The following is a 245,807-nucleotide window of genomic DNA, read 5'->3' on the forward strand; positions in this document are numbered from 1 at the left end:
TCCTTTTGTGCATTATAGTAACCATCAGAATAAAATCACCAGTGATGAATTAACTCTTACAGAGCCACACTCACCCTAGGTTCCATCCATTCTGGAAGTAGTTGTTACATTAGGCTTTCATGAATATTGTAAGTGCAATTGCATTTATTTTAATATAATCGCTGATCCCACCCCGATTCCATTTATGCCACCTGACAGGATCAATTTGGCTTGTAAATTTAGCCAAAGTTCATTGATGTTTGATGAATAACAAAGCTACCTGTACTAAAATAATGCTGCATTTAACCAGGATTTGTGACTTCAAACTTGCCCAGCAAGTCCTATTAGGCAAGTTAAAAATTTGTCATAAGTATGAGTTTGGCATATGATGTCATATTAACATGCATGCTCACACTTAAAATTAAAGTAAGATTTCTTTACTAATAAATAAAATAACTGTGGTATTTGTTTTAGCTCAATCAACATACAGACAAAATCATAAAATTTTAGTTACCAGACAGACCAAACAGAACGGACGATTAATCAAAGGCGTCAAAGTTCCTTCCCAGTTTGTAGCACTTAAATGGCATAGCAATAGGTTTCAATTTTTAAACTCAAACGTTAGTCAGATTCAACATAACTACCATGTTAGAATTGAAAATCCTATTTGACATATAAAATGAGGAACCTCAGATTGGAACACAGTATAAGATTCACTTCAACACAGGTGACTTTACAAGGTTTTATGTAATAGAAAAGGCACATGTTTCGTCTGCACGATACAACCTATTCACTCTAAAACTAAGCTTTAACCTCTTTGAGGTTTACATACAGACACTTTTGCAGTAACATCCATCCCATTTTTTGATATAAAAATAAAAACATTTTACATGGAAACACTCGGATTACATCCCTGAGCTATCACAGAAATGCTGCCACAGTATAAAAAATATTTCATAACTATTCAGGGAAAAATATATAGAAAAATATTCAAATTTTAAGTACTAATATAATCTTATATAAGGGCTGAGATGCATTTCAAGCATTTTATACATTTTCTATGAAGTAGAAGGCAGTACCGTATCACAAAGGTCGTGTTAAACTAGTATTCTGTTATAAAATTTGTAAAATTAGTTTTTGAATTTGTGCTGTTGTCTCATTCACCTCATTTGACCGTCTGTCTCTATGTTATTAAGAATAAATATAAAACACCCTTTTCTTTTTAAATTAATAAGGTTTTCTTGTATTCAGACCAAAAAAATCTTGGTCCAAAGACTACTGCATCTCCACTGTAAGAGAACAGAAGGCATGTTTAGAATGAACACATCAGCAAGGAAACTGCTTGGCCAGATTGTCACTCAGAAAAACGTCCTCAGATCATGTGGCTGCCTTGAGTTGTAATCTGTCAGGCAGAGGAAAGAAACAATCTGAGCATGAGAGCTGCTTAGAGCTTATGTGTTATTTAAGAGCTGCCTCAAAATCATGAAAAGGCCCTTTAGCTAGAGCTGTTGGCCTCCATGCAGACTACAACTCCAATTAGCTTTGCCATCCTATGCGTTAAAAAAGAAAGTTGAAGGTCATATTTATAAAGACCCTTAGTTGTTAGCTTTCACACAGATTCTGTCAGCGGATCATCCTGTAAATCATAGGTAGACAACAGCATTAGGAGGAGAAGCTTATTTTCAACATGAATCACCTGAAGTCAAACATAAACTCAGCAGGTTTTAGTTTTATAGTCCGTTGTAGTAAAAACCTCCCACTAAAGCCAGTCGTAAAACCAGGCGATGCCAGTGGTGTCCTGGTCCTAACCGGGCAATGCCACAGTGTGTGTACTCGTGTGTACAAACATTTGTATGCTCAATAGTAGCGGTTGAGGCTCCGCGTGCCTGGCACGTCTGGTTGTCCGTTCATCCAAATCTCCCGGATGATTCGCTCCCTTTCCTCCAATCGCTGAGCTCGTTCTAGCTCCTCGGCTGAGGTGAACACGTTTGTGTTGAGTGTGCGCTCAAAGCGCCGCCGCCGCCGTGACGACAAGTCCGAGCCCGTGTCCCAGTCAGAATCGGAAACGGAATCTGAGTCCGAGTCTGCTGGACGAGGCCGCTTCTTTTCAACCGTTTGCTGCCGCTTACACTCAGTCCTGCAGGAGATCTGAACGACCAAGGCGAAGAGTGTAAGGAAGAGACCAGCACAAACACCGCACATGAAGTACAGTGCACAGCGCTCCGGGTGCTCTGTGTACACACACACACACACACACAAACAAACCTTCTATTAGTATATATGATGAGTATTGACTTGTTTAATAAAGTAGTTAAATGCTAATAAGCTTTTACATAATATTCCCATAAACTTGCCTAACTACTTACTTTAGTGTAACTGTTTACTATCAATCAGTCGTACAATGTAACAATATACACCCACCGGTCTAAAAAGCTACTTTGTTTAAAAATGTCACTATATAACTATAATTTCACTCAACAATTGACAATCTAAATGTCAATTATAATGTAATTATGTACCTACAATCACATCTATTAAAAATGCAACTAATATCAACCTTAATCACTAGCTAGATAGTTCTACAACAATAACTAATTACATTTGTTTTATAAATTGATTTAACAAACAAAATAAATGTAATAGTGTAACTAACAATTCCATCTATTTTAAAATTAATGATCCAACAAACTAAACATCTAATGTCCACTGTCGAAAAAACGAACAATCTAAAATCATTTTAACAATGTGGCCGTCTTACTACATGCGATCTACCTACTGATCTAACCAACAATATTTACATTTTAGGCATTTAGCAGACACATTTTTATCCAAAGGGACTTACAGTATAAGCAATTGAGGGTTAAGGGCCTTGCTCAAGGGCCCAACAGTGGCAACCTGGAAGTGGTGGTGTTTGAACCACTGACCTTCTGCTTACGAGTCTGTCTGACAATCCAACATTTTACTAGCTATTGGTTAATTGTTTAACTACCATTCTAATATACTAACAGCCTGTCAAATAATGTAACGTTTCCTACTAATGTTCATCTAAATAATAACTATAATCAAACTATATATTAATATAACTACCTGTCTGATTTAACCTGATAAATTATCTAATAGTGAAATAACAGACTTACAAACTGCCAGTCTAACATGGTAACTATATTATCTCTCTCAATACCCAACTAGTAGACTAACAACCTACAACCTAACCAATGATCTAACAATCAAAATATCAGTATCAGTAAATGTGTAAATATCTGAAAATATAACTACTGTAACTACTAATATAATCTACTATTCTGAACAAACTATATCTGATATTCATTAATTTAACAAGAAAATAATTAACAATCCACATCTAGCATTACGTATACACAACCAAAAAGTTGTTATATGTATTACCGCCAATGTAGGTGTAGGCAGCGAGGGCGTTGCTAATCAGTGACATCTCTGTGCTGATAGTTTTGATTACAGGATTCGGATCACTAGGTGATGTCTCAGTATATTCGTCTTGTTTAATCTCTTTCTCAGGTTGTTCGTCTATTTTTCTGTCATTGGGTTGATTCTTCTCTTCCAGTTTTGGCTCAGACTTTCCTCTCTTCGACTTTCCTGAAATCACAGACACACACACACGTTTTCAGTGAAATCTGCTCCAGTGATTCGCCATGACTGCTCTGTGCTGCTGTCAGAGAGGCAGACACTGCTGATGCTTTCCAAACACACACACATGATGTTATCCAATAATAATAACTAGAAGTTACACATCCAGGGTGTGTTTGCTTGTTAAACAGAACTATGAAATGCAAGAACTACATGCATGTATGTGTGTGTGCTGGGACGGGGTTTAACTAAAGTCTGAGTGGAACTGGTGGCTTCTATGAAAATCAAGATTTACGTTTCATGCACAGTCCTTACCTGGCGCAGGGTGAGAGGTCACGGTCACGGGCAGGTTACCATCAGGGGGCGCGCTGTCTCCTACCACATTGGGGTCATGGGGTCGCGAGGGGGGCGAAGCAAAGGGGGGTCCCTGAACTGATTCCTGTAATAACTTCTTTGGAACTATAAAAGGCAAGAGAGAGAGAAATATATATAGTGAGAGAGGTATGATTCAGTCCTGGGTTATGTCGACTTTCCGAGCATCACAGATCACTTCCCAAAACTCATCATTCCAAACACACACACACACACACACGCAATGATATACACACTGTCCGCGAGCGTTCCAGACACTTCCACCCACAATGGTTTCAAACTCACAATGACTGATGTGGTTGAAAAGCTGACTGCAATTCGGTCTGCCAAACGTGCACACACACACACACACTTATTTTTACAAGCTTTGAAGCAGTGCTGTAAAAGAACTGGCAATGATAGTGCAGCAATCAGCAATGACATTCAGTCAGACATTCACACACACACACACACACACACACACACACACACACACACAGAATGATACACACCATTTACCTAAATCCCTCAATGAATAAACACAGCACCAAATGTTGCATGGTTCATTTCTATTCTTTAGAGCAGTATTTGAACATCCCTTCTAGTTATTGAATTCATGTATTCCAGCCACGGCAACTGCTAACATGTAATAAATCACTTATAAAAAGGATATTATATACTTTCAACTTTGCAGCAACAGTTTAGGGAAGGCTCTTTCCTGTTCTGCCATGGCTGTGCCCCTGTGCACAAAGCAAGATCTATAAAGACATGAAGAAAAGTTTGGCCTAAAGAAACTCCAGTAACCTGCACAGAGCCCTGACCTCAGCCCCACTGAACACATCAGTCGAGGCTTTCCTGACCAACATCAGTGCCCAGTCATACAAATGCTCCTTTGATCAAATGGTACAAATTCCCACAGACATAGTTCAAAGTCTTGTGAAAAGCCTTCTCAACAAAGTGGCTGTATTTATAGCTGAAAAGCTCACATAGAGGTCACTCTATTTTAAAACCACGTCATTCCTACAGGCAATTACAGAGAAAACCCAAACACAAAGCAGCCAGGATAAACTTGAGCTGATGACTGACCTCGGTATTATATCCAAATCTTTCATGCTGAAACACACTAACCATAAACGTCAAAATCTAAAACAATAAGCATTTCTATAGAGCTACCCTTCTCTGTGGCTATAAAAGCCTGTGTTCCTCTAGTAAGGCTTTCCACAGGACTGGAGAGTGTTTGTAAAAATTTCAGGAACTGCTGCAGAATCAAAAAGTCTGACTTACAATCAAAGCTCTATTTTATTCTGAAGATGTTTAATAGAGCCAAGAGCCCAGTTTTTATAGACTTTACTCGTGTACAGAGGACCCGTCATGCTGGAATAAGAAAGGGCCTTTCCTAAACTGTTTTACATAAGTATGAAGCATGTAATTTATTTTATTAATTTTATTTATCTGTTAGCAATGGGTGTGGCTAAAACACCTAGCCTTATTAATTAGGAGAGGTGTCTACATACGTGTATATTACAGGCACCCTGCAGTTCCCTTCTCATACTACTCATTCATGACTGATCAATGACTGGATCATTTGGGTTGCTGAGCGCTACACACTACACAGATGCTTACCCCATCTACCCGCCCATCACAGGGAGGCCCAATCACCTCCCCAAAAAAAGGTCAGTGACTGGAAAACGTCGCTGAAAAATTGAAATGTGAGAGCAAGCAGAAGCTGGAGACCCAAACCAAAGAAAATAAACTAAAGGATGGATGATTACTGACCATGTCAACTCGTATCATCCTGACAAACTAATCACTGTGTGTGTGTGTGTGTGTGTGTGTGGTGTTGGCGGGCAATTCTAATTACAGGTCCTGAATGTAACCTACCCATTACAGGACACTGATTGGGGCTAATTGCAATCACGTGTGTGTGTGTGGAGCTACAAGGCTAATGTAGCAACCAGTCCTGAATATAAACTCTATAAAGCCAACAGTTTGTGGACTCCTGACACCCAAACATCAAATCCAAAAAAAATTATCATGAACTTTGCTGCTATAACAGCCTCCACCTGTCAGCAAAGGCATTTAAATATGTGATTTTGGAACATGACTGGAGGGATTGAATTATATTCAGCTACAAGAGAACACTAGTGAGGTCAGGTATTATTGGGTAATAAAACTAGGCTCACAGTTTGTGTTCCAGTTCATCAAGAAGTTGTTGAATAGTCCTATGTAAAGGCTTTGTACAGGCCAGTAAAATTATTTACCAGTCTGTGGTCCCTGACTTGTTGTAAATGCACCCCAATCCCAATCATTACAACCTATTATACTGACAACTATAGAGATTACAAGACTGTTTTGATTTCATCATTTAATAGTAACGGCTAAAATAAAACAAACAGCTCCATTTATTCATAGTGGGTGGGTGTTCACATCCTTTTGGCCATGTGGTGTTTAAGCCTCCTTACTTTTTATGTGCATAAGCTATGTAGCTCAAGTGCAAGACAAAAGAAGCAAACTACAAATACCAAATATGTCTTTACTGATCAACTCTGTGTGTGTGTGCGCGTGCATGTGTGTTCTGTGTTTATATGTGTGTGAGTATGTGTGTGTGTGTACTACAGTCCACACACAATCTAGTGCCAGAAAAAGCCCACCTAATTATATCTACAGTGTGCAGACAGCATATAGTGTGTGTGTGTGTGTGTGTGTATGTGTGTGCTTTTATTAAAAGCTTGAGTGTGTCTGGTTCCAATCATGCCCCAGTTTGAACGCTGCACATAAAAGAGTAGCAGTCGTCCCCCAGCTAAAACACACGATTTCAATGGACACACACACACACACACACACACTTGTATGCAGAAAGACTTGTTGCTCATAGCTTCCATGTAAAATGTACATGTGTGAATATTTAAATAACTGCAAACTGTCCAGTGATTGGTCAAAAGGATGTGGCTTAATGTATGATGGCACAGCACTCACACATTTACCACAATGGACAGAGCGCCAGTCAATGGCAGGGCAAAACACACACACAATCACTTACTCACCCACACGTAATGGTAATTTAGTAGAAAACTTACAGGGACATGGGAAAAACATACCAGATTTTGACATACTTTTAGAAAACCCTACAATACCCTTATAAAATAATATAAATGATATTAATGTCTCTTAAAAGTGTATGTAAACTTTTGATTTTAAGTGGTTTTGCAAAGCCATGTAAGCTGCCAGAATTCAGCTGTTTTTGGTTCCCAGTTTATGACCAGTTTATTTAATACGCAGAAAATCTGAAACTAATTTAAGTTCTGATTATAAAGCTTCAGATTCCTGAACAAGCCTTCTATTCATGGGCTGTGAATCAGTAAAAAAAAGTCTATAAAAAGACCAGGGATTTCTATAGACCTCAGCTGTTCAGAGAGAATTGCATTTACATCAAAAGAATAGAATGGAAAAAAACACACTGTACATGCACCAGCTGTTCTGAAAACTGTGGTTGCTCCAGTACGACTGTGTTCGGTGTGTGTCCTGCAGCAGGTACTGGTCCATCTAGCCAATAATCCAAGTTATTGGTTTGTACAGTAGCTGTGGTAATCCAGCAATGGAAAAGAATATGGACTAGAACTTTTATTTTACTTGCGAACAAAATTTAGTGTGACATTTTCTCCAAGAACACTTTGTGTGTTTTTGCATCCCTACTTGGTTAGGAGTGGAGGTCTGCAGCAGTAGAGGTAGCGGTGTTGTGTGACCAGTGGCTGAGGAATACTGTAGTGTCTTACAGTCTACCTTGGAGTCTACCTTTATTTGGTAAAAAGATGGGCTGAATGGCTTTGCATGTCAGAGGGGAGAAGTAGTACTCTGTGGAGCTACTAAAATTGTGAATGTTTGTGGTGTGTGTGTGTGTGTTTCTGCCCTGTGATGAACTGGCGACCTCTCAGGGGGGTTTCCTACCTTTCACCCCAATGAAAAAGATCCACAGCAGTAAAACAGACAGTGAATAAATGAATAATAATGGGAACTAATAATGTGATGGTGAGCAGTGCACAACTACACAGGTGCTTACCCCATCTACCCACCCACCATACATTTTTGACATTTAGCAGACACCTTTTTCCACAGCGACTTACTATGGTCACTGAATACAATCCAGACAGAGTCTAACTTATAGGCCCAACTGTGGCAATCAGGCATTAAACAGAAAACCTTTGATTACTAGTCCAGTAACTATTAGTCCAGGGGACTGAAAGTGTTTAACTAAAACTACCTTTAACCTGACAAGTAACTACAATCAAACTAGTCAGTCTACAAGAGGTCAAAATTACTAGACTTGTATGTAAGATTAGGTTCCAAAATTAGCCGTGCATGACCAGGACTCCTCATGCAAACGCAACCCTGTAAACGCACCCAGGCCTTTTTAACAAGATGCTGAATATACATACAGAGAATGTCATGAGCCCGACAGTGATGTGAAAAGACAAAAAGAGTGAAACCGCCAAACACACACTCTGTAACTCTCACGCTAGCTTTGTGGGAATTCACTGAGAGCCTGTCAGCTCAGAAGAGGCACGGTCTACTGAACATGCCTTTCGTTTTTAGACGCTCTTCAGCTTGAAAGCAATCAGCATGCTCAAGTGAAGAGTTACAGTGAAGGACAGGTGATGATCTTTTCGGACAGCTTATACAGGACTAGTACAAGATCCCACCCAGACGCTATCATTAAACACGGCTAATATTAGATCCAGTTCTTTAAATTGAATCCAAGCTTTCTGTCCCAGACAAACTCCTTTCCGTCATCAGTGCCTCCCACTGTAATTCATTCTGTCTCTCTAAACTGTACATCTGTGTCAGGGACTGGGAGGCAACTGAGTTCCAGATTCCTGTGGCACAGGGGTTCCCAACCTTTTGCAGCTTATAAAGAATTCCATGTTGACCAGAAAAATTCAACAGACCTGATCATTTTCAAACCAATTACACAGATATGTATGTAGCTGAAATGACAATAAAACCTCTCTGACTCTGACTCTGACTCTGAGATAACAATACTGTTCTCTAATAAACACAAATTATTTTGACTCAAGTAATGAAACTGTTGAGCAGCTGGTAAATTATCGATGTCAGGTTTTAAAAATATATAGCAAAGAAAGATCTGGATTTTAGATCTTGAGTGGTGGAAACATTAATAGGAATTTTTACCTCAGATACTCAAATGAAGCACCAACCGTGTGAGGAAAATGCACTGATTCTACTTATACAAGTACTATAGTCCTTATCACAGTCACTGGTGTTCCAATAATGTTCATACTGCATTTTTTTAATCCTAATAATTATATGTTATCGTACAATTTTATGTATGTAATATTAAAATAAAGTATCAGCAGAAGGAAAATTTTACTAATTACAGTAACGACTGCAGCATTTCATTTACAAAATTAAAGCACCTACTCATTGTGATAAACGGCATTAAAATTATTTCCATGTACAATTAGAAAAGTGGTTCTGTAAGTAAAAAAAAACACTGTAGCAAAATAAGTTGCATTTCTGTATGAACCTTATAGTCCTACTTCATTCATCTACAAAGATTTCTAATCCAGCTACATTAAACATCTGAAGCTGAAAAGCTGGCACACACATTTTATTTCTAGTTCTGCAAAAGCTCTGCAGTTGTGCAGCACAAGTTGAGAAGAAGTGAACAAGATTAAATACAATAATAATATTAAATAATAATGTCAGTACTATGTTACATACATGTTGTTATTATAAAATTCATCATTGTCTACAAGGTATGTTCACGTATCTTTAATGATTAATCAATAAAACCTCTCTGCAGTACTTCAGGCCCTCAGGTTGAAAAACTGAGCAATAGTAAAGATTCTAACTCCATCTCCAGTTACTCCGTTCTTGGGTGGTCATGCCCATTTCACAAGCCAGCGCAAACTGCAAGTTGCAGATGTAAGCAAATCTGTAGCTCTGTATGGTCCTGATTTATGGCAGTGCATTCTCTGAGTAAATAAATATGCTATTTCTTCTTATTAGAACTCTGTATGGAAAATCTGATTGGCCCTGGTGGACCAACACAAACTGTTATGGTGGGGAAAAAAGCTGATGTGTACTTTAGACCTTTTGATGCTGCCAGACAGCTACTCGTGAGGCAGTCTGGCCTGACACACCACCTCCACACAGATATTAAACTCATCTATTATTCAAGTTATCGTTTAATTATTAGACCACAGTAAAAGCAGATAAAAAACTTTTTCACTGAGAAAATGTGTAACTTGATGCTGAAATAACTGGCATCCTGCCCGGTGTGTGTTAATGCACCGTGACCAGTGATCGAGCATAAGCCAGACCCTCCACAACCATGACCAGGATAAAGCAGAGGTGAAAAAAAATAAAAATAAAATTTAATTTAATTTAAAATAAGAAATCCACACCAATTGGCTTGTCCTCAAGTTTGTTAGGCTGGTTTAGGAGTAAAACACTACATATAATCAGATTGTATATGATGCTATGCAGTAATATCACATTTAAGCTTAATGCTGCAACCAATCACTCACTGAATATAAAAAACCTGGAAGATTTATGGATATAATTATTTCTGTACACTTGGCAACTCAGGTACATTGAAAGTCTCCTGTTAGTACTTCTGATATTGGAGGATCACTGATGTCCATACCTTGGTTTTACTGTAATTTCCGTAGACATGAAGACAGCATAACTTATGGAGTTGCTCTTCAGAGCCTAAAATTTTCCCAGAGCACTGGGACAGATCCCGTTTCAGTTAATGAGAACAACAGATGCACTAAAACGCCTCCATACTGATCTAAAAACAGTCAGAGTTATAATCTTAGTATCAGGTCAACACAAACTTCCCCAAATGAATCTAGAATCAGTCAAGAGTCGTGATCTGAGTAACAGGTCCACATGAACTTCTCCATACTGATCTGACTGAAACACACAATACCACTGGAGCAAGAATCCTTCAGGAACACACCTCACAGATTCCCTGGATTCCTTTCTGATCCCTACCTCATCCTTCAGCACCTCAGCATGCTGGGTAATTTGACAGTCTCCAAAGATTTGAACTTTTGACCAGGTTTCCTGGTGGAATCTGGGTTTAGCAGCTGCAGATGCTAACTGTGAAGTATAATGGAGGGGGAATAATCAAGTGAGGCTGTTTTGATGATTTGGGGTCTGTAATTTCAGTAAAATTAGTATTCAGCTTAGTTTTCAGATTTGTGGCAACAGTTTAGGGATGTTCTATCTATCTATCTATCTATCTATCTATCTATCTATCTATCTATCTATCTATCTATCTATCTACAGTGTATCACAAAAGTGAGTACACCCCTCACATTTCTGCAAATATTTCATTATATCTTTTCATGGGACGACACTATAGACATGAAACTTGGATATAACTTAGAGTAGTCAGTGTACAGCTTGTATAGCAGTGTAGATTTACTGTCTTCTGAAAATAACTCAACACACAGCCATTAATGTCTAAATGGCTGGCAACATAAGTGAGTACACCCCACAGTGAACATGTCCAAATTGTGCCCAAAGTGTCAATATTTTGTGTGACCACCATTATTATCCAGCACTGCCTTAACCCTCCTGGGCATGGAATTCACCAGAGCTGCACAGGTTGCTACTGGAATCCTCTTCCACTCCTCCATGATGACATCACGGAGCTGGTGGATGTTAGACACCTTGAACTCCTCCACCTTCCACTTGAGGATGCGCCACAGGTGCTCAATTGGGTTTAGTCCATCACCTTTACCTTCAGCTTCCTCAGCAAGGCAGTTGTCATCTTGGAGGTTGTGTTTGGGGTCGTTATCCTGTTGGAAAACTGCCATGAGGCCCAGTTTTCGAAGGGAGGGGATCATGCTCTGTTTCAGAATGTCACAGTACATGTTGGAATTCATGTTTCCCTCAATGAACCGCAGCTCCCCAGTGCCAGCAACACTCATGCAGCCCAAGACCATGATGCTACCACCACCATGCTTGACTGTAGGCAAGATACAGTTGTCTTGGTACTTCTCACCAGGGCGCCGCCACACATGCTGGACACCATCTGAGCCAAACAAGTTTATCTTGGTCTCGTCAGACCACAGGGCATTCCAGTAATCCATGTTCTTGGACTGCTTGTCTTCAGCAAACTGTTTGCTGGCTTTCTTGTGCGTCAGCTTCCTTCTGGGATGACGACCATGCAGACCGAGTTGATGCAGTGTGCGGCGTATGGTCTGAGCACTGACAGGCTGACCTCCCACGTCTTCAACCTCTGCAGCAATGCTGGCAGCACTCATGTGTCTATTTTTTAAAGCCAACCTCTGGACATGACGCCGAACACGTGGACTCAACTTCTTCGGTCGACCCTGGCGAAGCCTGTTCCGAGTGGAACCTGTCCTGGAAAACCGCTGTATGACCTTGGCCACCATGCTGTAGCTCAGTTTCAGGGTGTTAGCAATCTTCTTATAGCCCAGGCCATCTTTGTGGAGATCAACAATTCTATTTCTCACATCCTCAGAGAGTTCTTTGCCATGAGGTGCCATGTTGAATATCCAGTGGCCAGTATGAGAGAATTGAACCCAAAACACCAAATTTAACAGCCCTGCTCCCCATTTACACCTGGGACCTTGACACATGACACCAGGGAGGGACAACGACACATTTGGGCACAATTTGGACATGTTCACTGTGGGGTGTACTCACTTATGTTGCCAGCTATTTAGACATTAATGGCTGTGTGTTGAGTTATTTTCAGAAGACAGTAAATCTACACTGCTATACAAGCTGTACACTGACTACTCTAAGTTATATCCAAGTTTCATGTCTATAGTGTTGTCCCATGAAAAGATATAATGAAATATTTGCAGAAATGTGAGGGGTGTACTCACTTTTGTGATACACTGTATCTATCTATCTACTTTTAATGTTTCAGCATGAAAATGCATGGAGTTTGAGTGAATGAGTTTGGTTTATAAAAAACTGACTGGGATCTGGCACCAAATGGGACTGGGATCCGGTACCAAAAAAGGAGCGAGAAAGGCAAAGGGAAGAACGCCTACTCTTTCTCCAGACTCTAGACTTCGGCTCCACCCAGACCAGAATGAAGCAAATATTAAAGATGAATAATAATAATAATACCTCATAATTTTGTGGTAACAACAATAAACGTAAACAACAAAATATATCAAGTTTACTGGTGGTTTAGCACAGGGGTCCACAATGTTTGTGTTTGAAGAATGCAGGGTCTTTTGTAGCTCGTCTATACTGAAACACTGTGTGAAAACCAGAATTCGTAACAGGATCTATGCCATGACTAGGAGTAGAAGTACCTCAGTACCGTACCTCAGTATGAGAAGTGCCACTTATGTCGGGAGTTATAAAGGAAGATATTGAAGAAGTTGCTCTCACTTCCACCAACGCTTCCTCATCCCCTCAAAAAACAACCTCTGGTTCTATATATCCCGTCATCAACCAGCTACTGTTACAACGCTTCCCTTATCACACTCTTTAATAAAAGAGACACTATAACAGGTACGACCATATAGTCGAAACACCACATTTGTATATAAGATTATACATAAGGTCAGTACAAAAATGAAGACATCCAGCTCTGTGTTTTTTATTAGGCACTTTGCTTAGATATATTTTATAACAGTTTTATTTCATCATGATCCCTGGACTTTAACGTTTATATAACAGTAAAAACTATTTAAAAGGACGAGTGCACCTTTTTGACAAGTGGGAAATTCCCATGTATCTGAGATCTATTTTTCTCTTCCTAACATCACTGCAGTCTTTAAAATAATAGGAAAGGAATGATGAATGCAACTGTACCAAAGAAGGAGCGAGAGAGGCAAAGTAGGAGAACGCCTACTCTTTTATCATTCACTCGTGGGATCTGGCACCAAATCAGGACGTTTCTGAAAACAAAACAAAACCAACTCAGATGGGACTCTGGTTTTGGTAAAAGGTTGGTCAAGTTGAGTATGTGCGCTTTGGGCTGTAGACGGTTCAGAAATGAAGCAGCAAACAATGTATTCATAAATATTGTGGCTTTCTAATCTCTAATGTAGAACTGAACAAACTCTGTGAGCATCCAAATCTTAGTTCGTTTTTGGTTCGATGTCAATCGATTAGGTAGTTACATAACAAGTGTTCAATAAGTCCTCAAACTACTAGCAAATTTGGCATTTGTTTGGACACTTTGCACCTAATCTTAGACATATAAGAAATCAAAAATCAGTTCAGGTTCTTGTACTTCAGTAACTAGGTTTACCGAGCGCCACACTGGACAGGCCCATAAAACATGCAGTGGCGTTCATTTTGATTTATTATCAGTTTACTTTCAGATTTTACACATTACAGCCACCGGTTCCTTCCATCCCTTATAAGTCTCGCTACCTCGTCCGTAAACGTCTTGTCACTGCTGTTACGAGGACCACGTTAAAGTCCTGCATTTATATGTTTGTGTGCAGACTGAATCCTCTTTGTTTACCTAAACAGGGAAATATTTTTAAGTGTGATATCCTGATGTGTGTGTAAATATTAAACCAAACCCTAAAACCTTGGTGGCAATTAAACGGCTTATTGGAAACAAACTTGAGACTGTAAACACGTGCACATAATTACGACGTGACTGCTAATTTCAATCCTAGTGCCAAAATTCAAAACACATGTTTATAGTAAAGCTGAAGAAGCCTGAACTCTTAGCGTCTGCCTTTCTTATTCCGTCTCCTGCTGTATTTGGTTCTTTATTAAAACTTTATCTTTAATGATGTTGCACTTTAATATTCTTGAAGACAAACCACTTGTGTGTGTGATGCACTGATCAATGGATCTGTTTACGAGTCTGTTGCTGTTTTATAGTAAAGAATGGGTGTTTACAAATTACCTTGAACAGCCAATAAAAACCTCCATATGTTACAAACCAAAGACTCCGCCAGAGACTATTAAAGAAACCAGCCAGCCAAAAGTTACATTGACACAATTTTCTTTGTACCCTAAATAAACACCGTTAACCAGCAGCAGAGTCGCCTGTTCAACATATACATCTAAATGTAAACAGTGATATAATGAAAGTAACATTTCTTACTGACCAACAACAAAGGAATGTTCTCATAGATGAAATGATGCAAAAATGTGTGTCAGCATGTGATCATAAGCTTTTTAAACATCCAAATCCAAACCATCTGCATTAATATGGAACTGCCCTCTTTTTTGCAGCTCTAACAGCTTTTACTTTTCTGGTAAGGTGTCTTTTAAAGTGTTTTAAAGTGAGTGTGTGTGTGTGTGTGTCCATTTAAGTCACGCACTGTTGTTAGTATTCGACGTTCCTATTCATCCCAAAAAATGTTCTAAACCAGATACATTTTTAACCAGTCAAAACAGTGTTTGAATACTTTCCCCTCATTATTCATTTGGGATATTTCTATAAACTTATTATAACGTTATGCTCATAAATAGATAATTTAATCAAATGCACTGTGTGTAAATTTGAAGTGGACATACAGAATGCAATATACAACCAAAGTAATCCATTTTTCAAAAAAAAGGATCGCATCACATCCTTTACAGCAGTAAAAAAAAAACTGTATGTTACAGGTAGTCACACACACACACACACACACACACACACACACACAGAGCACAGGCAGTGAATGTAACAGACTGATTTAGCATGGTCTCTTGTGTGGGGTTTAAATTCCTGTGGTGGTTTCAGTTTGACATTATGAAGTACCATAGCTTGCAGCACATGTTCTTTCTTTCTTAGTCACCCCCCCCCCCCCCCCCCCCCATTTCATTCTCGCTCTGTCCATTTGTCTTCCTCTTTCTTTTTTACTCTGACTTCCCTCGGAGTGCAAAAATATGGTTCCTTTTCCTGAGCTATTTCTGGATAAACATTGATAACATTCATCCGAATTCGACCATTTAACTGCAAATGCTTAATCTTACTAGTTTAAATGTAGAGCTAGATAACTAAGCTGGGTTCAGCACTGCACCACCTTATTTAAGTTCCCACATCAATAAGTGACAGTTGAGATATGGACCATTTCACGAGGGTACATGGTGGCACATGTGCCAGAAAGGAGTTTTGGATATTTTTGATTTGTGTTCATGAGCTTTCCTCAACCTTTCAAAATCAGGCAGAAAGTAGATTAACTGCTCTAAATTCCCCCTGCCTGTGAGTTGTGATTATATAATGTGAACAGTGTAAGCCAACAGTTAGAAGTTAGACTAGGACCTAGGAAATGACCCCATTAAACATCTGTGAAGAGACCTGAAGATAGCAGTTCGGACACTTGCCATCCAATCTGAGGGAGCTCGAGAGGATCAGCCATGAGGAATGGAAAAAGCTGCCCAAATCCAGTTGGCAAAGCTTGTAGAGATGTATACTTAAATGTGTGTAGTTAAAAGTGCAACCAAAGGGGCTTTTACAACATATATAATAAGGAGTATAAATCATATTTAATAAATGTGCATCCAAATAATTTCAGTCCTACATGGTGAGGATTAGACTGTTATTCTCTGTCTCCTGTTATAAGAAATTAATGCACACAAGCACTGACTGTAAAAAGTCTAATATTAAGCTGTTCTGCTGCAGTTACTTTCTGTACCAAGTCAACCACACACATCTGCTTCAGTGATATCTGTCAGCATGTACAGAGTTAAAAACCCCCACTGAGAAAGAGAAAACATAGCTTTGAAGCAAAAAGAGAATGGACCGTGTGCATTAAATAGAAAGGGAAAAAAACTCAAGAAGAAACAAAACAGAGTGAAAAGGGAGGAAGTGAGAAGTAAAAGCAAGAGCCAGGCTCATTTAGAGTAAAAAGAAACAAAAACAGAGAGAGAGAGAGAGAGAGAGAGAGAGAGAGAGAGAGAGAGAGAGAGAGAGAGAGAGAGAGAGAGAGAGAAGACAAAGAGAGAAAGAAAGACTCCTTTCTATTATCAAGTCTTTTCCTTCCTAGTCTGGACTTGAATGGGCTGTTCATGTCCTTCCAACAGGCAGAGGAGACCACCTCAGATATATTAAAAAGCCCCCAAAGCCTGATCACTTTCTACTACAAACATTTAAAATGTAGGAACTTACATAATGAATCTGATAAACATAAACAATGACATCTAGGCAGAACATGAATAGAGCAAAGTTTATTTCCTGTAAATCTATCATAAAATCAAAGCACAGATGTTTGCCCCAGAAAAACAAATCTCCGAATAATGCAGAATTTTTATTGCTTAACCCCTGGATGGGGGCAGAATTCATGATCTTAGGAAACACCTGGAGTAAGGTGGGAACACATCCTGGACAGCAATGTGCCGGTCAGGTGTCTACATAAAGGCATGATTGGCTATGTCTGGGGAAGTCTGGATGGGGAGGGGTGGCCAAGGTCACGCAATGGATTGGCATCCTGTCTGGGGTGTTACTGCATCGTGCCCAGTGATTATGGAAAAGCTGGTCCCACTGAGACCCTAACCAAGATAAAACAGTGATAAAAGCAGGAAATTGAAATAAAGGACAGTGAAAACAAGTGAACTTAAAAAGAAAAAAGTACTAATAATTTACCAGAAGCACAATCATCCCTACTTTTATTACTTCACAGATATTAATAGATATTGTTAAACATGAACAGAACCTGAGATGCAGCAAGAACTTAAACCATCAAGGATTCCAGATTTTTCCTGACCAGAGCTCTCAGGCTTAATTGAAGGCCACCCCTAAAAATTGGTCTATGTGATCTGCAGCACAGGTCAGTTCAGCTTACTTAGGGTACCATGTACTGTTTACTAAATGGAGTCACACTAGACCTGTTTATATTGGCACAGGGCACTTGTAGCTTAGCGGTTAAGGTACTGGACTAGTAAGCAGAGGGTTGCTGGTTTAAACCCCACCACTGCCAGGTTGTCACTGTTGGGCCCTTGAGCAAGGCCCTTAACTCTCAATTGCTTAGATTGTACACTGTAAGTCGCTTTGGATAAAAGCGTCTGCTAAATGCCAAAAATTTAAAAGTACACACAGTAATGTAAACGCACAGAGAAGTCACCAGCTACAGCCAATCAAAATCACTGCTGAGCAAAATTAATGACATTAATGATCTTTCTACGGCTACACCACACAATTAATCAACTTAGTTGTTGTCTGTATATTTTTGACCTAACAGATTAAAAAGTAAATAAAATAAACTTATCAAAGAACTCATTTTGGTAAAGAAAAACATGACGACTTTAAAACACACACACACACACACACACACACACACACACACACACACACACACACAGATTTGAGAGGAAGCTGAAGCAGCACTTACACACAGGTTGGAGTGTTGTACTCTCACCATCTCACTCTCCCTTTTTCTCTTGTTCTTTCCTTCTTTTCTTTTTCCATCGCCTTATTGTCACTCATTACACCTTCAACTTTACCTTTCTGATTGTGTGTGTGTGTGTGTGTGTAGCCTCGTACCCTTCACACACACCCAGTCTGTCTGTTCTGTACAGAGTGGTAGAACGAGTGATAGCTAAGTAGCTGTGAGATGATGTCTCTTTAAGAAGGTAAACTCCACTACGCTGTAGTCCTCCAACACCACACACATACACATACACACTGTCGTCTGTGTTTTGTCGCCTGCCGTTAACACACACAACTTTTTCTTTACTCTTTTTCTTTTCTTTCCCTTAAATCCTTTCACCTCCCCCTTCTTCCCAGCTCAACTAGATCTTTTCTCTGTTCTTTCGTCACCAGATCTCTTTTTTTCCGTCTCAACTTTTTAAGCGCTGGAAGGAACAAGAGAGAGAGCTGGACTGACCATTTTAGCTCTCTCACACTCTCACACACAGAGAGAGCGAGAGAGAGGGGGGGGAGAGAGAGGGAGTCAGAGGAAGTCAGAGAGGTATACAGGGCGGGTAAAGAGAATGTAGGTATAAAGTGTGTGTGTGTGTGTGTGTGTTTGTGTGTGTGAGAGCAGAAAACGGAAGTGACATAAGTATTTCATTCAGCTGATGTTGCAGTCTCTCTCTCACACTGTCTCTCGTCCTCATTCTTTGTGGTCACTGATACGGCAAACATTCACTGACCAGGTTTAATCTGTTATTTCAGGGCTCTAATAAGCTCATTATTTGTCACACTATATGAGTTTATTCAAAAATATCTAGTCCAATTTATATTTGACACACTGTGAGAACACAGTAGAAAGGTCTGTTCGAAAACCTAGTGAGCTGCCTACTGCCTACCAAGGCAGCTGCCTAAGAAGAGAAGATTCTAACAGGACATCAAACTCATAAGGCAGATTATTCAGATACACTACTTAGACAGCAATTACAACGATTACGTCAACACAGTTTTCACTTACTAAGCTAACAGAGTTAGCCTCAGGCCAATGCTAGCTTCAAACCAATGGGCTGAGGCAGCACAACCTGCTACCATGCCAGCTAACGTCTTCCTTTGTGTACCAAAAACGATTGAACTGTCACTGACAAGCCTGAATTTGCAAATAAACGACACATGTACACCTTTATACTAATTAAAAATCAATAAGAATTTATTCCATCCGCCATATTTGTAATTTTTTTGTGCCACATTGAATGCTGGGATTGCATCAGATAATCAGATTATCGCTTCAAAATAAGGCACCTCATTAGGCAGCATTTTAAAGTATTTAAGAATTCGAACAGCCTTCTTCTCGGGAGCACGCATAGGATGATGTAAAATGCAACTGTGTAGAGAACTTACTAGGTTTTCAGACAGACCCATCATGTGTACCAAATCTTGAAAGATAACAGATCCTCAAACACAAACATTGTTATACATCTGCATAATGGTGGCATGATTAACGCTGAATAAAACACCATATAAAAGGTGAATAGGGAATGTTTGGAGTGTTGGTGGCTAAACATGAGGTAAAAACAATATTTCTCCATTATTTAGCATCTGTGCTAGCTGGTATACCATTATAAGAAGGTTCAGATTGACCTGTGTAGACCTGTTTTCTGTAAGTAATAAATCTGGAACTGTAATTGATCTCTTATTTATATAAAACTATTTGTTATTCTGAAATCACAGTGTTCCATCGTTTTTAGAAGAATGCCTTTATTTGTCATATATACATATACATGTGTTCTTTTCTGCATATCCAAGCTCATATGGAAGCTGGGGTCAGAGCGCAGGGTCAGCCATTGTATGGCGCTCCTGGAGCAGACAGGGTTAAGGGCCTTGCTCAAGAGCCCAACAGTGGCTGCATAGCAGAGCCTGGATTATCTCTCTCTGAACTTCTCACACATCGCTCTGCATCTCTTTGTACATATTTCTATACCACTCTCTTTATATATCCTTTTCAATTCCTCTTTCTTCCTCACACACACACACGCACACAGGAAGGAACTGGGAAGTGAGATAAGATCCTGAGCGGAAGTCTTGGTCAGGCTTGGCTTAGGTTCCATCACCTTGGAAACCAACTGAGCATTCAAAGGATCTAAAGCATGACCTTACACACACACACACACACACACACACATTCACACATACATGAGCTAAGTTAAGACAACCACACACACCTTACAAATCTATAATATTAAATAATCCTGTCGTTCTATTTTAATAGTGATTACGCTGACCGAGCACTTAATTAGGTACACCGGTCAGGCACATACATTTACTGATTAATTCTTAGCACTGCAGTGACACTAACATGGTAATGGCATGGTAATGTGTGTTGGTTCTGGTATGAGTGTAGCAGGTGCAGCTGAGTTATTGGGACTTTTAATCACCTCAGTGTCAGTGCTGAAAGGAGAACAGATTTCCAGCCTGTAAGGACAACATCTCCCTACAACAGCCATATAAAGCCAGCAGTGTCACATTGTGTCCCTTACTGTCCACCTACAACCAACAACACTGCTGCACCTGCTACTCAATTACCAGAACAACACACACTGCCCTGTGCTGAAAATAGTCCATCACCCAAACATCATAGGGTCAGTGGTGGGTCAATGGGGTCCGTTTTAACTGATAAATGGGATTTAAAGGGGGTGAAACATGCACAAAACAACAAATGGGCTACAGTCAGTAACTGTATACCAACAAAGTTCATATGTATGGTAGGCGTAGCTCATAAAATAATCTGTATGTGTGTATGTGTTTGTATGTGTGTGGTGGTAAGTGTGTCTGTGTCTGTATGTGTGTGGTGGTAAGTGTGTCTGTGTCTGTATGAGTGTGGTGGTATATGTGTCTGTATGTGTGTGGTGGTGAGTGTGTGTGTGTCTGTATGTGTGTGGTGGTATATGTGTCTGTATGTGTGTGGTGGTGAGTGTGTGTGTCTGTATGTGTGTGGTGTATGTGTCTGTATGTGTGTGGTGGTGAGTGTGTGTGTGTCTGTATGTGTGTGGTGGTATATGTGTCTGTATGTGTGTGGTGGTGAATGTGTGTGTGTCTGTATGTGTGTGGTGTATGTGTCTGTATGTGTGTGGTGGTAAGTGTGTCTGTGTCTGTATGAGTGTGGTGGTAAGTGTGTCTGTGTCTGTATGTGTGTGGTGGTAAGTGTGTGTGTCTGTATGTGTGTGGTAGTATGTGTGTGTGTGTGTCTGTATGTGTGTGGTGGTAAGTGTGTCTGTGTCTGTATGTGTGTGGTGGTGTGTGTGTGTCTGTATGTGTGTGGTGGTAAGTGTGTCAGTGTCTGTATGTGTGTGGTGGTGTGTGTGTGTCTGTATGTGTGTGGTAGTATGTGTGTGTGTGTCTGTATGTATGTGTGTGGTGGTAAGTGTGTTTGTATGTATGTGTTTGTATGTATGTGTGTGGTGGTAAGTGTTTCTGTGTCTGTATGTGTGTGGTGGTAAGTGTGTGTGTCTGTATGTGTGTGGTAGTATGTGTGTGTGTGTCTGTATGTGTGTGGTGGTAAGTGTGTCAGTGTCTGTATGTGTGTGGTGGTAAGTGTGTCTGTGTCTGTATGTGTGTGGTGGTGTGTGTGTGTCTGTATGTGTGTGGTGGTAAGTGTGTTTGTATGTATGTGTTTGTATGTACGTATGTGTGTGGTGGTAAGTGTTTCTGTGTCTGTATGTGTGTGGTGGTAAGTGTGTGTGTCTGTATGTGTGTGGTAGTATGTGTGTGTGTGTCTGTATGTGTGTGGTGGTAAGTGTGTTTGTATGTATGTGTTTGTATGTACGTATGTGTGTGGTGGTAAGTGTTTCTGTGTCTGTATGTGTGTGGTGGTAAGTGTGTGTGTCTGTATGTGTGTGGTAGTATGTGTGTGTGTGTCTGTATGTGTGTGGTGGTAAGTGTGTTTGTATGTATGTGTTTGTATGTATGTGTGTGGTGGTAAGTGTTTCTGTGTCTGTATGTGTGTGGTGGTATGTGTGTCTGTGTCTGTATGTGTGTGGTGGTAAGTGTGTGTGTCTGTATGTGTGTGGTAGTATGTGTGTGTGTGTGTCTGTATGTGTGTGGTGGTAAGTGTGTCAGTGTCTGTATGTGTGTGGTGGTAAGTGTGTCAGTGTCTGTATGTGTGTGGTGGTAAGTGTGTCAGTGTCTGTATGTGTGTGGTGGTATGTGTGTGTGTCTGTATGTGTGTGGTGGTATGTGTGTGTGTCTGTATGTGTGTGGTGGTATGTGTGTGTGTCTGTATGTGTGTGGTGGTATGTGTGTGTGTCTGTATGTGTGTGGTGGTAAGTGTGTCAGTGTCTGTATGTGTGTGGTGGTAAGTGTGTCAGTGTCTGTATGTGTGTGGTGGTAAGTGTGTCAGTGTCTGTATGTGTGTGGTGGTATGTGTGTGTGTCTGTATGTGTGTGGTGGTATGTGTGTGTGTCTGTATGTGTGTGGTGGTAAGTGTGTTTGTATGTACAGTGTATCACAAAAGTGAGTACACCCCTCACATTTCTGCAAATATTTTATTATATCTTTTCATGGGACAACACTATAGAAATAAAACTTGGATATAACTTAGAGTAGTCAGTGTACAACTTGTATAGCAGTGTAGATTTACAGTCTTCTGAAAATAACTCAACACACAGCCATTAATGTGTAAATAGCTGGCAACATAAGTGAGTACACCCCACAGTGAACATGTCCAAATTGTGCCCAAAGTGTCAATATTTTGTGTGACCACCATTATTATCCAGCACTGCCTTAACCCTCCTGGGCATGGAATTCACCAGAGCTGCACAGGTTGCTACTGGAATCCTCTTCCACTCCTCCATGATGACATCACGGAGCTGGTGGATGTTAGACACCTTGAACCTCCACCTTCCACTTGAGGATGCGCCACAGGTGCTTTGAGGTCGTTATCCTGTTGGAAAACTGCCATGAGGCCCAGTTTTCGAAGGGAGGGGATCATGCTCTGTTTCAGAATGTCACAGTACATGTTGGAATTCATGTTTCCCTCAATGAACTGCAGCTCTCCAGTGCCAGCAACACTCATGCAGCCCAAGACCATGATGCTACCACCACCATACTTGACTGTAGGCAAGATACAGTTGTCTTGGTACTTCTCACCAGGGCGCCGCCACACATGCTGGACACCATCTGAGCCAAACAAGTTTATCTTGGTCTCGTCAGACCACAGGGCATTCCCGTAATCCATGTTCTTGGACTGCTTGTCTTCAGCAAACTGTTTGCGGGCTTTCTTGTGCGTCAGCTTCGATGACGACAGATGACGACCATGCAGACCGAGTTGATGCAGTGTGCGGCGTATGGTCTGAGCACTGACAGGCTGACCTCCCACGTCTTCAACCTCTGCAGCAATGCTGGCAGCACTCATGTGTCTATTTTTTAAAGCCATCCTCTGGATATGACGCCGAACACGTGGACTCAACTTCTTTGGTCGACCCTGGCGAAGCCTGTTCCGAGTGGAACCTGTCCTGGAAAACCGCTGTATGACCTTGGCCACCATGCCGTAGCTCAGTTTCAGGGTGTTAGCAATCTTCTTATAGCCCAGGCCATCTTTGTGGAGAGCAACAATTCTATTTCTCACATCCTCAGAGAGTTCTTTGCCATGAGGTGCCATGTTGAATATCCAGTGGCCAGTATGAGAGAATTGTACCCAAAACACCAAATTTAACAGCCCTGCTCCCCATTTACACCTGGGACCTTGACACATGACACCAGGGAGGGACAACGACACATTTGGGCACAATTTGGACATGTTCACTGTAGGGTGTACTCACTTATGTTGCCAGCTATTTAGACATTAATGGCTGTGTGTTGAGTTATTTTCAGAAGACAGTAAATCTACACTGCTATACAAGCTGTACACTGACTACTCTAAGTTATATCCAAGTTTCATGTCTATAGTGTTGTCCCATGAAAAGATATAATGAAATATTTGCAGAAATGTGAGGGGTGTACTCACTTTTGTGATACACTGTATGTGTTTGTATGTATGTGTGTGGTGGTAAGTGTTTCTGTGTCTGTATGTGTGTGGTGGTATGTGTGTGTGTCTGTATGTGTGTGGTGGTATGTGTGTGTGTCTGTATGTGTGTGGTGGTAAGTGTGTCAGTGTCTGTATGTGTGTGGTGGTAAGTGTGTTTGTATGTGTGTGGTGGTATGTGTGTGTGTCTGTATGTGTGTGGCGGTAAGTGTGTGTGTGTGTCTGTATGTGTGTGTGTCTGTATGTGTGTTGTAAGTGTGTGTGTGTCTGTATGTGTGTGGCGGTAAGTGTGTCTGTGTCTGTATGTGTGTTGTTGTAAGTGTGTCTGTATGTGTGTGTGTCTGTATGTGTGTGTTGTTGTAAGTGTTTGTGTGTGTGTGTGTGAGTCTGTAACAGAGATCTGGTTTGGGAGGCTTATGGAGTTGGATCAAGAAAATTAGCTTGACTGGTTGACTTAGCCACACACACACACACACACACACACTGCTGTATCAGCAGTGTTTTATGTCTTTTTCATTTAGTTTTAGGTAGGAGGATGTGCAGGAACACTTCTCATTAGGGCAAAGAACGTAAACATAAAAAAACAAGTCAGCAAAACAGCACAGTGGAACATCGTTCATTATCTCCACTTATTTACTACTATGCAATATTCACAAAACATCCAGATATGTAATAAATCCTAATGCTGATAAGATGATCCTAATGTTAAACTCTGGTAAAAGTCCTTGATGTTTATTTCCACACGAGACGCTAAAAGCAGTAGAATTTGGTCTGCAGTGCCTCCTAGTGGCTAAATTTTGGACTGACTGGTGTGTGCAGACCTGAGTGTGTGTGGGACGGTTATTATAGATCCCTAATGTATATATATATATACAGGGGTTGGACAATGAAACTGAAACACCTGTCATTTTAGTGTGGGAGGTTTCATGGCTAAATTGGACCAGTCTGGTGGCCAATCTTCATTAATTGCACATTGCACCAGTAAGAGCAGAGTGTGAAGGTTCAATTAGCAGGGTAAGAGCACAGTTTTGCTCAAAATATTGCAATGCACACAACATTATGGGTGACATACCAGAGTTCAAAAGAGGACAAATTGTTGGTGCACGTCTTGCTGGCGCATCTGTGACCAAGACAGCAAGTCTTTGTGATGTATCAAGAGCCACGGTATCCAGGGTAATGTCAGCATACCACCAAGAAGGACAAACCACATCCAACAGGATTAACTGTGGACGCAAGAGGAAGCTGTCTGAAAGGGATGTTCGGGTGCTAACCCGGATTGTATCCAAAAAACATAAAACCACGGCTGCCCAAATCACGGCAGAATTAAATGTGCACCTCAACTCTCCTGTTTCCACCAGAACTGTCCGTCGGGAGCTCCACAGGGTCGATATACACGGCCGGGCTGCTATAGCCAAACCTTTGGTCACTCGTGCCGATGCCAAACGTCGGTTTCAATGGTGCAAGGAGCGCAAATCTTGGGCTGTGGACAATGTGAAACATGTATTGTTCTCTGATGAGTCCACCTTTACTGTTTTCCCCACATCCAGGAGAGTTACGGTGTGGAGAAGCCCCAAAGAAGCGTACCACCCAGACTGTTGCATGCCCAGAGTGAAGCATGGGGGTGGATCAGTGATGGTTTGGGCTGCCATATCATGGCATTCCCTTGGCCCAATACTTGTGCTAGATGGGCGCGTCACTGCCAAGGACTACCGAACCATTCTGGAGGACCATGTGCATCCAATGGTTCAAACATTGTATCCTGAAGGCGGTGCCGTGTATCAGGATGACAATGCACCAATACACACAGCAAGACTGGTGAAAGATTGGTTTGATGAACATGAAAGTGAAGTTGAACATCTCCCATGGCCTGCACAGTCACCAGATCTAAATATTATTGAGCCACTTTGGGGTGTTTTGGAGAAGCGAGTCAGGAAACGTTTTCCTCCACCAGCATCACGTAGTGACCTGGCCACTATCCTGCAAGAAGAATGGCTTAAAATCCCTCTGACCACTGTGCAGGACTTGTATATGTCATTTCCAAGACGAATTGACGCTGTATTGGCCGCAAAAGCAGGCCCTACACCATACTGATAAATTATTGTGGTCTAAAACCAGGTGTTTCAGTTTCATTGTCCAACCCCTGTATATATATACAGTATATATATATATATATATATATATATATATATATATATATATATATATATATAAATAATGTGTTTGTGAATACACTGATCAGCCATAACATTAAAACCACCTCCTTGTTTCTACACTCACTGTCCATTTTATCAGCTCCACTTACCATATACAAGCACTTTGTAGTTCTACAATTACTGACTGTAGTCCATCTCTTTCTCTGCATGCTTCGTTAGCCCCCTTTCATGCTGTTCCTCAATTGTCAGGACCCCCACAGGACCACTATAGAGCAGGTGTTATTTGGGTGGTGGATCATTCTCAGCACTGCAGTAACACTGACATGATGGTGGTGTGTTAGTGTGTGTTGTGCTGCTATGAGTGGATAAGACACAGCAGCGCTGATGGAGTTTTTAAACACCTCACTGTCACTGCTGGACTGCCAACAGCGCCCCGTGGGCAGCGTCCTGTGACCACTGATGAAGGTCTAGAAGATGACCAACTTAAACAGAACTACAAAGTGGTTCTATATGGTAAGCGGAGCTGATATAATGGACAGTAAGTGTACAATGTATGTGTGTGTGTGTGAGCTCACCACAGGTGTATATCACACTGAGGTATTTGCGCGTCCCAGCGTAACACGGGTCTCCAAACTCCAGTATCGAGGCTCGAATCACGCATGTGCGTTTTCCCTGGCAGCGTGACGTCAGCACCTGCAGCGCGCCCTCCGCATGGCAGTCTGTACATACAGAAAACTAAAAGTTACTTACAGCAACTAACAGGAACAACACACAGACAGTAGATGAGATGAGGATTCAAATTAAAAACCCTAGGACCCATGGTGCTGTGCAACAATTCTACCATTTTTTCAGCAAGGAAACTTTCAATCATTTATTCTTCCACTGGTCTTTAGTAGCCTATGTATTCAGGTACAGGTCATAGTGGGTTAACTTTGGAACCTAACCTGGATGGAGTCCCAATCCATTGCAGGGTATCACAAACTAAACAGTGAAATTATTTATTCCTACCTAGGGATAATTTATAACAGGAACCCATACTGCAATGTTTTGGGAGAAAGATGCACAGCAAAATCACAGTAATTGGAGGTGACCTGTTGTACCACTCTGCTGCCTCATTTGAGAACGTTAAACTGTGTCCAGGCTTTAAAATCATTTCCATGTATTCACTCTCATATATTTATTTATTCACTGCTATTAGAAAAAAAATTCTATCTTGGTGAGTGTTAAACCAGGCATGCAAACTATTGCAGGACATTACAAACAGTCATTTATTCATCCACACTCCTTTACACCAAACAATTTAGAGTAACCAATCTAGTTATCAGAATGTTTAGAATGTGAAAGGAAACTAGAGAACCCAGTGAAACCACAGGGTAATTAAAGTAGCCAATCCATCTTCTGCATGTCTAGATTACCATATGGTGTTACCACTCAAGTGTACCACCATACCATTAATTTATTATTTTGGAGCCTAGCAGACATGCAAAATTTCTTCTGATACATATCAGACAAATAAGAAATCACTGAAGCAGAAAACATCTTTCATAAACTGGCTGAAAATATGCAGACTGTGTGTGTTTCCTACATACGTGTTCAGACGTCCCCCATCAGAAATGTGCTTTGTCTTCGACTTGTTTGATCTCACACGGAAGAGGGAAGCACTGACTGCCAACATGACTGATGAGCTGTTCATCCATCATCACTAAGTGCTCATGTGTTCACAGATGGACTTACACACACCTCAAACAAAAGCCGGACACAGTGTTTGACCTCCAAACTGCATTTTCTATTCATACAGGATTGGCAAGTCTTTTCACCCCTTTAACTTTGTTTATTCTGACTTTAGTTTTTTAAATAAGATAAACTAGTCAGCGGAGGCCAAAAAGTCAAAGACCACATGTTGTCTCCATAAATTCTGGATAAAGGTTTAGGTCAAGAGACTGTGCAGGAAAATCCATGACAGTCAGAATGGACTGATATTTAGTCTTTGAGATGTTGTTGCAAAGCTTTGAGGTTTAAAATTTATGAAGAAAAATATATTATTGTTATTAATTTAATGAAAAATGCAAATATAATAGAGATAAAATAAAAAACAATAAGTTAGAAAATATAATTATTTTACAGAGTTTGGGTCCCTACTGTAATAATAAAAACAAGTTTTTTGATTTATAAGAAATTTTACATATGCAGGATTTATTTACACTCATGTACAAATCAAAACTACTGATGTGTGGTCTCAGTGTGCTACCTACTAAACCCAAGTGTAATTTGAGGCAGTAAATTAACAACAAAGAATGGAGCTTAGTGCTTTTAAAACCCTTTCCATTATCACAATTCAAAACTGAATGACTAAATTTTCAGATTTCTTTTTAAATAAAAGACATAATGTATGTCTACTACTGCTTTGTGATCCCCAGTAAATCCAAATATGAACAGCATGTCCATGCTTTGTAAATATTTATTTGGTAGTTTTATATAGATTCAACTAGCACTTGATGGATTCTGTTTAGTGCTTCCTTTATGTTCTATATGCTCATATACACTGACCTATAAAAACAAGAGATCAGATTACCAGTGTAGTGTACTAACCTTATTATGATGATATCGGGATGTCTTTGTTTGACTGACTAAAATAATACAATATAGTACAACCAAATATTTTCCTGCCACACAAATCAAAATGTAGCTTCAACAAACTTAATATTGCTTAAAAGAAGACCAACTGAATCAAATTAAACAGCTGCTGGTACAAACACGCTAAAATAAAAGGCTGTGTAAATGTAGATGCAAATGCCAGACAAATATGTGTGTACTTGTTTGAAAAAGACAGTTACTGATTTTATAATCAGCCTCAGCACTGTGACATCACTAAAGCATCATTATGACATTATATTACAATGCTGAAACACCATTGTCATGAAACATTTATAAAATCATAATTCCATCCATAATACACCATTAATCCATCATTGATGCATTTCTAAAACTTCGTTTTATAATAATTACAGTACAGAAACTGGTTAATCATAATTAAATGGCTTAATCATAACTAGATGATGAGTATATTACTAAAACACCATTACAAAATCACAACCAATATGGCATCAAAATTACATCCATCAAACACTATTATGTAATATCAACACCATCCCTAAAACAACATTACATCATCAAAATAACCTTCTTGGCACAGCATTCTAACAGATTCATACATCACTGACACGCTATCATTGCAGATTTATTACATCACTGAAACACCATTAGGACGTCATCATTTGAATGTGGAAACCACAAAGACACCATTATGAAAACAACCACCTCACTCAAACACAACCATTATATCATCATAATTAAGTTTATATAATAGGATTATAACATCAATTACATTTCTGCATTATGACAATTATGATAAGCATTATCAGTTCAAATCTATTATGCAGTCATATTTCCATCCCTGACACACTAATATGCAATTATCAATCCTAACATCATTAAACATCATCATGATAATTACATTCTGAAAACACTATTATGAGGTAATATCTTCATTTAGGACATAACAGTTCCATCACTACAACAGCGACTAAACATAATTCTGCCATCACTGAATCAGCACATTACAAATCTCCCTCTTTCTCTTTTACACACACACACACACACACACACACACGCACGCACACACACACACACACACAATAAAAAAGAGAGAGAGAGTGCGAAAGGTGAGATCTATGGACACTAAACTCATGTCATCAGCTCAGGACTAATAGCAGTTAGGGTCAGAGGTGAAAGGTCCCAGCAGCTGTGTTAGTAAACAGCAGTAAACTGAGGAACTGTGGGAGGTTTTAAGGCATGAACTGTGTGTGTATGATGAAACTTCATTAAAAAGAGTGACAGAAAAGAAGGTAGAGTCTACTTCTAATGTTAAAAATGATTGTGTGTGTGTGTGTGTGTGTGTGTGCTAATGAACTTTCCACTCCACTACACTCTACTACATGCTATAGTTCTAGATCAGAAAGTGAGACACCTTTGACAGGGGTGCTGCCAGACATGAAAAACAGCAGATCTGTCAGGAAACAGCCGTCTGTCTCAATCAGCAGAGACTAGTCATAATTTATCAACTATTTTCACCAAGACTGCTCCGGTGAACTCGCTCAGAAAATGTTATCAACAAAACACTACAATGTAAAAGCCATGAAGATAAATTCTGACATAAAAATTATTGTCAATATTGTCCTGAAGCAACATATTTAGCTTTGGTTTCAATAGCTTTTTAAAAAATAACATATATTAGAAGAAGTTACATTGATAAACAGATTTTAATTTCATGGCATATTGTGTAACTAATCCTCTCAAGCAACACACATAATTCTAACATTGTTTATTATTTTAAATGGTGTGTATTTGTGCTCCAGACTGCAGGCTGGGAGTTAATTTCATACTTGTTCATTTATTTTAAATGATTCCATGATGATTTAGCAGCATGGTTTACAGTCAATGAGGAGGCTGGGTCAGATGCTGTTAATATTAAGCTCACAAAAGGCACCAGACAGGGGAGCTCAGAAAACTGGCAAAGTCTAAAAAAAGCCAGAAAGATGCCAAGCCACCAGCAGAAAAACTCGAGAACACAAGTGCACCCAAGGCAGCTAAAGAAAAAAGCGTTGGCCCCAGGTGTAGTGAGTAATGTTTAATGAGGCGCAGGGAACGCTCCGAAGTTCGGTTTGGAGGAATCAACACTTTATCTTCACCCCACCTGCTGGTCAGTGTGGGTTTGGCAGGTCTGGATGCAGTTTACTGGGGTGTCAAACAGTAATTTTTGTGGCTGTTGAACACTGTAGCAGGAAACAAGGTTTCATTCCTCAAACGTACATAGAAAATGAAGCATGTGTGTGTTTAATGGGTATCACCACTGGGTAATGTCTGAATATGTACTGGCAGATGTACGCATGACGGGCTAGCTAAGACAGAGGGGGTGTCTAAACACTTTCTCAGGGATGAGGAACAGTCGCTCTGTCTCCAGTTGCCCTGAGGGAGAGGTGTCACGCTCAAATCGGCTGCCCTGGAAGGAAGTGCGATGCCAGACGGACAGAGACCCCATTAACCTAGACTTTGAGTGCGGTCAACATGTCGATTAGTGAAGCAACACACACACACACACACACAACCCTATTGTGGGATTAGTACATGTGATGGAAACACACCCTTTCCTTAATGCCTGATATCACTGTGTAGGATGCAGCCATCTTGTGTGTGTGTGTGTGTTCTATCCCAGTATGTGGTGACTCTGGGAAATCTACTGGGTGTGTAGAACTGAGCATTTCCCAAGGAAAAACATCTTTCCTTGTGTTTTCATACCAAATACATCTTCCTTTTTTGGTGTTGGTGTGGATTAAAGTTCTTTAGTGTGTGCTGATGAAATTAATTGTGGTATTTTTGGACATCAATGAATCACTGATATATTGAACCACAAGCTTAAGTACAACAGATTCAACATTAAACACACACATGAAGAAAAGCTTGTAACTCCAGTGACCTGCATAGAGCCCTGACCTCAGCCCCACTGAACAGCTTTGGAATGAACTAGAACATCAGTTGAGGCTTTCTTGACCAACATCAGTGTCCAGCTATGCAAATGCTGTTTTGACTGATGGGTACAAATTCCTGATATTCTCAGATTCCTGATTTCTGATATTATAGCTGAGAAGATCACACAGAGGTCACTTTACTTTTAATGCCATATGCTTTTAAAATGGGTGTCCAACAAGCTCATGACAAGGTGTCTGAATACGTTTGTATGAATACAGTGTATGGTGGAGAAATAATGATCTAAAGCTACTGATAAATCTGGGCTCCCCAGTACTGATAAAGAAAATCTAAATGTTTTAGCATTCAGTGCCACTCCAGAGAATTGTGTGCTTGGATTCATTAGTTTAGGGATTGTTCTTTCCTGTTTTAGAATCACAATAAGCCAGTGTAAAAGGAAATTGTCTGCACAGTTTGATGTGGAAGCAACTGACTGGTTAGAACAAAGTCCTGACCTCAGCCTCATCCAACACCTTGGCGATAAATGAAATGCTGAATGCAAGCCAGGTAATACTGCCCAACATCCTCATTAATGTCCTTGTAGAAAATGGAAACTTATCCCAGGATTTATGTTCCAAAAATTCATGGAAATCCTCCCTTGAAGATTGGGGACTGTTAAAGCGGAAAATGGATTAACTCCATGCTAATGCGCATGTGTTTTGGAAGTGATCTGAACATACAGTTAATATAACAGGTAACTGTGATACTGGGAAACAGATCATGTTAACATAAGCTTACCAACAGACGGAACCCGCCGGTGGTGTGGCGGACACTCCAGCGTCCCCTCCTGGGTGCGTCCAAACATGGCGGAGTAGATGGCGATCTGCATCCCTGTTTTACAGTTTAGTCTCAGCTTCTCCGCTTCACACACCACCTTACTCTTGTACTCATCTAAAAACCACAGAACAAATACGATTCTGTCCATGTGACCAGTAACACACTTCAGTCAAGGTGCTGATTTTGGATCAGGAGCTTTTTTGTGACATAAAGCTCGTTTAACTGCAGACATACTAATTACTAATGATGCCAAAACTGTGAGATAAAATCTACTGTTACATTATTTTGACACTCACTAGGTCTGCATTTGTACTGCAAGGTGAGGGATTTGCTAACGGACGGGCACGGATCAGTCCCGAAAAGACGACTATTCACCAAGACCTCACAGCTCCTCCTGTCTTCACACTCATCTGTCATCTTCTACAGAGAGAGAGAGAATGTATGAGCAAAAAATGAGACAGAAAATGTATTGTTAATACGTAGAGGAAAAGGACAGCACAGAAATATAAAACCACTTCAAACAGCTCTGTGTGTGTGTGTGTGTGCCTGGAGGGTTGGGAATTCGGTGCAGGAGAACTGGACACTCTGGAATGTGCTTACCTGGATCAAAACAAACCGTGTCACCGCAACCACAGCAGTGTGTGTGTGTGTGTGTGTGTGTGTGTGTGTGTGTGTGGTTAGAATGTGATAATCATCTTTATTAAATGCTATATTGCCGTACATACAGAGCGTGGCTAAAGGCATTAATCACAGGCAAGTTCAGGCGTACACAGGGCTGATCCCTGGCATAGGCAGTTGAAGCACTCGCCTAGAGCTTCAGTTAGAGTGGGTATGCAGTTGCCAAGAGTTGCTCATAATTAGTTTTACAGATAAAATCAAAGATTTACAGACACTTATAAAGTTCAGCTGATTAATGCTTTCGAATGTGTGGCAACAGTTTGAGGAAGGCCCTTTCCTGTTCCAGTGAGGTTCTTAAAGGATTTGACGTTCTGACCTCGGGACCTTTGGAGTGAATTGGATTTGTCTGCTGTGCACCAGGCCTTCCGATCCAACATCAGTGGCTGAGCCCATACATGATATTTTAACTATCGGCACAAATTCTCACAGACACACTTAAAAATTTTGTGATACGTCTTCTGAAAGAAGTGGAAGTAGTTATTGCTGCACTGAAGGCAAACTGATGTTTCAGTTCACTCCAAAGCTGTTCAGTAGGGCTGAGGTCAGGGGGTCAGGTCTTCAGGGGGTCAGCTCTTTTAAAGAGCTTGCTTTGTCCACAGGGGCATAATAATGCTGGAACAGAAAAGGACCATCCCTAAACAGTTTTTGCAAAATGAGAAGCATATAATTTCCTTTATAAAATTATTTTATTACACCTGTTAGAATTTGTTGTGGCTAAAAACGTCTAAATTATAAAACTAGAAAGGATGTCCTAATACTTTTGGTCATATAGCGTATATGTAAAGGATGTGTTGCCTTATACAGAAATGCAGCTATTGCTTCACATTGCTCTGCAGCGTGCGTGTTACCTGCAGCGCCGTCGCAGCATGACAGGAAACGTGAGATCTCGCTGAGTGCGGACCACTGATGCTGTAAGGTGCTGGGCAGTGATGTGAATGGACGGAGGCTTTCCTGCCGTAGAAAGCTGACTGGATGGTGATGGTGGTTCTGGGCGGGCAGCGTACGGTTAAAAAGCCGCCGTCGCACACTTCCTCTGTGTAGTTCCGAAGCACACTCGAGAGGTAACCTGAGGAATAGTAGGAGGGCAAATATTAGTATGGAATAGCTGTTGTGTGGAGGACAAAGCACACAAACAGCTGGATCCAGGGCAATTTTGTCAATAATCTCCAGTTAAAATGATTTCAGGTCTTTGGTTTGTAGGAGGAAACCAGAGCACCTGAAGAAAACCCACACAGACACAGGGAGAACATGCAAACTCCACACAGAAGGGACCCAGATCGCTCCACCTAGAATTCAAACCCAAGACCTTCTTGCTGTGAGGCAACAGTGCTACCCACCGAGCCACCCACCAAGCCCAGGTAACTTGTTTTATTCATGATTTCAGCCGACTGTACTCACTTGTTGAGTGTTTCTGCTTATTAGGGTCTTATTTTAAATCCAGTATTTTTAGATATACAGAGCTGTAGTGATCCAACGGTCAGTTGCTCAAGCACATATAAACAGTGCAAGAAGCAAAAATAAACAACTATTTGTGGCTAATTATTTGTGGCTCACTACCTGTAGTCCAGACACGTCTAAAGTCCAACCTTAAAGCCAAATGATTCATGTAGCGTCATGCTTCTTAAATAAAAAAACCCACATATTTAGAGGTCTTGTAATATTTATAAATTTTTACATTTCTCTCCGAACATGGAGCAAATGGGCTACAGTCAGTAATTGTATACCCACAAAGTTGACCTGTACTCTAATAATTAATAACATTGTACAAGATAGGTGTACATAACAAAGTGCTTGTAGGTGTATAAATAGAATTATAATGATATACACAGACGCATTACTTCTATTTTTCATTGTAATTTTAATGGCTCAGCCTAATGGATGCAGTTAAATAAGCTTTATTTATATGGGCGCAGAGAAATCACAAGCTACAATTAATCATAATTACTAACAAGGAATTAAATTTTTTTTTTTTTTATTAGGATTTTAATGTCATGTTTTACACACTTTGGTTACATTCATGACAGAACTGGTTACACTTGATTCAGCCATGTAAAAGAAGCCTTGTTTGGATAACGATGTTCCCTGTAGATCAGAAGCACATGAGTTTTAGATGCTGAGCGCTTGCTTGATCATCTGTTGCTGTGTGTACAGCTGCTGGCAGGAAGTGGTGAAGGACAAAATGATGGGCGTGTTCATCTAAATTATTCCGTATGACTATATTTGTAACATCGTCCCTCCTTAGCCAAGCGTTCCACATGCTGTGCACAGAGCCTGTCCTGGCTTGTTGTGTGTGTGTGTGTGTGTGTGGCTCACCTGAAAAAAAGACAAACACACTGATTACCATCCTCCTCCTCCTCACTTTTTAAAACCTAATTTACCCTTAAATGGAGCACACACACACACACACACACACACACACACACACTTCAGACACTGCCTACACACACAGACACACACATATAGGAAACAGGTCAGTTTATAAAGAAAAGTGTGTTTTTTTTTTAGGAGAACCAGCTTCCATGGTAGATGGTGACGAGTCCAAACATGAGATGAAAGACTGTGATGAAAGAAGAGAGAAAAAAGAAAAAGACCAAAAAAAAGAGCTCAAGAGAGCGAGAGTGAAACAGAAAGTTTCTGAATTGTTTTTCCATCAAGCGTGGACTGATGAGGGGAGCAAGAACTGTGGGCTCATGTTTAACACAATAGAAATGCTGGCTGAGGTTTACCAAGTCAAACAGAAAATGAATTGTTACTAAAAATAAAAATGTAAGAACATTGAAGCATTTCATTTTCACAGCATATTTAACTCCACCTTGCTGTGCCACACTAACACTACCAGCTGGTCACTGTGCCATCTTATAAACAGCTGAAGATGAAGATCACATACACTTGTAAAGGAATCGCCATGGCTAAATCTAATACATACAGTTATATATGCTCTATTACACAATTGTTGTTTTGGACAAGGAACTAGAAGGCTATGCCGCCGGGTTGTATGCCAACACAGAACTGAACTGTATGCATCACCATATCACAATCAAATAATGTACAAATAATGTACCTCCTGTCCCGAGGTCAGAACATCTTTATTGTAATATATATATATATAGCCCACAGTTTTACCTAATAGACTACCACTGTCCCTAATCTTTAGAACAGAACTGAATTTAATAGAATGCCTTTATGTGTCATTTATACATATACTCATTTACAGTACAATGAAATTCTTTCTTTGCATATTCCACCTTGTTTGGAAGTTGGGTGCAGGGTCAACCATTGTACAGCACCCCTGGTGCAGAAAGGGTTAAGGGCCTTGCTCAAGGCCCCAACAGTGGCTACATGACAGAGCTTGGACTTAAACTCTTAACACACTAAGCTACCACTGTATCTTTAATAGCCTATTTCTGAATTTATATTTTGAACCAGTTTTTATTTTTGAAAATTTTCCCCAAAAATCTTAATGTTTTCCAATCATTCAGAATGAAATAAGGAACAGTTGCAGAATTTCTTGGACTGCCATGGAGTTCATTTTTTACTTCACGTGTGAGTAAATGTCTGACTTGAGCCATGTGAGTTCTGTACACTGGAGGTACTTCAGGTTAACGTCATTAGGGAATGCAGTGGTGCTTATAAAGATGACTGAAATCTGTGGCTGCGCCTCAACACACCATAATTGATATAATCTTGTTAAGGCGTGAATAACAGTAGTGAATGTGCCCGGACTTGCTCACTGCAGGCAGGCCAGATTAAAATGAGGTAGACAAAAATCGTCTGCATCTGTTATATTGTCCACTTCCTCTAAGTCACAGCTCATGTTTTATCTAACAGTTTAAAAAAATAGATCCAGAACAGCAGTTCTTTATACACTATGTGGACAAAAGTATTGAGACACCCCTTGTAGTTTTTAAATTCATGTGTTTCAGCCACAGCAGTTGCTAAAAGGTGTAATAAATCAGTTATATAAAGGAAATTACATGCTTCCAACAGTTTAGACATGGCCTTTTCCTGTTCCATCCATAAAAAAGCAAAGCAAGCTCTATAAAGACTTCAGAGGTCCTGACGTCAGCCCCACTGAACAGTCTTAGAATGAACTGGAACATCAACTGAGGCTTTCTTGACCAACATCAGTGCCCAGCCATACAAGTGCTCTTTCGACTGAACAGGAACAAATTCCCATACCCAGACACACTTTAAAGAATTGTCAGAAACCTTCTCAGAAAAGTGGCTGCTGTTGTAGCCAAAATAATACTATTTGTTTTTGATATGGGATGTCCAGCAAGCTCATGGTCAGCTATCCTAATATTTTTGGCCATAGAGTGTATGTTGTTGTCTCTACAGTTACCAAATCTCACCACAAATAAAACACCCATGGGAGACTGCAAACACCCAATCAACTGCAATCTTCTCTATCATCATCATCATCAGTCGTGTTCTTGGTTGACAAGCTTGAAAACCAACATGGTCCTCTACTAACTGCTTTCTGTTAGAGTTATCAGTCTGGTCTTTCTCCTCTTACTGTTATGCATACAAATCAACACACCAACAATGATGCCACGATCAGAGTCACTCAGATCAGTTTTTTTCCAGTCTGATGTTTTAGGTAACATGAACTGAAGCTCTTGAACCATGTTTGTAATATGTTATGCTTCTGAACTGCTGCATAATGCTCACACACTAAGTAAAGACATTTTGGAAGAATGGCAGAAAGAATTCAGAGATGATAGCGAGACGTGATGAACTTCTGGTGGCTCATGTTATTTTATTATAAATTTTTAGAAATCTGACCGTAAGCTTGACAGACATCTTTACTTTTAAGTGTCAGTCGGTGATGTCTTGCCCTCATGTTTCATGTGACTGAGGGTCAGATCATGTTTGCACTCTCTGTATGTGAATGTGTGTCGACCTGCGTGTGAGTGATGGGTAGAAGTTCTTGGTGTGAAGAGTTCCTGCCCTCGGCCCTTTTGAGCCTAATATCACATGGCATGTCATCTGATGAGAACAGGGGGCCCCTATGTCCCCTTTGAGGATTTTCCAAAGACATCACCAAGGATTTAACACCAGATTTGTATGCATATACAGTATCATGCAGACATGTGGACAGCCCTATTTACTTTTCAGATTTTGTTGATTTTCTAAGTTATTACACTAGACATTAGAAGATAGTAGATTTTTTAAGTTAACACGTCTTCTACAGGAACAAACTGAAAACTTTTAGTTAGTAAATTATTTTTAATTGCTTTATATATTTTGATATTTAATTAACTTAATAGACTGGAAAAAGAAACATAAACTATGATTACAGTAGTTGTGCATTAAAATAATTTTTACAAATCACCAAAACATGAAATTTGACCAGGGGTGCACAAACTTTTGCACCCGACAGGTACGCAGGTTTTCTTTCACCTCCCAGAACATGCCAGAAGGTAAACTGGCTACACCACATTACAATACCCTTGACTTACAAATTTAATTGGTTCCGAAGGGCTGTTCTTAAGTCAAAATGTTTGTATGTTAAACCTATTTTTCCCATAAGAAATAATGTAAATAGAATTAATCTGTGCCAGACCTCCCAAACCACCCCCTTACCTAACCTCTCTAATGTCTTAAATGGTCTTTTTTGTTATAAATACAAGTATATTTTCCCTTAAATCTTAAATTATAGAATAGACATTCCTGTAATAAACAATAATAAACAACAATACACAGTAATACTGTACTGTACATAAAAAACACATCACATTTCAGTACAGTACGTGTGCTGTACCATACACCATAATAAATGTCCTTCTTTTTTTTCAATAGTAATATATTTTTTCATTTTCTCACCACTACGCTTTCTCTGAACCTTCTTTGGGGCCATTTTGATATAAAGAATATAAGATAATATAAAGAAAACACTGGAAAAACACTGTCCGCTGTCCGAATGTTCGAGAGAGAGACGTCGGAGTCAACTTGTTCGTGACGTCACGTGCTTAGTTCGCGTGCGAATTTCGGTTCGTTATCCGAAATTTGTTCGTGCGTTAAGTTGAAAAAAATCGCTATTAACCCAAAATGTTTGTATGGTAACGATTCGTAAATCAAGGGCCTACTGTTCCAGTAGGTGTGAATCAGTAAATAGGATGGAGTATGTGATGCCCTTTAACAGAGTGTCCATGGTGTATTCCTGGCTTAAGCCTCAGGTAGGCTCTGGATCAACCATGACCCTGATCAGGAGGAAGTGTTTTATAAAGACAGATAAATAAATCATGAGTTTGCAAAATTGTTGCAGATGCACATTAATAAAGGAAATCACCTGTTCTGCTGAATCCCAAAGGTGCTTAACTAGATTCAGATCTGGTAACTGGGGAGGCAAATTCCACAGAGCTCAGTGTCGGTAAGCAAAATAAACAGTCATCAGCAACACAGGGATAGACTGTCGAATTTAAACAATGCTTGATTGATTTAAGACAGGGCCAATGTGTGCCAAAAACATTCCATACATCATTGTGCTACAATCAGCAGCTTGAACTGGTGCCACAGAGATGTTCCTTATGCCAAATTCTAACCGTATCATTAGTCTTCAACTGTCCAGTGAACTGTGCCAGCTCTAGCCCCAGATTCTTGTTCTTGGCAGACAAGCCTGGTACCTAGAATTCCGGTCAGCTAGAACCAGTCTCATTCTCCTCTTACTATCAACAAGGTATTGCTGGCACCAACATCCATGCCATGAGCAGAGATAACATTTTTTCATATTCTTATGTTTTAGAACATTAACTGCAGCTCTGTGACCCGTGTCTGTATGATGGCATGCTTCTGAATTAAATGTGTGTGTGTGTGTGTGTGTGTTCTGCAGGGAATTACCCTCCACTGGGGTTTCCTTTGGTTTAAATGATGCTCTGCTCTGATTGGTTGAGAGTACTCAAGAGTAAATTCCTTACCGGTTTGTAGTACCAGGAGAAGAAACACACACACACACACACACACACACACAGCGTGTGCAGAAGGAATGCAGAGACAGATTGCTCATTCTTCACAGGTTGCATCAATCCGGCACACTGGTGGTAAATTTTATTTTATTATAGAACCAAAACTATGTGGACACCTGACCTTGAGCTTGTCGGACATTATTAAGGAGAGCTCCCTATTGCTGTTACAATATCCTGTAATTTTTTAGGTTTTGAAGTATGCCTGTGGAAATGTATGCCCATTAACTCAGAAGATCAGGCACCAACATTAGACATGAAAAACTGGCTAACAGTCAAAGTTCCCACTCAGCCCAAAGGTGCAGGCCACTGGAGTTCCTCCACACAAACCACACTGAAACAGGAAAGCCTTCCCCAAACTGTTGGCCAACTGGCCAGTTGTTGTTTTTTTCTCTTGTCGCTGCTGCCACCCCCACCCCCGATCAAAGAGGGCCGAGGTGGTCACACGCCCCCTCAAACATGCATGCAGCCACTGATCGCTTTTACCTACAGACGTAAACCATGAAGCGCCAAAGACAGGTCTGTTCCAGAAAGGCCAAGCAAGTCTTGCAAGAAAGCACGTACCATGTATATTTTATTGGGTTCAGTCAAACTAGTCGTATTTATATGGGCACAGAGAAGACGCCAGCTGTAGTCATTATTATCATCAACAAGAATTTGTAAAGAAATACCGAAATAATATCAACATATTTATATCAGCTAATCCCAAAACCTCCATCACATACATTTCTTTTACGAGTGTATGTAAACTTCTAACCACAAGTGTAAGTGCAGCAGTCCTAAATGCACAATTTTTCACCTCGGCTTATAAATGTGTGGCTCAATGCACATTTACGACCCAACAATTACTGAATTATAGTCATTAGTGTCTCACACACACACACACACACACACACACACACACACCGATGGGGAAAGTAGCCACAATTATTGCAGTAAAAACCCACTATCAACACAAGACACAAGAAATAAGTAAGGAGAGTTGGTTACTCTAAATACCAGTCATGTGTGTGTATGTGTATGTGTATGTGTGTATGTGTGTGTGTGTGTGTGTGTGTGGGGGGGGGGGGGGGGGGGGGGGGGGGTGTAAAAACAGCAAATTCATTTAATAACACACACAAGGCACATCATGTGCTTTAGCCTAGTAAGCTGCCATCTCTTCTTTTACCTATAAAGTTAGGGGTGCTGTATTGGGGGAATTTATAAAGTATTCAAACACTCTACCACATGATTTCATTGTGTGGAAACAAACACCAGACAGGATGCCAATTCATCACAGGGCCTTGGCCACAACCCATCAGACATAGCCAATCATGGCTGTATGATTAGCTGATAGCACTGCTGGGGATTCGAGTCCTGGATTCCAGCACTAGTGGGCCAGCGTAATGTAGCACTGCACCACCTGAGCACCCGTTACAATTTATCGTAGCATATTAATCTCAGATTAACAATAATGAAAAAATATGTGTTATACATTAATGAATGATCCCAGCCTGCAAGCCAACCTACCCAACTAATGTACCACCCACCCACTCAAACAAACACCCACCGACCGCTCTGTCTATTTATAAAGAAGAATTGTTTACACATATACACCTGTACAGTATAAAGGATTTCTTTTCTTCGTATATATCAGATGTGGTCAGAGTGAAGGATCAGCCATTTTTTCTGCATCCCTGATGCCTTTAGGGTTTTTGGCGTTCCTAAGGGCCAAACAGTGGCTGCAAGTTGAACCCTCAACCTTCCATTTATCAGCCTATCTATAATAGCAAGTGTAATGCTTTGAAATGAAATATTTTTTAAATTATTGACATATAATAACATGTTAAAATCTACTTACTGTGTTCATATCTATGTGGGATCTTCAACAAGTTTTCACATTTATATTTATACTTATGCTTATACTACATTTTGGTTGGAAACGGTGAGGGTGGGAGGAGTAGTAATTAGTCGTGTCTGAGAGACTGAGAGACGCTCAAAAAAAGCTTTAAGGGGAAGAAGATTTTCATGTGATGATGATGTGAAAGCAGCGCTGCATCAGTGGCTACGCATTCAACCCAAAACGTTATTTGCTGATGGCATTAAAAAGTTGGTACGATGCTGGGAAAAATGCATCGGAAGGTGACTACGTAGAAATGTGATGTCATTTGTTTTTGGAATTCTTAATAAATAGATGAAAAAGTGTGAAAACTTTGTGAAGAACCCTGTGTAGTGTGAGGTGAAAATAAGGCCAGAATTACGTAACTAAATGATTAACATCAGGGTTTGAAAACCTTGGTGTGACTAGTTGTGGTGAAGCAAGGGGCCTAACTGATGAAACTTTCATGGGGGGCAAATTTTCTAGCAGCACCCCTGTATGCAGCTGACAGCTTTAATGAATGTTTATGTGTGAGTGTGTGTGTGTGTGTGTGTGTGTGAGTGTGTAGGTGTGTGTGTGTGTGTGTGTGTATGTGTGTGTGCATACACTCAGCTGATTGAGATTAATCACATGACACTATTTAACTCTTTCAGTGTTTCCTACACAGAGGTTATGAGGACGACCACCCAAGTCTTCAACCCATTTAATAAACGTTTATATTTTATTAATCTGATGATTAAAAACAACAGATTTTGAGCTCAATGTGGGTGACGCATGAATGTGACCTTCAGTAAGACGTGTGTGTGTGTGTGTGTGTGTACAGGTGTATGTATGTGTGGGTCTATGGGTTTTAGCCAGTTGTTTTTGTTTGGTCTGCTGTTTAATGAGTCCAGCTGCCACACACTCACACACACAATGCCAACCACATCTGAAAGGGAACTATTCAGCCAATCATTAGGCTGTCTGACCTTTGACCTCTGAGTTACGGAGGGCAGGTTGGCATTAAAAGGGTGCGGGAGAGCAGGAGTCTGTGTTTTTTTATAAGGTCACACCTTCCTCCTTTTTACAGGGATGTTACCCAGTTTTCTTCTTAAGCTGCCCTATGACATGAAAGCTACCATTGTGTTTAGGTGAGGGCTAGCATGTGCTTCCTCTGAGACTCATGAAGCAAGCTACCATTATTGTGAGTACTGCTTTATGCTTGAATCAGTTTTTGCAAGCTTTGAGCAGTCAGGCTCTTGGGATGATTGGAGCTGAGGCTGCTGGGAAAAGTCAGTTCTGCATTTTGGATAAATAAAGATAATCAAGCCTGGAAACTGAGGCCCGCTTGCAGATCCTACAGGTGGTGAATAGTTGCTTTGGATGGGTGGAGCCTTTACCAAGCCTGCTTTATGCTAACGTTCAAACCAGCTGTCAGAGCCATTGAGCAAAGTCAGACAGATGTTTCGGATGGGTGAAGCTGAGGCAGTTTGAACAGGTCAGGTCAGATTTAAGCAACCGGTTTCAGGAGCTTTCAGACAATCAGATATCAGCTTGGGATTAGTAAAGGTGTTATTAGCAAAGCTGCTTTACGCTACCATCTGAATTGGTTTCAGAGTCTTGCGTGTGAAATCACTTTAAAAAAATGAAATAAAATACAAAATGGAATGGGTACAAGGGGTGGAAATAAGGAACAGGGTGTAAAAAAGAAACAAGGAGAAAAGCAGAGCAAAAAAATACAACAGAAAAGGGTTTGTTCTGTTATTCAAACCTATTGCTTCTTGCTTGGAAGAGTTTGCATTACTGTGTCCAGTTAGTGATCTCCTCCAAGGATGTTGATCCATCCAACAGTTTTGCATACGCTGCAGTAAAAACACGGATTGCTTGGCTTCTTCTGTCTAGAAAGAAGCATGTGGTAGCCATTGCACTTGCTCTGTGATTGGTTGGCTCAGCTTGCTCAATGAAGGTAAAAGGTTTAAAAGGGAAAAATACATTTTAGAAAGTAGGGACATTCTGATCCGAACCTGGTATGGTGTGTGTAAGTGGTTAGGGCCTGTGTTAGTAACATCTGTGCACATCTGTGAAGGCACTGTTAATGTTGAGGAGTACATACACATCTAGACAATGTCTTTTCAGGTACTTTCTGGTTACACTTGAGACGCTTTTGCATAAATGACTTGAAACGGTTGCTTGATTACAGTGAAGACATAAAGATTATACGCATATAAATATAGGCTCTGTACATCTATTACAGGGTGGGTGGGGAGATCTACAGCCTTTACAGCAGAAACTCTGCCATCACATGACACTTAACAGCTATTGGAGTAGTAACCATAACCATTAACCTGTATTCAGTTACATTAAAGCCGTGTGTGTGCAAGTGTGCATGTGTGTGTTGATGACATATGGTGTTCTATATAGAGCTGCACAGGACAATATTTCCCATTCTCAGCTGTTTTCAGCATCCCAGTTATGAAAAACACTTCAATTTGGGAAAATAATATTCCAGGAAAATAAAGAAATACGTTTTTAAAGGCCAAATAAGAAGACGTAAAGGAGGGTCCTGGACTGGTGACGTCACACTGCATGCTGTAGCTGGTTGCAAGTTGTGTGCTGAGACACGCACATGGCAGAATCAGGAATTCATAAATCCAACCTGGTTTATGTCATCATTTCAATGCCATAGTCAATCTGAATATTGTAGCTGACCATGTGCATCACTTTATCGTCACAATTTTCCATTTTATAAAAGATGCTTTCAACATGATCACGCAGCATTTCACAAATCACAATTAACATGTCAGTGACTTTACATAAATGGCCTTTTAAGTCACCAGATCTAAATTAAGTACAGCACTTTTGAGATGTAGTAAAACTAGATCAAAAGAAATGATTTAAGATATTCTGAAAGCAAAGAGGTTCCAACTGCTTTCTGATTGACTTGCGATTGCATGTATGACATTTTTGATCACACAGTATGATAGTAGACTTGAAACTTGCTCCTTACTCTACATGACACCTACCAACCTGAAAGACTGAGGGCTTGTTTATGCCTCCTAAAAGAACAATAAAGGCAAAAAATACACAAAGAATATCATTGGGCAGATCAACACTTCTGAAGGAGGCACTAATGACCAAGGTATCATCACTGTTTCTATTCTTTATACATGACAGGGCGGCACGGTGGCTCAGTGGGTAGCACTGTCGCCTCACAGCAAGACATTGCTGGTTCAATCCCCAGGTGAGGCGGTTCGGGTCCTTTCTGTGTGAAGTTTGCATGTTCTCCCTGTGTCTGTGTGGGTTTCCTGACACAGTCCAAAGACATGCAAGTGAGGCTTGAGAATTGGAGATACAAAATGATCCATTACTGTGTTCGACATTAAACTTGTGAACTGATGAATCTTGTTTTCTGTCATGAATGTTACCAAAGTGTGTAAACATGACGATATAATCCTAATAAATAATTAAATAAATTATACATGGCGTGCACATGCCCACACCGTCTGAAGAACATAGGGTCAGAAACGTTCAGCCACAGGCAGAAGTGTTTGCTTACACATTTGTAAGAAAATTAGAAAGCACAGACTGAGTTTGTGCACGTTCATGGGTGTGTGAGTGTGTTTATGGCGTCAGTGTGAGCGTGTGTGTGTGTGCGTTTATAGCGTCTGTCTACTGCTGTAAATCGCTGCATCAGGGAAATTTACAGAATCAGACATGAACAGTAGATCCTTGTCTTCTAACTTCTGGTCCTCACAGTTTCCCTCGCAGACTCTACACTCGCTACACATTTTTAGAATCATGACCTTGTTGTGATGTACAATATGATACACACCTTGTTACATGGTTTATAATAGTGTACAAGTAACGATTCGAGAGACGCTGTGATGGAGAAGCTTTGAAGAGTTCAAGCATTCGAGATAACGTATCTGCAACAGAGACTTCTGCTGTCTGGTCCAGGTGATCGAGTATAAGACTAATTTGCTGGTCTACGGCTCCCTGCGACCAGAGTGAAAGTGTGGTAAGTCACTGGGCAGAGCTGTGGCCTTACAGAAAGAAGGGCCTGGGTTCAATTCTCTGCATGGGTTTACTTCAGGTTCTCTGGTTTCCTCCCACAAGTCCAAATACATGAAGTCAGGCCAACTGGAGCTACTAAAAATTGCGTGTGTGTGTGTGTGTGTAAATGTGTGCCTGACACGTGATAGACTGGCAACCTGTGTTTCCAGCCCCAATGAATCAGACAGTGAATGAATGAATGAATGAATGAATGAACATGACTTTGAGCCACTCATATTATTAGGTGTTGCCAAGTCCATTCTGACTCCTTGTGTCCACGTGGAAAACGTCTCTCCAGAACATCCTGTTTTCTGTCTTCAGGCTTAATAGTTTCTTCATTATTCGACTTGTACTTCTATCTAAATACACAGTAACGTTAATCTTTCAGACACAGAGCGTACTGAGCACCATTGTCCATGTGTGAATGGAAGCTAACCTGTTATTAGCTATGTAAACCTTGCAGGTGTGAATGACAAAGCTCGGTCATTACTGGTACATGTCAGCCGGTATTTACACAGGCCCTGATTGTGGAATGGACTTGACACTCATTCACACTCACACAGACCTGACCCCGATAAACAGTTGTTTATGAAATGAGATTTCAGCACGTCTGGTTAATGCAGAGTAACTTTCCTTTCTGGTCTTACTAGTACATGCCAACAGTGCTTCAGCTGTCTGGTCTGAACTGTACTGACGCTTCACATTTCACTGAGAGAGACTTACGCCCTCATGTTCACACCCTGCATGTGTGTGTGTGTGTGTGTGTGTGTGTGTGTACAGTTATCCTGTCTGAGCCATAGATAGAACGCTCCTTGATCTTCGTCACGGCTTGCTATCAAACATCCACACCCAACCTCAAATTTTTTAGATGTTCTGATTTTTTTAAACCAGACTTTTTTAAAGACACAATACATCTTTAGGAATGTGGGAAAAGCAGTTAGTTAGTGTTAGATATTTTTAAAATCTGAACCAGAAGCACTGGTGGTGCAGTGGTCAAATACACTAGCACACAACTAATCAGATTTTACTGTGCTTGGCGTCCCAAACAGGTACAGTCAGGTGTATTTAAGGGAAGAGGCTGCCAGTTTTCTTCTACTGTCTGGTTGAGGCACCTGAACTAGTGATGGGCGATTTGTGGAATGCATATTGTGTCTGTCCATGTGCAATACAGCTCTCTGTGAGACTACACAACTGGCAAGTGAAAAGGTGTGGCCAGCAACTGTGCACGCTGACTTCACTTGAAGTACTAAATAAAACACTATCCATGGTGTTGGGTAACCCAGCAGTCTAATACGCTAGTTTACCACTAATATTTTGAGTTTCCGAGTTTGAGTCTCATGAGTGCTACCAGCCTGGTCCCGTGCCCAACAGAAACAATTGGGCATGTCTATAAAAGTCAGATATGGTTTCTTCTCATTCTCAGTGACTCCTGTTGTCTGTTTGATGTGCCAGCACGAGTAGTGTGGGAACACATAGAGTATAGCGTGACTCTCCAAATCCACAAACAGGCTGGTGTAAAGAAAAATCTGGCCAATGCCAATGTTTCTGATAGGACGGGTGCTTGTCTGCAATGCTCCCTGAACAGAGTGAGGGTACAAATGGCAGAGTTATAATAACAAAGACTGAATTGGGAGAAAAAAAAGAAAAATGCAAAAGACTTAAGAGCTGAAGTGTTGATTTATTACTGCAGTATTATATTATAAACACTACAGTAGATTGCTGGTTGTGTGTTAAGGTCTGTGTGTACGGTCTGTCTAATGTGTGAACAGTGTAAGACTGCCAGCGCAGGAGGGTACGCATTATGAAGACTTGACCCAGCCTGTGTATGGTTACCAGAGGTGTTTGGACGCCCCAGACTGACGAGGTGCTTCTACAGACATAACAATGACTCAACGGGACCTGCTCAGGCAGAACTCACCTGGTGTGTGTGTTTGTGTAAGTGTGTAATCATGAAGCCGTCTGTAAGAGACGCGCTATGTTCAGTTCTAGGTTAAAATTCGGGTATAATACTCAGGTAAACAATAAACACTGTCTCAACTGTAATGAACTCGATGTTTTATCAATCAATCAAGTGTAGTATGTGGTGGGGATTTTTATGTCAATTATTTCCTGAAGCAGTTTCAGGGCTGATATATCATATAAAAAATATGCACACTGTTACCACAGCAACCTCATAAACACAACAAAAGGTTCGTAGGTCGTGAAGATCAGGACTTCACTGCAACAAAAAAAAAAACGTACTAGACATTTTTACCATATTCTATTGCACAAACCCTGTGGTGTGGTATGTTTTAAAATCTGTGATCTCACATTTAGTGCTTGTTTCTATCACCAAGTGACCCGTACTGTACCTGAGTACCCGTGCTAAATTTGGCTACCCTTCTAGGCCAGGGACCAACAAACAGTGCAGACCGTTGATTGATCAAATGCAATCATGACAGAAGTCAATACAAACACCATATATACTGTATATATGAATGTATTCTATTTATTTATGCATTTTTCTCCTGATTTAGCGTAGCTTTCCACTGCTGTGGATCCCTGATTGCATTTGAGGAGGGTATATTGCTGCTCACGTGCCCTCCAACGTGTGCGCAGTCCTAGCGGACCCTTTCATTACGCCCATGCTTTCTGCACAGACGCCTTTATCCGCTAACCAGGGTCCTTGCACAACATAGTCCGTTCATTTACCCTACCCAGCAGACACAGGGGCCAATTTGTGTCTGCTGCAGGCACTGCCAATTGTGCTTGATAGACGGCACCCAGCCGACAGGTAGCAAAGCCAAGATTTGAACCGGGGTGTTACCATAGCGGAATATCCCTCTGCGCTACCTGGGTGCCTCAAGCACCTTGTTTAAACCACAACTGCAGAACATTTTATTCACCTGCCTGGTGCAACAGAGTTTTAAGAAGTTAAGTGTTCCACACCAGTAAAAGGGAAAACCTTGAGAACTGCTTTTGGTCAGCTGACCAGGTTCAGGCTTTCATCAGTGTGTCATCAGAGGAGGAGAGGAATTATGCATTTGAAAAGAAAACTAAATCATCCTGTTGTTGTTACTGCTGTTGTATACAGTTACTGTTGTGTATTCACTCTCAGTGTGTGGAGTGATGGAGTGCCGTCAACAGTCCATTAGTCCACTGGGTACAGAAGGTACAGTTCTGGATTTGGATGTTCTGTATTGTAATGTCGGGTACCAGGCAATAGAAAGGGGGCAGATTAGTCGATGACAGTGTTTGACATTAAAACTTGTGAACTGATTATTCTTGTGTATGAGCAGGATTTTAGAGATTTTGCTATCTACAGTCCATAACAATGTTAAAAGATTCTAAATCATGAGAGCTGCTTTGGTAATTTTTGTCTAAACTGTAGTATGAACCAGTGTCTCATTACTTGTATTAAACCGCTCATCTCCTTAACATTTATTATTAAAGCACACTGTGGTTAATCTTTAGATTTACAAAACAAGTAAAAGTGTGTGTGTGTGTGTGTGAATGACAGAGAGAAAAGAAAGACCGTGTAGGGGTGAGGGGGTACAGAACAAGGAGCAGTGTTGGAGGGGGGTCTTTCATGCAGACAGAAGGCACGGGTATCAGATTCCACCTCCGGAAATCTTGCCAACACAAGCACACATGCACACACACCTACACAAATACACACACACACACACATTGCTCTTCCTTCCTTGTCCTGTTCTTAGGAACTGACCCCATGAGCTCTGGTATTTCTAAACCAGGAGGCCCTGTGCAGGATGGGATGGGTGGTTCCACTGCTGGCTAACATCACACCCATATTGTGATGTATTACATCATGGCCCGCTTTTATAAAGAGGTCTGCGGGTATCACCTGTGTATCACATTTACAATCAACCAGTACAGAGTTTGATTGTTCAGATCTGTTTATAAAGGTTTAAAGGTTTACATTACCTGTGAGGAGTCTTGGGACTCCAGTGATTTCACCATCGGTACTTTTTTGATGAAGAACTGAAAACTTTTCCTGTGTGGCAGCTTCTAGGCCTACTGTGGTGTACAGCTCATTTGACTGTGGACAGTGTAACCATGTTCTAGGCGGATGGCAGATCTGTGCTTGAATTACATCCAATCATCTGGGCAAACTTTTTTTTTTCCATACGGTCACATGGGTTTTTATTCTAACCTTGGCATGAGACCAGTCAAACCAAGCTGGACGATGGTAGCTCAGTGGTCAAGGTACTGGACTTGTAATGAGAATAGAATAGAATGCCTTTATTTACCATATATACATATACATGTACATATACTCATGTACAGTACTACAAAATTCTTTCTTCAGGTATCCCAGTTTGTTTGGGAGCGCAGAGTCAGCCATAGTTTGGCGCCACTGGAGCAGAGGTGGTTGAGGGCCTTGCTCAAGGGCCCAACTGCATGGCAAAGCTGGATTTAAACTCTCAACCTTTCAATTGATAGTCCAAAGCTCTACCCACTAGGCTACCACTGGCCCAGAACGTTGATGGTTCAAGCCCCACCACCGCCAAGTTGCCACTGTTGGGCCCCTGAGCAAGGTCCTTAACCCTTAATTGCTCAAACTGGATTCAGTCATAATTGTAAGTCGCTTTGGATAAAAGCGTGTGCTAAATGCCACAAATGTAAATGTGATGTAACGAGACCAATTTGTATTAAAACACAGAAGTCAGTCTACGACAGAACATGAGCATTAACAACAAAAGTTTGCAGACTCCCTGTTTTAACAAGTAAGTTTCATTTTTTCAGTCATGTCATGTTCAGCGTGCCACCTATGGGTCAGATCTCTGCCATGCTGAAGCTCAACTAACTGTGTGTTGTGTGAAACATTAAGGAGCAACAACAGCTCAGTTATAAAGTGGTAAGAATAGGACAGGCACAAAATTCTGTCTAGCAGTGTAACTGTAGCTGTTATAACTTCATTATAAAGCTCACGATCCAACACGTTTCTGATCAAGTGGTATTCTGTGGAATATAATGGGGTAATTATATTGCCGTTTTAGTTCTGCCTTTGTTCACATCTGCGTTTAAGACCACCATAACACAAAAGACAGAGAGAGGTCGAGTCTGTGGTAAGCGGCGGGGGTGGGATAGTAAGATGCTTAAAAATGTTTTGACCTCAGTTGACCTTTCAACCCTTTAACAGCCTCACATCCCATTCAAGAGTTAAAGGGAACCTCGGCTTTCACTGTAGCACCCTGGTGGGTCCTTCTTACAACGCACACACAACCACACACACTTTTGCTCACATGCACTAGCACACACATCTCCACACACACACACACACACACACACACATGCACTGAATACTGTTATAATACTTCAATGTCCTAACAATTCCAATTATTTATGATTTCAAAAATTAGATCATTATTAATCATTTGTTGGTGTACAAAGTTTAAATGTTATTTAACTGTGTTGCATGTCCTAATTTCTACTTTGTGGTTTTGACTGGCTACAGCTGATGACTTCTCCACGTCCATATAAACCCAACAGACTGAGCCACAATCATCACAAAAGAAAGTGTCTCTGTAAAGATCTCAGTACGCAAAAATACATTTACACAAGTTAAAAAGGCCACTTAAATCCATTTTAAGCAACTTCAGATCATCTGTACAAACATCATCTGTACAAACAATTATCTGTAAGGACAAAGTACGTGAAACAGTAGTCTCTTTAAGAAGCTCAGGAAAACCCAAACAGAATTTGGTCCAAATGGACAGATGTAATCCAGAAATCATCAGAAAAACAGATCGGAACACAGGTGTTACTGTCCACAGTCAAGCAAGGTTTACCGGTTCCTGACTTTTTAAATTATCTTTTAACTAAATGGGCCCAACTTCCCACAGACACACTCCAAATCTTTTGAAAAGCTGTTTCAAATGATTAGAGACTGATACGTCGTTGAACATGTTCCACATCAGTGTATGTAAACTACAGGTCCGAAATCAGACCCATCACCATCTGATTACTGTTTTGTGCATTTTTAACCATTTGTCTTCAGGTGTTAAACCTGTGAGCAATAATGAGTGCACCCATGTAATCCTACAATGCACTGGCATCCTGGAGGGGTAATGGTTCTAACTCTTTTTAAGCTGTTTTCAGTGTAGTGGCACAGCCATGTGTCTCAAAGGGTCATGGTCCCAGTCCTGCCAGAAGTTTGGTATGGTACGTTTGGCATTATTATTTAAGTGGGTTGGTTCCCTTTCATCCCTCCTGAAATTGAGTGTGGTACACAGTAGTCCTCTGCTCCACACAAAGTCGCTGTGGATGTTCACATGGTCCCCGAGTGACGTCGGACAATGTCACATTTCTAGCTGCTTCAGTTACTTCTGTCACACTGACAAAGCATCTGAGCATCAAGTGGACTTTCTCTGACCTTGAGCAATGCGAGTATGAAAACACAGCTCTATAACGTCTAATCATAAGTGAGTGTGTGTACATGTACATTAATAATCTGATCATATCAAATTTCTGCTTTATTCCTATTACTGGAGTTGGCGTGTACAGTTCATACTTGGAGAATTAAAATCAGGGCACAGGCGTGGTCCGATTGTGAGAGCTTTGTTTTAACCAGCTGGATTTTAGCATTATTATCAGGTTATTTAGTGCACATGTGCAACAAATAAATGTTACTACATACAACACATGTGATGATGTGATTTAGAACTTAAGCTAATTTGGCAGTTTTCATGCAGGATGCCCTTCATGACACAACCCTCCTATCTCTATCCGGACTAGGGACCAGCACTGAGAGCGCACTGAAAAACAGACATTAGCTAATCATGTTTATGCCGACACCCAACCAGTCCACAGCACTGGTGAGATTCAAACCTGGATCCCTAAATCTCAGCAGTAATAGGCTAGCACCCAAGCCTCCTATATAATAACAGTTATATAAAATGAATTATATACTTCCAATTTTTAGGCAAAGGTTTAAGAAAGTCCCTTTCTTGTTTCAGTATAATTGTGAGTCTGTGAATAAACCAACTTTCATAACAAAATGGTTTGGAAAGTTTGGTGTGGAGAAACTCCAGTGGCCTGCAAAGAGCCCCAAACTCAACCCCAATGCCTTTGGGATGACCTGGAATACCGACTGTGTTGATCGATCTCTTAAATTCTCATTTGACTGAATGAGCACAAATTCCTGCAGACTTTATTTTAAGGAACTATTATTTTGCCAACATTTTAAGGAAATCCATCATGATGCATATTGTGTATCATAAAAACACTTTTATTGGCCCACAATTAAAAATATTAAGACATGCCTAACCAGACTCCTCATTCCAAAACAGTCCTAACACCAACATAAGTCTTTCATCAGTACTATTTTAAATGAATTTTGAAACAGAGGGCATATTAGATTTTGTAATGGTGCCCAGGGGATCCCAGTTACGCCACAAGTCATACAGTAGTGGTCTACGATTAAACTAGGAAACGGGAGCGCGCAGTTTAGAGATGCGCAACCCGGCGACCCTACATTGTTCTCGGCTCCAATTAAAGCGGTCAGGAAAAGTTGTAAAAAAATAAAAATAAAATCAAGCCGCACCTGAAACATCCGCACAGTGTCAACTATAAAACAGCAGGCAAAACGTTCCAGCTGTGATGGAACTACTAACAGAATCACCACCCCAGAGGACGCGCACCTAAACCAACCCACAGGTGATGGTGTGTGAAAGCAGCCCGTTCTGACCTGATAAATCTGAAGAAGTCTGGCTGCAGGTGAGCAGAGAGCTTAATCCGAGCAGGAGCAGAGCGCACTGACTGCACAGCTCCGGGAGGAACATGCTTGGAGCGGCTCGGTTCTCCCGGTTCTGTCCGCAGCGCGCAGCATCGGAGCGAAACTTCAGAGCGACTCCAGAACTACCGAGCACAGCGGCGGTGCGCTCACGGGTGCGCGCTCACTCACGGGTGCGCGCAGGAGCCAAATCAGCTCTGCTCAAGACTGGAGGAACTGGGAGGGAAGGAATTTTGTGTGCTAAATGCCACAAATGTAAATGTGATGTAACGAGACCAATTTGTATTAAAACACAGAAGTCAGTCTACGACAGAACATGAGCATTAACAACAAAAGTTTGCAGACTCCCTGTTTTAACAAGTAAGTTTCATTTTTTCAGTCATGTCATGTTCAGCGTGCCACCTATGGGTCAGATCTCTGCCATGCTGAAGCTCAACTAACTGTGTGTTGTGTGAAACATTAAGGAGCAACAACAGCTCAGTTATAAAGTGGTAAGAATAGGACAGGCACAAAATTCTGTCTAGCAGTGTAACTGTAGCTGTTATAACTTCATTATAAAGCTCACGATCCAACACGTTTCTGATCAAGTGGTATTCTGTGGAATATAATGGGGTAATTATATTGCCGTTTTAGTTCTGCCTTTGTTCACATCTGCGTTTAAGACCACCATAACACAAAAGACAGAGAGAGGTCGAGTCTGTGGTAAGCGGCGGGGGTGGGATAGTAAGATGCTTAAAAATGTTTTGACCTCAGTTGACCTTTCAACCCTTTAACAGCCTCACATCCCATTCAAGAGTTAAAGGGAACCTCGGCTTTCACTGTAGCACCCTGGTGGGTCCTTCTTACAACGCACACACAACCACACACACTTTTGCTCACATGCACTAGCACACACATCTCCACACACACACACACACACACACACACATGCACTGAATACTGTTATAATACTTCAATGTCCTAACAATTCCAATTATTTATGATTTCAAAAATTAGATCATTATTAATCATTTGTTGGTGTACAAAGTTTAAATGTTATTTAACTGTGTTGCATGTCCTAATTTCTACTTTGTGGTTTTGACTGGCTACAGCTGATGACTTCTCCACGTCCATATAAACCCAACAGACTGAGCCACAATCATCACAAAAGAAAGTGTCTCTGTAAAGATCTCAGTACGCAAAAATACATTTACACAAGTTAAAAAGGCCACTTAAATCCATTTTAAGCAACTTCAGATCATCTGTACAAACATCATCTGTACAAACAATTATCTGTAAGGACAAAGTACGTGAAACAGTAGTCTCTTTAAGAAGCTCAGGAAAACCCAAACAGAATTTGGTCCAAATGGACAGATGTAATCCAGAAATCATCAGAAAAACAGATCGGAACACAGGTGTTACTGTCCACAGTCAAGCAAGGTTTACCGGTTCCTGACTTTTTAAATTATCTTTTAACTAAATGGGCCCAACTTCCCACAGACACACTCCAAATCTTTTGAAAAGCTGTTTCAAATGATTAGAGACTGATACGTCGTTGAACATGTTCCACATCAGTGTATGTAAACTACAGGTCCGAAATCAGACCCATCACCATCTGATTACTGTTTTGTGCATTTTTAACCATTTGTCTTCAGGTGTTAAACCTGTGAGCAATAATGAGTGCACCCATGTAATCCTACAATGCACTGGCATCCTGGAGGGGTAATGGTTCTAACTCTTTTTAAGCTGTTTTCAGTGTAGTGGCACAGCCATGTGTCTCAAAGGGTCATGGTCCCAGTCCTGCCAGAAGTTTGGTATGGTACGTTTGGCATTATTATTTAAGTGGGTTGGTTCCCTTTCATCCCTCCTGAAATTGAGTGTGGTACACAGTAGTCCTCTGCTCCACACAAAGTCGCTGTGGATGTTCACATGGTCCCCGAGTGACGTCGGACAATGTCACATTTCTAGCTGCTTCAGTTACTTCTGTCACACTGACAAAGCATCTGAGCATCAAGTGGACTTTCTCTGACCTTGAGCAATGCGAGTATGAAAACACAGCTCTATAACGTCTAATCATAAGTGAGTGTGTGTACATGTACATTAATAATCTGATCATATCAAATTTCTGCTTTATTCCTATTACTGGAGTTGGCGTGTACAGTTCATACTTGGAGAATTAAAATCAGGGCACAGGCGTGGTCCGATTGTGAGAGCTTTGTTTTAACCAGCTGGATTTTAGCATTATTATCAGGTTATTTAGTGCACATGTGCAACAAATAAATGTTACTACATACAACACATGTGATGATGTGATTTAGAACTTAAGCTAATTTGGCAGTTTTCATGCAGGATGCCCTTCATGACACAACCCTCCTATCTCTATCCGGACTAGGGACCAGCACTGAGAGCGCACTGAAAAACAGACATTAGCTAATCATGTTTATGCCGACACCCAACCAGTCCACAGCACTGGTGAGATTCAAACCTGGATCCCTAAATCTCAGCAGTAATAGGCTAGCACCCAAGCCTCCTATATAATAACAGTTATATAAAATGAATTATATACTTCCAATTTTTAGGCAAAGGTTTAAGAAAGTCCCTTTCTTGTTTCAGTATAATTGTGAGTCTGTGAATAAACCAACTTTCATAACAAAATGGTTTGGAAAGTTTGGTGTGGAGAAACTCCAGTGGCCTGCAAAGAGCCCCAAACTCAACCCCAATGCCTTTGGGATGACCTGGAATACCGACTGTGTTGATCGATCTCTTAAATTCTCATTTGACTGAATGAGCACAAATTCCTGCAGACTTTATTTTAAGGAACTATTATTTTGCCAACATTTTAAGGAAATCCATCATGATGCATATTGTGTATCATAAAAACACTTTTATTGGCCCACAATTAAAAATATTAAGACATGCCTAACCAGACTCCTCATTCCAAAACAGTCCTAACACCAACATAAGTCTTTCATCAGTACTATTTTAAATGAATTTTGAAACAGAGGGCATATTAGATTTTGTAATGGTGCCCAGGGGATCCCAGTTACGCCACAAGTCATACAGTAGTGGTCTACGATTAAACTAGGAAACGGGAGCGCGCAGTTTAGAGATGCGCAACCCGGCGACCCTACATTGTTCTCGGCTCCAATTAAAGCGGTCAGGAAAAGTTGTAAAAAAATAAAAATAAAATCAAGCCGCACCTGAAACATCCGCACAGTGTCAACTATAAAACAGCAGGCAAAACGTTCCAGCTGTGATGGAACTACTAACAGAATCACCACCCCAGAGGACGCGCACCTAAACCAACCCACAGGTGATGGTGTGTGAAAGCAGCCCGTTCTGACCTGATAAATCTGAAGAAGTCTGGCTGCAGGTGAGCAGAGAGCTTAATCCGAGCAGGAGCAGAGCGCACTGACTGCACAGCTCCGGGAGGAACATGCTTGGAGCGGCTCGGTTCTCCCGGTTCTGTCCGCAGCGCGCAGCATCGGAGCGAAACTTCAGAGCGACTCCAGAACTACCGAGCACAGCGGCGGTGCGCTCACGGGTGCGCGCTCACTCACGGGTGCGCGCAGGAGCCAAATCAGCTCTGCTCAAGACTGGAGGAACTGGGAGGGAAGGAATTTCCTCTAGGTCCTAAAGTCCGTAGGAGAAAACCATCCAAACTACCAGTATTCCTAAAAGTTTCAACACTGTTAATAGTTTTAAATATTCAGATTATTTTGCTATAATATAAATAAGAAAAATCTAAATCATTTTAAGTCTATCTATGCAGTTTTCCATTTTTTTTTTAATCTAATTGTATCCAGTCACCTGCTTGTATCGTTCCTCCTATGTGGCAGACCTTTGCCCTGACCATTCCATTCAAGACTGAATGATGGATGTAAACGTATAACGTATAAATATGTAAAAGTGGTTGGTTTCAACAGCATGATGTAAACAGCAGTAGAAACATTTTGTGAATGAGCTGACAGTGAGAGACAGTCGTATAAATTATATTATTATTATTATTATTATCCGGGGTGTTTCCTACCTTTTGCTCATCCAAACTGACCCAGCACGATCCTGACCAGGATAAAGCAGTGGTAAAACAGACAATGAATGAATGAAATAATTAATCAATACTGTTGCTGTTATTGTATTATTATTATTAGTAGTAGTGGTGGTGGTAGTGGTATTATTATTATTATTATTATTATTATTATTATTATTATTATACAGGGTGTTTTCTACCTTTTTCTCAGTAAAACAGACCCAGCACTGAGTCATTATGGAACCCATTTATGGATGAGTTAGGAAGACCATAGGGATTTATTTATTTATTTTTATTTATTATTACTATTATTTATTTACATTTTTTAATTATGTATTTATTTTTCTTCTTCTCTAATTGTATTTTTTTTTGATCATCTGTTTTGTAATTTTGTGTAGGAGTTGATGTTCTGTTTGTTCATGCTGTTCTTTATGAAAACTTAAATAAAGTATATATAAAAAAAAAACAGACTCAGCACAATCCTGACCAGGATAAATCGGTGGTAAAACAGACAACTAATGATTGAAATAATTAGTAGTAGTAATACTGTTATTATTATTATTATTATTATTATTATTATGACTGGGTATAATAAAAGCAAGAGCGACACCTTGTGTTAAATATACATTCTTGCATGCATGATTCTTTAAAATGAAACGGGAGGAGGAACAACATTAGTACATTCAGTACCTATTAATATTTACATAAAATTATACCAACATATGATGGCAGTTTAACTGTATATATATATTTTTTTTAATTCTACAAAATTTCAAATCATGTTACGTAGAACAAACGAAACGCCTTTCTTGTCCTCTTGACATTTGGCCCTTAGCAGTTTCCGTCCTCAAACTGGTAAACATGGCGGCGTGCACACGGAGGACAGTTGCAGCTGTAAGGATGTTTAAACATGTACGACTTCAGAATGAACGTAAGTAACTTTTATTACTGTTATCTGTCATTAAATGTAGGAAAATTTATATGTATGTTTAATTTCACCACTGAGTGAAGCAAATGTGATGAGCAGGACAGTTATAATACAGAGGCCCAAGTCTCAATTGGAACATTAGAACTATGTAGTGCACTAGGTAGGGCATCATGCACATTCATTTGTAGTGCGCATGTGTAGGGTGATGGTTGAAATTTGGGATGGGTAATTCTAAACCTAACTCATGTTAAGATCATATTCATGTTTATTATCTTTGCTCTAGTAAGTTGGTACATCTGTAGATCCACCCAGACACCTATTTATCTGTTTATTTATCTGTTTATTTACCCACGCACACGTGACCTTTTATTAGATTTTTGAACATGATTACATTTATTGAACCTGAATTATTACTTTATTTTACAAAAACATTGTAAAACATTTATTTTTCAACATCTCTCTGTTGCACTTTTTAATTATTATTTATTGTTTCTGTTAGGCCTGTTCTCGTCATCCAAAGTGCTTTGTGCTGATCCTCCCAAATTCACTCCTCCAACCAAACCAGTAATTGTGGACAAATCCAGACCTGACGTTGCAAGTCGACGGTGAGAAAACATTCTTTAAAATGTCTTTTAAATGGTTTTTTTAAATAAACCTTAAATATGTACGCATCAACCTGCTTAGACGTTGTCTCGGTTGTAGCATAGCCAAGATCTAAATATATTTAAACAACACTTGTGCTTTCCATTACCCTAAAACAGTGAACTTTGCTGATCCATTTTTGTTTAAATGTATTTTAAATAAATGTTAACACTGACCCTGTATTATAATTTTTACTATGATTACAGATTTCTGAGTCCAGAGTTCATTCCTCCTCGCCAGCGCACAACCCCCCTAAAATTTGCCCTTGAACGCAAAGACATGATACAGAGACGCAAAGTCCTCAGCATTCCTGAGTTCTACGTGGGTAAGCATCACGTCGTCCGAGTTTCATCAGGGTCATTATTGCTTGTAAAGTGTATACAAATCCAGCGAGGGTTACACCTGACTCCACGTCATAAACAAGTCTAGATCCGTGAATGAAAATCTGTTGCACACGTGTTTTATATCATTCCTAGATTTGTTAGTATCTCTCTGTGAACTGCTACTGTCTGATTTTAACTTTAGCTGAATTACATATGCACTTTCTGTAGGCAGCATCATGGCGGTCACCACATCAGATCCTTATGCATCCAACAACACAAACCGCTTTGTGGGCATCTGTATCCAGCGCTCTGGCAAAGGACTCGGTGCCACCTTCATCCTTAGAAACATTGTTGATGGCCAAGGTGGGTACAGAACAAAGAGGTTATATTAAACTAATCTTGCTTTTAAATAAGATTATCTATTATTAAACTCAGTGAGTATTCTGTACATGAAGGATGGCACTTGTCTAGTGATATATGACCACATCGTTACCTGTTGCTACCTTGAATGTGCAGTGCAATGTTCAGTGATTTGCTGTGTGTGTGTGTAGGTGTGGAGATCTGTTATGAGCTGTATAATCCACGTGTGAAGCACATTGAGCTGTTAAAGCTGGAGAAAAGACTCGATGATAACCTCATGTACTTGAGAGACGCTCTGCCAGAATTCTCCACCTTCGACTTCAATATGAAACCCGTCCAACTCTCTTCGACACAAGAGGTTCCTGTTAATGAGGTGCACGAGCATTGCTTTTTATCAGAACGATCAGAAGTCTCAGGGAACATGAAGGTGTACTCGAATACCTAATACTGCACCATATATACACACTCACAGAGCAGTTTAATAGCAACATCTGTGAACGTATATTCATTGAACATTTTATAAGCTACGCATACCATATAGATAAACTTTGTGGATATACAATTACTCTAGCTTATCCGTTAATCGAAAAGGGCCTTCACTGACCAAGAAATGTTTGGGTCACTGTATTACTGAGAATGGGCCAGTACCCAAATAACATCTGGTCAGTGGGGGTCCAACTGGCATCTCTTTCGATTGATAAATATGGTACGGCGCATTCACACCGAACAACCGAATAATAAGCTAATGGCCCCCCTCTCCCACGTCTTCAATTATTTTTTTCTGTGCAGATGAAGGTAAAGATGAAGCCACGCCCATGGTCCAAGCGCTGGGAGCGTCCCAAGTTTAACATCCAGGGCATCCGCTTTGACCTGTGTCTGACACCTGAGCAGATGGAGCACGCTCAGAAGTGGGCTCAGCCGTGGCGGCAGTACGACATGCTAAAGGAGTACGACACCTCCGCACTGGAGAAGCAGATATACCAGGAAGTGGAGAAGGAGCTCAGCAAGTGAGCCACCCATTATGTCAGTCTCCATGCCAGGACAACACAGACCATCATGGGTGTCTGTAATATCTGGACTCTGTTAAGTCTGGAGCTCTGATGTATCATGTATTGATTGCTGAAGTTGTGGTTTGTCGCTGTACAGTTTGTCATGTGTAGATTTGTCATTAATTGAAGTAAAAACCATAATTAAATTAATAAAGTGAATCTGTTTATACACTGTGAGCTTGTGTCTAATGTTTACTTGGTCCTAAAAACTAAATTACTTTGACCACCCGGGCGGCACGGTGGCTAAGTGGGTAGCACTGTCGCCTCACAGCAAGTAGGTCCTGAGTTCGATCCCCAGGCGGTCCGGGTCCTTTCTGTGTGGAGTTTGCATGTTCTCCCCGTGTCCGTGTGGGTGTCCTCCGGGTGCTCCGGTTTCCTCCCACAGTCCAAAGACATGCAGGTGAGGTGAATTGGAGACACTAAATTGTCCAAGACTGTGTTTGATATAACCTTGTGAACTGATAAACCTTGTGTGATGAGTAACTACCGTTCCTGTCATGAATGTAACCAAAGTGTAAAACATGACGTTAAAATCCTAATAAACAAACAAACAAACTTTGACCACCCAAGCAAAACTGGCATTACAGTGCCTATGTGGTAGCAATGGTGCATGTGAGGGAGTGGGGGATCTATTACATTTTGGGTTGATGGTGGTTCCTTGTAGTTCACATGTTGATCAACATAAGGACCAAATCTGGGTAGAAATATGTCCGAAACAGAAAAGGGGTGTTCACAGGCAGCCTGGGTGAGTTTCCACAGAACTGACAGTGGTATAAAAAGAGCCAAGCAATGAACCCGCCGACAGGCTGTTGGGCATTCAAGACTCATTGATGCCAGAGGACATGAAGGTTATGGAATCCGGTACAGACCAGCGAAAGAGTTACTGCTGGTAATGGAAGAGGATGGAGAAGATTATCATTGATTATCTTGATTATCATGAGGGTTTGGGAATCCCCTGGTGTGGCTATTTACTCACACATTCCCCAATACCAGGAGGTAATTTTACATCACTACACTGTCATTGCTTTGCTATGGTTGGCAGCACAGATGGGTCAGCTTTCTTTAATGCCCTCTGTCTTGTGTTGCAGTAGTAGACTAGCCGCTAATAAGGCAACCCACATTGTAATGTCAGTCCAGCTTAGTCTCTAGTTTCTCATCTTCTGAATCCTACAAGTCATGATATCACAATGCCTTCAATGTGCCTCATCACCTGCTCAAAGTACTTAATGACTTAACGTGGTTCAGTAGCTCCTGTTCTGTTCTGGCCATCTTGTAAACTTGCTCAGTGATGATTATCTTCCTCCATGAGATTTTCAGACGTTTTTTTTTTTTTTTTTTTGATGCACTTGTTCTCGAAAGCCAGGCCGCATCTTTCCTCCTTCTTCTTCAGTGTCCACGTTTCACATCCATATGTGGCTATTGGTCAGACCACGGCTTTCATCAGTTGTAGCTTGGTGATGGTGTTTATTGGCTTGTTTTTCCTACCTTCCACCATAATCTTCAGAACTTCTTCAGCTTTCATCACGTTTTTGCTACATTATCAGCATAGATGTAATTTAGCTCAGCCAGTCCATCTCTTTATATACATACATTTAGCATAAGGTGGGTTGGTTGGCATGGTGTTTAGCATTATTTTAAAGTTCTGGGCTATCATTCATTATAAAATCCAGCCTCCCTTGATAATCTTTATTCATGCAACATTCATCTCCAACAAGGTCACGATTCTATAGTAAAGTATTGCTCTATACTTCAGTACAGCACTCTGTGTGTGTGTGTGTGTGTGTGTGTGTGTCCTATATTTACCTATTTTCACCTGCATGCGCTCAAACATCAGCTCCACAACGAGCGTCGACGTGTGTGTGCGTCCGCTGCTCTACAAATCCCCGCCCCGCCTCTTACTTGACGTCACACTTTGCTTGATTTTGGAGTCGATTCCAACTTCAAATCCAGGTGTTTGTGAATCTTGAGTCGATTCCAGGAATCGATTCCCTTCCCTTTCTATATAAATATATCTTCTAACAAACCCAAAGGAAAGTTAAGAACAGGGGATGAAATCAAATTCTAATGACATGTACATAAAAACATCAAAGAAAACATTTATATTATCACTCTATATAAACATTATAATTGAATTTATTATTTAAAATTAGGATTTATTTATTTATTTCAAATCAAAACATTCTATACATTATGTACATGAACATATACTATTTGAGCAATAATAATGATAATAATAATAATGATAATAATAATAATAATAATTATTATTATTATTATTACTATCTGTCTCTACTATGATAAGATACCAGTTACACTATTCTGTATGCACTATTCAACCACGTGTATATGTCCATATTGTTTCACCATGTAAATGCTCATATTTCCTATAATTTTAGATCATTTTGTGCTGCACTGAGTCATATATTTTTTGTTAATAAATTTTCATATTTTTTATCTGATTTCTATTTTATTATTGCTGCTGGTCCCACTGAAGAGCTACCAATCAAAGTTTCATTGTATAACTATAATGACAAAAAAGTCTATCTTAACTTATCTTATCTTATCTATAGAATCCCTTTCATTGTCCACACACACAGTTAATATAGAAAGTATTCAGACCTTAAACAGTTTGAGGTGTATATTTGATGCAGATTAGATATCATTGCATTTTTATTCACACTTAATCATCCACAAGAACAAAATGACTAAAAGTTAAAATCAAATTCTGAAATCCTTTGTTCTCAAAAGTATTCTGATCTGACATCCCAAATTAAGTTCAGGTGCATCCTGTTTGTTTTATTTATTGTTGAGACTTTTTTTGATTTACATTCTATGTGTGCCAAATTGTGTGGAATCGACTCTTAAGCTTTGTTCTTTGAATCGCGGATCCCGAAGCCTGTAACTGGAGAATCGATTCCTTTTAGAATCGACTCCCTGCCCTACGAGCGTCTTTTGCTCACTCGCTGGGCTCTGTTCAAGCGTTCAAGCGCTTCTCCACCATCACTGTCACCTGGATACTGAGAAAAACAATAGAGGGCAACAGAGGAGGAAAAAGCCCCGATCCACCTGTCCAGGAGCCTAAGTATCCTGCAAAATCCACCGGGTTCACCCGTCCGCCTGCACGGTAAGCTACCGTTACTATAACATGCACCGGGAGAGAGACGCTATTTCTGGGTACACGTTACATACTACGCTGCTTCATCACCACACTAATGGCAATAATGAATGTTGTAAGTCAAATCATGCAGCGTTCTTCTCCAATCCACAGGTAACACAGCTGGATCAGGTGCATTTACATTTATTTATGTTATGTGTGTTTTCTAAAAAGGTGCAACCACGAAGCAACGCATAGAGAATAGATCAGATCTGCAGACTGGATTTGATGTGCCAGTTTAATAACAGCTGCAACGCTTTTCTACATCTTCATTCTGCATTACACATCCTGTAACAAACCCAGATCCATGTACACGGTTCCAGACTGGTTCTTTTGTTCAAAGTGGTTAAACTCAGAGCTCAATTTAAACTTAATCTCTGGTGGGTTCTGCACAGAACATTTTTCTCGAAAAAAAGAGAAAAGGGTCTAGTTGGAACCTTATTTCCATATAGGTATCTGATAAGATTTTTAGAAAGAGCTGATATATGGCTAAAGTCAAGAAAGAATGGCTTTAAACCAATGACTAATAATTATATGGTGTTCTGGTGTAGATTAAGCACAGGTGCATCAGGTGTGTTCAGATGTTCCTTCATAATACAGTCTGTCAGATATACAGAGTTTGTGCTCCCCAAAATTACATTCTAAAGAGGGTCAAGGTAGAATTTATTTTGTTGTACCTTCTGTATCAAACTAAACTAGGTACATGAGGATGTGGATGAGGCTGAAATGTCACTGATGGCTCAAATCCATTGAGTAAAAGCATAGATTTGGTTATTTCTGTAGAGTTTTTTCCCCAGTCCAGATGAAACACAGCTGAATTGAGTGAGTTTAAGCCTGTAGAAATGTGATTATGGATTGAACAAAACAACAGAAAATAGAGAGCATCAGCACACTAATGTAAAATTTAATAATAACTGCAAAATTTATGGGGTTTCATTATTAATTTCACATCCACAAGTCAGACATTGTGTTTCATGATGGTTTTTTTGACGGTTAATGGATGTTGGTACACATTTCTACCTAAACAGGCAAACATTGGGCTGTTTCTAAGCCATGTCTTGAACGGATTGAGAAAAGCATTAGATGCTGATACTTTTTAGGTTTCATGTACTGACCCTAAGACTCAGATCTCATGGTCAGCCTTTAAAACTTGGAATGTATTTGACTTGTTTCTGTGTTGATGAAATGAATCTGAAATCTCCATCTAAATTGTTTGCTGTTTACCATATGAAGTAGGTTTAACAATCATTTGCTGTTTTTTGCTAGCTGGCAAACACATTATTGGTTCCATATAGCAATGTAATCTCAGCAGAATTTATTAAATGGTTGTGATTCCAACATTTTTGTTGAATGTTAAGGTTACAGGATCACATAATAAATCTTTACTCCAACCCATTAACATCTGCATTTTAGTTAAAGATGTACTGACTATTTACAGTTAAATTGAAGACATTCCAGTATGTCAGTTACAGGTTTGTCAGCACATTGGGGTTTCCTTTAATCTGCGGTGCTAGTCTGCGGCTGTCTTCGGACAGCGTGGGATTGCATTTGCGCTTAGAAGATGCTTTAATCCACATTGACTTACAGTTGGGTGTGAATACAGTGCCAGCAATTGAGGGTTAAGAGCTTTACTTAGTGGCCAAACAGTTGCAATTTAACAGTGATGAGGCTTGAGCAACCCTTCTACCAACAGTCCAGTACTCTAACTGCTAAGGAACCACTATGTGGTCAATGCAAAACATGATTCTTGAGAATATTGAAAACATTTCTGTTCCACATACACCTTTTTTCTTTTTAAGGTATTAATGAAAACTGTTTTTAAACATGTACCTAAAAAGTTGAAACATTGCTGCAACAGGTATGTGTATGGGTAAGTGTGTGAGTCCCAAGACAGACTGGCACAGACCTCTTCCCACTTTCTTTTTAACATGTAAAATATCCAGGAGAGGTTTTGAAACAAGGTGTCTATTTCTGGTGGACACACCGTGCTGACCCACCCACTCTTGTTTGCAGCCACATCACTAAACACGTTCTGCAGGTAAAAGCTCAGCATCCTGAAACTGAATCCACTAAGAGCCCTTATTTTCACTGAAACATGAGAATCTTAGCTTTAGAAGTGTTCCCACCTGTACTGTGTTCCTTATTTAGTCTCCTGCAGGGTGCCTTTGTGCGCTTCTGTAATCCTAAACAGGCCTTCTAACACTGTATATCATTCAGAGAAACAACCATACCGAGGTTGACCTGGTTTTTCCTGTGCGGACACCTAAGGGACGGCTTGTTCTCTGAAAAAGCTGTGAAAACTGGGCTGATTTCTAGGTTTGCTTTCAGAGTAAGAATTGATTTGGTGCAAAATTTAATGTGCACAATTTTCTCTTTACTCAGAATGTACTCAGTTACCCAAGACTTGAGCAACAAGGCGAGTTAACCAGAGTTAACCAGGAAATGCTTTCTGTAAATGAATGATTTCCTTCGGCTGGTCCCATTAGGCGTCGCCGCAGTGGATCAGTCGGCTGCATATTTGATTCGACACAGTTTTTAAGTGGATGTCAGTCCTGACCTGGGTTTGTGACTGGCATTTAAGGGTGCAATGATGTATGCATCCCAAATATGTACAGTGTGTGTGTGTGGGGGTGTGTGTGTGTGTGTGTGGTAGGCTATACTCTTGGAGCTTTATGAGAAGGCAGTGTGAAGGAGAATGACCCAGAAAGATGTTCTCTATATGTTCACTATATGACAGTGATACTCTGTCCTGTAGGATACACACACTTACACAACAAATGCTTACTCTGTGTGTGTGTGTGTGTGTGTGTGAGAGAGAGAGAGAGAGAGAGAGAGAGAGAGAGAGAGAGAGAGAGAGAGAGATAATTATGACAATACAATTCAACTGAGAAAACACCAAAGACAGAGGGAAAAAATCAAAGAGAAAACTTGGAAGCAAAGGGCTAGGCTTAAAAAAACCAAATAGCAAATGGGTGCAACCGGACCAGCTGCTCAGTCCACCGGCTGTTACTGTTTACAGACCACAGATTCAAAAGAAAGAACTAGAGAGTGGACTCAGTCCTGAGCTGAGACTCAGAAACACTAATAAAGGGTTTCCCAGGTATAAGAGAATGCGCTCGCGCCAACTAGCATCACCACACTATCTGCTGACTGGTTTGGGCATGACAGGTCAAGACATTACAATGAACTATCAAATAAATGGTGCTGTTGGAAAGGTTCATGAAATCTAAAACAGTTTAAAAGGTTAAATGCTTTTTTCGAACACTGTAGCACATGCAGCAGGGTGGGTTTGAGTGTGCACCTTTAGTAAATAGTGCATACTAGAGGACTGAGCCCAAGCCCATGTGTTTCCTGTGGGAACAGAGAAGTCCTTCTTCTCCAAGCACAAAGCATGCTGGGTAGTGCACTATGAAGATATACGTACTCTGTTAGAAGAGGGAAGTGGGACTGAATGCTGATTGGTTAGTGCTGCATGCAGGTGCCTATCAGGGTCCAGGCAATGAATGTTTGGTCTTGTGTGTGTGTGTGTGTGTGTGTGTGTGTGTGTGTGTGTGTGTGTGTGTGTGTTGGGGTGGTGGTTTGGAGTGGAGAGGAAGGTATTCAGCAATGGGTGTTTTAGCCAAAACAATCCAGAGCATTGTTTTCATTTTGGAGTCTGGGGTTGGGTGTTAGAAACAACACACACACACACACACACACACACACACACACACACACATACACTATGTGTCTTAAGTAGTTGGTTTGATACATTTCATTTATATAAATAGCAGCTTGTAGCTGGAAGCCACACCTCCTTTACAAAGACTGACAGGTACAGACAACTACACATGGGACTACCAGGCACAAAAGATACACCTTTCTCAAGACTGACAGTTACAGAGAACACACCACCTTTACAAGGACTAACAGGTACAGAGGCCACACCTCCTTTACAAGGACTAACAGGTACAGAGGCCACACCTCCTTTACAAGGACTAACAGGTACAGAGGCCACACCTCCTTTACAAGGACTAACAGGTACAGAGGCCACACCTCCTTTACAAGGACTAACAGGTACAGAGGCCACACCTCCTTTACTAGGACTGACAGGTACAGAGGCCACACCTCCTTTACTAGGACTAACAGGTACAGAGGCCACACCTCCTTTACTAGGACTGACAGGTACAGAGGCCACACCTCTTTTAATGTAACTTTCTCCTGTATTTGGAGTTTCTCAGCGTTAAGGTCTTTAAATGCTGATACTGTAGGTATAAAATCTAGACACACTTGAGATTAAAAGTAACCAGGATGTGTTCACACTCAATTTACATCCCTAAATCCTCACCTCACCCTTCAATGTGTACATTACAGAAGGATCGAAGTCCACCAGACTGGGTCACACTGAGCTCCTTCTGCCTGTCCTTTAACTGAGTATAGCAGTGTTCATTTCTGTGATTAAAGGAATTGGGTGTATTTCCTCTGTCTTGTTGTTTTTTTAAACAGGAAGCTGTTTGTGTCATTTCCTTTTGCTCTGAACTTCACAATGCTTTCAGCTGAATTCCCAGTGGCTGGAACTCTAATGTTGGGGTTTGAGGAGTTATAATTTATTCTTAGACATAATGGCCATTAGTTAAATCTTTAGAAAATGTGTCGTTTGGATGATGTACAGAATACTCCATCAAAAACCTGCTGTGAAAAAATGCTTTTACCACAATTAACTGCTTGCTGGTCTTAGCTGGGTTTTGTTGCAAACTAGTGATTCATTACTGAATTGACTGGACAATGTCAATTTTGTGTTCAAAACACAACTCATGCCGGTAGGTGAACATTTAACCCAACACATGCTGGTCTCTACCAACACTTGCTGGCATGTGATGTTTGAAACAGGGCAATTTTTACCTACACTATATGGACAAAAGTACTGGGACACCCCTTCTAATTTTTACATTCATACAGCCACAACAATTACTAACAGGTGTAATAAATCAATGAATATGCTTCCAACTTTGCAGCAACAGTTTAGGGAAGGCCCTGCCCAACAAAGCAAGCTCTATAAAGATGTGAAGAAAAGCTTAGTTCAAAGAAGCTCCAGTGACCTGAACAGAGTCCTGACCTCAGCCACATTGAAGAGATTTTGAATGATCTGGAACATCAATTCAGGTTTTCTTATCAGCATCAGTTCCCAAGCCTGCACATGCTCTTTTGACTGAATGGGCACAAATTCCCACATACATACTTCAAAGTCTTGTGAGTTTGAAGTATGTAGAAGAGTTTTTATAACTGAAAAGATCACAGAGAGGTCACTCTATTTTAATAGCATTTGTTTTTGAAATGGGATGTCCAGCAAGCTCATGGGCAAGTGTCCAAATACTTTAGGCCACACACGCAGACACACACACTTAATGAATTCTACATTTTTGTTAAATTTTCTCTATTTTTTTCATTCCTGACCCTGTTTAAAAATCCTGAACTCGTTCAGTTCTAATTCCCTCTTTCATCTGCTGACTAATCCATCTTATCACACACACATACATACACACACACACATACACACACACACACTTTACAGGTTTCCATTTTTCTCAGTCCACTAAATCTCTTCTCCATGTAAAGCTAAGCTTGCGTCACTAATCTCTTTCTGTCTGTGCAGATGAGTGTTAGCTAGCCGAGCCGGTAGAACAGAAGAGCCTTGACTCCCACCTGCAGCCATGAATGGTAAGAACACAGAGTCCCTCTGTGTTTCTCTTTCTTCAACTATCATCTCTCTCTTCATTTATAATTCTGCCTTTCTATCTCTCTATCTACTGATATCCTTCACTGACTGTTTATCTTTATTTTCTTTTATTTGCTTTTATATCTGTCCTTACTTTCACTGTGGCGCTGTGATGATGGTTATGCACTTATTTGTAATTCATGGTGTGTTTCCTCACCATCAGGTTTTAAACTGCATGAAATAAATTGTTACTGTAGATTATTTCATAAAAGGTAAAATAGTTTTGGATGGTTAAGTTATCTAATGCACTTACTTTCCATAGCAGATTTTATAGTATTTACCCAAGTGTGGGACCAGCACTCAGGGGCACTGATGTGTGTCTCCCCTCAATGGCTAGGTTCATGTAACACCATGCACCTTCTGTATTTGTGATCTCAGACATTGAGGCTCTTAACCATCACGCCACACCAGCTCACTTCAGTATGAGCATGATCTAGGCGTATTTTAATAACACTTGAATAATCATATTTTAACCATTTAATACTTAGGGACAGTGGTAGTGGCCTAGTGAATAGAGCTATCAACTGAAAGGTTGAGAGTTCAAATCCCAGCTCTGCCATGCAGCCACTGTTGGGCCCTTGAGCAAGACCCTTAACCTTCTCTGCTCCAGGGTCACCATACTATGGCTGACCCTGTGCTCTGACTCCAGCTTCCAAACATGCTGGAATACTATTTATTCTATTCTTAATAGAACCCCACTGGCTTTATTTAACCCGATCCTTTATGCTAATTTAACATGCTTACCACATTGGTGATGAACTACGGACATTTATCAGCCACTGACTTCACTCCAAGTAATGAGTTAGAATTGCCAATACACCTATTGGCATATTTTCTGTGCTATGAATGTTAGTAATTGATTCTAATTAAGAAAGTTTTGGAGTTCTTTTGTTCTATTCATTTTAACTGAAGAATGTGTGGGTCTCAGAAACCCACCCCCAATACCTGCAGTAGTGGGTTAGCATAATTTACCGCTGTGCCGCTTGAACGTGCTTCTTTAGGTGTGTGTTTAATTTGATTTTAAATTATTCTGGTAAAGGTGTGGCTGATGTGTGCTATTCATTCCAGATGAAGTAGTGAAGCAATCTCATCATCCTGATCAGGGTTGCTGTGGGTCTGGCACAACCTGGATATACTGAGTGCAAAGCACAAATACTAGACAGGAACCCAGTTAGATGCAGAGCAACAGTCACTCACCTTTGTACTCACTTATTCAAACCTAATGGTCAATTTTAGTAGCCAATTCTGTACCATTCAATCATAGTTAAAGAAGTCATGGCTTTTCTGTACCATTCATCTATAAAGACATCCAGCACATTTCATTCTCTCTCTTCCTGTCAAGCGCTTCTGATTCAAAAGCATGATTCAGGAAAGGAAACATAGGTTTACTGTTTAAAACTGGAAACACTTAGCAACGCCTGGTTCCATGTTCAGGTCCCTAAACATCAACTCCATGGCAGCGGATTGTCTAACGGTGAGAGCCGAGCTGCTTCAGTGGCAGTAAAAATCCTCTGGGACATCGTCGTGTAGAACAGTGGATAAAGGCTGTGAGAACATGTACGTGTTTACTAGTGGAAGAACAACAGCAGCTGTTTGCTGGACACTTGTTATAAAATATAAGCTTGTTTAATGTAATCGACAACGATGTGCTACATAAAAATGTGATTATTTTCCAGTTACAGCTAATTTAGCTTCATGCATGTCTAGATACACTGTCTAAACTATTTTTTATTAATTCTTCACTGAGCATTTTCCCCCTTATTGGAGCTTTTTTCACATCCACCATCCTCACCCTGATCAAGGAGGGCCGGGGCTGTCACCTACCCACTCTGACGTGCTCACACAGCTGGTGATCGCTTCTTTTCACCTGCTAGGACCGCAGTATTACATGCAGAGAGCCAGACACAACCTTTTGTGATTAACCGCCCCTCCCCATGCAGACGCCTCAACCGGTCAGCAAAGGTGGTAATTGCCCCAGCGATTTCAATCATTGTTCCTCCTCCTATAGGCAGGCAGCCAATCATGTGCCTGTGTAGGTGCCCGATCGGCTGATAGCAGAGCTGATATTTGAACTTGAGAGCTTGATGCCATGGAATTTTGGAGTTTGAGACTATGTTTATTGTACAAAGTGCTATCCAAATGAGTGGGACTTTACACATGTTACACATGGTCAACCAACTAAGCTGGACACCGTCCCTCTAAGGCTGGAATTAGAGAATGCTATTGAGAAACAATTTTCTAATGTTGCTTGTCTCCTCTTTCGTCCCTTTCTGTCTTTGAGGTGGGTTTAATATTTGGGCCATCACTCCAGAGGAGAGAGGAAAGCATGACAAACAGTTCGACTCTCTCAGTCCCACACTGGGATTCGTGTCAGGTGAGTACACACACAAGTCCTGATAAGACCGGAAACAAGGACAAAATTCAGTTCTCACCATGTGGTGACATAAATATAACTGCAGGGTTTGTTTCTAAGGTGGTCCTGTTAAGGATACACACGGGTATATTTGCACCCATCCAAACTAGAATTGAAAGTTTAGGTGTTTTAGCCACAACCAATACTAAGAGATGTATAAAATCATTATTACAAATAAACTTAATCTACGTGTCAGCAGTTTGGGGAGGGTTTTTTCCTCCTCCACCATGGCTTTGCCCTTGTGCCCAGTAATATCCATAAATACATGGTTTCATAAGTTTGGTATGAAAAGAGCTGTGAGGAACACTGGGATGAATTGGATTAAATTTTCTTCCCATCCAACATCAGTCCCTGATGCCATAAATTCAGTCTGATGCTCCTACAGACACATGCGCTTGTACATCTTCTGCACTTGGACTGTGAATGTTTTAGATTCTGGGAGGTTGTTAGACAGGTTCGTTACCACCATTCATATAAAACCACTGACTAATGACAGTTATGTTGAATAAATTGTTTAATTCAGTCAGCTGTTCTGGCAGTTCATGGTTCCTTAACACATTTCTGAGTAGATATGCAGATCAGAGCCAAAATTTTCTATTCAGAGTGAAAAACAGCAAATAATTTGGGGGGTGTGAAGTCTGACAGGTACGTCAGTAATAATCATCGAGAAGAACGGCTGAAGAAATGGGTGCCGACTTCATATCATGTGTGTGTGTGTGTGTCTGTGTGTTCTGTGTGCAGGAGATCAAGCACGCAAGTTCTTCCTGCAGTCTGGCCTTCCTTCTTCAGTACTGGCTGAGATCTGGTAAAAAAAAAAAAGAAACGCCATCACAAATTATAAAGACATGATCTGACTATTAAAGTGTGAATAAACTCTAGTGGCCTGCACAGAGCCCTGACATTAACACTACAAAACAACCGTGAATTACATCTAACTTACATAGTTGCATGGTTTTGAAGGCATTTGTCAACTATCTACCCTCCCCAGATCAAACATACACATGTACACATTCTTCAGTGTATGTGTATACCACAGTTTATTTATTTATTATGATTTTAACATCAGGTTTTACACACTTTGGTTACATTTATGACAGGACAATTAATCACTGGTTACACAAGATTTGTCAGTTCAAGTTGTTAATGTCAAACACAGTCATGGACAATTTTGTATCTCCAGTTCACCTCACTTGCACGTCTTTGGACTGTGGGAGGAAACTGGAGCTCTTGGAGAAAACCCACACAAACACGGGGAGAACATGTACAACCAATTAGTTGAACCTCTTCAGCCCTAGTGTCCACTTTTTTGAAACCGAAACCCAAATGTTCACCCAAATAAATCAGATTTTGTGCTCAGAACTACCTGCTGTATCAATCAGCTGTAGTTGAACTCTCAAAATAGCCACTGTGTTTCCCTCTCTCAGGGCGTTAGCTGACATGGGTAAGGATGGTAAGATGGATCGCTTAGAGTTCTCCATTGCCATGAAGCTGATTAAGCTGCAGCTCCAGGGTGTGTCTCTTCCTCCATCTCTGCCCATCATCATGAAGCAAACCCCCGTCCCTGTAACAACATCATCGGCCCGTTTCGGTAAGCTGTGCTCAGACTGTACCTGTGCTAGAACACTACGTGGTTGTAACGATTCAACTCTTTTATAACTCCTGTAAAATGAATCATATGAGCTTTGAATCATTTTGTTAATCATTCTAAAACGTGCTGACTAGAAATCAATCACACTGGCTTAAAAAAGCAGGAGAGGTTTGACTGTGACTCGTGTTTGCAGGTATGGGTTCAATGCCAAACTTGTCCATCATGCCAGCTATGCCCCTGCTGACCCCAGCGGCTGTCGGCTCCTCTGTGTCTTCTGTAAACTCTTTGACCTCTATGCCACATGTGCCCCCTTTGCTGCCTATGCCAATGGTCCCCGATTCCCTCAGTCTGTCAGCACTACCCGACGGCACTGCCGCACTAACAATGGCACCAGGTAATACACACACACACACATTGAAAATCAGTAGGGAACATAGATATAGTTCATCTGTAGTGAACTTTAGTTGGAATTATGGTTCTGGTGGAGAATTTTGGTCCCACATTTGCTTTATTATTTAATGAATGGATTTTGATGTGATGGTGAATAATATTACAATATATGTTCTTCAGAATAACATGCTTCCTCTTGTGTTCTATAACTGAACTGTAACCCCTTTTAAGTAAAAGAATTAAAATGTATGTGTGTGTGTGTGTGTGTGTGTGTGTTTCATGTCCTCTGTATCACCTCCACTCACTGCAGGTGTGAATAAATCTCACTCGCTCTTGGATCTAGCATCCAGCAGGTAATAACTAAGATTTTTTAAAAGTTTTCTCCATATACATCACGTCACCATGTCCTAACACTTTGTGCATTTTGTTTAATCATTGCTATTTACCACCCATGCTTGGCATCATACAAACCCCATGACCACAAAGAAGATGGCATAGCCATTCATTTTTACATTTTACAAGGTAACATTGTGTTCCTTTTACCTTTGTGTTAGAACGCTTCAGCCTAAAACCAATTGAGGTTTAAAGTTTACACACACCTCTGAGGAACATGTTCACTGTGGGGCTTAGAGGTGAGGTGTTTCAGCCACACCAGTGGCTAACAGGTGTATCATATCAGTTATACAGTTTGAGGAAGACCCTTTCCTGTTCCAATGTAATCATGCCCTGTGCACAAAGTGCGACTGATCAGGGTGAAATAAGCTAAAGATTAGGTGCTGTCTATATATTTATGACTCTGCGGTGTGTGTAAACTTTTGATTTCAACTGTAGTTTGTAGTGCTCTATCTGGATGCTGGTAGATGAGCTCTGGTTGTTTACAAAGTGATATGATTACAAAGTATTTTTTGTGAGATGTGATTTCTGATTTCTCATTGGCTGCCTCTAGCTCAAACTCTTCCTCTACCAACTCACTGGCAAGTAACTCACCCAAAACCGGAGCATCTGATTGGGCGGTGCCTCAGTCCTCCCGACTCAAATATAGGCAGCAGTTCAACAGTCTGGACAAGCTGATGACCGGATACCTATCAGGTGTGTGAGTGTGTGTGTTTGTGTGTGTGTTGCATTGTGATTGTGACTTTACTTATTTAGCTGACTGCACATTCATTTTATTTTCATGTTTACAACCATTTTATCCTGGTCAGGGTCAGGGTGGGTCCTGTTTCTCTAAAATTGCTGGAAGCAATGCAATAACACATCCCTGACAGGGCCACTGCCATCCCCTACTTCCCAGACATAGCCATTCATTTCTGTATGTAGATGCCTGGCCGGTCAATAACACTGCTGGGGATTTAAACCCTGGATGCAAGCAGTAGTGACCTAGCGTATCATGTCTATTATGTCAAATGAAAAGAACTTTGTGTGTGTGTGTTTCTGTGTGTGTGTGTGTGGTTTTAGGTCCACAGGTCAGAAATGCCCTCACTGCCTCCAACCTCACACAGACTCAGCTCGCTACTATATGGTGAGTGCAGATAACCACACGTCCGGCACAAAGACACGTCATTATATACATATCATAAATTGTTCGTGTTTGTGTGTGTGTGTCAGGAGTCTAGCAGATGTGGATCGTGATGGTCAGCTGCGAGCGGAGGAGTTTATTTTGGCTATGCACCTGGTGGACATGGCCAAAACAGGTCATCCTTTACCTCTCACCCTTCCTGCAGATCTAGTGCCGCCGTCTTTCAGGTAACAGACATAAACACTCATGGCAACTAGCACATCCATTTTTAAGCTTGCTCAGCTGTGGACAGTGTCAACTGTGTTCCGTCAACTTTAAACTTAATGCAGATCTGGTTTTTTTTCCTGTTTTTATCTGAACATCTGGACGAATTTACTGTCAACATTAGGTGTCAGTTTAGAATTCCTTCCTGACTTTGTCTGGCTAATCTTGGGCCTGATGTTGCTTAGAAAATGGCTCCAACTGACATTCTTGCCATTGTGAAATGTGTACAAAGCTTTGTACTACTGTATAATCTTTGTATAAAAAAAGTGTAAGTGCACTATAATGTGTGTCCATGTTAATACTTTGTTAGATTTATTTGATATAAACATTTTTATAATGCTTTAAAGTATGTGAGAAGTGCTCTCTCTCCAGAACATAATACATATTTGTATTGTAAATACTACCTTTCATCAAATGCTTTATCCTGGTAAGCGTCACAGCGGGTCCAGTTCCCCAGGGAAACACTAGGCACAAGGCAGGAATCCGCAGGACAGGGTACCAATCGCATGACTTCAGCTACCCGTCCTCAGACATAGACAGTCATGTCTGTGCAGTTGCCCTGCGCATAATGCCTTTGTTTGTGTGTGTGTGTGTGTGTGTGTGTGTGTGTGTGTGTGTGTGTGTGTGTAGAACAGGGAAGCCATGTGACCTGCCGAATGGCATCATTACTCGAATCAGCACAGAACTCAAAGATCCAGAACCTGCAAACAAGAACAAGAGCAACGGTATCATACACACACACACACACACACACACATTTTTTGTTATTACTTCACATTTTAAACAAAAAACACATTAATTACAACATACAAAAAGGTTTAGCAAAGCTGTTTAACATCTGTAATAAATCAGTGTGGGGCAGTAGTTAAACACACTAGCCCAACAGTACTAAGATCTCCAGCTCTTGAGTTCCAATCTCAGCTCTGCTATCAGCCAATCAGGCGCCTAAACAGACACATGATTGGCTCTGATGACCTCTCTCCTTATTTGTGGGTGCCGGCGGTGATGAAGAATTAATCAAAAGTGCACATTAGCAGGAAAAGAGCCAAATACATTTTTACACCACTCTGCCTTTATCTGTGCAGCAAAAAGCTTTAGGCCTATAAATGTTTTGATCATTCTCACTGTGTCTCAGTGGCCTTTGAGGATAAGCTGAAGGAGAACTTCCAGCGAGGCAGCATGGAGCTAGAGAAGCGACGCCTGGCACTTCAGGACGAGCAGAGATGTGAGGAGGAACAACGAAGAGAGGAAAGGAGAAAAGAGGAGGATAGGAAACAACAGAGAGAAAGGGAGGAGCTGGAGAAAAGAGAGAGAGAGGCGCTACGCCGGCAAAGAGAGGAGGAGCAACGTATCGAAAAACAGAGAGAGATGGAGAGACGACGGGAAGAGGAAAGACTAAAAGAGCAGGAGAGGCAGGAGGTAGGTCAGAGGCCACACCTCCTTTACTGGGACTGACAGGCACCGAGGCCACACCTCCTTTACTGGGACTGACAGGCACCGAGGCCACACCTCCTTTACTGGGACTGACAGGTACAGAGGCCACTCCTACTTTACTGGGACTGACAGGCACAGAGGCCACACCTCCTTTACTGGGACTGACAGGTACAGAGGCCACTCCTACTTTACTGGGACTGACAGGCACAGAGGCCACACCTCCTTTACTGGGACTGACAGGTACAGAGGCCACACCTCCTTTACTGGGACTGACAGGTACAGAGGCCACACCTCCTTTACTGGGACTGACAGGTACAGAGACCACACCTCCTTTACTGGGACTGACAGGCACAGAGACCACACCTCCTTTACTGGGACTGACAGGCACAGAGACCACACCTCCTTTACTAGGACTGACAGGCACAGAGACCACATCTACTTTACTGGGACTTACAGGTGACTCCAGCACCCTTCTCCCCAAAGAACTCTCATCCCTTCTCTGCACATGCCCAAACCACAATTTACAGCTCATTAATAAGTTAAATATGTCTCTCCTTCAGGAGGCAGAGCGACAGAGGAGAAAGGAATGGGAGAGGACGAAGAGAATGGAGCTCCAGGCTCAACGCGAAAAAGAAAACAAAGACATTGAGAGACTCACAGCAAGAAAAAGGAGTCTGGAGCTGGAACTGGAGGCTGTGGTCAGTTTTACTTTTCTCTGGTGTTATTAAAACATGCATAACCAATAAATGCCACCCTGTCTAGAGTGTGCCAAGACTTACAGAAGCCATACTCTTGTACAGATAAACACCAGTCTAAAGGGACCCACAATATTGTTGGTGGTACAGAGAACTGTATAATCATACTTCATATTGGTCTATTCATCTGTCCATTAGGGCAACAAGCACAAGCAGATCTCCAACTGTCTCCGTGATGCTCAGAGCAAGAGGCATGTTCAGAGAGCGGAGTTAGAGCTCATTAATCAGAAAAGAGACGGTCGCATTGCTGACATCAACTCTCTACAGCTGCAGTTTGAGGTTATAAGAATATAACTATAGATTTATGTTTATTGGAAGATATAATGGAAGATTTTGTTGATGTGCAGGCTCGATACTGTACTGAACTCCTTAATTTCTTTTTAGGATGTTCAGAGGCAGCTGAGTAATTTGGGTCCAGAGAAACAGAGGCTGACCGACAGACTGAGAGACCTCACACAGACCAACACTAACTGTAAAAAACTTACTAAAGTGGTTAATTGAAAAAAATTGAGTTTGGTTGGTGGCTGGATGGATGAATGGATAGATGGATGGATGAATAGATGGAAGTCTGAAATAATAAATATATGGAGGAGAAAATAAATTAATTAATTTGCAGATGGATTGATGAATGGATGGAAGAAAGTAATATATGGCTAGATGAGGGAAAATGAATAAATTAATCAGAGTTTGGATGGATGGAAGAAAGGATGGATGGATGGTTGGATTTAGAGTTGGATGGATGCATGGAAAGTTGAAAGTAAGAATAGGTGGTGCATAGTGCATAGATAGTAGATGCATGCATGAATGGATAGAAGAATAGATGAATGCAGTGATGGATGGATGGATTTAGGGTTGAATGGATTCATGTAAGGTTAAAAGCAGGAATGGTTGATCCATGATGCATTATTAGTAGGTGTAAGCTTGGATAGATGGATGGATGGATGAATAAATGGGTGAATGGATGGAATGTAAAAGCCTCTTTCTGCCTCTGTCTTTTTATCGTACTTCACTCGCTGTATCTCAGGTGAAGGACTGAATGATGTGAGGAAGAATGTGGGTATGAAGGACCTGAGCTGCAGGAAGTTGAAGGAGCAGTTGGATGCTCTGGAGAGGGAGACGACCACCAAGCTGTCTGAGATGGAGAGCTACAACCGGGACATAAAGGTCTGGCTGAACCAATAAAATACTTAGTACGATTTACACGTACACACACACACACACACACACACACACACACACAAATGTGCACACATTTACACACACAACATAAACCAACATACTCACACATACACTAATACACCCAATGCAAACCTACACACACACTTACAAACATACACACACATATACACCTACACAGACCCATACACACACGAATATCTACACAGACACACAGACAACAGACACACACACGCACACAGACCCATACATATGCACAGACACACACACACACACACAAACACAGTAACAGTACCTCACATAATCACTAACTGAACTCAGTAACATAGTAACACACCTGATACCATCCAATAATCATCAATACTAATGATAATACTCGTGTTTATTTCTATTCTTTTCTTTCTTCCTTCCTTACTTTTCTGTCTCTTTTTCCTTCTTTCTTTTCTGTCTTTCTTCCTTTCCCCCCGGCTGTGTGTGTAGTCAGTGGAGCTGGATGACTGTATGCTACAGGGACTTCTGTCATTGCTGGGATGTTTAACAAATCTCTTCCTACTAATCAAGGTTCTTCTTTCACTTCTTTCTCATCATTCTATCCATCACACTTATCCGAGAGCTTCCCTCCATCCCTCATCAGTAGATGTTCACCCTGTTGGTCCTTCGCTGTGCTTCACTGTAGATGTGATGATTTGTGATGTTACTGGATGGAGTGTAAAAGCTTGTACTGGTGATTCCATTCAGAATATTTACTACACTTTATAGTTGATCTGAGTTTGGGTTGTGCCTCTAACATGGATTTAACATTGAGGAAAGGTTGTTGGGAACGTTACAGGAGCTGAGAGAAAGGCAGCAGCAGCAGCAGGCCGTTCTGGAGCAGCTTAACAGGGTGAAGGAGGAGAAAATGAAGGAGCTGAACAGGCGGAAGCAAGAAGAGGTGGAAAGAAAGAGGAGAGAGGAAGAAGCAGCCAGGTGATTAAAGAACCCATATACATAAAAATGGTACACATTACCTCCCACAATATCAGTAAAATATTCTAATTTCACCCATGGGTATGTTTTTGAGGAGTGGGAGAAAACCAGAGTAACCAGAGAAAACTCCTACAAACACAAAAAAAAACTCACAGATGAGGTTCAAACCCTGGTCTCGAGGAGCTGTGCAGCACCCACCTTACCTTCAATGCCATCATACTGCCCAAGAGTTGGTTGTTATTTACAAGCAGTAATATATGTGTGTGTGTTTGTGTGTGTGAGCTTAGACAGGCCAAGCTGGAGCAGGAACGCCTTCAGAGAGAGGAGGCCGAGTTCCAGAGGAGGCTCGCCCAGGAGAGAGAGGCCAAACTCAAAGAGGAGCAGCAGCTCCTGGCCCAGGAGAGGCTCCGTCAGGCTCAGGAGAAAGCAGCCCAGCAGGAGAAAGAGGAAAGAGAACGGGAGGAAAAGATGAGAGTGGAGGAGCAAGAGAGAGAGGAAAAGAGGAGAGTGGAGGAGCAGGAGAGAGAGGAAAAGAGGAGAGTGGAGGAGCGAGAGAGAGACGAAAAGAGGAGAGTGGAGGAGCGAGAGAGGGAGGAACAGGAAAGGGGAAAAGATGGAACGAATGAAGAAATAACAAAACCTTTGGATCTTCAGTCGCAGCTCTCAGCACTGTTCAGCAGCACAACAAATGGACCTGGTGAGAGGCTATAGCTGTTTTACTGGGACTGACAGGTACAGAGACTTCTCCTCCTGTTGTGGGACATACAGATATAGAAGCTACTCCTTTTTACTGTGTGCAGGTCACATATTAAGTGGGAAGGACAGTTACAGTGGTCACGCCTCCTTCCTTTGGACTGACTGGTATATATTTCACGTCTCCTTTACTGGGACTGACTGGTATAAGATCTCATATTTTTTGGAATGGATAGGTGCAGTGGCCATGTCTCCTTTAATGTGACTGACAGGTAGAAAAATAAAGACACTTTTAGAGATGGTTGGGTGATGGTTGTGCAGCTGTTGTGCAGTGGTTGTGTGATGGTTGTGTGATGACTGTTATGCTTGCAGTTTTGGATGCCCAGGGAAATAATGGCATGCGAAGCACCTATAGAGCGCTGTACCCCTTCACTGCCCGCAATGATGACGAACTCACACTGGAGGCAAATTGCTTAATTGAGGTATGCACACAGACACATACATCACAAACACACACACACACACACACACACAAACACACTAAACTATTCCCCTCTGCCCCTCAGGTGGATGAACTGACAGTGAGAGGGCCCGGCTGGCTGTACGGTACATATGGAGGTAGCAGCGGCTGGTTTCCTGAGAGCTATGCTGAAAAAACCAGCAACAACCAGCAGAATAATGTCAATTCTTCACACTCCACACTGACCTCTACTGACCAGTTCAGGTATGACTTTTCTGCAAGACTTGAGATGCATTGTTACCATGATTTACTTCTTAATTTAAAGGTGTTACTAAAACTTGAACTGGACATCTTTTTTTTGCTTTTACAGGATCCCCAGGGTGGATATAGAGGGACCAACACCCACACACACACCTGCAGCTACACACACACAACACACACAGGTAAGCACAAATGGCAACATGGACCAGGGCCAGATCTCTTTAGCAAACATACTATAATTTATAAATGTATTTTTTATGTCTGGAATAATACTTTCTGTAGATTAGGTTAACCCCCATTGACAACCCCCCCCCACTGGCCGAAGAGAGCTAAGACTATCACATGTCCCCTCTGTGTGTGTGTAGGCTGTAGCTTTAAGTCCATGGACAGCAACCACTGACACCCACCTTGGCTTCTCAAAGGACGATATCATCACAGTTCTGGAGCAGCAGGAGACGTGGTGGTATGGGGAACTCGGGGAGAAACGAGGGTGGTTCCCCAAATCCTACGTCTCCATAGTGACCACGAACAACAACCATGCAGAGTAAGGAACTTTCTCTACCCCTCCATCAGAGATCACAGATCTAGATTTAGGACCACTGATAAGTCAGATGTGGAGAAATAATAAACAGAAATTCTATTCATGCTTTTTTGGGTATAAGAATGTTTTAAATATAATAAATATTTCAAAAAATAAAGCAGATTAAAGTTTGTTCACTTATTTTATTCTAAAATAATTTTACTATATTCTTTTGTACTAGAATATCCTCATTTTACATTCAGAGAGCTAATCAGGGTTTTTATTTCACTTGATAGTGTACAAGATGCTTTTTTAAACATTCATTTCAATCATATTTTAATAAGAAAACTTTAGTTAAAAAAAATTTGATCAGATTGTTATTAAACACCTCTGTGGGACACCGGATCATTGCTTGGTGAAACATCCCATTCCAAAACCACTTTTTTATATTTATTTGATTTTATGCATTGTTGAGCAGTGGGCGAGGCTGAAACCTTCTAGCTCAGTAATTAGGAGGGGTGTCTACATACTAGTCTTACTAAAATGTTTTGTTTCTCCTCTAGGCCTTTATACTCCACTGTTGATGAATTAGAACTGCCAGACTCCATCCTGCTTGAAGGTGAGCAGCGTGATCTTGTTAGGATGTTCGATCAGTCAGTGTTTGAAGTTTCTTGATTGATGTGGATTTTGATTTTAGAATACGTGGCTCTTTACACGTACGAGAGTCCTGAATCAGGTGACCTGACTTTCCGGGCCGAAGATGTTGTTTTGGTAACAGAGAAAGAAGGCGAGTGGTGGAAAGGCTGCATCGGCGATCGATCAGGACTTTTTCCTTCGAACTACGTCAAACCCAAAGATCTAGACGTATGTAAAGTTACATTATAATACAAACTTTATTTATTGTAGTGTTTTACCATACAAACCATAACATACAGTTACCATATAAATCATACAGTTACCAAACAAACCATACAGTAACCATACAAACCATACAGTAACCATACCATACAAACCATACAGTAACCAAACAAACCATACAGTAACCATACAAACCATACAGTAACCAAACAAACCATACAGTAACCATACAAACCATACAGTAACCATACAAACCATACAGTAACCATACAAACCATACAGTTACCAAACAAACCATACAGTAACCATACAGTAACCATACAAACCATACAGTTACCAAACAAACCATACAGTAACCATACAAACCATACCATACAGTTACCAAACAAACCATACAGTTACCATACAAACCATACAAACCATACAGTTACCAAACAAACCATACAGTTACCATACAAACCATACAGTAACCATACAAACCATACAGTTACCAAACAAACCATACAGTTACCATACAAACCATACAGTTACCAAACAAACCATTCAGTTACCATACAAACCATACTGTAACCATACAAACCATACTGTAACCATACAAACCATACAGTTACCATACAAACTATACAGTTACCAAACAAACCATACCATACAGTAACCATACAAAACATACCATACAGTAACCATACAAACCATACAGTTACCATACAAACCATACAGTAACCATACAAACCATAACAGTTACCATACAAACCATAATGTAACCATACAAACCATACCATACTATACATGTACCATACAAACCATACTGTTACCATACTGTAACCATACAAACCATACAGTTACCAAACAAACCATACAGTAACCATACAGTAACCATACAAACCATACAGTTACCAAACAAACCATACAGTAACCATACAAACCATACCATACAGTTACCAAACAAACCATACAGTTACCATACAAACCATACAGTAACCATACAAACCATACAGTTACCATACTGTAACCATACTGTTACCATAGTTACCATACAAATGATACTATACAAACCATACTGTAACCATACTGTTACCATACAGTTACTATACAAACTATACCATACTATACATTTACCATACAAACCATACTCTTACCATACATTTACCATTCTGTTGCCATACTGTAACCATACTGTTACCAAACAGTTATCATACAGTTACCATACAAAGCATACAGTTAGCATACAAAACATACCACACAAACCATAGTTACCGTACAAACCATACAGTTACCATATACTGTAGTTACCATACAAACCATTTCATATATTTACCATACAAACCAAATAGTTACCTTACGGTTGCCATACAAACTATTCCATATATTTACCATATAAACCATAGTTACCATATAAACCATAGTTACCATACAAAATATTCCACACCTTTACTATACAAACCATATAGTTACCTTATAAACCATACTATACATTTATTATACAGTTACCATATAGCAACTGTACATATGTGTCAAATTTCTTAGTGATTTGTTGATTACAGATCGCTTAGAGAAGAATAAAATGAAATTGATCACCACTCTGGACCACACTAACATTTGCATTGGCTTTAACATGAGGCTTTAATTTTACTCTGCGTATGAAGCTGTCATTTTTGTGGATTCATTTTTTGTACTTCTGTTTTAGGCGGCCAAACCTGGTGCTGCCAGCAGAAAGCCAGGTGAGTTTAGGAATTCTTGTCTTAAACAAACTCTGTGCACCGTAGGTTAATAAAACCACTTTTTAATATTCTTTTCTTTTCAGAGATTGCACAGGTAACAGCAACCTGTGTGGCATCGACACCAGAGCAGCTGAGCGTGACTCCTGGCCAGCTGATCCTCATCCTCCATAAGAACTCCTGTGGCTGGTGGTTGGGGGAGCTGCAGGTACATGTGGAGTGTGTTTGACTGGTCCAATTAACCTCATCATATGATTTTTAAGTTTAAGTTACATTTTAATTTTCAACTTAATGCCCATTCATTGTTTTTAAATGGACTGTCCAACAAGCTCACAGTCAGATGTTCACATTCATAGTTTAAAACCTGTATGTGTGTGTGTGTGTGTGTGTGTGTGTGTTGTTGTTGTTGTTGTAGGCTCGGGGTAAGAAGCGTCAGAAAGGCTGGTTTCACTCTTCAAACGTCAGACTGCTGGAGCCCAACTGTGCCAAAACCCCTCCTGCATCTCAGCCCTGTACATAACACACACACACACACACACAAACACACACGTCTTTCAATTATTCACTCACAGAAAAAGAACAGTTGTAGAAATCATTAAAATCCTAAACACTCTGTCCCCAGTGTGTCAGGTGATTGCAATGTATGACTACAAAGCCGCCAATGGGGATGAACTAAGTTTTCTGAAAGGTCAGCTGATTAATGTGTTCAACAAGGATGACTCTGATTGGTGGAAAGGAGAGGTTAATGGGATCACCGGGCTATTCCCGACCAATTACGTCAAGATGACCACAGAGACTGACCCCAGCCAGCAATGTGAGTTCTGTTATCTTGATTATAGTTGATACTGATATACTTGATACTTTTCTTTTTTTTTAATTACTTGTGTATGTTCCAAAAGTCTCAGACCACTAGTGAAAATGCTTTAATTTAGCATTTTTTCTGATACTCAAGTTGTTTTGCTGATTATTGAATTTGTAATGAAAACATTCCATTAGGAAACATGTAAACAGAAACATGTTCACTGGTGGTCTCACACTGAATAATACTGGAATGGGATATCCAACAAGCTTATCATCAGGTGTCCAGATACTTTTGGCTGTATAGTGTTTACATGTTTGTGTATTGTTTATTTTTATTTAGTTAAGCTTTTTTATGAACTATAAGTATAACTTTGGTCTCACTTTCTCTCAATATCTTCTATCTATCATTTATTCATTGTCATTGCAACCCACATCCATCCCTCTCTTCCTTCCCTTTCTTGCTGCTCGCCTCATCTCTGCTTTATTTCAGGAACTGTAACCTCGACAGTTCTCCGTTTCTTCCTTCTCGTCCAATCAGAGAGTGCGTCAGCTTTATAAAACAGCAGACAAGACTCCGCAACTGCTTTCTTCTTTCTTTCTGGATGAGGCTTTTTCTCCTCTCTTTTTAAATGTTCTGTTTATTAGTCTCCCTCCGATTAGGATCTGATCTAAATTAAAGCAATAATTAGTTCAAAAATTAAACAGCCCTCTTTTTTTCCTACTTAAAATGAAGTTGATCAGTTAAGTTTAGTGACCGAAGTAAGCTTTCAATCACACCCTGTTGTACTGCATAGCATGCCTAAATAGTGCCCTACCAATGGTGTAGTTACACACTTTGTAGCACATATGATGCAGTTTGGAATGCAGCCAGGAAATCACTAGTGTTTGCAGTGTAAACAATGTCTGGCTGTCATAAACATTAATGTAATATTTTATGGTTAATAGGTAATGTCAGTATGTTTAAAGTTGTGTTCTACTAGTGTAAAGAACATTAAATGTATTTAAAAATGTAACATCATCTTGTGCAAGTTATAAACAGAGATGGTGGTGAAGGATTGTAAGAAATCTCTGTACTGGAGGTAACAGTGAGTCGATTCTGGTCACTATTGAGACCATACAGTCAGAATAAATAGATACTAAAGGAATAACATAAGCACAAGGATTCAAAATAGACTTAAGACCTGTTGTGTTACCTAAAGAAAAAATGCAAAAAAGAAACCTCAGATAGAACTAAATTAAATGTTATGCCTATTTCTGAAGCCTGCATTTTGAAACCCTACTAAATTGTTTTGCTTGTTTTATTGATTCAGCTCCTTTTAGTGTTAACCCAGGGTGGGTTTTAAAAAGTCTGTAGGTGAAGCTGCTTTTGCTTTTAGCTTTATTTTTATTGAATTAGTCTTCTCTGTGGGTGAAGCATTCTCATAGCTGGGGTGTCCAACAAGCTCATGGTCAGGTGTCCAAATACGTTTTGCCATATAGCGTATTATAGCCTGAAGGGAGCACACTACAGACACTTTGGTTTTAATGGTTTTAATTAACCATCTTTGGATTGAGGGTACATTTGTTTGAATATTGACAGGAATATGATCTCCAAGTGACTCTTTTGGTGACAGGGTGTTTTTTAAACATTTTGAGTACTAAATGATTTAGGAAACATTTATAGACAGGAACTTTGATACGGTTCACATTCGTAGAGGAACAAGAGTTGTATGATTGTTTGTAACTTGACATGTGCACCCATGTGTTACACCAGCACACACTACATCTTTACTCTCTTGTTAGATTAATATACTGTTAGTTAGCTTTCTTCTGTATTACTGTAACACACACACACACACATACCAGTGTTATTATAGTTTTTCATTGTGTAATATTATTAATTTATGACATTAATGTAAATTAATGTATTTTTTTCTTTTTAATTGTAGAAACAGATATCTAGATCTGCTTTTTTTGTGTAACAAACTAAACACTAAACTAGAACTTTAGCTGCATGCTGCACCAAAAATGAAAATGGAAAAGCTGCGCATATTTAATTCTTATTTTGCACCCAGTGTTTATGGATGAACCTGGACCCACATAATTAAGGGTAAATGAGTGTCCGGCATCCATGTTCTTTATCATTTTTGAAGCACAAATTGTGATTTCTGGAGGACTAAGTTTATCCTGCGGTGCACTACAGCGCCACTAGTGGCCACACAGTGTACTGGATACTGGATTTATTACCTTATAAAAAACCTCCCATATTATGTAATTGTTTTTTACTATTTTTCTTACTATAGTTTTAGTTTTAGTTATTTTAGTTATAGTTTTAGTATAACTATAATAACCCTGGTACCCACCAACACACACACACACACACACACACAGACACATTCACACACACTTGATGACATCACCAGCAGCATGTTATCCTGTAGCACTTGAGCAGTCGCTATGCAAGCATCTAACAGCCGTTACGATCCAGCGCCACGTCCTTTTGCTTCTTCTTTGCTCTAAGAGACATTCTGCTTCTGCTATGCGACTCTTTTTCTATTGAGAATTTGTCCTAGAATAAAGATATGTATGTTTGGAGATTAATAAAGAAATGAAAATAAAGTTTTTATCTGTTCAAGATTAAGTGTTGTTCATGTGCACAGAAACACACAGTTGTGATGAAATTCTTAACTCTTATTTGCTTGCAGTCATGCTCATTAACATAAAAGTAACAGATACAGTAAAATATTTTAAGAAGAAGCTATAAATGAATAAATTATAAAAAATAAGACAGTATGGACTTATGGATGCTTTTCCTAATTACTAAATTCAGGTATTTCAGCCACACCAATTGCTAACAGGTGGATTAAATTAATTATATAAAATCAAACATATGCTACTAACTTTGTGCATAGGGCCACAGTCATACTGGAACAGAAAAAGGCATTCCCCAAACTATTGCCACATAGTAAGGTCCATAAAAAGGTGTTTTGACGAGTTTGATGTGAAGAAGCTGCAGTGCTCTGCTGCAGAGCCCTGACCCCAGTCCTATTAAAACCTTTGGGATGAATTAGAATGTCATATGTAAGGCCTTCTTATTTAACCTAATTGCATTATGTCACATATGCTTCTTGTATTAAATAGGTACACAGTCCAAATTCCTATGGAACATTTTCCCAGAAGAGTGGAGACTGTTAGAGCCTCGAAGAGAACCTTTCCTGGTTCTTTCCTGGTTTAGAATGACTATGCCTGTGTGTTCAGAGTGAGCTCAACCACATTTAACAGCTTTGGGATGAATTAGAATGTTGAGAGCAAGCCAGATATTATTGTTAACATTAGTGCATGATTTCCAGCAGTTATGTTCCAGAAATCTAGTAAACATTATAGAAAAGAGTGGAGGATGCATATTTATATCAATACCAATGATTTTAGAAGTGGTGTGCCACCAAAATCTGGACATTTAGCTTATTCTTGTCATCAAGTGTGTGCATGCAAACGTGTGTGTCTGTGTGTGTGAGTAGGGTGTGCGGATCTTCTGAGTTTGGACTCCATGAGTTCTGAGGAGAGAAAGAGACAGGGCTACATCCACGAACTCATAGAGACCGAGCAGACGTATGTACAGGACCTGGAACTGGTTCTGGAGGTACATTAGCAAACACACAGGACACACAGAACACTCCAGAGCAAACACAAACATAACACTGATGGAAAGTTTGATTTATATGGGAGAATTGACTCTGGACTGGTGACATCACGCTGCTTGTTTGTTTATGCAGCACAGACTTTTACATTAATGCTAAGCTGAATTGACATCCATTATTCCTCCTCCATGAGTGTTTTGAAGGAATAAGTTACATTAAATAACGAAAAACTTACCACCAGTGCAGAAGCGGGTCTAAAGAGACATCATGTTGGAAGTATAGCTGAGTGCCAACAAATGTTTGTAGGGTGATGCTATATAAAACTGGGTGGCAGTGTGATGACAAGGTTTCTTTTCATTGGTAATGTCAGCCAGTAGAATAATGACACTTGGACACTAATCTAGTTTAATAATGACACTTGCATTATAGTGCACTAATGGTTTATGGTTGAACAATGGCAAATAGCTATGAACGATCAGGGTGGTGCTTAGTAAATGATTATTGCTACACATTTTGATGTTTATTTGTAATCTGGTATGGTGTGTGTGTGTGTGTGTGTGTATGCAGGTGTTCTACAAACCGATGGCTGAGTCAGGCAGGTTGACTGAGGCTGAGATGAGCATGATCTTTGTAAACTGGAAAGAACTGATCATGTGTAACACCAAACTGCTCAAGTGAGTGTCACATGTTGTAAGTTTTCTGCCTTTCTCTTTGATTTTATTTAATTATACTGAGTACCTCATTTTGGTCTAAATAATTGTCAACGAAATGTCCAGTGTTTTTATCATTTACATTTACATTTTCAGTATTTAGCAGAGGCCTTTATCCAAAGCGACTTACATTACAGTTACAGAATACAGTCTGAGCAATTAAGGGTTAAGGGCCTTGCTCAAGGGCCCAACAGCAGCAACCTGGCAGTGGTGAGGCTTGAACCAGCGACTTTCTGGTTACTAGTCCAGTACCTTAACCACTAGGCTACGGCTTGCCTTTTATCATAATGGGCTTATATCCTGTCACACAAGAAAAAAAAAAACTTGTTTCAAAATCTACTGCATTTGTTACTGATCAAATTGTTCATCTTGCATGATAAGCTCAATAAATCTCCTGATTTTAAATGGCCATCAGCCAGCCGGGCGCCTACACAGACACACGATTGTTGTAGGTGGAGGGACAATGGCTGAAACAGGGTTCCTCTTCTCTAGGGCAATTACAACCTTTGCTGACCAGTTGAGGCACCTGCATGGGGGGCAAATGATCTCAGTGTGTGGCTCTCCCTACATGATACTGTACTCTGTGGAACCTTGTCTCTAGCAGGTGAAAAAAAGTGTTTGGCGGCTATGTGTGTGTTAAAGGGAGCACATGACAACCTTGGCCCTTCTTGATCGGGGGAGGGGGTAGTGGAGCAACGAGAAAGAGATAAGCTCCCATTACCCATGACTGGATTGGGTAAAAATTGGGATAAATGAATAAATAGAAGATAAAAGAGAAGTGGCTCAACTGTGAACAGTGTCACCCATCAGTTGAGGAGCAGTTTAGAATAAAAGAAATGAGAAAAAAAATAAAGGGTGCAATTGGGTCCAATTTAACCGGCCACTTCAATCACCTGCACTTTGGAAGCCAAAGTTTTGCTCAAAAAAAAAAAAAATTTCAAGATAAAGAAATTCCAAACCTACCATGAGACACATTCTTACAGCACTCGGTAATCCCAGGTGGTTTCCCACCCAGGTACTGACCGAGCTTTCAAGATCAGATGAGATCAGATGTTCTCAGGGTGGAGTGGCCTTAAGCATGTGAGATAGACGTTCTTTATAAATCTATACATCCTTTTGACAACAGAAACACTCTTTTCCAGAGCTCTGCGGGTAAGGAAGAAGACGGTGGGCGAGCGCATGCCCGTGCAGGTGATCGGCGACATTCTGTCCTCTGAGCTTGCCCACATGCAGGCCTACATCCGCTTCTGCAGCTGCCAACTGAACGCTGCCGCACTGTTGCAGCAGAAAACAGATGCCTCAGATGATTTTAAACTCTTCCTAAAGGTTACCCTAAGTTCCTTACCTACCTCTTATCAGCCTTCACATATCTGCTTCTTAAACAGTGACTCCTACTGTCATGTTTAGGTACCGGTGGTGGAGGAATACATAGAGCATAGCTTGCCAAGGCTCTCTGTAAGAATCCCCCGCTGGACAGTGAAAAAATGGTTGTTGACTTCTCACTTATCAAGTGCCTTTACAAGCACCTCTGACGTACTGCCTCTTTCTGTTTTACAGAAAATAGCCACTAATTACCTCTGTAAAGGAATGCCACTGTCCAGCTTCCTGCTGAAGCCCATGCAGAGGATCACTCGCTATCCGCTAATCATCAGAAATGTGAGACCTTAAACATGCACAAATAAAAATAGAAAATAGAAAAGCTCATTTTTAAACATAGTGGTTTTAAATAATGTAAATAATTGTTGTATACTATTATAATTACAACATAATTGTTATAATTGAAGATCTATAGATCTAAGTCATTTTTATCAACCTCTTTATCCTAGTTAGTGTTGCTGCTGGAACTGAGCACACTCAGCACAAGGCAGGAAAACCTTGACAAGACTTTAGTGTGTCTGTGGGAATTTGTGCCCATTCAGTCAAAAGAGCAGTTTTGAGGTCTGGCACTATTGTTAGACGTTAAAGCCTGGCTCACTATCAATGTTCCAATTAATTCCAAAGATTTTTAACAGGATTCAGGTTAGGGGTTTGTGCAAGCCACTTGAGTTCCATGTCCTAATGGACCTCACTTTGTTCACTGGCGGATGGCCATGCTGAAACAAAAAAGAGGAAGGACCGCACAGCATATTAAGCTGTTGTTTATTTGAAATAATTAATTTTACACACCTCAGTGGGTTTGGCTAAAACACCTAAACTCAATTATTAGGAAGGATTTTCCCAATATTTTTGAGAGGCTGCTTTTGAGGGCAGTAATTATTAGACATTTATTTTCATACAAGTCAGTGAAAATAGTGGGCAATCGTTTGGTCGAGTGGTCTTTCCTCCCTCCTCAGTTCTCTTGTTTTCTGTGAGACTGTAGATTCTGGAGAATACTCCAGTGGGCCACGTGGACCAGGTGAACCTCCGGGAGGCACTGGACAGAGCCGAGCTTCTGTGCTCTCAGGTGAACGAGGGCGTGAGAGAGAAGGAAAACTCGGACCGACTGGAGTGGCTGCAGAACCATGTGCAGTGTGAGGGGATCATTGAGGTAATTTGTTTGCTGAGATTAGGGGTCAACATTTAAACTCTGACATTTTTAAATAAAACATGAGCTCAGTTGTGATTTTGGTTTGTTCTGGTCCTTCCAGCACCTGGTTTTTAACTCTTTGACGAACTGCCTGGGTCCTCGCAAGCTGCTGCACAGTGGACGCCTATGGAAAGCTAAAAGCAGCAAGGAACTCTGGGCCTTTTTGTTTAGTGACTTTCTGCTCCTCACCTACACATCCAAACAGTTCTCCTCAAACACAGACAGACTCTTCAACCCCAAATCCAACACAGTCTACAAGATGTACAAAACGGTAAAGAGCACAGCTAACGTCTCACTTAGTGACGTTAGTAATTAGCACAAAAGTAACAGGTGACAAGTGACATTAACATCATCTAATTCAGGCTGACCAACCTCCTAGCAATGCCAGAAAGTTCTAACTTTTATCTGTTTTAAATTTTTAATACAATAAATAACCCCACACTGCCCCCTAGAGGTCGATATATAAACACAGTCGGCTCAACATCCATAATTGTTTTAAGAAAACAATTTTATGAAAACATAAGAAAACATTTTATGAAACAATTCTATTTTAAATAAATGAATTTTGGCTTCTCACATTAGTCTGCATATTTAATTTGCCACAGCATTTATACTGATGCCCTTCATGATGCAACCCCCCTGGCAGTCAGGCCATTAAAGTTACTAAAATTGCCCTAAGTGTGAGTGTGTGTGAATGTGTGTGTGTGTGTGTTTGTATGCCTGCCCTCTGCCCACAAAATGTGTGTTCATGAGATAAGATCTGTCCATCTTTTCTCCACAGCCTGTGTTCTTGAATGAAGTGCTGGTTAAAATGCCGTCCGACCCATCCAGTGATGATCCAGTGTTCCACATTTCACACATTGACCGTGTTTACACGCTGAAAGCTGAAAACATTAACGAAAGGTGCATGTGCACTCACACACTGAACACGTTATAACTCAAACTTATGAATAAATAGTATTGTGGACAGAAGGTGCCACTCCAGGCTTTTCAAATACTGACCACGATTATGTTTCTGCTGCTTGTTCAGAACCACATGGGTCCAGCGGATCAAGGCAGCCTCCGAGCGTTTCATTGAGACAGAAAAGCTGAAAAGAGAGAAAGCGTACCAAGGTTTGAAGGAACAATGGCTTATTAATCTGAAACCCAAATGCAGTCAAACAGCCAAGTCTTAATGTGTGTCTGAAGTTTCATCAGTTTATCCATGCATCTCAGTAGCTTTATTTACTCTTCTGTTTCAGCATTACAGTGCTTTTGTACACAAAGCGAGGTCCATAAGGACCAGTTGACGCGTTTGGTGAAGAGGAACTCTAGTGGCCTGCACAGAGCCCTGACCTCAAACCCATTCCACACCTTTGAGATGACCTGGATTGTTAATTGACAACCAAACCTCACTAATGCTTTTTTGACTGAATGGGCACAGATTCCCACAGACAGACTAAAAGATCTTTTTAAAAGAGTGAAGGCTGTTATAGCTGCAAAGGGAGGCCAGCTCCATATTAATGCCTATAGTTTTGTAATAGGAACTCCAACAATCATATTATCAGATGTCCACACACTTTTAGTGCATTTAAATCTCTTGGCTGATTGACTACATTTGTGCTATAGGAACTTTGTTTCTGATTTTTTACTTTTTTTTAATAATTTTTTATAATAATATTAATATTTTTATTTGGTGTGTTTTAGCTCGATCTCAGAAGACGAGTGGTATTGGACGTTTGTTAGTAACAGTGCTGGAGGCTATCGATCTGAAACCCTGCAAGCCAAATGGTGAGACACACACAGAATGCACTCACGACAAAACACCTGATTATAGCAATTACTGATTTTTGACTATGGTGACCAAAATTTACTGATGAAAATGAAATGCACTAACTAAATGTCTTGTATAGGACAATTAGTCAATACGTCCTCTTGCACTTTTTTCTGAGGTTCATAAACATCTCATCATACCAATCACATCTGGTTGTAGGTAAGAGTAACCCATACTGCGAGCTGTCTATGGGAGCACAGTGCTACACCTCACGGACACAAAACGACACAGTCAACCCCAAATGGAACTTCAGCTGTCAGTTCTTCATCAAAGATCTGTACCAGGATGTCTTGTGCATCACTGTCTTTGAACGGGACCAGTTCTCACCCGATGGCAAGTGTACAGCAACTGCTGATATGACATTTATTTCTTTGCATAATTGTATATGTAGCAACAGCCAACTAAGAAACTAGTTTTACTGATGTTTTTGCTTGTGATTTTCAGACTTCCTGGGTCGCACAGAGGTTCCTGTGGCCACTATAAAGAAAGATCAAGAGGGAAAAGGACCACTAACTCGACGTCTGCTTCTGCACGAAGTTTCCACTGGAGAGGTTCGAGTTCGCCTCGACCTGCAGCTCTATGAGCAGTTGCCCCTCCTCTGACCTCTTTTTAGTCCTTAGCCGTGAAACTCTACAATTCCTAAATTTACTGTATTTTTCTTTTTTCTAAAAAAAAAAGGATATAAATGTTTTATCTGATACAGCAAGCACAAGGAAGCAGTGATGGAAAGTTAGATTATTTAACATCAAAATAATAAAAAATGTTTTATAACATTTTGTTAAGTAAACATTTCATATTATAGCAACTGACAAAACAAAAAATACAGTATAAAAGTAAAGTATAAAAGTAAAAAGTAAAGTATAAAAGTAATTTCTGAGAACTAAAAGAACATTTGCAGAAATCAGTAATAATCCTGCTGTGAATTACATCTGTATCACAAGTGTATGGAAGTTTCAACTGTAAATGGGTGCAGTAAAGCTAATGCTTTTATATAAATGTATATAAAAAAAACAGCTAAAGGGTATATTCTGTTATCATTTCACACCAATTTTATTTGTGTTTTACTTTATAAAAGATGGTGGCAGAGGCACCTTGGATGTTTAATTTAATAGTCTGAATTCATTGGCAAAAAATCATATACAATCAATGTTAGAGGTTTGGATAATACATTCAGTAAAAAATTAATGTGAGTAAATATTCAAAAAGGCAGATAGAAAATATCCAATAACATTAGTGATAATAACCAGTAAACTGTAAAAAAAAAAAAGAACATTAACACACTATAACATTATTTGTTGAGTTAAATACAAAGTTGAAATATCAACATTCTAATTTGAACCTTGTACTTATTTTTTTATTTTATTTGGGATCACATAACCTTACAGTTGATCCAATCATAGATAGGCGTAAGCCAGCATAGAGGGGCTGAGTAAATGTGGTTTGGACTCTGTGGAGAAGCTCCATTGTGTCAGAGACACTAAAGAAGGACAAAATTCCTGCACTGTGATCCACAAACACTCCTATTCTGGGGGATGATGGAATTGTAAGCTTAGTCTTAATGTTGTTGTGCCAAAAACTGAGAGAGGAGGAAGTACACTCCAGGCTCCAGGACTGACAGTTGCATCCAAATGTACAATTGTAACCTCCTCCTTTTCTGCCAATCCCTTCGTAGGAAACTGATATGTACACTTTGCTGCTCCACTCCACCTCCCAGTAAGAATGTCCGCACATCCTCTCCTTACACAACACCTGAAATCGACTGTCAAATCTCTCTGGATGATCCAAGTATCGCTGCTGTCCTTCACTGCACACCACTACTTTGTTCTTCTCAGACAGAATAAGGTTACTGTGGGCTGTGTAAGGATCCAAGGTCAACTCACAGAAATCTATAACAGTGAAAAATGTGAATGTTAGGTGTTAATTACAAAACAGATGTGAAGAGTGAGTAACCTGCCTGTGTTTGGTGGACAAACTAACAAACACTGCATGATAAAGCAGCTTAACTTCAATATTACTAAATAACTTTTACAAGCACAGCCGTAAAAGTAAGTACAATGCCCCTATACATATGGGCAATTTCATTAAATAATGCTTTACTGAGTGGTCACATGGCAAATACATATATATATATATATATATATATAAACCTGACTATGGACTTGTTGGACATTTCGTTTTAAAACCATGAGTATTTATATGGAGTTACCCCTTTCCTTGGCCTTTGCTGTAACCGTCAACACTTTGTTGAAAAGGCTTCTCACAAGATTTTGTGTGTGTGGGAATTTGTGTCTAATTCATTAAAGGAGCATTGTGAGGTCAGGTTCTAATGTTGGATAGAAAGGCCTGGCTCTCAATTGACATTCCAATTGATCCCAAATGTGTTTGTGTGGTTATACCAAGGTTTTGTGCAAGCCTCTGGAGTCCCTTCATCTAAGTTAAATTATGTCTATATAAACCTCGCTTTGTGCACAGGGGTCTTTCTTCAAACTGCTGCCACTAAATGTTAGCATATATGTAGTTGATCTATAACATTTTTATGTTAGCAATGGGTGTTAGGAAAAGTGTATGTGTTTGTGTACACTTACATTGAAGAAAATCTTCTCTGCTTTTTGGTTCTGAGGGTAATGTAATCCGAACTGCAGCAGCTGTGAAGACAAAATGAAGACAAAAACCAGGTTCAGGAACCAGTTTAAAGTAATACAATTTGTGCCATGTGTTTAATCATTGATTTATCTAAAATAACAAATTTTTTATTTCGTTTTCTCCTGTTTGTGCCCGTGTGTATTATATTAAATTGGAAATCAAAAGATTAAGAGGTAATGATGGCAGTGTTTGCTCTAAATATAAAGGATCAATGAAAGTTTCAAAAACACATAAATCATTAACTGAGAAATCTGGAGGAAATAGGCCGAACTTCTCTCACCATTTTTAGATATTTCGATGAATTTCTCTTTGCTGAATTCCTCAAATTGCCTTTTTAGACAAGAGACGGATTCCCTTACTCTATCAAACATGGGATGTTGATTGACACTGATGATGGGTGAGTCCTTACATCCAGAAGAGAGAGAGAGAGACTGGAAACTCTACACAGTAAAGAAAACGTGATCAAGAAGTAAAACACTGTACCAGTAGAACTAATGTCATCAAAAATGTATTTATGGAATGAAAAAACAGGTTCATGCGTTTTTGCTTTAATACATTGTGAGGAACAGCTGTTTCTAGAGATCAGACAGTGGTACCTGGAGAAAATGGATGTGATCATGTGTTTTTGAAAGCTCCTCTAGTTCAGTGACTTTCCTCCTAAGATCAGCAATCTCCTGCTCCAGCTGCTGCAGGATTTGTTCAGTCTGACTCAGTTCAGCCTTCTCCCGATCTCGGATCTGTGCTGTCACCTCCAAACGCTTTTTCTCCATGGAGCTAATCAGCTCAGTAAAGATTTTCTCTGTGTTGTCCACTGTTGACTGTGCACTAATCTGTTACAAGATGACATTTCATCTATTACTGTAACGCTTGATAATACAATGTTTACACTGTAAGTGTAGCAGCTTGCTCAATAATACTCACCTTAATAGTGTTTATAGCCTGTTTCAGCTCCTGCACCTTCTTCTCCTTCTCCTGGATTTTCTTCTGGAATTTCGCCTGTGTCTCCTTTATCTCACACTGTGGACAAAAACAATAATCTGCGATTGGTTAATTCACTTGAATCTTATTTTAACTGACAAAAGTACAAGGACATTACTTGTAGGGTTGGTTTTACAGACAGGGATTAAGCCTAGTCCTAGACTACAGAGCATTTTGAATGGAGATTCTCCATTTAAAGCAAAATGTAGTTCTGGACTAGCCTTAATCCCTGTCTGGGAAACCAACCTGTAATGTTTTGACTGATCAACTTGATAAAATTTTGTAAATGTAGGCAAATAAAGCAATAAGCCACGAGAGGCCGTACATTACTGTGATTTTAGCACGGGGATGACGTTTTTGGCACGACGCGAAGCGGAGTGCCTAAAACTTCTTTCCCCGTGCTAAAATCGTAACAGTAACGTACGGTCTCGAGTGGCTTATTGCTTTTATAAAACGGCGGTCAACATAAAATATAATAAATACAACAATGTTTAATCATAAATGTATTTATTGTGTATAAACTTACAATAAAGCATTCTTCCGCGACGCAAGGTAATCCGATTAACAGTGTTGCTAGGCAACGTGAGGGCGAAAATAACATTAACTTTCTCTATTCAGTGGCGTATTAATATGGAATGATGTGAGGTGGTCCTAAGTGTGCGTTTATCGGGGATTTTACAACGGCTTCGAACGCGGCTTAAAAGAATATTTGTTGCTTTGTACACTTCCCCACTTTCCTGTATTCCATTTATTGATCAAATAGGGACCCCAATGACCAGATGTTATTTGGGTGGTGGACCATTCTTAGCACTGCAATGCCACTAATATCATAATGACAATGTGGATGGAGGCTACGGTGGTCCATTATTATTGATAATAATAATAATTATTATCTGACATTACACTGACAAAGTGTACAGAGCAACAGGCTACAGTCAAAAATTGTAAGTAATTGTTAAGTAATCTGTATGGAAGGTGTAGCTTAAAAAAATAGTGTATGTGTATATCAGATAGGTGTACCTAATAAAGTGCTCTATGAGTGTATATGGAACTTTCAAGCTAATTCCAATCACTTATTTTTGTTTAAAGAATTCAAATACAGATAAGAAATGAGAGTGAATAGCTTACAAAACATGCATGTTTTACCTGTTTTTTGTCTCTTTCTGCCTCAGCCGAGACTGTATCATGCCCTTTATGTTTATCCAGCATACACAAATAACAGATGCAGCTTTGGTCAGTACGACAGTAGATCTCCATCAGTTTGTCATGATGTGAGCAGAGCTTTTCTTCTAGTTTTGAAAAGACTTCGACTAATGTGTGTTTTTTCAGTGCAGGTAGTTCAAGATGAGGTTTCACATGAGTTTCACAAAGAGAAACCATACACACCAGACAGGACTTGATGGCTTTGTGTTTTTTACCGGTGCAAAAATCACAGTCCACATCTTCAGGTTCAGCATAACAAGGAGAAGAAGAAGCTGTTTGGGCATCCGTCCTCTTGAGTTTCTCCACCACTTCAGCCAGCATGTTGTTTCTGCGTAGAACAGGCCTGGGAGTCAAAGTCTCTCTGCACTGTGGACAGCTGTAAACTCCACTCACATCTTCTTGATCCCAGCAACTATTAATACATAACGAACAGAAACTGTGACCACAGGATGTCGTCACTGGATCCTTCAGTAGATCCAGACAGACTGGACAGCCGAACTGGTCATGGTCTACTGAAATCGTTGCTTCCGCCATCTTCCAACAAGCACACACTGCAGAGAAACCTTGAGTTTCGTTTTCTCAGGAATGAATGAGGAGGCGTGACTTCCTGGTTTGGGTTATACGACTCTGTTAACTATTTCATGTCTTCAAACCCACATTCAAATGTATGATTACTGGATTTTATTTTACTTATTTATCTAACCAGCAAATCACTAGTCTAAAGATATACAGTTTAAGTTTACATACACTCATAAGGTACATGTTCTTTCTAAAGACAAAAGTTTGTGGACAGCACATCTATGTATTATTTTAAGTGTTTTTGCCACATCATTTGCTAATACGTGCATAATATCTATAATCTAATACATATTATATGCTTCCAGCTTTGTGGCAACAGTTTTCCATTAATATGTCTTTTTGCACTAAGCAAAGTCCATGGTTTAAAGAGCTTGGTATGGAAGAACTCCAGTAACTTGCACAGAGCCCTGACCAAAAACCTCTCTGAACATCTTTGGGATCAATTGGAACATACAGTATTTGCAAGCCAGATCTTCTTGCCTTTTTGGACTTCAATATGAAGTAGCTTAAGGGTCTCATCAAGGTCACCTTATACAGAATCAACTGTATAGGAAGGTGTTGCATATCCATCAAATGTAGAATTAGTGTATATATACAAATGTTTATATATATACATATATATATATATATATATATATTGTTTGTACTGTTTTTATTAATGAAATTTAGGTCAAATAGGATTTGCAAACCCTTACTGTCTGTTTTAACTTTACATTTAATTTACTTTCTATGGCCAAAAGTACTGAATCATCCACTAATTACTAAGTTCAGATGTTTCAGCCAAACCAAATATATCATATGCTTTTAACTTTGTGGCAGTTTATGTTTCAGCATGACTGTACTCCAATACACAAAGAAAATTCTACAAAGACATGGTTTGATGAGTTTGGTATGGAGAAACCTCAGTTGCTTGCACAAAGACCTGCCTTCAACCCCACTGATCACTATTGGTATGAACTGGAAGACTAATTTCAAGCCAGGCTTTCTCGTCAAACATCAGTGGTCAACCTTAAAAACACTGTACAAATTCCCAGACACACTTCAAAATCTTCTAAAAACCTTTCACAGAAAGTAGAGGCTTTTATAGCCACGAACGGGGTGCCAACATCATATTATTGTCCACGGGTTTGGCATGAGATGTCCAAAAAAGCTCATGGTCTTGTGTCCACGTGTTTTTGGCCTCATACAGCAGGTAGCTTACTACTTTACTGTTCGAGGCTGTTCGGCTTGGCGCATGCGTATCTTCGACTAGCTAGCACGGGGCTTATTGTGCGCATGCGTAGTGTGTGCTTTGCGCTGTCTGATGTGAAATTTGAACAAGAATGGCGGTGTTGTTAGAAACCACTTTAGGAGATATTGTTATCGACTTGTACACAGAGGAAAGACCTAAAGGTAGAATTTATTTAAACCATTATTTTTATGTGTCAATTATGTATATATACAGAGAAATAAATCATTGGTGCAGCAGTAGTTAGCTTAAAGCTAACTGGTAAACACTGAAGCTAGTTAGTCAGGTTAAAGTTGATTTGTTAGCATGTAGGTTTACTGTCTAACACAGTTCAGTACTGTTACAGATTAAGGCATCGTGGCTTTGTGTTTTTATCTTGAAGAAGTAAACAACACTAATTATTTTAAGTGTAGCTCAAGGGAAATAAGTGTTCCATACAGTTGGTCGTTTAACTGTTTGTTTATTAGGATTTTAACGTCATGTTTTACACTTTGGTTACATTCATGACAGGAACGGTAGTTACTCATTACACAAGATTCATCAGTTCGCAAGGTTATATGAAACACAGTCATGGACAATTTAGTGTCTCCAATTCACCTCACTTGCACGTCCTTGGACTGTGGGAGGAAACCGGAGCACCCGGAGGAAACCCACACAGACACGGGGAGAACATGCAAACTACACAGAGATAGGACCCACCTGGGGATCGAACCCAGAACCTTCTTGCTGTGAGGCGACAGTGCTACCTATACTATAAAACGAAATACAGTGAAGATAAATGTGCACTGACCATTGTTTTTAATTAGGTGCGAGCATCTGTAGGAGATACTGAAACAGAATTGGTGAAACAAAAATCAAAGCAAGTTAATCAGAATGCTGAAACAGTGCCTGAAACAAAGAGTTGGGCTGGCTTTTTACATACCTTTATCTCATATGTATATACAGTACATTGCTATGAAATTCTTTTTCTGCATATCACAGCTTGTAAAGTGTCCAAGCTAGTCCTAAAGTGCTTGGCAGAGCCAGACTTCGACTCCCCAACCTTTGTATTGATAGTCAAGACCTCTACCAACTGAGCCCCTTTAATTTGTCACCTATTTGTATTATTTGGATGTTGAATCATTCCAAGAGCAGCAGTGTTAGAGATGTGTATGTATGTGGTGTTTGTGTGAGTCTGTTACATCTGGAATTTAATGCTGTTTATTTTTTTAATGGGCAGCTTGCTTGAACTTCCTGAAACTGTGCAAAATTAAGTTCTACAACTACTGCCTCATTCACAATGTCCAGGTAAGAATTTCCCAAGAAACTTTTGATACTAAACAAAGTACACTTAAGTGTTTTAAGAGTTGCAATGTATACCAATAATATAAAAAGTGGTGACACTGGTAACATCATAACATAAGAAATCTTTTAGAAATATAGTTAGAAAAATAATTAGGTGTAAATGCCCTAATTACAGCGACCTACAATTGTGATTAAATACAGTGCCAGTGATTCACTGTGTCAAGGGCCTTGCTCAGTGGGTCAGCAGTGGCAGCTTGGCAGTGGTGGGGCTTTTTTAATACACTGTATGGACAAAGGTATTGGGACATCCCATCTAATTTTTAAATTCATGCAGTTCAGCCACAACAATTGACAGGTGGTCAGGTGTCCAAATACTTTTGGCCATAAAGTCTATTTAAAACATTCGGTGCATTTAAAAGTTTTGAATAGAGCTGGATGAAGAACCCTATGATAACTATCTGCTTTTATCTTTCCCCATTTAGAGAGATTTTATCATACAGACCGGAGATCCTACAGGAACTGGACGTGGAGGAGAATCCATCTACTGGTCAGTTATTGTAATTCATTATGCTTTATTTGCTTGCATTTTTTACTGATCTTGGCTTCTCTGGTTTCAACCACAACTGATAATACTTACGTTCTTCTGTCTTCTCTTCCAACACTGCCAATTCTTATCATTTAATACTGGAGCATTTATCGGTGTAGTCATATGTACAAGAAACTAAAATGCAATTAGACCCCCCCTTCTCCTTTGTGGCAAAGCCTCCACAAGACTTTGGAGTATGTCTGTGGAAAACTGTGCCCATTCAGTCAAAAGAGCATCACTGAGGTCTGAGAAATAAAGACCTTAAAATTGAACTGGGTTCACGGTCAAGGCTCTGTGCCACACCAAAGGCATCAGAACGTGTCTTTATGGATCTCAGTAGGTGTCCCTTAAACACCTGTTCTCAGTAATTAGGAGGAGTTTTCATATACTTTTGTCCATATAATGTTAATATGATGAGAGTTTTGATTACAAGGTGCATCAGATCCGTAAATTTTGAGTGTTACACAGAGCAAGTGATTAATGAGTTATCAGGTCTGTGTGACTTACATGATAGCTTGTGTATTTGTTTTCTCAGCAAGCTGTATGGGGATCAGGCACGCTTTTTTGAAGCTGAAAAAATGCCCAGAATCAAGCACAAGAAGAAAGGAACCGTGTCCATGGTGAACAACGGCAACGAGCAGCACGGCTCTCAGGTTTTTACTGATGTTGTTAGCACTGCGCTGTTTGCTTGTTATATTTGTTATTAAGTAATAAAGCTGGTACTGAGAGGCGTCTAGCACTTTTCCTACTTTTCCTGCAGTTTCTGATCACTACAGGGGAGAATGTGGACTACTTGAATGGTGTACACACCGTGTTTGGGGAGGTGTCGGAGGGAATGGATGTCTTGGCCAAAATCAACGAGGCTTTTGTAGACAAGGACTTTATTCCTTACCAGGACATCAGGTAAGACAGAGACTCGCTGTACTTCTGATTATAGATGAAGTTAGATTAGACTGTCCTGTCCAATTTATTTCCAGCTATTTATTTTTTAATGGACAAATGTTGCAAGGTCTGTCAAAAAAAAAAACATAAGGGCTTGTATTAAAACGTATGTTGGATGTCAGACGCTGGATGTCTATACTTTAATATTGCCTATGTAAAGTACTCTATGTAAAGTGTTTTTTTTGGGTTGCAGAATAAATCACACTGTGATTCTGGATGATCCTTTTGACGACCCTCCAGATCTGCCGGTCCCAGATCGCTCCCCTGAGCCCACAAAAGAACAGCTGGATGTGAGTATCATGAGCAGTTAATGTTAGCAGGAACAGTGAGGAGTTTACTTGGGGCCTTGCAATCTAGCAGAGACCAACAAGTTAGAGCCTGAATCATTCTTTATTGGTTGTAATAAATATTAAAGTAATTTAATGTGTGTGTGTGTGTTACAGAGCGGCCGTATTGGAGCTGATGAAGTGATAAACAACACTGAAGGAAAGGATACAGAGGAGCTGGATGAATTAATAAAAGAGAAGGAAGCAAAGACACAGGCCATACTGCTGGAAATGGTAAAACACTCACTCACTGTCTCCCTTACTCTCTAGCTGAGTCGTTCTCTTTTTTGCATATTTTTCCAATATTCCTCCCAATCTAGTAGTTCTTTTAATTTATTTTACCATGCACAGAGATCATACTTTGCCCTCTGAAAATCATCCCCCCATGTTTAGGTGCCTTGACCAGACAGCAAAGGTTGCATTTCTGCTATGGCTTTGAAACCCTATTAATGTCTCTCCCTCACAAATGGACAGTTGTTCCTGTTGTAAGCTTGACTAGCTCTACAGTGCCAAGGGAATTCAAAATCAGGAGCTTAAGCATTTCGCAGTAAAGGGCTACCATATTACAGTGATGTCAAATGAGCAGAAAAAAGAAACAGTACACAAATATATAAAATACATTTTATTACATCAATAGTTGTCATTATTTGTGTGTGTGCATCCTTTAGGTAGGCGACCTACCAGACGCAGAAGTCAAACCTCAGGAAAATGTGCTGTTTGTGTGCAAGCTGAACCCGGTCACTACTGACGAAGACCTGGAGATCATCTTCTCTCGCTTCGGCACCATTCAATGGTTCAACAATCTTCCTTTGTTCTGCACTTCATTAACGCACTGCACAGACTGAATTTAAGAGCTTTTACAAATAAAACTAAACAATATGGATTTCTTAGGAGAGTGATGTGGGATTTAAAGCAAAAGGAAAACAAAAGAGCTTTCTGTTTGTTTGTTTTTCATGTTCATTAATTGTGTTTGCAGCTGTGAAATCATCAGGGACTGGAAAACCGGCGAGTCTCTGTGCTACGCTTTCATCGAGTTTGAAAAGGTTTGTGACCAATTCATTATTACATACACTGTGTGGACAAAAGAATTGAGACACCCCTTCTAGTTACTGAATTTGTGTTTTAGTCTATAATTGCTAATATGTGTAATCAGTTATATAAAAGAAAATGATATGCTGCCTTTAGATAACTTTGCAGCAACAGTTTAGGGAAGGTCCTTCCCTGTTCCAGCATAACTGTGCCTCTGTGCACAAAGCAAGGTCTGTAAAGACATTAAGAAAGGCTTTGTTTAACTCCTGACCTTAGCCCTACTGAACAACTTTGAAATTGACTGGAACACAAAGGAATCATGAAAAGATGACCCAGTGGTCACTTTATTTTAATACCATTTGTTTTTTATATGGGACGGTGAGGTGTCCAAATACTTTTGGCCATAGAGTGCATCACATTATTCAATATGACAGGATCTGACTGAAAATTAGAGCTCAAGTTCCACTTCTCTTGTTTATCGGTCCAGTTTAGAGAGATGCATATTTACAGATGAAACATTCGCTTTCAAAATAGATCTGCATAATTACTCAGTTACATGGGGTAGTATTTCTGAATTTCCTGTGATTCAGATTTGTTTATATTTATAATAGGTGAACAATGACCGCACGTTTATTAACCAAAACGAGCTTTTGATGAGCCAAGAGCTTAGGGCCAGTAGGGGGTAGCATGGGCACACCTTTTCATGATCATATACAACAATGAGCCAAAACATTACGACTACTCACTAACAGCTCTGACCCACAGAGACCTGGACTCCAAAAGACCTCTGAAGAAACCTGTGGTAACTGGTACCAGAACATTACCAGCAGGCCCTTTAACTCGTGTGTTGCGAAGTCGACAGTCCTACAGTGCATTTGGGTGCATCTCCTCCATGAATAAACGATGCTCACATGCCTGGCTGTCAAACGAGCTTTTGTGAGGTCAGGCAGTAATGTTGGATGAGAAGGCCTTGCATGTAATCTAATTTTAAATAATTTAATTAATGTTTCAATTGGGCTGTGTTCAGCTGGGGTTTTTCCACATCCTTTATGGACCTCATTTTTTGCCTAATGAATTGACAGAAAAGGCCCTTTCTCAAACTATTGCCACAAGCATAAAGCATGGCATTGGTTTTATGTACAGGATTATACATGTTAGCAATGGGTGTGGCTGAAACACCTGACCTCAGTAATTAGGAGGACTGACCAAATAACTTTAGGCTATGTAGTGTTTCAAGGAGTTCCTATTTGCTGTGTTGCTCTCCCATTTTTCTTTTCATTTTCCTCAATTGCTTCGTAATGATCAGTTTAACCAAAATACTGAGCGAAAGGCAGTAATACCCTGGACAGGTCACCAATCCATCACAGGGCTTCAGCTTCTCCATCTCCCCTCAGATCTAGCCAGTCATGTCTGTGTAGACGCCAGGCCAGCCGATAGCTGCTAGTTGTGGGGTTAGCGTAATACACCGCCGTGCCACCCGAGCGCAACTCTTTCTCTCAAGCAGTTGAAGGTCTTTTGGACTTATTTGGTGATAGAATAATATCAGTCTGTGTCAGGCTGTAGCACTGATCTAACAATTTGTGTTTCAGGTGGAGGACTGTGAGAAAGCGTACTTTAAGATGGACAATGTGCTGATTGATGACCGACGCATCCATGTGGATTTCAGCCAGTCAGTGTCCAAGATTAAATGGAAAGGCAAAGGTGTGTTTTAATGAATTGGGAAAGGGGCCGGGGGTAAAACAGGCAGCACTGTTTTACGATGACCATTAGGTGTCGAAGACTAAAGCTGTGCTTGTCTGTCTATAGGTGGGAAGTATAGTAAAGAAGACTTCAAAGCCTATGAGAAAGAGCTGGACAACAGGTCCAAACTGTCTCTGAAGGACAAAGTCAAACCCAGACAGGAGTATCCTTCACTCTCTAAAACCAAATCATGTGTGAGCCGAAATGCACATTCTTAAATTGTGTTGTTTAGATCTTAAATATTCGTTGTTTTTTCTTAACAACTTTCTGAAAGTTCTCGTTATGAGCTCCTCCTGGATGAAGAAGATGAGAAAGTGAGTCGGAGGGATGACAGAAAGCAAAGCGATAAGAGGAGGCAGTCGGATGAGGAAGACGAGAGAAAGCCAAAAAAATCCAAGGTATTCATTAGATGTGACTAGTTGTCATGATTTGACAACTTTTTAGTTAACCATGTACTTAATTAAAAAAAATACTAAGTCAGGACATTTACATTTGGCTGACATACAAATGTAATCGTTACCCAAACGTTAAGGTTCAGAGAGTAATTAATTATTGATGATCAACAAGCTTGTAGCATCCCATAGAAGTATAAACACGTGACTAAGCTTCACATCAACACGTGTTCATGCTGCATTTAATGTGATGTAGTGGCAGTAATGAGCAGAACCAGTTCAGCATCAGAATATACTGTATATAATTATAATTTTAATGTGTGTATTATTATAAGATGTTGATCAGAGTTTCTACCTTTAATATGGGACACAATTCAAAATCTCCACATCATTCCACATGTGCAATCTGACCCTATACTCGCACCAAACAGCTTTCATTTCAACTAGTCATTTCCAATACCGGATTGGGAACCACTATTTCCTGCACAACCCTTTATCTGATCAAGGAAAGCGGCATCACCACACATCCCCCCTTGGCATGTGTCCAATCTGCTGTTGCTTCCAATCACCTGCCAGCGTTGGGTTCCCACACCGAGCCGAATCACGTACACCAGAGCCTTGCTTTCTCTCTTAGGGTAATTTTAAATTAGCTGTAATGAATTATGACTACATACAAGCTAAGTGAATGAAGTTTGTTATCCCACCTTTTTAATTTGATTCAAAAGCAGTCTGACCATGGGACTGTTTAGTAGTTTAATATTCAAAAGACAGTTTGGAATTTAAGACTTGCTCCTTGTCTTTTTGCTGTAGGATGGCGACGAGAGCCGGAGGGAGCGGAAAGAAGGACGGCAAAGATCCCGCTCTCGCTCCAGAGACCGAGAAAGGGAGAGACACAGGGAAAGAGAGAGAGACAGGGACAGAGACAGGGACAGCCACCACAAGCACGGTAAGCACAAGGAGAAAAGTCACAGACGCGATCGCAGCCGCAGCCCTAAGAGATCGAAAGACAAAGAGCGCAGTCGCCATCGCTGATGCTGACAAGAATGCAAACCAGTACAGGGGTGGTACAAGAAATTTAAAGGGGGGTGTAAGGAGATATGGAACACGATCGAAACACTAGTCAGATCATCAGACTTTGTGAATGAAGCTTCTGCAGTCTGTGTGCCAAGGTCACTTGGGGCTGATTATCACTTGTAAGCAGGCCTGAAAGCCTACAGGGACTTTGCCTAAAAGCGTCTACACTTGTTTTTTCTGGTTTGTCCTTTAATCTGTCACTTGTCTGTACATATTAAACTGCCACTATTCAGATTGGTGGCTGAACTGCCCCGGAACACCCCAGTATAAATTTGTACAGTGTTGAATTCTTCTGTAACTGGGTTTGCATTGTTTTTTTTTTTTTAATAAAAAATAAATAACCAATACTCGTAGGTCATAATGGTTCCTGGTGCTGTAATTAGAGTGGTTTGAAATTGTAGCTGTCCTAAATGGTTGGATGAGCTGGAACAAATGTAGTAGATTACGGAAACCTAAACTTCAGAGCAGAGACACTCGAGTCCTTGAGGTCATATTCATTTCATGATCAGAATAGACTTAATGAGTTTGGCAAGGAGAGCCAGCTCACTTCTGGAACAACTTCAGCTGCAACCTGTGTGGCTACAGCACTCCAAAAACAGCAGTTTATAACCTGTGATGGGGTTGCAACACAGTTTTTGCTGTTAGTGTGGTGGCTGCTGCTGACCGGACGAGGTGCCTGACAGCAGCAGTCACGAGAGAAATAGATTTAAGCTCCATTGGATAAAAAGGGGAGGAAAACAAATCATTGATCAAAAATATATATTTTTTAATGGGGGATTAAAGTTGTTCTTACAGTTAAGGCTATTTCCTGAAGAAAAAAAGCTGGAACTTGTTTGTGACTGAGCTGCTTAATTCTGGAACATTGCTTCAGTGTCTAGGATGGCATGATGGTTAAAAATGTTCAGCAAAAAATAAGCACCAGTTTCTTTCATTTGTTCATGTAGCTTATTTAGTGCCACACACCATGCTGTAAATTTGCTTTAAAAGCATCAATGACTGTGGATTTCACATAATCCCTGAGCAGTGAGGTAACAAACACAAAGACGAAAAATTACACAGCAAGATTCTTTTTATTTAATGCATCAAGCTCATGGTACAGATATTTAGCACATCTTGACAAACCAAGGAAATAGCAGGAGAATTAAATCAAAGCTTTTGTCCATCCTTAACATCCATTTGTCATGCGGCAGTCTTTCTCCTCTGAACTCCTGCTCTACAGCACAAAGGGCAAAGGAAAAAAAACTCCACACAATCACTGAAACAACCTGGTCTTTAAACAAAACATGGAAAAGGAAGGGATGAGGTGTAAAAAATAAAAGTTGGTCCACAAAATGCTAATAAAGTTCTAATCAGAATGTACTGGAGCTAAACTAATCAGAATTTGACTTGACATGGCAGTTTCATGTAAAAGAAATATGGCCAATGGTCCATGTAGGCAGAGGCTGTTTTTGTCTATAATCTTTCCTGAAACCTGTCCAGTCAGAATGAACTAACTAAAAAAGTGGAGTTTTAAAAGAAACTGCAGGGAGGTCAAGCAAAATCCCCGGTATGGCAGGTGGCAGGGACAAAACGGCTATACTGGGTGTTTGGGCAATGTCTTGTGTCTCTTATTGGCTTTGGTCAGACTTTACTCAGCACTCTCTGGCCGGAGAGACTTAGTGAAGTTTACTGACAAGCCTCTTGGAAACCAACCGTTCAAACCACTGGTTTGTTGAATTATTTGGTCATTTTATAGTAATCCAGCATCCCATCCACTAGGAGGTGAACAAAAAAATCTATTTAAAAGGGCTAATTTGTAAAAGACTTACTCACTGGACAGTAAAAGAAAAGCTGAGGTGGACACAAGATGACAGCACTACTTGCAGGCAACACAATCCATTCTGGCTAAAAAAAAAAAGGTTCATGTAATCAGTAAAAAAGTACAAATGCCACATTTTGGTTTAGCGACACCAGTATGAACTTGCAAAACAGCCAAGTGTGGAATGATCCAGGAGAACCCTGACATGCTCAGGTCCATGCGTGTCCATTGTGTGGCTACAGCCAGAAAGAACAGGTATTGTTCCGTTTGAAAAACGCTTTGCTGTGCACTTCAGTGAGAGGGGTAGTGCCAGGAAACGGGGTGTTTAACGAGAATGATTTGATGCCAACAGTTTCTTGCACATGGGCTACATTCGTTGCTGTAGACTTTTCTACAGCTGCAGTTGAAACTGGCCACCAAACGGATTTCATTCAAGGTCATGACATGGGGCGGGGGGCGCCGAAAGCAGAATGAATAGGTGCCAACTGTGGCACAGAAGAGGCAATGGGATAGTGCTCCAACAAACAACTTTGGTGCGCTTGGGTTTAAAGTGCAGCTAATTGTGTTTTTTTTTTCTTCTTTCTTTTCTAAATTTTCCTAAACTTTGTGCACTCGACGTAGGATCAGTTAAAACAAACAAAAACATGTACAGAAGGTCAGGGCAAAAATATATAATATATATATATTTAATAAATGATCTATTAATTTAATTTAAACACTTCACTCTCCTAATGTAAAAATATTTAAATAGTTAATCATCAACCGTGTCTAACGCTTGGGAATAAAAGAGTCGGCACATTGGACAGCACAGATCCGAGCATGCCAGGGTTCCTACCTAGTGGGGCCGGAAGCCCTGTCTGTGGAGGATAAGGGAGGACACCTGCAGGAAGGGGAGTGAGCGTGGTTTTATCCACACTCTGCTCCGTAACTCTACATGCACTTCAAGATCGTAGCAAGAGTGAGCTAGAATATCTACACGGACACAATAAGAGCTTTCATGCAAAATATCTACGGCATGGCGATGAGGACATTTACAGAATAAACTTGCCACGCGGCTACAGTAACAAGAGCTAGAGAGTGATGGCGGACGAAGCCAGGCTCCGGCCGCTTTCTTTTTGCGTTTTTTCATTGCGGTGCTTCAGCTCTGCTGGGGCTTCTTAACGTAACTGGTGAAGACAAAGTTGTAGTCGTTGAAGTGGGCAAGCTGGCGGTCGAGGCACCGGTAGCTGTCGAGTTTCTGCGCAGGTGAGAACACACTGCGACACTTGGAGCTCTGAAAGGGAAAGAAAAAGCAAATCAAATACAGATAAACAGATGAATACACTAATTTTAGAGAGCATTTTTAAAAAATCTGCAATTTAACCATAAAAAAAAAAAAAGAGCTTTAAGCATTGGCTGACGTCCTGATTCACTGGTTTGCTGGACATTTGAAGCCGTATGACGAGCATGATTTAAGAACAAGAAAGCCTTACAGATCTGGAGCTCCGGATTAAAGCTCCAACAAAATGATATAAATGTAAATACAAAGTATTGTGATTGAATACAGTTCAATTAATTGAGGATTAAGGGCAATGCCCATGGGCCCAACAGTGAGCTACAACTGTGCTTAAGTCATTATCCTCAGACAGACGTGTCAAAGCTGCTTCTGCCCATGCAGGTCACAGGGTTATACAGAATTAGTTATGCTAATTTAAAGTATACAGTCTGGATTAAAGGCTTTGTGAATCTTTAGTGAACACACTGACTTACATTATTACAGCAGAAGCAAAAGCAAGATTCATCTTTTCAATCACTGTGGCCCAGTCTGTAAATTTTTAATGGCAAACCATAATATTAAAACTAAATGTGACCACACCAGCTGCAGACTGATAAACAATTCCGGTGTCATTACTCTACCTGGTTAACAAAAAGCGTAGTCACGAATCTTCCTGGCTTAAAGATGTCCACGACCTTCCTGACGATCTCGTCGTAGGATGTCTGGCAGAGGTTGGTTTCGAAACTAACATAAGAGAACTCTGGCTCAGGGGTGATGTGAATTGTCCAGTAAGTTCCCTGGGGGGAAAGAAAACCACACAATCGGCATAAAACAACCAAAATGTTGCCTAACTATAGAGAAAACGTTTTTATTATTATTATAATACCTACATCTGTTTTCATTCCATTCATGGAGTATCCACAAGGGTTGAACATTGTGGCATCAATCACAGAACCTGGAATCAGGTCACGAATTCCACTCATCTGTGGAGCAAAAGTGGCACAGAAAATTAGAAACAGCAGTGCAGACACAACAGGCTTTTCTAAAGAGAACTACTCAGCAAAGCCAGTATAGTGTTTCACGTAAGGCAACATCCATTCTTTGTTGATAATCTGAAAGTACTTACACGAGTGACATCATTAGCGGAAACACCGTCTTTCATGTAGAACTGGTCCATAATGGCTGGGTCGAGATCACTCATCAGAACCTCCAGCGTCTGATCCGCCTGCTTGTTCTCCCAGTACTCGGGCAGCTCCAGAGTAAACAAGTACCTGGTACAACAGGCAGTTTGTTTGTTTGTTTTTGTTTATTGCCATTCCAGCTCAATTTGGCTATGTGCATGGCATTATATGTGGGTTCAAAAACCAAGTTTAAGTTAAATCAAAATTGATGTACTATATTTGGTTTTTTATTTTTAGATAATTCAAGAAATTAAGTATTTTTTGTGGATTATTGTGTTGGAAGAGATCTTTCATATTAGTGTCTTTGTAATATGTTTTTCTGCTATTGTCGATGGCTTGGCATTCTGTCAGGATATGTTTTATTGATAACTGTGATCCACAGTACTGGCAGTTTGGAGCATCTTCCCCCAAGAGACCCAAGGTGTCTGTGCGTCAAGGCTGAATGTCCTATACGGCATCTTGTTAAAACCGTTTGGTCGTGTCTTTTCATTGGATAATGGGTAGGGGTTCTGGCAAGCTGTGGCTTGATTTCATAAAGTTTGTTGGCTGTGTTGCGATTCCATTCCTCTTGCCATGTGTTTTTGCAAAGTGATCGGATTGTCTAAAGGGCATCAGTGGGTGGGACATAGCAGTACAACAGGCAGAGACACCCTCAAAAATCAAACTCTGGAGGTTCTGTGCAGTATTAAATTGTTGGCATGAAGACATTTCACATTGTGTTGTAAGCTAGAGAATATAAAGTGTCCTGCTGTCCTGCTAAAAACAGAACAGCCTCACTAAAGGAAACGGGACTCCATATTATTTCCGCAGAACAAAACCGTTCTGACTGCTTTCTCTCCTAAACCAAGACTGCAGGTCAGTGTTTAAACGTGGATGGTTGTGAGGTTTGCTTTCACAGAGCTGAATATGAAACGCAGCTCGCCATTTTATTCAGGAAATGTTACAGTTCATTTTAACATGCTTTCTCTTCCCACAGATGCAGCCTGTAAATAATTACAGCCTGTGTCATTCACATAAATGCTAATGCATTTTTACTAAAGAATGATAATCATACAGTAGCTCTACCATAATTACCACACAGTTTAGGTGTGACACTTAACACTTGTGCATGTGTCACCGAGTGTCGGATTTATTTTCTTTAAAACCTGTTTGTGCATTTGTTAGATAATCATTCTGTACCAGCTTCTCTAAAATTTAAATTCAAGCTGCTCTGTTGGTTCTTTCCTGCAGGTTTGCTGCCCTTCATTCCTCCCAATGGAATGCATTCTAACCTAACATCACCCTGATAATGTTGTGTAATCAGAACAATGGCCTGATCTACATGAAGTCCCATACAAAGAACGTATATGCTATATACATACCAGCCAATTAGAAACTATGTTTTTTTTTTTCTTTTTTTACTATAGAGACTAGTATAAACATACAAAAGTGAAGCATACCAGCAGTCAGAGTTCAGACGCCCCATACAGTAGGCTGCTCCATCTGTAAAACACAAAAGCATTCAGGTGAATTCAAGCAGTCGATCCTCGTGTTACATAACACGTTACATTTTGGCTCTTCACCATAATAAACTATATTCAGCAACCTAATGTTACATACATTATATAGTCAAAATATGTGGACACCTGACCATGAGGTTGTTAGGCATCATATTCCACAACCATAATTATTAATATTGAGCCCAACAGCTTGTCCACATACTTTTGGCTATATCTTTTAACTAATGATGAGGTCCTGGTAATTAGAAAGCATACTTGGGAAGATCTGGTTGAGAAATTCCACTTCCTCCTCAAAGTTGCGGTGGGGAAAGTCCTGATGTGCGGGCTTCATGAAGTTTTTACGGGAGTAAAAGAAATTCTGGAAACCAAAGAAACGCAATCAAGAATAAAGAAATATTTAACATTTTTTTAGCTATAACATTAGATGTGTGTATCTATACATTCTTAAAATCAAACATCAAAGTTGAAATCACAATTATCATCAATGTGCACCCGTTTTTGAATGGGGGTCCCTTAAAACCAAGGATCTGATTTTCTGCTGTTTTGTGGAAACTCGTCAATGGTTGGTTTAATTGTGAAGCTTTACTGTTTCAGCATGTAGCATAAACATGATCATGCTTGAGTAACACTTGAAAATAAAAAAGCTGTACGCTTCTCATTATAGCTTATGGCAGTTGGGGTGTGCCCCTCCCCTATTTAGTAACTTAATATTACCATTGCCACTTGACACGCCCATCTTCTGCTCAAGAAGAGCTGCAGACCAACAGACACATTTACATTTTCGGCATTTAGCAGACGCTTTTATCCAAAGCGACTTACAATTATTACTGAACACAATTTTTGAGCAATTGAGGGTTAAGGGCCTTGCTCAGGGGCCCAACAGTGGCAACTTGGTGGTGGTGAGCCATGAACCGGCAACCTTTTGATTACTAGTCCAGTACCTTAACCACTGAGCTATCACTGCCATAAAATCTTTGGCTGCTTCTTTACACCAGCTAGCGGTGAATTCTCAGAGAGTCGTACCATGTACGGAGTCACTACTCATGCCGGCACCTCGACCAGAATGGGAAAGAGTTCCTTAGCTGTTCTATTTTGTTTGCCTGTTTCACAGACCGCCACTTTAAAGCCTAACAAAGTTCCATACTGCAGCTTTACTAAAGGAGAAAAACCTATAAGTACATCAGTATAAAGAAGCAAGTCGTGTTTAAAATCGGTGGTTTCTGATGCACGTTAACTAAAAGAAGTTTAGCTGAACACACATTCCTCGGGACCGAAAGTATGTAAGTGTGTATTGTTTACTGAGGGCTGTTATCGTGTGTCTATGATCTCGCACCTCGATGGCATCAAAGCCGCAGTATTCCCGCGCCAGCTGCAGCAGGGGCACCAGAGCTTGCAGTAAGAGGGTGGTTCCGCATGTCTTCAAAATGAAACGTCTCTTGGAGACAAACATGCTACTCTCGCTGAAGAGGGGAAGGATAAACACACAGAAAAGTTTGTTAAGCTCACGGCTGATTGAATCAGCTGTAAAAGATCCTTCAGAATGAGAACAGGACAAGACAGAACACTGATGAACACAGATTTTGTTTTATTACTGAAGAGAAAAGGAATCAGTAATGATTCTGATAATGAGGAAATTTAAATGCGTTTGAACTTTCACACTGATCTAGATCAGCTTGTCTCTAGTCTTGCTTGTATTACAAAGCAGAGTTTTTCAAACCCTTAGGTGGGTCACGAGCCGCATAAAATGGGTCACAAATTTTTTTTTTTAATTAACTTGTACATGAACACCCCCTTGTGGAGGCTTTATGTTACATTTTGTGTCATCTTGTGGGTCGCTTGAAAAGAAAGTTTGAAAAACCCTGTTAGAGGGTCTGATCAGCTTTGTTTACAAGTAACTACCCAGTAAACTGCTAGTTAATGCTTGGATAAATGTGCACCACATGGTAAAATGTTGGTTTCTACTCGGCATGTTGACTAAGCATCACTGGCAGGTTGGTTCACATCCGACATGAAGCAGTTCAGTAAACGGGCGAGAAAAAAACAAAAAACAAAAAAAGCAAGCTTCAGAGCGCCGACTAATTAATTTGCATTGGAAGAGAATTTTGCTTTTGAGAGGATGACGAAACATTGCATCAGCACACGACACGATGAGGGAGTGTTTTTATGTGCTGTTTTGAGATGCCATTCATAACACCACCTAAATCACACTTAATCCTATTGTCTAATCCAACCATTAGACTCACCTGAGTATATAAGCTTCCTGCTTGTCTGTCTTAGTCACACTTATGATTAAACAATGCACATTCTCCAGAAGTTTGTCCCACTCAAACCTGAAAAACAAAAAACAACAACAAAATGAATACAAAGCCAACACTTCATATACAGCACAGTCTGCACTGCACTGAATACAATACAGCCATTCCCAGACTACAAAGCAGAATGGGTGTTTTTCTGCATGGGCTGTACTGGTGTTTGGTTGGAGTGGGTTTGCATATTTTACACTGCATAACTAAGTTCTAACCTAACTGTATTCATTTATTTATTAGACTGATCGCAGTGGGTCAGGCCTGTGCTTCTATGGGCTTTATAATGCAGAATCGGGGTTGGTTGGTCGGTTGACTTTTATCGCCATTATAAGCTCTGTATTTAGAGCCATCTCTATGGCGTGCCATTTGTATGTTTTAAAACATTCTTATTAAAAAGGATGTTAAAACCATGAAAGGGGTTTTAGGATACAGAGATATATGGCAGAATCGGGGAGGGAAATATGTATTAATTTTGGTTTTAATGGCAAATTGGTTTGTTTGTTTCTGTCTTTTATCTTGTCTTTATATTTTGGGCCAATTTATGTTTTTATGACTGCATGGGATAAATTGTTCTGCAATCTGTTTATTTGGGGCATTTTACACATTAAGATGAGTTATCATAACAGGTGTTCACATGTTGGGGATTTTCTTCTTTTATCAGGTGTTGGTGGGTTACTCTGGTGGAAAAAAAAAAAAAAACCCACTGGTAATTTGCCATTAGCACTGTCTAAAGGCACAGCTGATTGTGTTTAATTATTAGATGGACACAGGGCTGAGCCAACTCAACCAAGCTAATCAAAATAGTTTTGATCTGCAGTCTTAAATGATCAGAAAGATCAATTAAATTTAGTCAACAGCTTCCTTACAGACAGTCACCCTACTGACTCAGCCCTACACCCAGGTATGATGGATCTATTCTGGATTAAAATCCCAAACAGAAGGTGTTTGGTGCTTAGTCACATGTTTATACTTTCACAGGACGCCTAGAGTTTGTCAGTTTTTGATTAAAGGAATTTAAATGGTCGTTTTTAATCACACTTCATAAAGACATAGATGTTGCGTAGTCAAAATTATGTTAACACAAATTTGTGTGTGTTTGGGTTTATTGCCATATTAGCAACACATTGGCTATTTTATGGCATAGACATTTATTAGATCTTACTATTAGAATGTAGTAAAAGGTAGAAAAAAAAAATAGAAAAAAATATGCTCAGATCATTTGTTTAAAATTTAAGAAGTTAGGAATTTTAGATGGAGAAATCTTCTCGAACAGTTCTTTTATGTTCTCAACCCTGTAAAAATGGTCTCTGATGGCTGAAACTGTAGGACATTCTAATTAGGGATGCATCGATAAAAATTTTTCCCAACCGAGTACATGTATTTTTGTACTTGCCGATACGGATACCTATTTAGAATACCGTTTTTTTTTTAAACAAAAACACACGTGAGAAGTTTAATGATACCACGTCCAAAAATGCACGTCAACAAGTAGCGAGAGATCAAAGTGTTTGTGCGCTGATGTGATGAAATCAAGGAGGAAAAATAAATGAATCTGAGTGGATCTGGCAACACGAATAGCAGGGATTGTTCTGTAGTGAGTTGGAGGTTAATAAATATTTTTGCAATGTTGGTGTTTTGTTGTTATGTTTTGTAGAGAACGATCAGGTCAGAAATACTGTAAAACACGTGTGTGTGTGCTGATGTATTCTGATATAAACTATATTATCCCCCTGTTCCACCTGTTTACACTCCTCTCCTGCGTTTCCCCTCACACCGTATCCTGCGTTCTCATTGGCTGTTCGACATGTCACTCACTGCCAGTCGCACATCTGAGATCAGATATCTGACGTGCTAGAAAACTCGAGCACTCGGCGAGCCGGTCGGATCGAGTTGTTGAATAGTTCACACTTAGCGATCGAGAGCCGAGTTTTGTGTGTGTGTGTGTGTGTGTGTAGGCTTTAAATGGTACTGCTGCTCACTGGTTTTTGTGTGTTGAACATGATGGCGAACAGGTTGAGACTGTCCTGTAAATCTTACACATATAAAGTATATTTGTGAATAAATGGTTTCTGCCATTCGAGTGTTAACATAATTGACTCACCCTGTATATATTTAAAAAAATCCACCACAACGTGACTGTAATCAACATGCAACCAGTATTGTAAAGCTACTCTGAACCTAATCAATAGACAGAGTCCAGCCTTTATATCGGTACAGAAGGCAAAATATCTCGATGCCGTTGGTTAAAAAATGAAATCTCTCACAGATTCATGTGTACAGAGTTTGTTAGTGTGGATGAAAACCTGCAGCCACTGTAAATCTTTGTGGATAAGAGAGAGTTCCACTGGTGTAACTGGGTTGTTCATGTGTGAAAGCGTGTCAAACTGTCAATTCCAGTGTGAAGATGGATGACTGCGAGACAAAGCCAGGCATTCATTGTGAAGGTAATGTGATAGATACTGGGATTTTAAGTGTAAAAGGAGATTCGATTGCTGAGTAGCCCTGAACGGTGTGAAGATCCTTGTGTGAGCATGCACACACTTGGTCACACCAGCTGTTGCCATGCAGCAAATGGCACCACACATTTCCCCCCCAAACACACACTGTAAATTATAGGCAATACAGGGAACGCAAGACCTGACATGACAGGCTGAATACGGGTAACCAATCAATGATCCATTAGTAACTGAGCAAACCACACCGAGGGGCTCTTTAAACGTCAGGATTCTTGGAAAAGTCAAGACATCATGGGTATTTTAAGCTTCTGCTATACGACACCGCTTCAACACTCCTGGCCTGCTCTAGTTCAACTGTCCGGCTGCTATTTTAGGCCGCCGAGTGCGACGGCTTTAGCTGGGACGTGCATTCATCGAGCTGTGTGAGAGCTGAAGGACAACAGAACACCACTGTCACCTTTGTGACGGTGAGAAACTCCACACGTATGCAAACTATTCTCGTCACCACAGAATGGTTTGCATGCGTCACGTGAGGTTTTCCACTGCGGTAGATCAGCCATGGCATGCCATCCATTTGACTTCTTTGGTTTTGCTAACAAGGTTAATAGTTTACTGATAAAAGTGATATTTTACCAGTTTACCAGCTGATAGGTGAAGAATTAGTCATGGTTGATTAGTGATCAGTGTTTTTGGACTTTTCCATGTCAGATAAGATTAACTGGAACCAATGCTGCGTAGATGAGTCTTGATTTGGCATTAGGGTCCAATACCAAGGTTTATGTTTTTAAATATTGATAGTTTGGCCTCCTTTTCTTCAAGTCATGGTTTTGTATTGACTAACGGTAGAAACTGCAGTATTACTGAAGCAAAATGTGCCTGTAGATAAACTCTATATGGTACTATAGCTTGAGTACTACAGCTTAAAAAAGGTTATAGGTTACGTGTGTATGTACATGCAGATAGATGCAGTAGCCCAACAGTAAATCATTTATACTACATGTCTGGTCACACACACTTTATGGACTAATGTTTACAAAGAAGGTGAGGCTTACTCCCAAGCATCCAAAACAGATAATCCCAATTCAAACAATACAAGCCACACCCGGCCTATTACATAAGGTATCAAATTAGGGCTACAAAAAGAATGTCTATGTACAAACAAAGCACTATTATTGGTAAATGCTTTTGGAATTGGCAAAAACAAACAGTGTGGGACAATAAAGTGCTCAAAAACCAAATACATCACGCTTGTCAATCTTGGATGCTTTTGTCAGATCTCTGTCAGAACTCTTCACACACAGTAATGTAAAAATAAAATGTGCATTGCAAACTGTACGTCGTTATCAAACACCTCAACCAAAACACTCAGCTGGGGGTTTAAATTATTTGCACTATTTGCATCTAGTGCTGGACAATAATTCGATATCGATATATATCACGATAGAAAATGTTTCAATAACGGTGATATGATTTTTAAACAAATTCGATCGATATGCATAAGTCAGTGCGCTTTGCCCGTGTTACTTTTTTGCAGAAGCATTTCTGCACACAGGTGTTCCCACAGGGACGCAATTCAACAGCGCACCTCAAGCGAGTAGTTCTCCATCAAAACAGTGCAGTTACACACTCAACATAAATGTCAACCACCAACACAATTACAGAAGAAGTACTAGTACTGAGTACTAATACCAGTTATTAATATTACTTCTTATTAGTTGTGGCGCGCTTCAAATAAAGGCACCAACGGGATATTAGCGTTCCACTGTTGCCAGATTGGGCTGTTCTCCTCTTAATTGGGCGTTTTTTTTTTCTAAAACAATTTAATAGCAGTTAAATAACACTTCTATTTAAAAGAAAATATTCAGTTTTAAGAATCCCCAGCATTGTAGAAGGCTATTAAAAGTAAAGTCAATGTTCAATGCTGATTTGGCTTAATAGTGTTGGTCAGAATGTGTCATATTCTTGAAAGAAAATTAAAATTATTTTTCCATGCATTCACACTAGCATGTTCTGGGGTTCAAATGAGTCTCATCAGTACACACAAGTTTGCAGTCAAATGATCAAGTATGGCAAATTCTTTGAAATTCTGTCAAGGTTATAGGCTATATTTTAGTTTTTCACAGGGAAAATGAGAAAAAATTAAAAGCTTATTATGCTAGGCTTGATGTAATTCTACATGGCACTCACTGCCTGTATAGGTAAACCAGTGAGTGACCAAAACACTACTAGATCAACAGCTACTAGCCACATACAAAAATAAGGTATCAGACAGTTTCTGTGCCGCCCCTGTGTGAGCAATGGTCTCAGTTTGGCCACCCCTATGGAAATTGTCTGGCTTTGCCCCTGTCCACAGTTGAAAAAGAAGCAAACGAAATAGCTGATAAGAGATGAAGGACTGATTCAGTCGTGTATTCCGCTTGTATTTCTTGCCAGAAACCAGAAAAGAGGTTTGCAGGTACAGCCATCCAATTTTGGTGGCAGTTTTTCTGACATTTGTGTTATTCATATTAGGGTTGGGCGGTATGACGATATTACCGTATACCGCGGTATTCAAAAATGGTGACGGTATTTTTTAATTGTGAAGTGCCAAATTTCTGCTTCTGGTTTACCTTGATAACTGAGACTTTTGGACATGCGCGCATCCACAGTGAGGGAGGGGTGGGAGGGGTAGGCGGTTGGAGCTCGCTGATTGGCTGTGGGGTGATAACACAGAGAGACGAGTGAAGAGCCACACTGGCTAGCGTTAGCTGTGAGCTAACAAGCAGAAACTGAAAAACGGCTCGTCTTTTAATTTTTCAAAATCAACATTTTTTTATCAGTTCAACCGGAAATGAACACAAGCGTGTGCATGCGCGGACATGTACTTATTTACTAAATATATCTTCAGTGTAAATCGAGCACAAGTGTTGAGAAAAAGGAGCAAACAGTAATAATAACGTTACGCCCAATCCGCTGTTCTGACTCTTGTCTGCCATAGATTTTCCTGCCTATGTAAGAACTATTTTTTCCTAAATAAAAGCGCTATATTAAGAAAAAAGAACGTCTCACCTGTCGTGTAATGTGAATTATAAAATATATTGTCTGGCCCTTTAAGAATGTTAAGTGCACTATAGGGCGTAGGGAGCGAGTGTGTAGGGAATAGATCGGATTTGTACCGTTTCTGTGCTCGTGTTTTGCACTGAGCTTGTGTGACATGTAAAGTAGCGTTCTCGTTAACCACTGAAATGTTTGGACTTTGAATTATTTTAACATTATTTTACATCACCGTCATCGCAGCATGAACATTTACATTCATATTTTTTGTTACGGTGTAGAACTTAATTCTGGATTACAGGCATAACTAATCGTACACGTTCATACACTTGTAAGAAATATCTGTAACTATAAACTAAGCAGTTAACTTTTGAAATATATTGAAGTGTGTAGCTGCTATTATTCTGTTTTGTGTGGGCAGAGAGAGATTACAATGCCAAAATGTTATGTGTTAATGTTTGTGTTAAAGTGTAATTGATACACATGCATTTATACTTATGCGTATTTATTATAGATCAGATAAGATAAGCAATGTTTGACGTTCAGATTGTTAAATCTTTTTATAATAAATCATTGAAATATTGTAATTACACTCAAGTGTGTACACTGTAAAGTTTATCCGCAACATCCCGCCCCGCCCCCGCGGTAATACCGTATACCGCGGTATTTCCTGAAGACGGTATGACGGTATGAAAATCGGCAATATCGCCCAACCCTAATTCATATCGATATCGGAATTATACCGTATCGACCGAAATTAGGAGTTATATCGTGATACAAATTTTAGCCATATCGTCCAGCCCTATTTGCATCTGTGATTTACTTCACTTCTATAGCTTGTAGTGTTTAGGAAACCAGATGGGTGTGTCAGCTAGACACATCAGCTGCAGCATGCTCAATATTAGCATACAGTTTGCATGATGACCATTGTTGGCTTTGGGTTTTTCTATGACTTCAGCTGTAGGAACTAACCAAACATGCACGACTGGTAGCATCTTAAAATTATTAAGATTTAAAAATGTGCACATTGTTCCAAAAGTAATCCTTTCATTGTTCTAAAGTCTAGTTCCTCCACTTTGTCAGTGCTGACCTTTAGCAGCAGCCCTAATCAAGACCCTACAGAGCATAAAGAAACACAAAATTAATCAGCTCATCTGATTGGTTGTTCGTTGTCATTTGTAATAATATAATTGAGAGATTTTACAGAGAGGTAAAGCAGAGGTTTTTAACCAGAAGCTCTTGAGAACGTATATGGATCCTGGCTGAGCGGCAGGGCCGGTGATCCTAATTCACGTGTCACAGTGATCCCATAATCGTCCCTCACTGTAAACTAATCCTGCTGGTCATTTATTATAAACCCCAGAGAAACAATAGCTACAGTTGTCAGGTTACAAGGACACGAAACATGAACACTTATGAACATCAGCAGGGCAGACAAACAATTTAGTAGCTTTATTCAGTAGCTTTAATTGGCCTGACATAGAAAATACAGAAGCAGATGGACTACAGTCAGTAATTGTATACTCAAGGTCCATCTGTACGTTAGGTACAGCTCACAAAATAGCCAGTGATTTTTATGGGATTGATGATTAAAAACAAACAGCCATTCGGCAAAAATATCTTCACAGCTAAGAAAGTCAGAATTCTATCCTGAGTGTTGAGCACACAACCCCCCCCCCCCCCCCCCCCCCCCCCCCAATGAATATTGTTCATATTAAATTTTGCACGAGTAAAACCTTCAGCCATCAGCTAGTGCCAAGAGCTCTATTTCTGGATGGTAGTAGCTAATGTGAGTGCCACACGCTGCCATCATTCCACTGCCTGAGGAAACATTGCTGGATGTGACGCAGGCACGTGTCCCGGTCCTGCTGCTACACCTGACTCGATTCGTCAGACCACTTACATCCTTGTCTGGGGTGACCAGGTTCAACCCTTGAAATTACACACAAAAAAAAGCACCTACTCAGAATCTCACTCATGGCTTTTCTTCGAAGTGCATGTTCACATTCCAACCAATCCAAACAGATCAGCCTGATGTGCTTTCCACATCTGAAGTACGAGTACAGGCGCACAGTAACTCTAGAACTTTTGCTGTGCATGTAAATGAATCGTTCCAGGTTTCATTCATGTACGCATGTTCCGTCCATACACATTACGTTTATGAAAATCAGCTCATCTGGCTTATCCAGTTTTCTGGGTGAATCCAGAAAACAGACCAGTTCTCATAATAATGTGGACATTCTCAAACATGCGCACATTTCATGTGCACAGAAAAAAAACAGAATTACATCTATTATGCTTTGAGGTTGTGTGGTAGCCAGTGGCACAGGAAACATTGCACAGGCACCCCAGAAGTAGAGAGCTTGGGGCAGACCTTTATTATTCCATCCTTCTGATTGATAGCTCAGAGCCCGACCCACTTTTAAAAAATAAAAAACAGTCCAAATTTGATATAAATGTCTTTGTCTTTAGAATAATAAACCAATAAATTATGGGACAGTTAGTTGGACTGCCCGAAATTCTTTAAAGCAAACTGCCTTATTTTATTTGGGTCTTTTTTGGGTCTCTGAAGATTATTAAAAATGCAGTTAACTGCAACAACATTTGCGGCAAATGTGTTATCCTTTCCTGCACGTCATGTGTAGCTTTTAATATAAACAAACAAGATATGTAATCCGGTCAGGGCTGAATTAAAAATCACAATGGCACAGCAGCCCTTTTAGACTCTGTGCCACTGCATTGCAGTGTTATAAATCTTACATATATGCAGGAAATCACGTGCGTGGCTCTTGGCACAAGTGTGTGTATGTCTGTCAAATCACATGAGTATGTGTATGTTTGTGTGTGTTTGGGGGGGGGGCATCATGCTTGTTAGTTATTTGCTGATCATTTGCAATTCTAACTAAACGAGGTCAAAACTGTGAATCTAAAACAAACATCCAGCACACAAATCCAGCTATTAAAACGGATTAAATAAATCACTATGACCCCTATCACTATTACCTCCTCTGTAGTGCACACTTGGCAACAACATTAATAATTTAAAGTACAGTATGAAACCCATCGGGTACAAGCCAGTAGCAACATACATTTAGACCAGAGCCTTATTCTGTGAGATGAAACCCTCAATACTGCACACAAATATGAGCACTCTCCATTTGTTCCTTTGTCACACCACAAGGAAATCAAACAACTCTTCAACCAACCAACATATTAAATACATGACTGTGTATAGTGTCTAAAACCAACCCCCTGGTTGCCCTTTAAAGCTGCCTACTGAGTAACTGGTCCAGACATAAAAACGGCATCCACCCTCGTTCAACGTGTATATTTGATTTAAAGGCCATTTACCAGTACTGAAGACGATGCAGAATCAAATACCTTGCCTACAGAAAAATCCAAAAAGGTGGCACTAAGGTGGCATAGCAGTCTAATACTTTGGCAAACCCATACTGAGAGTCTGAGTTCTCAAGTTCAAGTCTCAGAGGTGCTGCCAGCCTAGCCGGGCACTCAAAAGATAACTGGCTGAATCAGAGAGAGAGAAAAGTTGCAACAGCGATTTCTGCTGTCCGGTTGAGGCACCGGCACGAGTACTAGAGGAACACGGAGCATTACATGATTCTCTGTAAACAGTTTCTCCGTGAGAATCCACTGCTGGCTGGTGTAAAGTAGCAGCCAGTGACTGCACACGTGATGGTGGGGCAGGTGCAAGTCTGTAAACATCATAAGTCAGCATGGGGAATTGAAAATGACCAGAGGCACAAAGACGACAAAAAAAAATGCAACAGAAGTTTAATTGCTACTGTGACAAAATGGTTCCTATCTTTTTTATTTTGAATTTGACTTTATTGTCTGTTCTTTAGTGCTGGACTTAAATATTGGAATTGGAATATTGGAATGGTTGTACCAAATGACATTCTTGGACTCTAAATGTCTATTTCTTTCCTTTTTAATATCCTTTTTAATATTTTAATTTCCTTTTCCTATAAATATATTAACATAATAAAGGTTTGATGTCATGAACTATCAAATCAATTTAAGAAAAACTAGGATTTAAAAACCAAGATGAAGTAACACAACTAAACCGTGCATGTGTGTATGCCAGGTTGCGCACTTGGAACTGAACCTGAACAGCACAAGCAGTGTTCTAGAACAGTCACATGGTCACAGCCATCAGGGAACAGTAAAGATAAATGTACTAACTGTCCGATAACACCTACAGCCAATCAGTCTCATTGATTTCTACACACCAATGTAAATAAACACACCCATATTTACCTGTTTTTTTCCTAACCATCTTGCTAATCTGACTAGTGATCCACCTAGGCACATTTTTACCACTTTTTTGTCTAAATACCAAAGCCAAGGTCTAAAAATGATCCACAATTACCTTTGTTAAAGACTATAAAAATAAATTAAAATTAAAATAAAATTTGACACGTGCAACAAGCCACGTGACGTTAATACAGCTACAATCCTTATCAGTTCATAAACCAAACGTGGACAACCGTTATAATCAATCCATAACAAAATAGAATCTATAACAATCTAGAGTTTAATGTATAAAATCGCCTGTTTGGTAACATTATTCATTAGGGGAAATACAAATACAGGTAGTTCGCCTTGCTGCGACATGAATGAATGAGGAGGGGGAGGGTAACGAGAACCTGCATAGCAACCGAGCCAGCTCTTATATAGATTCATGCTATTTCATTCAGCTAAACGTAAAAACAAAACCATGATGGTTATATCGCGACAATAAACTAAAGACTTTGTTTTAATTTGCTGTTTATGAGACGATTGGTGGCACTTCACTCGCTCACTCCGTACGCATGCGCACTACCGACTATGTAAAAACACCCCGTCACGCTTCAAACCCAGTTCACTAGAGATACAACCAGCAATTCTGGATAAATTCAGAATAAAAAGTGTCACATCAACAACAACAACGTAGTAAAAGAATAAGAAGACGTTTATTTAGTCTAAGATCTGTTTAGATCCGTTTGTACATTGATGAAACGTTGCTGTGGGTGACTACGACATGAATGACACTACTACATTTATTTAGCAGTGTTCATAGGGAATAAATTACATTGTACACACACAGTCACCCATTTAAACTAGTGCTCTTGGATAGAACAGTCAAATTTGGGATGGGTCAAAAAAAGAACACTTCCAATACATCCAGCAAAATGAGACAAAAAACAGCAAAAAGAGCAAAAGACGCGTCTCTTTTATAAATACATCTTGAACTACTGACAGTTAGTGTTAAATGTGACTTCCAGATAAGCAAATAAATGAATAAAACTGCGCAATGCTTCAGAAAATGTAAAAAGAAAACGAAAAATATGGCCAAATCTCAAATCGCACTTTACTTGCTAAACAAGCGCCCTACACACTATACAACGACACAGGTTAGGCTCCCTATCTAGTGCACTCTCGGGTTGAATTGGAAGGAGCTTGGAATACAGCCGGACTATTTGACTGACCTCGGGATGCTCCTCAGGTCTCCGGTTCCTTTGCTCTCGTCCTGCCTGGAGAACCAAACCTCCAGCAGCTTCTCGGTTCCCTCAAAGAAATGCGCACCGTTTTCCTCCATCGTGAGACAGCAAACAGAAATCACACGTCAAAAAACGCGGATCTCAGCTCAACCAAGTCCTTGTAGTATAATTTAGGGTGTTAGCACAGTTCTTAAGCGGTCCTGGTGTTCCTACTTGCTTGCTTGGTTGGTTGTTTTTTCGTCTTTTTCCGACTTTCCCCTTTTACAGAGAATAACCGTGAGCGAATGCTAGCTAATGTCGCCGGCCATACTGTGTAAGCGAAGCGGCCGTTGTGCGCCACAGTTTTATTTCATGCGGAGTCAGCGCCAGCCAATCACAAGCGACATCCCGCCCTCTTCTTCTTATGATTGGTCAAACAGCTGTCAGTAACAATAACAGCCGTCAGTAACGACCGTCGCACAACGTGAACCATTCACGGCCCGTGTTCAGCCCACCAGCTCCAGTTTTATCGGGTGTGTCTCCTGTCAATAAGTCGACAGCACAGACGTTTACACCAACTGGTTTATCCTGGACAGGGTTGCGGTGGAAACGGAGAACACGAAGCGCAAGGCAGAAATGATCCTGCCGGATATGAATCTGCCGTGTCTGCACCTCAGAACAATGTCCAGAACTCACTATTAGACTTGTATTACTCTTCCACAGACTGAATGATGAAGAACTGAAATTATTTATGCTTTTTATTGGTTATATTTATTTATTGGGATTTTAAACATCATGTTTTACACACTTTGGTTACATTCATGATAGTTACACAAGGTTCATCAGTTCACAAGCTGCCTCACAGCAAGAAGGTCCTGGGTTCGATCCCCAAGTTTGTATCTCCAATTCACCTTACTTGCACATCTTTGGACTGTGGGAGGAAACCAGAGCACCTGGAGGAAACCCACGCAGACACTGGGAGAACATGCAGACTCCACACAGAAAGGACCCAGACCGTTCCACCTGGGAATCGAACCCAGGACCTTCTTGCTGCAAGGCGACAGTGCTACCCACAGAGCCACCGTGCCACCCTTCCCTGTTGGGTCCAGTTCCTCTCGAGGTTTCTAATTGTACTGTATTTTGTAAATATACACACATTAGTTGTTTGATGCCTGCAATATTTTCAAAAAACGTCTGGACAGAGCAAAATAAAAGTAAAAAGTTTTTAGAATATTCTAGTTTTAAAGTTTTAAAGCATTCCACAATCAGCAGGTGAATTAGTGACAGGTAAGGCTGTCAATCAGTTAAAAAAGAATGCTTCTTAATGTAGGATTGCAAAAAATAGATCATTTACCATCTACCATACATAATAATGGCTCAAATATCACACACATTCAGCAGTGGTTTCCAGCTTTGTCCTACACAGACTGAGGTTTTTCCTGCACATCTTGAATCTTTTTACAATATTGTGTATGGTAGATGGTTTGTTTGTTTGTTTATTAGGATTTTAACGTCATGTGTTACACTTCGGTTACATTCATGACAGGAACGGTAGTTACTCATTACACAAGGTTCATCAGTTCACAAGGTTATATCGAACACAGTCATGGACAATTTAGTATCTCCAATTCACCTCACTTGCACGTCTTTGGACTGTGGGAGGAAACCGGAGCACCCGGAGGAAACCCACACAGAGATGGGGAGAACATGCAAACTCCACACAGAAAGGACTTGGACCGCCCCACCTGGGGATCAAACCCTTGTAGATAAAAAATTGCTAATTCTAGAGCTGTGTATGTGATGCAATAAGCTAAAAAGGTTCATATGGCAACTATATGGCACTATCAGTTCAGACAAAATTACAAAGACTTCATCAGTGGGACCAACAAATACAACAACTACACAATTACAGTTGTAAACGTTCTATATATTAAATTAAATATATAATTGATGTACGATTTTCTCTTTATGTAGATCTTTCAGGTTGCGTTTCTTGATGCAGCGGCGGACAGTGTTAAGTGACAACAGCTTTTCGAATTACTAGCTATATTTATCACAATACTGTCTGCGGGCTCAAATATCACACACATTCAGCAGAACTTATGAATAATTTATGTAGTGATTGCGGCTATTTTATTTATTTATTTATTTATTTATTTATTATTTGTAATGATGTCTTTTATCTTATGGCACTTTGAGATTTGTACACAAATGTAAAGTGCGTTACAAATTAAATGTATATTAATATATAGAATGTTTACAGCGGTAATTGCAATAATAATCAAGCTTTAAAATTAAATGTTATTTTAACGTTTTATATTTACTTTCTGCACGCCTTTTTATGCATTTTTTTGCCTGCCTATCGTGTATTTGTAATATCAGTAAACAAACTCACAACCAAATAAATAAACACATCTGAGAGCGAATTATGACTGTACATACTTTGTAGTTTCTGAGGAGCTACAACTCTTCCCTAGTAAACGGGATCCTGGCTGGTAGAAAACTACATTACCCAGGAAGCTTTGCGCGACGATGAAACCGCGTCAACTAGCCAGTAAGCGTAGCGGACTAAAAATCCCAAACAAGGAAATGGTGGGGGGAAAATACAACGATCCGATTATTTAATTAATGTGCATCATAATTAATATTTTATTTGAGCGTCAATTAAGATTTATTGATGGGTTAAACATGGATTACGACTTTAAAACCAAGCTGGCTGCGGAGCGGGAGAAAGTGGAAGATCTGTTCGAATATGAAGGTTGTAAAGTGGGTCGCGGCACCTACGGGCATGTTTATAAAGCCAGGCGCAAAGATGGGTAAGAGACAGAGCCATTTAATAGCACTAATGCATCATCACATCATGCCTGCGGTGCTCGTGTTTGCGGGGTTTGTGCAGTTATTGCGCCTGCGGGAGCTGCGTGCGGATTTGTGAGAGCGACCGTGTGAGCACAGGCTGTCACTGTTTTTGTTTTTACACACACACACACACACACACACACACACACACACACACACACACACACACACACACACACACACACACACACACACACACGAGGTCCTCCTCCAAACTTGTAACTCTGATCTGTTTATTTCTGACACAACATGGACGATGTTTATCTTGTAAACAATTCAGCAACCTCAGCTAAATTGTTTCATTTTCACCAGCACAAGCGCTTATAGATTCACTTATTGGATATATCACCTCAGATTACTTCAGAAACGTACCCTCACACCTATGTGGGGCGGCACGGTGGCTCAGTGGGTAGCACTGTCGCCTCACAGCAAGTAGGTCCTGGGTTCGAACCCCAGGTGGGGCGGTCCAGGTCCTTTCTGTGTGGAGTTTGCATGTTCTCCCCGTGTCCGTGTGGGTTTCCTCCGGGTGCTCCGGTTTCCTCCCACAGTCCAAAGACGTGCAAGTGAGGTGAATTGGAGATACTAAATTGTCCAAGACTGTGTTTGATACAACCTTGTGAACTGATGAACCTTGTGTAATGAGTAACTACCGTTTCCTGTCATGGATGTAACCAAAGTGTAAAACATGACGTTAAAATCCTAAACAAACAAACACTTTGGTTACATTTATGACAGAACAGGTAGTTACTCATCACACAAGATTCATCAGTTCACAAGTTTAACGTCATGGCAATTTAGTATCTCCAATTCACCTCACTTGCATGTCTTTGGACTGTGGGAGGAAACCGGAGCATCCGGAGGACACGGGGAGAACATGCAAACTTCAGACAGAACGGACCCGGACCACCCCACCTGGGGATCGAACCCTGGACCTTCTTGCTGTGAGGCAACAGTGCTACCTACTGAGCCACTGTGCCGCCCAGTAATTAGTAGTTCTTTAGTGCTCGCAGACTTTCTGGTCTCCACTGTGTCTGTCAGCTTTTTATTACCTAATATAAAAATATAGTAAATGTAATAAATTACGGTAGCCCATTACCACTGAGATCCAGGTTTGAATCCCCAGCAGTGCTATCAGTCAGTCGGGTGCCTACATGCATACATACATGTAATAAATTGCCGTACTGTCCACCCTGGCCCGTCTTCTGTCCACCTCTGGAACATTAGGTAAGTTGTTTCATTTTCTCTAACACAAGTGTGGATATATCACCTCAGATTGTAATAGATAAATGAAGAACCCGAGAACGTGGATTGTTTCTAATAGATTGACCAGTGAGTGTAATAGGATTGGGAAGTGAACCAGAGGTTGTTCAGGAACAAATGCAAAATAGAAGCATTTTCAATAGTGCTCTCAGAAATATAGTAAAGTAAGCTAGCCCATTACAGCTGGGATCCTAATCTAAATCCCCAGAGGTAGGTGCTATCAGCCAGTCGGGCGCCTACGTACATATCTGATTGGCTATATTTGGGGCAGGGGGTTGGGGTGGAGGGAGGAGGCTCTGTAATAAATTGCAATACTGTTCGTTGGGCTGTGTTATTCCGCTGACCCACTGCCACCCTGGCCAGGATAAAGCGTTGGTGAAACATGAAAGTGTAATGAAAAATAAAATGTAAAATATAATATAATGAAAAACATCACTATGTTTGTACAGGTCAGTGGTGTTTGACTTATTAGTTTGAATGACTGCTTTGTGTCTGTGGTGCTTTAAAGTACTGGCACTTACTCTTGTTGAGACCTTGTCTCTGAGACGTTTCCTTATAATTTTTAAGTGCCTTTTGATAAAATTCCTGCCAAGAGAATTTTTCAAATAAAACCTGACTGATATGTTCCAGTATTTTTGTGTTTGATTTTTTAACTGCAGTTACTGTGTACTCCGGTGGCTGTAGAGTTACATTTCCAGTGTACAGGATGCAGTATTACATGAGGATATTGAGAATTTGGGAAATAAAATAACGGTCTCTTAACCTCACTTGTAGTTCCTGTTTTTGTGTGCTTACTAAGGCTGCTGTGTTTGAATAGTCATTGTGTAGGTGTTGATTCTGGCTTTAATGAGAGGTCAGGATGTTTGGTGGGTTTTGGAACCAAATATTTCCACACACTGTAGTGGAAGTGGGCAATATGACTTTTATATGAGATCACAACTTTAAGGTATATTTGCGATAGCAATATTAACTAACAATTTCTTTGAAAATATAAAAAGCAGCATTTTAAAACAATTTATTGTGACTTGAAGCCAACAGTAAACCCCAACATGTCAACTGAACCTTTACAGTTTTAGGTGCAGTCTTTCTTCTTTGGCCTGAAGAGCACAACGTCTGTTACTTCCAAAAACAATTTAAGAAGTGGACTCATCTTACCATAACACACATCTCAACCTAGCATCAGTCCATCACAGATTAGCTTAGGCTCAGACAATTCTGGATGTTGTTGATATATGGAATTAAATGGAATGCCTTTGGCATATATACACAATAATATACATGAATGTTTTTTTGTGTATCCCAGCTGTTTGGAAGATGGGGTCAGAGTACAGGTCAGCCATTGTACAGCGCTCCTGGAGCCAAGAGTTGATCAAGGTTTCAAGAGTGGCTGCATGGTGGAGCCAGAATTTGAATCCACACCCTTCCAATGATAGTCCAAAGCTCCACCCACTAGTCTACCTCTGTTCCATATATGGCTTTCACTTTGAGTCTACGTGATGCAGATAAAAAGGCACAGGCTTGTTTTTTCTTATTGTGTTTTGGTTATGCACAGGTTTCTCCAGATGGCCCCTCACTTCAGGTTTCTTTGAATCTTTTAATAATATTATGGACTGTAAATGGAGAAATCACACCACTCCTTGCTATTGTATGTAGACACACATCACAATTTTAACATTTCACTTTTTTGGTTTGTCCTCTTCCCAGCAGTTTTGAAATGTGTGCAGACATCAAATTAACAATTAGCATATATTTAAGGTTGATAAAACATTCATTAAAAGACTAAGTAGTCTTTGCGCTTGTTCTTTTCTGCTTTTAATTAGGTAACTGTAAAAAACAGTTAACGAATTACTGCGTTCTGTTTTTGTTTGCATTTTTTATGTTTAATTTATTTGCAGTTGATTTTGTACATTTGTACATTGAACCCTATAAAATAGAAAAAAATCCCACAGGTTTTGTTTTATCGTTTCTAATAAGTGTGAGAGAAAGTGTTAAACTACATGTGTGTGTGCTACTTGTTCGTACTAAGGCTAGATGTTCATCTACCATTTCCTGCCTGACCTCACCAGATTTGAAACCCTTTTGTATTCGTAGCTGGGCTTACGCACATCTGTGAGATACAACGCCAGCTCCATGCCTAGCCAAATGATACTTCTGCTTCAGTAATTAGATCCATATTGATGTGTTAATTAAAGTCCGGGCGGCACAATGGCTTACTGGGTACTGAGATACAAAATTGTTCATGACTGACCATGTTTGACATTAAAGACTTGAAATGAATGATGTGTAACCAGTGGTTACCTGTACTGTCAGGAATGTAACCAAAGAGTGTAAAACATGACGTTAAAATCCTCATAAATACATTTAAGCCCTATTAATGTTCTTTTTAGCCATTTCTTCCACATTTGTCTGAAGCCAAATAACATCTGAAATCTGAGCTGCTGTATTATTTAGTACCGACTGATTTCACATTATTAATACAGATTTTATTTTACAGTTCATCATATGACTGTGCGTAATGTTCCGGATGTCTGTCTGTGCTCTGTACATAGCAGTATTTTGTTTTTTTCCTCCTTTTTGCATTATTCCAATTTGAATTTACAGAATTTCCCTTTGCACCAGGGCAACGTCTGCCATACTGACCGAGGACAGGTAGCAGGCAAACACACCCTCTTCTTCATATTTACACCAGTTACAAAAGGAGTCATACAAACGTACAGGGGACCACATTACCCAGACATACCCCTCTGGCCTTCCCTCCCCAGGACACGGCCCTTTATGTCTGTTTAGTTCACCTAGCCTATAGCAACACTAACACTCAAGCATCAGTGGTATAAGTGGTGTGAACACAGCTTCTGTGCTGTCAGTTTAGGGTACACAGCAGTTGTCTATTTCTAGACACGTTCAATCAATCAGAAGGTAAATGTCATCGTATCGCCCGGCCTCATGTGTTAAACTGTGTTAAACCTGGTAATCTATGAGTGTATGTATGAGAATGCATGTGTTATTAGATTTGTTGGTTAGTGTAACTAGGTCAGTAATGCAGTTTGTGTTTGTTTGTGCAGGAAGGATGAGAAGGAGTACGCTCTCAAACAGATTGAAGGAACTGGGATCTCCATGTCGGCTTGCAGAGAAATTGCGGTGAGTCAAGACGGCTCATTTTGACCATCTGATTCTTTGTTTGTTTGTATTTTTTGCATTTCCTCCAATTTTCCTCCCAATCAAGTATCCAATTACCTGATTGCATTACGCTTCCTCTCTGCTGATGTTGACCCCTACTTTGACTGAGGACTAACACACGCCCGCTCCTTCATGTGTGCAGTAGCCGACTGTTAATATTTTATTAGATTTTTCTTTCATGCTGAGCTTAGAAGGATTCCGTGATTTGTTCAGTGGGGAGGAAATGATCCGTATAGTGAATATAAAACCTAAAAACAGACTTCAAAAACAAACACACTGTACTCCAGGGTTGCTACAAACCTGTAATCAGTCTTTTAAAACCTTTACACCATGTCTCACACCCTCATACCTTCAGTGGCTCTTGGTGTGAAGGCTACCATGGATTATTTGCCAGACATGGACTTACAGTGTATCACAAAAGTGAGTACACCCCTCACATTTCTGCAGATATTTAAGTATATCTTTTCATGGGACAACACTGACAAAATGACACTTTGACACAATGAAAAGTAGTCTGTGTGCAGCTTATATAACAGTGTAAATTTATTCTTCCCTCAAAATAACTCAATATACAGCCATTAATGTCTAAACCACCGGCAACAAAAGTGAGTACACCCCTAAGAGACTACACCCCTAAATGTCCAAATTGAGCACTGCTTGTCATTTTCCCTCCAAAATGTCATGTGACTCGTTAGTGTTACTAGGTCTCAGGTGTGCATAGGGAGCAGGTGTGTTCAATTTAGTAGTACAGCTCTCAAACTCTCTCATACTGGTCACTGAAAGTTCCAACATGGCACCTCATGGCAAAAAACTCTCTGAGGATCTTAAAAGACGAATTGTTGTGCTACATGAAGATGGCCAAGGCTACAAGAAGATTGCCAACACCCTGAAACTGAGCTGCAGCACAGTGGCCAAGATCATCCAGCGTTTTAAAAGAGCAGGGTCCACTCAAAACAGACCTCGTGTTGGTTGTCCAAAGAAGCTGAGTGCACGTGCTCAGCATCACATCCAACTGCTGTCTTTGAAAGATAGGCGCAAGAGTGCTGTCAGCATTGCTGCAGAGATTGAAAAGGTGGGGGGTCAGCCTGTCAGTGCTCAGACCATACGCCGCACACTACATCAAATTGGTCTGCATGGCTATCACCCCAGAAGGAAGCCTCTTCTGAAGTCTCTACACAAAAAAGCCCGCAAACAGTTTGCTGAAGACATGTCAACAAAGGACATGGATTACTGGAACCATGTCCTATGGTCTGATGAGACCAAGATTAATTTATTTGGTTCAGATGGTCTCAAGCATGTGTGGCGGCAATCAGGTGAGGAGTACAAAGATAAGTGTGTCATGCCTACAGTCAAGCATGGTGGTGGGAATGCCATGGTCTGGGGCTGCATGAGTGCAGCAGGTGTTGGGGAGTTACATTTCATTGAGGGACACATGAACTCCGATATGTACTGTGAAATACTGAAGCAGAGCATGATCCCCTCCCTCCGGAAACTGGGTCGCAGGGCAGTGTTCCAGCATGATAATGACCCCAAACACACCTCTAAGACGACCACTGCTTTATTGAAGAGGCTGAGGGTAAAGGTGATGGACTGGCCAAGCATGTCTCCAGACCTAAACCCAATAGAACATCTTTGGGGCATCCTCAAGCGGAAGGTGGAGGAGCGCAAAGTCTCGAATATCCGCCAGCTCCGTGATGTCGTCATGGAGGAGTGGAAAAGCATTCCAGTGGCAACCTGTGAAGCTCTGGTAAACTCCATGCCCAGGAGAGTTAAGGCAGTTCTGGGAAATAATGGTGGCCACACAAAATATTGACACTTCAGGAACTTTCACTAAGGGGTGTACTCACTTTTGTTGCCGGTGGTTTAGACATTAATGGCTGTATATTGAGTTATTTTGAGGGAAGAATAAATTTACACTGTTATATAAGCTGCACACAGACTACTTTTCATTGTGTCAAAGTGTCATTTTGTCAGTGTTGTCCCATGAAAAGATATACTTAAATATCTGCAGAAATGTGAGGGGTGTACTCACTTTTGTGATACACTGTAATTCTCACTGTCCTGCCCATACTTATCCCTTAATTTCAAGGTGTGGCAACACTGGGTTGAATTATAAACAGAACTATGTAAGGTTTAACATGCTTTTGTTTATTGGAGCAATGACCCGAGAATTACATCTGGGTTTCTTTGAGTTTCCTGTACACCTTCAGACCATGACCAAGAATGACCTTCACTATAAATCAAGACTTAAAATCATCTACCTTGTACCTACTGCAGCCATCAGCCTGTCAGGCATCTACATACAGACATGATTGGCTATGTCTGGGGGGGGTCAAAGCTCCATGATGGATTGGCGTCCTGTCTTGAGTGTGTTAATGCATTGCACTTGGTGATTCCAGGAATCCTGGAGCCACCGGGACCCTGATCGGTTGTGATGAAGCCTCTCTATTTCTCTGTTTTTAAAATCCTGAATGAAGCTGCTCTCTCTGCTGTTCATGAACTTCATCTCTTCTTCATTATCTCATTAGCAGGATCATGTAAACATGGCTGTTGTTCTCGTTAGTGCTGAGTTAGTTTCCATTAGCAGCAATGCACCGGAGAGTCTGTGGAATATATGATTCGTTCCTCATGGATTCACTCCGGAGTCACATCAACACTTTGCTGTTGTTTGTTGGAGCAGTGAGCTGAGAGCTACACCTGGGTTTCTCTGCACTGCCTCATGTTTCCTGTACATCTTCACACCATGAATGACCTTCACCTGACTTTAAATCATCCACCGAGTACCTGATGTAGTTACTGTAGCCAAAACAGAACCTTACACCAAGCTGAGAGGATTTATTAAAAAAAGGAAGGTTAAATCGAGTCAAGCTGGGTTTGGGTGCTATTTCTAAAGATGGGAATGGCGTGGGTATTGAAATATTTACATTCACAGTGGATTCAGAAAGTATTCAGACCCATTTAAGTTATACCTATTATTCTACACTTAATTGCTCATGATCATCATGCATAATCATTATTAGTCAACCAGTCAGTTACAGTTTCTTTTTTTAATTGGTGCAGCCTGTTTGATTCAATTATGCTTTAGATGTGTCTACAAGTCCACCAGTTACAATCTGAATTGATTGAATGTACTTTGGGAAGGTCCACATTAGGGTCTATTACGTCCCACAATTTACACTGCATTGTCAGAACAAATAGAAAGCCATGAAGTCCCAGCAACTGTCTGTAGATATCCATGATCAAATTGTGGAAAGGCAGGTCAGGACAAGTATATAAAACAATATCTAAAGTTCTGAGTGTCCAAGGACCACAATGGCCTCAGTAATGTTAAAATGCAAGCAGCTTGAGCTGGTCATCCAGCCAAATTGGACATCTTGACAAGAAGGACCTTTGTCAGAAAGTAAGGAAAGCACCCAATGGTTACTTTAATGGTTGCTTGTGCAAAGATGTAGAACCTGGTGGTCCGACAGCCATCTCTGCCGCACTGCATAAATCAGATCTTTACAGTGAAACATGGTGGTGGCAGCATCATGCAGTTAGGGTGCTTCTCAGGGATAGAGAGAGGAATGGATGAATGCAAATACAGGAACGTCCTTGAAGAAAACCTCATACTGAGTGCACACAAACTCAGCCTGGTGCAACAGTTTATCTTTCAATGTGACAATGACCCGAAGCTTACAGACAAAACAACACTGGATCGACCATCATACTGTCTGTGTGAGAGAGATATGAAAAGGTTGCCAGACATCTATTAACCAAAATGTCCAAAAATGTCGACTTGCAGAGAGATTATTTATTTGGATTGTTTATACCCCCAATCCACATTACGTGACACATAAACCAATGAAAGCAACGTTTTAAACGATGTCTTTGTCTGAGTAAAGCTTGTGTAGTTCGTTGTACTTGTCAGTCCCACTGTCTTTGTAATTTTGTCTGAACTGATGTCAGTACCATTTAGTTGCCATATGAACCTTTTTAGCTTATTGCATCACACACACACACACACACACACACACAGCTCTAGAATTAGCATATTTATTAACTTTTTATCTACAAGGTCCTGGGTTTGATCCCCAGGTGGGGTGGTCCAAGTCCTTTCTGTGTAGAGTTTGCATGTTCTCCCCGTGTCTGTGTGGGTTTCCTCCGGGAACTCCGGTTTCCTCCCACCGTCCAAAGACGTGCAAGTGAGGTGAATTGGAGATACAAAATTGTCCATGAATGTTTGACATTAAAGACTTGTGAACTGATAAATCTTGTGTAACCTGTAACTACCATTTCCTGTCATGAATGTAACCAAAGTGTAAAACATGACGTTAAAATCCTAATAAATCAATAAAAAAAATTATATCTAAAATACAGAATTATTTAAAACAAACATGTTAACCAGTAACGTCCCATGAAGAAATTCCACTGCTATAAATTTAGAAATGTTGCAATATTGTTGAGTTTAATCTAATCTAACAATCTAATTCCTGCCTGTTCAATATCTAATTATTTTTAATTATTAATAATACACTATGTATTACATAAATATCAAGACCAGTACTTATTCATCATTTAAAATAATAAACGCTTTTGCTATCAGTCTATTACTGCTGAATATGCTTATCAAAATCCGACCTTTATTATAAATTAATATAAATTTTATTCATTTTGCAAACAACATAAGCCATGAATTACACACAGTAATCAAAAATGACTATAAAATACAGAACAAATAATATCTAAAAATATATTTAAAAAAATTATAACAAAAAAACCCACTATGTAACATGCATAACATCAAATATTGTAAACTGACTATTGTATTTAACCCCAACCCACCCTAAATCAATTATCAAATCATTCCCATACCTGCTTCTCCCCTTGCTAATAACCCTAAGACCCAACAAACTTAATTACAAAAAGAAAAAACATTCAAATGAAACATACATACATAGACATTCACATTTCCCCATATCTGACCAAAAGAAAAGAAGGGTCAGTATAAATACAATTCCATTTCACTGTGTCTGTGAGGGATGACGCCACTCAAAAACATTTCCACCCTTAAAGATAATCTCCCTTAAGCTTTGAGGTAAGTAAGTCAGTAATGGGGATCAGATCTTATCAAAGTGACTATCATTTCCTCTCATCCTTCCTGTTTTTCCTTCCTTCCTTCCTTCCTTCCTTCCTTCCTTCCTTCCTTCCGTTTCCTCTCTCTTTCTTTCCTTCTGCTCTGTTGTGTTAGTGTTTTATTAAGGATTGAGGATTGAGTCCACCTGACCCACACTGACTGTGGATGTTGTGTTTACCTAAATCTGTCTGATCTGCTGAACTTTCACTATGTTAAACTGCTAATCTGAGATTTTTGTGGGTCTGTCTGTACTTGTAATCTGATTACACACCCCTTACATAACCAGGTGCGTACTACACCAGTATAAACCTGAACTCACAGCTTCACGTTTCACAGATCCTGCTGTACAGACACTTTGCAACTGAACAGTTACACAATCAGAACATTAAGTTCTAAGCAGATGTCCTGAACCTCTGAACCACTTATTCAAGGGGTCAATAATTCTGACCTGTACCATTCTCTTGGTGTATGCCAAACATGCCATAAAACATTTACACTATGTAACTAAAAAATTTCAGATCATTTTGCCTTACATGTAGTTTCCAGGTGTATATAAAATAAATTCTATGCTTCAAACTTTACAGAAACAGTTTAGGGAAGGCCCTTTCCTGTTCCAGCATGCTCTATGAAGACATGAAGAAAAAGCTTGGTTTAAAACCTGCACAGAGCCCTGACCTCAGCACCACTAACCAGCTTTGGTATGAACTGAAACAACAACTGAGGCTTTCATGACCAACATCAGTGCCCAGCTATACGAATGCTCTTTTGACTAAATGGGCACAAATTCCCACAGACATACTTTAAAGTCTTGTGATGTAAAAAGCCTTCTCAAAAAGTGGCTGTTGTTCTAGCTAAAAAGATCACACAGAGGTCACTTCATTTTAATACCATTTGTTTTAGAAATGGGATGTCCAGCAAGCTTATGGTCAGGTGTCCAAATACTTTTGACCATATAGTGTACATGTTTCCTCAGAGACCACGTAAACTGCATATGGTCATTATAGCAGCTCATCATCAGAGAGAACAAACACGGTAAGAGAATGGAGGGAGAATGGTGCAGTAACGTAAGAGAAAGGGCGTGTTGTGCCGGGTCCTGCTGCCTCAGAGAGACAGGATGCACACGCTCCGAAAAAAGGCATGAGCAATGTGTTATTGTTGTTTTCTACCGAGCTGGCACACATTACGTAATCCTCTCTCCATCTGACTGGATGGAGCCGGATTGAACCAGACCTCAGTCCGATCAGATCATTAGGAGAGGGTCTGTATCTCTCTCTGAGTGTGTAAGGTGAGAACAGTAGCTAAACGGTACAGCATGTGCGTACATGACCTCCCATCCCCGCCAAGGTCGTCCAGCTCCCTGTACTCGGTGTTATGTAATCAGGAGGAAACTCGCCAATGTTTAAGGAATTCTAAAAGACGCCTTTGTCATTGTGTGCACAGAGGTGTAGGTTCTGTGGCCTTCAATTTACAAATGTCCCCCAATGTTAACCTGTCACCAATTTACCTCCCAGAATATACAGAAGTTGCATTTGAGTGTGTTGCTCGGGGCTGGATAGGTGCCCTCTCCTGCATTGTGCCACGTGTTTTCCAGGTGGTGGCAAGTTTGGGAACAGAAAGAACCTGGTGGTGTTTGGGTCATGTGCTTGCTGTGTTGTTTTTCATGAGTTAAGCTTCCACGTTACTGCAGGTGATCGTGCCTAGTAGCTCTGTTTCCCATCGCTGCTAATAGGATCAGTTTCAACGTGAGAGAACATGTTTTTTTCAGTAATGGTCACATGGTTTAGTCATGCTGAGGGTTGATAGAGGAAATGGTTTTGTCTGGGTTGAGTGTGTGTGAGTCTTGTTTGGGTTAGTAATAGGAAGCTTTGTTTGATTCAGCAAGCCAGAGCTCTCGGAGGAAACCCACGCAGACACGGGGAGAACATACAAACTCCACACAGAAAGGACCCACACCGCCGCACCTGGGGATCGAACCCAGGACCTTCTTGCTGTGAGGTGACAGTGCTAACCACTGAGCCACCGTGCTGCCCCGGCTATTGTTTGAACGTTTGTGTAAGACTGTACATGACGAGAGATTTGACGCCACATCTCAGCCATTAAAGGAAGAAAATACCACGATACTCTCTAACCTACTATGCTATTACCATGACCACAATAAAAAATGTAACTGTAAGAACTCTAAACTGGAATTGTAGTGAATAAATGAACGATTTCTTTCGGCTGCTTCCGTTAGACGTCAGCTTAGCGGATCACTCATCTGCATGTTTGATTTGCCATTGTTTTTATGCTGGATGCCCTTAATGGTGCAACCCTCTTATTTATCCGGGCGTGACACTAAGGGTGCACTGATATGTGTCCGCTTAATGGCTGGGTTGATGTTACACCATGCACCTTTGTATGTATTCCTAAGCCCCGGCTGGGATTCAAACCCACAGAACTCAGGCTCTTACCATTACACCACACCAACTCATCTAGGATCAATAACACACAATAACATGAACATTGGCACTTCAAACAGAATAGATTGAGTTTGTGAATCTGCTCGACTCGGGTATTGACTTAAAGGATGGATTTGTTGACCAGTGGAAGATCATTAGTGGTTTCTCTGATGCTTTCTGTCTGATGCGTGATGGATGTTTGATCTGTGGAAAAGCTCGGTCCGGCGTGTAACACACCACGTCTGCGCTGTTTGGTTGTGTTTGTACTGTAGTGAGTGGCCAGTTCGAACCTGTGTTTCCATAGTGAGAGATGAACGCATGTGCAAGTGAATTAGAACTTGCAGCATTCGAGAGCTGTAATCATCAGCTTAATGAGTGAGAGGTGTCCTCCATGCCCTCTCCACCATGGAGACGTCTGGTTCAGTCCGGTTTCTTTTGTGTGTGTGTGTGCTGTTTGAGGTAATGTGAGTCTGTTTAGTCAGGATTACTGAGATCATGGTTGGAGTTAATCAAACCCTTTTCTAAATCTTTTAAATAAGTATTTATTGTTTTTTTGTTTGGCTTTTTAAATACAGCCAAATGAATTTATTAGGTAAGGCTTTTTGGCCATAATCTGCTAATTATAATGATTAAATATCAGATTTAGTAAATCAATACTAGGATATTTATTTATCTGAATAAACATACCTATGTTTAGTTCACAGTATGTCAGGTTTTCAGGCTTTTCCAGGAGTACCAGGGGTTTGAATCCCAGGCTGACACAAATACAAATACAGATGATGCATGGTGTTTTGAGAACTTGGTCTTTACGGGAGAGACATATCAGTGTGCCCTTAGTGCCGGTTCCACACCTGGATAAAAATTAGTATTTCGTGTGTATGTGGTTTTAAAATGGGATGCCCAGCAAGCTCATGGTCAGGTGTTTACATACTATTAGATGGATGGATGAATGGATGGTTGGTTGGTTGGTTGGTTGGTTGGATGGATGGATGGATGGATGGATGGATGGATGGATGGATGGATGGATGGAATTTAGGCCTCAGTAGCCAGTTACATAGATCAAAAGTAATAGTAGTAGTACACACTGTAAAGATTCACACTATACTTACAGTATACTATTGGACATTTAGTATAGATACTGTCATTGGGATGATGGGGGATTTTTGCAGTAGTGCTCAGCCCATGCTGACAGGCAGTTTGCAGTAGCTGATCAGTGTCGGTGCAGTGATCTCCGGATGTGCTGAATAATGTCAGAGGATCGGATCAGTTTCACTGAGCGCAGATTAGCTGAACTGTGCAAACACTGCCATCCATCCTCTGTGTGTGTGTGTGTGTGTGTGTGTGTGCGTGTGTACATTATAGTGTTATCCCAGCAGGTTTTCCTGCAGCACTGTTACAGGCTGTTAAATCTCCATCAGAAGACATACTGCAGAAAAACAAAAGCTGATGAATGTACGCCGATATAATCAGAGATGAATTTCAGCCTGTGTAAGAAATACACGCGAGCACTTTATTAGGTACACCATCTGGTACGCACATTCACAGATTGTTTTTAAGCTTTAACTACCATACAGGGACGCTTGTGTGGTGCAGCTGTCTATTACAGTGGCCCACCACAACTGAGATCTGGGTTCAAATCTCAGCAGTGCTATCAGCCAGCCAGGTGTCTGTACAGACTGGATTGGCAAATTAGGGTATTGGATTGCCGCCTTGTTTAGGGTGTTCCTGCCTTACGCCCAGGGTTTCCCAATGGAACTGGACCCGCCATGACCCTGACCAGGATAAAGCAATTATTAAACAGATGAATTTTTTTGGTATACAATAACTGACTGTAATCTTTCGGTTGCTCTGGACAACTTGTCAACCCCTATTGACAGGACAACAGGATCACTACTGACCAGATGATGTTTGGGTGCTGGATCATTCTCAGCACTGCACTGATACAAACATGATAATGACATTGTAGTGTGTGTGGTTCAGGTATGAGTACAGCAGGTGCAGCAGTGTTGTTGGGATTTTTGAATCCTGTTTATACATACCGGCCTCTTTATTAGGAACAAATCCTGTTAGCACTGATTGCAGGTGGACAGTTAGAGACACAATGTGTGGTGCCTTTCTCCAGTCTTTTTATTACAGGACACTTTTTAATGTGTTTAAAAATCCCAACAACACTTGCACCTGCTACACTTATACTAGAACAAGACACACTATTATGTTATTACCGTGTTAGTATCATTGCAATGTTGAGAATGATCCACTACCTAAAGAACATCTGGTTAATGAGGTCCTTTTTGATTCATATTCATTCACTGGGGTACACTGGGTGATGCAGTACAGGCGGGTTACAGTCAGTAGTTGTATATCCACAAAGTTGCAAAAAAACATGTTAACTGCATTAATAATAGACACTGTTTATTTAGTACTAAAGATAATTGTGTGTGTGTGTGTGTCTGTGTGTTACAGTTGCTACGAGAGCTGAAGCATCCGAATGTTATCGCTCTGCAGAAAGTGTTTCTATCTCACAGTGATCGGAAAGTGTGGCTCCTCTTCGACTATGCTGAACATGATCTGTGGGTCAGTATGCACACACACACACACACACGCACACACACTTTCTCTTTCTACATACATACACACTCTCTCTTCTATACACACTAACACACACACACACACTCTTTATCACTACACACGCACACACACTTATCGCTCTACATACATACACACACACTCTACATAGATACACACACTGTTCTAGACACACACACACTATCGCTCTACATACAGTGTATCACAAAAGTGAGTACACCCCTCACATTTCTGCAAATATTTCATTATATCTTTTCATGGGACAACACTATAGACATGAAACTTGGATATAACTTAGAGAAGTCAGTGTACAGCTTGTATAGCAGTGTAGATTTACTGTCTTCTGAAAATAACTCAACACACAGCCATTAATGTCTAAATAGCTGCAACATAAGTGAGTACACCCCACAGTGAACATGTCCAAATTGTGCCCAAATGTGTCGTTGTCCCTCCCTGGTGTCATGTGTCAAGGTCCCAGGTGTGAATGGGGAGCAGGGCTGTTAAATTTGGTGTTTTGGGTACAATTCTCTCATACTGGCCACTGGATATTCAACATGGCACCTCATGGCAAAGAACTCTCTGAGGATGTGAGAAATAGAATTGTTGCTCTCCACAAAGATGGCCTGGGCTATAAGAAGATTGCTAACACCCTGAAACTGAGCTACAGCATGGTGGCCAAGGTCATACAGCGGTTTTCCAGGACAGGTTCCACTCGGAACAGGCTTCGCCAGGGTCGACCAAAGAAGTTGAGTCCACGTGTTCGGCGTCATATCCAGAGGTTGGCTTTAAAAAATAGACACATGAGTGCTGCCAGCATTGCTGCAGAGGTTGAAGACGTGGGAGGTCAGCCTGTCAGTGCTCAGACCATACGCCGCACACTGCATCAACTCGGTCTGCATGGTCGTCATCCCAGAAGGAAGCTGACGCACAAGAAAGCCCGCAAACAGTTTGCTGAAGACAAGCAGTCCAAGAACATGGATTACTGGAATGCCCTGTGGTCTGACGAGACCAAGATAAACTTGTTTGGCTCAGATGGTGTCCAGCATGTGTGGCGGCGCCCTGGTGAGAAGTACCAAGACAACTGTATCTTGCCTACAGTCAAGCATGGTGGTGGTAGCATCATGGTCTTGGGCTGCATGAGTGTTGCTGGCACTGGGGAGCTGCAGTTCATTGAGGAAAACATGAATTCCAACATGTACTGGGACATTCTGAAACAGAGCATGATCCCCTCCCTTTTCCAACAGGATAACGACCCCAAACACAACCTCCAAGATGACAACTGCCTTGCTGAGGAAGCTGAAGGTAAAGGTGATGGACTAAACCCAATTGAGCACCTGTGGCGCATCCTCAAGTGGAAGGTGGAGGAGTTCAAGGTGTCTAACATCCACCAGCTCCGTGATGTCATCATGGAGGAGTGGAAGAGGATTCCAGTAGCAACCTGTGCAGCTCTGGTGAATTCCATGCCCAGGAGGGTTAAGGCAGTGCTGGATAATAATGGTGGTCACACAAAATATTGACACTTTGGGCACAATTTGGACATGTTCACTGTGGGGTGTACTCACTTATGTTGCCAGCCATTTAGACATTAATGGCTGTGTGTTGAGTTATTTTCAGAAGACAGTAAATCTACACTACTATACAAGTTGTACACTGACTACTCTAAGTTATATCCAAGTTTCATGTCTATAGTGTCGTCCCATGAAAAGATATAATGAAATATTTGCAGAAATGTGAGGGGTGTACTCACTTTTGTGATACACTGTACATACACACTCTTTCTTCTATACACACACACACACACACACTCTATCACTACACACGCACACACACTTATCGCTCTACATACATACACACACACTCTCTTCAATACACACACTCTACATAGATACACACACTGTTCTAGACATACACACTATCGCTCTACATACATACACACACACTCTCTTCAATACACACACTCTACATAGATACACACACTGTTTTAGACACACACACTATCGCTCTACATACATACACACACACTCTCTTCAATACACACACTCTACATAGATACACACACTGTTCTAGACACACACACTATCGCTCTACATACATACACACACACTCTTTATCGCTCTACATACATACACACACACTCTTTTATACACACACACACACTCTTTATCGCTCTACATACATACACACACACTCTTTATCGCTCTACATACATACACACACACTCTTTATCGCTCTACATACATACACACACACTCTTTATCGCTCTACATACATACACACACACTCTTTATCGCTCTACATACATACACACACACTCTTTTATACACACACACACACTCTTTATCGCTCTACATACATACACACTCTCTCTTCTATACACACACACGCACACACACTATTGCTCTACATACATACACGCACTCTCCTCTATACACACACACACACACTTTCTCTCTTTTCATACATACACAATCTCTTTTCTATATACACTTACACACACTCTCTCTTCTACGCATACACACACACACACTCTTTCTCTACATACATACACACATTCTCTTCTATACACACACACACACACACACACAAACACACAAATTCACATACAGTGTATCACAAAAGTGAGTACACCCCTCACATTTCTGCAGATATTTAAGTATATCTTTTCATGGGACAACACTGACAAAATGACACTTTGACACAATGAAAAGTAGTCTGTGTGCAGCTTATATAACAGTGTAAATTTATTCTTCCCTCAAAATAACTCAATATACAGCCATTAATGTCTAAACCACCGGCAACAAAAGTGAGTACACCCCTTAGTGAAAGTTCCTGAAGTGTCAATATTTTGTGTGGCCACCATTATTTCCCATAACTGCCTTAACTCTCCTGGGCATGGAGTTTACCAGAGCTTCACAGGTTGCCACTGGAATGCTTTTCCACTCCTCCATGACGACATCACGGAGCTGGCGGATATTCGAGACTTTGCGCTCCTCCACCTTCCGCTTGAGGATGCCCCAAAAATGTTCTATTGGGTTTAGGTCTGGAGACATGCTTGGCCAGTCCATCACCTTTACCCTCAGCCTCTTCAATAAAGCAGTGGTCGTCTTAGAGGTGTGTTTGGGGTCATTATCATGCTGGAACACTGCCCTGCGACCCAGTTTCCGGAGGGAGGGGATCATGCTCTGCTTCAGTATTTCACAGTACATATTGGAGTTCATGTGTCCCTCAATGAAATGTAACTCCCCAACACCTGCTGCACTCATGCAGCCCCAGACCATGGCATTCCCACCACCATGCTTGACTGTAGGCATGACACACTTATCTTTGTACTCCTCACCTGATTGCCGCCACACATGCTTGAGACCATCTGAACCAAACAAATTAATCTTGGTCTCATCAGACCATAGGACATGGTTCCAGTAATCCATGTCCTTTGTTGACATGTCTTCAGCAAACTGTTTGCGGGCTTTCTTGTGTAGAGACTTCAGAAGAGGCTTCCTTCTGGGGTGACAGTCATGCAGACCAATTTGATGTAGTGTGCGGCGTATGGTCTGAGCACTGACAGGCTGACCCCCCACCTTTTCAATCTCTGCAGCAATGCTGACAGCACTCCTGCGCCTATCTTTCAAACACAGCAGTTGGATGTGACGCTGAGCACGTGCACTCAGCTTCTTTGGACGACCAACGCGAGGTCTGTTCTGAGTGGACCCTTCTCTTTTAAAATGCTGGATGATCTTGGCCACTGTGCTGCAGCTCAGTTTCAGGATGTTGGCAATCTTCTTGTAGCCTTGGCCATCTTCATGTAGCGCAACAATTCGTCTTTTAAGATCCTCAGAGAGTTCTTTGCCATGAGGTGCCATGTTGGAACTTTCAGTGACCAGTATGAGAGAGTGTGAGAGCTGTACTACTAAATTGAACACACCTGCTCCCTATGCACACCTGAGACCTAGTAACACTAACGAGTGACATGACATTTTGGAGGGAAAATGACAAGCAGTGCTCAATTTGGACATTTAGGGGTGTAGTCTCTTAGGGGTGTACTCACTTTTGTTGCCGGTGGTTTAGACATTAATGGCTGTATATTGAGTTACTTTGAGGGAAGAATAAATTTACACTGTTATATAAGCTGCACACAGACTACTTTTCATTGTGTCAAAGTGTCATTTTGTCAGTGTTGTCCCATGAAAAGATATACTTAAATATCTGCAGAAATGTGAGGGGTGTACTCACTTTTGTGATACACTGTACACATACTCACACACCAACACATACATGTTCATATATGCAAGCACAAACACATTCATACACACATTTATACACACACCACATGCATTGCTAACACGTGTATAAACTATATTCTATAAAACAAATTATAAACAGTTTGGGGAAGTCCATTTCATATTCCAGTTTGACCGTGCCCTTGTTCCAGTCTTGGTTTGACAAGTTTGTTGTGGAGGGACTCCAGTGGCCTGCACACAGCCCTGACCTCAGTAAACACCTTTGGGATAAATTGGAACACTGATAGCATGCCAGTTTTTTTTGCTCAACATTAAGTCAGGTTGTTTGTTATAGGCACAAAAAGGAGGCCAACATGATGCATAGTGTACGATGCATCATGTGTAAAATGGTGCAGCCTGATAAATTCTGAAATGAATGTGAAAGCTGCATGTGTGTAAGATGAAAAGCCAGATCATTAGCAGTAAAGGTAATGAAGGTCTTAAATGTGAAATGGGATTGGTACTGCTCTCTACCTCATTATCACTTAGCTTAGCTCTTTCCATTGTTCCTCTCACGCTGGGTTGTTGTTTTCAAATATTGCAGCACATTATCAAGTTCCACCGGGCGTCCAAAGCCAACAAGAAGCCGATGCAGCTACCCAGAGGCATGGTGAAGTCCCTGCTCTACCAGATCCTCGATGGAATTCATTACCTTCATGCCAACTGGGTCCTACACCGAGACCTGGTAAGCACGCAAACAGGCTCTCACATATAACAACACTACGCGACTGATGTACTCACATATTTGGGCTTATTCTCAGGTTACATTCACATGATACGTAACAAAACAGTTTTGCACTGGCTGTGCTGTTGTTTCCTGTGGGTTGAGGTGATGCCGCTGACCCCACCGCTGCTCTACCTTAAGCGATGTGCACCGTGCAGATTTAGCGTTTGGGTGCTCGGTTTTTACCGCTTGCTGCTGCCCTCAAGGTTCAATCAGATTCAGAACCAGTATCTCAAAGTGTGGTTGAAAGCTTAAATCTGCTAGCAAGAGCACTACCTAAAAACAGAGGGTCAGACAGTCAGTTTAGAGCAGAGTCCCAGGTACATGTTTAATTAAGTGCAGGAAATGCTTTGATGTGTAGGTTAGAGAGGACAAGACTTTGCGTCCAACCGTGCTTCCTTTACCTTCCAGGCAAAACTTAGCATTGCAAGTTGGGACGTTACAGTAATCTGTCTGCCTCCTTAAAGCCACTGTAAATTATTTGCAGGCATTTAAGTAGGTGCCTTAATGAGGAGAAACCATATTTGACCCTTCGTTCCTCAGTGTTTGTTAAGCAAATGCCAGGCCAGTAGCATCACTAAGCCATGAACTCTTTGCGCTGCTACATTGCTCAGAGCTTGCAACTTATATCTGGCAACCCTGAACATTACAATGGAACAAACCAGCTACCTAAATGCAATGCGGTGGCATTAAGGGGCACTTTGCATTGCCACATCAACGTTCCACATCTGGCCTTCAGTGCCATTCTGAATGTCCCCGTTCAGTATTTGGCAGCCTGGATGTTTTAAATCCCCCTCCTGGTGCTTTCTAAGCCTCTCTCGTGAATTGTATTGTTATATTGTTGTGTCCCGTGTTCCTGTGAGATTGTGTCCGGTGGGGTGTTCCCACGGGTCTGTGTGTGTTTAAATCTGTGCCGCAGTGTCAATATTTATGATATGGCTGCAAAAGCAGTGTGGCACACTCGGGTAAACAAGCTGGCATCAGATTCAGCAGGAATAATTTGCAAGGAACAGATGACAGGTTGAAATTCCTGAAAGTCTGGATTTTTTATTCTTTAACGTCTTTTACTGTTTTAGAAATTGACAGGTGGGGCACTCAGGTGGCGCAATAGTTTAACGTGCCAGCATGCCACTGTGGAGCGTTGGAACTTCTTCAAGGTGCTGAATTTAAAGCAGGGGCTTTTTCTTTTGCTGCAGCCTCTACACCCATTTGTACATAAAGCTTGCTTGACTGTGGGTAGTGTCACACATGTTCCAGCACCTTCTTATTCATGGCAGGTCCTTTGGTTCTCCTGGGATTATATCTGACCATCTGGACCAATTACCTTTCATCATACAGTGATGGTTTGAGTTTTATCCCTGAACTAAAGAAGAGATGACTGTTCCATGTCTGCTGTAATGGGTGCAGCCAGACTAGCCCGATTTGCACAGATCAGGCATAACATTAAAACCACCTCCTTGTTTCTACACTTACTGTCTATTTTATCAGTTCCACTTACTACATAGAAGCACTTCGTAGTTCTACAATTACTGACTGTAGTCCATCTGTTTCTCTGCATGCTTTGTTAACCCCCTTTCATGCTGTTCTTCAATGGTCAGGACCCCCACAGAGTAGGTATTATTTGGGTGGTGGATGATTCTCAGCACTGCAGTGACACTGACATGGTGGTGGTGTGTTAGTGTGTGTTGTGCTGGTATGAGTGGATCAGACACAGCAGCGCTGATGAGTTTTTAAACACCTCACTGTCACTGCTGGACTGAGAATGGTCCACCAACCAAAAATATCCAGCCAACAGCGGCCTGTGGGCAGCGTCCTGTGACTCAAACAGCAGCAATAGATGAGCGATCGTTTCTGACTTTACATCTACAAGGTGGACCAACTAGGTACGAGTGTTTAATAGAGTGGACAGTGAGTGGACACGGTATTTAAAAACTCCAGCAGCACTGCTGTGTCTGATCCACTCATACCAGCACAACACACACTAACACACCACCACCATGTCAGTGTCACTGCAGTGCTGAAAATCATCTAAATAATACCTGCTCTGTGGTGGTCCTGACCATTGAAGAACAGCATGAAAGGGGGCTAACAAAGCATGTAGAGAAACAGATGGACTACATTCAGTAATTGTAGAACTACAAAGTGCTTCTATATGGTAAGTGGAGCTGATAAAATGATGGTTTTAATGTTATGGCTGATCGGTGTATGCATTAAAGGTCAGTAGTTGCAGTCCATCATTTTGTCACTAATGAAGAATTTTTAGGTATAGAAACCCACAAATAAAATAACTGTGTTGTCATGTGTTCCATTTATTCAGTAACGGACACAAACAGTTGCCTACAGTATACAGTATGTGGACTTGTTGTGAATTTAATCCTGAGCAGCAAACCATCGCTCTTTCTTTTCCTCCTGAGCTCTTATGGTGCTCATTAAAAGCCCTTATATGTTCACTCAGTTCACACAGCAACCCCCTCTACACACACACACACACACATTTCCACTGTACATATTTCTTTTTTACTTCGGCACTTTATCACATGCCGAGAAACAGGCAGGGCAGGAGGCAGGGGAGGAAAGGGGGTGTTTAGAAGAACCATCTAAGGGACTCTCAAGGGAGGTTTTGTTATTTGAAAGAGTGTGAGGAGGGGGGCATACTTCATGCCTGCAACAATATTTCACTGTTGCATAACTTTGTGCTCCACTGCAACGGGAACAGCATGCATATGCCTACATCCACATGCACACAAACATATACACTCACTGTCTACCTCAGTAAAAGCACCAGACTAATAAAGGCTAGAGCCATTTGGAAATATTTATATGATGTTTTGCTCCATGTTGACAAAATACGTTCTATTAATCTAGCCCTCCACCACATCCCAAATGTGCACTGGATTGAGATCTGTTGACTGTGGGTGAAGGGGTATTGAACTTGTTTAAGGTGACTTGTCCCAAATGATATGGTTGATTATAATGCTAGAAGTAGCCAGAAGGGTAAATTGTGCTTTAGCATTAATATGTTTTGACATCAGGCAGTGATTGATTTGTATTAAAAGCCTTTTGTGTGCCAAGAAAACATTAGTCACATCTTCACTACTGTACAAGATCCTGACTCTACCATCTGCATGTTGCAGCAAATACTGACAGGCAGCATTTAACTCTATGCTCACTGTAGCCTCAAATTCTCATACGAAGTTCAACATCTATACTTATAGATACAACAACCTACTAATAGTGTTTGTGTAGGTGTGCACGTGTGTGTAAGTAGTTCTTGCTCCTGACAGGGCGGATGTATGGCTGTTGAGTGAGACTTATTGTCTACCACTGTACTGTGCAATGCATTTGATATAGTGCACTAGTCCTAGTGAAAATGCAGTATAATGCATTTAGTTCCACTGTGCATGTAATGTGTATTTATTACTTTTGTGCATACAGTTCAGTTCATGCAATACTACTTTACTTGTACTAGGATTCAGTTGCAACTAGTGTACATGGAATATATGGTAAATAGTACCAGTGTGCATGCATTATGCAGCATTTCATGTTAGTGTGTGTGCAATATTCTTCAACTAGTATATGATACATTCTGCATTTAGTATTATAGTGCATGCACACTGCTGCATTTGGTATTACTATGCATGCATACTGCTGCATTTAGTATTAATGTACATGCACAATGCTGCATTAGGTATTAATGTGCATGCACAGTGATGCAGTTAGTAATAATATACATGCACAATACAATACTGTATTTAGTATTATTATTTATGCACAGTGCTCCATTAATATGAATGTGCATGCACACCGCTGCATCTAGTATTATTATTTGTACAAAATGCTGCATTTACTATTAATGTGCATACACACTGCTGCATTTAGTATTATAGTGCATGCACAATACCGCATTTAGTATTATAGTGCATGCACAATGCTGCATTTAGTATTAATGTGCATACACAATGCTGCATTTATTATTATTATTATTATTCATGCACACTGCTGCATTAAGTATTAATGTACATGCACCTCTGCATTTAGTATTATTGTTCATGCACACTTCTGCATTTAGTATTAATGTACATGCACAATACTTCATTTAGTATTAATGTGCATGCACAGGGCTGCATTCAGTATTATAGTGGATGTACAATACTGCATTTGGTATCAATGTCCGTGCAGAATGCTGTATTTAGTATTGATATTCATGCACAATGCTGCATTTATCATTAATGTACATGCACAATGCTGCATTTAGTGTTGATATGCATGCAAAATGCTGCATTTATTATGTATGTGCATGCACGATTTTGCATTTATCAGTAATGTATGTAGCATTCATGAGCCACATGACTTTTTAAACTCTCGATTGCATTCTAACATTTCTCAAATAATGATTTCAGTAGTTACTAAATAACAGTAAGTGTTGGTCAGAAAGCTTGCAGAATTAGGAAGCTGCTGGTTGTGTGCTGTGTTTGCTGTAGTAAAAATCCTGCCTGCTGAGCTGGGCTGTGTGACCAGATGCTCTGAGGAACATACAACATACAACATACAATTTATTTTATAAAACCAAGCCATGGTTTCACACAGTGTATCTAAAAACAACAGTTTGATTTTTGGTGGAAATATAATATCTATTTCCGGATTTTTTGCTTATGAGTAGCCTTGTTTAGCCTTGTGACGTGCCAGTATTAAAAGGACTGTAACTTCTGGATGACTATACTGACCTTCCTCTGTCTTTTGTTGTTGTGTTATTGTGTGTGATTAAAAAATAAACAAATAAAGTGTCCTCGGATGTGAGAAAGAAACGATGTGCTACTTATGTTGGCAACTTGTGTGGAAAAGTGCCGTCAATAGCAGCACCATGGTATTTTTGCAAATCTTTCAAATTTAAGACATGGAGATGCCACCGTAGATGACCACGGTGCTGCCACCATCACTCACGCTAGCACTTCAGCGTGCAATATTTACTTCCATTTCACAAAACACATAGTTATCACATAGTCATTCACAAATACATACACAAAGATATATTTACACACACATACAAAAACACCAGAGATCTACACACACATATACACAGATATCTACACATCTACACACATATCCTCAGATGTGTAAACAAACACACGTGCACACACACACACACACGCGCGCACACAGCACACACACTGCTTTGCAGATGAATAACATAATAATTAGGAGTGTGTAGCAGTGGGCGCACATAAGTTACCCTCACTGTCCTCTCGTTTTATCTCTCAGATCAAAAGGCTCAGACATTTACACATTTATTTTATACGCGATCTATTAAGCTAATGTTGCTAACAGGTAATGGAATCTAGTAGCCACCAGCTTAGCATCAGGCAAGCCTAGGAATGCTGATTTGATTAGTGATCTGCGTAGTATTTTCTAACACTGTATGACATTTTCTTATCCTTAGAAGTAGACAATGGTATGGTTATCCACTTTGACCAGAAGTATGTGGACACACAACATCACACGATTCACACCAATACATGTTTCTCATTTTTAAAAGCTACATTAGTCCATTTTTGCTGCTGTAAGAGCCTTTTCTAAGAGCACTCAGTTGGTACAACAGTCTTTTACGCTAGCCAAGCAGCACTGAGATCCGGGTTCAAATCTCAGTCTTGAATTGACTTGCCCGGCGTCCACACAGACATAATTGGCTATGACTGAGAAGGTGGGGTGATATTATTTAGTCAAGGTCTGCCTAATGTAGATAAGTGGCGGACATAAATATTATGACTTCACAAGGTAGAAGTAATTCTCATCCTATCAAACACTGTACGGCGACCCTGGAGCAGACAGGGTTAAGGGCCTTGCTCAAGGGCCCGACAGTAGCTGCATAGCAGAGGCTGGATTTGAACTGACCATCTTCCGATAGAAAGCCCTAAGCTCTATCCACTAGGCAACCACTGTCAACAGCCTGGGTTTTAATTGCCTGGTTATAGTTTTTAGGGTGGCAGAATTAAAGATCATTAAAAAGACCACTTCACAACCTCACTGCATTGTCGGGTCATCAAGTGGTCAAAGATGGAGATAAAGGATCCCATGACAGGAGCATCCAGCAGAAGAAGAAGATGACTGCAAACAAATGCTCCTGATTGCTGATGTAATAAAGGGTTTGCGGATGATGCGGACATGTTTAAATGCACTTCTACTACACACTCTGTACTAACTGACCCAACTCTTTTCTCTTTCTCTGCAGAAACCTGCCAACATCCTGGTGATGGGGGAGGGTCCCGAACGAGGCAGGGTGAAAATCGGTAAGTCCCGTGCTCTTCCGGATTGCTCACTGTATTGATTTCATGATGATTCACGTGTGCTTCAGAGATCGTAAATGCGGGTGTACAGGAATTCTGGGAAATCCCTGACTCGTGATGGCTTATTCGACCTTGCCTGGCGACCCCGGCTCAGTTGTGTAACAGAGACTGGTAAGATTATAGGTTCAGTGAGTGTGAACATCAGCTGGTGGACCGCTGCTGACGGGCCGCACGTTGTGCTGCTGTATTGCGTTACTCCTTATTGAGCGGATCTATTTTCATTAAGCTCTACACTGATGAATTTCCTGGAAATTCAGCTCCCAATCACAGCCACATGGACAGTTCAGTAAATACCCAATATGGCCAAAAGTATGTGGACACCCCTTTTAATTCTTAAGTTGATGATTTTTAGCCACATTTAATTCACGTTTAATGAAGCGTTCTTCAAATAGTTTCCACACTTTTTTAACATCATCACATGAAAATCTTCTTCACCTTAAAGCTTCTTTAAGCGTCCAAAAAGGTGGAAATCAGATGGAGCTAAATCCGAACTCTAAGCTCTCTCTCAGTCTCTCTCTCTCACGACCAAGTACTACTCCTCCCGCCTTTACTGTTTCTAACGACAATATAACAGAGTGGAAACTTATCACATATACACAGAGTCATGCTATGCATCTGTAATTATTTACCACTGTAGGTGCCTAGACCAGAAGATATCACGTCACCCCTCTTTCCCTCAGACACAGCAAACTGTTCCTGTTGCCAGGTTAACAGCACCACTGCGATCTGTGGTGGTTGTATTTTACTGCTAGGAACAGATATTAAGTGAATTTCTCCTCACAGTTGAACTGACTGACCCCAACACGTCTGACCTTTACTCCAGTTCTCCTCACATTTTTAGTTGTATCTGCAGTTTGAGTAAATTCAGATTATATGGATCAAAGTGCAAACAGACAAAGCTCAACCTGGTTAATCAACCTTGCGGAACTGTAAGTGCTTTAAACGTTAACCTGCTGTTCACTTGTCTTTTTAGTTGGTGAAACATACAAGTGTGTGTAACTCCTACAGGAAACAGCTAGTGTGCTTTCATCAGAAGCAACTGAGTAACGAGCCTTGCTCAAGCTCAAACTGTTGATGTGTGCAATCATGTGATCTTATGAGGATTTGACCTTTCGTCCTCAATTATTATCTGGTCATACTTGATAATACAGAAAAAAGAGAATGGATCACACACTGATTATCCACATTCTACCTATACACATTATGGAGATCTAGCTCAGATTCTGGAGGTCAAATTCAGATCCTGAAGGAGAGTAGCCTTCAATAGTAGTGTCATGCATCCCCAGGCGGTTGGGGGACACAGAGGTGTACCCGGCCGCCACCAACCTGGCCAGGCGTCCACACAGACACAATTGGTTGTGTTTGGGGGAGGGAAGGTTGGACAGGGTTGCTTTCTGTGGCCACTATGATACAGTCAAAAACAATCAAAAGTTCACTGGTTTAAGCCCCACCACTGCCAGGTTGTCACTGTTGGGCCCTCGAGCAAGGCCCTTAACCCTCAATTGCTTAGACAGTGTACTGTCACAGTGCTATTAGTTGCTTTGGAAAAAAGCATCTGCTAAATGCTGTGAATGTAAATATAAATGTAAATAATTTCTGGTGTTGGTCGGGGCGCCTGCATTAGGGGGTGGGGTTGGGTTTGCGTGTTGTGGGAAAATACCAGGGCAAATGTGCATGTCTGGAAGTGGCTTTAGATTTTGTCCATGAAGCCATTGGCAATCAGTGATGAGCTAAATTAAATGTGTTAAATAAGGTAAAAAAAATATCTGTTAAGTAAGGTAGAAAACCCTGGACCTAAAGGAACATTTTAATCACATAAAATAAAAAAAAGAACATTAAACAGTCGGTTTCAAGGACAGAAAATGTTTATGATGCTTATTTTCTCTCTCTCTCTCTCTCTCTCTCTCTCTCTCTCTCTCTCTCTCTCTCTCTCTCTCTCTCTCTCTCTTCTTCTCCTGACTGATGACGACCATAAATAACTCAGATTCTCTGTTTGCTAAGCACTTAACTTTTAAAGACGTAGTCACCATTAGTAAAGCACAGTCATCACGAATATTATCGTCTGTTGTGTGTTATGGATCAAATGTAATGTTCCTTTTCCATTGCATGGTACTGTATGATACCTTTTTATGATACCTGTACCTTTTTAAATCAGTGATCCCACATTCAGTGTTTGTTTCCATTGCCAGGTAACCCGTCCCTTACGTGAGTACCCATGCTAAATTTACAGTTAGTTACTGTAGCTGTAAAGTTAGTCGTCACAGCCTCACCTTTAGTAAATACCTTTTACTTTGTATAAAAAGTTACTTTACTGTATGTCCAGGACCTGTTTGCTGGAAAAACACAATTTATAGTCCTGAAAACATGGTAAAACCAAAACAAACTGTACATTATACCAATAAAATAGTTTTCTGTTTCTTTTGTGTTTGTGTGTTTTGTTATAGCGGATATGGGTTTTGCACGCCTCTTTAATTCTCCTCTGAAGCCATTAGCTGATTTGGACCCAGTTGTGGTCACATTCTGGTACCGAGCACCTGAACTGCTGCTGGGAGCACGACACTACACCAAAGCAATCGGTTAGTTTTGAAATCTAAAAATAATTAATGCTGTTTTTCTTTTTCATCTGAACTAGTCATATCTAATTCCCCAACCAACTCATTCTTGGCCAATCATGTCTGTGTGTAGACGCCTAACCAGCCACTAGCACCACTGGGATTCAAACCCTGGTTAGTTAGTGGGCCTGTGAGTTTACAACGGTGCCACCTGAGTGCTCATTATAATGATGTATTACTTAAATAATTGGAGCACCAGTGTGAGGACGCTATAAAACAGTCTATACTATTGATAAGATTTGGGTTGAATTCGTCTAAAGTAAAAACACCTACACCAACAACCACAAATAGCATTACAGCTTTCCTCTGCAATCTTCTGTTTATCCTCTGGCATTGGGTGTTAAACTGCCCTTGACTTTAATAATACCAGTCAGTGTGTGAGTATATTTATATCTCAGTAATACCAGAGCTTTAGATTAGCTCAGCTATTTGCTGTATCATGACCTAGAGACTTCTAAAGCAGCTTCAAACATCTGACAGATACGTAGAACACATCCAATAGGATGATAAATTATTATCAATGGCATCTGATAGCTTTCAGTTTGCTTTACAGTGATCTTTTACTCTTGAAAAGCGTCTTCATTGTTGGTGATTAGCATGTGTGGTTTCAGTATGAGACCCTGTCTGAGATCTCTGTTTTTTGGTCTTGTTTATCTGAAGATATTTGGGCGATAGGCTGCATCTTTGCAGAGCTGCTGACATCAGAGCCGATATTCCACTGCCGTCAGGAGGACATCAAAACCAGCAACCCGTTCCACCACGACCAGCTTGACCGTATCTTTAGCGTCATGGGCTTTCCTGCAGGTACCAACTGCTCTCTTATGGCTCTTATGTCGGGGTTAGGATCAACACCAACAACACCTAATGTGAAGTTGGTCCTCACTTGCTGCTATAAAATCCTCCTAGATTCAAGGAAAGCTTTCTTGTAGAAGTTGGAACATGCCCATTGGCATTCACTTGCTATTAGCCAGTGGGGCCAGTGTTTGGCAATAAGGCCTGGCTTACAGTCATAATTCTAATTCATCTTAAAGATGTTGAATGGGGATGAGGCTGGAGCTCAGTGCATTTTATTTAAATTTGCTTCAGAGTCCAATTGCAGTATAAAGGGGAATTGAAATATGTACAGCACACTGGATCATAAGTAACTTCTTTTCTTCTATAGAACTTTGTTAAAAAATGCAGTATTGAACAGCACCTAACACTAAAACTGTGACTATTATTGTTAAATAAAACAAACTAAAGACTTTTTTATGTTGGTTCCCTTTAAATGAGTAAAATTCGTTGAATTTTGGTCCCCTGCTATGATCATGTCAAAATGCATTTACATCATTTACATCTGAGCAAACAGGGCAGAACTAATTTAACCGTTCTTAACAGCCCCTTACTCAACTACCCCATGTAATACATGTTGAAAATCTAGCATGTGCAACATCATTGCATGATATGTGTTATGACCCGTGTGGTTTTGTGTGTTTGTATTACTCAGATAAGGACTGGGAAGATATCCGGAAGATGCCGGAGTATCCGACCTTGCAGAAGGACTTCAGGAGAACAACGTGAGTGGAATTTTCCATCTGTAGGAAAGGTGAAACTGACTGCACACATTAGCATGCACTGTGGTTAAGCCCTACCCAGTTTTACATGATTTTTCATGGGTTTCATTTTTTGACAACAGTGAGATGTAAAGACTGCAGTAGAATGACAATACGAGTCTGTGCATCAGATGTGTAGGATGCAGGGGGGACATCTTGTGGTCTGAGGGCTTTTTAATGTACAGGAGCCCACAAGCCCATAACAGTGTAAAGCTCATGTGAATGTGTACAGTGTTTCATCATCTTCTACTTCATGCTTATTAACTAACTTAACTCACTTATCAGTCTTGCCTTCTTCCAAATCTGGGCATCTGTGAGCTTGTGGATTGAAAGTGCTCATCTTTGATCACACTTTGTCATGCCCGGGTTTTTAAAACTTTTTTTCAAATGATCCATATTTTACGCTACCCAGGCAACACAATGCATCTTACTTTCTCTATACAAGATGTAACATAAACCCTCCACAAGGGTGCGTTTGCTTACAAGTTTATTTAATTATTAAACCCTGACTTAAGCCATAATCAAGCTGGAAGAGGAAATGGCTTTCTCCAAAATTTTGCAGTAAAGTAGGAAAGATCCTTTAGTGGCTCAGCCAAAAACCAGATCAATTTAAACATCTGTGAAGAAACCTGAAGTTGGCAGCTTGCAGATGCTTGCCTAAGAGGATCTGTCATGAAGAATTGGGATTAACTGCCCAAATCCAGAGGTAGAAAGCTTGTTAATACATATTCAAGAACACTTGGAGCTGTAATTGCTGCCAAAGCTTCTACAAAGTAAACTTTTGGGAATAGGAGATGTCAGTTTTTGACTCAAAAACTCAAAAAATCTCTGTTTTTGTCTAGATTTGTATTTTTCTTTGATCCTCATACCCCGACTGATGCCCTTTCTGACACAAACCCTGCTAATTTTATTCAGGCTTTGGACCCGACAAGTGCACCTCTTAATGGCTAGGCTAGGGACAGTGGTAGCCTAGTCGGTAGAGCTTTGGGCTATTGAATTGAAGGTTGTGGGTTTAAACCCGGCCTCTGCCATGCAGCCACTGCTGGTTCCTTGAGCAAGGCCTTTAACCCTCCAGACTTCAGAAGTGCTGTACAATGGCTGATCCTGCGTTCTGACCTCTGATTACAAGGGCAGTTGTAGCCTAGTGGTTAAGGAACTGGACTAGTAATCAAAAGGTCACCGGTTCAAGCTCCACCACTGCCAGGTTGGCACTGTTGGGCCCTTAAGCGAGGCCCTTAACCCTGCTTAAACAATATACTGTCACAGTTCTGTAAGTTGCTTTGGATAAAAGTCGTCTGCTAAATGCAGAAAATGTAACTGTAGGCTGTTCGGCTACGCTCCTCTCAGATACAGCCAATCATGTCCATGCGCCATTCAAGTGTGGTAATTAAGTGTAGATTGGTGGGTAAAAATGGCAATTATAGTCATTCAGAAATCCACAATATCACAACAGTGTGCAAAAAGTCAAGGGGTTTGAATACTTTTTAAATCCACTTTATAATAAAATATCTTTTTGTTTTAGCTTTTTCTGTTTTATTTCGTATTCTAGGACTTTTTGTGCTTTTTGTAACACTAGGAACACAAATATTGAACACTGCACTCTGTGTTTATCAGGTACGCCAACAGCAGCCTCATCAAATACATGGAAAAGCATAAAGTAAAACCAGACAGTAAAGTCTTTCTGCTGGTGAGTGTCCCATACGTTTAGCTTAGCATCCTTCTATTGGTTATTAATTATTGCATTAAGGTTACAATATATAACTGATAAACATGATTTTTATCTTCATTTAATCCAGCTCCAGAAACTTCTCACCATGGACCCCACCAAAAGAATCACATCTGAGCAAGCACTGCAAGACCCCTATTTTCTGGAGGATCCCTTACCCACATCCGAGTAAGACTTGGTCAATACACCACCTCGAAAAAAACCTTTCATAATACTGTACACCCACTTTTACCTGATCGCTCTCAGATCGAAGGGGAGTGCACAATGTACGACTGGTATGAAACGAGGGGTCTCACAAATCCAGACTGTCCCTCCAAATAAAAACATGAGAACTGTAATAACCAGCCAAGATCATACATTAATAAAACATATTGGTGCTAAAAACAGATGTGCTTTAAAGATGCAGGAAGCAGATAAGCTTGATGAGTGTGTGCTATCAACCTGGCTGGTAATCCAACAGGCATAACTGGCCACAACTGAAAAAGGGATGTTGATAGGGCTCTCGTTGCAAACTTCACCTCTGGCAGCTGAAAAGAAGCGAATAGAGACTACATGCATGTCAGCATGTGAAGGTTATAGATTGTAGCCCTTCTATGTAAGAGAGGAGGTGTTTCAAGAGATAAAGGAAGAAAAAAGAAACAATGCTGCATTGGGCTGCACACAGAAAAAAGGAGAAGCTGAAGGACTGTGTCTCAAACCACCTGCTATTTAATCTACCAGTTTGTTCCAAATACTTAATAACTAGTCACAAAAGCAGTTGGAGACTGAAGCTGGAAACTGGCTGAAAACAGAATAATGTGCACTACACATTAGTGAACCACACAGACACACACACAGCTAAAAAGCAGGTCAGCTGTAAATACTGGATACGTTTGACAGAAATCGAACCTCCTGAGGTGTCACATGTATTCCTGCCTGAAAAAAGCAAGCCACTTCTCTCTTTAAATTCATCACTGTGGTGTAAACTAGTCCATCTGTGGTTACTAAACTGGGCTGTTTTGTGTGCTGCAGCGTTTTTGCAGGATGCCAGATCCCGTACCCCAAACGTGAGTTCCTCAATGAGGATGAACCTGAGGAAAAGACAGAGAAGGTAAAGCTGTGACACTCAAAATGTACATGATACACTTCTGTCTCAAAGCAATGTGTCAGTTATAAACACAATCTTTAAAAAGCCAGGCAGTTCCACTGTTTAGTAACAGTCAACTAGGGTGTAAACAAGCAGTAATTATGGGTACAGTCCCATTTTGACACGTGCTGAACTCCTGCACTCTTTCCTGTCACCTGCTGTTGAAATGCTGCCTTCGTACTTTGAGCTGGCTTGGAATTACTGAAGCAGCACCTCTATACTCGTACATAACAACGCCCTCCATGAAAGTTAGACAATAATTGTTTAAGAACTGGGGTTGGCGTCAAAATGCCACCTTTTTTCTATGTCAGCTCCATGTTAGTCTGTGGCAAACACAAATAAGTTTAAATCAAAGAAATGTTCTCAGTCAAGATATATTATTCACGCTGTATTTGTATTGCATTTAGAGTTTGTTTAAAGTCACTTGTTTCTGTCTGGGGTTTGCTCTGAACCCTGTCAGGTCCATTATCTAGAACACCCCTTCCTCACATCGAGGAACAATTACATCTTATGCACACTGCACGCCTTAGCATCATCATACGGATGATGCATCAAACCCTTCTATGTACGGGGCTGCGTAGTTGCAGGCCAGTCAGAGTGCTCATGGCTACTTCTGTCCACTCCTGAAAGAACCTACAACTGGAATGCAGGCACAGAACTGGACATCAGAGCAATGAATGAAGGTCGACTGGTTTGACCAATCCTGTTTGCTCCAAGAACAGCCCTATGGTTAATGTGCATCCGGTTTGAACCAAGTTTAATACATTCAAACCAATTCCTTAACAGCGTGTTTACCAAGCCACTTTGCATCCTGTTGGTAAAGTTGTAAACATCTGACTACTTGGATTTGTGACACTGTGTGTGTTTGTTTGTGTGTGTGTGTGTGTGTGTGTGTGTGTTTGTTTGTGTGTGTGTTTGTGTGTTTGCGTGTGTATAGAATCAAACGCAGCAGCACCAGCAGCAGACACAGGCTCAGACACAGGCGCAGGTACAACAGGCTCCGTCCCAGCAGAGTTCGGCCCAGACCAACGGCACGTCAGGGGGGGCCACTGGGCCCTCCATGCAGCACACAGGTCAGGAGCAAGGGCCCCCAAACAAGAAGAGCCGCACAACAGGGGCCAACGTTCTCCAGCCAGACTACCAGGTGTGTGATTTTCTTTAGTCGTATTTTTTATTTTTAAGTAACAGAAACTAATAAAAGTATCAAAAGAAATGCACAAAAAATGTCCACAGACTTAAACAGTCTTATTCATTTTTGCATTGCATTATTTTTTATTTTTTATTTATGTTATTGATTGAACGGTAGTGTTTATTGAATTTGTTAATTCAATTAGTTTGCAAAAAATATAGTTCATTTGCAGTTGCACCTAAAATTAAAATTCTAGAGTTTGTATTTATTTCTGTTTATGGAATCAGTTTATTGTTTTTACGATGTATTTATTTTTATTTATTAATTTTTAATACCCCGCCTCACCACCACTATTAGAAACACAGAACAAAAGCGCCACCATGTGGAATAAAGAACCTCTGTTCATTATAGACTTATCAGAAGCGCTGAAGATTCACACTTGCACACTGACTGATAAAAAATAATAATAATTAAATAATTTTATATATAAAAAAATTATATAGTAGTTAAAGTAAACAGTTAAAAGAAAAAAATAGATTGATTAATTAATTTATTTAATTTTTAAGACTATTTAATCTCGTTGATTTGGCTTGTAACTCATTCAGTCGGTCACAAGAGGGCGCTGTTAGCACAGTATTAAAGTACTTCACATTATTATTATTATGATTATTATTATTATTAGACATTTTAATTTCTATAAATTGTTTAAAGCATTGAGCATTAACGTTAAGCAATTTAAATTCAATTGCCCAGTAAAATAAAAATAGATTTAAAAACTAAATAACGTTAAAACCCTAACAATACATCCCAGACCCACACTTTTTTTCTATTGTATTTATGCATTTTCTTTCATTTTCTCCCAATTTAGTGTAGTCAATTTGTCTTCCACTGCTGGGGGATCCCTAATTGCAGTCGAGGTGGGTATATTGCTGCTCACGCCTCCTTCGACCCGCGTGCAGCCCTTAGTGGAACCCTTTTTCATCTATGCACTCTGCACAGGCGCCTCTCTATCTGCCAATCAGGGTCCTTACACAGCGTTTTGAAGACCCCACCCACATAGTCCGGTCATCCCGCCCTAGCAGAACTGTGTCTGCTGCAGGCACTGCCAATTATGCCCGCTAAATGGCGCCCAGCCGACCGGTTTCAATGCCGAGTTTTGAACCGAGGAGTTCAGAATCTCGGTGCTGGTGTGCTAGCAGAATATCCCGCTGCACCACCTGGGCACCCAGACCCACACTTTTAAGGACCACTGAGAAATCAATTATTTGGTAATGTTGTATTACATTTACATTTATTTTAATAGTCTCCATATAAAGGTCCTAAGATCATCTGGACAAACTATCGTGCATAAAAAGTGCATGGAACAGTGGTCTCTTTGTAAAAGTTGGGAAGAAAAGGCTACAGAAGAGTGTTATAGCAGGTGGTGATAGTTAACCTTCTCTCTTTTGTTTGTTTCAGCACTCCAACTCTCGCCTTGGCTATCAAAGCAACGTCCAGGGCTCCACCCAGTCTCAAAGCACTATGGGATATTCGTCCACATCTCAGCAAAGCTCCCAGTATTCTCATCAGTCTCATCGTTACTGAGGCGTGTGCATATTTATGGCTCGTGATTAGACATTTACAGCTCTGTGAAGTTATACCTCTCCCAGCCTTGTTCTCCTCATCCTCACTTTCTTTATACTCCTAAGCTTTAGTCTGGGATGAACATGCAAAGTCCTCCTAGCATCCACAATACCAGCAGCATTAGCAGTAGCTCCTCCTGGATCAGCGCAGTATGATGGTGCAGCACTTTCCACACTCACAATGCATTTTATGAGACTCACAGCTCCTGAGGTACAGCTGAACCCTGAGATAAGTATCAACATCAGCATCACAACTATCAAGAAGTGCTTATACGAAGCAACTTGGAACTAAAGCAAGGTCTGATTTCCACTCACTGCTGATTTGGGGATTTTAAGCACTGACCTACACTACCACCGTAGTGACAGAACTAGTCCATGCTCAGTGTCCATAAAGCTACAGTTCTTAACTTCCTTAAAACTTCCTTTAATAAAAGCAACCTGCAGAGACCAGTCAAAACCCAAACTGTCTACATTGATGAGGTGATATTGATCAAGTCCTCAAAAACCTACACAGATTTAAATAGAGGCTGGATCCTGAACTTCCAGTGTTAAATGGAACCACTTCTCTGAACCATTCAGATCAAGTCCTCATGATCATCATTTTCTGTCCATTATCCGGTCCTGTGAACCCCTGGTGTCTAAATGGTGTCTAGATGGTAGTTATTTTCTTTACCTGGCCAGTCCCAGAATCCCCCATGGCTAGATGTGGTTTGTTTGTGCTTATCAGGAGCAGTTCACCCATATTCTGAACGCAGAAGTGTGTTCAATAGTAACCTGGCGCTAAATTCGACTGCATACATGGCTGGTTTACCTGCCATGTTCATGTCAATGACAGAGATTCATGCAATAGTTAAAGTGCAGCTATTTACATATTCTATTTAATTCGTTCTATTTCATGTTTCTGGGAGCGGTTGCCAGATCCCCTGATTGTACAGCTAATCTTGATACAACTAGGGTCTGGGTTCATTTTTTAATGTTAGGATTTATTTATTTATTTTGCTCCCAGATCGTTTTGGAAGTTTTACATACGTAAAATGAAGAATAGAACATGAACTAGCGGCCGTTCAAGGTTGTCTCAACTTAAAATATACACTATATGGTCAACAGTATTTGGACACCTGACCATGAGCTTTAATCAAAACAAATTAGATTAAAATATAGTGACCTCTGTGATCTTTTCAGCTCTAAGAACAACCACTCTTCTGAGAAGGCTTCTCACAAAGCTTTAAAGTATGTCTTTGGGAATTTGTGCCCAATTTGTCCCAATACTTTGTCCATATAGTGTAAGTTGATGTCAGTAAATTAATCCAAACATTCTCATAGATGTAGTTTACTTTTAGGAATATATTAATATTTGTTATAATATTTTATTTTATTTTAAAACAGGGTTTTAGTATTGCTGATCCATTTCTCTGCTCTACCTGGCATCCCTGATCATGCATTTGTTATGTAACATCTAGCTTTGAAAATATTAATTAAGGTTTTTTTATTAACTAATTTATTATATACTAATTGTTATATTGTTCCCGAAGTTCGGAACGTTTTCCTGCTTCATGGTTGGTCAGTTTTAACATTTCACACCAGCTTTAGTAGTAATTGGTTGGTGATTCCAGGCGCTACTTGCATGACGAGGTACAATTTTCATAAATCAAAAGCTAGTGCCAGGAGCATGAAAAAACAGATACTCAAGTACATTTAGCCCTCACTGTCCATCCTGAAGTCCTTAGATTACAGATTCTGTTGAGAACATGTGGTTCCATCCTCAGACCTGCAGGTCTCCCACAGTCAGTGTCCTACCCAAATGACCCACTGTTCACACCCATCCATATCGAGGAGCGCCGGTGTGGAAGCTGATCCTGCCATGATTCTCCAAACAATCACAGACCTGCAATATGGAGCAAAAACAAACCAAATACCCTTCCTTCATCTTTCTAATAAGACTTTTTTCTTTCTGTCCATCGTGTCCTGACCGCCCTGTGCTTGTAAAACAGCACATCACAGAGACCGAAGAACAAAGAACTCCGCTGGAGTCGCTGTGTGTATCTGAGCATGTGCAGAGCGCTTTTACAACCTTACAACTACAGACTCGGAGGCTTTGACCTTCTACTTTTTGTCATTTTGTAAATATTTGATTTCCTTTATCGGGACACCCTGGACGAAACCCTTTACCTTCAGCAGTCCTTCATCCTTCAACACTCATTTCAACACGGATGGCGAACCGCAAATATTATTAACAGCAGGGTTTGTCAAAAAGTGAAGGAAACAGAAGGAAAGAAAACTTTTTTAATTTTGTTCACTGCACAGGAGTGTGTTTGAAATCTATGGCCGTGATTTTGTGTCAGGTCTATTCGTGTGTGAGTGTGAGTGTGTGTGTGTGTGTGTGTGTGAGTGAGTGTTTCCCATTATCTGAGGCAGCTCCGGTGACTGTTACCGCTTTAGTCCAGTTGATATTTTGAATATGTTAATTTTTTATGGATTTTTTATGGAAGAACATATTTGCTTTGTATTTGATTGTTTCTTACTGCGGATGTTTTTCAAGTGTTGAATCAAACCAGACAGAATCAGGGCACTAAAATAAAAACTACATGCTTATATAAAGGGGGTGAGGGGGTCGGGGAGCCAAAATTGTCTGATTGTTTAATTCTAACCTCAACCATGAGCTCTGTGTTCTGTTACATAAATCCAGACCATAGCATATAGTGACAGCAGGGCCACAACAAGGAAATTAAAAACCCTGACATGTACTAGTGCTAACGTTATAATTTCTAGTCCCGACAATCAACCAGCTCTAATACATGGAATACTATAGTATCAGTGTGCTTCCTCATAGACCAAACAGTGGAAAATCTACAGCTTTTATTGTTTATTAGTTGGAGGTTTCTAACTGTCCATCAAACAAGAAACCAAGTTGTAAACCCATCAATGCACCATCAATGCTTATACCTCAAAATCTACTGGCTTAATGTACCAAATACACAAGCCCACCAGTTTATTTTAAACATTATTGATTAAGGCTGCTCGGGTGGCCCAGCAGTCTAACACCCTAGAACACTGCAGAGCAGCCGACCTGACTGGGCGTCCAGACAAACACAGTTTGCTGTGCTTGAGGGATAGAAGGTCGGATGGGGTCTTTTCCTGCTGTTATATGCGATCTCCGGTACTGGTCCAGGCATCTGCGTGAGTGGTGGTGGTGGTGGCAGTCTTGTAGAGCATAGCGTGTGGGAACCCATCTCTGGCAGGTGGTAAGAAGCGGTCACAGATTGGACAAGCGTCAGAGGGGGCGTGTTGTGATCTGGCTCTCCTTGATCAGATCTGGGGTTGTGCAAGCTGTAGTGGATTCACAATCAGGAACACAAAACCCTATAATTATTAGGATTGAGCTGTCAGACACTTACCAGACACAGTTGACCATGTCCAGGGAAAGAAAGAGGGTCAGTTGGAGATTTGCCTTGCTGCTGCAACAGCTACTCCTACTGTCCAGTTAAGGCACTGAGACTAGTGGATGAGAAATGCAGGGGGCAAAGCTCGAGTAAGAATCTGTAGCTGGCTGATATAGAGAAGCTGGCGTCTTTTTTGCCCCCTTCTTCTCCTATTCTGATTGTTTTCATCTAGATGGCTGCACCACCCGAGGTACAGAATCTAAATATTATTCCAGGCTAAATAAATAACTCTATGATCTAAATTTGTGTTTGTGTTAAACGACAGTTGTGACACATCAAGCCAGTTTAGTTTGTTCTGTGCAGCCTGTGCTGGTTTGAAAGAGTGACGTGTCTTCTAACAAAAATACGCAACATGATGGATGGAGGAAAAAAATCACAAAGCTAAAATTAAAAACACACCATAGGCAGTTTACCCTTGAATATATAACACCTACAGATACAAGTACATGATGTACAGTTTTGTTTTGTACACCTAATTGTAGGTTAATCCAGTATAACTCCAGCATTAGTGCTGAATGTTTTGTGAATGTTTTGTGAACTGTTCCTGCTTCGAAACTTGATACTAAACACTAGACACCTGAATTGACCCATGATTTTACTGTAGTGATTCTCTTTTATTTCGAGGTTGCCACAGTAGATCATTCTGGTCCCTATATCTAATTTAAAAGAGTTTTTAAACCGGATGTCCTTCCTGACACAACCCTCCTATCATTATCCAGATTTGGGACAGACACTGAGAGTGACAAACCAGCATTGCTCCTCACCCCCGTAACAGTACCCGATGCCTAAATCTATTCTACAGCATGTAAAAGCGACGGCAGGGTCAGATTCAGATCCTGATGTGCCGTGTTGAACAGTTTGTTTGAGTTTTTTTAAGTTTTTTTTTAACTTAAAGCGAGGTGATCAGTCGATTTTATTGTCTGTGTTTGAGACACTAACCTTCACATTCTTCCTATGCAAACACAAATAAACAAACGAAAAAAATAAAAAAATAATAACTCGAGTAAAACCTGATCTGAAAAGCTTCCTCGTGTGCAGGAGCCTCAATTTCCAACCACAGCAGCGATTCTCACGATTATAAAGATGTTTCTTACCGTTGATAAATTTCTCAGTTTTTGAAACAAAGCCGGATTTGTAATTTGATGAAATTGTGATGATGTGGTTATTGAACACCACGTTTATATTCTCTTGTTTTCGTTTTTTGTACTCTATGCTGTAGTTATAACATATTAAGGTAGACTGTACAAATGGCATGTATATTAATTCTATACAATCATATTTATTATTGTTATACACGTGTGTATATCTACATGAACAGATTCATGTTAGCTTCGACTCGGGCCTGATGCTGATGAGAGGATCTGTTTTTACTAAACCTGATTATTTTTGGCCCTCTGTACAGAATCTGTCCTCTGATTTTCACTGTAATTTTGTGTGTGGGCAGATCTGCTCACCATATGCTTTTCTATACCAAGCTGTACATAGGCACTGATGTAGAAGGTCTGGGGAATATGCACTGAGCTTCATTTCCCACAAGGCACCAGTCTTACTTAGTTTAATGCTGCGTTCAACTTGCCTCTGAATTGGAAAGCTGGAAACTTGAAATCACATTATTGTTGACATCTACAATTTTGAACTTTACAGTGGAGAAAACAACATGTGGGCCAGTAAAATATGGACGCGTTTAGCAGACGCTTTAAGCCAGGAAGTGGTAGCACAGTGGTTAATAGTGGACTGTGTACTGTAAGCCAATAGTTGCCACTGTTGCACCCTAAGCAAAGCCTGTAACCCTTGATTGCTTGCATTGTGTTTGGCAATTATAAGTTGCCTTGGATGAAGAAGCATCTTATAAATTCCATAAACATGTAATTACATGGACAAAGAAAAGACCTTTTGGATTAAGGCCTATAGGACAGTGGTAGCTTAGTAGTTAAGGAACTGGATTTGAAGTCCACTGTTGGACAGTTCTGTTGGTCAGCCTCAATTGGATGTATAGTATTCGTATAGTATTTCTCTGGATAAAAGCGTCTGCTAAATGCCAGAAATGTAACTAAAAAATATGGACACCCTCGCCTGTCTATGGTTCTGTCAGAGCAACAAAAGCTCAAATCCACATGTAACAGTTTATTCCGTTGCTGAGTCAACATGTTAAATGGTTTAAAGCTAATACAGCAGTAATATTAGTTAAATGTAAGAAAATTGGTACCATATTACGTCTGACAGTGTGACCAGCTACACTGATATGATGTCATAAACTAAACATGGTGTTGGACGTCTTTTCGAGTGGAAATTCCCAGCTGAGTTGAGTGTTTTCTTTGGTATTTCCTGGTGGAAAGTGATCATTTCTGAGCATTTCTGAGCTGTAGTTGAACGCAGCAGTAGTACGCAGCGCTGTTGACTGGAGAAGCCTGATGGGGTTTGAGGTACTGAAGAATCTTCTGTCTGCCTGGCGTTGTGTTTGTGTGTTCATTACATCGTGTTATTCTCTTCTTCAGTTAAATTATTGCTGAATGTGGACAGTGCCTTTATTTTAAACCTGAACCTGTGATCCAGTACTGATTTTATCAACATGCTTTTCTTCTTTTCTGCTCATGATGTAATTATGCAGTACGCATTAAGTACATGACATTAGAGAGAACTTTAGAAGGGAAGTCTGTAGATGTTTTTATCCACAATAGTTCTTGAGTGACCTACCTGACAGATTTTATGATACATAATTAGAACTGTAAGGTTGTAATTCAAATGCATGATGTTGAGAAACCTGTAGTATATGGTCACATCTATTCAATCCTTCTAACTGTGTATGATTAGAAGTATATGGACACCTAACAATAAGCGTGTTAGACATCCTATTCCAAAACCATGGGCATTAATATGGAGGTGGATTACCTTGTTGGCTTTACCTTGGTTGTAACAGCTTCCACTGTTCAGGAGAAGCTGTAAACAAGATTCTGTAGTGTACAGTTATATAATAGTGTGAAGAAACTATGTGGAAATCTAAAAGCTACAGCACTTGCAGTTTTATGCATTAAGGCACTTATATGTGTATATGATTAGGGTTATGAGGCTTCATTAAAAAGTTTCCGCACTTGTTTAACTCTATTTATTAAGAATTTCAAAAACAAATTACATCACTTTTCTACATAGTCACCTTCCGATGTGTGTGTGTGTGTGTGTGTCTGTGTGTGTGTGTCTGTGTGTGTGTGTCTGTGTGTGTGTGTCTGTGTGTGTGTGTCTGTGTCTCTCAGCGTCTCAGCTGATTGCACCACTGGGATTCGAGATTTGAACACAGATCTCAGTGGTAATGATGCGCTACCATAACACCACTGCGACACCCAAATGCCCAGTAACCAACATTTCAAATGACTTTATTTGTCTGAATGTAAAATAAAAGCAGCGTATTTTTGTATTTTAGTTCAGAATAATAGTTTTTTACTGAAGTTTTGTGAATGATTAGAACACCTAAACCAGTGATAAGGGTTCAGCAAGATTAAGGTGGAGCAGGAAGTCAACAAGATCATGTTTAGATCAGTACTGGAACACAGACTGTATTTAATTCCACACGGCCTTCAGAACTCACCTTTTCTCTCTTTTTTCATGTTTTATTTTGGCTTTTGTTTGACTTCATCTTTCATGTGCTTGTTTTGTTCCCTCTGTACACGTGTTTGATTACCTACAGCAGGACATGTCCAGAAATCCGAATTGTAATGTTATAGAATCCTGCTAACAATCATGCTGATTTATATTTGAGTAACGCTTTTCACTGTCGTTGAACCATTGTGAATTTTAACAAACTGTACATAAGATGTGTATGAACATATGACTATGATATTTGTCTTTAATGCACTGTTCTTACTGAACTCTTTAGTAGTTAATGAAAATATTTCATGTTTTTAATGGCTGGTTTTAGGCACTAAAGCTAACTGCAGGTAAATGCGAGGTAAATAGTTCATGCTCTAAATGTGTAGAACTGTAACTCTTCTGTAAATTAGTGGTGGTCGCATCGACACCTCTACCCCATAACTCTGTTTCTTTAGAGATGATGCATGTGTTTTGTTTTGTTTTTTATTTTAAACACACAGCACTTAAAAAATGATATTTAACACGTTTGAGTCATGTCTCAGTTTCTTTCCTTCTTAGTGTTTATATCAGCTGCACTGACTTCAGTACAGAAATTAATCTTAACCAATCTGAGAACTCATATTAAAGAAACAACTTACTCATAAATGCTGATTATTTCAGTGATTATACAGACAGCAGCTCTGATATAATTTTAGATCATGGATGATCTCAGATTCAATTTTATACATAAAGTTTTTGAGCTCATAAGTACAGTGTTCAATCCCTTTATTACTCTGCATTTGTGCGTGTGCACATTAGGACCACTCTGAACACTGTAAAATCAACAATTATAGCCTATATATAGGTTTATGAAGCCCTTAGGAAATAAAACCTTAGTACAGTGCTTCTTAATCTGCAGGCTGTGAGACACTATGCTGTTTTAGGCCAGGTATTATTAACTTTGGGTTCAAGAGCACAATTGAGGCCGCAGGCGATGCAGACTGGGTTGCAGGATGCCAATCCATAACAAGGTTTCAGCTATCCCATAACCATAACCAGTTACGTCTGTATGTAGTGTAACTGATGAAGAAGGCAAAAGCTAATACTTCACAATCAAGGGGTAATTAACCTGCCCACAAAGACTGGAAGCTACAGTTCTTTTTACCTGCCACATGATGGCACTGATCATATTGTTTTTATGGGCAAGTTCCTTTTACAGCAAAACGTTACAAAAACCTTAGTAAAATAATCTGTACTACCAGATGTATGTGGACATCCATCCTTATTATTATGTTCAGGTGATTCGGACACACCCACTGCTAACGTACCAAAAATCAGCCACATATAAATAAATAAATAAATAAATAAATGATTCTATGATTTCAACTTTGTGGCAAACATTCCAGGCTGCACAAATCACCACGAAAAGTCCATAAAGACAATGTTTGACGAGTATGACTTGAGGAACTCCAGTAGCCTGCACAGAGCTCCTACCTCAACCTTAGTAAACTTGTTTGGGATGAATTGGAACATCAACTGCAAGCCAGGACTTTTCGTCCAACACCTGTGCCTGACCTCACAATTGCTTAGTGGACTGAATGGGCATATTCTTCAGACATACTCCACAATCTTGTGGAAAGGTTGCTCTGAGGAAAAAGAGGAAGTAAATTCATCTTAATGCACATGGTCAGGAGTCCACGCACATTTGTAAATGAAAATGTATTATTATCATTACACAAAGCGTGACATTTAAAATGTGTTTTTGGAATAATTTTGCCAAATTAATCAATCAAATAACAAATAAAGTATATTAGGTCATTTAAACATACAAAATAAATATAACTATGTTTTTAAAACACAGAACAGAGCAAAAAAGGAAACAACTTGTTCTTGTTCTAATTTACCAGATCATTACAGTAAGTGGGAATAACGACACAGTCTGTTCTCTCTTAAATACACAGCAGATTTTATTATGATTAGAAGACAGAATGTTTTACAGGTAAGAACGTGAACTTGTAATACAACAGAAGCATCATTACAAGCTTTATTTAATTTCATTGTATTATTCTGGATAATGTCTTTTTTATTCTGACCCCAAAATTCCACGCTGATGCACATAAACCAGACTGAATATTAAACTTAATAATAATAAAAGGAAACCATGGTTGTTAATGAAATTAAATGTAAAGTTTTAACACAGACTCAGTGGAGGAGCGATTCAAACTGGGATTACCGTGACCGAGTCACCATGATCCTGAACTGGTGTCAGCTTCTCTGTTTCAGGAATGTCCAGTCTCATGTGTCTGATCACTAACAGGGATTAGAGGGGGAGCAAATTCCTTCTCCCCTGCACACATACATTCACATATAGTCCAGATCAGTGCCAGTATTGGAGTAAGATATTGGAGTAAGAAGTCTTTACATCTTATTGGTGTGTAATTTAACCAGAGAAGGCAAAGGTAAAAGAATATACTGGTTATTATGTCCATTCAGCACCTTTTTATTTTCCTGCAACATACCATGATCATTTATTTACTTTTAAATCTTTTATTGTTTAAAATGCTTGTAAACTGTAATAAAGTTTCAGTAATAAAATACAGTTTTAATACAATAAATGTGTATATATAAGGATAATGCAGTGCAGATTGATGCCTTTAATTGTCATATATACATATACACATGATGACACAGTGAAATTCTGTTTCTGCATATCCCAGCTTCCTTGGAAGTTGTGGTCAGAGCCCAGGGTCAGTTATTGTACGGTGCCCCTGGAGTCGAGAGGGTTAAGAGCCCAACAGTGGCTGCATGACAGAGCCGGGATTTGACCCCACAACCGTCCAGTTGGTAACCCACTAAGATACCACTGTCCCAGAAAGTTGCATTGTAGGCGACAGAATGTCACAATAAGCAAATAAACAACAACTGCTAGTTATAGAAAGAACACACCTTTAACATCTAATCATACAATATTAACATTCGAACATGAAGTAAACGTGATATGACAAATGTTTAAAACATAATATGAACCTTTTGCATTTCCACTTATATTTACTGTGATTTTTCTGTATGGATTTGCATTTGCTTTGTTGAAAGAGTAAAGTTCGTGGTACGGACCATTCAGACCACAAACCCACAGTAAAATTACTCACTGTTCTCACAGATTTAACTAATTCAGTGTAAACCAATTGAATAAATCAGCTGGTGAAGTGTCATACAGCAACATGAGACTTGGGTTAAATGAATCTGGGTTAAAACCGTTCACGTTGTCAGCACAGCTTTGTTTAAGGTACTCAGGTTTCCTCGTAGTAAGTTGGACTGGCTGATAGAAACTGCTCCTGGGGGTGACTGAGTAAATGAGTAAGTGTGTGTGTGAAAATCTTTAAAATGAATTAAAGCCCTGTGAAGGGTACATTCCCACTTTGTTTTTTTGTTGGCTAGGCTCTAGACCCACCATAACCCTGACCAAAATGGAACTGTTACTGAAGATGAATAAATGACATTTAAACTGATGCATGGTGAGTGTATGATGTTTTGAGGAAGCAACCAGTATGGTCCGAGCTTGAGTTATAAAGCGTCTTTGTTGGATTGATGAACCATGACTCATTAGATAGGACTGTGTGTGTGTGTGTGTGTGTGTGTGTGTGTGTGTGTGTGTGTATGACAGTAAAAGGTGATCATGCCTCCCCAGCAGCTCCAGGGAATCAAAGGGATTCTCTGGATGCTGTTTTGCTGAGTCAGCACTGCATGTGTTTGGGTAGATCCTGTTCTTCAGTGTATTTGACAAATAAGATAAACACCCATAGTTCCCCCTAGGTTCCTTGTCAAGAGGTCACTGTGTTTGTGTGTGTATGTGTGTCTGACTCATAATACCAGATGCCATGGATCCACCCAGGAAAACAAGTAAATGCTGGTCTTTCCAAAGAATGCCATCGTCTATAGAGGGCATTACCCTCTGTAAAGCCATTATTGTTTATTGTTGTTTGTACTAGATGGTTGACCACCACACATTAGAAGATAATCATCTTGTTTAGTAGGCACACTATATGGCCAAAATGATGTGGACACCCCTCCTAAAAATTGAGTTTAGGTGTTCCGGTGACATCCATTGCTAACAGATGTATCAAATCAAGAGAGAAAGTTTGAGAAAGTCCCCTTATCTGTTCCACCAAAACTGTGCCCTTTCCTGCTAAGTAAAGTCCATAAAGACCGGGTTTGAAGAGTCTGGTGTAAAGGAACATCAATGGTCCCCATAGAACCCTGACCTTAAACCTAATAAATGCCTTTAGGATGAATTGGACCAATGGGATGACTTGTGATTTCATTCATCCCATTGCAAGCACTTCAGCTAGTGCTTGACATTATCTGTGTTGATCTTTGGCTGTAATATGACTGTTAGCGATGGAAAGCCAATTCATGAGGATCCAGATGAACAAGTATTGTGCTAACATTGTTCCACGAGTTGAATGACACTTTTTAACTTTCTACAAAACCAATTAAATTAATGCATGTTGCTGTGTATACATTTCTGACTCAGCACATTGTCAAAAAACACACAATAAACCAATTTTAAAAAGTCTTTAGACAAAGAAGTACGTAATTAAATCATTTAGTCATGGAAAAAGAAGTATTAAACTGATGGTGCAAATAGTTTGTCCAGTTCTGTGTGAAATTAATTTTTTTTTAGTTTTATTTGTGTTGTTCCCATGCAAACAAAAGAAATAAACTTGTAAATAACCAGTCTTCTGGAAAAGGATTTTTTGGAAGAAGTACAGAGTGCCAATCTTTTCTACCATAAATAAAGATTGGTGATTGTGGACTGGAGCGGACAGTGAGACAAATACATAAAAACAAATTCAGAAATGTCCCAGTAACAACAAGAAATAGCTGTATAAATGTTTGATGTACAGTGGTACCTTGTAACTCAACGTCCCCTAAACTCAAAATCTTCGAAACTAGACGCCCTTCGTCGAGAAATTTGTACCCTTAAACTCAATGGGTTGGTATCCCAGACAGGGATTAAGGCTAGTCCAGGACTACATTTTGCTTTAAATGGAGAATCTAGGACTAGGCTTAATCCCTGTCTGTGAAACCAACCCAATGTGTTTAGTTATTTAAAAAAAAAATGTATTTATTTAATTTCAAATTAACAATGAACAGTCGGTTTGTTCAGCGCTCGGCTTAAGCGGTGCGGTAATACGTCATCAAAGTGTGCATATGAGGCGAAACTGCGTTTGTGTGGAATAACCATCTAATCCACTCTGAAAGCTCCATGTGTATCTGTGTTTAGCTGGATTTTCCTCACTGTTTCTCTGAGAAATTGCAAGAAACAGCTTTTTAATTCAGTGTTATTTTCAGGGTATAAGGACCATGGGATGCATTAACAGGTTTCCCATACGTCCTTATGGAAAAAATACCTTGAAACTCAAGTCCCAGAATCAATTGACGTTGAGGTTCAAGGTACCACTGTACTTATTCATTTCTTAACATAAACCCATGGCTAAAGCTCGCTTGACTGTGGAAAAACACACAGGAACTAACAAGTCCTTGACTGTCAAACAATAATGAAAATGAAGCTGAAAAGAGGTTAAATATTAAATGAGTTCTTTATTTATTATGAATATTTACTGAAATATAAAATAAATTCGTTAAATATTCAATTCTGTTCAACAAGTGTTGAGTTTGATGTGTTAGCATCACGGCTAACAGCTCTCCTCAGACTGGATTGGAAGTTTCCGTTCTCTCCGTCAGATCAAATCAGCTCGCGGAAAAAAAGCCACAAGTCTCGCGATAGAGGCAGGCTCGCGCGCCGCCATATTCCTGACGGTTATTTTGATTCGGATGTGAAACGGAGGAAAAAAGCGAATATTCCGAGGAGCCTGAACACAACAAACTGCTGTTATTCAGACAGAAACGGCTAGAAAGTACCGAGTGTGTGAAATACCAGCGGGGGACGACGGACTCGGTGCCCCCCAGCTCACTGAACAAAAGTTACTCCGTCCTCAGCGCACTTAGGCCCGGCTCCGAGTTCCTCCTCTCGTCCGGCCCAGCGGAGCCTCGGCGACGGGCGGCGCGGGTGTGAAAGGCGGCGCGGGTGTGGAAGGCGGCCCGGGGAGCAGCGTTTAAAGGTAGGCACAAACCCACTGGTTCGCTCACAACCGCGTTTACAATCTGTTAGTTCGTTATTCAGTTATTTTCTTCTCAGTTCGTCAAAACTCTGTGTCGCTTGAAAAGAGAAAAACGTTTTGAGTGGAAGAAGTTTGAGACAGTTCACAGCCTGTGAGTTCGGAACTCCTAAAGAAGAGTCTCGAACATTACCAGAGATTTCTATCTGAGCGGTTCATTTGATATTTTATGAAGTTATATTTTTGTCGAAGAGCTTTGAGTATTGAGTAACGAACAGGTTAACTTTGCTTAGTCAGATTTTCTCAGCACAACTCTGCTGCAGCTCCAGTTTGGGGTTGTGTGGTGTGGTGCGGTGCGGTGCGTCCCCTTGTCTTTAAATGGTTATAACTACTAATAACGACATTTATAAACACTCTTAGATCAACTAGTGTCTCCTTCTGCAAACCAGTAACATGCAAGACACTCATATTAACATCGGTTAGTCTATTTAATCCCAGTTCCAGCACATTAATATGCACCCTGTTTGGGCAGCTTTAAAATGCAGAACCTTTTTAGTCCTGTCACGATCGATATTGTAGCAGACGATTAATCGCATCGGTAATTGTATCAAAGTAAACACACAAGCACCTTGATTGATTTGTTGGTGTATAAGGATCTATTATGTAATTATTGTCTTACCATATTGGTAAATATAATGATTGAATAGAGCTGGTGCCCATTCTCCCTGTGCCCATGTAAATAGGACCAGTTTGGTTGCATCTATCAAGAAACAACAAGGTTACCTCAAACTGTCAGCTTATTCCTCATTTTGCACATGGTTGGATGTTCTGAAAAAACCAGGGGAAGAATTGACCTGCCGGATTTAGAAACTACTGGAATACAGATGTCACTGTCTACGATCTAGCAAGCTTTACATCACCATGGGCTTGGAAGTTGACATCCAAGAAAGAACCCCATGTTAGTGTATCATTTCCCTAGGGAAGCCGTAGCCTAGTGGTTTAGGTACTGGACTAGTAAACAGAAGGTCACTGGTTCGAGCCCCTCCACTGGCAGGTTGCTGCTGTTGGGCCCCTGAGCAAGGCCCTTAACCCTCAGTTGCTCAGAATGTATACTGTAACTGTAATGTAAGTCGCTTTGGATAAAGGCGTCTGCTAAATGGCGAAGATGTAAATGTAAATTTCCCCCCAGTTTTGGCACTTGACTGTCTAACTTTAAGAAACCAATTCAAGAGCCAAGGATCCTTTCTTTCTTGTATGGCAGTGTCTAAAGTAAACCCATGGTGATGTAAAGCTCAGTTGAACCCAAATTTGTGAGAATTTGAGAGAAGATAAAAGCAGAAATCATTAAAATCCAAAGACTGCTAAAGCATATACATGTCCCTTACAAAGGTATATAAAAATATATCAAATCTATTGCACAAAACATTATTATTTCATATGGAATGGTCCATAAAAGATCTTAGACCTTAAACAATTAAGCACTATGATATGATTATTAGTGACATCTATAATGGGCCTCCATAGAACATAGAATTGTGGAACCTAATGATTAATTGTGGTCACCTCAGATAATCACAGTTATTTTATGTAATTGTCTTTATGCAATCATGTAATGATTATGACAGGCATGAAAACTGAGGTTAAATAAACTCAGGCCTCATAGTCACTTTAAAGAAGCTATTTAAAAATTAAAGAATATACGAGTACATCAGATTTACTTTGTGTAGCCATATGAGAGCTTTAAAAGCTCTGGAAACAACGGATAATGGAAAAGAAATGTTTTATTGTTGGTCAGTGTTGGTTGTGATTTGTGTTGAAAAACAGGTCAAAAGTTGCTCTTTACACTCCTCTTGAAGTGCAGACATTTTCAAATGGTTTTATTAAAGGCCATATAAATGTTGTTCTGTAAAAATAAATGCAGTTCAATTGTCATATTTTGTAATTTTAGATGGTTATTCCATGTCATAGTCAGGAATGATTTTTACATTGACTTCACTTAAAATATTGAATTTCAGTCATGTGAGCACATTAATTTGAGTCCTTGGCTGGCCATAAAATGGACTGCATTGAATATATTGGGTGGTCTTCTCCATTGCCCTTGTATAAGCTACAGTTAAAAAAAAGATGGTGACTGGTTCAACCAAAGTCCTCACCCTCTGATTGTGAGTCGGCATTGGCTTCGACATAACTGACAGAATATGGGGCAGATCAGGGGCTCTCAACCTGCGCCTGACAAGAATTAAAGATGCTGTGTGTGTGTCTACACTTTAAGCCTATTGTAACTGTACATCACTGCATTTCAGACTAACTTTTGGCCCCTGTAATGGAGCAGACCTTTTTTTTTTTAAACTCTTTTGATTAACCTGATGAGATATGTAGCAAGCACAATTGTCCATGTCTGACAGAAGGAGGCGAAAATCACCTCCCAAATGCTGCATCAGGGAGTCCTACTGTACAGAAATCCACTACTGGCTTTTGTACAAAGGCAGTCGAGGAAATCGTCATCATGGGAGAGCTGGATATATCCAAATTTGAATGTAGCGTTAAAAAAATATTAGAGTTAAAAAGATCTGGTGCAGAGATTTGTAGAGGTTCCTCTTAACCTTCCTGATTTATCTGAAAGAAGCTTTGAGAGCGTAGATCTACTGCTGAATACAGCTTTATTCCAGTTAATGATCTGTTTAGTGCAGCTGACGCAGGTTTGCTACTGTTTATGCTGATTAAAATAGGATGTGACTGTAGAATCTCACAGCACAGTGTTATCTGAAAGGTAGCACGATTAAGGGTTTGTGTGTTTGCGGTTGAGTGCTCTGCGTGTAGGGTCTTTTGTTGGATGTGTTTGCTAAATGATGTTTTGATCCCCTTAAGACTCTTTTATAATTGTGTGCGCGCGCGAATGCACATGCACGTGTTACTAATCGGAGGATAGTGCGCGTGTCTCTTTTCCCAGATGCTTCATATTAGAAAATCTCTCTAAAACTAGATGGGAAATTGAGTGAAGCTGTAATTGGAGCATTGTAAAAAAATAAATGTAAATATTTTGCATTAAATTATTTAAATGTAAGTAATTTATACGTAAATAATGTCTAATCATCAGTTATTTACGTGATCAGGGTTCTTAGGGATAAAGGCATATAATCATTTGTCAAATTCTCTCTGTAGTTGGTAAATGTGATGCTCATTCTCAAATTCATGATGTTCAAAAGGTCCAAATTGACAGACCTTCATGTATCACTGCAACAAAAGAAGACTGAACAGCTTGAACTATGATAAACCTGGTGAAAGTCTCACCTTAACATGTAAAAATCTGATGTATTTGTTTCATTTCGAGATGACCAAAGACCGGCGCCCTGTCCTGGCTGTTCCTGGCTAATACCAAGTGTGCCCCGGTGAAACCGAACCGACCCTGACGAAGTTAAATGGAATGAACCAGGAGGAAAACCACAGAAATCCATCTTTACAATTCACTTGTGTTATTTGCAAAACTTTTAGGCAATCCAGATACAACATATAGACCAGTTTCTTTAGACTAGGAGTTCTCAACCTGCTACACATAAGTTAGGCCCCTTGGCAGAGTGCAGATCTGCATGCTGATCTGAGATCAGTTTAAAGCTTTCATGGTTAAATGAATGAATGAATAAATGTGTGTGAATGAATGTATGTAAGTGACTGTAACGAGAGGGCTGGTGACCAGGCAGTGCTTACTATGCCACTTGTCTCTACACTGCTTCTCCTGAGCGATATGAATCTCTGCAGCTGAGGGTTTATAGGTGTACGACTTTAACTCACACCAGCTGTGGTGTACGGTGCCCCCACACAGTGCCGTGAAGGGTGAGTTCGGATGTGTGTCAACCTCACTGCAGCTTTATGCTATGCCAAATATGGCAAATACTTCTTTCACATCCTAAATAATCGTGACTAAATGGGTGGTTGCTGATTCTAGGTCTGCCTTTGTAGTTTGTGTTGCTTGATGAATATAAGTGAGATTTTTTTTTTTGTGCTTTCTTTCTTTATTAAGTGCAAAATCCAGACGAAGTTTGATTTACTTTCACTTATTTGAACAGGCTTTTGGTGCAATGATTCTGCATGCATTCTAGGTACGTACCAATACCATCTCTCCCTTCTGATACATGGCTGTAAATCTTTTAAATTAAACCATATCAACAGATTATTTGTCATAAAGCACGGTTTGTTCCTGAATGCAACATGCTGAGCTTGACTACATTAAGGAATTATTGTAGCGTATAGTGTGAGCAGCAATATTACTTTACAATTAATAATGAAAGTAACAAGTGCTTTGCCGTTAAATTACTTTAGCTGCCAAGCCAAGATTGCTTTATTTTTTGTCTTGTGAAAACACACGTGCACAAAGGCCCTGTCCCAAATTACTTTCTAAGCATTGTGTGCATGTAGTTAGGGTGAATATTTGGGATTTAGATGCACATCAGGATTTCTCAATAGCTGTTACAGTATCCAGTAGGCTCAACCTTTTACAAATTCTCTACATTTCTGTTTAGAAATGCCAAGATCTTGTTTCGAATCTCTGGTACTATCGGCCAGCCAGGCGTCAATACAGCCATGGTTGGCTATTTTTAAGGGGAAATGGCCGAAGCCCTGTAATGCATTGGTGCTCTGTACGAAGTATTCCTGCACCGTTCCCAGAGTTTCCCGGTGGAAGTGGACCTGCCTGGACCATGACCAGGGTAAATCGTTTGAAGGAAATGAAATGTACATATCACATCTGTGATTCTGTCCCTGTTTTACACACAGATTTAAACATCTCATGTATCTGCTTATGTCTACTGAAAAAAATGCCAAATCAAAATACAGTTTTACACATGTTCACACGTGCAGAGTTTAATATTAATTCATTACTGTTGCTATGTGCTTTCCCAACTGGATGCAGCCAATAGCAGGTCTGCACATTCAGCATAACACCACTGTAGGGTAACAAATGCTGCACATGCGCACTAAGAAGGTGTCAAATTTCTGCTCAGTGAATTTTTGCCAGTGCACCAGATTTCCTCCTCGTAGTTGCTGAGCCGTGTGAGGGATCTCCAGCTCTGCTTCTCATTTAAATATCAGTGGTCAGCTGTTGGATTTGAATTTGAAAAGACTTTTTACAGATTTGACAGATTTAACTGAACAATGACTTCTCTTTCGGTTGTTGGTTAATCAAAGAACCATTGACATCCCAAATTTCCTGTAATAGCAGCGTCTGTGTATCTGTTTACACTATGCTAGGTTACTGATACATTTACAAAAAAGAGATGCTAAGCTTTGACAATGAGCATTGGCAATACAAATGTCCTTATTTGTCATGCCAATAAAGCTTCCTTTGAGTTTGTTTGCTAAAATATTGTTAGAAACCGATATTTAGGGTAACAGTTCACATTGCAGTAGATACTGTTACCTGGTATTTGAGTCGTTAAGTCTCATTATAAGACCCAAACAGGGCACGGAAACTGGTATGTTTAGTTGAATCTGTTGTACACATGGCCAGGTTAGCAACACAGCCACTTGTTCGTATACTTTGTTTGCTATAAAGTGTACACATTAGTTTCGTTTTTGAATTTTGAATCATAAATGTAGTAGTTTAATGCCTGAAATGAAGAGCTGTTTTTGCTTTGGCTGGTTTCTTTTGGAAAGCTTTTTGTGCAGATCCCGGCTAACCCACAACGGTCCAGAGCTACTAAAATGTGCCAGGTTTGCCTGTTAGTACGAACATTGAATGTTGTTAGCTTTGGGTGTGTAATTGCACGCCTGTGTGAGGGAACATTGTATTCAGTTACACATGGGCGCCTTTTCCTTTCTGATGGCGGGTGGGAGTCTCAAAATATTATGGTTAACGCTTTGCCAAGCCCGGGACAGTCGCGCTCTTGACAAACTTGTTTTGAGGTTTTATCGTTTGCTGAGCGTGCAGCAAGAAATCTGTTTCCCCCAGATCAACCGCTTACTCATTAAATCTTTCAAAAGGTATTCAGTTTCTTATATCTGCCAGAGCGGTTGCTTCTGTCGCTCCTGTGTATATTTTTCCATTTCGGGTTTGTGGCATTTTTGATGCCCTCGTCAGAGCCTCTCAACATGGCTGACTGACTCTCTCTTTCTGTCTCTTTCTGTCTTATCTCTTTCTATCTTTTTTATCTCTCTATGTAAGCTAGGTTTGAAGCTATCTGTCTATGGTTCCATGTAGATACGGCAGTAGGAGTGTGGATAAAAGACACTTGTATTTGTGAACTGTGAAGATAAGAATTGCATGGTTGGAATACCAGTGCCGTTTCTTAAATGAAGTGGCACCGGTTACTGAAGGGATCCGCTTCTGTCTACGGCTTTTGTTCTTAGCTTAAGACTTGTTGTCATCGTTATTCACATGATATACAGCCATGTTCTGGCTTTGGTGTTCATGCAGAATGTGTTAGTTTAAATGAAATGCTGGATCGATGTCTTTTGTTAAGAAAAGCTGTAGACGATGACTTTAGGCACACAAGTGTACAGTTACATTTCATCATCATCAACCACTTTATCCTGCTTAGGGCTGGAGCAGGTCGGGTTCCACCTGGAAATAAATAAACCAGTTGATATAAGCCGATTTAAACGATTGTGAGACACATTCACCAAAGTGTGATTGAACTGAAGGTCCAGGCTGTATTTTGCACCTCGCACTATTTTAAGAAGCTTGATGGATTGAAGTTTATTGGTATTAGTGCAGCCCACGTGGGCCACTTCTTCATGCACACTAATCCTCGTTAGCATGCTCTCTCTAGAGAACAGATAGGCTGGCTGCCAGAAAGACTCTTTCAGTTTAAGGGCTTGTGTTTTCTCTTCACCTGTAAGGAAAGCTTTATCTACAGGGCACAAGTGCATGAAGGACTGATAGAGAACCCAGTGCTCTCTGTAGTCCTAAATACACCGATGCCAAATGAAACCGTGTTTGTTTAAAACATGTTTATGGATAAACTGATCATTTTCCTTTATTTTGGCAGCTGGTCAATGCAAGGCATATGTAGTTAGCATTCTGGCCATTCAGGGACTATTCAGGACTGAAAAGGTGAACTTAGAGTAAAGCCGCATTCACATGATGCATGGCAAAACTGCTTTTGTGCCCCCTGTGCCATTGTTTTCTATGGAGATTCAAAGCTTTGTCACTCGATATGTACAGCTTAATGCTTTGCTCAATGTTCAGTCTGATTAAACCTTGTTGATTTGTTGCTGACCTTTTCAAAGCACAGCCAATAAGACAGATTGTTTATATGACTTAGACAGAAGGGAAGCACAGTCATGGCAGAGAGAAACTGATTCTCATTGTTTCACAAAACCCTGAACTGTTTAATTTAACCTTCAGTCTAGCATGACATGATCAGTAAAATATTGCACGGTGACTATCGAGCTGTAAACTGTGTGCCTGGGTTTGCATTTTACACTTGCTAGATCAACAAAACAAAAACATTTCATGAAGCCACTTTATATTTTGCTGGGTTTTTATTCCTCTCATGTTTACTGTTTAATAGCTCAAGCTTGGTGCTCAGTGGCATAACCAGTTTTTACACACATCATGTGAAAGACTCGAGGGCTGCAGTAAACATCAACATGCACCCAACCTCACAATGAACGAAGTAAAACATGTTAAAGTCGCCTAATGGTACAGAAACCTCCAACAGAGAATACTGTATGAGTACAGCGAGTGGTACACCGGCTCTTTATCAGCCAAGCGGGCTCAGTTCAGCTGCGTTTGATGTTAAAGTGGTGCAGGATTGAGTTCCCTCTTGTTGATTTACTGTGGTTCACCTCTTTTTGGCAACAAAAGTGTCATTTTACCTCCGTGTTGTTTTGCCTGAGGAAGGAGTGCGGGTGGATAAAAGAGCAACTTTTAAGAGCCAGCGAGGCACAAAAGGCTGTACGTGTCGCTTACTTGTTGTTCTCCTGTCTTCACCTTGAGTAAAAAGTTCACCATGAGTGGGGAAAATACCATTTTTGGCCTGCAGTTCTGCAGTTGTTTGGTTATTTAAGGGGCACGTGAAAACTGAAAAACAAGATTTAAGATTTGTGTTAATATAGAATTTTACAACAATAATAAAGACTTTCAATTTTGTCCTTAATGTGATTATTTTTAAACAGTTCAAAAAGCCACTTTTGGGCCTGTTAAAGAACAAGTGATGTTATTTCATTTCATTCATTAAGTCAACATAATAAAAACTAAAAACTCAACAGCCAACCTGATGAGCTTAAACAAAAAAATCTACTTGTTAGTTTTTTTAAAATAATAAATACTTGTTTTAATATTTCAGTTTGGTAATGGTTACTGTTTTCCGAACATTTTTGAGAGAGAGGGAAATAATAAGAAACTGCCTCTCCCCCATCCAAATCATCTAAGGTGTGAATTCACCATAACCCTGGTCTTCATCAGGTTTGTTTTAGACCTGTTTGAAACACTGCCTAATATAGTCATATGCAGAAGTTTGGGCATGCCAGGATCTTTACATATTGTCTTACACATTAATTTAGTCCCTTCATTTGATGAAAAATGTCCCTGTATCTTCAAAAATAGAAAATAATTAAATGGATTTGCCAAATGACTTATTTTGGTTTATTTCGGATCATAACCACAGTATTGCTGCAGCTTTAGTTTCTTGACTGACAGTCACACTGGCTACCAAAATCAGCAGTTTACTCGTGCAGTTTTTCTTGTGACAGCCAAAGCCTGTTTGTCTACACTGTTTTATTTGCATACCCATGACCCATCTGTAATTTAACCTGGCCCAACAGTTTTGAATGCAGATATCCAGCGTTGTTAAGGGAGGCTGCATCACGAGACATAAAGAGATTGTTACGTTTTATTACTCAGCACTTTTTACTGGCTCCTAGTGCTGCAAAAAGAACTAAAAACAAAAAACAAAAACAAACCAACAACCACTGGAATGGCTTTCTGTGTGCTTTGGGCATCCTATTTCACACACAACAGTATTAAAATAGAGTGACCTTTGTGTGATATTTTCAGTTATAACAACAGCCACTCTCTTGAGAAGGCTTCCTACAGGACTTTGAAAGATGTCTGTGGGAATTTGTGCCAATGGCTGGGCACTGATGTTGGTCAAGAAAGTTTTAGTTGATGTTTTAGTTCATACCAAAGTGAAGTTTCTTTAAAGCAAGATTTTCTTCATGTCTCTATAGATCTTGCTTTGTGCGCATGAGCAGTCATACTGGAACAGGTGTAAATGAATAAGGAAATTAATGAATGTGAACTATCCTTGCTCACCTCTCATTTAAACCATTTTTAGTTCTGTCACTCATCCAGATGTTTTTAGTCTATTCCTAAATCTGTCCTGCCTGACCCATTTAAAAAAAAAAATCCTTGTTAACAGTCCAACCGAATTCCTTTTTCCAAAATAGAGTTATTAAATACGAGCATTGTTAATCCAAAAAGGCAGATCTTTCCCTGCTGTGCTTTCTCATTTCGGTGACTATAGTAGTACAGCACTCACTTGGACTCGCCCAGGGGAGTCTCGGCTGGTTGGTTTGGGACGTTGCAATTACACTAATTAAATCCAGAGGGGCGTTTTAGAGAAGGAGCAGAGCATCTCAGAGTCTTTCATGTGTAGAACGGATACATGGGTCAGGGAAAGTTTTCCCTTAGTCTGGTCAAGAACTCTTCTGACTTGTTGATTAGACTGACCAGACATAATCTATGAACTCATGTCTCTTTTCTTTTTCATCATTTTTTGTTTACATTTATTTGTGACCTCTTTGGACATTCTGTTGTTTTGATGAATATTTTGTGCTTATGTACATTGGTGAAATAAATGAAACATACTACGTTGTCAGAAAAAACAGAATCAATATCTGCTGCATTGAGACATTGGGTGGTATGTGATATGATTGTGATGTTAGTCATTATAAAACTGGCTGCTATCACTCCTGTTTAAGTTCACGCTTATTTAGACTGTACACCAGCCATAACATTAAAACCACCTCCTTGTTTTTACAGTCACTGTTCATTTTATCAGCTCCACTTATGATATAGAAGCACTTTGTGTGTGTGTTGTGCTGGTGTGAGTGGATCAGAAACAGCAGCACTGATGGAGTTTTTAAACACCTCACTGTCACTGCTGGACTGAGAATAGTCCACCAACCAAAAATATATCCAGCCAACAGTGCTCCGTGGGCAGCGTCCTGTGACCACTGATGAAGGTGTAGAAGATGACCAACTCAAACGGCAGCAATAGATGAGCGATCGTCTCCGACTTTACATCTACAGAGTGGACCAACTAGGTTTTTAGAAACTCCAGCAGCGCTGCTGTGTCTGATCCACTCATACCAGCACAACACACACTAACACACCACCACCATGTCAGTGTCACTGCAGTGCTGAGAATGATCCACCACCTAAATAATACCTGCTCTGTAGTGGTCCTGGGAGAGTCCTGACCATTGAAGAACAGGGTGAAAACTGGCTAAAAAGTATGCAGAGAAACAGGTGGACTACAGTCAGTAATTGTAGACCTACAAAGTGCTTCTACATGGACAGTGAGTGTAGAAACAAGGAGGTGGTTTTAATGTTATGGCTGATCGGTGTATATTGGTTTAAATATGGCGAGCATGTCAGAACTGGATTGGTGTTGATGTTGATTAATATTGAAAGCCTTTGGCCTTGACATATAAAACATGATTACATTTAATAATTTAATAATTTGCTATCAGCCTATTGGTTAATCCTCAACAAGTAAAAGTAGATGACAAATTTGTATCTCTAGTAGTGATAAAATTCAACTTGGCTCAACAATCTGACAGTCTGCTCCAGATGTACTGCAGACCAAAGTGCTCTCAGCTCGACCTTGCATGATATTACCTCAGTATGCAAGTTATTAAAATAGTTTTTCATTCAGAAGAACGGTTCTGCCTTTGCATTCAGACAGTTAATGAAACTCTTGTGTGAGGATTGTACGCTAGGAGTGTAAATTCTAAAATAAGAGTATTTTATTTGGTACAGTAGGTGCTGTAATATGAACACATCTACAGCAGTAGTGACTGTGATTTGTGCAATGCGAAGAACACAAAAAACTGAAGTGGGTTTAAAACATAAAAATAGAGTTCAGGAACTAGTCATCTTGTATTAGCATGACCACAGCGGATACACACTGCGTGCTTGTCCAATCATGCTGTAAATAAATCACACGTGTAAAACAAACATACAGGTTTTCCTGTTATCTGAAAACAGAGCGTTCTCTATGAAACCATCATAAGCAGAAATGGTGTAAAGTGAAAAAGGCCTTATCATTAATTTACATGGGGAACATTTTTAACGTTCCCAGCCCAACAATATAGCCAACCAAATCACATGTGTAACCTAAAACAACGCAGACAAAAAAATTGCAGCCAATATAGTTGAATAGTGTAAATTCACTTACCAGAATCTCACTGCTCTGGGTGTGGCATTGATTCTATAATTGCTCACTGCAAAACAAAACATAAATTTTTGACCTTTTTTCATAAAATCACTATTTTGGTTAGCAAAAAGAGTTACCAACATATTCCTTGGACTTTTAAAAAGTCAGTGATACCTGCACTGCTGTTTACCTGATATACACGATACAGTACACTTTTAGGCCAATGTTTGCACGTTCATGTTATTTGGATCGGTAATGAACAGACAGCTCTTTCACTTTCCTCACTCCTTATCACAATGACCTCAAAATGCCTGCATGGCGTTTTTACCACCAGCTCGCTTGACCTCAGTGAGACAGGAGCAGATAAAAATAGCAGCAGCATCAATTTAATAATCCCAACCTCAGCAGTTTAAAGCAAGTCCATATGTTAGGTGCTATACCGTATAATTTATTATGGGAATGTCCATTCATGAGCTGCTTTGTAGCTGTGTGGTGGACTCAGGTGACACACATTTGTAGGGTAGATTTACAGTAAGACCTGGAAGTGTGCGACTTGGGCTATAAAGTACATCCCCTTTTGTGAAGACTATTCAGTTTTAGCACTGCTGAATTAAGCTAAAACTTTCTTTATAACTCCTCACAGAGCACACTTGTGTGTTATTAGTCCTGTGCAGGATGTTTGGGATACAAGATGAGGTAAGATTAGAATAATCTGGGCATGTTGAGAGGAGAAACAAGAGTTATATCTGGGGAAAGGTGATGAGGATGGAGCTGCTGGCTGCAGGAGGAGAGGATTGCCAAAGAGGAGGTTTATGGATGCAGTACAGGAACCCTCGATCTCCGCAGTAGCGGGCTAGGGTAATTTACCACTGGGCCACCCGAGCACCAAGCTACATTATCGTGTGCTAAAAGGTTTATTTAATTTGATTTGTTTATTATGGTGTGTAAAAATAGTCTGTAACCCCAGCTGCATTTCAGCTGACCTCTCACAGGGTCCAGACCTCATGCTTGTTAACCACTGGATTAAGCATTTCAGGTAATGTGTTAAACTTTCCACCAAAGCCACCTACCATCTATGCTCTAAAAACAAATGCAGAGAACCTCCTGATTATATGCATTATATAATATTTGAATTGTATTTTTCTCTTTAGAGTGAGCTGCAGCCTACTCTTCCTGCTGTACGAGGAGTGCTTCAGTCTAGCACCTTTCTCCTCCTATACGAGTGCAGCTTTAAACACCCGTGAAACCACATGCTATGCTCTGCATATCTCTACAACCCAGCATCCTTGACTGGGCATTTTATTACATTACTGCAGCAGTCATGGGCACCCCCTGTCTGTCACATTTTGGTGTGTTTGGCAGAAAAGCACCTGGAGAGCAGATCTGACAGTAAACAGGACATATAAGTGTGTCATTGCTGTAATTCGCTCACAGGTATGAGCTGAAGGTTAGGAGTTCATGTACACTGATGCAGTTTTTTTTTAAATACATTTCAAGGTTGCCTTTCTGATCTGACAGTTGTGGTAATACAGAGAGGCTCAACAGACCACTGTTTCTATCCCACCACTCTTTACTGCAACCTTATCATTAGTCCGTGAGCTCTGTGTGGGTGTAGTGGACAGTGCTGAGCTTTGCATCTTGAGCACAAGCTCCTGTGCCTGAGGCTACAACACAAGCCATATTTCTCATCACCCGGGGGGGCGGGCTGACTTGACATGCCGAATTCTCTCTCTCCTGCTATTCCTCCCTTCCCTCCCTCGCTTACTCTTTTTCCAAAACACGTTGCACAACAGCGCAGCAAACGTACACAATGGCTAAGCCAGCGGAAAGCTCCTCCAGCATTCCCAGCTTAAGAGCTGAAATCAGATCAGCCCTTAACAGTATTTGGGAGTGCGCCTTAATCTTGCAGAGGTTTTAAAGAGGGAGACAGAGCACGCCCGGCGACGTGCAGCCGACTTAGTCTTTAAACCTATAAATTGGTTTACATCAAGTTGCTTTGATGCATAATTGATTGCATTGATTGCAAGCCGAGCACAGTTCCACCAAATACCAAACTAGAGTTAAGGGCCAGAAGTATGTGCTGTGACGTGATTAGAGGCCTGACCATGGGTTTGTTGGATAGCCTCTTCTAAAACACTGCATGGTGATCAGAAGTAAATAATAGATTTTCCATACCTGTTAGCAGTGGGTGTGGCTAAAACACCAGAATTAGCAGGGCTTTGAACATACTTGAGTTCATATAGTGTAGCTCTGGTTCTGATATCAATTTTAGTTTGGCTTTATGTTTGTCACTAGACTACATGTCAGCTTTGCCTGCAAATGCAATATGCCCAGTTTAAGTGATTAATCTATTACCGACCACCTGACAAAGAAGTCGTTGTTCAGTTATGTTCAATGCTGGCGCTTAAGAGGTCTTTTATGTTCAGTTTCAACAAGCTGATTTTTTATATCGGCTGAGAGCAAAGCTACAGATCTCACAAGAGCTCAGACTGCTGACTGGATTTTCATTAAACATTACAGTGATGTGTTTTATATTTTGATTGGACACTATAAGCTTGTTGGTTACCAGTTAAAAGAACAACAAGGATTCAAGAATGGGGAAGATATTTTTCTCACTGCACTGTAGTTCGGTTACAGAGCATTACTTCTAGTTTTGCAACAGTTAGTTAATGTATGTATAGTTGATTAAAGTATAGAATTGTTACTTATTAGTGTAGCTCCATTTTTTGCTGATCTTATACCCACAAGATTGCCAAAAACACATTTAATTAGTCATGTGTATCAAAATTAGCCATTGTGACAAGCTAAGATTTGGACAAAATACAATCAAGCACCATCGTTTTTGTTCTGAGCCACGTCGATCATGATACCGCGTCATCTGGATGTTGCAGGTCGAGGTTGGGCAGCACTATAGCGGGCAGGAATGTGGCGATGTTTTGACTCTGGTGTTTTGTGTGGTTTGGCACGTGGCCGGGCAAAGGATCAGGACTGGCTGCACCTGTCTGTGCCAGTCTCATCCGTGCCAGTCTCGAGGACTGTTTTGGAAATTTAGCCTGGTGCTTATAAAATGGCCACGAAAGTCTGTATGGCTGAAGGCGTGATGATGGGCTTCTGCTAGAGATGGGACGATCGATCGGCTATGAATCGGTATCGGCCGATTTTTAATCAAAATATGCTATCGGCAATCGGCCGATATTTCCTAAAAGTAGCCGATCCGATCGTGTGATATATAAAGATCACGTTAAGTTAACAGCTCAGTGGATTGATCCAGACTTTGAGCTACGAAGCACCAACCATCACATCACCATTCATCAACCATCGTACAGAAACCACAGTGAAAGCTCTTCATGACCTAAAATAACATCATTAACGTTGTGCATCATACATACGATGTAATTTTGCTGATTGTAATATTTACTTTAAAAAGATAATTCAACCCGGTCACATCTGAGTCGATTCTATCAGCACGTTATATAAACTCCTGGTTCACTTTGGTAAATCGTAAGCGGTTCTTACTTGTGATGTAGATGAGAACAGAAAACATTACAGAGCCAATCAGAGGCAAAAGTTTATTCATTACCAAATTCGTTAGTTCAGGATCATCTGCTGAACTTTTAGGATCATCAGAAAACTTTTAGACGGAACGAGTCTGACTCGGTTACAGATCTGTGGTAATAGCAGTTTAATTAAGCTTTTAAATTAAGCTTTTTAATGTAAGAGAGTCACACAGAATGTTCTGTAGTAGCTGGTGTTTATTTAAAACCACGACATTTAATTAATAACAGTAAACACGGAGAGATAACTGAGAAGAAGAACTTACGCACAAACACACACACGCGCGCTGTTGCGTTTGTCTCCGGTTTATTTTCACTGTGAGGCTCTTTAAGTTTTTTTTTCAGACTGAACTGGATAACATTAAACCTGCGTGTGTGGGCATGTTGCACAGTGTCATGAATCACTGAGACTATTCCCCATCGGAATCGGCTATCGGCCGATCGCCCTGAAAGGAGATCAGGAGATCGGTGCCAAAAACCCTGATCGGTACATCTTTAGCTTCTGCCTGTGGCTGACCTCTTGTATCAGTGCCAGCCTGTCAAGACTAGCTGCATTATTTTTGGAAAAATTGGAAACATTAGCTTCTCAGCTGTAGTTAAGCACTGGTGATCATCCTGCCTGGCACAGCAAAACTAACTGCATTTCCCCGTGCAGTCACAATGCATGTGCACAATATGGCTAAAAGTATGTGGGCACCTGACCATGAGCCTGTTGGACATCCCATTCCAAAACCGCATGCATTAACATTGGCTTGCCTTCTCCCCTTTTGCTACAATATCCGCTTCTGCTTTTCTTGGAGGTCTTTACAGTAGACATTTTAAGATCAGGCACTGATGCTGTGTGAGAAGGCTTGGCTTGCAATCTGCATTCCAATTCATCCCAACAGAGTTCAGTGAGGTCCAGGTCAGGGCTTTTTGCAGGCCACTGGACTTCCTTGCTACCTATTGGTCGAGACTTGTCCTTATAGAGCTTGCTTTGTTTACTGCAATTTCCCTCTGTGATCAATAAAGTATTCTGATTCTGATTGGTACACAGTCATTTTTGAGAAGAAAAGTCATTAAAACCCTTATGTCAGGCTTTAGGAGGGGTGTCCACATACTTTTAGTCATGTTTGCCTAATAATCGGATGATTTTAGTAGGAATTTGCATGTTATATTTACATACCTAGTATTTACATGTACATTTACAGCATTTAGCAGACACCTTTATCCAAAGCGACATACATTACAGTTACAGTAGACAGTCTGAGCAACTGAGGGTTAAGGGCCTTGCTCAAGGGCCCAAGAGCAGCAACCTGGCAGTGGTGGGGCTTAAACCAGCAACCTTTGGATTACTAGTCCTGTGCCTTAACCACTAGGCTACGGCTTGCCCTAATAGCTACTTAGCTTCTGGTGCACTTCCATAACTTCTAAAATTCATGTTTGAGTGGTCAGAGCTTCCCAACACTCCCACCCCATCCCAATTCATCCACAGACAATTAAGTCAGGAAAAACTCAGGATTAAATGAGCCCAATTTGCTGATTTAACCAGACTCGGTGCTTTTAACTGCCATGTGTTGCTGAATCTCTGTGAGGTGTAGAGTAAATATATGATTCCGTTTTGAATGAAACCTCTTTTGGCTCTTTTTAGGAATCTGCGGCTGGCACAGACACACTCGCTTCGCCTTCATGCCATGCTATACTGAGTACTTTTCTTTCTCTGTTGCTTAGTGACACATGTTAGATGAGTGTTACACACAGCAGTGGAACAGGCTGCTTTTCACCAATGGCCTTTCTAGATGGGCAAGCCACATGATTTGGCTGCCATTTGTCTTTTGCTTGGCCTCAAGGTGGGGAGTAATACTCCTAGCAGCTGCTGCAAGCATTTCCGGCTGCAGTGTTTTCTCTCTCTCTCATTCTTTCTCATTCTCTCTCATTCTCTCTCTCTCTCTCGCTCTCTCTGTGAATCAGGAAAGTAAATTCAAAAGTGAATTTGTACACATGGTCAAATGCTTGCATGTGAATGTACATGCAACTACTGGCTCTACAGAAACTACTAAATTCCCAAGTGGCATTGTGATGCAGCTGGTAGTGGCGGTACTGCACGGATTTTTTAGGGTCTTGGTGACCTTGGTTCAAACCTTGCCTCTAGGCACTGTCTTTCTCCAGGTCCTCCAGTTTCCTTCAACTTTTCAAAACATGCAGAAGATGAATTAGCTGACCTGCCCTCAGGTGTAGGGCAGTAAATAAAGGGATAAATGCTCTATTATGGACTGGTGTCCTGTTCATGGTGTGTTCCTGCTAAGAACCCTGTATGTTCAGGTCAGGATCCAGACCCACCATGACCCTAATGATGATGAAGTGGTCTCAGAAGAGTAAATACAACTAGTGTTTGAACAGGGAACACCTGAGGGAAGAGAAATTAATCTGATAAAAAAATATATATATAAAAAAATATATATATATTTATATACACTGATCAGCCATAACATTAAAACCGCCTCCTTGTTTCTACACTCACTGTCCTTTTTATCAGCTCCAATTACCATATTGAAGCACTTTGTAGTTCTACAATTACTGACTGTAGTCCATCAGTTTCTCTGCATGCTTTGTTAGTCCCCTTTCATGCTGTTCTCCAATGGTCAGGACCACCACAGAGCAGGTATTATTTGGGTGGTGGATCATCCTCAGCACTGCAGTGACACTGACATGGTGGTGGTGTGTTAGTGTGTGTTGTGCTGGTATGAGTGGATAAGACACAGCAGCGCTGATGGAGTTTTTAAACACCTCACTGTCACTGCTGGACTGAGAATAGTCTACCAACCAAAAACATCCAGCCACAGCGCTTTGTGGGCAGCGTCCTGTGACCACTGATGAAGGTCTAGAAGATGACCGACTCAAACAGCAGCAATAGATGAGCGATCGTCTCCGACTTTACATCTACAAGGTGGACCGACTAGGTAGGAGTGTCTAATAGAGTGGACAGTGAGTGGACACGGTATTTAAAAACTCCATCAGCGCTGCTGTGTCTGATCCACTCATACCAGCACAACACACACTAACACACCACCACCATGTCAGTGTCACTGCAGTGCTGAGAATGATCCACCACCTAAATAATACCTAGCCTGAACAATGACATCAATCCACTGAAGAGCAAAATTCACTCACACCTGGGTCAGTTTAGGTGAGCAATCCCCATTCTGCTTGCTTTTGCGAGCTCATTGGGAAACAGAAGTACCTGAATGAAACCCACTTGGGAACAGGGAGAGCGTGGGAAAATGGTCACTTTTTGAACACCAGGACCCATGTTTCTGTGGGGCATCATTTCTACTAGCTGTGTCACTGTGGCGTCTGGTTTATATATGAGAAATCTCCCAATCTAACAGGATGGTATTTCTCCCGATTTAAAAAAACATGATGTCTCTGACTTCGATATTCATCCATGTTTTTTATTTGTTTGTTTGTTTCAGATTTACTCCCATTTGTGAGCGAGATCAGGAGCGTGCACACAGCGGAATCCAAACATGTCTTGGCTGATAGACTGCATTTAGGGTAAGAAGAAAATGTCATTTACTTTTGGCTTTTCATGCGTCGGTGCCGACAGACGCTGAAGTGTTTCACAGCCACATAGAAGCGTTTCTCCCCAGACCTGGAAATGTTTTGGCAGGGCTTGTATTCATTACTCTGGTGGACAGCAAGGTGTATTTGCTGGCTACGGTCATGCACAGAAGGAATCTGGTCATTGAGGAGATGGAGAGGGAGCCTCGCCGGATCAGAAAGAAGAAAGTGTTGCTTTTGGAATCGGTGCACTCAACCCACCCAAATAGTCAATTAGGAGGCTATGAGATGTTTTCATACCTCCTTTCATCTTCAGTGCTTTGAATTTTCTCACTGCAGCACCAGAGGGTTTGTGCTGTTGTTTGGTGATTTAATTGGCTTTTATATGGTTGTCAAAGTTGTAACAGTTTCCAGAAGCCTGATTTATGTTGTATGTACACTTTAAACCCTTCACTGTCTCTCATAAATGTGCATGAACCCATCACATCCTTATCATGTTCCTCTCAAATAAGTTAATTATTCCTGCTTAGCAAAGTTACATATTCTTATGGCTCAGTGGTTAGCACTGTCACCTCACAGCTAGAAGGTCCTGGGTTCGATTCCCAGGTGGAGCAGTCCGGGTCCTTTCTGTGTGGAGTTTGCATGTTCTCCCCGTGTCTGCGTGGGTTTCCCCCAGAAGCTCCGGTTTCCGCCTACAGTCCAAAGACGTGCAAGTGAGGTGAATTGGAGATACAAAATTGTCCAAGACTGTGTCATGAATGTAACCAAAGTGTGTAAAATAGGACATTACAATTCTGATAAATACAAATAATAATATATATTCTTATAGCTGCACTAGTACAAGCTATAAGAATATACAAGGTACTAGTCCAGTACTAATACAAGGTCACAAGGTCACAAGATCACTAGTTCAGGTCTCACCGCTGCCAGGTTGCTACTGTTGGGCCCTTGAGTAAGGCCTTTTAAACCATATCATAACAAATAGGACAACAATTGCTGTTCACAAACCTATATGGTAGCAAGCACGGAAAAAATATCTAAGCATAACACTTATAAAAAAAAAATTTATATTTATGATTTCGTAAATCTTTGTGACCCTACGTAGACTCCGGACTCCTTAAGAACCAGTGTCCTAAAGTATGAACCCACAGCACAGTTAGCAAACCTTAGGTTCAGTGCTTATCATGTAGAGCTACTGCTAGTGGAAGGTTTTTTTTTTATTGTTTGTTTGTTTCCTTATTTCCTCTTTCTGTGTGGGAATGGGTCACACTGAAAGCGCTGCTCCTGTTTCAGATGAATGTCTGCAGACATTCAGCAGAGTAAACAGAGGACAAACTGGACAGTTTTTAGATCGGTGCCCTCAATTTCTATTACACGTACAACATGTGACCGAAAAAGTATGTGGACACCTGACCAGGAGCTTGTGGGACATCTCGTTTCAAAACTATAGGCATTCAAATGGATTTGACACCACCTTTTCTGCAATTACAGCCTTCACTGGGATGGAAAGTAGCAGTGGGAATTTGTCCCTGTTCAGTCGAGGTCACATTTGCGACGCTGGAGGGTGGTGTCAGAAGACGGACAGAATTTTTCTGACTTTGAGACTGTCGCTGAATGTTCTAGGTTTACATTCAATTATTAAGGTAGCTGTGCGGTGTATTGTACCTTCCATTTATTCTATCATTCAATTTCTAAGTGTTACTTAACGACTGTCGTGAAATGTGGCACTTTGGTTTAAAAATCCATAAAATCTGCGATTTTCGAAAAACGAGGATTGTGAAATTAAGCATTTTTTCCTGTGAATTTAGAAGGGCCCCACACTTAATCGATGTTTTAATACATTGTGGGTGAGGACAGGGCTTTTTGCATGTAGTGTCGTGTAGTGTTGTGATTGCTCCGGGCGCTGGTGTCTAGTGGTGCACATGCTCAGACTTGATGAACCTGTAAGTTTCTGTGCATGGGAGCAGTGCATTAGTAAGTCTGAAAATATAACTGTAAGATCTGATAAATCACTAAAATGTCTTCTCTTTTTCTTCTGAATTTCCTCTGCCGGTAACACGCAGACGCTTGCGATTGGTCAGAGCTCCGGTTTGCTGATTTGTCCGTTTTTATAGTGTTTTCTCATGACTGTGCACTGAGAAGCTCTGACAAATACACACTCATTTTATGGTTGGCTTTTTGCACTTCATGTTTTTTCCTCTGTCTGAGGTCAAACATGTGGTTGTAATTAGGGATGTGTAGTTATGAAATTCACCTTTCGGCAGCTGTACAGATGTTTCAGGTGGGTTATGGTTATGTGCAGTGACATCGCTGCTGCGCTTGTAAAAGTCAACAGCTATCAGCCTTGCATAAACATCTTCGGTGCCGCAGCATGTTCAGCTATGCAGAAATATTTAATACGCCTGCTTTGCATATATCTGCCTGATTTGTGTTTTGAATGGTTGGAGGGTGCTTTTACACCTCTCGGTGTGTTTGCCTGGTCAGAGTCACAGTGACTAAATACTTTTGCCCACATTCTGTTGGGTATGTTTTGGTTTCACATCACTTAAATTGAAACAGGTGACCAGGAGGGATTAGATGCATGATAAGTGTTGCTTTATTAACCAGCTCTACTGAATATTACTCTTTAAACAAAACCAAGTCTGTTTTTGATTCTTATTCTTTTGATTTTGGGTGGGTAGATTTAAGTTCTTCCTGACAAAGTTTGTGTCAATATTATAAAATGATAGAGTTTATACCTTCATACTGGGACATGATTCAGAAGTTCCCACATCATTCCTCACAGATCCACACGTAGTCCGACCCCATACCCGCACCAATCAGCTTGAATCTTTTATAGTTCTGTTATTCATGTTTTGAAGAATATAGTTTAATAAAGTTTGAAGGGTGCCTGGGTGGTGCAGTTATAAAGTATGTTAGCCCACTACCACTGAGATCAGGGGTTTAAATTTCAGGGTCATGTCGGCCAGTCAGGAGGGTTGATTTAGAAAATCTGCTGTGGCGACTCCTCATGTATATGTAGTTAGTTATGGGTTAATCGATTGGTCATTGACATCCTTAAATAGGACTGAAGTCAGTTTGGAAGCAGACCCTCACCACCCCTCACTACTGAACCAGAGGGTGATGGCTATATTCTCACCTGACTAAACGCACCAGGTTCCATTTAAACATACTAAATCTTGCAGCTCTGAAGCATGCTGTTACACTCCTCTAATTGTGTACGAGTGTAAGAGCGTGGACTGTTCCTGCTTGTCCAGCTGCCAGTGGGTGTTGGAGCTGGGCCCTCGTGTGATGCAGTAATATCTTCTTTATGAGAGGCCTGGCAGCGCTGTTCTGCGAGTGCCCTCGTACTGTTCGGCTCTATTTTTCTCTCTCTAACTTCACTAACGTGGACCAGATGCTTCCTGTTGACTGTGCTCTCAGATTTATTTATTTAGCAGCACTGCTGCTCCTTGCAGGACTGGAGCAGAGGGGTGTGTGGGTACAAGAGCAGCTCTGTGTAGAGTTTAGCTGTTGCTGTGTAATGCATTGTACTCCTAACATTTCTATTAAGGATTTGGACCAGATAGCCATGTGGAAACTAACTGCACTGCCTGTGCTGCTTGATATGATGGCAAACGAAGCAGCTGCCGTTTCATTTATGGCTCAGCTGATATGAAAAAATGTACCACTGATGACAAATAAAGAGCTAAAAAGAGAACACTCGCCACTTATAAACAAGAATGATCTAAATTAATGATGCCTGAAAGGCGGAAGATTCACATCTCTTAAGATTTTAGCAAAGCTTTTAAACCTTAATTTGAGCGTGTAATTTAATCCTGGGTAAATCAGAAGCAGCTTCTGGTCAGCCGTGTCCTCTGTGATTGTCCCAGAGCCTTTAATTACATTTTGGCGCAACAGCGTTTACAGGCTCTTAGTGTTTAAATAAAGCTCTTCAGGAGATTGTTTTACGTTGTCTATTATGCCGATTTCTATAGTAATCACTCTGTTCAGCCAACAGTTCGGCCAACTGGTTTTTTTTTTTCGAGGCGATTGCAGCTTCTTTCATGGTTAGAGACATTTTGGCAGTGCACAGAACACCAAACCACACAGTGTTTTATTTCTTTAAAAAACTGTTACTAAGACATGTCACTTTGCCCTGACCGACCTAAATGGAGACTGGATCTAAATCTGCTCAGGGTGTGGAATGGAAGCACATAGGTACCTGTTAGCGTTATGCTAATAGGAAAATAGTGCCTAGTGCCTCTATGGCTTGACGGATGTACAGCAGTGGTCGCGTAATTGCCCACATCACGCTTAAACATTTCAGTTCTTGGTTAAGTGCAAAAAGACATTTATGTGTAAACTGTAAGTGGAAAACTGTAAGGGGAAAAACTAAACAACCTTGATAAGCAGTGCGGTCCTCTCTAGCTCCTTTCCCATTTAGAAGACCTTGAACAATCCCAACTGATTGATCATTCTGCTGAAATAGCACTTCGGGATTGGATAGCACAACATGCTAAGGTCAGGCGTCCACATACTTTTGTTCTGGCAATCATACAGCAATTAAGTTAGTGTAACAGACTTTTCTGTGGTGTTTTCTGTAGTGTGCTGACAATGTGTATTGTGTGTGTTTATGTATTGAGTGAATTTTGTCTCTTTGGGGATTCCATAATCAAAGGAAAAGCGTGCTTCTCTACACATGTGATCATCTCTCTGTATTCTGTGCTGCACCTCAAAAGAACAAGCCAATATTCTGCTCCTGATAGTTTGTCTATGTGCAGTTAATTTCTTACATCATAAACTCCGGTTAGACAAAATGTCCAAGATGTCAAAGTCTAAAGCAGCTAAAAACACTACCTGAGTTTGGAAAACTCCCAACTGATCATGTGGATGCAGAAGGGGGGCGGGGTCAAAAATGGACATCGCTTAATTTATGAGTGTTATTTAATGACTGCTGTGAAATGTGGCACTTTTCTTTAAAAAAATCTGAGAGATCTGCGATATTTGAAAATTGAGGTCATTGAAATTAAGCACTTTTCGCAGTGAATCTAGTAGTGCCCTAAATATGACCAACAGCATATATTTAGGCTGTGAGCTAGGGATGGTAACGGCCAAGTCTTCTCCAGTGAGAGTTAAAATGCAGTTCCTGCCCAGTGTATAATGGCGTTCTGAGTTTAACTTAAATTAGGGGTGAAAACTGCAGTTAAATTGGTTTTAGTGTTGTTGTAGGCAAGACCTTCGGTCTAGATGGTCACAATGGCACATCGTGGTGTGAACTTCAGTGGTGCTGGTTAAAGAAGAACTGTACAACTGTACATTCCTGTTATGAAAATGAGCACAGATGCTTGAGTACAAATTCCAACCTGTGTAAAAGCTGATGAACAGGCTTCAGGCTGTTTTCTTTGTTGCTTGCCAAATCATTTCTACTTAGTCAGCACAAATCCTTCATCAGGATGAATCCTGCACAGCTGCTGTGGAGTCCTCACTACAAAAGTCTGGTTTTTGATATGCAGATGGTAAACACACTGCAGGAAAGACAATCAGCTAAGAAAGAGTCACCCAGCTCTCTCTTTTTCACATCTCACTGGGTTCAGGGATCCATGAAAATGGTAAAGCACATCTTGTGTATGTATGTGTGAGATCTGTGGGGTAGAAATGTGCTCGTCCAATTCACTGGTGGAAAAACTCCCAGCCAAACAAATGCTGCTGGTCGAGCTGGGGTGGTTTTGCTCGGATGCCCACCCCTCAGTAGAGATGTGTGCATGTGTGTGGGGTTGAAGGCAGTGAAGGCAGGAAATCAGAAATTCCTCAGTGCCGGAGGCTGCAGCTGGCTGCTGATTGGAAGCAGGCAGGGGCCACAGGCCGTTGCATGGCATTCTGGGATAGCATGGTGGCCCCATCATTAAACACTCAGAGATACAGGGAGGCCTCTTACAGGGCATTCTAGGATAACACCAAACCTCTCTTCATTATAACATACAGATACACAGACATGGATCTGTATTGCAGCATGAGGGTATTGTTTAAGAGTAAAAAATTGGGACTTCCTCATTTTCTAAGATTAAACTAGAGAAGAAAGCAAAGGTTCTGTTGGATTACCTAATATTTGTGGGGTTTTTTTTTAGTTTTTTAAAATTGAGCTTTTAAAAAAGGGTCAGTGGCCAATTCACTGCTAACACCTGCTTTATACACGTTCTTTATACACTCCAGTATAAATTTATTTTGCACAAACTCCCCTTACCCCATCTGGTCGATAAATGCTGCAGACTTGCACCTGCTCTCTCCGGCATGTCTAAATCTGTACACGTGTTATCACGTGTATCACATGATACCTTATCCATCCTTCGTTTCCGCAGTCAGGTAGCAGCACTGGGTTGGAGAGTCTTTTTTGTTCAGGCCCCTCAGCCAGCAGAGGCCCTCTTACAACAGCGATGAGGAATCCCCTGTGTCGCCACCCCCATGTCTGTGTTGGCGCTCAGCTCGTCTGATAGCAGAGCACAGACTAATCAACTAATTACGCTTTCCTCTGTCTTGGCAAATCCTTTTTGTTGAAAAGCAACATGAACTAAGTATGCTCAGTGCGCCCGTTCTGAGTTGTCTCTGTTTCTAACTGTTGGGCTGCAGCTAGCTGTGGGTCGTGCCACTGCATGATTAAGGTTGAAAAATATGCTTGTCATTGGTGTATCGAGCTGCAGATTAATTAAAACAAATTACAAACAAACAAATAAATAAATAAAAATGACACAGCATATGTTTAACCTGGGGTCTGTCAGTGAACTTAGTCTAAACGGGAAACATAAATGTAAATTTCATTATTTTTCTTGTTACCTTGTCTCCATGTGCTTACGACTCAGTGTTGCACTTCTGTTGCTCTGTGGCTCAGTAGTGTGAGCACACGGTTAATATACCATCACTGTTTCTTTTCTGCATTGTTTCTGAAACTCTCAGTGTTTATGAGTCTCAGTTGAACGGCAGTAAATGCTCGACATTTATGATTCGGATAAGCACAAGTTCTCTCTCTCTCTGCTTATCTCCCATCTTGGGTTGAGTGAAATGGCTGGGCTGAGCTTTGATTTGCTGATGAAGTTGTAGTGTTGGTGGGGGACGTTTCAGTTTGATGGGAAACAGCACTCAGCTAGAGCTTACAGTAGCAGCAGCACTGGCTCAGTGCAGCAGTTGGATCAGCTGAAGGGAGTAGTGCAACACTGACTGATTACTGGAGAAGTTTGTAATCTATCCAGAGCTCTGTGGAGAAGACAGGACACCATACAGCACTTTCTTTATCAAGACTTTAGAAAGGTCTGTTTCTAGAGCAGCAGGAAGTGTTAAAATAGTGTGGGTTTAAAATCAAGGAAACTGTGGGCAGAAGTGAAAACCACCCTCATGGTTACATGACCCACCAACGGAATGTAGCAGCATTGGAAATAGAAATGTAAATAGAGGATATAAATGGCATATAAATTGTGACAATATTTTAAGAAAAGTCCCTTGGATACAAATGTTCCCACCATAAGTTAATGGCTAACCGACGAGCATATAGTGTCCAAAAATATGAAAAACATCAAAGATTTTCCTATTAACATGTCTTGCATTGTTGATTAAAAAACGGCCGTCACAAGATGAGCGTTGATTTGCGTTAGATGAGCGAATAAACCTACAGTACTGACAGTTTATGCAGTTTTGCATGAAATGTATGTAAAATTTAAAGTGTCAGCTCTCCCATCAATAGACCACTGAAGTCGAGTCGTCATATTGTAGGCCACGCCATGTTGTTATGCCCATATTTGGTAACCCGGGTCTAAGAGAAATTTTGAATGGGAAATATGAATGGAGATTTCGCAAATTGCCTCTCTCGCATCCTGTAGTCATAAAAAATGTTCCAGAGCTGTTAGGTTTTGTTTTATGGAGATTCTTCTGTCTATCATCACTGGATCCTCTGAATTATGAAGTCGTTAACGAGTCAAAATAGGAATATTGCTACATGTAAGCTAATGCTACTGCGCACTGAATTGACGTCACTAAACTTGAAGCCTCTTAATGTTTTCTTTTTTCTTTCTTTTATAAGCCTCTTAAATAACCGCACGAAGCAGCGCGATTCACCAGAGTAACAGTGGAGTGATATTCACAAGTTTTGGTTGATATTTTTAGTAGTTAGCTACATTAAAGTAGAAAGCGAGGATGGTCGGGTGTTACGCCTTTGGGCCGCTCGTTCCGTCGTTTTGATTGGTGTAGTTCAGTGACGTCTAATTAATGTGCAGTAGCGTTGGCTTTCGTGTAGCATTATTAGTATTACGACCCTTTAACAACCTCGTAATCCAGAGGATCCAGTGATGTACAAGAGAAAAATGTACACAGGACAAAACGTACAGGGTTCTGAACATGTTTATTTAGCACAGGATGCGTTAGAACCGATTTTTTGAAAACCCCATAGGAAATCTGAGTTAGACCCGGGTCTCCAAATATGGACATAACGAGGACTACAGAATGACGCACGACTTCAGTGGTCTATAAGAAGCTGCTAAAAACCAGGTCACACTGTCCACCGTCAAGCAAGCTTTACATTGCTATAGGCCTAAAGGCTGCCATGAAGGACACCTCTAAACCCATGACAATGTAAACCTCAAAAAGGATTTATGTACCTTGTACCATGAAAATAATCTTCATTTCACATCCTGACTTTTTTTACTGAGCGTTGCTGTTTTGCTGTCCTGCCTCGCTGTGATTGGCTGTTATGCTGTTATTGTAAGAAAGAAGTGCTCAGTGCAACAAAGGCAATAAAACCATCAATCATTTAGATATTTAGAAACAGTCAGTGAAACTGTGTAGGCAACCGTTAAAAATCCTGATTATCAGCAGCTCTGTGTGTGCTTGTGATGCTGTGAATATGTGAATATTGGCACTAAGAATGAAGCTGTCTTTTTTGCTTTGCTGACAGTTTCCATTATGAATCCATCTCTGCTGTTGAGCTTGTCATGGTTTGGGAACCGAAAACTATGAACCCTCCAGATGTTTTTGAGTCTCTGGCTCTGGTGAACTGCTGCAAAAATAATGTGTCTGCATTAAATACTGACGAGAAAATTGCTAGTTTTGTGGAATGGACATGCCTCAGATATGATGATGCATTTATTTTATTTGAAACCCCTGGATACAAATCACCTTCCCTTTCTCTTTTTGCACCCTGTTTTGATATGCTCACTTCTCTTGAAAGATCTGGTGACCTCTGACTGTTGCACAACAACCTTGCTAGCAAATGAGGGCCACAGGCTATCCAACACCTTTTCTAACACGTGTGAAGCAGTCAGGTGCATCTTTATATCAGCTGACTAGGGGTTATAAACACAACTTCCTCTGTCTCCTACTTTCTACCATCAGACACCAATTATGTCAAATCTGCTGAAACAGGGTTTTAGCAGATTTGTGTTCTTGGACTGTTGTCTACTTGAACTAGAGTAAAGTAATGTCTACTATGGAAGCACTTCTGTAAGTCGCCCTGGATAAGAGCGTCTGCTAAATGCCAAAAATGTAAATGTAAATGTCTGTTGAGTGGTCGAACAAGACAGTAACACCACATAACTCAAATTTAAAAGACAACCCCATTACTTCAGGAATTTATTCATTGTAAATGCACCATGTAATGAAAAGGCTGGATGGACTGCGATTTACCAGCTGAAGACCAAGGCTAGTTCCTAGGAAATTACACAGCAGAACAGAAACTGACTAACTCGGTTTTATATGGCAAAACGGCAGCTTTAAAACTGAATTTGTAGTGTTTACTACCAAAGTAAAACAACTTAAATACAAATGACAGAAGGTTTTTAAGCAGCTTAGTAGAAAGGAAACAGATACATAGCAGAGACATAGCTGCAAGCATTTTGATTTGGTACATTAAGCCATGAGAATGGCACTTTTAGAAGTTTTCTCAAAGTGTGTGCAGGTTGTTCCCAGATGCAGGTCAGAGGAGGCATATTGCAGCCTTTACTGGTGAATGTAACCCTGTGATTAAGGGCTGCTGCATAAAAACATCCTACCAGTTTTGTACCTGTTGATTCAGAAAGCACCACAGCGTTTGCTGTTTGGGGGTGGGGGACGACTTGAATTTAAAAAAAACATTAAAGTCTCAGGGTCTGTTTATTTCATATTGTTTGGATGTATTCGATCTGAAGCTTTATCTGTAGCCATACTAAATGAAGTACTACAAGATTTGAGCTCTTTCTAGTCTCAATGTTTAAGACCTTTGTGACTTACACTTCTTCAATTTGTCTTTGTCTGTTTCTCATTCAGACGATGCTGGGATAGAGCGAGTGTGTGTGTGCATGAGTGTGTGCGCTGCGGTTCACTCCGTTCCATCCTGGCAGTCCCCGAATGGCACAGGGAAACCAGCGGATTGACAGTCTAGTTGTGCAGCAGTTGCGCCAGAAGTTTCCAGAAGTGCCTGAGGGTGTCGTCTCTCAGTGTGTCAAACAGGTGGGCGCGGCAATGCATGTGTGTTTATTTTAAAAAATAAATCAAAGCTTTCATTCAGTGATATTTTCAGGGTTTTTCCCGTCATGGTGAGGATACTATGGTTGATCTATTTCTGACTGACTGTCGAGCTGTGTGGCTGTATACACGTCCAACTCTTTATTTTGTTCACCCATCTAGCTGTATGTTCAGTGACCAGTTTAGATGTGTCTCTGTTTAGTCATCCAGCTTTCTGTCAGCTCGTCTAGCTGTGTGTATGTTTGCCTGTCTAGCTGTCTGTCCCCTTATCCGTCTAGCGCTGTGTCTGTTTACTGTCTAACTTTTTCTCCCCTTCTCCATCTAGCTCTGTCGGTTTACCTGTCTATCTGTCCCTCTCTTTACCCATCTAGTTTGTTGTCCCTTTATCCATCTAGCTGTCTTGCTGTCAGTCTCCTAACCCGTTGAGCTGTTTCTCTGTTCACCTGTCTAACCTTTTATCTGATTATCCTTCTGGGTATTTGTTTTCTCTGTGTTGACCATTCACCCAGCAGTCTGGTCCTTCACTGTTATAGCTGTATCTTGGTCAGACTGTCAGTGCCTCTTTTTATTTGACCAAAACAACAGACAGAATTTTGCTGCTCGATATGCAATGTGGCCAGTTTCATTTAAAACATGAATTTAAAACATGGGAATGTAAAGAATATGACTTCCTTGTTACCAGTACCATTAGAGTCATTAATAAAATACAGAAATCATGATCCTGATAACAACGCATGATTCTGTATCTTTTATTCTCTCTCTCAGAATAAGAACAACTTGGTGGCGTGTTGCGAGTACCTGAACCAAGTGAGTCCAAAGTTCCTGTACACCGAGGGCAGTCCGAGCGTGACCGACCTGCACAATCACATGACCCAGCTCAACGTGGGCGTGTCGCAGAATACCCATGGTGCCGTACAGCGCGACTCAGTGAAGATGAACGGTAGCAGGACTCTCTCACACAGCCTGAGCGACGGGCCCGTCAACGGCCCTCCAACCCCGGCCTCAGACTTTTACCAAGCCGAACCTCAGTCGCACACTCACACACATGTGCCCACTGCCTCGCTGAACGCTTTTTGTGTAATGGAGCAGGCACGAAAGCCCCAGCCGCCGCAGCACCTGGGCCTCTACCAGCTTGGGGTCAAAGGTCACGGCTCAGTCGGACCCCCACCGTCGACTCCCCGTTTTAACCCGATCACGGTGACTCTGGCGCCCAACACGGGCCGAAACACTCCCACATCGCTGCACATACACGGCGGTCCTCAGGCGGGCCCGAACAGCCCCAACTCCATCTACATTCGCCCCTATGTTGCGCAGATCTCTCATCAAGGCGGTCAGCATCACCAGACCTCACATGTTTACATGCCCATCAGCTCACCCACCACAGCACAGCCACCTTCTGCCTTTGGAGCGCCATCCGCTGCAGTCTCTCAGGCCCCCTCCTCTTCCTCCTCATCGTCATCCTCATCTGTATCTTCATCCTTATCAGCAATGGCACCAGCCCCACCCTCCTTCAGCCAGTTCAACATCCAGAACATCTCCACAGGGTCAAAGAAGAACCAGATTGAGATCAAGCTTGAATCCCCACAGCGAGTGGGAGGACCTGCTGCGGTCGGCCCCACAGCCACCCTGATGGCCCCACGACCTGCGAGTGCTTCTGGATCTTTATCCTGCCCGTCAACCTCTTCCTCATCCTCCGCTCCGCTCTCCATCGAAGGGGCGGGACTTAGTCGAAGCCAGCCCACGGTCTACATCGCCGCCTCGCCACCTTCCACTGCATCTACCTTAACACCATCGGATGAAAGCGGGCTTATCGCGCCATCCGGCCGCACACAGCCCAAATTCTACATCTCCGCCAATGCGTCATCGGATGAGAGTGGTCCTCGGAACCCGCCCACTCTTTACATATCGGCCAATCCCTCTCATCCTGCTGTGGCAGCAGGCCGGAGCCTAGGTGGACAAGTCAGCATGGGTCCTGCGTACATTCATCACCACCCACCCAAATGCCGCGCCTCAGTGGGGGCGGGAGGTGTAGCCACATCGCCTCGGGTTGTGGTAACGCAGCCCAACACCAAGTATACCTTTAAAATTACAGTTTCGCCCAACAAGCCGCCCGCTGTTTCTCCGGGCGTGGTGTCGCCCACCTTCGAGCCCACCAACATGCTGAGTGTTCCCGGTGATCAGCACTACGCAGAGCCTGAGGTCCTCAGCCTGCCCGAGCCACCCTCACCTCACCCAAGAGCCACCGAAAGTCGCCGGCCCAGTATGGGTTCTGATGATGCTGCCTATACACAAGGTTAGTGAAGGGAATTTGTGCGTGTGTTTGAATGTGATTAAAATGCTAAACAGCTTCTGCTTGGGATTTTAATGCCGAATAATTCTGCCATTTAATATGCAAATAATATAAATATCTAAAAATATATTCAAAGGCTGCTCAGGTGGCACAGTGTTTTAAGGCACTAGCACAGCACTGATAGGTTTAAATCTCTACAGAGCCACCGCTCCTCCCGGGTATCCACACTAACACAGTTGTCAGACGGTGCCTTTTCTCGCTGTCGCTTGCTATATGTAGTCTCCAGGACTGGTCCGGGGGCTTGCGCAAGTGGGAAAGGAGTCACATGGAGCTTAGCATGGCTCTTTGTGGGAACCCAACACTGGCAGGTGATAAGAAGCAGCCAGAGATTGGACACATGTCGGAGGGGTGGTGTGGTGATAAGGCTCTCCTAGATCAGATTGGCGGTTGTACAAGCAGCAGCGGATTCACAAACGGAAATAGGAAACGACTAGATTGGGAGATAAGGGGGGGGAAACCCAGAAAAAAGTTTTCTGACTCTTTCTGTGTATGCGCTTGTCTTATATGGGGGGGAAGCTACCCCACTCTAGGATATTTTCCAATGACCTATTTCTGTTATACAGTATACTGACTGTATGCCTTAAATACGTACAAGAACAACAATGTATAGCAATACCAAAAGCTTTTTTTTTTTTTTATAAGCCACAACAGAAACAATCCTCAATTTCTTTAAAACATTGGTTTAAACAAACGCATATATAAACAACATACTAAATCAACACTTGACAAGGGCAATAGACTGATAAAAATTACCTACCCTTCCTGCCATAAATATAACCATTGCGTAAAACATCGAAATAAATAAATAGATAAAAACTCTTCCTGTGTATGACTATGTAAAACACATACGCACTGTGTTGGGGTGAGGATGAATCTGCATTCAGCAGCCTTGGTTTTAAACACTAAGCTCAATCAAGCGTCAGCTGCTAAAAATAAATTAAATTGACCTTTTTTTTGTATTTAGTTTTCTCCCCTTTTTCTTCCGACTTAGCGCGTCCAATTGCCCGATTGAGTCATGCTTCCTCTCCACTAATGGCGATCCCTGCTCCGATTGAGGAGACTGAAGCTAACCCACGCCCCCCTCCGACACATGGGCAGCAGCCGTATGCATTTTCTCACCTGCACTAGGCAAGTGCTAATGCGGATCAGCCCTGTGTACGGAGAGACACACCCTGATCAACGCACTCCTTCTCCGCCCCTGTGCAGGCGCCATCAATCAGCCAGCAGATGTCGCATACCCTATCCGGCTTACTACTACCCCACCCCTATATGAACAACAGGCCAATCATTGTTCATGTGGCCGCTCAGCCCAGCCGGATGGCTAAATTGACCTTTTTACCAGCTTTGATTAAACAACGGTGTTGTTTGCTATTTATTGTTATTAAAAGGTTTATAATTTACAGAAATTACAACAATCTACTAGTATATCAGGTGTTTCCAAATGCGATCTTGACGCCCAAAGTTAAAAACTGCTCCCCTACTGGCTATTCAAAACAACTTTACAACCATAAATGCCCATAAATTGTTTTCCTGTGGGGCAATTGAAGATACAGTATCAATGGTTCATTCTTCACATTTAAATAAATATTTTGGGAGCATTCCTTTGGATTTAACACTGTCCATGACAGTCAGATGTCTAAAGGTAATAAAATATTGGCTTCATTCAACCCGTAATGCTCTACATTTCACAACACTGCAAGCCTGGGGCATGTGGCGAATTAGAATGAGAGCTTTGAGTGCAGTCTTGCACAATATACCAACCACATTCATGTCGTTTTTACAAGGTTTTCACCATCACAGTTCCACCTCCAGGCTATACTGTACTGTGTGGAAACCAGTCTCACCCATCAGGATTAACTTTAAAGCAGAAGGAATTCTGTCAGAATAATTCCACTTGCCTTTATTTAATGACTCTGTTGATACTGGTTGTGGTAACGAGCAGCTTTGTTGAGATGAAACCTGGTGGAGGAAGAAGCTGCATGTTTTATGTATTTACTGTCTGTTTTTCTTGCTGAAACTGAAAAGAAAGTTGAGCAAAATTTTCTGTGCTGCCTGAGGTCTGCTAGCACACCAGCCTGGGTTACATTAAGAGTAATGGTATACGTTTTTACAAAGTAGTAGTAAAATGCTTTTTTTCCACTCGGTCCTGCCAAGGAGGGCATGTGTGTTTTATTCCTGAATGTGAAACTACACACTGTTGACACTGAGGCGGATTTTGGATAAATGGTGTATATTCACACCTCTTACAATCAAAGCTGGGTTATCTTTGTTAGCTCTCTCTCTGTGAGTGTGAGTGTGAGTGTGAGTGTGAGTGTGAGTGTGAGTGTGAGTGTGAGTGTGAGTGTGAGTGAGAGTGTGTGTGAGAGTGTGTGTGTGTGTGTGTGTGTGTGTGTGTGTGTGTGTTTGAGTGTGTGTGTGTGTGTGTGTGAGTGTGTGTGTGTGTGTGAGTAAAACGGGCAGCAGCAGGGCAGGCTTTACCTTATATGGAAGTTAGCTTTGATGACGTGGGGACTCATTGATTCAGATTTTGCAGTCTGTGTGTGTTGTACAGGAGCGCACATATGTTACTGTATCCTGTGTGTGTGTGTGAAAGATTTAGTGATTCATACTAACTGTTACTGGTTCCTGGTAGCTTTTAATCATAGTTAGCATATTTAACATTAATAAAGGCAATCCAGCAGGCCTGTGATACATGACAGGGTGGCCTAATCCTTTGTACTACAGGGCTTTGCTTTGATGTATTGGCTCCCTAATTTAAACCCCTAATTTGGTCAAATCTGTTGGAATTGGAGAGTTTTTCTGATTTCTGCAAAACTTGAGAACTTCCGCAAAGCAGCCATTTCTTGTGCGGGTGCTTTGACTAGCCAGTAGAGACCATAATCACAGCAGCAGTAAAGAGCCCGTTTGATAGCCACCCGGTCATGTCTTTGTGGCTGCCTGGGCAGTTGATAGCACAGCTGAGATTTGAGCTCAAGAGGCTTAGACCTTTGTGCCACTGAAGCACCCCTATTTCTTAATTTTAACAATCTCATGATAAATGATCCTATTACACTGAAAGAATGGCAAAGAATACCATTTTTTTTTATTTAATTAACAGACAATATACCAAGACTAATTATTCAGATGTCCCATGAGCAGCTATGAATATTTTAATTTCTCTGCTGATCACATGACTAGACTATACAGCCTTGATTTAATTTTTGCATTAATTTACATTAACAGAACTTTTACATTGGCGCTTTCAAACAGTTGTGGATTAAAGGCAACTCTGGCAGCTTAGCGGTGGTGGGGCTTGAAACAGGACCAAGTTTTTGGTCACTGGTCTAGTATCTTGCCCACTGGTCTGCCACTGCTTTTTAATTGGCATCTGTGGTTCTCTTAGCCCTAAGAAAGAGAGCCTGGTTATGAAACCTAGATTTTGAAGATTTAGGTATTGTGCATGTTTCAGCATTGTTGGTTCATCAGAGATATTGTGCTTTGTTAGAAGTGCTAATGGAATGGCATTGTGTGTTTTTCAGCTTTGCTGGTGCATCAGAAGGCACGCATGGAACGTTTGTGTCACGAGCTAAAGCTGAAAAAGAAGAACCTGGAGAAGCTGAAAGAGGAGGTTAACGAGATGGAGAATGACCTCACGAGGAGACGACTGCAGAGGTCCAACTCGGTCTCTCAGATACCATCTGTAAGCCTGAGAATCATTTCACTTTACTATCATATATGAAGCTGTATATTCGTTGTTTCAGTCAGGGATTACACACACTGTGTGCATGGGTACATGCAGCCTTAAATTCAGCAGCAATGGTGTGCACTCCTACTGTGCACACAGACATATCCAGTATTGGCACAAAAAGTGCTAAGACCCGTTTAATACTGGCAAGAAAACACATCGTGGCCGACGTATTACTAGTATGATATGTGCCGGTTAGTACACTAGCAGTACTGTCATTATTTATTACATTTCATTTTCATGTTAAACAACTAAAACAAGCATAAAACACAGATTCCTGGCATGAATGTCATAGATATGACAACATGGCGTTACAAAAACAAACAACCAACCATTTTCATGTTTTTTGTGGCAGCACAGTGGTGCAGTGGGTATCACTGTCACCTCAAAGTGAAAATGTCCTGGGTTCTATACACAGGTGGAGCCATTATTGTTTAGAGTTTAAACTTATTTACTGTTATAATTTTGGGCCAACTGAACAACTCTGTGTGTGTGTGTGTGTGTGTGTGTGTCTTGTGTGTGTGTGTGTGTGTGTGTGTGTGTGTGTGTGTGTGTGTGTTTAGCTTGAGGAGATGAAGCAGCTGAGGTGTAAGAACAGGTTACTGCAGATAGATATCGACTGTTTAACTAAAGAGATCGACCTCCTGCAGGCACGTGGTAGGTCAAATCCACACACTGACGCACACAATCTGAATTTAGTCCATTTTTGTTCCGCACAGCGTCAGGTCAAATGTATTTCAGGTCCATAAACCCCCAATGAACAAGCTGAGCACCAGTAGCAATCAAGAATTCGATACAAATGTTTGGAATGTATGGAGCCTTTCTACCCCTTCCATTAATAAAAAGGTCACCATATGACCACCACTGGACAGGCTCGATCTAGGTGGTGGATCATTTTCAGCTGAGTGGTAACGTGGTGGTGCCGGTGAAGTCCATTTGTTAGAAAACCTCCAAAAAGTTTAAAATATTGCTGTACTCATAAGTCTCACAGAGAGCCGGTCCACGTATGGAGAAACCTGCTCCCCTGTCAATGCAAATCATCAATCACTGGTGCAGAGGACCAGCCATCAGAGGTTGCATATGTACAACCTGTTAGACGCCTGACCAGACCTATAATCACCACCTGGGAAACTAAATCTAAACCTGAGCTGATACAAAATCCTGTCTACGCAGAAGAAACCCTAATTAGTGTGTGCACGTCAAACTGGGGAAACGATAGTGAAGATTTTGCCTTAACGTTATTGACCAAATGCTTCACAGACTTCTAATAATTAGACAGTGAAATCAGACATGCTTCAGCTTCTGCATGAGGACATGTTGATGTCCAGATTTGCAGTTGGAATAATAGCATACTGGTTTGCAACACTTCATATCTGCAGTTTCTTTCAGATGTACCAAGTATAACTCTCTAGATTTGCCTTTTTATTCAGTCTGGGCAATCGTTTCACGTAGACGATTACTACAGCTATAGATATTGCTACAACCGCACAAAAATATTGAGTTTCCGTTCATTTTATTGTTTTGGCTGGATCATTTTGGATCGCGTACTAATTGGCACAGTTTTCACGCTGATGCAACCCCACCTTATTGTATCCGGGCTTCGGAGCTGCATTGAGAGCACACTGGGAAGTCACTTCCCAATGGCTAGGCTGATCCTGATCACAACCCACTGGGGTAGCGTATTTTACTGCTGCACCACCTGGACCCCCAATTGGTTCTTCTCCTAATGTGTCCAAGATAACGGAGCTTCATTTTATTGTTTATGCTCCCCACACTCATTTTTTTTATTTCATGCTAGTTGTGATATTCAAGTGCCAGGGTTTTTTTCCTCTTCAGCTCGACACAAGCAAATATGACAGAGCATGAATTATAAAATCATTTTATCAATCATGAATAGATGTAATAAACATAAATATAAACAACATGGGTAATACCATTTAGCAAAGATACTCTGCAGACCTCAACAATACTAACGGCAGGAATCTTTCAGAGCAGCACGATTAGCAACCGGCTGTCGGTTGTGGCGTTGTGTCGAGCAGGTTCACACAGATAAATATCTCAGCACATGTGGCCTTAACTTCCTCCTGTAGCCTGAACACAGCTAATGTGCTGCTATTGTGGTGTTAACTAGCAGTTGTTTCCTGAATGACATCCTGCTACTGCTCATGAGTAAGGATTTACGATCCTCCTGGTACCTCTCTGACACGCTCTCCAGCTCTACGCCATGCCAAAAGCGCGTGCATCACGTTCATTGTTTGCCTGAACCCTGTTCTGTGACACTTTTTTCCCTAAATCATAATATGCAGTTCATTATGTCAAACATGCAAAATTAAACTTCGAGTGCGTTTACAGAGAGTACAGAACAGTCAGGTGACTTTCTGCTGCTCTGTTCATGCAATTGGGCAGATCAGTGTTTTCGAAGGAAGCTCTAACGGCTCTCGTCCAAACGCAGGCTCAAAAAAGATGCGTAACCATAAGCTGCTTGTGCGAGACTGATGTGAGAAAACCAGATCAGACAATCCACTCTTATATCAGAGCTCCGACTCACAACCTCAGGCTGAGGAGATGAATGCTTTTCTGTTGTGCCACTAAAGAACCACACAGAAAAGTACACAGTGTTACAATATTTTCTAAACAGACATTGTAAATCCATCTTGTCTCCAGCAATCACCAAAAAAAAAAAAGCCTCTGAGCTGGGTGGGTGGAACGGCTGATTTACAGAAACCTTGTGTTGAATCGGGAGCATTAGTGTGCAGTTGTTAAATTAAGGGATTTTGGGATCAATCAATCTGCAAAAAAAATGCAAAGCTAAAAGCTCTCTCTGTGTGTGTGTGTGTGTGCGAGTGTGTGTGTGTGAGAGAGAGAGAGAGAGAGAGAGAGAGAGAGAGAGAGAGAGAGAGAGAAAGTTCAGGCTTTGTTTCATGCTAAATAATTCTGCATTTTTAGATCCTGTAGATGTTAAGTTGTGTGTGTGTGTGTGTGTGCGTGTCTCTGTGAGTTTGGGAGTCTGTGTTTCCGTGTGTCTGTGCTGACTCATGTTGTTGACACACTGACTCTCAGGTGTTTTAGAGCCAGATGTGGTGCAGGTGTTTAGTTAATAACTGACAAGAAAGCACTTGTTTGGTGTGGATGTGTAACCCGAGTTTGTTTTGTCTGGATCTCAGGACCACACTTCAATCCCAGTGCAATCCATAATTTCTACGACAACCTCGGCTTCCTTGGCCCCGTCCCTCCCAAACCTAAAGGTACACCAGCAGCAGGTGAGTACTGTTTCTCCTGCCAAACACACACACACACACACCTCTTGCTTTTTAGCTTTTTTTCTTCTGTCCTTTATGTTCAAAATGTTTCCTCTTTTTTCCTAATCCTTCGCTGCTTGCTGTTCCACTTTTTGCTCTTTGTGTTCTGGTGCGATGGGCTCAGGGTCGGATCACTGGGGATCTTTGGACAGGAGAGGGCGCAGAATAAACGTCAGCTCCAAACTGAAAAGAGACCCCTCTCTTCCTCCTGTTCCTCCTCCACCTCCTCCTCCTCCCTGTCTTTCTGCTCCAGTGGGTGGGTCACATGCACTTGCCATGTTTGCTGCTTTTTGATGCATCTCTTCATCTTTCTTTATCATCATTTCTCTCTCTTTTTAAAGTCATAATTATCTCTCTCAGTCTGTATCTCATTCTCTGACTGTCTGTATCTCCCTCTCTCACTGTCTGTATTACCCTCTCATACTGTCTGTCTCCCTCTCTCACTGTCTGTATCTCCCTCTCTCCTCTCTCACTGTCTGTATCTCCCTCTCTCACTGTCTGTATCTCCCTCTCTCACTGTCTGTATCTCCCTCTCTCACTGTCTGTATCTCCCTCTCTCACTCTGTCTCCCTCTCTCACTCTGTCTCCCTCTCTCACTGTCTGTATCTCCCTCTCTCACTGTCTGTATCTCCCTCTCTCACTGTCTATATCTCCCTCTCTCACTGTCTGTATCTCCCTCTCTCACTGTCTGTCTCCCTCTCTCACTCTGTCTCCCTCTCTCACTGTCTGTATCTCCCTCTCTCACTGTCTATATCTCCCTCTCTCACTGTCTATATCTCCCTCTCTCACTGTCTGTATCTCCCTCTCTCACTGTCTGTCTCCCTCTCTCACTGTCTGTCTCCCTCTCTCACTGTCTATATCTCTCTCTCTCTCACTGTCTGTATCTCCCTCTCTCACTGTCTGTATCTCCCTCTCTCACTGTCTGTCTCCCTCTCTCACTGTCTATATCTCTCTCTCTCACTGTATCTCCCTCTCTCACTGTCTGTATCTCCCTCTCTCACTGTCTGTATCTCCCTCTCTCACTGTCTGTCTCCCTCTCTCACTGTCTATATCTCTCTCTCTCACTGTATCTCCCTCTCTCACTGTCTGTATCTCCCTCTCTCACTGTCTGTCTCCCTCTCTCACTGTCTGTCTCCCTCTCTCACTGTCTGTATCTCCCTCTCTCACTGTCTGTATCTCCCTCTCTCACTGTCTGTCTCCCTCTCTCACTGTCTATATCTCCCTCTCTCACTGTCTGTATCTCCCTCTCTCACTGTCTGTATCTCCCTCTCTCACTGTCTGTCTCCCTCTCTCACTGTCTATATCTCTCTCTCTCACTGTATCTCCCTCTCTCACTGTCTGTATCTCCCTCTCTCACTGTCTGTATCTCCCTCTCTCACTGTCTGTATCTCCCTCTCTCACTGTCTGTCTCCCTCTCTCACTGTCTGTATCTCCCTCTCTCACTGTCTGTCTCCCTCTCTCACTGTCTGTATCTCCCTCTCTCACTGTCTGTATCTCCCTCTCTCACTGTCTGTATCTCCCTCTCTCACTGTCTGTCTCCCTCTCTCACTGTCTGTATCTCCCTCTCTCACTGTCTGTCTCCCTCTCTCACTGTCTATATCTCCCTCTCTCACTGTCTGTCTCCCTCTCTCACTGTCTGTATCTCCCTCTCTCACTGTCTGTATCTCCCTCTCTCACTGTCTGTCTCCCTCTCTCACTGTCTATATCTCCCTCTCTCACTGTCTGTCTCCCTCTCTCACTGTCTGTATCTCCCTCTCTCACTGTCTGTATCTCCCTCTCTCACTGTCTGTCTCCCTCTCTCTCTCCCTCAGATTCGAGCATTAAGATCATAGCGCCGGAGGATGATGATGGTGTTCAGTGGGGTTGTACTGCCTGCACCTTTCTCAACCATCCTGCCCTTATCCGCTGTGAACAGTGTGAATTCCCACGACACGTCTGAGCCTCACATACCCCCCGACACACAAACACACACACCCACACACCCACACACACAAGCTAGGCTATTGTCTTGATTACAGAGCTATGGATGCTAACACTGTGTGTGTGTGTGTGTGCACGTGTGTCAGCCTTGTTTCTTTCCTGCCTTTGGGTGTGTGTGGTGCCTCCCACTAATGACTGGATAATGTTTACAGGTTTTTGTCCATTTCATTGTATGTCCCGAGTGTGAGTGTTTAATCTAAGCTTTCAAAAAAGTTGAACCCTTGGAATAACCAGGATTTCTGCATCAATTACTCAATTACATCAATTACAGTAAAATGAAATACTGCCTAAGCTAACAACACAAACAGTTGTACTTTTAAATTTCGTTTTCATCGTGAGCTGAAAATGTATTTGAACCATTTGGTGAAACCTCATTTAGCAGCCTAAATGGCTGGTATTTCCTGCATTGAAAATGTATCTTTTGGTCCTGCCACAGCATCTTTTTTGCCTTTTGAATCCAAGCTGAAGTGATAAGCTTTGTATGAGGCACATGAAGCCAGCCGTCACCTCTTCAAGTTGGTACTTTGGTGACTTAATAAGACATACCAGATGCAAATCTGTAGATGTGTTAACTGCTCCTGTCTGTGCATGTTAGCTTACAGATGCATGATTCATAGGAAAGACATAAAAGCCGTCACTCCCACTTAGAGGGTATGACCAACCAGCTCACAGCACCTGTTAAAAAAAAAAAAAAAGGGTTCAAACTTGCGACAAGATATTTGGTCGGATAGTTTTCTTATTTGGCTTTAAATCAGTTTGTGTAGGTGGGACGGTGGGTCGGTGGGTAGCACTGTCTCCTCACAGCAAGAAGGTCCTGAGGTTGATTCCCAGGTGGAGCAATCCGGGTCATTTCTGTGTGGAGTTTGCATGTTCTCCCCGTGTCTGCGTGGGTTTCCTCCCACAGTCCAAAGACATGCAAGTGAGCGGAATTAGAGATAGAAAATTGTCCATAACTGTGTTCGATATATCCTTGTGAATTGATGAATCTTGTGTAATTATCGTGTCTGTCATGAATGTAAAACATGATGTTAAAATTCTAATAAATAAAAAAATAAATAAAATCAGTTTGTGCTGCCCTGAGAGGGGATCAGGCATCTGATGGCAGCCATATGGAAGTCGATAGAATGTGTTGTAATACACATGCCGTATGGTGCATGTGCTCAAACACTGGCTCTACATGCAGATATCAGGTAGCACTGTCGCCTCACAGCAAAAAGGTCCTGGGTTTGATGCCCAGGTGGGGCGGTCCGGGTCCTTTCTTTGTGGAGTTTGCATGTTCTCCCCGTGTCTGTGTGGGTTTCCTCCGGGTGCTCCGGTTTCCTCCCACAGTCCAAAGACATGCAAGTGAGGTGAATTGGAGATACGAAATTGTCCATGACTGTGTTTGATGATAAACTTGTGACCTGATGAACCTTGTGTAACGAGTAACTACCGTTCCTGTCATGAATGTAACCAAACTGTAAAACATGACATTAAAATCGTAATAAACAAACAAACATGCAGATATCAAATGCTGGTTGTTAAAATGCAACTGATAAACTTTTAGAATTAAAGCCCCTGACGTTTGGAGAAGAGATTCAGATCCTTTTTCATCCTTCTCTGTTAAATTTCATGCTTATTACAGAAAAGAATTGGTGGTTTTGCATTCGTCTTATTAATCCTGATCATTCTAAAGGGTTCACAAACTTTTTTTTTTCTTGCAACTGTGGATTTTCCCCCAGCTGCTTCCTTCATGAATCACAATTTAGCCTGAAACAGTATTACCAAGGTGCAAGTGCATGATTGCAAAACAAACAGACACACACACACGCCACTGTGCAGTATGGATAAGAACTACCATCAAGAGCCTCCTGAAGGGAATACCTAATGGACTACTTCCTCTACCTGACTCTTTTACGTTTTCCAAATGATGATGGGAGAGATTGTTGGAATTTTCTGCCCAGTCTGAGCTTCTTCTGTTTCACCGGAGTCTCCTTTTTTTGTTCCCTGAAAACCAAAGTGGACGAACTGACCCAAACTGAAAGTGCATGCTTTAGATGTACAGTTTACATCAAAGGCCCCGCCCAGCCTCGCCTTTACTGTACATAGTGGTAGAAGGAGCTTTTAAATTCAGTTTTCTCTCTTTTTAGCGCTCATGTATTTTCTGTAATTAGAGCTTCATAGACTTTCATTTACTTTTATTTGTCGGGTGTGTTTGTTTTTGTCGTTTTTTTTCCTCTCTGAAACAAATGAGTACGGATCGCCTTGCAAGACTTGCGGCATGCTCCACTTTTGCGAGCGTGTCTGTTTTTTTCCCTCGGAGTACGGCCTGCAGATGCATCAAAAGTCACAAAAAGATGGACGAACCTTGGAAAGGTCCAAAGTCTCCATGAGTTCTGTGCAGTCCTCGAACAGACTGTGATCTGCCATCTTCTCTGACAACTGGAAGTTACATTTCATATTTTGTTCTGCGCCAAAGGAGGAACAGATCTGAATCATTTTATCCATCCATGTGACGGTGTGGATTACAAGTAAAGACTTCTGGGACGTGCAGTTTTGGTCTCTGTGCCCTACAAAAGCTGTTAAGTACTCACAAGGGTTTCTCAGAGACTCTTAACAATCACCAAAGTTCAGGAATCTTCCTGTGCAAGCCAAAGCAATCGACATGTGCCTTCAGCCAGCCAGTCACAGGAGATACCCTGCCTTTAAAGCGGACAGTGCCTCGTTTGATTTTTATTTTGTTCTTTTGTAGATGAACTACATCCGTCCCACAAGGCCTTAATGTTTTAAATGTTTATTAGCTTTATTAATTTTACCTTATTTTAAAAGATATAAAATAAGACGTGAAGTGTTACTTTAATCTCACTGTGCTGCCTCACGATTGGCCTTATTCAAGTTCTACAAGATTGATCATCTATGCAATGAGAGTTGACTTGATTTTAGACTAAATTGACAGTACATCTGCCCCGTGTTACGTCTCGTCCTGGATTAAAGTCAAATGTAATGATTATGTTGTGAAAAATCAGTCTGCTCTGTTAGTAACAAAACATCCTGACATCACATCATTTTTATCAAATTGCACCAGGGGTCACAATTGAAAATTATAATGCATTTTTTAATTGACTGTATTTGCGGTTGTCAATTTGGCTGCACATCCAACAGGCATAATTGGCCGTGCCTGATGCCTGAGGGTTGAAGGTCGACTGGGTTCTTCATTTCTGCTGCAATTGCGACGTCGACTGGTCGACGAGCCTGAGTGATTGATCTGTGTGTGACTCTGTGTGTGATCAGAGGAAGGGTCTGCAGGCAGAGGAATTCAGTGACACTATTGGGAGGGAAACGGCAGAAAAAAATATATATAAATAATATGCACAGTATTGAAAACATCCCACACCAAGTATTCCCACAAAAATCTACAGAAAAAACATGATTAATCCAGGATGAGGCTTTAACTGGGTTTGAAATCACCCCTTCAAGAGAAAAGTCTTTGTTAGTGTAGTATAGGTGTCTGAAGCACTTGTATTTCAGGAACCCAACAAAACTGTAACTCACACGACTCAAGTCAAAGCTGTCATCAGTTTTTATAGATTTAAATCATGGGGATGCGAAAAGCAAAATGAATTTGGATATCTAAAGTGGTTTTTAATTTTTGCGGGGAAAACTGTCTTTGTAACAGATAAGTTATTTGTAAAAATAAACAAAAAATATGATGATTTGCTCTTGGTTTGCTTGTTCATGTATTAATTTAGCTCTGAAGCTGAAATAGAAGCATGTTCCTCCCCACTAGATGTCGTCATTGCGCTGTACAGGAAGTTTTTGTTGCTGTGCGTGGGTGCTTTTTCCCTCTTAATGAAATGGGTGGTAAAATTATGCTAGCTCTCTACCGCTGAGGGCTGTGGTTCAAATCCTAGCAGTGCTATCAGCCCGTCAGGCATCTACACAGACATGATTGCGTGTCTGAGGAAGAGTAGAGATGGGGGAGGCCGAATAGTGTAGCCATTGCGAAGTGCATATGTCAGGTGCTCTTAGTGCTGGTCCCAAGCTCGAATTAAATAAGAAGGGTTGCATCAGAAAGAGTAAAAACTGTGCTATGGGATATGAGGACCAGAATGATCTGCTGTGGTGGCCCATAAAATATATACAGAAGCAGCTAAACTTTTAAAAAAGTTTTTAAATATGTGTTTAAATGTGTGTTTACTTGTAAGTTTTTCTGTGACTGGATGGGAACATATTCTGTCTTTTATGCCAGTTCACCACTGCTGAGCTCCGGGTGCGAATCACAGTGGTACTGTCAGCCAGCCGGGTGTCACAGACATGACTGGTTATGTCTGAGGGGGAAAGGCTGAAGCCCTGCGATGGATTGGCTTCCTGACCAAAGTATTTCTGCCTTTTTATTTTAAAAATGAAAGACTGAGGACAGACATTATCAAAGACGTGTGTGTGTTGTGTGTGTTGTGTGAGTTGTGTGTGTGTCTTCATAATAACTTCATGATTAGTAAAGGCGTCCACATACTTTTGGCCTTATATTTAAGATTGTTTGCAAATCCAGTCTGGCTTTTCTGCTGATACAGTGAATATGTGGTTCTTCAGCTGGACTGAAAATCATCTGGTACACATGGTACAATTATTACTTCACTTCTTTTTTCCATCATCTTTCTTTTGCAAAGACCAAAACTTTTGTAATAAAAAAAAAAAGTGTTCAAAAAAGTTTTAGGACGACTGTGTTTGCACCACTGGTTGTATTGTCTGGAAATGTGTGGCCCATGTCTAGTCATGTGTTGGCCACCTCAAGGGTGTAGTGTAACCAGCAGAGGTCGCCAGAGTGCACGGGGGAATTGAGTACCCCCCTCCCCCCACCCCAGAAAGAAAAGCAACCGAAGGAGATTTAATAGCAAATCATCAAAAGTGTCTCCAAATATTCATGAATAATCATATTTCTGCTCTTGCTCAATATACCGATACAGTTTGTTCCCAGGCATTACAAATAGACTTATAATAAATAAATGATTCCACAAATATATTAAATATGTATTTTTTAATTAGTTTATTCTGCTTTTTTGTTTCTTTTTTCTTATAATTCATATTATTTTTATTACTTTTTTGGATTTTCTCTCTCAAGAAAATCTAGTCCTTTCCACTGATCTGATCAAGGAGAGCCGGATCACCAAACGCCCCCTCTGACACTGTCCATCTGCGGCCGCTTCTGGTCACCCATCAGTGTTGGGTTCCCACATATCGTGTATAGAGAGCCACACTGTGTCCCATGAGTCAGACAGCTGGGCCACACAAGCACATCCGAGCGCCCTCAGTATCTTTTTAACAACAAAATTACACACACCTTGGCAAAACATACATAAATATTTTAATATAAAGTACAAAACACATTGCCAGGACAAACAAAAGATTTAGCTGTTTTAGCTTAACCACATCGACCTGACGGTCACCTGAGTGTCATTTTAAGATTTTAAAATCAAACACAGGCAGTCACTGTCACTGATGACTTACTGAAAATGTTCCTATTGTGCAAAGACAGAAAGCTTTATTCAGCTTTAAGAGATTTAATCTTATGGAGATCATCAGTCTTCATTTCCTCTCAGTTAAATCAGCGTTCACATTCAGGCTCACAAGGAATAAAGAATAAACAATACAAATCTGAAAACTTTGCAATCTAAGCAAATACATTCATGTAGTCTGTACATTCCGAGTATGTGAGATTCCTACACTGGTACATGAACTCGTTTTACACAATGTGCACAATGTGCCTCTTAACAAACATACTAAAGCAGTAGTTGCATCACAAACAAACCACAAAAAGACCAGAATGCTTAAGCTTTGTATTTATATTAGTAGAGAAACTCTAGTGACTGTCTTAATAGACTACATGGCCAAAAGTATGCAGACACCTAACTAAGCTTGTTGAAGATCCCATTCCAAAACCATGGAATTTATTTGACATGTTTTTATGGACCTCATACCATAAAATGGTATCACAGTGCAACACAAACAGGCCTCTGCTAAACTGTTGCCTAAAGTTGGCTATAATTTGCTACAATTTGCTTAATTAAATACACCTTACATACCCACATTATGTGGGTATCCACACTCTTTTGGCCAGATAGTGTATTCTTTCCTCTGTCCAAATTCCTATAAAGCTAAGAAACTAAAATGCTACATTATTTATTTCTTTTGGCATTAAACCACTGCTTGTAGATTCTGAACTTGCCAACTTCCTGGATCAGACGTGTTAAGACAAGCCTCAGACTTCTGAACCGCTTAACATTAATATCACCAGGTTGTTGACTAACGAGACATGTTGGCGCTAGTTTGGAATTTTGCATTTCACTTTGATTGCCAGCTTGTGTGAATCAAAGCAAGGGACTGTTTCTGTACTTCTGGATTAGCATGACCAGCTTAGTGGTGTCCAGTATGTGTGGGTATAAACTCATAACCTGGTCCACGATGCTCTGAGGAAAGATTGTGCTCAGTTGTGACCTGACGTCTCTCCGTCTTTCAGTCAGATTGTCCACATCGCTGTCTATGATCTGTCCCTGTCCCCAGATATCTGGTATTCTGTACTGTGGATGCTGGGTTGAAGAAGAGTAAAGCAGAGGCTCATTACTGAATGGTGTAGTTTGCTTGTTATATCCACGGTTCTGGTAATGCGACTGAGGGTAGTGCAGTCCGGGGCTGTAGCAGCGTGAGGGTATGTCAGGACTGTGTGCTCGTCTGTGCTCCAAACATCCAGGTGATAAAAAATAATCGCTGCTACTTCCAGCCATGCACCCGCTGCTATAGGCCAGTGAGGTTGGAAGTGCAGAGTCACTGAGATACAGGCGGGACATGGAGCCTTCTAGAGAACCGTACGCCAGGTCACTCTTGATGCTCTTGCATAAAGCAGGAAGGGACCTCTGCAAATAAGCTGGACTGTATGTGTCAGTAGGGGCGGAGTACAGGTCGAGGCTGGACAGAGCTCGGGTTAGCTCATCGTGCGGCGTCGCAGGAAGCGTTTTATGATGTGTGTGTCCGTTTATCTCGTGTAATGGAGGAAAGTCTTCAGTTTTAATGCATGGCTGGCTCTTCGCTCTCAGTTCATCAGCCACCGAGAGCTGTGGTTGGTTTGAGCGCTCGGGGTGATAAAATTTACACTTCACACCGTACGTGCACTTCTTTCCTGTTGAAAATGATAAAGAACGTCAGTTTGAGCTGAACTTCACCACACAGTGTATGTGGAATCAAGATAAAACCACAATTCAGACATGCACTTGTTTAAAAGAAGCTAGTTTTTTAAAACTGCATAATTTCTGTTTTGGTCGTAATTGCCACCTGAGCGTTTGTATCCAGACTTTTGACTGGTCATTCAGTCACTGAACAAGAACAGCTTCAGAAATTATTGTAATCCCAAGACTCAAACAGAACGCACGTTTCTTACAAGTGTATGTAAACTTTTAATTTCGACTCTGTACTACAGCTTTAATGAAGGTTTCTGTTGTAGACTTACCGTATGGACAGTGTTGCTGCTTGTTCTCTGAGATGATGGGCCTCTTCCTCAGGAAGTTTTCGATTGTTGGTCCATTTCGTCCAAGTGGATCGTCTGGTGGCATGAATCTTTAATCAAAAAATCAAAAAATCAAAACACACACTCTTAAGGAACTGTAGCACTATTATTACAGTTGCTTTTTACTTAAGAAACAAAGCAAGGCAGTCTGAGCTTTGCTGGGCACAGGGCAGGACTGGATGCCAGTTCCATCAAAGGTCATCAGACTTACAGTCATTTATAGCTAGTGATAATTTAGAGCAGGGTAGTTTAAATTTAACCTCAGGATCAATACCCCATCCATCTGTCCATCCAACCATCTGTCCATCCAACCAACCAACCATCCATCCATCCATCCATCCATCCATCCACACATCCATCCATCCAGGTGTTCTGGAGAAACACCCTGGCTTTAGTTCAAACCTAGGACCATAAAGCTGTAAGTTACACTATAGGGCCATACTATTGCAGTTTTTTTTCTGGCAGACTGAGCTAAAAACAGATTAATCGGCTTGTTTTATAAGCCAACAAAGCCAGACAGACACAGTACAAAATCTCATGACAAGCCTTCTTAGAGAGTGAATAGTTTTTTAATCGTGATGGAAGGAAAGAACCTTTAATACGTCTTTCATATTTGTCAGTCAACATGTTTACAGTGTAGGTTGGACCGTTCTGTCCATCATCTCGACTTGTCTTTCTGTTCAGGCAGTAAACATGCCCATGTTTACTAGTTTTACTCTCCACTCCTCCCTGAAGCATCTCATGCACCCTTAGCAGTCGTACTTACATGTCATTGGCAAACGTGTACATCAGCAGCCTCTCCTCAATGAACTTCTTCCACTGTGGCTTTTCCAGCTGCAGGTCCCGGTAGTTATCGTTAGATACGATGATGCCATCCGAGTCGTAGGCCAACTTCACGATGTATCGGTCATCGTAACACACCACGCGTTTACCGTTGACGCAGCGTGAAGGTGTGTACACCAAGATGTTCCTGCGCTCCAGCTCATCCAGGATGTGCTGGTCTGAAAATACAAAGATCATCTATTAATGAGTCATGTTCATTAGGTCAAAAGTTGGTCATGTGACTGAATTATTTAAAGCTCTTTTATAGGTGTGTATGTATACTTGGATGTATAGATTATTTACGTGGTGCTCAGTTGCAGTAGACTATTATGCAAACCCACCACCGCTGAACCCAATCAAAACCTTCAAATACCATCAGACAAAGAAAATCACGAAGAACGTCAACTGGGATTGAAAGCTTCAAAGCAAGACAAGCTCAGCAAGTTTGACAAGGAGTGAAATAGTTCAGCATTGAAACAATGAAGTAAAAGTGATATTATATTTTACAAACTGAAAACCAACATATCTTATTATTTATTGTTATTATATTTCTTCAAATGTGCCTTCATTGTACCCAATTACCCAGATCTGTCACTCCTCACTGCTGCAGACCCCGACCCTGGCCAAGAAGGGCCGTACCTAACACGCCCCCTCCAAAACATGTGTAGTAGCCAATCGCTTCTTTTCTCCTGCCTGAGACGGGTTCACACAGGGATCAGAATCACATATAGAGAGTCACGTACTGCTGTCCGTTATTCACAGTCTCTGTGCAGCCGCCCCTGACCAGCCAGCAGAGAGGTGATTTAAGCAGTAATGAGGAATCCCTTCAGCCCATCCACCCTCAGACACAGCCAATCATGCCTATGTAGGTGCCAGATCAGCCCATACCTGTGCTGAGATTTGAACTCGAGAGCTGTGGTGGGGTAGTGTGTTAGACTGCTGTGGCACCCGGGTGCTTCAAAACTTTAATGTATTTTAAAGTTAGTAGTTAGCCTACTTATATTCACCAATGGAACTTGAGACCAGTAATTTCTGCTCTGTTGAACCCTAGAATCCGAGGTTCGAATTCCCAGCAGTGCTATCAACCTGTCAGGCGCCTACGTGCAGAATTGACTGGCTATTTCTGAGTGGGGTTGATGCCCCTCGATGGATTGGCATCCTGTCCAGGGTGTGAAACCATTGATATCAAACACACAGGCTAATTTACACAAGATCAGTCATAACCAGACCGTAACTCTTACCTGTGATGGGAGCCTCAGGTCTGGACTGCTCTTTCCTCCACCGAGGTACAAACACTGTGATGTCACGAATCCCTCTGTCCCAAAGCCACTGTACAGCCAGCTGAATCCCCCGGCATGAGAACACCTTATTGCCGTGGCTGAAAAACAAAGTATAACTTGAAATGTAGACTCATCATACAACCCAGCTGTTGCATCTACAGTTTTCCACTTAAAACCAATTAGAACAAGATACACTATATGGACAAAAGTATTGGGACACCTGACCATGAGCTTGTTGGACGTCCCATTACAAAACCATTAGACTTTAGAGTGTGTCCAAAGTGTGGGAATTTGTGCCCATTTATTCAATAGTCAGTTGTTGGAAGAGAAGACCTGTCTCACAATCCAAGCCTAATTCATCGCAAAAGTGTTAGGTTGGGTTGATACCAGGGCTCTGTGTAGAAGGATTTTTTGCACACTATTAGACACGCCTGTCTTTACAGGGCTTGCTTTGAGCTTAGGGGCGAAATCACGTTGAAAGAAAAAGGGAATTCCCCAAACTGTTACAAAATGTTAAAAGTGTATCATTTACTTTATATCATTTTATACATCTGTTAGCAATAGATAAAGCAAAAACAAGTGAATTCAGTCATTAGAATGGGTGTCTACATACTTTTGCATCACCAGCATACATTGCATGGCCACAAGTATAAGGACACATGACCATTTTACATTTACATTTTCAGCATTTAGCAGACGCTTTTATCCAAAGCGACTTACACAATGAGCAACTGAGGGTTAAGGGCCTTGCTCAGGGACCCAACAGTGGCAACTTGGTGGTGGTGGGGCTTGAACCGGCAACCTTCTGTTTACTAGTCCAGTACATTAACCACTGAGCTATCACTGCCCTATGAGCCCTATGACCATTAGCTTTCTGGAGTTCCCATTTCCAAACCATTAAAAAAAAAGAAACCAAGAAAATCAGAATTGGGATTATGCCCTTTAAAAGTGTATCTGTGGGAATTTGTGCTCATTTATTCCAAATAACATTTGATAGACAAGGTGGCTTTGGTCACTGTTTCATTCCAATTCTTCTTAATTTAAAAATCCACCTTCTGCATGTATTTAGGAGGTGGGAGAAAACCTGGACTACTCCAGTAGTGCAGCACCTACTCTACCAACTGTGCCACCGTGCCACCCCGCCTAGTGAAAATTATGTAACCTGATTTGTTGCCAAATCCTTTTCAGAGATTGTTTCCTGTACATGATTCTGTATAATCCTGTGTGGCCCAACCCTGGGTCTTCCCCTCCGAACAATGTCCAGAAATCATGTGATCACTTTTCCTACATCAACAAAAAATGGAGAAAAACTATAAGTCTGGAACTGACATGCTGGATAAATGATACATTCACTGGTGAGGAAGTCACCGTGCATATGTCAGGAAGTGCTACACAAACAGCGTGAACCGTCACCATCGAGATTTTTTTCTTGTGGTTGAAAACAACCTGCTTTGGAAACAAAAAAACACCCCATGCATCATGCACAACTGCTAACATGGGCGTAAGTGCACCTCACTCAGCTGTCCTATATATTATATATGTGTGTATTTTAACTGCGATTCAAACTGTGGGCACAAATGCTGGGTGGGAAGATGGTTCAGCAGGTATAGTACGGATCTGCTTGGGGCCTGGGTCCGATCCTTGCCTCGCTCGCTATCTGTGATGAGTTGCAGCCCTGGTGAGGGTGGGTGAGTACATGTGGTACTCTGTCCAGGGTACATTCCTGCTTTAGACCTGTTGTTTTCAGGGACAGGGGCACCACAATGTCCATGACCAGGATGAAGTGTTTAATCAGAATAAATGAGTAAAATATGAACTGGCAACTTGGGCATGATTTTATTATTAGCTAGCTTAGTGTCTCCTATAACATGACATCTACAAATGTGAAAGTATAAGGGCTAGCACATGCTTTCTCTGAGTGAAGAGTCCTAATGAAGTGCCTGGCACAAGTAAATACACTTCACCCTGTCTCATCCTTCACATAGAACAGACGGAAACTATGTATTTAACTTTCTTTTTTTATCACGGATAAAAGTCGATAGTGACTCGTTTTATGTGGAGGCAATTTATCCTATTACTTCCTTCACCTGGCACAGGTACAGCTCTATCCACACCCCTTTTCTCACCAGGAACAAATAGACAAAGTTTGTGGACAAAGCCTGAGTGTGAGGGTGTCACAGCAGGTAACATCGGTCTCTGCTTGGGATTTGGGTTTGATCTTTGCCTTGCTTGCTAACTATGAGCACTTATAACTCTGGATTGGTTGGAGGCCCAGTTTAGATGAGCTTGGGTGCAGACTGTACCGTGTATGTAAGCATCACATTGAATGTCACGCCAGACATTGAATAACCTCACTCCAAAACACTTTATAGTTGACTTTCCCTATGGGATTAATAAAGCTACCTGCATACCTACCTACCTACCTACCTACCTACCTACCTACCTACTTACCTACCTACCTACCTACCTACCTACCTACCTACCTACCTACCCACCCATCTCAATCAATCAATAAACCATGTCTTTATGGGCCTTGCTTTGTGCACAGGGAGAAGTCATGCTGTAATAGCAAATAACTTGTTCCTAAAACTACAGAATATAATGCAGTTGGTTGATATTATTCACCTGCTGGCAATGAGTAAGGTTGAAATACCTGAACTCAAAAAGTTAGAACTCAATAATTATGTTGTCCAAATACTTTTGGCCATATAGATGTTTCAAACTCTAGCAGTATATGTAAATATTTACATAGATCAACTCACCTTATAGCCACGTTGCTGCCGTCTATAACCACGGGTCTGAAGGCGCTGGAACTCTGTGTGACAGTTTGCGTATCCGAGTGTGTTTGTTGCAGAGAAGACCCGCATCCTCTCGGGACGAGCACAGGGCTGCTCTCGGGTGTCACTTTGGTTACAGCGCTGGTTGTGCGACAGGTTTTGATCAGCTCCTGCAGTATGTCGTTGGTCTGGGCGTCATGTTGAAGTGTCTGCAGGACTCGCATGATGTCTGAATGCGAGTAGCCCAGCTTCAGAAAACGCTTCACCTTGTTCTGTTCACGCTCCATGACCTTAAATGTGTAAGCGAGTCCTCTGTGTCTCCTCTGTGTCTTCTCTCAGCCTACGTAAGCTTCCACAAGGTCTCGTCTGTTTGTGTGGGTAGGACCTGATCTTTGTCTCGATGGGGAATCCTTCAGTCTGGCTTCAGTCTGTCTTACAGTTTCCAGTCTTTGTGGAAAAAATGTGTGAATCGTTCATGCTATGGAGGCGGGTTCTCTCTGGGTAAACACACAAAGGTTACACTCGTGTTAGGTGCTTTCACAATTGCACACAGCACTATTTTTAACAAACCTGAGATGTGCGCATCAACAGGACGTCATAAAGAAACCACTGAGCAAAATAGGACACCCTGCCGCAATCGACTGAGTGTGTTACTGTGTGCGTCAATCAGTTCTGTGTTTTTGCTGGGTGGGGTGGGAAGGGGGGGGAGGTATAAGACCGTGGGTGGGCGTCATGGTTTTTGGAAAGCCCCTGTATTTTTACTCATCTCATTTATGGGCCTGGTATAAAAAGCCGAACTCAAACACGTGTGTTGATTTTTGTGAGGTACTAAGATTTATTCTGTCATTCATCTTCAGGAGACTGTCATGAGAATACTGTCTAAAAGGCATCAACAGTCCCTGGACAGGGTCCCAGTCTATGAACGGGTGCTAATACTGACCTGTGTATCACTGCAGCCAAATATTCAACCAATCTCAGCAAAGTGATTTTGTAAAATGTAGATACTTTTTGGGCTTTTTCTTCATGTCTTTTATGTGGAATGCTGTTTACCTTCCATTTCACTTAGCTAGCTTTATCAGGACAGTTTGTCCCACCCCTGTCCTTTTATTTACCTTATTTGTCACTGGTAGTGGTCATTTTCCCTGACCCTTTACCCAACACCGGTATAGACAGTTTTTTTCCTGCACATTATTTTGCCTTTTTTGCCCTCCCATTTTTTCTATATTTTTGTTTCCGAGCACAGGTACAGCACAGTTTGTCTCACCGCTATCTCACCCGGCTCACGTAAATACACCTCATACTGTCTCTTTTTTTTTTTTTTACCTGAAATGGGTGGAGACAATTTATTTAAACACTTACTTTAATTAGCGCATTTCTGGCTAATCATTTCCCTTCCTGTAAAAAGGCAGAGATGATTTATCTTATCACTTCCTTTATCGGGCACAGGTATGTATCTGTGCCCACCCCTTCTGAATCTAAAACAGGTGAAAGTGTCGGCTTTTCTCCCCTGAGACAGATAAAGAACATTAGAGACCATTTCCTTTGCCCATTTCCCCACTTGACACTAAGATTTCTTATTTCTTCTCTTTCCAAACACGTCTAAACATCTAAATAGCACATTCACAGGCTTTTCCCCACCCATTTTGTCCATCACATGACACTTTAAGTTGTTTTTTAAACTCTTGCTTTTTCCTTGTTGCTATATTTAGTTCAGATACAGTAGAGGGTGCTACAGGAGACAACAATAGCTCACATACCCGCCCTTTAACTTAATACTCTGGCATGTATTATACCATGTTGTTTTATGATTTGCAGATCTTCATTTATGCATTTCTTCAATTATTTATTTTCTATTTAATGTAGTTTATGTAGTTTTCACATCAGAATACACCAGTGTCCTCTATACATCTTGTACAATTCTACTCAATGCCCAACAAATACCAGCTCCCAATGACAAACCAAAATACAACAACTTTAAACACAAGGCATTAACAGGAACTAAATTCACTCCTCTTGCACATACTGTATAACTTTCACTTATTTTTACTTTATATATTTAAAGGCATCAGTGGGCAGCATGTTAGCACAGCGGTTAGTGTGGTTACTGCTTTTGGATCCTGTGAACTTGGGTTCAGTGTTTGCCTCTGGTTACTTTTCTTTTTTCTGGAATGCCCCCTTGTCTGCTGGGTTTTCTCCAAATACTCTGGTTTTCACCCACCTCCCCAAAACATGCCATTAAGTTTTTTGACTACTCTTACATTTTTCCTACTGGTGTGAATGAATGAACATGTAATGCCCCGTGGTGAATTGGCATCATGTCCAGGGTGTAGTCTAATGTCGGGATCCACTTAGAAAGGTAGTTTTGACACCTTTAAAGACAGTAGTAGGATCCTGTCGCTATGTGGTGCATGAACTTTCTGTGGTGCCGCTGTTCCCTCACCATAAAATATTAGTAAAACTCTGATATACTCTGAATATGCACTTTAATATGTGACCGTCAGAGTTACAAAAAGGCTGAGGAGAGGGTGTCCGAATTGTAGCTGTATGATAAAGTTGGTTATATTATGTAATGATTCAAAGAAAACAGTCTTAGAAGTCATGGCAACAAATGTCAAACATGGACTAACAGCATCTGCAAAGAGGAACAATGTTAACCAGTGACGTCTCACTGACAGGGACAGGCATCACTTTACCGGGCCAAAATTAAAACTCACTTGTAATCTCACGGTTGGACTACTGCAACTCCCTTCTGGCTGGAGCTCCCATGTCCACGATTAAACCCTTACAGCTCATTCAAAATGCAGCTGCCCGTCTGGTTTTTAACCAACCCAAACACTGCCACATCACCCCACTGCTGCGTTCTCTTCACTGGCTTCCTGTAGCTGCACGCATTCAGTTTAAAACACTGACGCTCGCCTACAAAGCCAAAAAAGGACCAGCGCCAAGCTACCTTCGGGGTCTAATCAAACCCCGCTCTGTACCACGCAACCTCCGAGCCTCTAGTCTCGCTCGACTTGAGCCTCCATCCAGGACTAAAGGAAGACAAGCATCAAGGCTCTTCTCTGTTCTAGCGCCCAAATGGTGGAACGAACTTCCTCTGTCTGTCCGAACATCTGAGTCTCTTGCTGTCTTTAAAAAACGATTAAAAACCCACCTTTTTACTAAACACTTAGACTGACTTGTACTTATTTACTAACACTTTATTCCAATCTTTTCCATTTAAAAAAAAAAAAAAAAAAAAGCAAGCCACTTTGGTTCTAACAGGTTTTAGCAGATTTGTGTTCTTCGACTGTTGTTTACCTAAACTTGAGAAATGAGATGTTCACTATAGAAGCACTTCTGTAAGTCGCTCTGGATAAGAGCGTCTGCTAAATGCTGAAAATGTAAATGTAATGTAAAATTAGGGGCCCAAAAAGTACCACAGTCATCAGAACACAAGAAAATTGACTGAGCACCTCAGCTATGTAATGACAACATAACATGGTGTAAGCACAATAACTGGACCCCTATATATACACACTATATATCATATATATAGGCATGGCTTGGGCAGTATCTGGTGGAAGTGATTCGCCTTTTCACTGTAGTAATTCAACAGAATAAGCTGCACCTTATGGTGCAAAACACCTGCTGATCAGCTCCATGTTCAGGATTACTGATGCCTCTTTACATACCCATCATATGACTGAAAGTATAGTGATGAACTGGCTGTAGTCAATTGCCTGTTCATGGTCACCAGATGAAAACATTACTGAAACTTATAGAAGTGCAGACTGTAGAGTAGATCCCTACTTCAAACACCTGGAAGATTTTCATCCTAAACAATGCTCCTGACACCTCAAACTATTCAGGACTTGTATAAGAGCATTTAAAGAAGAATTAAAACTGCTCTTGTGGTAAAGGCTGGTACTAGTCCTTATCAGCTCTTTAAAGTTAATGTAGTGTTACACATTTCTGATATTTTGTCCACCCCTTTGATGGTTAGCGCAAGTAGCACAAGTTCTAGCACTGCTGCCCATCCAAAATTGTAAAGCTCTGTTCTTAACTAGTCATTCATAAAATCCTAATAAAACACAGGCACACACACTCTATAGGTATATCAGTGTTATATTAATGTTTCCAATAATATAAAGACACATGCATAAGTTTCTACTCACAGTTGTTTGAGCTTCCAGCAGCTGGTTGACTTTGTGTGTTTCTCTTTCTGAATGAGGAGTGATATCAGGCATATGAGGAAGTCACTGAGTGTGTGCTCGTCCAACCATACCAGCAAGGAAGCTGAAGACTTAAAATAAACCCACACGCGCACAAACGCTTCCACCCACCCACGCACGCACGCACACACACACACACACACACACACACACACACACACACACACACACACACACACACACACACACACACACACACTTTACTTCTTCCTTATACATGTATTTGATTTCAGACAGTCCTTTTTCCTTATACTGTTCTTCCTGGAGTGAAAACACACACACACACACACACACACACACACACACACACACACACACACACACACACACACATTTTCTTTAGTGTTGCCAAATACACACTAATACACCAGACCAAGTTTACTCTGTGGAGAATAAAAAATCCCATTGACCTCATACATGAATCAGCACAAATTCATTTCTTTTTATAACCAAGTCATCCTGGTCGGTGGGTCTGTCGCCACCTGAAGAAACTTAAAAAATGGCAAAAAATATCAGGGCACCAATCAATCACAAGGCACCATTTACTCACTTCTAAAGGCAGTTTGGAAAAGTCAATTCACCTTCTGCATTGTTTGATGTTATGATACCATTTTATATGTTTTCCTTACTGTCCGTTAATGTCACTGTCAAAATGTTTGAATTATATGATGATTATTATTATGTTTGCCAACTGTTCCTTATTAGCTGTCAAGGTCCAAATGGTTTTACCCCATGAACCAAAGACCAGAGTAGAATTACTGCAGTGTAAGTGTGAAAATGATTTACCAGTGACTAGATTCATCCCCTAAACTTTTTCAGTATTTTATCTACTCAGCTTGCACATTTAAAATATAAAAGTGTATATTTAATTGTGGTTAGTGTTGTCAGCTCAAAAGTAAACCAGGTAAACACAGGAGGAAGAGTCAGAAACACTCCATACAGAGACTAGAGGTGAAAATCAAACACAGGTTCCCAGGACCCAGGTTGCAGCAGGGTACCCACTCTACCCGCTGTGCCACTGTGCTTTTTTAATTTTTAATTTCTCACCTCACATTTTCAATTCCCCAAATGTAACTGCTCCTCCGCTTGCGTAACCCTGACTGGGGAGAGACCCTTTCTGACACGGGTTCGAATCCCCAGCAGCTCTTTCGGATGGTCGTTGTCTACATACAGATGTGATTGGCTATATCTGAGAGGGGACTGCGACCCCACATTGGATTGGTGTCCTGTTTGAGCTGTGTTACTGTATTATGCCCAGTAATTGTGGAAAAGGCCAGACTCATGCATTCCTAACCAGGATACAGTACAATAGACCCCCTGGCTGCTGTAATTATATTACGATGGGTGTCTGTGAACTCACAAATTGTTTAATGAAATCTTATTTAATTAAAAATGTAGTTTTTATGACCTTTTTAGGATCCTTACATAATTTCTATTTTTGTTACTGGTGGTTCTTTATTCTTCAGTCTGATTAATGAGCCTTCCAACAGATCAAAAATGTGATAAGCATGTAAAACTGAGTGTAGGGGTATAACACAAATAGTTTCACAATCATTACTAGATTAAGAACACAGTTTGCTTGGGTAAATTTAACATGGTGGTGTATATTATCAAACACTTTTTACTATGTACACACTTCATTCATTGCACCAAGCTCAACACACAATGACTAACACTCACCACAGCTGAAAGTGTGAAAGCAGGATCCATGACCAAGCAGATCAAAGATAAAAGTTCCAGAGTGCTCTGCACGTGGTCAAAACGTTTTGCTTACCTTACCAAAGTCATGTGAGGTAATCCCACAGCACAGTACACTAATACTCATCAGAACCCAGCCGTGACCAGACAGAAACTCCACAGTTACGCTATTAATACACTGTATGAACAAAAGTATTGGGCCACCCTTCTAATTTTTGAATTCATATGTTCACGTGTATTAATTATGAAAAAGGAAATTGTATTCTTCCTACTTTCCAGCAACAGCTTAGGGATGGTCCTTTCCTGTTCCAATGTGACTGTGGCCCTGTGTACAAGGCAAGCTCAGTTTAAAGAAACACCACTGGCCTGTACTGCACAGAGCCCTGACCTCAGCCCCACTGAACAGCTTTGGGATATAAACTGGACCATCAGTTGAGGCTTTCTTGACCATCAGTGCCCAGCAAAACAAATGCTCCTAAAAGTAAATGGCCACAAATTCCTACAGACATAAATTCTTCAAAGTCTTGTCAGTGGCTTTTGTTATAGCTGAAAAGATCACACAGAGGTCACTATTTTAATACCATTTGTTTTTTAAATGGGATGTCCAACAAGCTCATGGTCAAGTGTCCAAATATTTTTGGCCATGTAGTGTATATCTGACCCAGTATCAGTGCAGTATGACATAACATACTGATGCTAGTTATGTAGAGGCATGTTTATAAAATTAGTTCTTATTACTCAACCCAGGTCAAAGCAGTAATTAGTAATTAATCCAGTAAACTGAAAACACTGAGACAACAACAAACACATGTTTGACAGCTTGTATAACAGTGATGTGACTATAGCTAATGGATTTTTATTCATATTCATGTGTTATAATCACGTCATACCTACACTTGGTTGACTGTAAGGAATGCGTACAGTGGATTCTGAAAGTATTCAGACTCTTGACCTTTACACACTTTTTTTGTGTATTGGATTTGATTCTGAATGGGACTTTCCCAATTTCCTTTTTTTAACCATTAATCTACGCTTAATCACCCATAATGACGAAGTGAAGGCTTGTGCTTGGGTGGTGCAGTAATAATAATTCAGAGATAAATAACGATTAATTAGTTCCAGAGTTCAAATCCTCAGCTGTGCTGTTGGCGGGCTGGGCTTTAACATACATTCAGGATCAGTCATGTCCAAGAGGGGAATGGCCCCATGATGACCCAGTCACCCCCACATCTTTTTCTCGATTTTGATGTGTGATGTGGACATGAACTGAGGTCACATGACTGGCTAAGTAAATAGTTATGTATTAAGAACCTGTTTAGGTGTTTCTAATAAAGTGGTTAAAAGTGTAGTTTTTATAAGAAACTGATGAAATGATAACTGACTTGTCTCTTATCGTCTGACTCACCTCCCACGTCGGCACCACATCTAATAACGGCTCACTTTTTTTCGTGATTTTATATGATTCAGTGTAACAGACGTGCAGCAACTGAAGGAAAATTACTCCACTTACATCAGTATTCAGCAATACAACACTTCTAGTAACAGAACACATCAGTTCTGAACTAAAGGTCACATGTTATGAAAGAAAAGGGAAGTCCACTGTTGATCAAGTGCTATGAAATGAACTAAATCAAGTTTTCACATGAGTGTGTGTAGGTTAGTGTGTAAATGTGTGTGTGGGAGTGTGTGTTTGTTTCTGTAAATGTATGTGTGTATATACTGTATAAGTGGCTTTAGATATGTGTTAACGTGTAACTTTAATATATAAAGTTGGGAATAAATATAAGTGGCCATATTATTTTATTTTCAATAATGATCTCAAATCTGTATTTTTACAGTAGAAAGTGAAATCGTACGGAGTCAATTCTTATTTTTATTCTACAGAGTCTCATCTGTACGGCTGTGGTCACTCTGCTAACGTCAATCATTGTGAAGTTGCTTCAGAAAGAATGTTATGAATTTTAGTAGCAGCTATTAGGACGTTTTAGCTCATGGCTTCCCTGTTATTGCACACCGAAGCACATTCAGATAAAAACACTGCACACACTGCACTCTTACATGGCAGCTGTGTGCGTGCGTTATGTTCTTTTGTTGCTATAGTAATTAATGTTAGTTTAATGTTTCCTCTTATTAGAAAAGGTTCCATTGTATTTAACTCAAGCTAGTGATTTCACTGCTTACTATAAAGTCTTACACTATAAGCCTAAAAGTATTTGGACACCTGACCATAAGCTTGTTGGACATCCAATATAAAAAACAAATAGTATTAAATTAGAGTGACCTCTATGTGATCTTTTAGCTATAACAGCAGCCACTCTTCTGGCAGGGCTTCTCACAAGACTTTAAAATTTGTTTGTTTATTAGGATTTTAACGTCATGCTTTACACTTTGGTTACATTCATGACAGGAACAGAAGCTAGGAAGATTCATCAGTTTACAATTATATAGAACACAGTCATGGACAATTTAGTATCTCCAATTTACCTCACTGCATTGCATGTCTTTGGACTTTGGGAAGAAACCCACGCAGACACGGGGAGAACATGCAAACTCCACTCAGAAAGGACCCGGATTGAACCCAGGACCTTCTTGCTGTGAGGCGACAGTGCTACCCACCGAGCCACCGTGGGCATTTGTGCTTATTTAGTCAAAAGAGCATTTGTACTATGGGTACCGATGTTGGTCGGGAACCTCACCTCAGTTGATGTTCCAGTTCATTCCAAAGCTGTTTAGTGGAGCTGAGGTCAGAGCCCTTCAGGCCACTGGAGTTTCTTTAAATCAAGCTCTAAAATAGACTGCTGTTCTGTTTAGGACGTATTGTGATGTTTTTGTGCTCTTCGCATTTTTGTTACACATCAGTTTGATGATGCGAAGACTTGAATGCTCGGTGGGTAGCACTGTCGCCTCACAGTAAGAAGGTCCTGGGTTTGATTCCCAGTTGGAATGGTCGGGGTCCTTTCTGTGTGAAGTTTGCATGTTTTCCCTGTGTCTGCATGGATTTCCTCCGGGAGCACCGGTTTTCTCCCACAGTCCAAAGACGTGCAAGTGAGGTGAATTGTCCATGACTGTTTCACGTTAAAGACTTGAACTAATTAATAATAAACAAGTAATTATCTGCCCTGTCATGAATGTAACCAAAGTGTGTAAAATGACGTTAAAATCCTAATAAAATAAATAAACTTAAACAGAGCTAGCTGCACAAAAGTGCAGTGGGAACATTTATTAATTTTTACTGACTAGTTTATCCTGGTGAGGATCGTAGTGGATCTGGCAACACACAAAAAGCACTGAATGCACAACAGGAGTACAGCTACAGTCCATCAAGGACCAACACACACACACTCACTCACTCACATCTAGGGAACATTTTTAGCAGGCAATCCACCTTCTACATGTTTTTGGTGGTAGAAGGAAATCCACATACAGTGTATCACAAAAGTGAGTACACCCCTCACATTTCTGCAAATATTTCATTATATCTTTTCATGGGACAACACTACATGAAACTTGGATATTACTTAGAGTAGTCAGTGTACAGCTTGTATAGCAGTGTAGATTTACTGTCTTCTGAAAATAACTCAACACACAGCCATTAATGTCTAAATAGCTGGCAACATAAGTGAGTACACCCCACAGTGAACATGTCCAAATTGTGCCCAAATGTGTCGTTGTCCCTCCCTGGTGTCATGTGTCAAGGTCCCAGGTGTAAATGGGGAGCAGGGCTGTTAAATTTGGTGTTTTGGGTACAATTCTCTCATACTGGCCACTGGATATTCAACATGGCACCTCATGGCAAAGAACTCTCTGAGGATGTGAGAAATAGAATTGTTGCTCTGCACAAAGATGGCCTGGGCTATAAGAAGATTGCTAACACCCTGAAACTGAGCTACAGCATGGTGGCCAAGGTCATACAGCGGTTTTCCAGGACAGGTTCCACTCGGAACAGGCTTCGCCAGGGTCGACCAAAGAAGTTGAGTCCACGTGTTCGGCGTCATATCCAGAGGATGGCTTTAAAAAATAGACACATGAGTGCTGCCAGCATTGCTGCAGAGGTTGAAGACGTGGGAGGTCAGCCTGTAAGTGCTCAGACCATACGCTGCACACTGCATCAACTCGGTCTGCATGGTCGTCATCCCAGAAGGAAGCTGACGCACAAGAAAGCCCGCAAATAGTTTGCTGAAAACAAGCAGTCCAAGAACATGGATTACTGGAATGCCCTGTGGTCTGACGAGACCAAGTTAAACTTGTTTGGCTCAGATGGTGTCCAGCATGTGTGGCGGCGCCCTGGTGAGAAGTACCAAGACAGCTGTATCTTGCCTACAGTCAAGCATGGTGGTGGTAGCATCATGGTCTTGGGCTGCATGAGTGTTGCTAGCACTGGGGAGCTGCGGTTCATTGAGGGAAACATGAATTCCAACATGTACTGTGACATTCTGAAACAGAGCATGATCCCCTCCCTTCGAAAACTGGGCCTCATGGCAAATGCTAGGAACAATTCCCACATAAGTTGTTGAGCAAGACATTCTCTGCATCAGGGACTTTCATTTATTTGTGCATTCATTTTCACTAATGTTGAATTCTGGTCATGGTCTTGGGGGGGTCCAAAGCTACCCAGAAACACTGAATGCAAAGCAGAAATGCACCCTAGAGAGAAAGTACACTGTCGAAACCCATGTCGAAACCTCCACAGAAAGTGAACAGAAGTGAGGCTTGAACCCAGGTTCACAGAACCCACCCATGCACCCATGCATTTGAAACAAAGCCGTTCATATTTAGAAAGGTCAACAGTTAAGCTCTGTGTGACAACCTTTAATCTTTTATTTGCTAAATATTTGTGAAATACCCCTGGCGGTTGCATTTATGCAGATATGGAAACAGCATGACTTCCTCTTTCCACGTAATGTCGAAATCAAAAGACCCTGTTAAAAACAGGAACGTTATGCACTGTATGTTTGTGTCTCTAACAACAAAGGTGTGTGAGTGTATGTGTGGGGGAGTTTCCCACTGCAGAACTGAGAGGTTGTGAGTGCTGTAGTGGTAGCACAACCTATTTTCCACTTAGCCCTTTAAAATCGTTCATGCACTGCTGGTTTCACACTTCACAGAAGATCTCGAAATGGTTCTAGTGCTCTCAATCACACATTTCATTTATGCAAAATAAAGTGGGGCAGAGGGGGGTTATACTTAAATACATTGCTTTCAATGTTTTAAACATTACTGCTGGCAAACCCACAATATATGTGGACACCTAACCATGAGTTTGCTTGACATCTCATTCCATAACCATGAGCATTAGTAGTTGCTCGACCTTACGTCTGGAAAGATTTTGGAGTGTGTCAATAGGAGTGTGTTTGTCTGTTCAGTCAAAGATGCATTTTTGAGCTCAGGCACAGGCCTGTAGGTTACAGTTGTTTCTCCACACCCAACTGGTCTGTGTCTTTATGGACAGAAGAACAGTCATAAAAAAGGCGACAGTGTCCAGGGCCAGGGGCTGGTACCGGTCCGTAGGTCATTCATTACCGGGCTGCACAGAAAGAATAAATAATTAGAGATCGCTACAAAAGCAATCAAAACATTGATTCCATTTCCAACATCCTATCTTTGTAAAGCGGGATTTTCTGCAGTGACGGCAACCAAAACAAAGTTACGGAGTAGACTGGAAATAAGGAACACACTTCGGGTGTTATTGTCTCCTATCACCCCTAGGTGGGAGCGTTGCAGTGAAAAAAGCTCAGGGTTTCCAATGATTTTTTATCAGTGGTGAATAATATTGTTATGCACATTGTGATTTTTATTATTCTCGTCATATAATTTTATTTTAATTCCTCTTGCCCCCGTGGCCCGTGGTGCAAAAAAAGTTGGGGGCGCTGGTATAGACAATGTAAAAATGTAAAAATCATGATCACAGATATACCACTGGATGCTAACTCTGAAGAACAATGGCACTGATCTACAATAATACTTACCCGTGAGTTACCAGAGGTACCTTTTAACACCAGCACCAGCAAAGGACCCAGAGCCCAAAAAACATTCCCCATCTCACCAACATATGATCAACAATCAAGCAATTGGTTGAACCTGAAAATACACATCCTGCATAAGGACAAAGGCAAGGTAAATTACAAACGTAGAGTCATTGCGGTCTGTCTGTCATGACCACAGAATGAACCAGCTTCATCAAACACGTCTCTCTCCAAGTAAAAAAAACATATACATATCAAAAAAAGAAAACGTAAAGAAGAAGTGACACCACGTGTGTGAACAGGACACCTGACCATAAGCTTGTTGGACATCCCATTTCAAAACCATGATCATTACTAAGAAGTTGCCAACTCATGTTCTGCTGAAACAGAAGCAGACCTTCTCCAACCTGTTGCCACAACGTTGACAACATATGGTTGACTTTATACTTCTGTTAGCAACAGGTGTGACTGAAACACCTGAACTTCATTCTTAGAGGAAGTGTCCATATATTCTTGGCCAAATAGTGTTTGTAGTATTATATTCACAGGGGCATCTCTGCCACTAACATTGTCAAGGTGGCACTCCCTGTGGGACGCTGTAGCGTAGTGGTTAAGGTACTGGACTAGTAATCAGAAGGTCGCTGGTTCAAGCCCCACCACTGCCAGGTGGCTGCTGTTGAGCCCTTGAGCAAGGCCCTAACCCTCAATTGCTTAGACTGTATACTGTCATAGTTTTATAAGTCGCTTTGGATAAAGGCGTCTGCTAAATGCCGAAAATGTGAATGTCACGCATGCAAATAAAAATCATGCCCTGGTAGATCGTTAATTAAATATAATCTTACACAGTATTTTAATTCTAGCCATTTCAGCTCATACTTCCTGTGACATGTGTCCTATATTTCTCTGAGCTGGCTGATCTGGGATCACTAACAAACTTCTGTATCTGACACACACTGGTCCAACTGGGCCCTGTTTTTAGATCTGATATCTGATACCACTGTGGCTGAAACAAAAGGAAATGACACCAGGTCAGACCGGGTTCGACTTTGTTTTAAGTGAAGGAAATACAAACATGGCATTCAGTAGATCAAAACCAGGAAATACAGGGACTTAATCAACCATACTAAATCAGGAAAAAAATGCTGTGATAAAAAAGCACAGAGCAACACGGGCTGCTCGCTGGTCTAAACTGGTTGTGCTGCCAAATACTGATAATTCAACCAGCATAAACTGGTTCGAAGCACAGACAATGCTGTTCAGGTCAGTGACAAAACAAAGACAAACAAACAAAAATCACAAAAACATAACGAAACTGCATTAACGTGTTCAAAAAACAACACATGCTAAACATCATCAAGATCTGCTGGTCTATGCTGTTTTTTTCAGCAGAGGTTTTTGGCTCTAACTGAACCATAAGTGTAAAACCAACATTGCCCAGCTTAAACCAGTAATAAATCAGTATTTAGCAGCAAAACCCAGCTTGGACGAGCAACAAGAAGATGCTTATCTATATCTATTGCTTTTAACATGGATTTGTTCCCAGCACCTACTTTAGTTTCCCCCTGCCTTGTGTGTGTGCATGTGTGTTTGCATTCCCTCTTTTTTCCAGTGTATTAATTTTCACTGTCCAATGGCTGTTCCTGCTACATTACCTCAACTGTTTCTACAAAATTGGATGCATTACATTTTTCACTAATGTGTGGCTGGAAATCCAGAACCCA

At 40.8% G+C, this 245,807-nt stretch overlaps 9 protein-coding genes across 11 annotated transcripts; 5 read left to right on the top strand and 4 right to left on the bottom strand.

Moving 5' to 3' along the window:
• Nucleotides 1–743: 743 nt before the first annotated feature.
• LOC134320532 (protein eva-1 homolog C) lies at nucleotides 744–54,105 on the bottom strand. Its single transcript, XM_063001944.1, has 8 exons — nucleotides 54,012–54,105; nucleotides 34,318–34,535; nucleotides 33,088–33,211; nucleotides 32,753–32,905; nucleotides 27,007–27,150; nucleotides 3,898–4,041; nucleotides 3,385–3,591; nucleotides 744–2,210 (listed from the first exon to the last, which is right to left on the bottom strand). The coding sequence occupies exons 1-8, from the start codon at nucleotides 54,103–54,105 to the stop codon at nucleotides 1,837–1,839; spliced, it is 1,458 nt and encodes a 485-aa protein (XP_062858014.1). The 3' UTR covers nucleotides 744–1,836.
• Nucleotides 54,106–58,925: 4,820 nt separating this feature from the next.
• On the top strand, nucleotides 58,926–61,541 carry mrpl19 (mitochondrial ribosomal protein L19). Its single transcript, XM_063001098.1, has 6 exons — nucleotides 58,926–58,996; nucleotides 59,493–59,598; nucleotides 59,842–59,960; nucleotides 60,187–60,321; nucleotides 60,510–60,691; nucleotides 61,108–61,541. Exons 1-6 carry the CDS (start codon nucleotides 58,927–58,929, stop codon nucleotides 61,327–61,329), a joined length of 834 nt encoding a protein of 277 aa, XP_062857168.1. The 5' UTR covers nucleotide 58,926; the 3' UTR covers nucleotides 61,330–61,541.
• An 8,627-nt stretch (nucleotides 61,542–70,168) lies between these two features.
• itsn2a (intersectin 2a) lies at nucleotides 70,169–95,758 on the top strand. The gene is made up of 38 exons (XM_063001817.1): nucleotides 70,169–70,218; nucleotides 72,558–72,650; nucleotides 73,431–73,494; nucleotides 74,114–74,277; nucleotides 74,471–74,671; nucleotides 74,978–75,020; nucleotides 75,614–75,756; nucleotides 76,123–76,186; nucleotides 76,273–76,410; nucleotides 77,078–77,172; nucleotides 77,583–77,866; nucleotides 78,442–78,579; nucleotides 78,775–78,915; nucleotides 79,021–79,108; nucleotides 79,661–79,800; nucleotides 80,642–80,778; nucleotides 81,066–81,475; nucleotides 81,844–81,953; nucleotides 82,038–82,195; nucleotides 82,302–82,374; nucleotides 82,558–82,736; nucleotides 83,276–83,331; nucleotides 83,410–83,576; nucleotides 85,255–85,288; nucleotides 85,372–85,493; nucleotides 85,701–85,797; nucleotides 85,908–86,099; nucleotides 89,584–89,705; nucleotides 90,271–90,377; nucleotides 91,556–91,739; nucleotides 91,971–92,069; nucleotides 92,773–92,940; nucleotides 93,041–93,250; nucleotides 93,761–93,882; nucleotides 94,010–94,092; nucleotides 94,666–94,749; nucleotides 94,952–95,125; nucleotides 95,237–95,758. Exons 1-38 carry the CDS (start codon nucleotides 70,212–70,214, stop codon nucleotides 95,392–95,394), a joined length of 5,049 nt encoding a protein of 1,682 aa, XP_062857887.1. The 5' UTR covers nucleotides 70,169–70,211; the 3' UTR covers nucleotides 95,395–95,758.
• Nucleotides 95,759–95,818: 60 nt separating this feature from the next.
• LOC134320435 (tripartite motif-containing protein 16-like) lies at nucleotides 95,819–100,162 on the bottom strand. The gene is made up of 6 exons (XM_063001818.1): nucleotides 99,560–100,162; nucleotides 98,357–98,452; nucleotides 98,032–98,265; nucleotides 97,716–97,875; nucleotides 97,378–97,437; nucleotides 95,819–96,678 (listed from the first exon to the last, which is right to left on the bottom strand). Exons 1-6 carry the CDS (start codon nucleotides 100,148–100,150, stop codon nucleotides 96,152–96,154), a joined length of 1,668 nt encoding a protein of 555 aa, XP_062857888.1. The 5' UTR covers nucleotides 100,151–100,162; the 3' UTR covers nucleotides 95,819–96,151.
• Nucleotides 100,163–101,500: 1,338 nt separating this feature from the next.
• ppil4 (peptidylprolyl isomerase (cyclophilin)-like 4) lies at nucleotides 101,501–109,143 on the top strand. Its single transcript, XM_063001100.1, has 13 exons — nucleotides 101,501–101,587; nucleotides 102,643–102,710; nucleotides 103,190–103,254; nucleotides 103,829–103,946; nucleotides 104,054–104,196; nucleotides 104,429–104,525; nucleotides 104,679–104,795; nucleotides 105,230–105,354; nucleotides 105,538–105,604; nucleotides 107,180–107,291; nucleotides 107,397–107,493; nucleotides 107,605–107,728; nucleotides 108,533–109,143. The coding sequence occupies exons 1-13, from the start codon at nucleotides 101,518–101,520 to the stop codon at nucleotides 108,752–108,754; spliced, it is 1,425 nt and encodes a 474-aa protein (XP_062857170.1). The 5' UTR covers nucleotides 101,501–101,517; the 3' UTR covers nucleotides 108,755–109,143.
• Nucleotides 109,144–109,847: 704 nt separating this feature from the next.
• amd1 (adenosylmethionine decarboxylase 1) lies at nucleotides 109,848–128,127 on the bottom strand. The gene is made up of 9 exons (XM_063001819.1): nucleotides 127,814–128,127; nucleotides 116,773–116,859; nucleotides 115,863–115,989; nucleotides 114,785–114,887; nucleotides 114,470–114,512; nucleotides 112,976–113,120; nucleotides 112,740–112,832; nucleotides 112,491–112,646; nucleotides 109,848–111,867 (listed from the first exon to the last, which is right to left on the bottom strand). The coding sequence occupies exons 1-9, from the start codon at nucleotides 127,921–127,923 to the stop codon at nucleotides 111,733–111,735; spliced, it is 999 nt and encodes a 332-aa protein (XP_062857889.1). The 5' UTR covers nucleotides 127,924–128,127; the 3' UTR covers nucleotides 109,848–111,732.
• A 2,365-nt stretch (nucleotides 128,128–130,492) lies between these two features.
• cdk19 (cyclin dependent kinase 19) lies at nucleotides 130,493–166,849 on the top strand. The gene is made up of 13 exons (XM_063001101.1): nucleotides 130,493–130,620; nucleotides 134,983–135,058; nucleotides 145,115–145,225; nucleotides 150,059–150,199; nucleotides 156,465–156,522; nucleotides 159,024–159,155; nucleotides 159,852–159,995; nucleotides 160,678–160,747; nucleotides 162,398–162,470; nucleotides 162,580–162,677; nucleotides 163,521–163,599; nucleotides 164,573–164,779; nucleotides 166,223–166,849. Exons 1-13 carry the CDS (start codon nucleotides 130,493–130,495, stop codon nucleotides 166,346–166,348), a joined length of 1,443 nt encoding a protein of 480 aa, XP_062857171.1. The 3' UTR covers nucleotides 166,349–166,849.
• A 12,335-nt stretch (nucleotides 166,850–179,184) lies between these two features.
• tab2 (TGF-beta activated kinase 1 (MAP3K7) binding protein 2) lies at nucleotides 179,185–220,005 on the top strand. 3 transcript variants are annotated; one of them, XM_063001104.1, is made up of 9 exons: nucleotides 179,185–179,512; nucleotides 197,897–197,978; nucleotides 208,248–208,430; nucleotides 209,211–210,738; nucleotides 214,314–214,474; nucleotides 215,083–215,176; nucleotides 217,684–217,779; nucleotides 217,943–218,050; nucleotides 219,615–220,005. In XM_063001104.1, the coding sequence occupies exons 3-9, from the start codon at nucleotides 208,329–208,331 to the stop codon at nucleotides 219,755–219,757; spliced, it is 2,232 nt and encodes a 743-aa protein (XP_062857174.1). In that variant the 5' UTR covers nucleotides 179,185–179,512; nucleotides 197,897–197,978; nucleotides 208,248–208,328; the 3' UTR covers nucleotides 219,758–220,005. The 3 variants fall into 3 exon arrangements, with proteins under 3 accessions (XP_062857174.1, XP_062857172.1, XP_062857173.1); XM_063001102.1 differs by lacking the exon at nucleotides 217,943–218,050 and having other exon boundaries at nucleotides 219,630–220,005; XM_063001103.1 differs by lacking the exon at nucleotides 217,943–218,050 and having other exon boundaries at nucleotides 217,684–217,764; nucleotides 219,630–220,005.
• A 4,841-nt stretch (nucleotides 220,006–224,846) lies between these two features.
• On the bottom strand, nucleotides 224,847–232,498 carry LOC134319848 (endoribonuclease ZC3H12A-like). The gene is made up of 5 exons (XM_063001105.1): nucleotides 232,197–232,498; nucleotides 229,396–229,532; nucleotides 228,099–228,333; nucleotides 227,276–227,382; nucleotides 224,847–226,948 (listed from the first exon to the last, which is right to left on the bottom strand). Exons 1-5 carry the CDS (start codon nucleotides 232,496–232,498, stop codon nucleotides 226,143–226,145), a joined length of 1,587 nt encoding a protein of 528 aa, XP_062857175.1. The 3' UTR covers nucleotides 224,847–226,142.
• Between the last annotated feature and the right edge of the window lie 13,309 nt (nucleotides 232,499–245,807).

The sequence above is a fragment of the Trichomycterus rosablanca genome, chromosome 9 (genome assembly GCF_030014385.1).
Source record: "Trichomycterus rosablanca isolate fTriRos1 chromosome 9, fTriRos1.hap1, whole genome shotgun sequence".
Classification (NCBI taxonomy): Eukaryota; Metazoa; Chordata; class Actinopteri; order Siluriformes; family Trichomycteridae; genus Trichomycterus; species Trichomycterus rosablanca.

What these genes read in the sequence shown, in the direction of transcription:
- LOC134320532 (XM_063001944.1), bottom strand. Translation starts at nt 54,105, where the DNA reads ATGTTCCTCCCGGAGCTGTGCAGTCAGTGCGCTCTGCTCCTGCTCGGA. An exon ending in GACTTCTTCAGATTTATCAG is followed by an intron (nt 34,536 to 54,011) that starts GTCAGAACGGGC and finishes ACTATTCCTCAG; the next exon opens with GTTACCTCTCGAGTGTGCTT. An exon ending in CCGGCGGGTTCCGTCTGTTG is followed by an intron (nt 27,151 to 32,752) that starts GTAAGCTTATGT and finishes CTGTATGTACAG; the next exon opens with ACTGCCATGCGGAGGGCGCG.
- mrpl19 (XM_063001098.1), top strand. Translation starts at nt 58,927, where the DNA reads ATGGCGGCGTGCACACGGAGGACAGTTGCAGCTGTAAGGATGTTTAAA. An exon ending in CCTGACGTTGCAAGTCGACG is followed by an intron (nt 59,599 to 59,841) that starts GTGAGAAAACAT and finishes CTATGATTACAG; the next exon opens with ATTTCTGAGTCCAGAGTTCA. An exon ending in AAGAGGTTCCTGTTAATGAG is followed by an intron (nt 60,692 to 61,107) that starts GTGCACGAGCAT and finishes TTTTCTGTGCAG; the next exon opens with ATGAAGGTAAAGATGAAGCC.
- itsn2a (XM_063001817.1), top strand. An exon ending in CACACAGACCAACACTAACT is followed by an intron (nt 79,109 to 79,660) that starts GTAAAAAACTTA and finishes GCTGTATCTCAG; the next exon opens with GTGAAGGACTGAATGATGTG. An exon ending in ACCTGGAACTGGTTCTGGAG is followed by an intron (nt 89,706 to 90,270) that starts GTACATTAGCAA and finishes GTGTGTATGCAG; the next exon opens with GTGTTCTACAAACCGATGGC.
- LOC134320435 (XM_063001818.1), bottom strand. Translation starts at nt 100,150, where the DNA reads ATGGCGGAAGCAACGATTTCAGTAGACCATGACCAGTTCGGCTGTCCA. An exon ending in AGGCTATAAACACTATTAAG is followed by an intron (nt 98,266 to 98,356) that starts GTGAGTATTATT and finishes ATCTTGTAACAG; the next exon opens with ATTAGTGCACAGTCAACAGT. An exon ending in CAGAGAAGATTTTCTTCAAT is followed by an intron (nt 96,679 to 97,377) that starts GTAAGTGTACAC and finishes TCACTGTTATAG; the next exon opens with ATTTCTGTGAGTTGACCTTG.
- ppil4 (XM_063001100.1), top strand. Translation starts at nt 101,518, where the DNA reads ATGGCGGTGTTGTTAGAAACCACTTTAGGAGATATTGTTATCGACTTG. An exon ending in CACAGAGGAAAGACCTAAAG is followed by an intron (nt 101,588 to 102,642) that starts GTAGAATTTATT and finishes TTTAATGGGCAG; the next exon opens with CTTGCTTGAACTTCCTGAAA. An exon ending in AGGCCATACTGCTGGAAATG is followed by an intron (nt 104,796 to 105,229) that starts GTAAAACACTCA and finishes TGCATCCTTTAG; the next exon opens with GTAGGCGACCTACCAGACGC.
- amd1 (XM_063001819.1), bottom strand. Translation starts at nt 127,923, where the DNA reads ATGGAGGAAAACGGTGCGCATTTCTTTGAGGGAACCGAGAAGCTGCTG. An exon ending in GCGGCTTTGATGCCATCGAG is followed by an intron (nt 114,888 to 115,862) that starts GTGCGAGATCAT and finishes TTTGGTTTCCAG; the next exon opens with AATTTCTTTTACTCCCGTAA. An exon ending in CCGCTAATGATGTCACTCGT is followed by an intron (nt 112,833 to 112,975) that starts GTAAGTACTTTC and finishes TTTGCTCCACAG; the next exon opens with ATGAGTGGAATTCGTGACCT.
- cdk19 (XM_063001101.1), top strand. Translation starts at nt 130,493, where the DNA reads ATGGATTACGACTTTAAAACCAAGCTGGCTGCGGAGCGGGAGAAAGTG. An exon ending in ACACTACACCAAAGCAATCG is followed by an intron (nt 159,156 to 159,851) that starts GTTAGTTTTGAA and finishes GTTTATCTGAAG; the next exon opens with ATATTTGGGCGATAGGCTGC. An exon ending in ACAGTAAAGTCTTTCTGCTG is followed by an intron (nt 162,471 to 162,579) that starts GTGAGTGTCCCA and finishes CATTTAATCCAG; the next exon opens with CTCCAGAAACTTCTCACCAT.
- tab2 (XM_063001104.1), top strand. Translation starts at nt 208,329, where the DNA reads ATGGCACAGGGAAACCAGCGGATTGACAGTCTAGTTGTGCAGCAGTTG. An exon ending in CGGTCTCTCAGATACCATCT is followed by an intron (nt 214,475 to 215,082) that starts GTAAGCCTGAGA and finishes GTGTGTGTTTAG; the next exon opens with CTTGAGGAGATGAAGCAGCT. An exon ending in TCCTCCTCCACCTCCTCCTC is followed by an intron (nt 218,051 to 219,614) that starts CTCCCTGTCTTT and finishes GTCTGTCTCCCT; the next exon opens with CTCTCTCTCCCTCAGATTCG.
- LOC134319848 (XM_063001105.1), bottom strand. Translation starts at nt 232,498, where the DNA reads ATGGAGCGTGAACAGAACAAGGTGAAGCGTTTTCTGAAGCTGGGCTAC. An exon ending in GGCAGCAACGTGGCTATAAG is followed by an intron (nt 229,533 to 232,196) that starts GTGAGTTGATCT and finishes TTTGTTTTTCAG; the next exon opens with CCACGGCAATAAGGTGTTCT. An exon ending in ACCTGAGGCTCCCATCACAG is followed by an intron (nt 228,334 to 229,395) that starts GTAAGAGTTACG and finishes TTGTATTTTCAG; the next exon opens with ACCAGCACATCCTGGATGAG.